General features: G+C 44.0%; 1 protein-coding gene and 2 long non-coding RNA genes across 3 annotated transcripts; 1 reads left to right on the forward strand and 2 right to left on the reverse strand.

Annotated features, from left to right (window-relative positions):
• Window positions 1-21,699: 21,699 nt before the first annotated feature.
• Window positions 21,700-80,921, forward strand: LOC148112191 (uncharacterized). The gene is made up of 2 exons (XR_015729674.1): window positions 21,700-21,892; window positions 79,586-80,921. It is a non-coding gene; the product is annotated as an uncharacterized LOC148112191 (long non-coding RNA).
• On the reverse strand, window positions 34,789-206,685 carry AR (androgen receptor). The gene is made up of 8 exons (XM_034435156.2): window positions 204,524-206,685; window positions 137,309-137,460; window positions 102,066-102,182; window positions 71,264-71,551; window positions 52,169-52,313; window positions 50,358-50,488; window positions 42,517-42,674; window positions 34,789-40,792 (listed from the first exon to the last, which is right to left on the reverse strand). The coding sequence occupies exons 1-8, from the start codon at window positions 205,711-205,713 to the stop codon at window positions 40,637-40,639; spliced, it is 2,337 nt and encodes a 778-aa protein (XP_034291047.2). The 5' UTR covers window positions 205,714-206,685; the 3' UTR covers window positions 34,789-40,636.
• Window positions 206,686-263,064: 56,379 nt separating this feature from the next.
• On the reverse strand, window positions 263,065-264,272 carry LOC117675907 (uncharacterized). Its single transcript, XR_004594299.2, has 2 exons — window positions 263,940-264,272; window positions 263,065-263,384 (listed from the first exon to the last, which is right to left on the reverse strand). It is a non-coding gene; the product is annotated as an uncharacterized LOC117675907 (long non-coding RNA).
• Window positions 264,273-288,358: the final 24,086 nt, after the last annotated feature.

A 288,358-nucleotide genomic window follows, 5' to 3' on the forward strand; every position in this document is an offset into this window, starting at 1 on the left:
CCTCCTGGGTCTTCTTTTGTTGCCCTGCACACAGAGCTGGAAAGCAGGTTGGTGGGGTGGGGTGGAAATGGGGATTTTACAGTATCCTTCCCCCTGGAGTGGGGTGGGAATGGGGATTTTGCAGTATCCTTCCCCTGCCACGCCCACCAAGCCATGTCCACCAAGTTCCTGCCATGTCCACCAAGCCACGCCCACCAAGCCACGCCCACAGAACTGGTAATAAAATTGTTTTGAATCTCACGCCTGTACTTTGCTCTCCTTCTGCCTGCAGAGTTTGCCTCCCAGTTGAAGTCGGAGTAGTTAAAGTGCCCCGTTACTACCTTGGTGTGTTTTCTGCACACCTCAGCTAACTGATTAGCAAAGAGTTCATCTATGTCCTCTGGTTGGTTGGGTGGCCTGTAGTACATACCTATAACAAGGTCATTTCTTTTTCTTCTAACATTTACCCAGATACTTTCAAGAAGGTCAATTGAGAGAGCTGGTTACAGTGGAAATGTCAGGAAGCACAAACTTATCTTCCAGACTGGAAAAGGTTCTGATCATGTCGGCATAAATTTCTGAGCTTCAAGTATGTTTGGAAAGACAAGCTGGCTATGAGCTTCTCAACAGTGGCTCTGGGTGCGAACATACAGCGTGGAGCAACTCTTTCGCCATTTTTGCATCAGTGACTCTTTAGTGATAAGAAAAAAAATGAAAGCAGCACTTGCCCAAAAAAGGTTTCCAACTACCCCCTGAAGCCCAGATTTCCCAAGTACAACGTGGCCTAATCCAGCTGGTTGTGTGAACTGTGCACAAAGGACAGGAGGCAGCAAAGAGGCTGTTGTGGTACCAGTGTGGCAGCTGCAGAGATGTGCCCTTTACTCCTGTTTGTTCCTCAAGGAGAAAACACATGCTAGGATGAATATTAATCTCAGTGAAAAAAAGGAGGAAATAATTCGTCATCCTCCTATGTCCTCAAAGCTGCCAATGTATTGAATAAATAAATGTATTGCAAAATACTGTTTGCAAACTGCTGCTTTCCTGCTTGAACTGAGAACCTGTATTTAAAGCACAACCAACTTTTCCTCTAGGATTGATTGAGATAAGAAAGGTGGTGACCTTACAAAATCCCAGGCCAGAATAGGATGCAAGCAAGGTCCTGCCTGACTTCATTGTCCTTGTTTTCCATAAATTATGCCATCCTGTTTCCTCCAAGCAAGACTAATTGCGTGTCATTATTTTATTTTTCACTTTTGGAAGAGTTTGCCCACGTTTGCCCAATGACTGAATGCAATTATTTGCCATCACGCGTGCAGAGAAAAAAGGAAGACATCTGAAGCGTTTGCCAAGGAAGATCGTTGTGGAATCCAAGTCCAAGGTTCCTTCCCAGCAGCCACCTCAAGTCTTGCCTTGGGAAAGGGGCACATTGGCAGCAAGCTTTGGTCACGGCAGGGCGGCATCTGTCTCCCTCTTGACCCCCAGGGCACCCTGGCTGTTCTCCTTCTGCTTCCTTTCCTGCTTAAGGTTATTTTCCCCTCCTACCTACCTCCTACTTGAGGGGTCTTCAGATTGATCATAGCCGCCATGTAATCACAGATAAAATGTGTTTCAGACCTTTTGGATTTTAACTTCCTGCTAGAAGGGCGTCTATGGTTTAGATTGACCAAGATTCACAACACCAGAAACTGCCATGGAAAGGACATTCCCCCCCCCCCGCCCCTGTCCCTCCCACTCCCAAAGAAAAGCACGGCTGAGGCCAGGACAGCCACTTAGCTCTTTAGTTAGGAAAAGGTTCTACCGAAGAGGATTGCTGATTCGCTTTAAAGAAGCCCATCAAATGCAAGGAGCAAACGGATAACATTTTGGACAGGCACACAGTATTTTAGTTGTGTTATTGGTTAACAGATCAATGCTGAGCACACAAGGAATGTTATTGTGGATAACACGTCTAAAACATTGTGCTTCTGGCACCCCCTTTTTTGCTTTGAGGTGTACAGGTTAGGTTAGGTTTATTAAATTTGTATACCGCCCTTCTCCCGAAGGACTCAGGGCGGTGAACAGCCAAGATTAAAATACATACAATATAAAAATTAAGATGAATTAAAACAGAACTAAATCAAATTGGCTTCCCAAAATTTAAAACCCTTTGCCCATAAAATAACCCATTAAAATTTTAAGCCAGCCCGGCTTGCTGAAATAGGAAGGTCTTCAAAGCTCGACAGAAAGTACGGAGGTCCGGGATCAGTCATATTCCTGGGGGTAGCTCGTTCCAGAGGGCGGGTGCCCCCACAGAGAAGGCTCTCCCCCTGGGGGTCGTCAGTCAACATTGCTTGGCCGACGGCACCCTGAGGAGACCCTCTCTGTGGGAACAGATTGGCCGGTGGGAGGTTATCAGTGGCAGAAGGTGGTCTTGTAAATACCCGGGCCCTAAGCCATGGAGTGCTTTAAAGATGAGAACCAATTTCTTGAAGCGCACCTGGAAGACTACCGGGAGCCAGTGCAGCTCACGCAGGAGAGGTGTTACATGGGAGTGCCATGTCGCCCCCATAATTTTTTTTTTTTAAATTTGATTTATATGCTGCCCTTCTCCGGAGACTCAGGGCGGCTTACAATGTGCTAAGCAATAGCCTTCATCCTTTTGTATATTTATACAAAGTCAGCTTATTGCCCCCACAACTGGGTCCTCAATTTACCTACCTTAGAAAGGATGGAAGGTTGAGTCAACCTTGAGCCTGGCGAGATTCGAACCTACAGTAATTGCAGGCAGCTGGTCTTAATAACAGGGTGCTTTAGACCACTGTACTACCAAGGCACGCGGCTGCATTCTGGACCAGCTGGAGCCTCCGGGTGCTCCTCAAGGGGAGCCCCATGTAGAGAGCATTGCAGTAGTCCAGGCAAGAGGAGAGGAGACCCCAAGAGAGTTTTGGAGGAGGTCCCTGGTGAAAGGAGCTCAACTTAGACCCTGCCTTTCTCTACCCCTCCCCCTCCCCCAAAACAAGCCTTTTCCAAGATCTTCTCATTTCATAATTTCATAACATGAAATTATGAAAGTTATGAAATTAACATGATTTCATAACATCATCTGTTTGGGGATCTATTTCTTCCTGACTTAGCTTCAGTTTCCATGAAACCAGAGCAAAAATTCTATTTTCTTTAAATTTGCTCTTAAAAGCTTGGAGACAATCCATTTTTCCAATGGAAGAATTATCGCCTCTCTCACTTGTCCAAATCCCCAGGCCTTGCGAACGCAGAAACAAACATGCTCTGGAACCATTTGATACAAGTTTATTCAAGCCTGAGGCCTGGCACAAATGAGTACGTATCAGTCCGTTGCAAAATCAGCGCTGGGAGCTACCGCCTCCCAGCCCTCTATATAGGTGAGGCCATGCCCCTCAGGCCCACCCACACAACCAGCATCCGGCATCAGCATTCAGTTCCATGTTATCAGTCCACCAGCTGGTGCTTAGGACGCTGGCCTCCGTCCGGCCTCCGATCGCTGCATCCAGCACGCTTTTGCATCAGGTGCCAGCCAGCTGGGTCCCGGAAGGCCGCCAGTCAGCTGTGTGGGCGAGAATGCTGCCATTGCTTCCTTCGCTGTTGCATCCACAGCAGCCGGAGCTGACGCCATGCCAGTTGGGCACCTCATCACCGGCTGGGTCACCGCTGCACCGTGCAGCTGTTCTTGCTACCGTGGCTGTTTCTGCCTCCCCCCCACCCCCAGGTATGGCAAGCTGGTCGAGGCTTGACAGCCTCGGCTGCTGCAGTCCAAGCAACCCATCTTCTCTCTGCTCCCTGCCCCACGAAAAGAGGTCTTGTTTCTTGCTCTTTGTCTCTGCATTTTCCTGCCTGGAGTCCTCCCTTGTCTTCCTCCAGTGGTGCTCTAGGCATCTTTTCACCCTTTTCAGGACCTGCAGTTCCTCCATGAGCCACAGGGAGGGTTGGGGGCAATGGGTCAAGAGAGGCCCACAAGCACGGTCATAGTCAAAGCCTTTGACTCTAGGACATTACAAGGACCATGCAGCAAAGCCCCCCCAGACATTCTCCAGTGCTCTCGGGTCATCATAAGTATTTCTCAACAATTAAGCTTTCACAACGACTGCTATCTATGGCTCAGGGCCAGGTTATCTTCGAGACCGCCTTCTACTGCATAGCTCCCAGCGACCGGTAAGATCCCACAGAGTTGGTCTCCTCCGGGTCCCATCAGCTAAACAATGCCGGCTGGCAGGCCTGCGGGAGAAGGCCTTCTCTGTGGCTGCCCCGGCTCTCTGGAACCAGTTACCTCCTGAGATCCGGACCATCCCCACCCTATTGGCCTTCCGAAAAGCGGTGAAGACCTGGCTTTTCTGGCAGGCCTGGGGCCGTTGATCTCGCTGTTGCGATCTGACGAGATCCGGCCATGAATGGTGTGAATGAGTTTTAATGTTTTTAATGTTTTTAATTTTTAAGTGTTTTTATAGTGATTTTTTGAGTGTATTGTGAGCTGCCCTGGGTCTTTGGAGAGGGGCGGCAGATAAATTGAATAAATAAATAAATAAACAATAAGAGAAACAAAAATAAGAATGAATTATGTAAAGCAAAAAACCCAACCCTTTGAGTTTGCAAACTAACCACCGAAATGGTTAGCATATAAATTACAAAAAGAAAAGAAAAAGAAAATCATATTAATATGTCATATGTATGACAAAATCGCTCAGATCCAGCGGGATTTAGACTCTGACTGGGTAGATCCGGGCAGGATGATGAGGAATAGTTTTGAGAATGTTATCTGGGAAGAGTTTGACTCTGTGACTCCGGATGACGTGGACAGGATTTTGGGGAGACTTAATGCGACCACATGTTTACTGGACCCATGTCCCTCCTGGTTAGTACTGGCTTCCTGGGAGGTCTCACGAGACTGGCTCCAGGGAATTATCAACGCTTCGTTGAGTGAGGGTCACTTCCCCGCTACCTTGAAAGAGGCGGTGGTGAGGCCTCTCCTCAAGAAGCCCTCCCTGGATCTGGCAGTATTGGCTAACTATCGTCCTGTCTCCAACCTTCGCTTTGTGGCGAAGGTTGTTGAGAGTGTGGTCGCACAACAGTTCCCAAAATTCCTGGAGGAAACATCCTATCTAGACCCGTTCCAGTCGGGTTTCAGGTCTGGGCACAGCACGGAAACGGCATTGGTCGCGTTGGTTGATGATCTCTGGAGGGCTCCGGACAGGGGTTGCTCCTCTGTTCTGGTCCTATTAGATCTCTCAGCGGCTTTTGATACCATCGACCATGGTATCATGCTGCACCAGTTGGAAGAGTTGGGGATGGGGGGCACCGGGTTACGATGGTTCTCCTCCTTTCTCTCAGACCGGTCGCAGTTCGTGTTGGCAGGGGGGCAGAGGTCGACCTCGAGGCCTCTCATTTGTGGAGTGCCGCAAGAGTCGGTCCTCTCGCCCCTTCTGTTCAACATTTATGTGAAGCCGCTGGGCGAGATCATCCGTGGCTTTGGGGTGAGATACCACCAGTACCCTGATGACACCCAGCTGTACATCTCCACCCCAGGCCACCCCAGCGATGCCCTTGAAGTGATGTCCCAGTGTCTGGAGGCTGTGCGGATCTGGATGGGGAGGAACAAGCTCAAGCTCAACCCTTCCAAGACTGAGTGGCTGTGGTTCCCGGCATCCCGATATAGTCAGCTGACCCCATCGCTGACTATCGGGGGCGAGTCTTTGGCCCCCGTTGAGAGGGCGCGCAATCTGGGAGTCCTCCTGGGTACGCAGCTGTCTTTGGAGGAACATCTGACGGCTGTTGCCAGGGGGACCTTTTGCCAGGTTCGCCTGATTCGCCAGTTGCGCCCCTTTCTTGATCGGGATTCCGTGTGCACAGTCACTCATGCCCTTGTCACCTCTCGCCTGGACTACTGCAATGCTCTCTACATGGAGCTGCCCTTGAGGAGCACCTGGAGGCTCCAACTGGTCCAGAATGCGGCCGCCCGGGTAATTACGGGAGCTGCATTGCGCTCCCGCATAACACCGCTCCTGCGCGAGCTGCACTGGCTCCTGGTGGTCTTCCGGGTGCGCTTCAAGGTGTTGGTTACCACCTTTGAAGCGCTCCATGGCATAGGACCTAGTTATCTCCGAGACCGCCTGCTGCTACCGACGACCTCCCATCGACCTGTGCGCTCCCACAGAGAGGGCCTTCTCGGGGTGCCATCAGCCAAGCAATGCAGGCTGGTGGCCCCCAGGGGGAGGGCCTTCTCTGTGGGGGCACCTACCCTCTGGAATCAGCTGCCCCCAGAGATAAGGAGAATCCAAGACCTCAGTGCCTTCCGCCATTCCCTTAAAAGTTTCCTTTTCCAACAAGCCGGGCTGGCCTAACAATGCCTTTTAAATGATTTTAAATTTGTATGTTTCTTAAATTTTTGGCCAAATTGAGATATTTCCTTTTAATTTGTTCTTAATGTTTATATTATGTGTTTTTATCTGGCTGTACACCGCCCTGAGTTCCCAGGAAGAAGGGCGGTATATAAATTCGAAGTAAGTAAATAAATAAATAAATAATATTGCAAGTGGGGGATACCGTATTAATGGATAGCGTGGCTATTCCAAAAGCATTTCTTCAGTATTATTCGAATTCATATAAAGCACAAGACATTTCTCTGGAGAAATAGATGTATACCTAAAGAAACAAAATTTAATGAGGATTACAGAGGAAAAGAAAAATAATGATGAGTGGCCCTATAACGATAAAGGAGGTTTCGGAAGATATAAATCGATTGAAACAGGAAAGAATAGATTTCCAGCTCCTTATTATAACTGTTTTGAGATGAATATTTACAACCTCTACAGAATACGATGATTTCTATTTTACAGGCAGGAAATATGCCAGACAGCTGGAAAGAGGCCAATAGAGCCTCAACTTCTAAAGAGGGACCAAGGTTTGACTTCAACAAGAAACTGCACAATTGATGGAAGAAAAATAGGCCAATATCTTTACTGAATAATAATTAGAAGTGGGTCATAATTACTTTGGTTGGCAGGCTGAAAATAATTTTGCAAGATCAATGGATGATCAATGTAGGTTTTTATCAGTGATGAAATTCAAAAATTTTCCCTACCAGTTCTGTGGGCGTGGCTTGCTGGAATGGCCTGCTGGTCATGTGACTGGGTGGTCATACACAAAAATACCGGTTCAGGCAATAGGTTGTAAAAAAATGCTTTAAAAAGTAAAAAAAAAAGTTCCCACAATTGTGTGGCACAGCTGATTGTCACAGCTGATCGTTGGAACCTTTTTTTACTACTTTTAAAAGCATTTTTATACTACCGGTTTGGGCGAACCAGCCCAAACCGATAGCATTTCCCCCTTAGTTTTTACCTGGAAAGGCAATTGTAAGACGATATTAGAAATGTGGAGCAGATTTTGGAATATTTGGAGCAATATAATGAAAAACAAGTCCCATTGATCTTGTTTGATGCAGAGAAGGCCTTTGACCATTTGAACTGGGATTTTGTGTTCAAAATTTTGGAAAATATGAAATTGGGAGAGAATTTTGTGAAATGGCTAAGATCAGTTTATACTTCACAAAAAGTACAAATACAGGGAGTATTTGACTTACGACCACAACTGAGCCCAAAATTTCTGTTGCTAAGTGAGAAATTTATTAAGTGAGTTTTGCCCCATTTACAACTTTTCTTGCCACCGTTATTAACCGAATCACTTCCAATTGTTAAGTTAGTGAGACGGCTGTTCAGGGAATCTGGCTTCCCCATTGACTCTGCCTGTCAGAAGGTCGCAAGTAGGGATCCCATGGCCCAGGGACACTGCGACCGTCATAAATATGAATCCAAATGCAAATCATGTGACCCTGGGGATGCTGCAATGGTCATAAGCGTGAGCAATGGTCATGTCCCTTTTTTCAGTGCTGTTGTATCTTTGAGTGGTCACTAAATGAACTGTTGTAAGTTGAGGACTACTTGTAATTATTAATGGGGATCTAATAAAGACTTGTGAGGTACAAAAAGGAGCCAGACAGGGATGCCCATTATCGTGTCTCTTGCTTAGTTTTAGTCCTCTGAATACTGAGTAAAAGAGAAGATGAGAAGATGGTGGGAGTAAAAATTTAAAAAATAAATTTATGAATTTTAACAAATATTTTAATGTAAATAAGTTTTTGTAGTTGACTTGGTGGTGATTTGGAAAGAATGTAAGGAAAATTGAAACTTTAATTGCAAAACTGAAAGGATTTGGGACATTAGCAGGTTCTAAGATTAATAAACAGAAGACAAAGATATTAACAAAAACCATGAGAAACAGAGGACCGAGCGAATTGGTGTATAAAACAGGTTTCAAGATTAAAAGTATCACAATGAAGAATGTGAATTGTATGTTATTTCAAAACAATTACGTTAAGGCAATTCATTACCCCAACTAGGTAACTTCATCAGTGGGGTTTGCTCTCACTTTGTGTTCCCGTGGCTTGCCCTGGTCTTCCGTCCCTCAGTTGCATTGATGATGTCTATGGAGATCCTCAGTCCTCCAAGACGTGGTTGTCCCAAAGGTGCTTTTTCAAGAGGGCTTTCTTGTTTTTCTTTGAAGGCGTTTCGCTTCTCATCCAAGAAGCTTCTTCAGCTCTGGCTGGATGGAGGGGAAGGGAAGGATTTATACTCCTTGCAGACAGCTGGTCCTTTGCTTTCTTTTTAGAGAGTCGCCTGAAGCCATTTGGAGGTTTCTCTGTGTCCTCAGGGTCTCTGAAAGAATGCAGCTGCGGCCCCAGCATCCAGTCAGAGCTGAAGAAGCTTCTTGGGTGAGAAGTGAAACGTCTTCAGAGAAAAACAAGAAAGTCCAGTTGCCTCTTGAAAAAGCTCCTTTATGATAGCATTCATGATGTTACCTAGTTCAGGTACTGAAAACTCTGCATAAAGACAACCGAGCTCAGAGCACCTTTCAACCCTGAGCTACAAATATTCTCATTTGTAGGTGAAAAAACCCACATGTTAAATATAAAGTGCTAACAAGTTGCAAAGGGAATGTGGGAGGGGGGGAGATTGGGTTTGTTGGCTTGAAATTGTATTTTGCAGCTTTCTGTTTGGGTGGCTTGAAAGTGCAGATGCTCCGCAGAAAGGGAAGGCTTTTGGAGTTAGAAGGACAACCCCTGAAATGGGGGGGGGGGGAGGGCATGGATATTGGTGGTATGACAGTTGACATTAGTGTGGATTTTAAAAATCATTTATGTCAGATATGCCATATTGAGAACATGGAATAGATATAAATCCAGGCTGTGCCCAAAATAAGGTGACCAGATTTTAACATTGGTAAAGAGGGACATTGTGGGCGTGGCTTATTTTGTGGGCGTGGCTAGCTGGTCATGTGACTGGGTGGGCGTGGCTAGCTGGTCATGTGACCGGGTGGCCATGGCTATGTGTATAGGGTAAGGTGAACAGATTTTAACATTGGTAAGAAGGACACCATTGTGGGCGTGGCTTATTGTGTGGGCGTGGCTTGGAGGCCATGTGACTGGGTGGGCGTGGCTAGCTGGTCATGTGACCGGGTGGCCATGGCTATGTGTATAGGGACTACTCAGAGGGCTGAAAAGTCATTTCTGACAGGTCCTCACACTTTTGACTGGTCCTCACACTTATGACCATCCTCACATTTATGCCCGTGCAGCATTCTTAACAACCATGTCACTCATTTCACAACTGCTTCTCTTCACCATGATGACAAGATAGGGCAAAAACGTAAAATTTGAGGACAGTCGTAAGTTCGAGGACTGGTCAAAAGTGCGAGGACCAGTCAAAAATAACTTTTTCAGCCCTCCGAGTAGTCCATATGCATTAAAGGATACAGCAATAGAGAGGGATGAAGGAAGAGAAATTAGAGTAGGAGGGAGGGTAAGAGAGGGAGGAAGAGAGGAGGAGGAGGAGAAAGGAAGAGGAAGTAGGGAGGAGAAAAAGAGGGTGGGGGGAAGAGAAAGTAAGAAGGAAAGAAAAGAGAGAGGTGGTAGGTTTGAGGAGAAAGATTGCTGTACAATAAAAAAGATGAACGGGAAGAAAGCCAACCCCAAGCAAATATAAAGATATTAAGATAAAGAATGAATTGTTAAACTTTAAAGAATAAAAGAGAACAAATATGAATAAATAGCAGTAAGTAGAAACACACATACAAACATACAATGTATTTTCTTTGAACAGAATATTTGGCTGGTTCACAAATTTAAACAGCGTTTAGTCATTTCAATTAAATTTACAATTTCTATATTTCCTTTTTGCCATATTTATTCCTCATCTATTTTTTAAAAAAACCAATATTACCCTTCATCCTCATCTCTAATCTTAATCAAATTCAATTTTTCCCTTCTATTCTATATTATACCCCTTCCCATTGTCATCTATTTTTATATCCATCCTCACATTGGTTAATTATGTAATTATGTAATACAGTTGTTTAATACAAATTCAGCATTTTAATATAAATCAATTAGTTATATAACTATCTTTTTTGTATATTAATCAATATGAACATGAATATTCCAATTATTTCCATGCAATCCAATTTCTTACAAATCAATTAATTATATCTATCAATAATAATAAACCAAATAATTTCCCCCATATATACCTCCAAACCACAACTTAATTGCTGGGTCGCCCGCCCCTCCTCCCATCCGCGCGGCGTCAGCCTACCCTAGCCCAGGGCTGGGCAATTGTGGCTCTTTTACAACGTTTGGACTTCAACTCCCGCCGAGCCCATTCTGGGGAATTGTGGAGAATTCTGGGAGTTGAAGTCCACAAGTCTTAAAGCTGCCAAGGTGGGAGACATCAAGCATGAGGCTGGCCAAGTATCCTCCTTGAGAGACAACAGTTGAACATCAGGAGGGCTGTAAGAGGGCAGGGCTACATTTGGAAATTTTCGAATTTTTGCAGGTGGTGCATTACGATCTGGTGTCTGCAATGGAGAGCAAAATCCGGCTTCTTCTCTCCGCTGTAAGGGCGGCATCAGGATTCCACCTTGGTATATTTGCAGCACAAGGCAGCCCTCCTCTCCTGTCGCTTGGGACTCGGAGCGGTAAACAGCGTCTGGTTCGGGGAGCAGCCGGATTTTGCTCTCCATTGCTCTCTCGGCCCCCTGCAAGCTCTCGTCTCTCGAGGAACGCTCCCTGAAATGGCGCGGGAAACTTTGGTTGGGCTTCTCGAGAGATGAGAGCTTGCAGGGGACCGAGAGAGCAATGGAGAGCAAAATCCGGCTGCTCCCCGAACCAGACGCTGTTTACCGCTCCGAGTCGGCAGGAAACGAGGGCTGCCTTGCGCCGCAAATATACCAAGGTTTTTTTTTTTAACACTGATCAGCTGTAGGTCGGCCCTTTGAAGCCCCGCGGCAAGAGTTCAGTTTTTTTTCCCTCTAGCCATCAGCGGGGACTCAGGAGGCAGAATGAAAAATCGGGACTTTTTTAAAACGCCGCGGGACGCGGGACAAATTGCTCAAAAGCGGGACTGTCCCGCCAAAAGCGGGACGTCTGGTCACCTTAGCCCAAAAACACCTTTGTGGGTCTCAGCATAAGAAGCATTTTATAGATGATAAATAATAGGGGAACAAAAGTGGCTAACTTATTATGAGATACCAGAATTTTGTCAAGGGGGATAGAAAATAAAACCAAGAGAAGAACCGGTGGCAGAGGGATATAGCTCTCAACCGTTTTCTTATTTACAGTTGCCAGAAAGATTTAAAATAGACAAAAAATGTTTGTGGTATTGAATATTGTAACACAGGTATTGAAACAGATCTGAGTACAAATGATGAGCATGTAACTGCTTAAATCTGTACATTTTTTTTGAAATTTGAAACAGAAGAAGTGAAATAATGTATGATAAACTGAGCTGAAGCTTTTGGTTATAATGCAGCAGCCCCCTCCCCAACATTTCTGGCTCTGCAGACTGGGGGTATCGGCAGTGGTGGTGGGCGGGGGAGGGGAGGGGAGGGGAGAGGAGATGGTTTTGCACATGTTTTTCAAAAGGCAAGTGGACTTTCTCGTTTTTTTCCAGATCACTCTTGTGAAGAGAGCAAAGTCCACATTCTGGACAAAGGGGACCGCTGGTTGGGCAGAGGGCTAAAAGAGGCCATCTGTATTAGAACTGATCAGTTCCCACTCTCTCAATAGGGGCGGGGGGGGGAAGCTACAACACCGCCTCTCCCCTCTCTACAACACAGTCTTTGCAGCCGTTCCAAGTATTCAGGTGATCCTGAGCGTACAGATAAACCCGCAGGTGGCCTCAACAGCTGTTAGACTATCTGCTAATGACCAGATGACTGCAAAATCCTCCCATTCAGTCAGAACTGAGAAAGCTTCTTGGCTAAGAAGCAAAATGTTTTCAAGAAAACAACCAAGGAAGTCCAGTGGCTTTCTGAAAAGCACTTTTGGGACAAGAGAACTACGTTTTAACTTTAGAGAAAGAGGTAAATTTATAATTGTACTTAAAATTGGTATAAAGAAGGTTGGAAACTACTTCTTTGTATCTTTTTGTCTTTAAAACTTCAACAATATTCGATATAAGAAGTAATTGAAAAGTTTGTGCACACCTCATGTGCACTCAGTCTTGCTTATGATGGTGGTAGGAGGCCAACATGTGTTCAGACTCTACTTCTTAGTCCACTTCCGAGCTTTTGAAAAACTCACCTTCCCTGGGAAAGTTCATGTTATATGAAAAGGACCTGCAAAACTCAACTCCCTGATCTGACATAACTTGATTTCCCATCATAGCCCCAAACAAGACGGAGCCAAAGTCTTCCTGCGTCTTGCCATTGCTGCCTTATTCACATTCCCCTCTTCCCAACTGGCAGGCCGTGTGCTTCCCAGTGATTCACTGGGCCATTAAGGTACATCTGCCCAGCCCCAGTGCAAGCAAACGGGCACTGGGGTGCATAAAACCCCGGTTATGGCTGAGGTTGTTGCAAATAATATAATCATAGGAAAGGGAGCAAAAGAGAATGTTTAGCATGCTATCAGTCAGTGGCCATGACAATTTATGATGCTTTGAATGCTGCTTTATTTACCTATTAATGGAGGGCCTGGAAATGAGATTACTAATGTACTGCTTATGAGTAATTGCCCCTATGGATTAGCCTAGTCCGCAATTTCAGTTTCCATGCAGTAGTTTCCTACAAAACTAATTCCAGCTTGTTTAAAAATATCTTTTAAAAACATGCTCCTCTTGGCTCTTTCCTGTGACAGCCCCCCCGACACCCCCCGCTGATTCTACTGCCACTTAGAAAAGGGGTTGATTGACATCAGTGATCTGTTTCAGCTTCACAAAAAATACAGGTAACTTTGCCCATTAGACATTGCCGGATGTTTTGCAAAACTCTCACAGAGAAAGAATGATGGCTAAAAGGGACATGGTCTATTCTATAACAATTTTTTTTTTAAATCATTGTATTTACAGCTTAGCCCATTTTCTCATGGCTGACAGGCCCAAATAACAAAATCCTTCAACTATCAATAGGAAAACATCTTACAGACAGTTGAAATGTTAATTACTATGCAAATAATAATAATAAAAAGATTGGCAAATCCAGTTCAAAAAGCTTATTGCTTTAAAAATTACATGAAAAATGGTCGTTTTTAACACTATAAACTGCAAGGAGGTGGCCAAGAACTTCTTCCGTCCCCAAAACCCAGAACGATTTTTTTCTCAGGTTCTCACCAAGTGAGTGCTTGAGAAAAGGATTGGGAGTCTGGGGAGAAGCTGGATTCCTCAGGAGATTGCTGTACCCAAGCAGATCCCTTGAGGTCCCAAAGAGCTCAGGGGCTGGGAGAGAGGACTCTCAGTTAGAGGTCCCACTCACCTATCTGGCTCAGATATTAGAGGTAGGGGGGAGGAAGAGCCAAGGTGGCGCAGTGGTTAGGGTGCAGTACTGCAGCTACTTCAGCTGACTGCTAGTTCAGCAGATCAGCGGATCAAATCTCACCGGCTCAAGGTTGACTCAGCCTTCCATCCTTCCGAGGTGGGTAAAATGAGGACCCAGATTGTTAGGGGGCAATATGCTATTTAGTATACTGTCTTTGGTGTAAGCCGCCCAGAGTCCTCGGAGAGTGGGCGGCATAGAAATATTAATAATAAAAATAATAATAAAAATAAGTGCAGCCAAGGGGCACAGGGGACGGGCAGGAGCTGCACATAAGCATCCTTGCCACAACCTGGGAATGAAAATGGCATCGACCTGATTTTTCAAGAAGAATGCACACCGGCTCTAGTTACTTGGTCTGTGTTACTCTTTCATCAAGTTTACATTCATTCACCATCATAATTTCCATTTTTCGATTCTAGATGTTCACTTGGGAAATCAGTCACTTTGTGGGATTATAAAAGAATAGGTAATACACATGCAACCCAGATGCTTCAGTCCAATGAAATATTAAATGTAAGACCCCTCCAAGCTGCTCTACCTAACAATGCATATTGCATGACCTCTGAAAAATCTAAAGAGCAAAGAGAAATAATTGCATTGCATGGCTTTCTGTCACTTTTGGACCTCCTCTAGTTCTTCCAGTAACTACTGGATGTGCAGGAAGTGATGCAAATGGCAACTTTTTGTTGAGATGGAGCATCAAAGCACAGTCAGCTCATAGTGGCCTAAGCTCTAGGCCTTCCTGAAAACGGGATTTCTGAAAAGCCTCCTTGACAGGAAACTCATCACATTCAGAATATCCATAGACATTCATCACACTCAACTGAATGTGCTTAGGAGGTTTTTTCAGCCATGGGGACCAAATAGTCAAGTGGTACAGAATAGGCACCACTTGGCTCAATTAGAGTAGCTGTCAGACCTGTCCCAGTCAGATCCCTTGGAAAGAAAGACTCTTGACTCCATTTGGGTGAAGTGATAGGTTCTTTTTTCTAAAGGCTGCTGGCTGCAGTAAGGTGAAACTAGAATGAAATTTCCTGCATGAAAAGTTACAAATTTCCCCCCACATCTGTGAGAGGGATGTCCTGGTGGACCATTGCTTAAGTATGAGCCAGCCACGTGCTGCAGCTGCCAAAAAAGCCAGTGCAGTCCTAGGCTGCATCAACAGAGGGATGGAATCAAGATCATGGGAAGTGATAGTACTGCTTCACTGGTGAAATCACACTTGGAACATAGCATCCACATCTGGTCACCAGGATGCAAAAAACAATGCTGAGGCTCTAGAAAGAATGCAGAGAAGAGCAACAGTTCCAGTCGGGCTTCAGGCCCAGGTACAGCACGGAAACGGCATTGGTCGCGTTGGTTGATGATCTCTGGAGGGCTTGGGACAGGGGGTGCTCCTCTGTCCTGGTCCTGTTAGATCTCTCAGCGGCTTTTGATACCATCGACCATGGTATCATGCTGCACTGGTTGGAAGAGTTAGGAGTGGGAGGCACTGTGTTGTGGTGGTTCTCCTCCTTTCTCTCTGACCGGTCGCAGTCTGTGTTGACAGGGGGACAGAGGTCAACCCCGAGGCCCCTCATATGTGGGGTGCCGCAAGGGTCGGTCCTCTCGCCTCTCCTGTTCAACATTTATGTGAAGCCACTGGGCGAGATCATCCGTGGTTTCGGGGTGGAGTACCATCAGTACGCTGACGACACCCAGCTGTACATCTCCACCCTGGATCACCCCAACGATGCCCTTGAAGTGATGTCCCGGTGCCTGGAGGCCGTACGGATCTGGATGGGGAGGAACAGGCTCAGGCTCAACCCATCCAAGACCGAGTGGCTGTGGTTTCCGACGTCCCGATATAGTCAGTTGGCACCATCACTGACTATTGGGGGTGAATCATTGGCCCCCACGGAGAGGGCTCGCAACTTGGGCGTCCTCCTGGATTCACGGCTGTCTTTAGAAGAGCACTTGATGGCCGTGACCGGGAGGATTTTTCATCAGGTTTGCCTGATTCGCCAGTTGCGTCCCTTTCTGGATCGGGACTCGTTATGCATGGTCACTCATGCCCTCGTCACCTCCCTCCTGGACTATTGCAATGCTCTCTACACAGGGCTCCCCTTGAGGAGCACCCGGAGGCTCCAACTGGTGCAGAGTGCGGCCGCGCGGGTGGTAATGGGAGCGACATGGCGCTCCCATGTGACACCTCTCCTGCGCGAGCTGCACTGGCTCCCGGTGGTCTTCCGGGTGCGCTTCAAGGTTTTGGTTACCACCTTTAAAGCGCTCCATGGCTTAGGACCTGGTTATCTACGGGACCGCCTACTACCACCAATAGCCTCCCACCGGCCAGTACGCTCTCATAGAGAGGGACTCCTCCGGGTGCCGTCAGCCAAACAGTGTCGGCTGGCGACCCCTAGGGGGAGAGCCTTCTCTGTGGGGGCACCTACCATCTGGAATGAGTCCCCCCCGGAGATACGGAGGATCCCGGATCTGCGCACCTTCCGCCGCGCTGTGAAGACCTTCCTATTCCACCAGGCGGGCTTGGCCTAATCTCTTCCCTCTTTTTAATATGTAAATTTTAATCTGTTTTTAAATTATTGGGGTGTTTTAATCTGTCTGGGCCAAAATGATTTAATTTGATTTTATCTGGTTTTTAAATTTTTTGTATCTATGTATTTTATTGTTTGACTGTTCACCGCCCTGAGTCCTTCGGGAGTAGGGCGGTATACAAATCAAATAAACTAAACTAAACTAAACATAAGGCTATACCTTATGATGACCAGTTAAGAGATCTAGATACAGTGGGGCAAAAAAGTATTTAGTCAGCCACCAATTGTGCAAGTTCTCCCACTTAAAAAGATGAGAGAGGCCTGTAATTATCATCATAGGTAGACCTCAACTATGAGAGACAAAATGAGAAAACAAATCCAGACAATCACATTGTCTGATTTGGAAAGAATTTATTTGCAAATTATGGTGGAAAATAAGTATTTGGTCAATATCAAAAGTTCATCTCAATACTTTGTTATATATCCTTTGTTGGCAATGACAGAGGTCAAACGTTTTCTGTAGGTCTTCACAAGGTTAGCACACACTGTTGCTGGTATGTTGGCCCATTCCTCCATGCAGATCTCCTCTAGAGCAGTGATGTTTTGGGGCTGTCGCTGGGCAACATGGACTTTCAATTCCCTCCAAAGGTTTTCTATGGGGTTGAGATCTGGAGACTGGCTAGGCCACTCCAGGACCTTGAAATGCTTCTTACGAAGCCACTCCTTTGTTGCCTGGGCGGTGTGTTTGGGATCATTGTCATGCTGAAAGACCCAGCCACGTTTCATCTTCAATGCCCTTGCTGATGGAAGGAGGTTTGCACTCAAAATCTCACGATACATGGACCCATTCAAGTTGAACAGTTAGTGAGGGAAAGCATGAATTTACTCAGCCACAGAAGGGCCAGGAATGGCAAACGCACGCACTCACATATAAACAAACGCACACCTTTGCCACCCTAGCACTCTCAATCCAGGAGGAAATAATCAGATTTGGTTGCATGTTTTTTTTTTTAAGTTTTGTTTGCTTTTTTTTTATTTCCAGAATTAATGATGGAAAGGAAGAAGAGCCTCAATGCCCCTGGGCAATTTTTCTCCCTCCCCATCTTTAAATCGTTATTAATATGCTAAAGAATTTTTTTTCATTTCATGAAGTGTAAAACATACAGAGAAGCTGGAAGGCTTTGCTGTGTGGATGGAGGTTGCAAAACCCAGCTGATAACTGGGAACTGATCACTCAAAGAAGCTCCATGGAAAGGTTATCCTGTACCAGAAAATGTGCACTTTTGATTAATTCGGCTGCTTTGCAAGTACATTCTGGCAACAGCTTTGTCATGGTGTAGATGAGATCAAGGCTGATCTCTAATCAAGGGGGATTAGAGGCAGGTAGTTGCAGAAGGCCCAGGAGAGAGAGCAAAACAGAGGCCTTGAACTCTCTTCCCCTGCCCGACATTTGGATTCCTCAGAGGGCTGCATTCATACAAATTAATAAAAAATCCTCTTATGGGGTAGTGTTGTCTTCAGATGTTCAGATTCTACCAATCTGCATTCAAATTGACAGAAAACATCCTTCAAAATTTATTTCATACCAAGGGACATTTTAGAATGATTCTCTCCACAATAGCATGAGTTCTTGCATTTGCTATGTGACAAGATAAACAAGGTCTGTATATGAATATTTTCACATTCATGGTTTAGTCTCCAGCAGCCAGCAACTCCAGGCTTCCGTTAAATCTCACACAAAGATAAAAATGTTCTATTGGACTTTCCCAATAGCTGCTAAATGGATTTCTGCTTTGGAGAAATAAACTACTAGACTTTGGAGAAGTCATCTACTTAACTGACTTTCCTGTTTACAAATTTGGTGAAAAATTTGAAAAGGACTTTGTGGTCCTGCTGGTAATAGAGCATGAGCCCCAAATCCCCTTTGGTTGTTTGGGACCATCAGGCCATCAGGGCCACCAGACTCCATAATGTGAGAACCACTATCTGGACTTCTCTATGCAAAACCAGGAATTTCTATCATATATTTGAAGTGCTTTGCATAAATGATTTTGAAAGCTGAGTGTCAATGTTTTGACTGATGAACCTAATCAAATCAAGCACAGCTGAGACGATCCAATCTCTGAATGCAAAACTTTATTGAGTACATCATTTCAGCACTGATGAGGGCAAAACCAGATCTAGCTAATTCCCATGCAAACCCACATAATTAAAGTATAGGATTCTCCCTCCCCTATTAGTGCAGGCCACATTGTCCAATTGAATGTCATTGTATTGTTATGAGAAAAAGTCTTTGGTTTTGGCAAACTTCTGCCACAGCATCCTTGGTTCTCATGCCTTGTCTTCTTGATGTCTGGAGCCTACATTCCATCTCCCCCTTCCCTCCCCTCTGGTTCACTGGCAAGCTGAGAAGTGATAATAGTTGCAACAGCAAAAGCACTGTTCGAACTTGACACTGAGTGCATGATTACAGAAGAAGCCTATTCTACCTTGTTCAGACAAAATCTCTCACAGAGAAATATCTGTGCAAACTCACAAGATTTCTTATTGGACAGAAGTGTCAGAAGAATTTAGCATTTGTTTCAAGAATGTGAGAGGAAAAACCTCTCAGCATATTGCTGCAGCTAATTGATTGATTGGTTTGAACAGTTTGAATGAACCAATCAGAGCACAGCTTCCTGGCTCTGAGATTCCCACACTTTCCAACGGTCAGTTGATCAGTATATAAGCAGCAGCAGAGCACGAGAGCAAAGTTCACTACGGAATTCACTGCAGAGCCCAGCAGAGAGCAGCAGATCATGGCCAGAGACCTCACCTGAGACCTTACTCCAGAGCTGAAGTTGCTACAAAGAGCTGAATCACTGCCTTGCTCCTGAGAAGACTGACAAAGAACGCAGAGAGCCTCCCATGGTTGGAAAGAAGATTAGAGCTAATGGACTTTGCTAAGAGGAGAATCTTTTAGGCTGTTGGTGTCTGTAGGTTTTGTTTTTATCTGTTTTTATTAAACCAAGTAGTTTCTCAAGACTCCTCTGTCAACTTCCATGCTTCAGTGCGTTTGTGTGCATATTGGGTCAGGTCCATTTGAACACAGAACTTTTATTCACAATTGGTAGCAGAGGATGGTTCAATGGACCTGATTCATAGCACAATGCACTAGCATGCTCACCATCAAACCAACGCGACAGGATAAAGTCGAGACCCGGGCCTTTACTAAGAGTAAGCAACTCCAAGGCCGATTGATGAAAGATCAAGCCAGGATGGCCTCAGCTGGAGGACTTCAAGCAATGGTTGTGCAGGAGAGCGAAGAAGCTGTGAGTTTCAAAGCAGATGCCCCAGCTCTCGAGATGCACGTTGCAAAAGGTGATTTTTCCCTGCTTGGAGGAACAGTAGGTGGACGGGCGTCTCCTATGGCATTGAGTGTAAGACTGGTGGGAGAAGATGAAGTGAGGTCAATAATACTTCGAATTCTCAGTCTCTCTACAACGTGTAGAGAGATAGTGCATATCGGGTCATGGTTCATTCGAACACAGAACCTTTCATTCACAAAGAAGCAAATAAATAAGGAAGAGTCAAGAATGACACTTGAGTCAATTCCTGGGTTTCCCCCCCTTCCCCAAGATCCATGAAGGACTCAAATGCCTATTTACTAACACTCAAAGTTTAGGGAACAACATGGTGAACTTGAAGCATTAGTACATGAAGTATATGATATAGTTGCCATTATTGAAACTTGGTGGGACGAAACTCATGACTGGAATGTACTGATGGAAGGATACAAATTATTCAAAAGAAACAGACCTAAGAGGAGGTGGATTTGCATTATATATAAAAGATCACTACATCTCTACAGAAATACACAAAACCAAGGATGAAAACCTCCTAGAATCCATATGGGTCAATATAAAAGGAAAAAAGAATGACATTGCTTATAGGCATATACTACAGGCCACCCAATCAAGCAGAAGAAATAGTCAATATTTTTGCTAAACAATTAACAAATGTATGTAGGAAACATACTACAGTAGTACTGGGAGACTTTAAGTACCCTGATATCAACTAGGAGACAAACTCTGCAGCAAGTGGGAGATCAAACAGGTTCTTAACCAACTTAGCAGACAACTTTGTCATCCAAAAGTTAGAGAAGGGAACTAGAGGAAAAACTATACAGGGCCCAGTTCTTGCTAATAGAGAAGAAGTGATAGAGGGAGTTGAAGTTGTCATAATCTTGGGCAAGAGTCACCACGTCATGCTGAAATTCAATATAATGCAAACAGAAGCAATAGAATCTTAAACTAGTATCTTAAATTTTAGAAGAGCTGATATTAACAAACTCAGAGAGACCCTAAGAAAAATTCCATGGATAAAAATCCTAAAGGGGAAAACAACTCAAGAAGCGTGGGAAACTCTGAAAAATATGATCATAAAAGCCCAGTCCAACACAAAACCACTGAAAAAGAAAAAACCAGAAATCCAAGAAGAAACCAGCATGGCTGTACAAAGATCTCTCTGATAAACTGAAAGACAAAAAGGAGAAGTACAAAAAAGGGAAAGAGGGACACATAACTAAGGCAGAATATCAGCAGATAGCCCGAATCTGCAAAGATGAAGTCAGGGAAGCAAAGGCTCAGAATAAACAAAGACTTGCAACAGAAGTCAAAGATAATAATAGAGGTAATCCCCAGGTTACGAGCGTTCCCTTAGCGAACATTCAAAGTTATGCAGTCAGTGCCCCCTAGTATTTCCGAACAAGGTCCAAAACTACAAATCTTGCAGCACCACGGAAGTTGTTACGCCCTTACAAACACCTGCAGATGCTCTGCAAGATACATCCTGCACGCTGTGGGCCGAAATGGAGTTTCTGAGGGACAGATTTGCCCCTCAGAAGCCCCGTTCGGCCATCCAGAGGCCTCCCCTGGCTCGTTGCTGGCTGAAATGGAGCCTCCAAGGACCAGATCCAGCCCTCTGAGGAGGCATTTGGCCCTCTGAGGGCCTCCCCATAATTACTGTACTTACTTTTCACAAAGCTCCAGAAGAGGCTGACCTACGTGGCAGAGGAGCCAAAGTCTTTTCTTCAGAAGCCCGTGAAGCTGTAAGGTAAGGAAAACAGCTTTCCCCATCTGAATACAAGACTGGCTTCTCTGCCCCGAGGGCCTGTAAGCTTAGTTGGGGCCCAGTGTGGCAGGCGAGGAGCAGCCTCCTGTTTGCTGCTGACTGGCTAGTTCGAATGAGCAGCTTCAGGGATTGGGGCATGGCAGCCAATCAACAAGGGGCTTGCAGTTCAGCTTGATGAGACAAAGGAAGCAAGCTCCTCGTTGATTGTCTGCTGAAGCTGTCCTGAAGCAGGAGGCCTTTTCTACTACCAGAGGCTGAAGTCTCTTATTCAGAAGCTGGCAAAAATTTTTTCCTTAGATTTCACATTCTTACAGCTTTGCCATCATCTGAAGAAAAGACTTTGACTTCTCTTCCAGTGGGTCAGCCTCTTCTGGAACTCTGGAGATCTTCAAAAAGTAAGTAACCCATGGGAAAGGGGGCATAGAGGAGTAAGTGGAAGACCCAGTCTGTGGGGACCCCAGGGGAGTATGAGGTATCTCAGTGGATTGGGGGAGGCCTTGGATGGCCTGCTCCAGCACTAGGCCCTGCAGGCTCTTCCCCACTCTGAGGTACCTCACGTGCATTTAATGACCTGCGCATTGGGTTAACAAATGCATTAGGGAAAGCACACATTCATTTAATGGGATTCAATCAAACAAAATTTCAGGTTATGAATGTAATTGGCAGACTCTATTACATTCATAATTTGAGGATTACCTATAATAAAAAAGTTTCTTTCAACATATAAACAATAAGAAAAAAAGTCAAGTTGGTTCACTAAAGACAGAAGATGGCAAGGAAGCCAGTAGAGAGAAAGCTTAACTTATTCCTCGCATCAATCTTCACACAAAAAGAAACTATAGCCCAACCTATCAAAAAGACAACTGTAAAAGACAGACTAGAAATAAAAATTAAAATAAGGAAGAAAAGAAAAGAACTACTGTCTGCTTTTGATGAATATAAATCACTGGGACTTGATGGATTACATTCCAGAGTTCTGAAGGAGCTGGCAGATGTTATCTCAACATCTAGAAACAAATAAAGTTATGCCTACAAGTCAGCACAGGTTTGTTAAAAACAGAACATGCTAAATCAGTCTTATTTCATTCTTTGACAAAGTGACTAAATTACTAGACTAGAGAAATACTGTGGACATAGTATAGTTAGACTTCATCAAGGCATTCAACAAAGTAGACTACAACCTACCACTTGGTAAACTAGAAAAATGTGGGATAGAGAGCATCATCACTAGATGCATTTGTAACTGGCTGACAAAGTATATCCAATGTGCAGCCTTTAATGGAACTACAACTACATGGAGGGAAGTAAGCAGTGGAGTACCTCAAGATTCTGTTTTAGGCTCAGTATTCTCCAATATCTTCATAAATAACTTAGATGAGGTGATAGATGGGGGACTCCTCAAATTTGCAGATGACGCCAAGCTGGCAGGAATAGCCAACAGCCCAGAAGACAAGCTCAGGATTCAAAAAGATCTTGACAGACTTGAACACTGGGCCTAATTCACAAAATGAAATTCAATGGAGAGAAAAGGTTTTACACTTAGGGAAGAAAAACCAAATGTGAACGGATCTTGGAATTCTAATGGATAGTTACTTAAACATGAGCCAGCAATGTGTTGCAGCTGCCAAAAAAGCCAATGCAATTCTAGGCTGCTTTAACAGAGGGATAGAATCAAGATCATGTGAAGGGTTAGTACCACTTTATGGCTGACAATCTGTACTCAACAAGTAGTCCTTAATGGTACTACTTGGTACTACTACTTCCTACATGGAGGAAGTACCCAGTGGGGCACCACAAAATTCCATCTTAGGCCCAGTACTCTTCAATATCTTCATAACAATATCTTCATAAAGGACTTAGATGAGGGAATAGAAGGGGAACTCATCAAATTTGCCGATGACACTAAGCTGGCAGGAATAGCCAACACCCCAGAAGACAAGCTCAGGATCCAAATAGATCTTGACAGACTTGAACAATGGGCCCTATCCAATAACATGAAATTTAATGTAAAGCAAGGTTTTACACCTAGGCAGGACAAACAAAAGTACAAGTACAGATTAGGTGAAACCTGCTTCAAAAACAGTAACTGTGAGAGGGACCTTGGAGTCCTAGTAGAGGGTCACTTACACCAGAGCCAGCAGTGCGGAGCAGCAACCAAAAATGCTAATACAAGCCTTGGTTGCATAAACAGAGGCATAGAATCAAAATCACATGAAGTAGGGCCTGGTGGCTCAGCAGACTAAAAGCATTGTGATTATCATCTGCTGCTTGCAATTACTGCAAGTTCGAATCTCCCCAGGCTCAAGGTTGACTCAGCCTTCCATCCTTTCTAAGGTAGGTAAATTGAGGACCCAGTTTGTGGGGGCAATAAGCTGACTTTGTATAAAAATATACAAAAGTATGAAGGCTATTGCTTAACGCATTGTAAGCCGCCCTGAGTCTCTGGAGAAAGGCGGCATATAAATCAATTTTTTAAAAAAAGTATTAGTACCGCTTTATAAAGCCTTGGTAAGACCACACTTGGAATACTGCATCCAGTTATGGTCACCAAATTGGAAAAAAAAGATATTGAGACGAGAAAAAGTGCAAAGAAGAGCAACTAAGATGATTAAAGGCCTAAAACATATGAAGAACAGTTGCATGAACTGGGCATGGCCAGACTAGAGAAAAGGACTAGGGGTGACACGATAGCAGTATTCCAGTATTTGAGGGGCTGCCACAAAGAAGGCGGAGTCAGCATTTTCCAAAGCACCAGAAGGCAAGACAAGAAACAATGGATGGAAACTAATCAAGGAAAGAAGCAACCTGGAATCGAGGATAAACTTCCTAATAGTGAGGACAATTAACCAGTGGAACAGAAGTTGCCTTCAGAAGTTGTGGGTGCTCCAAAACGGAAGATTTTTAAGATGAGACTGGACAGCCATTTGTCCAAAATGGTATACAGTCTCCTGCTAGAGCAAGTGGTTGGACCGGAAGATTTCCAAGATCCCTTCCAGCTATGTTCTGATTCCTCCTCATTCACCTTCCCAACTGGACATCCACCGGTAGAACCAGTTGTTAAGTAGTTAAGTAGTTAAGCAGTTTGGAGAAACGGTTGTTAAAAGAAATCTCCTTTTGTTTTTTCCCACTTTAAAAAGTTAATCCTGTAAGGAATTACAACATTCGGTGTTGTTTCCTAGCCTAATCTTTATTGCCCTGCTTACAGAAACTGCCTCTCGGGCAGTATGCCTAGACTTAGTGTCACTTCCGGTTCCGGAGGTTCTCTGAGGTTTTTTTTTTTTGCTTGACTTTCTTAAAGGGGAAGGGTTGTTTTAAGCTTTTTACACCGCTGTTGGGAGGAAATACTCCCCTGTTGGAGTTCTTCCAGCCCTGGTGCAATGATCAGCACTTTGAAGAAATAATTGAATATTTATTTATTTATTTATTTATTTATTTATTTATTTATTTATTTATTTATTTATTTTTATTTCTATACCGCCCTTCTCCCGCAGGACTCAGGGCGGTGCACAGCCAAAATAAAACATCGTATACAAAATTTAAAAAACAATTTAAAAATAATTAAATAATTTTGGCCCAAATAATTTAAAACAACCCAAATTTAAACCGAATCAATTAAAACTGAGAGGACGGGATCAAGCCAGCCCAGCTAGATGGAATAAGTGTGTTTTTAGGGCCTGACGAAAAGTCCAGAGGTCTGATATTGTGCGTATCTCAGGGGGTAGGCCATTCCAGAGGGCTGGTGCCGCCACAGAGAAGGCTCTCCCCCTGGGGGTCACCAGCCGGCACTGTCTGGCCGACGGCACCCTGAGGAGGCCCTCTCTGTGCGAGCGAACTGGCCGGTGGGAGGCTATTGGCGGCAGAAGGCGGTCTCGCAAATACCCCGGCCCTAAGCCATGGAGCGCTTTAAAGGTGATCACCAACACCTTGAAGCGCACCTGGAAGACCACAGGAAGCCAGTGCAGCTCGCGCAGGAGAGGTGTCACATGGGAGCGCCCCGTCGCTCCCATAATCCCCCGCGCAGCCGCATTCTGGACCAACTGCAGCCTCCGGGTGCACCCCAAGGGGAGCCCCATGTAGAGAGCGTTGCAGTAGTCCAGGCAGGAAGTGACGAGTGCTTGAGTGACCGTGCGTAGGGAGTCCCGATCCAGAAAGGGACGCAACTGGCGTATCAGACGAACCTGATAAAAAATCCTCCCGGTCATGGCCGTCAGGTGCTCTTCTAAAGACAGTCGTGAATCCAGGAGGACGGCTAAGTTGCGAGCCCTATCCGTGGGGGCCAATGATTCGCCCCCAATAGCCAGCGATGGCGCCAACTGACTATATCGGGACGCCGGAAGCCACAGCCACTCGGTCTTGGAAGGGTTGAGTCGGAGCCTATTTCTTCCCATCCAGGCCCGCACGGCCTCCAGGCACTGGGACATCACTTCAAGGGCATCGTTGGGGTGGCCTGGGGTGGAGATGTACAGCTGAGTGTCGTCAGCGTACTGATAGAACTCCACCCCAAAGCCACGGATGATCTCGCCCAGCGGCTTCACATAAATGTTGAACAGAAGGGGCGAGAGGACCGACCCTTGTGGCACCCCACAAGCAAGGTGCCTCGAGGTCGACCGCTGCCCGCCTTTCAACACAGATTGCAACCAGTCAGAAAGGTAGGAGGAGAACCACCGCAGAACGGTGCCCCCCAGCCCCTTCAACATGATACCATGGTCGATGGTATCAAAAGCCACTGAGAGATCTAACAGGACCAGGATAGAGGAGCAACCCCTATCCCGAGCCCTCCAGAGATCATCCACCAACGCAACTAATGCCGTTTCCGTGCTGTGCCCAGGCCGGAAGCCGGACTGGAGCGGGTCCAGATAGACAGCTTCATCCAGGTACTGGGGAAGCTGCCGCGCTACCACACTCTCAACAACCTTCGCAACGAAGCGAAGGTTGGAGACTGGACGATAGTTAGCCAAAACAGCCGGATCCAGAGAGGGCTTATTGAGGAGGGGCCTCACCACTGTTTCTTTCAAAGCGGCCAGCAAGACACCCTCACTCAGAGAGGCGTTAACAATCCCCTGGAGCCAGCCTCGTGTAACCTCCCGGGAAGCCAGCACCAACCAGGAGGGACACGGGTCCAATAAACATGTGGTCGCGTTCAGCCGTCCCAGGATCCTGTCCACGTCCTCGAGAGCCACAGGATCAAACTCCTCCCGGATAACATTCTCAAGACCTGCCTCAGTCATCCTGTCTGGACTTACCCAGTCAGAGGCCAGGCTTTCCCGAATCTGAGCGATCTTGTCATGCAGATACTGCACAAAGTCCTCAGCTCGACCCTGCAAGGGATCATCCCGCGCTTCCAGATGGAGGAGGGAGCGGGTCACCCTAAACAGGGTGGCTGGGCGATTATCTGATGACGCGATAAGAGCGGCAAAATAGCTAGATTTCGCTGCTTTTATCGCCACTAGGTAGGTCTTAATATGAGACCTCACCAGTGTTCGGTCGGATTCGGAGCCCCTGGTCCTCCAACTACTCTCCAGGCGTCTTTTCCGGTGCTTCATCTCCCTCAGCTCCTCAGAGAACCAAGGAGCTAGGTGAGTTCGGTGCCGGGTCAGATGCCGCAAAGGCACGACGCGGTCCAAAGCCCCGGTGGCTGCACTGTCCCAGGCGGCCACTAGGTCTTCAGCCGAGTCATGAGCCAGAGTCTCAGGAAATGGCCCAAGCTCCATCTGGAACCTATCAGGATCCATCAGGCACCTAGGGCGGAACCACCTAGTCGGTCCCGCCTCCCTGCAGCGGGGTGCAGCGGTTAGAAAGTCTAGTCGAAGGAGCAAGTGGTCCATTCAAACGTGAGTTGACGTACCCTTTCTGACTTTTGGTCTAAAACTGGTTTTTGGTGAAGTTTAAGTCTGTTCTTCGTGATGTTTAATCCTGTGTTTAGTGATGGGATAATTCTCCCTATTCAGTTTTGTTTGGAAGGAAAAATGTTAATCTCTGTTCCTGAAAAGAAGCAGCTTCGGAAATCTGACTAGTTCTGTGTCTATTTGTTCTGGTAATTGGTTTAACAAGCAACAGATACTCTGTTTGCTCCTTTGCTTCATTCTGGAGAGCTTAAATGACTTCTCTGTTAAAGGGTTTCACTTTATGAGCAAGAGTTGGCTGCTGATAGTTATCATTGCATTTTAACTATTTTAATTGCTCAAGGTGCTCTGGCACCCTCCCTGATTTGTAACTCCAGTTTGCAGGTATTTCTAATCTAATGATTGGTTTTTAGGGCAGTTTTTTGCAAGCAAAGAAGCTTTTTGTATTTTTGTACAGGTAATCCTTGACTTACAACAGTTACAGTGGCACTGGAAAAAGTGACTTATGACCATTTTTCACACTTATGACCATTGCAGCAAACTGTCATTAGGGCAAAGAAGCGATGCCACATGACCACCTGGCCACGCCCACCCAATCACATGAAGCACCGCAGTTGTGAAATGAGTGACACGGTTGTTAAGAATGCTGCAATGGGCATTTATTAATTCAATTTATTAATTCAATTTATTATTAATTCATAAATTAATATTATTAATGGCATAAATGATGACCAGTCAAAAGTGCAAGGAACTGTCAGAAATCACTTTTTTCAGCCCTCTGGGTAGTCCCTATATACATAGCCAGGGCCACCCGGCCACATGATCAGCTAGCCACGCCCACCCAGTCACATGACCTCCAAGCCACGCCCACCCAAATAAGCCACACCCACAGAACTGCAACGGGCATAAATGTGAGGAAGGTCATAAGTGTGAGGACCAGTCAAAAGTGCGAGGACCGGTCAGAAATGACTTTTTTCAGCCCTCTGAGTAGTCCCTATATAGATAGCCAGGGCCACCCGGCCACATGATCAGCTAGCCACGCCCACCCAGTCACATGACCTCCAAGCCACGCCCACCCAAATAAGCCACACCCACAGAACTGGTTGTTTAAAAAATTGAATCCCACCACTGGTCCAATATTATATAAGGAATTTAAAACATGCAGTGGTGGGATTCTGCGGGTTCTAGGGGGTTCGGCCGAACCCTTTGTTAAATTGCTGGCTTGCCCCGCCCCTTGCCCTGCCCCTCGGCACTACTATTTATTGCCAATAAATGGGGCGAGCGAACCAGCAATTTAACAAAAGGTTCGGTGTTTTTTTGTAATTTATTGGCCCCGCAGCACACCGAACCGTTTGTTAAATTGATGGCTCGCCCGCCCCTTGCCCCGCCCTGCCTCCCACCCGCGCAGCGCCAGCCTACCGTAGCCAGGGGTAGGCAATTGTGGCTCTTTTACAACCTGTGGACTTCAACTTCCAGAATTCCTGAGACAGCTTGGCTGTCTCAGGAATTCTGGGAGTTGAAGGCCACAGGTTGTAAAAGAGCCACAATTGCCCACCCCTTCCCTAGCCTGAGTTCTGCTGCCTGGGATCCACGTGGGCTGCCACGTGGTTCCCCACCAGCTCCGGATGCAAGAGAGCAGGATGGAGAAAGCAGCTTCCACGCCTTCACTCACCCTCACTCTCTGCTCTGTTGGATTGCTTACCCCGCCCACTCCCAATCTATTGCTGCCTCCGGAGTCCCAGCTGATGGCTAGAGGAAAAAAAACTGTTCAAATTCTTGCCGCGGGGCTTCAAAGGGCCGCCCTATAGCCAGTGGTGGGATTCTGCCGGTTCTAGGAACCGAACCGTTTGTTAAATTGCTGGCTTGCAATTTATTGCCAATAAATAGTGGTGGGCGAGGGACGGGCGAGCCAGCAATTTAACAAAGGGTTTGGTGTTTTTTTGTAATTTTATTGGCCCACGAAGCTTCAGCATAGGCTAATTAGCCCTTGCTTAGACCGGCTCCCAAGTCTCAGCTGATTTGTCTCAGCTGTTTTGCTCAGGGCTCTGCTCCTTGCTGGAGCAATTTTTTTTCCCCTAGCTATCCTGAAAAACGAAACTGAAACTGCTTTGCTGTTGTTGCAAGGTTGGATAATTAGGCAGGCAGATTTCTTTTCTTTTTCCTCACCAAAAAAGGTAGGTGCAAACAATGGGAAATTTAGGGAAAAAGAGGAGAGTTCAAGATTTTAAAACACAAAAGAAAAAAAGCTCTATTTAACTAGGGAATTGTAATAATTGAGATACTATTAATTGTATATTTCTGAAAGCAGAAATTGTTAAGTTGTGGTTTGGAGGAATGTATGGGGAAAATTATTTGGTTTATTATTATTGGTAAATATAATTAATTGATTTGTAAGAAATTGGATTGCATGGAAATAATTGGAATATTCATGTTCATATTTATTAATATACAAAAAAGGTAGTTATATAACTAATTGATTTATATTAAAATGTTGAATTTATATTAAACAACTAATATTACATAATTAACTAATGTGAGGATGGATATAAAAATATATGACAATGGGAAGGGGTATAATATAGAATAGAAGGGAAAAATTGAATTTCATTAAGATTAGAGATAAGGATGAAGGGTAATATTGGTTTTTTACAAAAATAGATGAGGAATAAATATGGCAAAAAGGAAATATAGAAATTGTAAATTTAATTGAAATGACTAAACACTGTTTAAATTTGTGAACCGGCCAAATACTCTGTTCAAAGAAAATACATTGTATGTTTGTATGTGTGTTTCTAATTATTGTTATTTATTCCTATTTGTTCTCTTTTATTCTTTAAAGTTTAACAATTCATTCTTTTATCTTAATATCTTTATATTTGTTTGGGGTTGGCTTTCTTCCTTCATCTTTTTTATTGTACAGCAATCTTTCTCCTCAAATCTACCACCTCTCTCTTTTCTTTCTTTCTTACTTTCTCTTCCTCCCCCTCTTCTTCTTCTCCCTACCTCCTCTTCCTTTCTCCTTCTCCTCCTCTCTTCCTCCCTCTCTTACCGTCACTCCTACTCTAATTTCCCTTCCCTTCCTTCATCCCTCTCTATTGCTGTATCCTTTTATGCATATGGACTACTCAGAGGGCTGAAAAAGTTATTTCTGACTGGTCCTCGCACTTTTGACCAGTCCTCAAACTTACAACTGTCCTCACATTTTACATTTTTGCCCTATCTTGTCACCATGGTGAAGAGTGAAATGAGCAGTTGTGAAATGAGTGACATGGTTGTTAAGAATGCTACAATGGGCATAAATGATGACCAGTCATAAGTGCGAAGACCGGTCAAAAGTGCGAGGACCTGTCAGAAATCACTTTTTTCAGCCCTCTGGGTAGTCCTTTTGTGCATATGGACTACTCAGAGGGCTGAAAAAGTTATTTTTGACCGTTATTCGCACTTTTGACCAGTCCTCGGACTTACGACTGTCCTCACATTTTACGTTTTTGCCCTATCTTGTCACCATGGTGAAGAGAAGCAGTTGTGAAATGAGTGACATGGTTGTTAAGAAAGCTGCATGGGCATAAATGTGAGGATGGTCATAAGTGTGAGGACCGGTCAAAAGTGCGAGGCCCAGTCAGAAATGACTTTTTTCAGCCCTCTGAGTAGTCCCTATGCACATAGCCACGCCCACCCGGTCACATGACCAGCTAGCCATGCCTACACAGTCATGTGACCAGCTAGCCACGCCCACCCAGTCACATGATTGCCAAGCCACACCCCCCCAACTAAGCCATGCCCACAGAACCTGTTGTTAGAAAAATTGCATCCCACCACTGAAAACATGTCTCTCATTAGTTTACTCCTTGGAAACTAGACCTGGCTGCAGCCCTGCAAATAGCAGCCCTTGCATAACTGCTTGTAATTGACATAGGGATTAATTGTTTCCTCAGAGCTAACTGTGAAGGGATCCTACCCTTATGTCCCAGAGAAACCAGGCAGGAAACGGGACTACTTCCTTGTAGGCTACAATAACAGAATCTTGCGAGTCTGAAGGTACAAACTTCCTGCTGTGACTTTAACTGCCCTAACCATTAGGCTGGGTCCTTCCTATGTTTCTTCCTCTAACCCTTAAGCCAGTGGGGGGCTCCTCTCTCCCGTGATTGTCTTCTAAACAGCATTTCTTCCCCTCGTCCCTCAAGGTCATTCTCATACAGCAGCACCCCTTAAGGGCAGCAAACTGCAGAGTAACTTTATTGCCGGCTCTCTCACGTTGGAATCGTGTTCCAGGGAGAGCAAATAATGGTCACGGGTGAAGGATTCCTGCTTGTTACATGTACAGAACAATGTTTGAAAGTCTCAGCTGAAGTTGAAGTGCTGTCTAACAATCCTTCAATTGGAATGAGATAATGTAGAGTGACATTTTGTCTTCCTGTCTCTATCATCATTCTTGAATCACCGCCAAAGCTGTTGGTGTCAGTGGTGGGTTTCAAATTTTTTTACTACCAGTTCTATGGGTGTGGCTTGGTGGGTATGGCATGGCTTGATAGGTGTGGTTTGGTGGGCATGGCAGGGGAAGGATACTGTAAAATCTCCATTCCCACCCCGATCCAGGGAAAGGTTACTGCAAAATCCCCATTTCCTCCCGATCAGCTGGGACTTGGGAGGCAGAGAATAGACGGGGGCGGGGCCAGTCAGAATTTTTACAACCGGTTCTCCAAACTACTCAAAATTTCCGCTACCGGAAAGGGAGGAAGGGAGGGAAGGGAAAGCAGAGTAGGAGAGAAGGTAAGACAAGGGGGAAGAGAGGATGAGAAGGAGAAGGGAAGGGGAAGTAGAGAAGAGAAGAAGAGGATGGAGAAAGAAAGTAGGAAGGGATAGGGAAGAGGGAGAGGGTAGGTTTTGGGAGAAAGATTGCTGTTCAATAAAATTTTCCGCTAACGGTTCTCCAGAACTGATCAGAACCTGCTGAAACCCACCTCTGGTTGGTGTCATCCTTTGTCTTGGCTGGACACCCTTATTAACAAAGTTGGGAAAAATATCTACTAATTTTTGAGATATTAGATTTTTTAATTGTTTAATGGGTTTTAGTCGTAAGGTTCTTAATTTTCGGCCAAAGGGTATAATTCCTTTAAATTTTTAAATTTTGTATTGGATGTTTTTTACTTGGCTGTGCACCACCCTGAGTCCACCAGGAGAAGGGTGGTATACAAATTTAAATAAAATAAATAAATAAATAAATAAATTGTAGTACTGCTACAGCCACAGGATGGGCCTGCCCTTTCTGCTAATCCAGTTGACCAAGTCAGTGGTGGCCCTTTCTCCAGCCTTAGAGGGAACACAAATCCTCCTTTGAGTGAAGCTCAAATCCTAGTGACTACATATTCGATTGGCAACTAGATATGGCGAATGCTTTTGTTGACATCAAATGTCTATGTCTTCAGTGATAAAAGAGCAGAGTGCGGCTTCCTCAGGGATCTATTCTGGAGGGCAGGGGCTATGACCACTTTGCTTCCTTAGACTCAGAAGATGTTTAATTCACGGGATACCACACTACCCAAATGTACTTCACGGGCAGGAAAAAAATGGATAGGTGGTCCCTGGATAACCAGGCCCTCTGCCATGAATGGCTTTATCAATAATCAACACCTTGAATTGCTGTCGGAAGGCAGCTGGCAATCAATGCAATTAGCACAGCAGCAGTGACACATGAGAAGAACGAGAAGGGCCCATAACTGCTGATGTTGCATTTTGAAGCGGCTCTAGCTGTAGATTCCAGATGGTCTTCAAGAGCAGCTCATGTGCAGTGCTTTGCAAAAGTCCAGGGCAATAGGGACTCTCTGAAGGGCTTGAAGACAAGATGCAACTGACTTACAAAATGAGCAAAAACCGTCCTAGCTAGTACTGCCACTTTCTTGTCGAGCAGGAGCTGAGAGTCCAGGAGGACCCCCAAGTTGCAGGCCAATATTGACTGAGAAGTGCAATTCCATCCAAGACGACCAAGATGAAAACATCTCTGAGCCAAGGGCAGAACTGCACTGAAGGTTGTTCCTCCCCATCCACACCCAAATAGCCTCCAGACACTGGGTTGGTACCCTGGCGTCATCTTGCAGCCCAGGATTTAACATTCTGATGATACCAAATCCCAAGCTGACAGATGACCTCACTGAGGAAGGGGACAAAACACTGCAGCACAGTGCCTACCACCCCGAGTCTCTGTAGCTGGTCAATGGCGTTGAAGACCACTGAGTGGGCAATGCATCAAAAACCACTGAGGGCAGACAGATGCACCGCTGCTTTCCTAGCTTCATCAAAGGTCATTGACAAGTGTGACCAATATTGCCTGGGTACTATCCCCTAGTCTGAAATCAGTCAAAATAACCTGCCTCCTCCAAGATCTTCGGAAGCTGCTGATTACTTTCTTCAGAAAGAGAAGATTGGACACCGGACAATATTGCCCAACATGTTGCTTGTCTCTTCAGCACACAGCAGGAACACTGGATAATGTGTATTATTATTAACATACTAAACTGGAGACCTGGCAGTGGGTAGGTTCAGTGGCTCTTTGGGCACTGCATGACCTCCATATGAGCAGGGCCCCAGGAATGCCCTCGTCTCATCCCTTGAGAAGCTTGGTGCCCTTCCCGCCCCAAGCAAAGGTGCCTTCAGGTGCCCTTCACATGGAACCCCCGAACGATCAGCTCAGCTTTGCTGTCACTTTGCGGAAATGCTCCTGAACGGCCCCTCAGGTGAGCCCCTGGGATCAGCAGATCAGGCAGGTTGTCTGAGTAGCAAATGTCCCTTCCAGGCGAGACCAGCCTTGGCTTTGCCAGTTTCCCTTCTTTACACTGATTGCAAATGAGTTGTTTTAGCACAGTTACCGCAGGATTTTGTCCTTAGGAAGATATAAGTTATTATTCAGAATGTAAATATATTCCCTGTCACCTTGAAAAAGAAACGAACCATGCAGAAAAACTAAACCTATTTAGGTCCAGCTGGAAGGGATAAGAAAAGATTCTATTTGTCACCCAGATCCTGTAAAACATATTCTTAAATAACCTACGTAAGCAAATTATTTATTTTCTCTTCAATAAGACTGATTTCCCATAACAGCATCGACTGTTGATAAAATACCTTGAAAATGCTTTTGAAATGCTTCCTCTGCATAAGTTTCTCTCATACTCGTTTTGTCTAGATCAGGAGTCTCCAATCCCCGGGTCCACGGACCAGTACCGGTCCACGGCCTGTTGGGAACTGGGCTGTGGAAGTGGTGGACGGGCGTGCAAAGCTTCATTTGTGCATGTGCGAGATTTAGGTTGCGTGCACCAAACCATCCCCCCCTCCCCCTGGTCCATGGAGCCCGAAAGGATGGCCTAGAATAACCAAGAACCTGTATCAAAAAGTAGAAGCCACACTCCATATGTAGCCAAGAAAGGAATTGTACACATGGATTCAGACAATCAAGGTTTGTTTTTTAAAACTGTATTTGGAGGAACAATAGAATGCAAGGTTACAAAGATCAGAACTGGTTTACAGCATTAAATTTGCCCTCTGTCCAACGACAACTGTTACCTTCTATTAAACACACCACGTACTAATGAAGTCAGAAACAAAAGGCTCATGTTTTGTCTTGTAACATCCTCTCTTTATCAGTTCCCAGTTCTCTCCTGTCTCTTGAGGCTGGGTGTACACCAACTCTCAGGTTTTAGCCTCTGAGCCTGGAGCGGATTGTTTGCCCCGGCCTCATGTCAGTCATCCCAGGACCTGTGGCTGCAGCTGCTTCTGTGGTTGTGCCCAGCATCTCCATAGAAGTGTCTGACACTGAATTACACTTTTGTGTCTAATTCTGACACTAATAAAGTCAATTACAAGTTCTTCTATCAGTGTCAGTAAATAAATGGCTGGTAAATAAATGGCTGCTTCCATCCGCTTTGGCACCCTTAATTAAAGACCACTTCCTGGATATAATGCCATTATTCTCTTTAAGTATGGCCACATTTTGTCATGTAATATACAAAATGCCCAGCAATTGGACTGATCTGCTCGCCCATCCATCCATCCACCCAATCAATCAATCAATCAATCAATCAATCAATCAATCATCATTAGTTTTATGTATGCAATGAATTTATGATCATCGACCATAACAAAGAATCCATCCATCCATTTCATATTCTTTCAATGAATTCTTAGCCTAATGAAATCATTCTTTATCTACTGCTGTCTGATGCATCTGACAGGCAGTTCTGCGCCCGGGAGAGCTGGGTGGCAGTGGTGTATTAACCATTAAGCAGACTAAGCATGTGCTTAGGGCACCAGGCCCAAAGGGGCACCACAAAGTTGAGAAACAACCCCCCCCCATGAAGATTGGTTCTTCATTGAAAGGAGGGGGCCACCAAGATTTGTCAGTGCTTAGGGCACCAGTGAGCCTTAATCCACCACTGCTGAGTGGGCAGCTGTTCTGAGGACAATATTCCAGCTGTTTGGCTGGTATTGATATGTTATAGCATCACAAGCTTATTTGACTGCATTAAGACCATAGAAACCTGTACAAGTCCACCTAGCTCCTGCCCCCTCACAACTCTAGTGCACAGCCATTTGGGTGGTCTCATCTAACAATAATCTATGTATGCAAAGATTTAATTAAAAAATACACAAGCAGATTAACAAATGTAACTTTTTAAAAAAGTGCCACAATTTTTACAGAATTATTTCTGGCTCCAGCTATGCTATCCGCTCCCCCCTCCCCCCCAGGCTCTCCAAGCAAGGAGAAGGGCCTGGTGCCTTGAGCCCCTCTGCTTTCTACACATTCAATGCGGAAACCGTCAACTTCTGCTAAGAATGAAAGGCGTCTCACACAGAAGGACGCGCACTTGACTCTGCCCTGACCTCTGAATGTCCTTCTCTGGCCAAGGGCTCCTTTCCAGCAAGAGAGACAAAGCCCAGGTCCTCCTCTGGCCGCAGCCTGACCCTCCTCCCTCCCTCCCCCGGTGGTTGCAGCATCCTCACAGCCGCAGGTAAGGGAAACAGAAGACCCCCATCGCCTTCAGCCTTCCCGTCCTCAGCCGCAGCTCAGGTTGAGGCTGTGCTGTAAAACCACTCTGAGGCAAAAGAGTTCTCCTCCACTCTCCGAGGAGCTGTGAGCATCGAAAACCTTTAGTGCGATCAAAGGGGAACAGAATCCGGGCCAGGCTCCCCCCAGTGCAAATAATGCAACCAACGGGCTATTCCCCACAACAGAGACCCTCCCTCTCCCCTCTGCTCAGCAGGCCAGGAAATCCATTCGTACCATCAGATTTCCAAGGCTTTTCTGCCTTGGCTAACCCCACAGGCCCTCCATCCCCGCAGCGGCAGGGCAGAAAATGCTGGCCAGGGTGCAGAGGAGGCTCCGTGTGCTCCAGAACAAGAAGGTGACATGTCCAACTGAGTCAGAAATCTGTTTTTCCCACTTTAAATAACATTCTTTGGTACTAACACTACAAAGACATTCTTTCGGTCAAAATTGCAACAAGTGAACACAGAAGCAGCTTAAGCTTTTACAAAGTGCTTCAGACAAAAGAGAACTCAGAGTTCCAGTAAAATTAAGGGACAAGATTGGAAAAAACGTTTTCCCAAAGAAAAGGGGAAAGCATAGATTTAGGCATCTTTAACTATAGAAAATCTAAGATTCTTAAACACATAATCCCACATCAAAAATAAAATACAAGAAACCCCAAATCTGTGATGCACAGCCATTGTCATCAGAATTGTGATGTTGTCAAATGCACAAGTCCCTTCTTTGTGCCATGGGAATGCCCCTTTCCTTCAATTCTCAGCCTTCTTCCTTCTTCCCAGCTGCCAAAGGAACAAGACCAAGTGTGTCCCGGGGGGGAGACCCCATCTGGGGCGAAGGAGCAGGAGGCGGCAGCAGCAGCAGAGAGACCGTCATTCATCCACCCCCCCACCCCCACATTTGTCAGTCCTTTTACAACCCTGTGCGTTTTCAGAGTGATTGGGGTCTGGCAAATAACTTCTCATATCACAAAAGGCAATTTTCATATGGCAGAATAGAATGTACTCACGCCTAAGTACACTTTTTAAAATGCCTAATAATTTTGATGCATAAAATGCACAGTACTAAAAATATGGACTGATGACTATGATTTTGTAAATGCTTTTCATAATTCATAAGCTTCCCCCACCGCCAATTCCCTTATACTGCTGCAGCAGTAGCCCACCGTAAATAAACTGAAGAAAGTAAATATTTAACTCCCGGCCACCACTAATCCATTCTCCAATATTTACATGACATTCATTAAAAAGGATTTGAAAGGATCTTCCAGAAATGGTCAGAAGATGAAGCTTCTCCTGGACCTGATGCACATCAGAAGATTATCTTGATGCTGAAGAGGCGGAGGAGAAATCAAGCTGCTGGATGACAGGTTACTGCAACCGTAAATGAGTCATCCTGGAGTACTTGAAGATCTAGCAGGTTCACTGTGGTATCAAAAACACGAAGCAGCCATGCTAGATTGCAGAGGCCTGCCAGCGGTGGCACTTTGGTTGCGCGCGGATCTTGAAGATGTCAGAGGAGGAACTCTGCCCTTTTGCAACAGCTTAGCATGAAGGATGCATGTTGCCCTTGAATTTCAAGATTTTCAGAAGATTTGAGTATGGGAGGAAAATACCCTGAAACCAAGTACAGCATGCATGCACACTGGAATGCCACGGACACAGTTCCCCACCGCCAGCTCTGTGGAAGGCACATCACAAGTACGATGCAGTGGAGGGAAGTTGAATCAACACACTGATCTGAGCCATTTGGGCTCGTCAACTACAGAAGGGCTTTCAGCGTTTCTGCCCAACTTTTGATGGCCTTATCTTCACTCATTTATAGGGGCGTCTGAGGCAATATTTCTAAAATGAATAATGAAATTATATTGAGTCTACAGGGAAGGATGGTTAAGAGTGCAATTCATCTAGTTTGATGTATGTGGGAGGAGGAGGTTTTCAAACCAAGCACCCAAAATGTAGATTCTTGTCTTAAAAAAGAACTTCATTGTTTTTTTTCAAAAAAATCTCTTGAGACAGCATGAAGAAGGTTCAGGAAAGCCCAAATATCCGCAGCATTGTCACTGTTGCTCTAAGAACGAGAGGAGAGGGAACCTCAGTACAGAAAACAGGAACATATTTCAATGGTTCCATCTAATTATTGTTGTTAACGATCCGAAAATTAAAAAGCAGCTAAAATAGATTTATTTTAGGAATGCAAGGCACAGCATCACTCAAAAGCAAAAGCTAATTCAATGGATTGCTATTTTATTGTTCTTGTTTCTGCAGAGATGAAACGGAATGCTGGTCGTTTTAACTGCGTTGCTAGAAATGTAACCTTGTTTTTCCTTTGGCTGAAGCTTGGACTGTGCAGGATCCATCAAAGACACAACAGCAGCCAGGTAATTAATGATCTTAAGCATCAGGTCAAAGTGACCCAAGGTGGGCAAGTTTTAAACTCCGAGCAAGACATCTTGAAATCACAGCAGATGAAAAATCAAGCCGGGCCTCAGGAGGTTCTCCAAATGTTTGAGCCGAATTTCATCTTTGTTATTCTCAGTAGATGTCACCTTGTGCTAAAAAGTGGTACCTAACAGGAAAACCAATCAAGATAACGTTCTCATTGCAACCATGGGCTTTTCATACACTCACTGATGATATCCAAGGGCATGTCTTGAATTTTCTTTTCCCAGGTGTATTTTTTTCCTGAAAAGCAAAATAAAACAAAAAAACCCTAATTCACCCATATGGCTTCTCTGAATCTTTGGCTACCAGCTCATGGGATTTCCTGGTAAGTGATACCACGGTGCAGCTAGGTTAGAAAAAAGGGACTTTGTTTCCCATAAAAAAGAGGTATAATTTTGGGAGGATGGTTTCCTTATCTCCTTTGATAAGGCAGTTTCTCCTATTGTTCAACAGAAATTTCAGAAAGGAAAAGGGGCTCCTTCGTCATTTTCTTGCAGTTTAACACATCATGAACCCAAGTGAAGTTTGGAAGAAATTCTCCTGGGCTGGGCTAGGACGATGCTGACGGATGTTCCCAGGAAGGATCACCGAGTTGTATGATTTCTGAGACTGTTCCCTGCCATACATCAAAAAGCAAGTGACCCAAGGAAGTGAAATGAATGGCATGCAACGAGAGGCAGAGCTCAGATGAGGCTAACAGAGAGCGGGAGAGCGCGGGAAGTTGCGGGAAGGGGGAAAGAATACAACTGAGAATTAAAGGGAGGGAGGGAGGGAGGGTGAGTGAGTGTTCATGAAAAGGTAAAAAAACTCACAACTGGAATGTGTTCACATTCACTGGGCAAATGTTTTTACTTCTGGCTCATGGTCCACAGAAGAAGAAAGATGAAGTAGTACTAGCTACAAAAAAGCCCCATCATCTCTGGGTGTTGGGAAAACTTCCAGCCCTTCTTATTCCTCGTAAGAACCACTGCATGTGTTAGGGAGCTGCGGCTGCGAGGGTCTCCAGAGTGGTCTTCTGCCACAGCCACTGCCACAGGCGACTCCCGGCTCCTCGGCTCTGTCCCAGAGAGAAAACCAAGCTGAAGGTCTGAGTGCTGGGAACCCAATGGCTGTCGGTGGTCTCCTGCTCAAGCAGGGGGTTGGACTAGAAGACCTCCACGCTCCCTTCCAACCCTGTTATTCTGTGTGCATAGTTGTCTTGAGCCTGACTGTATGTGGAAATAAAGCCCCGTCTGAAACCAAAGTCTAGCAGGCGCACAGATCGTGTGTATCAACTACGTTCCCTTTGTCTGCTCTGGAGTTTACATCGCTCGTTATTTCCAGGGACCCTTCAGACCTTTTCTCAGAGAGATGAAAAAGAGGCTTCACGAACTGCTAAAACAAACCCAAAATACCCCCCCCCCAAATCCAGCTTGAAAGCCTTCCCTTCTCCCCAGCATTTAATGACCTGCTTCCATCGGTTAGAAAACAGATGGCAGCAGGAAGCGGCTATGGACACTTCCCTTGGTGCAGAGGGCCACCAAAGCCACGGTGGGGAATGCACAAGCACAAGAATGTAAACGGTGCCGCCAGGCACCACGCCACAAAACCGAAAGAGGAAGTTCACGCACACAGTGAGCCACTGAAGCAGGCAAGTCTCCAGGCAGATCTCTCAAGGTGAAGGCAGTTCAAGGAAAAGCAGAAAACAGAAACCTGAAAGGGGGCCCAGCAAAGAGTTCTTTGTGGTTACTGTGCACCTTTGAGGACACACAGCGTGCCAAGGCACTGCAGTGCAGGAGTCCAGGGACCCGAGGAAAGGAGGCCGTCCGCTGCTCGCCATCACTGGGTGTGGAAGTAGATGGGTTTCACTTTCCCAGAAAGGATCTTGGGGACCTGCACCGAGATGATCTCAGCCATCATTTCAGGGTAGTCGACGCTCACCATGTGTGACTTCACCAAGAGGTCAAATGTAAACTGATGCAGTTCTCTGGCAATCTAGAGGAGGAAAAGGGAGGTTTGTCACAGGGAGGAACTCTTGTCTTGCTCAGCAAGTCCTTCCAGAGGACCTTCTGCCCTGAGGGTCACCATCTGCACTCTGGAGGACGGGGGAGCGGTTCCAAAAGAGAGAAGTTTGGGGTTGCTTCAAAGGGAAGGGGGAAGGATACTCGGGAGTCCCGCATATCCCATTGTCCTAGCTGGACTTGTGTTGTAAGGGCATTTTATTCTCCCGCAACCAGAAAATGCACAATGTTCTGCAAGGTGTGACTTTGTGTTTTGTTTTGCTGGAGCTTCTAGAGCTATCCCTGGCAAGTGGTGACCCCCCCTCCTTCTTCTCCTCAGCTGAGCCCAACATCAAGGCAAGAGCTCGTCTTCAGATAGAAGGGCTCCGTGGCCAAGGGCTGCCCCAGAATGCAGCCCAACATGATGATGTCCATGGAAGAGGAGGTGCTGCCGGACGTCCCATCTGGTCCCTCTCAAAGCTGAAGGGCCTCTTACTTGCTCCTGCTTAACTCTGCCTTCCTCCCACTCCCCGTCTCAAATTCAGATGGAATTTTCTCTTCTTCCCTAAACCCCGCATAAAACGCCTCCCTCCTTACTTCCCCACCATCCCATCCACACACCACTCTCTGAAATATTAACGTGGAAGAATTCCAGATGTTTTACGCTGGCTTTGAGGCTGAATGCTCCTGCAGCCTTTTGTAAGCTATGGAAAAGTGACCAGACCATCTGATTGGTGGAGAGCTCCTTTAAGGAGGTGTTGATGGGTGTGGCACACATGGACAGCCCAGATTGGAATCCAGATCCAGTAAGGCACAGATCCCTAACTGGAATCATTTTTGGCTTTTCAAACAACAGTTCTCTGCTTTAAGGCTCAGCCGCTTCCCTCACTCCTTGTTTTTTTTTAATCAGACAACTCTTGCCATACCATTCATTTGTCATTTCTTGTTCTCTTTCCATCTGCTGCATGGAGGCACCAACTGTCCTCTGTGGGGCCTGCAGCGGGAAATGCTCCAGGTACCCCCTCCCAAACATAACGGTAGCTAGGGATCCAACAGCGTCCCCTGTTCCAATCCTACAGAAACTTAGCGGATGGAGCTTCCCCAAGAAGCCTCCCTGGCAGGGACCATCTGAAGAGGACCGAGGGAACTTGGCTCTGAGCCAAAGAAACAACACTGAGCAAGAATTAAGGAGAGGGAGAAACTCCCCCCCCCAAGCTGCACATGGCTGTTGAGTGGTGGGCCAGAAGCCCCGGTCCAGAAAGACAGAACAGTAATTAAACTTCCTTTTAAATTTGATTTAGTTAATACTAATACAGCAACAACTTTGTCTACAATGTTTAAAGATGCATAGAAATTTATATGTACGCTTTTGGAGCTCTCGGGGTGGGGGGAAGGGGCTGAGCCCAAGGATTTTGAGGCTGCTTGCAGCTCTGGGGCTTGAGGTTGTGTACCACTGTGCAGGGTCCACAAATCTGGAGGGCCCCCTAACTGGGGAGCTCCTATAAAAGAAACAGATGAATTATATTTACAATATAATTGTTCACCTCTCTGTGGCAAACGCCTTTATGCAAGTCCCCTTGCTCTTTTTCAAAAGTGATCCTGCAAGATTCTGTGACTTCTTGGGCTTTGAGTTTCCTCTTTTTGAAGCCCTTTTTGGTCTGAGCAGACCTTGCCCTGCACCCCAAGGTCCTTGGCCAACTCTCCCACTTTCACACTTACCGGCTGCACAGAGTCCAGGAGCTTGGTGAGCTGATAGAAGCGACGCGAACAAGACGTGGGGTTCTTCCTTTTGCAAGCAATGATCCGGTCAAGCTCCTTGATGTAGTTCATCCGGAGCTCATCAAAGAATTTCTGATTCTTCAGGCCATCCACTGGAACTGATGCAGAATTTATTTATTTATTTATTTATTTATTTATTAATTAATTTAATTTGTATACCGCCCTTCTCCCAGAAGGGACTCAGGGTGGTGAACAGCCAAAATTAAAAAACATACAAATGCAAAAGTTAAGATAATTAAAAAGAATTAAATCATTAAATCAAAAGACGCCGGAAAAGACGCCTGGAGAGTAGTTGGAGGACCAGCCGCTCCGAATCTGACCGAACACTGGTGAGGTCTCATATTAAGACCTACCTAGTGGCGATAAAAGCGGCGAAAACTAGCTATTTTGCCGCTCTTATCGCGTCATCAGATAATAGCCCGGCCACCCTGTTTAGGGTGACCCGCTCCCTCCTCCATCTGGAAGCGCGGGATGATCCCTTGCAGGGTCGAGCTGAGGACTTTGTGCAGTATCTGCATGACAAGATCGCTCAGATTCGGGAAAGCCTGGCCTCTGACTGGGTAAGTCCAGACGGGATGACTGAGGCAGGTCTTGAGAATGTTATCCGGGAGGAGTTTGATCCTGTGGCTCCCGAGGACGTGGACAGGATCCTGGGACGGCTGAACGCGACCACATGTTTATTGGACCCGTGTCCCTCCTGGTTGGTGCTGGCTTCCCAGGAGGTTACACGAGGCTGGCTCCAGGGGATTGTTAACGCCTCTCTGAGTGAGGGTGTCTTGCCGGCCGCTTTGAAAGAAACAGTGGTGAGGCCCCTCCTCAAGAAGCCCTCTCTGGATCCGGCTGTTTTTGGCTAACTATCGTCCAGTCTCCAACCTTCGCTTCGTTGCGAAGGTTGTTGAGAGTGTGGTGGCGCAACAGCTTCCCCGGTACCTGGATGAAGCTGTCTATCTAGACCCGCTCCAGTCCGGCTTCCGGCCTGGGCACAGCACGGAAACGGCATTGGTCGCATTGGTGGATGATCTCTGGAGGGCCCGGGATAGGGGTTCTCCTCTATCCTGGTCCTGTTAGACCTCTCAGCAGCTTTTGATACCATCGACCATGGTATCATGTTGCACCGGTTGGCGGGGTTGGGGGTGGGAGGCACCGTTCTGCGGTGGTTCTCCTCCTACCTCTCTGACCGGTCGCAATCTGTGTTGACAGGGGGGCAGCGGTTGACCCCGAGGCACCTGGCTTGTGGGGTGCCACAAGGGTCGGTCCTCTCGCCCCTTCTGTTCAACATTTATGTAAAGCCGCTGGGTGAGATCATCCGTGGCTTCGGGGTGGAGTTCCACCAGTACGCTGATGACACCCAGCTGTACATCTCCACCCCAGGCCACCCCAATGATGCCCTTGAAGTGATGTCCCAGTGCCTGGAGGCCGTGCGGGTCTGGATGGGGAGAAACAGGCTCCGACTCAACCCCTCCAAGACCGAGTGGCTGTGGCTTCCGGCGTCCCGATATAGCCAGCTGATGCCAACGCTGGCTATTGGGGGTGAATCACTCGCCCCCACGGAGAGGGCTGGTAACTTGGGCGTCCTCCTGGACGCACGGCTGTCTTTAGAAGATCATCTGACGGCTGTGGCCAGGGGGACTTTTTATCAGGTTCGCCTGATACGCCAGTTGCGCCCCTTTCTAGATCGGGACTCCCTACGCACAGTCACCCAGGCACTCGTCACTTCCCGCCTGGACTACTGCAACGCTCTCTACATGGGGCTTCCCCTGGGGTGCACCCGGAGGCTCCAGCTGGTCCAGAACGCGGCCGCGCGGGGGATTATGGGAGCGACGAGGCGCTCCCATGTGACACCTCTCCTGCGCGAGCTGCACTGGCTCCCGGTGGTCTTCCGGGTGCGCTTCAAGGTGTTGGTGACCACCTTTAAAGCGCTCCATGGCTTAGGGCCGGGGTACTTACGAGACCGCCTTCTGCCACCAATAGCCTCCCACCGGCCAGTACGCTCACACAGAGCGGGCCTCCTCAGGGTGCCGTCCGCCAGACAATGTCGGCTGGCGACCCCCAGGGGAAGAGCCTTCTCTGTGGCGGCGCCCACCCTCTGGAACAACCTCCCCCCAGAGATACGTACAATAACAGACCTCCGGAGTTTTCGTCGGGCCCTGAAAACCCATTTATTTCAGCTAGCTGGGCTGGCTTGAGTTAAATTTTAAACTGATTTTAAATTGGAATTTTTTAATTACGGCCAGAATATTTAATTATTTTAAACAGTTTTTAGATTTTGTATTTTGTATGTCTTGTTTTTACTTTGGCTGTTCACCGCCCTGAGTCCTATATTGGAGAAGGGCGGTATAGAAATTTAAACAAATAAATAAATAAATAACTGGCTACCCAATTTAAAACCCCAAATCCATAAAATTTAAAATCCCAATTAAAAACCATTTAGGCTAGGCCGGCTTGATGAAATAAAAACGTCTTCAGGGCTTTACGGAAGGTCCGGAGGTCCGGGATTAATCGTATTCCAGGAGGCAGCTCATTCCACAGGGCGGGTGCCCCCACAGAAAAGGCTCGCCCCCTGGGGGCCGCCAGCCGACATTGCCTGACCGACGGCACCCCGAGGAGGCCCTCTCTGTGAGAGCGTATTGGCCGGTGGGAGGTTATCGGTAGCAGCAGGCGGTCTCGCAAATACCTTGGCCCTAAGCCATGGAGCGCTTTAAAGATGAGAACCAACACCTTAAAGCGCACCCGGAAGACCACCGGGAGCCAATGCAGCTCGCGCAGGAGAGGTGTTATGTGGGAGCGCCACGTCGCTCCCATAATAAGGAGAGGCAATAAATAAGGAGAGGCAATAAAAGCAGGCAAAGGGAAGAGCCTGAGGGGGGAGGCGAAGGAGTCTCCTCACTTACAAAGGCGCAACCAACAGCAGGGCAGCTGCCACAGAGAACAAAGACTGTTTCTTCTCCAAGCAGAGTTGGAAGGGATTTTGGGGGTTGCCTAGTCCAACCCCCCCTGTACTAGCAGGAGACCCCAGACCCTTTCGGACAAATGGCTGTCCAGGCTCTTCTTAAAAGCCTCCAGTGATGGAGCAGCCACAACCTCTGAAGCAGGGGTGAAGTGTAAAATTTGTTACTACTGGTTCTGTGGGCGTGGCTTGGTGGTGGTGGGGTAATGTGACTGGGTGGGCGTGGCCAACTTTTTTTTTTTTTAACTTTTCAAAGCATTTTTTCTGCAAATGCAAAAAAATGCTTTGAAAGCCTCTGCCAATCAGGCAACACAGCTGGGATCGTCAGAGCCTTTTCAAAGCATTTTTTAAACCACCTCTTCCGCGGAAGAGGTTGCAGAAAAAAAGCTTTAAAAGCCTCTCTGACGATCCCAGCTGAGCCACGCGATCATCAGAGGCTTTTTTTTTTTACTTTTAAAAGCATTTTTTCCACGGAAGAAGTTGTAGAAAAAATGCTTTTAAAAGAAAAAAAAAGCCTCTGATGATCGCGTGGCTCAGCTGGGCATGGTGGAGGGGGGGAGGGCGCAGGGATTTTTGCTACCGGTTCTCCGAACCACCTGCTGCCATCGTTACCGGATCAAGCGATCCGGTCCGAACCGGGAGCATTTCACTCCTGCTCTGAAGGCAACATGTTCCAGTAGTTAATTAAGGGACCTTGGAGATCTCCTGTTCAAGCAGGAGACCCTCTACCATTTCAGACGGGTGGCTGTCCAGTCGTTCACTTGTTAATTGTTCTCACTGTTAGGAAGTTTCTCCTTAATTCCAGGTTGCCTCTCTCCTTAATCACCTTCCATCCATTGCTTCTTGTCTTGCCTTCTGGTGCTTTGGAGAATAAGTTGTTCCCCTCTTCTTTGTGGCAATCCCTTCAGATATTGGTAGGCTGCTCTCATGCCTCTCCTAATCCTCCTTTTCACTAGACTAGGCAAACCCAATTCCTGAAACCCTTCTTCCTATCTTTTAGCCTGATAAAGCTTATTTGGAGGCTGTAGTTTCTTAAAGAAGGCATACCCATTAGCACCGTGGATCTCATCTACCATGGATCATTTACAGAAACAAACAAAAAAGAGGTGGAGAATCTGAAAAAGTGCAGAGAGCAACAAAGTTAATTAGGCTAAAACATATGAAGAACGGTTGCAGGAATTGGGAAATGGGAATGTCTAGTTTGATGAAAAGAAGGAAACAGGTGTGAACAACCTATTCTTCCAGATACCTGAGGGCAGGACCAGAAGTAATGGGTAGCAAATCATGAAAGAGAGATCCAACCTAGAACTAAGGAGAAATTTCCTGAGAACAATTAACCTGTGGAACGGTTAATTCCTACCCCCAGAAGTTGTGGGTGGGGGGTGAGATCCGGAAGCGGCGCGGCGGTACTGGATGGGAAAATGTCGGGCTATGATGAGCTCAGCAAAATCCAGACAGATGAACCATCACCGGGGGGTCTTCGGAGGGACAGCAAAGAAAGAGAGGCAGCTCAGTGTCTAAAGAGGGACAGGCAAGTCCCTTGGATAGCCTGAGAAACTCTCTTTGAGCTGGTGATGGGGGGCGGCGATCAGAGTGAATCGCCGTGAAGCTGGAGCCTCTGGAGCAAATGATGTACAGGTGGGAAGATTTGGACAGAGTGCTGATGCTGGGTGAGTGATCGGCTAACCCACAGACAATAAAAAGAAAATTCTAAATATTTTTAGCTACTAAACTATTACTAAAATTACCCCGGCGTGGAAATTGCGGCTAAATAGCAGCGGGGAGATGACGATGGAAAGAGAAAGTGAGAATGACAAGCGCGCCATAGAAGAACCCAAATAAAGAATTAAAAGTGATTGACAAATGTAAATGTAAATCTGGAACTTGGATTCAATTTGGATTGGATTATAAACTGATGGGTAATATATAAAGGTGAAAGAAGATGTGAAAACTGGATTTTTTCTCTTTTATGACTTGGTAAACAGGGATGTGAATTACAAATAATAGGAGCCTGAGTGGCATAGGAGGCTAATGCCTCCTAAGGCAGCATTTAACATCCAGCTGCCTGCAATTACTGCAGGTTCGAATCTCGCCAGGCTCAAGGTCGACTCAGCCTTCCATCCTTTCTAAGGTAGGTAAATTGAGGACCCAGTTTGTGGGAGCAATAAGCTGACTTTGTATAAATATACAAAAATATGAAGGCTATTGCTTAACGCATTGTAAGCCGCTCTGAGTCTCCGGAGAAGGGCGGCATATAAATCAAATTTAAAAAAAAAAATTAGATGAGTGGAACTGTGGATTATAGAGAGACATCTGCAGGAGAAGGAAGAGCATGACATGGAATTGTTTTAATTTTAAAACCTTGAACTTTTTAAAAAAGATAACTGGCGAGAACTAAGGAGGATACGTTTTGCCTACAAGAGGGCAGACTTTGATGATTATAAAAGAAGGACCTTAATGTGATTTAAAACTGGAATAATTCAACCTGGAAAGAATAAAATGGAACAGGAACTTAATGAACTGATAAAGACGATGTGTTTGGAAATAAAATACATGATTATAAATTTGCATGGAAAATTGAAATCTGAGGAGGCAAAGACAGAGCTAGAATGCACTGAAGATGAAAAGGAAATGACTAACGAGAAACAAGAAAGAGAGATGGATAATAAAGAAGACAAAGACAAAGAGACTGACTATGGAAAATTAAACAATTGTAATATTAAATATGGACAAAAAGAAAAGAAACAAAGAAGGAAAAGAGAGTGAAACAGGGAAAATACAAAAAACTTAAATGATTACACTGAGACTAACAGTGGAAAGATAAGAAAGAGGGAAAAGAGATGGAAAATAATAAGAAGTAAAGAACAAAATAAAAGATTTTATGGTTTTAAAATACAAAATAAGCATATTGGGATTAACAATGAAAAGACACAAAAAAGGAAAGCGAAAGGAGAAACAATGGGAAATATAGGGCAGAATAAGAGAGTGCAGAACATTAAAATACAAAAGAAAGGAAGAAAAAGGGAAAACAAAAGGAAAAGAAGGAAAAGAGGCTAGAGAAGAAAAAATATTAAAAATATAAATGATTACACTGGGATTTACAGTAGAAATATAAGAAAGAGGGAAAAGGGATGGAAAATAATGGGAAATAAAGGGCAAAGATTTCATGATTTTAAGATACAAAATATTAATAAGGAAAAGATATGAAAAAGGAAAAGAAAAGTAGAAACAAAGGAAAAATTGTAATAAATGTCACATGCTCAATAATATTGGAGGTTTACAGAATGATAAGTTTTAACAATATGAATAAACCAGTTGAGGGAAATGTAATATTTGGAATATTCCAAACTATATATTTGAAACATAATTAAAGAGAGAAGACAAATTAAGAATATTTTAAGAACTAATTGGATTGGGTAAAATGAGAAAGGATTAAGATGCACTTTATAAATATATATTTGAGTAAGTGGAAATATATTGTTAAAATGTTTTGAGAAATATATTTAATGATTGAAATTGAATGTAAAACTGAATGAAATTGAAATGATAAAAATGATTTAAATGTTATACTTGCAAGAAGTAAAGCAGAAAAAATATATTGGTAAAAGTAAAAAAGATAAGAGATTAGAAAAGTGTTTGAGTAAAGATTTGAAGGAAAAAAGAGAATAAGATGAAATATATTGTTAGTAATTAAAAAGATAAGGGATCGGGGCTGCCTGAACTCCACAATGGAAAACATTAAATTGAAAATGAATACAGCAATAGAGAGAGATGAAGGAATTGGAGGGGAGCAGGAAGGAGGGAGAGGGATGGAAGAGTAAGGAGGAAGGAAGGGATGGGAAAGCAGAGTAGGAGAGAAGGTAAGACAGGGGGGAAGAGAGGAGGAGAAGGAAAAGGGAAAGGGAAGTAGAGAAGAGAAGAAGAAGGTGGGGAAAGAAAGTTGGAAGGAGAAGAGGGAGAGGCTAGGTTTGAGGAGAAAGATTGCTATGCAATAAAAAAAGAAGATGAAGTGGAAGAAAGGCAGCTCTGAACAAACAAATATAAATATATTAGTAAAAAGAATGAATTGTTAAAGAATAAAAGAGGACAAATATGTACAAATAGTAAAGTTAGAATTTAGGGATAAATGAAGAAGGTGTTTATATATGCAAGTATAGAAATATTGAGGTATATTCCAAAAAAAAAAGGAAAGGGGGGAAGACGATATTGACAAAAATTGTACTTGAGTAAAATGTATTTGAATTTGACTAATTGTATAAGATAAGAAATGACCAACACTCTGTTCAAAAAAATAGAGAAAGATGTGGGTGAAGGTGGGAGAGGAGAAAAGAAAAAACCAATAAAACTTGTTTATCTATCTAGAAGTTGTGGGCGTGCCTTCACTGGAGATTTCCAAGCAGAGACTGGACAGCCATTTGTCCAGCATGGTACAGGATCTCCTGCTGGAGCAGGCGGTTGATCTAATACAATCGGGGCCACCGAGGGAAGTTCAGAGAAATGCTGCTTCCCAAGGCATCCAAAGGCCAGACAAGGAACAATGGATGGAAACTGAACAAGGAGAGATTCAGCCTTCCTGACCGTGAGAACAATCAACCCATGGAACAGAAGCTGCCTTCAGAAGCTTTCAAGAAGAGACTGGACGGCCATCTGTCAGAAACAGTGTAGGGTCTCCTGCTTGGGCAGGGGGTTGGACTAGATGACCTCCAAGGTCCCTTCCAGCTCTGTTAATCTGAATCTAATCTGAATAAAAGACCTCCAAGGTCCCTTGCAACCCTGCTATTTTACGTTTTGTTCTAAGTACAAAGACAGGTAGATGACAAATGCTACAGCTTACTAATACTGAAGAGGAGCAGAGCCTTCATGCAGAGAAATTCTTGAGGAGTAATCTGAAGCCATCCAAATTCTTGAGAGAGATGCCGCATCCTGACACATTGGCTGTACATTCTGGATTTGTGCATCCGGTACCTGGGAGAAGAAAAGAAGAAAGACATAGAGAGAATCAGCTGACAAAGCCTGCCTCTCTTCCAGAACCAAATTCCACACATTTCACTATTTGAGAAATTTCTCATTGTTACCATTTTAGTCTTGATGGCAGCTTAGTATTTCTTGCCATCCAATGCAAGTCCTCTGAAGGGTGCAAGTTGATCTTAGCCCCAAGCTCTGACCCAGTTCAGCCCCCTTCCGTCACTCTGCAAAATCCCAGCAGCCCCTCCCTGGGATTTCTGTCATTTCATATGAGAAAGCTTATAGCAAGGAAACACTGACATGCCCCACTGGGAAATCGGTACCAAAGCAGCCCCCCCGCCCCCCCACCCCCCCCAGGAGGAGTTTCCGTCTTCAAGCTGCAGTTAATTCCTGCTGGTCTTACTACACACTGAGCCATGTTACATCTCCACCATCAACTTTTGCTGAGTAAGGTTGAGCATCTGGGTTATAAATACGCGTCTGTCTCCAAGGAATGAAAAGATGGATGAGGAGATGTGGAATCTGCCAACTATAGAGACCCCTGGATGCCTGAAGAGCACTCAATCGATTTGCATGCCCACCTGGACATCTGAGATTCCACAGAAGTTTCCCTTCTGCTTCCTCTCAGATCAGAAATAGGTCTGAACTCATCTCAAAGAGACACCAAGTCACGATGGACAAAGGTCATGGAGAAAACTGTCATATGCTGCTTCTGCCTGTGATGAGTCAAGAAGGAACTTTCCTGATATGGAGATGGCATATCTTCTTCATGTATGTATGTAAGGTCAGGAGGTTATAGGAAGAAAACACTGACCAAGGAAGGAACAAACAGATCCAAGATTGCCTGATGCCAATTGTGCAAGCAGGGCACAATTTTTAGGGCTAGGGCTACCATCACTTTTAAAAAATATTTCATAAAGAACCAGAATTTTTGGCAAGAAAACTATGCCCATATTTATGCACAACACAGGAAACGAAAAACATCTCCAAAAATATAGAACCCAGAATGCTGAAATTTGTGTCTAATATCAAAAAACGGGGAAAGAAAGCTAGAATCCAACTGATGTTGCAGAAATAATGTGGTTTCTGCTAAGAAAAACCTGTTGGAAATCCATGGAATTATCCATGGATAATCCATGGAAAACGCTTGGGTCAGGACAGCTACATGTCAGGTGGTATATGGCTTTACAGAACTTTGATCCTCCCAGGTGGCATCTGAAGCATCAGCATTTTATGCCAGAGATCAACAAAAGATGGAATATTTCAAAGGATGCACAAACATGAGGAAAGGACCAGTATTTGCCCACTTGAGAAAATATAGCATACGCCTGGAAAATACATATTCAGTTTACACTTAAACATTTAAAGTTACCTAGAATTCATATTGTGCGGCCCCACATTTTGCCTTTTGACTCTTGTGCAAATGTAATCTCAGCCAATCTCAATGACATTGCACTCAAGGAATCAAAACCTTAAACATCTGCCTGAAAGAAGTCAAGCAGACACAGTTTGAGCTCAAAAAGTTTGACCTTGCACAAACTTCCTTTCTTCCTTTTCACTGAAAAGGCCTTGTGGCTCATTTGCCCTGCCGGGCCTGAAGAAAGGAGAGGGTTTCGACACTTTCCACTTTCTTCAGCTTTATACATTAATCAAGTCTAACATGAAACAGAGGAAACATACTCATTGAAGACCAAATCTGGAGCAAAATAAAGCATCCGGGAATTCACATTGGTGAAGGATCTCCATCCCATGGCAAAAATCATCAAGCCCATCCAGGAGTACTGAATGATGGCCATCTGGTCATCTACATGCAGGTTGCGGAACCCTGGGAAGAAAAGTCAGAAAGGTTGAGTCAGCTGGAGGCAAAGCTCTTCCTTCAGGTCAAGGAGCAGTTGGGTTGTTAGCCTGGGCTCCAGGCTGCTGGCCCCTCCAGGCCAACACTTTAGAGGCAACAGAAGTCCTTCTCCAACCACGATTACAGCCTGGAGCATTTTCAATCTGGCAGCTAGAAGTGAGGGAAGGAAAAGTCACACACAAAACATTTTCTTACTGAAGGTTTGCCTGTTGTTATAACAGAACAAGCTATTTTTCTCTTTATACTGCAGGGAGCACAAAAAAGAAAAAAAAGGACTTATAATTAGGGATGAAATGAGAAAGAAAATAAAGGCTCACACCATAAACCATTTGGATTCCGAGTTGCATGCAGTCTGGACCGTCCGTATGACTCCATGTGAGGAGAGAGGCATTAAGTCAAAGATCTGCCAGGATGCCTTGATAAAACCCAGAATTTTCTCAAGCAGAATTAATTATCAGAAGTTCATATAATTTGATGCCACATAGTGTGGGTCACACTTCAGCCCCCCCAAACAGATTGTATTTTAAAATTACATTTTAATCTCACTGCTATTGCCCTCTTCATTCTAAAAGCATCTCTTAAGCCTTTACAATTATTAAAAATATACTGTGTTGCCTAAGGTATTTAATCCATAATTATATTTGCTCCACTTAAAACTTCTCATCCGTTAGATTTGCAGACTGAGAGGAAATCAAGCACTTTTGCTGCTAATTGCTAACATGAGCCTTCTTGGCATTTGGAAGGTGGCAAAAGTGCTGAAATGAATGACCACAGAGAAAGAGAAAATTTGAGGATTACCAGAACTCTCAACAAAGCTACAATTGGAAACTACTTACATCTTATTCTTACTTTCTACATCTTTCCAAGGTGATTTACAATATACACTGTGTGCACAATTATTAGGCAAGTGAGTATTTTGACTAGATCATCATTTTTATGCATCTTTTCCACTTCAAGCATAAATTTATATTCACATATACTGGATATAAGCATATCAGGTGATGTGTATTTGTGTAATGAGGGAGGGTGTGGCTTAAGAAAATCAACACCCTATATCAAGGAGTGCGTAATTATTAGGCAGCTTCCTTTTCTCAGGCAAAATGGGCCAGAACCATCAAACGCTTTGTTGCAAATAGTCAACAGGGCTGCAAGAAAAGTGTTGAGAAAAAGAGATGCACATTAACTGCCAAAGATTTGAGAAGAATCAAATGTGAAGCTTCCAGGAAGCCATTATCCTCCTGTGCTGTCATATTCCGGGACTGCCACCTACCTGGGGTGCCCAGAAGTACAAGGAGTTCAGTGCTCAGCGACATGGCCAAGATCAGGGAGGCTGAAACCTGACTACCACTGAACAAGACACAGAGCAACAGCAAGACTGGCCAAGAAGTATCTGAAGGCAGATTTTTTTCAAAGGTTTTATGAACTGATGAGATAAGAGTGACTCTTGATGGATCGCTTTGAAGGCTTTGATTTCTCTGCCCTGAGTAGACCTTCGCAGTTCTTCCAATTCTGCTTCTATGAATATTTTATTTCATATTATAAACAGACATTGATCTTCCAGCTCCTGTTCTGTTCTTTCTGATTCTGGATGTTGTTCTTTCCAGAACTGGTGCATTCATTTCAAATATCCTCTTTTTGTTGGACTTCATCTGTAATAACAGATCATTATTTCTTCGTTTTCAGTCACTGTATATTTGCAATGTGTAACACCTTTTCCTCTGCAGCTCCTGGCCCTGATTGCTCAGCCAACAGTCCTGAGGCCTGTAGCCCATTTTTCACCAGATATCCAGGAACTCCAACATCTAGCGTGGACCTTGTTAACCCGGGTGACATCTGAGCCGGTATGGCTTTCTGAAATTTAGGTCTCATAATTTTTATGGGAGAGACACTCTGTCTGACTCCTCTGATGACACCTGCCAGTATGGTTGAACCTCTGGCACAGCTCTCATCTTCCTCAGAGCGCACAAGTCGCACAACCACGTCAAAGCAGTGCCTCATTGGGAGATTGTTGTTGTTATTACATGGGTAACCCAAAATTCTTTGGATCATTCTAGGGTCAAAATATAGATTTCCTTGGTGACAGATTCCCCCCCTAGCACCTCATAGCCTGTTGTCTTGTGCTTTGTTGGTCCATTATTTTCTAAAACAGGAAAGGTACTTCTCCCTATGAACCAACAGCCATAAATCCCAATGCAGAAAATTATGTGATTTGGACGTTCTGAATTTTTTTTTTTAATTTGATTTATATGCCGCCCTTCTCCAGAGACTCAGGGCAGCTTACAATGCGTTAAGCAATAGCCTCCATACTTTTGTATATTTATACAAAGTCAGCTTATTGCCCCCACAAACTGGGTCCTCAATTTACCTACCTTAGAAAGGATGGAAGGCTGAGTCAACCTTGAGCCTGGTGAGATTCGAACTTACAGTAATTGCAGACAGCTGGTGTTAATCACAATGCTATCAGTCTGCTGAGCCACCAGGCCCTTCCAATTTTGTGATAGAGTTTGTGATAGAGATCAAGAGTTTAAAGTCCTCGGCGATCAATTCAGAAAATACTTTTCTAGAATCTTTTCTTGGCACTATTTCTTCAGCATCAATTTTTATTCTTGGAAAACATGGCAATAGAATAGAATAAAATAAATAGAATAGAATAGAATAGAATAGAATAGAATAGAATAGAATAGAATAGAATAGAATTTTTTTATTGGCCAAGTGTGATTGGACACACAAAGAATTTGTCTTGGTGCATATGCTTCATTAAAACAATATTGTTTTAGTACAGGCTTTTGACAGCATAGAATAGCTAACATTAATTTATAGAATTAACATAGAATTTAGAGTGTTCAGACCATTCATATCTGTAATCTGTACACAGATGAGAGCTTGCAATGTTCCTTAACATCATCTAAGTAAGTTCCAAGCAGAGGCAAGAATTGCAGGATTTTAAGGTTTCTCTCTTAGAGATTGCATTACAACTTATTTGGAGACGGAATTCATGGTATCTGTGGTAAGTACAAGCCAACAAGTTTAACATCTTAAAAAACAAGTAGCATTACAGTTTCATCTCTGAACTTACCAATAAAAAATAACAAGTATGAAAGTTAAGCAGAGTTAAGAGTTTGTGGTCATTTTCATCTCCAACTAAAGCTGAAATTACAATTTTGGTTATCACTGAATTTGCAGGAAACCTGCCTATAGCTATCACCTAAATGGCATCTTGAGATAGCTATCACATTAATGCTGCATCGGTGGAAAGCACACTTAGTAAGTGCTTGGCATCAAGCACATTTTTACCTGCTTTTCCACTGGTATCTCATTTCATAATTAAATGTTTCACTTGAACTCTACTAATATTAATTAAAAAATTTTTGCTAGTGTTTTTAGCAATAGCAATAGCAGCACCTAGATTGCTTCATAGTGTTTTACAGCCCTCTCTAAATAGTTTACAAGGTCAGCATCTTCTTGCACCCAACAATCTGGGTCCTCATTTTACCGACCTCGCAAGGACGGAAGGCTGAGTCAACCTTGAGCCGGTGAAAATCAAACTGCTGGCAGTTGACAGAGTCAGACAGCAATACTGCATTCTAAACATTGTGCCACCATGGCTCTTTTTCTAAATAGCTGTTAAACAATGTTCATTAACCGGTCGCAGTCTGTGTTGACAGGGGGACAGAGGTCAACCCCGAGGCCCCTCATATGTGGGGTGCCGCAAGGGTAGGATCATCCGTGGTTTCGGGGTGGAGTACCATCAGTACGCTGACGACACCCAGCTGTACATCTCCACCCCGGATCACCCCAACGATGCCCTTGAAGTGATGTCCCGGTGCCTGGAGGCCGTATGGATCTGGATGGGGAGGAACAGGCTCAGGCTCAACCCATCCAAGACCGAGTGGCTGTGGTTTCCGACGTCCCGATATAGTCAGTTGATGCCATCACTGACTATTGGGGGCGAATCATTGGCCCCCACGGAGAGGGCTCGCAACTTGGGCGTCCTCCTGGATTCATGGCTGTCTTTAGAAGAGCACTTGACGGCCGTGACCGGGAGGATTTTTCATCAGGTTCGCCTGATTCGCCAGTTGCAGCCCTTTCTGGATCGGGACTCGTTACGCACGGTCACTCATGCCCTTGTCACCTCCCGCCTGGACTATTGTAATGCTCTCTACATGGGGCTCCCCTTGAGGAGCACCCGGAGGCTCCAACTGGCGCAGAGTGCGGCCGCGCGGGTGGTAATGGGAGCGACATGGCGCTCCCATGTGACACCTCTCCTGCGCGAGCTGCACTGGCTCCCGGTGGTCTTCCGGGTGCGCTTCAAGGTTTTGGTTACCACCTTCAAAGCGCTCCATGGCTTAGGACCTGGTTATCTACGGGACCGCCTACTACCACCAATAGCCTCCCACCGGCCAGTACGCTCTCATAGAGAGGGGCTCCTCCGGGTGCCGTCAGCCAAACAATGTCGGCTGGCGACCCCTAGGGGGAGAGCCTTCTCTGTGGGGGCACCTACCATCTGGAATGAGCTCCCCCCAGAGATACGGAGGATCCCGGATCTGCGCACCTTCCGCCGCGCTGTGAAGACCTTTTTATTCTATCAGGCGGGCTTGGCCTAATCTCTTCCCTTTTTAAATATGTAAATTTTAATCTGTTTTTAAATTATTGGGGTGTTTTAATTTGTCTGGGCCAAAATGATTTAATTTGATTTTATCTGGTTTTTTAAACTTTTTGTATCTATGTTATTTTATTGTTTGGCTGTTCACCGCCCTGAGTCCTTCGGGAGTAGGGCGGTGTACAAATCAAATAAAACATAAACAAACATAAAACAAACATTAACAATTATTTTGTTGGTGGTAAGCACTGAACTATCACATTTGTAATTAATATTTTCAGCTCATTATTAAAACATTAAAGTTCATACACGTTCTTTCTAGCAATATTCTGAACAGTTCTATATATTTTTTTAAAACGCCCTAAAAACTCTTCTGTAAATTAATCCAGCATCAGAAGGCGTATACTGACTCCCTGAATTGCTACTGTAATTAAAGGCAGATTCCATATTGGAAATTACTACAAAGAAAGGCAGAAATATAATTTCCAATTTTATTATGTGCTCTCACTAGCATATGTCCAGCCATTACTAATTTCATATTTTGGAGAAATATATGTACTACCATGTTTCCCTGAAAATAGGACATGTCCCGAAAATAAGGCCAAGACTGATTTTTGGGGTGGGCCTAAATATACGCCCTCCCCAGAAAATAAGCCCCCCTTTCTGTCACACACACACAGGTTCCTCACCCACCCAACCTTCCCAAGGCAGCCACATCCCTGTGAAGTATTGCGTCCCCCACCCCTTTTGCTGCCCGTGGCACCGACCATAGACCTCGAGTGCCTGCTCCTGCACCATGGTGGTGGCCCACCCGCTCTCGTCCCCGCAAGCAGGCACCGCATCTGTTTTGCTCGTGCTACTGAGCGCCTGCCACAGCAGCCCCAATGCAAGCATCGCTGCCCTGGGGCTTCCTTGGCAGGGCGGCCACCCACAGCAGAGAAGCCTCCATGCACGGCAGGCAGTCGTGGAGGACTACAACAGCAGGCCTGGCACATCCCGCATCTGGGCACGGGTCTCGGCGGGGATGGCTGAGGCGCTGCAGGTGTTGCTGCTGCCATCGCTGCCACCTGCAGAGGCCCGGAGGCCCCCTGCAGCCAAGCTCAGCTGCGGGTGAGTTTTAGAAATTTGCCCTCCAAGCCTTTCAGAGTTGTACCTTCCCGTTTTGAGATGTCAACCTGCACCTTCTTTTATCCCTGTTCCTCCACTCCCACTAACGAACTTACTCCCAGCATCGGATTAAGCCCAGATAAACCACCCTGTCAAATGTAATCAGGAAGGACTCAAGCAGGCCGAGATTGGCTGTTGGAAAAGTTAACGGCACGCGTTACATGAAAGATTTTAAAGACAATTCACAAGACAACTTTACTGAAAAGCAAAAAGCAAAAGGTCGATTTTTGTCAAAACGTGCAGTTTTTAGTGTCTGCTGCCAATGTGGTTGTGATGACATTATAAAAGGGAAGAGAAAAAAGGCAGGTCTCTGCTGAGTTTGCCTTCAGACAGGAAATAGGTGTGAAGAGAACAGTTCAACATCCCGGAGTCACGGAGATCCATGGTTACACAATCATTCCCTTCACATTCTAACTCTCCCTTTTCCTTTCAGTCAGAAACTCCTCTTAGGCAGGAGTAGATCTTACCCCAGGCTGGGAACTCCCTGAGCCTCAAACTCTCCTGCCAGGGCAGCCAGACCAAGGAAGTTTCTGTCCCCACGGGCAGCCCCACCCCGCCAGCCTAGCAGGAGGACTTTGAAGGAAGATGTGCTTCATTGCATGCCGTTGGCTACTTGCCAATTGATAAATCAGAACAAAATATTTATTTAACAATAACGACTGCAGTTGCAAAGAGGCTATAACTCTCTTGTGAGGAAGATGCCAATTTGTATCCATTATTTCAGCCTAAGGCAATTGGCAGAAAAGCAACATCACATTTAAAGACCAAAAAATCCAAGCTGAGTGTAGTATGAAATAGCACAGAATTAAAAGAGGAGAAAAATAGCAGTTAAAGGGGGACTCCAAATAACTTGCTTTCCCCACCCTTGAGGGTCCATCTGGCTTGAGGAAGAGCAGACAAGACACTAACAAGGTATGTGCCAGCTCTGCCATCTTCGCTACACATTGCTAAGCTTGCAGGCATCCTGCCATAAATGGGGTGGGTGGGGCAGAGGAAGGTAGGGAAGTTATGCAGGTGGTGTGAATGGTTTCTATGGATAGAATATGTCCTAAAGATATTAATGAAGGAATGACAGATGTGGAACAAATGTTTATTTGACAAAATAGAGTTCCAAAAACAGAACTACAAATGATAGGCTACAGATTGAGTTGGAAAAGGATCCTTTATTCCACATAGAAAAGAAACTGGATGATTTTTTTAAAAAAAATACAAATGATAAACCTAGAATAGAATAGAATAGAATAGAATAGAATAGAATAGAATAGAATAGAATAGAATAGAATAGAATAGAATTCTTTTATTGGCCAAGTGTAATTGGGCACACAAGGAATTTGTCTCCGGTGCATATGCTCTCAGGGTACATAAAAAGACAAGATACGCTCGTCAAGAATCACAGGGCATAACACAACACCCAGTGACAGTCATACGGTACAATAAGCAATCAAATCATACTAGGAAACAATATCAATATAAATCGCAAGGGTACCAGCAACAAAGTTACAGTCATGCAGTCACAAGTAGGAGGAGATGGGTGACAGGAACGACAAGAAGACCAATAGCAATAGTAATGCAGCCTAATGTGAATAGTTTGACAGTCTTGAGGGAATTATTTGTTTAGCAGAGTGATGGCGTTCGGGAAAAATCTGTCCTTGTGTCTAGTTGTTCTGGTGTGCAGTGCTCTATAGCGTCGTTTTGAGGGTAGGAGTTGAAACAGTTTACGTCCAGGATGTGAGGGGTCTGTAGATATTTTCACAGCCCTCTTTTTGACTCGTGCAGTATACAGGTCCTCAACGGAAGGCAGGTTGGTAGCCATTGTTTTTTCTGCAGTTTCTAATTATCCATTGAAGTCTGTGTCTGTCATGTTGGGTTGCAGAACCAAACCAGACAGTTATGGAGGTGCAGACAACAGACTCAATAATTCCTCTGTAGAACTGTATCCGCAGCTCCTTGGGCAGTTTGAGCTTTCTGAGTTGGCTCAGAAAGAACATTCTTCGTTGTGCTTTTCTGATGACATTTTTGATGTTAGGTGTCCATTTTAGGTCTTGAGATACAATAGAACCTAGAAATTTGAAGGTCTCTACTGTTGATACTGTGTTGTCTACTATTGTAAGAGGTGGAAGTATGGGAGGGTTTCTCCTAACATCCATCACCATTTCTACAGTTTTGAGTGTGTTCAGTTCCAGATTGTTCCTGTCGCACAAGGCTAGTTGTACAACCTCCCTGTCTGTATGTAGATTCATCACCGTCTCAAATGAAACCAATCAATGTTGTGTCATCTGCAAACTTCAGTGGTTTAACAGATGGAACGTTTGAGATGCAGTCATTGGTATAGAGAGAGAAGAGAAGTGGAGAGAGCACACATCCTTGGGGAGCCCCTGTGCTAATTGTACAGGTACCTGGTGTGATTTTGCTTACCTTCACCTGCTGCTTCCTGTCTGTTAGGAATGATCTATAAAATATTTTCTTATTGGAACTACAAAACAGGCTTATTAAAGACTTGAAGAAATTTGTGTGATGGGATAAAGAATTGAAGCCCAAACAAAGCCTATGACGATACTGAATTGATTTAAGATTTCAGACTTTTAGAAGTAAAAGGAAGGAATATAAGTTTGATAAGACCTCCTCCTCCTTCCTCTTCTCCCTCCCCTCCCCCTCCTTCTTTCCTGGAAACCCCTTCTGGATTTTTTGCTGGCACTAAGAATGAAAAGTTGATGTTTTATGGATTTGTTTATAAAGAAGAGATAATATATTGGAAGAAGAGGTGTATGCTTAACCTTATAAGAGCTGAAGAGTTATTCTTTTTCCAGTTTTTTCCTTTTTTTCTCTTCTCTATCTCTAGGTTTACTTTATATTAGTTTTTACTGTAATCAAAATTGTTAATAAAATTGTATATAAAAAATATGGAGCTTCCAATTGTGACCCAAAGGTGGGACATGTGAACCAAAATATATTGTGAATCCCATTTTCCCTTTGAAGCACAGCCATACCACTCGATCCCATTTCTTGTCTTGCCGCCCTTGCTGGTCAAGCCAAAAACAGCTATTTTTCCTTGTTCCCCATCAAGAACTCAATTACTCTTCCTGCAGAGAAAGGACAAGTGATTCCTTCTCTCCTAAGGAAGATCTCTGCTGAAAATTATCCAAGGACTTTTCTTTCCTGCTGGCCCCAACCTGAAGCGCTGCTGCTGTGTTCAGCTTCTTCTGAATGGAACCACTTATGCTGGGGTTGATCCAATGCCCAACTCAAAGCAGCTTGCAGGACTTTGTTGTGCTTCCACCAGACGTTACTGCTGTTTGGGTCCCAAAATAGGAGCCACACTGGAAGATCAAGATGGAAGGCAAAGTTCTGCCCCCCAAGATAGCCTGCTGAATGACTTTTTCTCCTGCCGACAACCAGCTGATTTTGCCACCAAAGGTGGTTATTGGGAATGCTCCCCAGGGGAGACTAGGGAGGTGGGTGCATTTTATTACCTGTCCCCCAAGAGGCTCACAAGTGAGTGATTGTAATAACACTTTCATGCTCATAGTTACCTGTGAGTCAGGTGGCTGTGTAAATGAATAAATATTTAAATGCTCCTTTTAGCTTTCTGCAAAAGCTACTTTCTCAGTTATCACTGATGAGGGCAATGTTTCAGAGGTGGGATCAGCAAGCAGAAGGCTACTCAAAGAAGCAAACTAGTCACCTTCAAGTAGGCCAATCAAAAGGTAAAAATCTGTTTCAGGAAGTGCTTTGAGATTTGATCAAGATGGGGAGCGAATCCATTGACTGACTGTCCAAAAACAGCCGTAGCTCTCTTCCAACAGGAAAGCCACCAAGTATCGTTGGTACACGAACAGAAGAAAACTAGAGATTATTATCTATCTTTCCTATCCTATCATTAGTTCTTTAATTTTTAAAAGTTGTTCTGGGCTTTGGGCTTTGCACATTTATAAGTAAGAGATTTAGAAGTTCTGAGAATGATAGGTTTAGGAGTGAATTAATTAATTCATTATCTCTAAAACACCACATACCTCATATTTCTGTGGTAAAGGTGCTGAAGAGTGATTAAGTGGATTAAAATAAGTTTCAAAACCTATGAATAATTAAAGTAGAAATAATAAAAGCAACACAACCAGAAAAATGGCAATGAGAGCTACGACAGCTAACAACTATCAGGTATAATTGCAGTTAACAGCAGGTGTACCTGCAGAGGAGGCATTAGAGAAGTCAGGACGGACCATATGATAGAAGCCCGAACTTTTGCCAAGCAGTCATGGCCACCTCCTTGGCCTTTTCTGCCTCCCCTCCCCTCCCCCTCCAAGGATGTACCCAGTTAAAAGCTTCCGTAAAGGCAATCAATTAAGTCTGACATTCAGCCTTTCCCATTAGGAACTTTCTAGATATGCTGGACAACAACCTTGCATGTGGCCAACTGGAATCATCTGATTCTGAATTGCTGGCCAAAGAAACAGCAAAATAGTTGCTGCAAGAGAGAGAAGAGTTGTGGAAAGTGTGTTTCATAGCTGAATTCTTGGAAACTGAGCCTCACAACTGAACAGGGCCAGCAAGACTTTGCAAAAGTGACTTGGGGGTGGCAAGCTGGCTGCGCCGCGTTGCCTCATTCTGATCCAGTTGCCTTGGAATTTCCTGAGGAGACATTCTTGAACTCTTGGTGCAGCACAGTCACACGGGGGCTCTAACCCGAGCAACGTTCTGTCTTAACCGAGCAGCTAAAAGCCTACACACAACGCCAACCATTACCTTGATATTACCTTGAGATGAGATGGGCAGCCTATAAGTTTCATAAATAAATAAAATAAATAAATATTGCATCCTTCATGGTCAAAAACTGCAGAGGCAGCAATTACATTTCTTATGAAGGGAAGGCAAAAGGGAGGAGGAGAGGACCCAGCAAAAGCCCCTTCCTTGGCCTTCTTTTCGGCTGCCCTTCCATCCTCATCTCCCTGCATGGCCTGGGAGCAGCAGCCGAAGAGAGGAAGGGGAGCAGGTCAGGGTGGGAGCACGCGGAGCAGATCCTTTGCTGAAACCAGCCAATCTGGCTCAGGAGTTCTCTGGCCTCTTTCTAGAGACAGGAAAGTCAAACCCTCAAACTCTAGGAGGCTTCGTTCTAAATCAGGCCACAGGTTTTAATGAACATTTACCACATGAGTCCTTCCAAATGAGAAGGAGTTAATAATCAGGCAGTACTTTTAAAAAGCTCTATTTTAACAGAGATAAGAACCACCAGCAAGTTACGGGGTTGCTAATAAGACATCGGTCTTGGAAGTCATGGTGACATGACACCTACAATCTCAAATAGGAGTGACTTTCTCATTATCCTTATTCACAATTTCAGGAATAGGGTCTAAAAAATATAATTTAACTGAAGTTAAAATGACCCTTTGAGAAAAGCAGCGGTTTGGGAATGTAAAACTGACTGAACAAAGATCTTCCATGCAAAGTTATCCTTTCAAAATGGGTGGCAATTACTTGGTCTTTCTAGAAGTTTAAACAATTTGGTTCTAGTCACTTTCTTTGGAGAGCTGAAGGCAGGAGGAGAAAGAGCTTGGCAGACACCCTGTTTGAGTGTGGATGGTGAAGCAGGTATGCTTAAAAGCTATCCCCCCCCCATTTTACTTCCCCTCTTTTGTATTGGTGATATGACATCTGGCTGAATAATTAAAACAGGATTAGAAGTTTTGACGTTCAGGAGCAACTCAGGAGCAAATTCAGGAGCCCGTTCCTGGACTTGCTGGTTCTACCTTGCTTAGAATTGAGTTGCTCTAGTACACGTTTCTTCATGAATTGGTGGGATAGGTTTTCATTCATAAACCACAGTTATGTACATCAAGTTCTGTAAAATAGGAATCAATAGAAATTAAGTGCTTCATTAGATGACCAAGTCCCGATTTTTCAATGCAGTTGCATCCAAATCAAAAACTAAAATTTTCTCAGTTTGCCTGGATGAACTGAGAACCTTTTTATTCACGTAAAGCAGAAAGGAAAGCCCAGAGTGTCATCTGATCTTTCCTGCTTCTTTTCAATAAAGAAGGATCGTATAATGTACGGGTCAAAAGGCATCTTAAATCCTGCTTGTATTACTGGAGCGCACTCCTCGCGGGGCTGCCCTCAAAGGGTCTTTGGAAGCTTCACCTGGTTCCAAATGCAGTGGATGCCCGTTGTTTGGCACATGTCACACCTCTGCTCCACAGGCCACACAGGCTGCTCCTGGATACAAGGCAAGGTGCTGGTGTTACCTTTCATGGCTTGGGGCCAGGCTACCTAGGGGGCCATCTCCCTCCAGCAGCGTCTCCCCATCCTGTTAGATCCAGCAGGATATGCTCTGGGTCCAATCTCCTATCGTTTTTTTATTGTAGCGCCTGACGTCTGGGGATTAGATCGGCCCCATCCCTGTTGGCCTTGAAAGCTTGGCTTTGTGCCAGAGTCTGGGTCCTGGCGGCATGATGGAGCCCGTCCCCTTGTCTCTTCTACTTTCTGACAAAATTCTCACCACCAAGAAAGACCAGAAGTCTCTTGGACTTCTCTTTCCTAGCAGTTTCCTAATTGGTGCCATTCTTACTGGGCTAGCCAAGACTCTTGATCTCGTAAGAAATTCCAAGGTTGATTTAGAAAGACGCCTTCTGATCCACTTCTGCTTCGGCAGGTGACCTGTACCAAATTCCCACAACAGAATCTTTTTCATTTCCTTCTCTTTAATGTCATCCAGATGCCTTCAACTTGAATTCCATAATCAGGGACCTGATTTTCTACACAAGCATATGACATTTTACACCGAAATCTATTCCCCTTTGTTTCAGTTGGGTCTATTTGCTTTGAACAAGTCATAGCCCTCCATTCTACTCTCAGCAGGCTTTTACCATCCCTGCTCATCATACTTGTCCCATTCGCTTTCCTACCTGAAGGTCTCTGGTTCCTCTGTTTTGTCTGCAAATGTGGACTTGGTGATTGATCTTGTACATGGGGAGGGTTACTGCCTCCCTGCTGTCATCTGCTGAAGATTTCTAAGTAAGTTTTCCATTTCATTCCTCTGCCATTATTATCTGCAGCTATGGTTCTAATGCCCAGCCTTCCTCTACTGACGTCTGGGCTGCTGCCTCCGTTCAATTTATTTTAAAATCTTCCATAAACCCTGCAAGGCTTTTGCTAAAGATATTTTCCCTTCTCTTACGGGTTGTTGCACATTCTTGTCAAGGAATCCCTTATGCTGGTGATGGAGGCCAGGGTTTAGGACTTCAGGTCTTTCTCAATGGGACATTCCTTGCCTGTTTTTTCTTTCCAGGGTCCTGATTTTCCTTCCCTGCCTGTTAAGGATGAGCAGAGAGGATTAGTACCTCTCCAGCTGGTCCACCTGCCTGCCCAGGCTTTTAAAGATGCTGGTAATATTCTGAAGGGTTTTTATCTTCTAGCAAAATTGTTTAACTGGATCAGAACAAACATGAATCGGCCAATATCAATTTGATGAGTTTGGATCATCTTTTCTCCATATCCATCAGGAAGAGAGTTGTTTCTTATGCTCTTCTGTTTCTCGCCCTTATCACTTTACCTCCTCAGTGGAAAGCCTGGTTTTGTTGGTGGCTGAAGCACTGACAGTCCTTTCCATTGTGTTTTGAGAAACTGGCATAAAAGACTGCCTCTCAGCTGCTTGGAGCTGTTTTTCCACATTCAGCTGGTTGGCTCCCATGACACAGTCTTTCTCCCAGTTTAGCCACTCGTTCTTGCCATACCTTTCAATGCTCACCAGAGTATTTTTCCCCCCTTTGGGGGGCCACCTCTTCTCCCCTCGTCCTGGGCAGCGGACTGTGCCCCGCCAGCCTTCATGTCTGAAACCTTATAGAACAAGGGCCTTCAGTTTGTTCACCTTTTCCTCCACCAAGGCAACAAACTTTCATCTGCAACGGATATAATTAGTGTATTCTTCTGACAGGACACTGTGCTGGGATCCATATGGCATGATGGCTTCCCATATGGCAAGGCAACTTCCCCAGAACAGCCCGCATACGTGTTCAACAAGAGCACCCCATTATTCCCAGTTAGCGTGTCCGTGGCCATAGAACGATGGGGTGGGGGTGACAGGGATGACGCAATGATCCCTATCCAAAATAGATGGAGACCCTCTTGAGGAAGAGGCATTTAATGAAAGGAGGTAGAATTCTACTACCAAAAACAAACATTGTTCTTTTAATTACATTAATTTTTATTTCAGGAGGTATTTGGAGACTTAACAATCAATGAAGGTGGTAGAATTTCTTTCTTTTATAAATACAACTTGCTTAAGCGTGCACACAGAGACAGGCATATGTACAAATTGAACATCGATGGAAAAGTGAGATTAATGAAACTGATAACTCCTATGCATCTTATAGAGCCTATAGAGATGTTGTGGCGTAGAAGTGGAGCTCTTGCCTCACAATCTGGAGGCTGTGAGTTTGATCCTAGGTAGAGGCAGATGTAGGGTCTCCTGCTTGGGCGGGAGGTTGGACTAGATGACCTGCAAGGTCCCTTCCAACTCTGTTAATCTGTTAAATCTTCCATGAAAATTAGCAGAAATTAGAATTGGCAATACTTTATAGGCAGGACTGAGGTGATGTTGAAAAAGGAAGTAGATGCCTCTTTCACCGTACAAATTAATCAGTCAGAACCAGAACACTCCTTCATTTATTCATTCAGAAAAATTATGCAAATCTACATATTTGTGTGTAGTGAAAGTATGTAAACCTCTAGGCTTCATTTGAAGGGGAAATTTAGAGTCAGGAGGCTGCTCTGGAGGAAGCAGTGGGCTAAAATTCCTCTTTAGCTACTGTCTAAGCGGGGAGGGGGGGGGGCGGTCAAACCAGTTACTGAAAGCAAAGAGAGACATACTTTTGCCACACATAAATACATCACTCCGGATCGTTTTCCTCGATCAACCAGTGAATGTTTTTGACTCATTTGTTTAATTTGGTTTTCTTTATCTAGTTTTGGTACTTGCGTGGAGATGAAATAACATTTAGATCACATTTATGCAGAAATACTGAACATTCAAAAGGTTCACAAACTTTAAGCACCATTGTATTTGGTGCTTAAATTTCCATCTTCAGCATCCTAGTTATGCCTTATTAGTGCATTTTTGTCCTGATTTTGTCCACGAATCCAGAGCAATAATATAAAGAGGCCTCTGGAGGCCCAGATTATCCAGGGCAGAGGAGCCCCACTCTGTGACAGTTCACACTTCTCTTCTTAGCCCTAAAGCTCAGGCTCTAAAGGGAAGAGCACTTCTTCTAATGCAAAACCTTTTGGGGGGGTGGAATTTTGGGGGCATTACAAAATTCTCATAAGGAGAGTTGCCTAATCACAAAAGGTGTCATCCCCAATTGTCCTTTTATCTGAAACTATCTCCGCCTCCTCCGCCCAGGTCTGCTCTGCAGGGTGCTTTTTCCTCTTGCCTTTCCCAAGCACTGGCATGCCCCCTTTTCCTGAGGAATACCTGGGAGAATAAAGATACTGTGTTTACCTTCACTGCAATCCAGGTTTCTGAATACTGAACCCAGGGGGTCAGGGAGTTTGAAGGGAGAAGGCCTGTGGGGTCCCCATTACCTGCCCGGGTGCCTTGTATTCAAGGCAATTCAGGGCCATGGGTGATGCAAGGGGTTTTGTGTGGTCTCTGGGTCCTTGAAGCTTCCCAGGACAGGGTCACCTTGTACACTTTATGCAACACAAACTGCTTCCGGTGCATCGTTTGAGTCTTTTGGACAAAGACTGGAACAGAACTATCAGCTGCCCCTATTAAATCTTGATTTGCTTGCATGTGGTGCATAAAGAAAAGGCCATTTGGAAAGAATCAGAAGGCTAAGCTCTCACGGAGCTGTCTGAAACATATTTTCTCAGGGAGCATCTTGTTCTGTAAGATCCTTCAATATTTTGAAAAACTGGATTCTTTCATTTGTTCTATAGAACGGTGGTATGGGATTTTTCTTCTGCTTTTCTTTTACACTGGTGGATTTCTTATATATGATTTTCCACTCCAACTGGCTTTTTACCCATTATTTTAACAGCAGATAATGGAAGAAAACAACAAAAAATAATTTCAAAGAATATGCAGAATAATGGAAGAAGGAACTCTGTGTAATATTTGAACGGAAACGTTTTTCTTATTTTGCATAAGAAACTGAAGCTGAGCACAAATCAGTTAATCAAATCAAAACAAGCCTCAAATAATACCTGAGCAAGAAATGCTGGGCAGCAAAGAAGCCTTTAGTAAAGCTGGCCAGAGAGAGGGAGGCAAGTACTCCAGGGAGTATGGAAACAAGAGGCAGACGAAGCCCAGCACGGCAGCAGGCATTTCTCAGCACAATCCTGGCAAAGGGAGGCTTGTATGGCAGCTCTCAGGGGGACAATCTCTATAGGCTCAAGGACACATTTTGACTTTTGAGAGCCTTTTTATTATTTTTTTTCAAAATGCCAACAGTTTAGTTTAGTTTAGTTTAGTTTAGTTGATTTGTATACCGCCCTACTCCCGAAGGACTCAGGGCAGTGAACAGCCAAGCAATAAAATACATAAATACACAAAATTTAAAACCAGATAAAATCAAATTAAATCATTTTGGCCCAGACAGATTAAAACACCCCAATAATTTAAAAACAGATTAAAATTTACATATTAAAAGAGGGAGGAGATTAGGCCAAGCCCGCTTGATGGAATAAAAAAGTCTTCACAGCGCGGCGGAAGGTGCGCAGATCCGGAATCCTCCGTATCTCTGGGGGGAGCTCATTCCAAACGGTAGGTGGCCCCACAGAGAAGGCTCTCCCCCTAGGGGTCGCCAGCCGACACTGTTTGGCTGACGGCACCCGAAGGAGTCCCTCTCTATGAGAGCGTACTGGCCGGTGGGAGGCTATTGGTGGTAGTAGGCGGTCCCGTAGATAACCAGGTCCTAAGCCATGGAGCGCTTTGAAGGTGGTAACCAAAACCTTGAAGCGCACCCGGAAGACCACCGGGAGCCAGTGCAGCTTGCGCAGGAGAGGTGTCACATGGGAGCGCCATGTCGCTCCCATTATCACCCGCGCGGCCGCACTCTGCGCCAGTTGGAGCCTCCGGGTGCTCCTCAAGGGGAGCCCCATGTAGAGAGCATTACAATAGTCCAGGCGGGAGGTGACAAGGGCATGAGTGACCGTGCGTAACGAGTCCCGATCCAGAAAGGGACGCAACTGGCGAATCAGGCGAACCTGATAAAAAATCCTCCCGGTCACGGCCGTCAGGTGCTCTTCTAAAGACAGCCGTGAATCCAGGAGGACGCCCAAGTTGCGAGCCCTCTCTGTGGGGGCCAGTGATTTGCCCCCAATAGTCAGTGATGGCGTCAACTGACTATATCGGGACGTCGGAAACCACAGCCACTCGGTCTTGGATGGGTTGAGCCTGAGCCTGTTCCTCCCCATCCAGATCCGTACGGCCTCCAGGCACCGGGACATCACTTCAAGGGCATCGTTGGGGTGATCCGGGGTAGAGATGTACAGCTGGGTGTCGTCAGCGTACTGATGGTACTCCACCCCGAAACCACGGATGATCTCGCCCAGCGGCTTCACATAAATGTTGAACAGGAGAGGCGAGAGGACCGACCCCTGTGGCACCCCACATATGAGGGGCCTCGGGGTCGACCTCTGTCCCCCTGTGAACACAGACTGCGACCGGTCAGAGAGAAAGGAGGAGAACCACCGCAACACAGTGCCTCCCACCCCTAACTCTTCTAACCGGTGCAGCATGATACCATGGTCGATGGTATCAAAAGCCGCTGAGAGATCTAACAGGACCAGAACAGAGGAGCACCCCCTGTCCCGAGCCCTCCAGAGATCATCAACCAACGCGACCAATGCCGTTTCGGTGCTGTACCCGGGCCTGAAGCCCGACTGGAACGGATCCAGATACGTCGTTTCATCCAGGTGCTGGGGGAGCTGTTGCGCGACCACATTCTCAACAACCTTCGCCACAAAACGAAGGTTGGAGACCGGACGATAATTTACCAACATTGCCGGGTCCAGGGAAGGCTTCTTGAGGAGAGGCCTCACCACCGCCTCTTTCAAGGCAGCAGGAAAGACACCCTCACCCAACGAAGCATTTATAATGCCCTGGAACCAGCCTCGTGTCACCTCCCGAGAAGCCAGCACTAACCAGGAGGGACACGGGTCCAATAAACAAGTGGTCGCGTTCAGTCTACCCAGACTCCTGTCCACGTCCTCAGGGGTCACAGGATCAAACTCATCCCAGATAACATTCTCAAGACCTGCCCCAGTCCCTTCCCCTGAGACTATCCAGTCGGAGTCCAGATCTTCCCGAATCTGAGCGATTTTGTCATACAGATATTGAACAAAATCCTCGGCTCTACCCTCCAAGGGGTCCTCCCGCGCTTCCTGGTGGAGCAGGGAGCGGGTCACTCTAAACAGGGTGGCCGGGCAATTATCTGATGACGCAATAAGAGCAGCAAAATAGCTACATTTCGTTGCTTTTATCGCCACTAGGTAATTCCTAATATGAGATCTTACCAGTGTCCGGTCAGATTCAGAGCGACTGGCCCTCCAACTACTCTCTAGGCGTCTTTTCCGGCGCTTCAACTCCCTCAGCTCCTCAGTAAACCAAGGAGCTAAATGAGATCGGCGCCGGGTCAGAGGCCGCAAAGGCACGACCCGGTCCAGAGCTCCAGCGGCCGCCCTATCCCAGGCGGCCACTAGGTCTCCAGTCGAGGCATGTGCCTATCTGAAGCCAAGAAATATAAATAGGCAACAAATCCCTTGGTCCTTTCTTTGCATTTAAAAATGTTAAGTCTAATGTCAGCAGGAACCTGACGGATACCAAGGAATGTATCCAGGCCACTTACCCTCGGTCAAGTTTCCTTGAGATAAATGCAATCCCTCATGGACCATTCCATGCAGTTTTTGTGGCAATAACAAAGCAGGGGGTTGGACTAGAAGACCTCCAAGGTCCCTTCAAACCTGATTATTCTATGTTCTTTGTTAGCTATCACCTTCCTCCATGAAGTTTTTTCAATCTCCAGTCTAGCCTTCAGCTCTAAGATTGCCAGGAAGTCTCCTCTCTGACTGCCTCCACCACCTGAGACCCCCCCCTCCCTTGGCTTGACATCTTCAGATCCTGATAGGGCTGAATGGGGGTACCCAAAGTGCCTCTTACCTGGCAAGGCTTTTGCCCATTTCACCACGTGTACCAGGTGCCTCTCTCCAAGTTCATTCAAACTGGTGAGAAGGGAGCCAAAGGAGTCGGGCTGGTTATTGTCATGCCCTGCGCAAACCACGCCGGGCTCGATCGCTTCCAGGACATTGAGGAAGATAGGCTGGCATTCCAGGCCATCAATGTGTGCCATGGGCATTTTCGTGGCTTGCTCCTCAGTGGGGCTCGATGGCCCTGCAGCCTCCCCTTCTTCTTGCAACTTCAGGTTACCCAATTTCTTTAACTTGCGGGCTGGAAGGAAAAAAAGGGTTTCTAAGAAAACTTTCCATGACAGGTTGACAGTTTATACGATGAGTGGGCGTATCATCAAAAGAGGAAAAGCTTATGGACGCTTCTGTCGTATAACGAAACCTTATGGACCTGCTGCTCTTGGGCACCACTGCTGCTACTCTGGGGGGAGCCACCAGAATGCCAATGGGGCCCTCTGGATTCCTCCGGCCAGCAGCCCAGGCAGAGAAGTAGCATGACAGAATCTTAAGGCAGCCAGGCAGCCGTGTAAACATAATGCGAAATAACTTGGTAAGATTTTCACTAACACTGAGAGTCCCAATCTTCTCACGCAAGGTTTCATAGTGCAGGCTTGCACCGATTTATAAGGAATATTTTTAGTGTTTTCAAAAATTAACGTGTTAGGATTTGAGCAAGCCATTTGGGAATGATAAAACGTCATGATAGTGGTGGCTGCCCCTAAAATGCTGCTGTTGTGTTTGTCGCAGTCGGTGTGACAAGATGGAATTATGTTCCTCTGAATGTTTCTTGGTATTCAATACTGACTGCTGATGTTCACCATTACAATTATATGGAATTTCCCCCAAAGCCCAGAGCAGCAGTATAGTGTGAATCTACGGCTGCAGGAATGTAACAGGGAATTTTCCATCATTATGCTTTTATATTTCTGAACAACTAGAGTTCTGGTCACTGTTCTTGCAAACAAAAGAGCATAATGTATAAATTTTTGATCTGATCCTAGAAGACTAGATATGTTCTCTACAAAGTAAAGGGTGGCCCTTATTTTATGTGGCCGGGGTCTCTATGCTCAAGGGCAAAATGGAGCAATAATCTTTGATGACCTACCCTGCCCCAAAATCTTGTCAGATGTCTTAGGAGAATTCTCATTAATTCTGGAAGCCTATGTCATTTTTAAAAATTAAATGATGTATTTTAAAAGGTTAATTTTAATTTTAAAAGCCACTTGGAGGCTGTGAATTCTATTGCTGCTCCCCGCCACAATGGAAACCACCAAGATTGGGCAAAAAGGGAGGCTCAGCTATTGCAGCAGCACAGAGGGGGCCTTGTTTCCCTTCTCCCCCCTTTCCCCTTTCCCCTTCCCCATCCCCACTCAGTACAGATCAGCTCTCCATTTCATACTATAGTTTATACTGAAGTCTAGTAATATTTCCTAATATTCAAATGGGATGAGAGGTAACTTAGATCCATTATTCCCATCTTTGGGTCTGACAATCTGCTCTTTTCAAAACTAAACACTCTTTCTCTTTGGAGGCTGACTTTTTGGTTGCGCCTCAGATAACCTTTGCTGCCCTTCTCTAATCTGTCTGAATTGGTCATGTTACCTTCGCTATCATGCAATTTATTAATTTTTTCCCCTAATATTCAAATAGGGTTGCCTTTAAAAAAAAAGAGAGAGGGGGGGAGCCATATCTCCCTAGACAACCAGGAAGCTCTTCTGGCTTTATGGCTTGTCTTCTGTTTTGCCTTTTCGCTGAATTGCTTGCCCTTCTGGGTTTCCTTTAGGCTGCTGACTGCCAGGCTGTGGGACCCAAATGGGTACTGTAGAACTGGCTGTGGGCCGGTTCAAGCTCCACTGATTTTGCAGAAGTGCTACATTTCAAGGGTTCTGAAAGGGCCCTCAAATTCTTGACTCCCTAAATCAGAGATGGGGAACAACGGCCCCTTTATGACTTGTGGCTGGTTCAGAAATTCTGGGAGTTGAAGCCCACAAGTCCTAAAAGGGCCATCATTCCCCACCCCTGCCCTAAATGACACATGAATTTGTCTGGCCCACGAACAATGCAAATGATTTTACTTGTGCTAGTGGCACAATATAAACACACCACCTTTCATCATTAAGCATGTCAAACAAACAAACAAACAAACCTAGTGACAGAACCTTGTAGCTTTTAAAAAAAATACAAACAGAATTCAACATTTAAACTATATTTTTAAGGGGAGGAATGAGCTTGCCTAGTTTTGCACAATTCCTGAAACTCAGGTTCCCTGGCCCAGTCCACATTCCCCCTTTGTTCTGGGTGGACTTTCCCTCTTCAACACAGAAAGAATGGCAGACCTCAGCTGGCTCAGGCCAAGGAGGGAGCTCTGACTGCCACCCAGCTTTGCAGGTGCATCTCGCAGGCCCAACCACAGCTTGTCCACCTGACCTGGGAGAAGGGGCCACAATTTTAAAAATCCTGCCCTACAGAGTTAAGAAAAAGAAAGACGTTTCTCTATGTCCTTGTAGTAATTTTGCTGCTTAAATCCAGCTAGAAATGGTGGCGCTGTATATCTATCTATCTGTCTATCTATCTATCACAGGAGGCCAGCGCTGCCAACCCTGCACCTTGCCTGAGCTCAGCGACTGAACAGGTTGCGGAGTCCTGAATGTTCTGCAGGGCCAAAGAGCTGCACTGCCAGGGAGATTTAAGCCAATCCAAGCAACCTTCAGACCTTGGCATCACATTACACAGATATGAATAAAACCCCAGGAAGTCTGTGATTATGACTTTTCTAATTCTCCGAAATGGACTGTTTGTAGCCTTTATTTATTTATTTTCCACTGTTTGCTTTAATAATTGGCTTGCTCACAACCATAAAGTCTACAGAGCCAGATTTTGTCATTCTAGACAATAAAATGCTTTTATATCTCCCTGAAGCTCTACCACCCCCTTCTCAAAAGCCAGCTTGAAAGAAAATAAAATAATTAATTAGAAATAATGGAGAAGAGATAGAGAAAAATCCTGATTGCTTCACTTCAGCAAGAGAAGCATAAAACCGTATCTGTTTTCCTGTAGGATCTGGCTCCCTACATTAAATGATACTTATCTGAAACTTCCTCAGGTCATAATTTAAAAAATAAGCCTCCAAACATAAAAATGTCAAATCAAAGAGCATCTCAATAAATCATTTCAAAAGCTGATCTTTAATTATACGTTTTGGATGATCTACAGTAAGAGCAATTAAGGGAGGTTGCTCTGCAAAAATGGGAACATGGCAATAAAAAATAAAAGTGAGCAACCTTTGAAAAACAAGAGCAAAAGGCAGCATGACATCCATGCCATTATTTATGCAGGTTGGGATGGTGACAAGGAGATGGCTGAACATGATCTGACCGTGTCTCGCAACGTTCTGATAAGCTTTCCCAAGAACATGGCTGCCCTCCTCTCTTAACCTTGAGGCAGTTTTGCTTCAAGCTCCACGGTTAGCACATCATGGCCTATCTGAGCTCCAAAGACACAACAGGCCCTCTGTTTTGACTACATGGAGTGGTCGCCCACAAGGGAGGCAAGGAAGATGCCGAGCATCTGGAAAGATAGAACCTTCCAGAGTTGCCTGCATGGCCGCTTCTGAGAGAAGCTGCAACTTCAGTCAATGTTTAGACCTTGGAGCGGCCTTGCCCTATTTCTCATGACCTCCATGGTTTCAACTGCAACTCCAGGGCTTTCCAACTAATGGGACCCCTGCAAATGTTGGGAGGTATTCAGTTAGTAATCATTGTGCCTTGGATAAACCTCAGTAGCCACAACGCTGCCACTGCGCAAAGCATTTATTTAATGTTTTTACTGGACATGGTTTTTCCTTGAAGACATTTTGCTTCTCATCCAAGAAGCTTTTTCAGTTCTGAGAATCTCCATAGTCGCCACCAGTAATGGAGCATCCACAATTTCTGGAGGCAGCCGTTCCACTGATAAATTGTTCTCAATGTCAGGAAATATCTCCTTTATTTATGTTGAATCTCTCTTTGATAAGTTTCCATCCATTACTTCTTGTCCTGCCTTCAGGGGCTTTGGAGAATAGGTTGACCTCCTCTTCTATGTGACAGCCTCTCAAGTATTACTGAAAGACTGTGATCATGTTATTCCTCCTCCTCTTTGTTAAATGAGACATAACTAGTTCCTTGACCCGTTCATCATACTATTTAGTCTCCAGACTGCTAATCATCTTTGTTGTTCTTCTCTGCACTCTTTCCAGAGTCTCAACATTTTTGTATCATGGTGACTAGAAATGGATGCAGTATTCCAAGTACGGTCTTAGCAGCACAGTATAAAGTGGTCCTAACATGTCACGTGACTGTGAGGGTATCCCTCTGTTGATGCAGCTCAGGACTGCATTCGCTTTTTTGGCAGTTGCAGCAGACTGCCGTAGCAGTGGGTCTCAACCTCAGCAAGCTTAAGATGTGCAGGCTGCCAGCATGCTGGCAAGGGAATTCTGGGAGCTGAATTCTCTTGCCAGCAATATCTTAAAGTTGCTGAGGTTTTGAAAAAGCACCGCTCTGGAAGTAGTGAATGCCCCATTAGGAAACTTGCAGGTCCAGCTTGTTTCCTCTAATACACAAGAGGTCAGTTAGTGGAAGCCTAGAGAAAACCTTCCAGAGTTTGGACAAACAGATTGCTATATCCATTCTAGCCCCTCCCCGTCCCATCAGCCCAGCTGTTCCAAAATGACAGATGCTGCTTTTTGGGGAACAAGTCCTGGTTTCCCGCTGATAATGATTGTAGCTTTGATTGTGGATGGGAAAAGACAAGATGCCTGGCTTCCTCAAGAGGAGAAGGTTGTTAAACTTAAACTGATGGATCAGCTCAACCACACAACCACAGAAAGGTGTGTGCGTGTGTGCAAGTGGGAGGGAGGGAGGGAGAGAATACGCCATATTGGGCACTGAATGTTTGGGTTATTAGTAGAAACATTGGTAGGGGGAAGTGACCACTGGCACCGGTCACATGCTCCCCCCCCATCTGCCCATGGAAGTACAAAACATGCTTCAGGCTGAAAAACCAGGGTAGCCTGGTATGTTCCCATTTGCCCTGCACATTGCCCAATGCAGCTGGGAACTGGGTCAGCCGTGCCTTGGGCAGAGGAGTAGGGCAGGTCAGGAATGAGGAAGGCTTGCGAAATCCTTACTTGACTCCTAAGCCCAGCTGAAAGAGAGCCTTTGGGGCTGAGGCCTGCGAAGTAAATAGGCAGGCACCATGGCTATACAAATGCAACGTGGTTCCTATTGAAAGGGAGGCGGCCATCGTTCATCCTGAGTGTCTTTAAAATCACGCCATCAAAGGTGCCCAGGGCAGGGATGGGCAGACCCCTAAAAGAGCACCCTTGGTCAGGATCTTTTGGCAACTGTTGGGCAACTGCAGGGCCAGGGACCCCCATTTCTAATGAAGGGCAGGCAGGCCTTCCGATGCCTTGGAGGTAGCTAAGGAAACACAGCTCTGTTCAAAACGGTTATGGCACCATGCCCAGACTGTTTAACTGGAAAAATGGAGATTATTAACCAATCGTGGCTGGCTAGTTTCACAGATACCTCTGGAAGTCTATGAGAGAAGTCACACAAACAAGAAACGTTCAAGGGAAGAAGGAGAGAATCACATTAACAGAGACATTTCTAGACACGCAAAAGTACACCGCCATTTACACCTGGTTGGGCTAGAAACCTATGCTCAGACTTAAACCAAGTCTTATAGTCCAACCTCCTGCCCAGGCAGGGGAGCCTATCCATTGCAGACCAATGGTTGTCCAGTCTTAAAAGATTTCTTAAAAATCTCCAGTGATGGAGCACCCATAACTTCTGGAAGCAAATCACCATTCCACCAATTAATTGTTCTCAAGATCAGAAAATACCTCCTTAGTTCTAGGTTGGATCTCTCCTTGATTAGTTCCCACCCATGGCTTCTTGTCCGGCCTTCAGGTGCTTTGGAGAATAGGCTGACCCCCTCTTCTTTATGGCAGCTCCTCAAATATTGCTGCCATCATGTCACCCCCGGCCCTCCTTTTCATTACATAAGACATACCCATATCTGCAAATTGTTTTTCATACCTTTTAGCCTCCAGATCCCTAAACATCTTTGCTGCTCTTCTCTGCTCTCTTTCCAAAGTCTCTACATCTTTTTTATATTGTGGTGACCAAAACTGGATGCAGCATTCCAAATGGGATCTTACAAGGCATTACAAAGTAATACTGACACTTCACGTGACCTTGATTCTACCCCTCTGTTAATGTAGCCTAGGACTACATCGGCTTTTTTTGGAAGCTGCAGCACACAGCTGGCTCTAAGATCCTTCACTGCTATTGAACCAGGTTTCACCTAACCTGTACCTGCACTTTTGGTTCCTCTTGCCTGACTTTTCTCTGCATTGAATTTCATTTTGTTAGACGGGGCCTCGGGTTCAAGTCTGTCAAGGTCTATCTTGATCTTCAGCCTGTCTTCTGGCCTGTTGGCTATTCCTGCCAGTTTAGTGCCGTCTACAAATTTGATGAGTTCTCCTTCTATCCCCTGATCTAAATCATTTATGGAGACATTGAAGAGTACAAACTGGCCACGGAGGGATCTCTACTGAACCAGCATTAAGCAGCTCTGCGGCCATTTAGAAGGTCTCAATTGGTTTGGGTTAAATAAATCCAATGATGGCAGAGAAATAATTTTATTTGCTGGATTCCTTCCCCGACTTAGTTATGAAAATAGCCTTCGTTGCACATTTTCCATCTTCTGCCTTCCAGTTGTAGAGTTTGTCATTTTACCACACTGATTTTTAGCTAGTTATTTTTCTATTTAATATGTTGCCAACTCTGACCACCTTGATTGTATGTTAGACTAAAAAATGATGGGATACAAAGCTTAAAACAAACGAAGTTGGTTACTTCTGAAACCCCTTTTTTTCCTGCAAGATCCTTTATCCTGAGTGTGAGAGTTTTGATGCCGGACTGGTAGGTTGCTGGTGGGCACAGGATTCTTGGATTTGTGTGTGTGTGCATGCGTGTCATATATCTTTGAGCCAGGTTTTGACTCCGGGTGAGGGCCTGGACTTGGCCCTGCCGTTTCCTTGCTCCAAATGAGGCCGTTCTTGGCCTGCAGGGCTCTGCTGGTGTGGAGGCTTTAGAGATAGGCAGAGCTATGACTGCAAAGCAGGACGCTGGAGTCGGCTGGGCAGCTTTTAGCGTGGAGCTTGCTAACATTCACCATTAGGGTTTGATTGAATGGCTGGCTCAAGTCTGAAGGATGCAAGTCTGAAGTCGAGGTTCTACAACCCTTGACATCTGGTGGACTAGATCAACAATGAATTGCATCAAGAACAAAAGAGATTCTCTTGCTCAGAACTTTTCCTTCTCTCCCACTCAGTAGACTCCCCTTTTCTCACCAAACACGGCACTTCAACTGCCTCCTGTTAGTAAAGAGTTAATAACAAATACCCAACCACTGAACGTTTTTGCATCTTTCGGTGGGGTCAAGACAGAAACAACTTGGGGAGGGATTCAAAAGGGGAGGATGGTGGGCACTAATTCACAACACACATTTTCACCATTACTTTTAAGCTAACATTAAAAGGCAAGATAAAACGAGCCAGGAGGCAGAAAAGGTTAAAGTGACCTGAAACGGACACACATACACAGGCAGCATTTATTTGCTCGTCCCAAGGAAGCACCCCACCTTGGGAAGGACTGAGTTTTATTGGTAACGTTTCTTTTAGAAAGAAACAGATTTCCTTTCTAAAAGGAAACTCTTAGCTTGGTCAAAACAAAGCCCAGCAGGAGACTGTTTGGCAGTTATATTCCCAGGAAACCATCTGACACCCATCGGCACATCTTGCTCTTGGGAGCTTGTGGCCTTGGAGCCAGGGGGCCTCTGTTCATAGGTGACAATGAGACGTCCCTGGGACAGCTGGGATCTCCAGAGCTCAGCCTTTCGAAAAAGATGCACAGGAAAAGGAATCGACTTACATGGATCCTTCAGGCTGGGTTATTATTTGGGCAGTTTTTCAGGACAGTGACCTAAGAACTGCATGAATTTCCTTCCCCCATATTGCATTTGGCACAGAAAAGTCTCATTCTGCATCTCACATCTTTTTTGTCAGCATTGTGAAAGCAACATTAAGTGGCTTTGGACTGCAGTCTTGCTCAAGGAGACTTGTGAACCATTGTAGATTCTTGTTTATCTTGCCAATTCTAGAGTTTGCCATGCAGATCCAGAGCAGGACAATCTTGCATCAGTTTTTAGCAACAAGACCGGCTGAGCTCAACTTTAACACTTTGTCTTTCAGGACAGGACCGGACCTGGGAAGCAGCCTAGAGGACCCACAGCTCCTCTAACTGGGGCGAGGGCTCACTATTTCAGTTGGAAAGACAGCTATTCATACTAGCCCCTGGCACATCTTGTGAAGATAAGGCACGCCTGCAGAAAGAGAGGCATCCTGGCATCCCAGCTGGGCTGGGATCAAAACTTTCATGGCAACAGGTGGGAAAGGCTGGTTTGCTTAGCCTGTCACAAAGGTATATACGGCTTGTACTTTGTTCCGAAATGGCATAAGCTAGGAACTACGACTTGATCAGTGCTTTATCAATGCCATCAAAGCGGAGCCTGACGCTCAGTAGTCCTGCTGCAAATGTGCTCTTTGGGAACATGTGGGTCCTGGCTGTGAAAATGAGTCCAAAGGAGCCCAACTGTGAGCCTGAGTCTGTGCCACGCTTGTACTCTCTGCGGCCTCTCTTCTGGATGAGGACAGGACAGAATAACAGAGTTGGAAGGGACCTTGGAGGTCTTCTAGTCCAACCCCCTGCTCAAGACCTGGGACAGGAAGTGCCTCTATGCCCATCATCTAGTGCTATTGAAAAAGCTAAATGCTTTCTGTGACCAAGAGCAGGCAGCCTTAAGCCTTGATAGTTCTTCTTCTTAAGCTGCATGCTAAGAAGTAAAAGAAAAGAACATCTCAGGGCATACTCTATACGCAACTCAGTAGTTTGTGACAGAAGCAGAATGGAAGTCTCCTTAAAATGCACGCAGATACTGAGATCTTTTTCAGTATTTTTGGGGAAGGGTTGGGCTATTTTTGTTACTGTTGTTATCATTATTCCTAGAATAATCAGAAAACCTTGCAGATCAGATAATTGAGACATGCAGGGAAGGCATGGCAAGCTAAGCATGTCTCCGAGCAAAGAGGACAACCATGGCAAAGATTGAAGAATCAGCAAGTAAAATAGTTTTTGGAAACTTCTCCAGACAAGGAAAGGATGGGAGATTACCCCCATGTGCTCAGGGCAGCAGTCTCCTGGAGGTTTGGGAAAACTGTGGAGGGACCTTTTAAAAGACATTAGATTCGCTCATTCATTTTCTAACCACCTTCAGAAATTGCCTATTTAATTACCTTGACACTATTAGAGACCTTCAGAGCAATAAGGTTTAAGAGCAATCTGGTGAATTTACTTCCATTCTTGAAAAATAACCATAAATTTAAGAATGTAAAGAATTGGAAATAAATAGTAAAAAGTAAATAAGACTTTGATTTAAGAAAGTTATGAACAAATTAAGGGTCCAGGCAAATTTTAAATATTTGTTACTATAAGCTTTTATTATATAAAATAAACAGCTTTTCATGGAAAGCAAATTGTTTTGTCTATCTTCAGTCATAACAGACAATTGAAACTTCGAGACTTCAGAAATTAGGCACTGGGAAGGATTAAGGAAGCAGATGCAGAGGGGGAAAGCACTGGGAAGCAGAAAAGGAAAAGGAAAAAAAACAAAGTGTAAACTTGCCCTTGCTTTTTTCTTCCTAAGGGTCTTACAAAATGACACAAAGCTTTAGAATGTTGAAATACTCCACGAGATTTTCAAAGAATGGGGCCAGAAATTTGTAAACAATGTCAGTAATGTCAGCAATGATATCTGCTTCTTCAGATTGCTTGTCAAAAAGATGTTCATGATGAGGTGATAAATACTGTATTTTCCGGCGTATAAGACGACTGGGCGTATAAGACGACCCCCGACTTTTCTTGTTAAAATATAGGGTTTGGGCTATACTCGCCCTATAAGATTACCCCTCTTCCAACGCACACCAAATAAAAATTAAAAAACATCAACTGGCTCACCCACAATGTAAAAGCAGCTGTGCTAGATCCAAAATGGCCCCTGCAACAAGCAGGAACCTCACACAGCCACAAAGAGCCCAAAAAACCAACTTTCACACTTTACACACACAAAATTTCACGTACAGCTTTGTGAGATTTTGTGTGTTTGTGTAGTTAGAGTGAAACACTACAGAAACACACTAAATCTCAGAAAGCTGCACAAATATTATTTTATTTTATTTTATTTTTATTTTTATATGAAAGCTTAATTTAAAATTTCCTAAACTTTAAATGGCTAGGTCTAAAAAAGAACAACTAAAAAAAACCCCAATTAACTATTTTTTTTAAAGCTCCCAAAGGGGAAAAAAACTTACCCAATAGAACAGGGGTCTCCAACCTTGGCAACTTTAAGACTTGTAGACTTCAACTCCCAGAATTCCTCAGCCAGCTTTGCTTTGCTGGCTGAGGAATTCTGGGAGTTGAAGTCCACAACTCCCTGCCTGTTTGATTGCAGGCAGGGAGTTGCTTGCTGATGGAATGGATTCAGGCAAGCGAAGCAAGGCAAGCGTTGCGACTAGCAGCTAAGGTAAGCAAGCTGGAGGGGGAAAACTTTTTTCCTTTTACATGGCTCTGGCGATCCCAGCTGAGTTGCCTGATTAGCAGATCGTCAGAGCTTGGATCCTTTTACATGGCTCTGGCGATCCCAGCTGAGTTGCCTGATTAGCAGGCAACTCAACTGGGATCATCAGAGCTTGGATCGCCAGAGTCATTTAAGGCTCGTCAGAGCCTTTCGGGCTGGTCTGCCTGGTTACAGGAGAACGACACCCGGCGTATAAGACGACCCCCGACTTTTGAGAAGATTTTCATGTGTTAAAAAGTCATTTTATATGCCAGAAAATACGGTAGATAAAAATTTGTCTGATGTAGAAATATTAAAATCAGAAATACCGGATAATAAAATTGACATAGAAGGCAGCTAAAGTGTCATGCTCAGAGAAAGGCCCGAATAAGGACAAGAACCTGGTTAAAGCTTTGAAAATGAAACTGGAAATACAAATGATAAACCAAAAGAAGGGGATGATGACTTTTTGCTGGATTTACCATGGCGTTTGTCAAAGCCTCTAAGAAGCCTTTAAGTTGGGAAAAAGAAAAATTGAACAAAAACCAAGTCCCATGACAACAGCTGAAAGGATTAAATATCAAACTTGTCAGGTAAAAGAAAGGAATATAAAGTTGGTTTCTTTGACCAAGATTAAAATGACACAAGTTTTCATAAAGCTGTAGTGACCATTTTATAGACATTTGCTGACACCAGGACTGGAAAGTTTATGATGGTTTTACTTATAAATAAGGGATGGGTTATGGAAAAGAAGTCATATTTGTACCCTTTTAGGAGATGAAGAGTTATCATTCTCATTTCTACTTTTTGTGATTAAGATTGAAGGTCACTTCTTTAAATATTTCTTTTCTTTTTCTCCTTTTTATTTTTGCACTTTTGTAAGAGAAAACCTTGCTGATCACAGAGGAAAAAAAAAACCACTTTCTACTCTTATTCTTGTTCCATACATGGGGATGTTTGGGATTGTAACATCCCTTTCTCCCTGTTTTCTCAACAAATATCTATTTTCCCTTTTATTTTGTTTCTGTGTGCAGCATAATGTGCATATCTGAGTAAGGTTGTGAAATGTTCTGAATACTCTACGTGCTAGTTTTAGGGAGTCCAACCAATACAAACCCACCCACCCACCCCATTTCTGAAAGCCCAAGGTTGCATCTCAAGACCTGTGCCTGTAGGCACGTCCATTCCCCCCCCCCCCGTTACAGATCATCAGTCTGCCGGCTTTTGCCTGCACACCAGAGATGCTCTCCTTTAGCTCTGCCTTCACCAACCGTAAACTGGAGGGGGATATTTCTGCTTTGTAAATGCATCTAGTTTCATTAAGTAGCTAACAGGGACAAGAACAGCACCAGCACTGTTTTATGTTCATTTTGTAGAGCTATTTAGTTGTGAATTCAAAACACTGATTGTTCTTAACAGCCCATTAATTTGAACACCTGATGATGTATGTTTTCCATCCTAACACGCTTGACATGCAACGAACCATCTGTTGGGGGCTGGATGTCACTCTTGCCGGCAGGCTCCACCTGGCAGGTGGGGTAATCAAATGGCACGGCTGACCTTGCAAGTCTATCCAGGAGTGGGCTGAGAATAGCGGGTACTTCTACCTCTCCGCTACCTGGCTTCAGCGCCACACCTTTGTAAAAGCATCACTGCTTTGTTAGAGAAACCATGCAGCTGAGCTGTGGAGTAGCTGCTCTACCAGGCTTGGAAAGGAGGAGGAACCAAGTCATCCTTCTCAACTCAAAGCCATCCCAGTAAATTTTGTTTAACATTTTCTGACGCCATGAACTGTCGGAAGGGACCCCCGCCAACTTCCAGCGCTTCATCTAGTCGAACAATGAAGAGCCTGTAGAAGTGTTCCAACTGGCTCCTCCAGCCTCTTCCGCTGCCTCCGGGTGGCCAAGGGTCAAAGTGGCAACCCACCTTTACCAGCATCTTTTTGCCAATGGCGAAAGTCCCCCTGAGAACTATTCCCATGGAACATCAAAGGAAAAAGACAGAGCTGTTTAGATGATTAATCTGGAGTCACTCTGAATGTAACGGGATTACAATACAATACCTCTTCAAGCAGAAAAGAGGGGTTTTTTAGGCCTATCAAGACTAAACAAAAATTATCCACTGAAGATAACCAAGAGCCCCAAAGAGATTTCAGCAAGAAAAAATTTAAAAATAGGTAATAAATGTAAAAAAAAAAAAATTAAATTCTTGCACAAATATATTTTCAAGAGAGAACATCCTTGCTCCACTCTAATTTGGCAAATGGAGAAAATAATACTTTATTGTTGTTGTTAGTTGTGAAGTCGTGTCCAACCCATCGCGACTCCATGGACAACATTCCTTCAGGCCTTCCTGTCCTCTACCATCCTCTGGAGTCCATTTAAGCTCACGCCGACTGCTTTGGTGACTCCATCTAGCCACCTCGTTCTCTGTCGTCCCCTTCTTCTTTTGCCTCAATCTTTCCCAGCATTAGGCACTTCTCCAGTGAGTCCTTCCTTCTTATTAGGTGGTCAAATACTTTAATACTTTAATTAATACTGTATTAATGTTACTGTATTAACAAGGTTTAATTAAAAACAGTTATACTTGCACATAGACCCATAAATCCTTGGGGGCTAAGTGGCTTATGAATTTGCACAATCTTAAAGAGTTCCACCAGCCATGCCTATCCTGAAAGGGCCTGGATATTGCTTTATACTGATCTTGCGCCTAGTGATAAAGGGCTGGAGAATAAAAGCACCCGAGAAATGCCTGCTAATGCTAAACTAAATCAAAGTTGGTCCATTTAAATAGCACTTCTGGCCAGTGCAAGGTAGAGGGAACCAAAAAATTCAAGATGATACAGTATATCAGGATTCATTCTTCTCAAAGAGGCAGCTCTTAGTGCAGACACAAAAAAACCCCCCTGCTTTCATGCCTCTAAGTCAGGGCTGTCAGACTCGTAGCCTGCAGGCTGGATGTGCCATGCGCTGGCCACGCCCACATCTGGTTTAGCGAAGGGGAAAGAAGTCGTGATACAATGCCTTGACAATGTGAATTTGATACCCCTGCTCTAAGTAGTTCCAGTGATGCAAGATAGCAAGTGTGAATCCAGCCTGTGCAGCCTACCCATTATGACAGTCGTAAATCAGGTCGGGCACATGACCAAACTGATTTTACAACCTTAACCACCGACCTGTGGTCACTAAGCCAAAGCAACAGTCATAAAATGAATGCTGTGGTTGTTTAGTGTACCCATTGTTTGCTATGCTGTAGTATTTCCAAAAATCAGAAGTAACTTCTGCTTTTATGACATTTTTTGATGATGTCATAAAAACATCATCACGCAAACAAGTGACGACAAGATGCTGCAAATGGCCATAATTGCAACTGTGTTGCCAAGCATCCAACTTATGGTCACCTTGCATGGAGGGAGGGGAGGGGGGTGTCACAACTTTGAAACTGGATCGTAACTCCATTGTGCATTCCATGTACCCTGAAGTCATGGCATTTGGGCAGATTATTATGGCCCTGTTGGATATGACTTTATAGCACATCCTACAAGTCTGAAAGCATTTTATTGCCTGGCTGGAGGTCCTGAAGGCTGGTTGGGGCGGGCTAGGCGGATTTTCCTCAGGGAGCAGGATGAAGGCAAAATGGGGATGGTTGGTTATGTGCCATCACATCATTGTGAACTCTGACAATTGCATAATTAATTCAATTCAATTCAGAATAGAGTTGGAAAGAACATTAGAGGTTTTCTAGTCCAACCCGCTGCTCAAGCAGGAGTCCCTCTACCATTTCAGACAAGTGGCTGTCCAGTCTTCTCATAAAAACCTTCCGTGATGAGGCACCCACAACCTCTGAAGGCAACTTCTGCTCCACTGGTTAATTGTCCTCACTGTTAGGAAGTTTCTCCTCCATTCCAGGTTGCTTCTCTCCTTGATTGGTTTCCATCCATTGTTTCTTGTCTTGCCTTCTGGCGCTTTGGAAAATAAGTTGACCCCCTCCTCTTTGTGGCAGCCCCTCAAATACTGCAATACTGCTATCATGTCACCCCTAATTCTTCTTTTCTCTAGATGGGCCATACCCAGTTCCTGCAACTGTTCTTCATATGTTTTAGTCTTCAGGCCTTTAATCATCTTAGTTGCTTGTCTCTGCACTTTTTGCAAGTCTCAACTTCTTTTTTGTAATGTGGTGACAAGAACTGGATGCAGTATTCCAGTGTGGTCTTACTAAGGATTTATAAAGCGGTACTAATACTTCATGTGATTTTGATTCTATGCCTCTGTTTATACAACCAAGGATTGTATTGACTTTTTTGGCTACTGCCCCACACTGTTGGCCCCCGTTTAAGTAATCATCCACTTGGATTCCAAGGTCCCTCTCACAGTTACTGTTTTTGAGGCAGGTTTCACCTAATCTGTATTTGTACCTTTGGTTTTCCTGCCTAAGTGTAAAACCTTATTTTTCTCTATGCTGAATTGCATTTTGTTAGATAGGGCCCTGTGTTCAGGTTTGTTGAGATCCTTCTGAATCTTGAGCCTATCTTCTGGGGTGTTGGCTATTCCTGCCAGTTTACTGTCATCTACAAATTTGAGGAGTTCCCCTTCTATTCCCTCATCTAAGGCATTAGATTTTCTGCACGACAAACTGATCCTAACTGGATCTTTTGGGTATTGGGTTTATTGGGCTCTTATTAGACAATCAGTGATCCGCCTTCTGATATGAAGATAATCTGATTTCCCCTCAAGTTCAATACACGCTCTCTGGTGAAATTGAGGAGATGAGGCTGCACAAGCCCTTCACACAGAAAGAGAGGAAAGTAATGGAGGAAAACAGAGAGGGCTCCCTCCCAGAATTGGGAGGGAGAACCAATCTCAGCTGGGGCGGAAGACTTTACAGAACAGGTCCGGAGTAGGCCTGGCTCCACTCTGCCAACTGTCTGGAGTTTTGGGAAAGGCAAGTGAGTTAATCAAGAGGTTGAACTTGGAAAGGGATTTCAGAGTTTGCTTCAGCAAGATAGATTTCTTCTGGACTCCCTTAAATCTTCCTGGCTTAACAATCAAGAGCGCCACCAGACAATCAGCCTCAGAAGACCAAATGTTGGATGTTTTGCTCTTGTGGGTTTGCAAACATATGACAGCTGCCCTACCTGACTACAATTTGCACAAAGGAGAGCTGCTTGTAAATTACAGGAGGGGCACGGTGACCTGGAAACCACATAAACCAAGCTCAGCAGCTGCAGCCCCAGTCTTTGTGGACCAGAAGACGCACGGCCAATGCTTCAGCTTCTGCAAGTAAAAGGCAGAGCCTTCCCCTCCCCACCAGTTCAAACCACTCGCCTGCCATGTTTCAAATGGTGTGTGTGCTGGCCATGCGGGAGCACACATCCCAGCAATTTGGGTGCATTTGTCAGTTAATTCCAGGCAATTATAGGAATGCTCAGCTTCTCTCTCAAATATCTGATGAAAGAGGAGACATCCTGCCCCACAGACTGTCCGGCTCTAAAGCGCTTGTAGGCTAATGGCAGAGCGACACTCGGAAAGAGCGCTGGGCAGGGCAGCCAGGCCAAAGGGGGCAAGAAGAGCTGGGAAAAGGAAAGACAACCTGCCTGCCCTCCAAACGCCGGTAGTCTGAGGTACCCTTTCAACAGAATGTGTGGAAGTGCTGCGTTCACAAGCACAGCGGGACAGACCACGGGGGAGGATACAGAACTGTGCTATGATCCCTCCTGGGTATAACATGCTGAAAATGGCAGCTTGCTGAGGGATACGATAGCAGCATCCCAATACCTAAGGGGCTGCCAGAGAGAAGAGGGGACCAACCTATTTCCAAATCACAGGACAAGGGCAGGACAAGAAGCAGTGGATGAAAACCAATCAAGAAGCGATCCAACCTAGTACGAAGAGGCAATTTCCTGATAGTGAGAACAATTGATTAGTGAAAGGGCCTTCAGAAGTTGTAGGTTTCTTTTCCCCCTGGAGGTTTCTAAGAAGAGACTGGACAGCCATTGGTCTGAAAGGGTCTTCTGCTTGAGCAGGGAGTTGGACTAGACGACCTCCAAGGTCCCTTCCAAGCACGTTACTCTGTCGTTTTCCAAGTCAATGCAGCAGCAGAGCAGAGGCAGCAGGAAACCTTTCTGATGCCGTATTCCTGATTACTAACAAATCTTTACCCCTCAGATTTTATAGTCCATGGGCTTGTATTTCCAGCACAGCAAAATTCCAGTATGAAACTTTCCCAGATTGTTTTGAACTTTCAGGGGCTGTCCATCCTCTACATTCCTTCTCTCACTATTAAACGAGAAGCAGTCAATGGGAAGGATTGGAAAGAAGGAATCAAATAAGGCAAATTTTCATTTAATTAACTTTCATTGGTTTGAATTTAATTTTTTAAGGGTGTTGGATTAACATGTGGAAAAAGTATCATTTTATACCCAGATGTCTTTGATAAGACGACCAATTTTAGTTCCTGGGGAAGAGAGCGCTTTGTCTTGAGATCTGCTGGAGGATATCCAGACACCTAATTCTTGCACAGAACATTACTGTGATCTGATGAAAATCTAGCAGCTGATAAATCATGCCAGGTGCCCTGTTTTGCTTTTTATTGGATAAAGATCAGTACATTTGTTGGGCTGCATGTCTTCGAGAATCTCCATCTATGCAAGGGAAGAATGCCTTTAGATAGGATTATCAATAGACCACGAGAAAATATGTGCAGTGTTTAAGTGTGTGTGTGTGTGGGGGGGGGAGACTTCTGGTCAGGAATGGTGAGCTAGCATGTCTGTGCAGTGATGATGTCATGATGGTGACCGAAGAACCAGAGAGTAGGCTGGTCTCACGGAACCTCTACGGATAAGGAGAGGACGGGAGATTGACTGCTTGAGCTTTGGATGGTAGTTTCTCATGAGTTTGAGTACTGGGAGATGAAGGGAAGCCACGATGCTCTCAACTGTGGCAGAGCCTTTTAAAGGACACCAAATCCCTCACTTTCTAACCACTTTGGGAAATTACCTACTTTACTATCCTGGCTATTAGAGTTCTTCAAAATGACATGTTTGCAAAGCTACTTGGTGAGTTGACCTTCGTTAACTATAAGTTTAAGAATTTAAAGAATTTGAAATAAATGGCAAAATCTTAACAAGACTTTAATCCAACAAATTAAGGGACCAGATGAATTTGAATTATCAGGGCTTTTAGTGTAAGATTTTTGGAAATAATTATACAAGCAACACTTTTGTAGGAACAAAATTGTTTAGTTTACCTTAGTCATAATAGAAATTCAAGATTTTATGATTTCAGAAATTGGACACTAGTAGGGGCTCAAGATTCAAGGCCTAAAAGATGAAAGATAAAGAAGGAGATCGGCTTATCTTTTGTCTTTGGTCAGCACTGAGTCAAAATGACAGAAAACGGCATGACATTAGAAATACTCCCGGAGATGTTTGAAGAATGGGGACAGAAAATAATAGCTACAATGTCAGCAGTGACATTTTAAAGCCTTTAAGTGGGCTTTAAAATGAATAAACAGAAAATAGCAATGCTTGTTAAGAATATGACCTCTCAGTTCTATGAAATTTGAGGAAAAAAGACAGGTGGAGACAAAGGGGAAATACCTGGGGGCTACACAGATAAATACAAATTCTAAACTGTTTCAAAGTAACCTTCTGCCTCTTTGGAATGGTATAAAAAAGACCTATTAAGATGGGATGAATTACAGTCATTTTTATTGGATAAAATCTCTGTAATTAAGGTAAATGTTTTACCAAAGATGCTGTCCCAAAGGTGCTTTTTCGAAGAGGAAACTGGACTTCCTTGTTTTTCGTTAAAGACGTTTGGCTTCTCATCCAAAAAGCTTCCTCAGCTCTGACTGAATGGTGGGGAAGGGAAGGATTGATACTCCTTGCAGACAGCTGGTCATTTGCATCCTTTTAGAGTGTTGCTGAGGCCACTTGGAGGTTTGCCTGGGTCCTCAGCGTCACCTGAATGGTGCAAATGGGTGTGGAGCCTTCTTGGAACTGCTGAAAGGACTGTGTTGTAGACTGGAGATAGATGATGTCGTATCCCCTCCCCCCCCGGTCTATTGAGAGAGGGCTGCTCAATTTTGGCATAGATGGCCTCTTGGACCCCTCTTTTAAACCAGCCATCCTCTCTGTCCAAAATGTGGATTTTGCTGTCCTCAAAAGAGTGGCCCGTGTCTTTTAAATGCAGATGGACTGCTGAACCTTGTCCTCATGGCTTTGTTCTCCTATATTGTGCCATGTGTTTATGAAGTGATTGTTTTGTTTCACCAATGTACAGATCTGCACATGTTTTACGGTATTGTATTGCATGTACAACGTGGCTCAGTTTGTGTCTTATCCTTGGGGAGAACAAGCTTCTGCCTTAGTGTATTCTGGGGCTTGAAGTGTGGACACGTGTTGTGTTGGCTGAAGATCTTCCTAAGCTTTTCAGATATTCCTGCCGCGTATGGAATGACAACATTGCTTCCTTTACTGTTCTCTTCTTTGTCTCTTAGGGAGGAGCTCCTGCTGGGTCTCTTTTGGCATCTGACGAAGGCCCACTTGGGACAGCCACATGTTCCGAGGGCTTCCTTGATGTGCTTTAATTCTTTTTCTTTCCCCTCTTTGCTGGTAGGGGGCGTAGGGTTCTGATGACTCCCATTTTGTGCTCCAGTGGGTGGTGGGAATCAACATGTAAATATCGATCTCTGTGTGTGGGTTTTCAGGGTTAGGACTTCTGTCTTCCTTAATGTGTACTGCACAGTCCAGGAAGGCTGCCCTATTTTCCTTAACTACTACTGAAGTACAATGCCATTGACAAGCCACAATACTACCGGCTTTACCCCGGGGAAGCCACCCCACGCATACATGGACTCCCCCAAATCCACACAGACCGATTGCCAGCAGCATCAGCTCTTGTCACCTACAACATTGCAAAACAACTAACCACCTTATTAGCTCCTCTAGTTGTCAACACCACCCATCACATCAACAATTCATAGGACTTTGCCAGCAAGGTTTAGAAACTAAAATTGAACCCAGATAAGACCATGGTTTCTTATGATGTTCCCCCTCCCCTCTTCACTGTTACTCACATCCCAAACAACTGAAGCTGTCACGGTAGTGAAGAAACATCCGTTACAAAACAGCACATTAGGTGACAGAAGTAAATGCAGCCCAAACCACATAAGTGCCATGCTGGATCTCTGCCAGACCACGTTTCTAAATACAGTGAAGGTTTCTACAGACAAAAACAGGGCTGCACCATGGAATAACCTGTGCCCCCCCCCCCCACTGTGGCCAATCTCTACATGGAAGAGGTAGAAACCAAAGCTCTAAACCTCTTCACAGGAATTCCACCCGCTCATTGATATAGGTATGTAGATGACATTTGGATCAAGATCAAAACATAGGAATTGGAAGCGTTTGCCAAACATGTCAACTCTGTGGACAGACATATCAAATTCACGTGTTAAGGAAAATAGAGTAGCCTTCCTGGACTGTGCAGTACACATTAAGAAAGACAGAAGTCCTAACACTGAAGTTTACAGAAAACCCACACACAGAGATCGATATTTACATGTTAATTCCCACCACCCACTGGAGCACAAAATGGCAGTCATCAGAAACCTACATGCCCGAGCTGAAGGCCTGCCTACCAGCAAAGATGGGAAAGAAAAAGAATGAAGGAAGGAAGCCCTCAGAACATGGGCCTTATCCAACATATCCAACTTGTAATTCTGTATGAATGGTGAAGGGGAAGCCCAGGAAGCCACCCTGCAAATCTCCTGGATTGAGGCCTGTGTAGCCCAAGCTGCTGTAGTGGCTGCGCTTCTAGTTGAATGTGCCGTAATATGGCTTGGAATAGGCCTGGCCTGGTGTTCATAAGTCAATGCGATACCTGCTTTCAGCCAGTGTCCAATGGTAGATGGTGATACTTTCTTGCCCATAGACCTGGGCTGAAAGGAAACAGACAGCAATTCCGACCATCTGAATGAGGCCGTACACTGTATGTACTTGAGAAGCGCTCTGCGGACGTATGGCAGCAATGTTCACGTGGAAGTCTGGGCTTAGGGCAAAAATCTGGTAGCATCACTTTTCGTGAAACCAAGTGTTGAGTTTTGGTACAAATGTACCAGATCTAATCTGAGTACGACCCTATTTGGATGAAAAATGACAGATCTTGTCTTACTGACAGGGCCGCGTGCAGAAGTGATCACCACCAGAAAGGCAACCTTGAAAGTCAATAGTCTAAGGCTGGCGGATTCCAAGGGCTCAAACGGAGGGGCTGTGAGTGCCTATAAGATGAATGACAGGTCCTAAGTTGGGTATCAGTGGACCATTGGTGGTAAAAAGGTTAGATACCCCTTTTAAAAAACTATGCACCCTGGGGTGCTGTGAAAGAGGAATCGTTCCTTCTCCTGGGAGAATTGTGGCCAAGGCCACCACCTGCCTCCAAAGTGTATTCGTGGATAAGCGATAACCCTAACAGTTAGCTCCCCAGACACCCCCCAATTGGCCGTTGATTTGGCCTTAATCAACAAGGTCTTAAACAGAGTGGGGCGGAAAAACCCAGTATATGTGGGCTGCTCTAGAGAGATACCTTCATCCTCTGTTAAATCATACTCTCCCATTTCTTCATCTCCCACCAGCCAAACCTTGCTGTGTATAGAAGGGAGTGGGGAGGTTTCCACCCTAAGATATCCAGCCTCGGGTCGAAAATGAGACTACAAAGTCCCTGGCTGGGAAGATCCCAGTAATCCCCTTTGGTGGAGAGGTGCATCAATCCCTTGTATAATGGTTTGTGCTATGATGTTATGCAATTCTGCTGACAAACCAGAGGTGGGTTTCAGCAGGTTCTGACCAGATCTGGAGAACCAGTAGTGGAAATTCTGAGAAGTTCGGAGAACCAGTAAATATCACTTCTGACTGGCCCTGCCCCCATCTATTATCTGCCTTCTGAGTCCCAGTTAATTGGGAGGAAATGGAGATTTTACACTATCCTTCCCCTGCCATGGCCAAGCCACACCCACCAAGCCACACCCACCAAGCCACACGTATAGAACCGGTAGTAAAAAATTTTGAAACCCACCACTGCGACAAACCATGCTCTATATTCTCCTTGGGGCGGAGCCCTGCTGCAGTCAGAGTAACCTTGGCAGATGGAGCAGAAGCTCTATGGCCAGACACAGGTCGCAATCCTATAGTGGCCAGGCTTGAAGCAGGATTAGCCCCTTCCTCAGAGGGAAGTGTGTGAAATTCTTGGAGGCTCATAATCATGTTACAGCTGATCCTCCTGTAAGGGTTGAGGGGCCAATTCTCCTCCCAAGGAAATGCCAACTTCCCTGAAACTCCCAGGAATTCCTGGATTTTTTGGAGCCTCTGCCATTTTTTGGGCCTTTGCAAATTGCTTTTCCAAGGCCCTCTGTCTCCTCTTTGCATCCTTCTCAGAAGCTGAATAGGTTGATCTTGGGTGCTTGGGCCTTGGATCTGGCAGAAGGCCCTTTAGACGCCAATCTAGCCCTACTGGGCTCTGAAGCCTCAGCTTCCTGATGAGTGGGAGAAGAGTCAGCAGAATTGACTCCCTGCGGTCCGCCATTTTAAAGCTGCAACCGCTGATGTTGTCTGCACTCAGACAATACTAGTCCCAGAAGAATTGAATTACAATTGCTGAAGTAACCCTTTAGCAATAAGTCTAAGCTGACAAACAAAAACAATCCGGGAACTCACTGCAAATCCAAGCCACAATGGGGCACCAAACTGGCAACACGGTTTGTAAGCGCAAAACTGCACACAGCAGAAGCAGCAGAGGCAAAAGAGCGCAAGACTGGCAACAGGGTCATAAACGTCTGCAACGTGATATTAGCACTAAAACTGGCCACACAGTTTACTTGCGTGCTTTCTGGACATCTCCCTCACTGCTGACCAAAGCCTCAGTCTTCAGAGGGTCTCAAAGTGCCTGGGTTCCTTCAGGCTTAGCCACCAACACATTGCCTCTTATTGTTGCGATCTTGCCGACCATGCGGTAATGGCAGCTGTTGTGGTGCCAATCTTGGCGCAAAAGGGCAAACCGTGGTCTCCGCTGAGCTCCAGTAACTCCACCACAGAAGAATTATGTTTCTTTGAATCCACTTCATTCTTTCCAATTCAATCGATTTAGTAAGGAGCAACTCATTTTATGTCTCTCTAGGCTGACTGAGGTGAAAAAGCTGAGGCTCGGCCAGGAGGAAGAGGCGTGGCCAAAGAAATTACAACTCAATCTCTGGCCAATCAGACGGAATTGAACCCATGCTCGGACTCTCCAAGCCGCGCACAGGAGAATAACTGGCTCAATTTATCAGAAGAGATTTAAACTAAAATTGAGGTGGGAGGACAGCCGATCTTTAGGATCTTCAGGACCTAATCCCAAGCATAAACCCCAAAACAACCCATCAAACAATGAAGTAGGGAGTGATGGAAGGAAGAAAACTCAGAAATAAAGTAAGAGATATAGGAAGCAGATGCCTATACATAAACACTCAAAGGGACTTTAACTACCCTGATATCAACTGGGAGACAAACTCTGCATCAAGTGGGAGATCGAACAGGTCCCTGACCAGCCTAGCTGACAATGTTGTCATCCAAAAGGTAGAGGCGAGAACTAGAGGAAAAGCTATAGCGGACCTAATTCTTACTAACAGAGAAGAAGGGACAGAGGGGGTTGAAGCTGCTGGAACTTTGTGGGGGGGGGGTGTCCAAGTCACATTGGAATTCAATGTCATGCAAACACAAATGATAGAATATAATCAAACCAGTGTCTTAGATTTTTAAAAAGCATGTGAAGGATTGCAAGGATGCAAATCTTAAAGGGGAAAACAAGAAGCTTGGGAAACTCTAAAAAATATGATTATAAAGGCCAGTCCAGTTCAATACCACTGAAAAAGAAAAAACCAGCATGGCTGCACAAAGATCTCCTGATAAACTGAAAGAAAGAAAAAAGGATAAATACAAAAAATGGAAAGAGGGACATATAAATAAGTCAGAGTACCAAACAAATAGCCCAGACATGCAAAGATGAAATCATGAAAGTTGACACTCAGAATAAAGTAAGACTTGCAATAAATGTCAAAAATAATAGGAAAAAGTTTTTTAAACATATAAAAAACAAGAAAAAATGTCAAGGAAATAATTGGTCCTCCAGAAGCCAACACAGGTTTGTCAGAAAGATCATGCTAAACAAATTTTATTTCATTCTTTAAGTGACTAAATTAGTGGACCAGTGAAGTGCATACTTGGGTTTAGTAAAGCATTTGACAAAGTAGACCACAGCCTATTTCTTGGTAAGCTAAAAAATGTGGGATCCACCAGATGGATTTGTAACTGAAAAATGTCAGGTTTTAAAATGATCATGTTGCAATCTACTTTCTATGCAAAAAGAGACTTTTAATTGAACCATAATCTAAGATAAAACTAAAGAAGCAATTAAAACATTTACAATGAATAACACCCCAGAACCCAATGGTATTTTTGCAGGATATTACATGACTCATTAAGAAATCCTGACTGAATCTTGAAAGGGGATTCCTTAATTTGACATGTTGAGTAGGTTGCATTTACTAAGTGAAGATTGTTCACATTTTGCTCTGGGTAAATTTGTATCATAGCCAACAGCTACACAGTTAATAAACCTAAACACACACACACACACACACTCTCCTGAAGTACTACTGTCTGGCTCAGCATTAATGGAATAATGCTGGAATAATCCATCCTTGATTATGGGCTATTTTTGGAAGATCCATGGACTTCTGTTTTGAACAGGTTTACCAGTTTTCCAGAAGATGGCCAGAAAAGTGTTCTAGAACAGTCCAGCCCAGTTTGGGGGTGGGGGGGGGGAGAAAGTGTGAGCTGAGAAGATGTTCACATAGCAAACTGAGAAATTTCCTTGCTGCTTCATCCTAGCCCGTCAGCTACCCCAATAACCTATGGCAGGGGTGGGTTCTACTTACTTTTATACCAGTTCGCAACGGGGCCGCGCATGAGCTCGCATCGCTCGCACTTCTGCACAAGTGCAGAAGCATTTTGATGACGTCGGGGTCGGTGGGCGGAGCCTCCTGCCGGTTTTACTACCGGTTCTATAGACGTATGGACTATTTTTTGAGGGATGCTTGACAAAAACCTGGTGGACAGGCCCATCAGTCATCCTTCTCCTCAGGGACCTAAGTGGGGCCCTGCTAGATCAGGCTCTTAACTGAGGTAGTCCAGCAGTTTGTTCTTACAGTGCTAAAACAAGTGTGTAAGGAAGCCCACTAATCTCCATTCACAGATGGTCGCATTTCATCAAGGCTAATAATAATTGATCCCAATGATTTCCATAAATTGGTCAAACCCGTTTCTCAAGCCAGCTAAGCTGGGAGCCAGTACATTTCATAATAGTGAATTTCAAAGTTTAATTATGCATTGTGTTAAAAAAAAAAAGGTCCTTGGCTGCCCTGATCCTCCCAGGATTCAATTTCACTGAATGGGCCTCTAGGTCTAGTATTGTGGGAAGGAGAAAAATAGCTTCTATGTGCCCATTTAATCCACATCATGTCCAATTCTGTAAATTTCAATCATGTCTCCTTTCATTCGCCTCCTTCCTAGGGAAGCTACTCCAACCCCATCGTCATCTTAGTTGTCCTCCTCTGAACTTTCTATTATCTATTTTTTGAGGAGCAGCTACCAGAACTGCACACAATATTCCAGATCTGGTCATACCATTGATTCATATAAGAACATTATGATATTGCCATCTCTGTTTTCAGTGCCATTTCTTATTACTCCTAATATGCTGTTGGCCTTTTTTTTTTTTTTTACAGTAGATGCTGACTCTGTCAGCCCATCCATTGATCTGCTGATCCTCGCTCCAAGGTCCCTTCCTCCACCAGTCATTGTCAGTTGATCCTGTTAATTTGTATGAGCACTTAGGATTTTGGGCACCAATGTGCCTCACTTTACCCTTGCTCACATTGAATGGCATCTGCCATTTCGATACCCGTCATGCTTTACTTACGTTATTACTACTCTGAACAACGTAGTGTCATTAGCAAACCCGGCTATTCCATTAGCCATGCCCGATTCCAAATCATTTATAAATGTGTTAAAAAGCGCCTGTCCTAGGAAAGAATCCCAGGATTCCTATTCTTTAGCCAGTTCTTTATCTGCAAAAAGATCTGCTTTTATTCCATGGCTGTTCTGCTTACTACTGAGAAGTCTTTGATGAGGAACTTTATCAATGGCTTTTTGAAATCTAAGAAGATGCTATCTACTGGCTTGCCCTCATGCATATGTTTATTATTACCCTTAAACAACTAATAGATGAATGAGATGGACCTCTCCTACATGAAAGAAAGGTCTCCCTGTTGGATCCCGATTATCTGTGGGATCTCATTCTCCCAACAGTCTCTACCCATCCCTTGAGACCTGGAAGAGAAGGCTCCCTCTGCATCCCATCGTTTTGGGACAATCTCTTGCAGGGTTTCTGGGGTTGAAGCGTCTCGTTCACTGCCCTCTACTCTGGAAAAGCACCGCTCTTCAAATCAGGTTGGCCCCAGCCCTGTTTGCAATTCCATTACAGCCAGGCTATTTCAGCCAGACTTTGGGCTGAAGGAACCATTTTAATCTCTCCTGAAGTGGATGGGATTACAGTGGTTCCTTGGAGCACAGAATACTACCAATTAAATACATTAGATAGAGTGCTATTTTATTATACTGTTATGTTTCTACTATTTGGTTTTAATCTTAATACTGTTTTAGGAGGTCAGTAAGCTGCTGCTTTATCAGGCCTGACTCAAGCGGCATATAAGACTACTGAAGTAAAATAAATAGATAAAATAAATACTTAGGCTACAAAGTGAAATTGGCTCAACTCATGTCAATTTTACTTCAGCACCTGCTGGTATAAATTATTAAATGCTTAAGAAAACGTGCAGGACACAACCTGCAGTACATTTTAAATTAAATCAACACATGGCATCCTGTAATAGAGCCTATGCATTTCCAGGCAGATCTTAAGAGTTACTGAGGAGTAGAGTAAATGCTGAAGAAACAGAGGGGAACTGGGAAGAGAATGCAAGTTAAGATCAACTGTCTCAAAACCCCACAAGAGGAGGGGTTACAAGATGGTATTAATTAAATTAAAAGAAATAAGCAACGTTGCATCACTCCATGTTTTATACTAACCTCCAGGCATCAGTGAGGCAAGATGGAAGCCTCGAATTGCATGCAGAGGAGTTTGGGAGGGGTAGCATTTCTGCAGCTGGGAAATGAGGTGGAGGCCGAGATCAGCATCTCTACCAGAGCAGGCCCGAGTTGTGGCCCTGAATCTGGGAAAGGCCTGCTGCCAGAAGCAGGGAAACCATTGGGCTGGACCCTGGGGGTGCCCAGCACTCAACTAGATAATAATTTGCTCATTAAAAAGTAATGTTCCCTGGGGTAGGGGTTGCTTACTAGGGTAGTATTGCTTGTTCAGGTGAAACTTAAAATACTTATGAGATTACACTGATAGTCCACAATAAATTCTGCTGTGTGTGTGTTTGGTAAAAGGAACATTGGGTCCCACAACAATTTTTTCCTCTATAGCTTGCTGTCTAATTAGTCTTTCTTATCCACTTACTTTTTTTGTGTGTAGCATAGCCTTTTCTAAATTGGTTTAGAGACAGACAACTATTTTTAGACAATCATTTGTCCGGGATGGAGGAGATCTTCTGCCTTGGGCAGGTAGTTGGACTAGAAGACCTCCAAGGTCAGAATACTGTAGGTATAAAAGATTTTAGAAAGAGCCACATAGTCATACTCCACTCAGTATCAAAGATGCAGCTGTAGAGGTGGTCAACAGTATTAAGTGTCTGGGGTTGCAGATAACTAGCAATCTGACTTGGTCTCTCCACACGTCATCTTTAGTGAAGCATGCAAACCAGCGTCTGCATTTCCTGCGTCAGATGAGGAGAGCACATCTTTCTCCTTCTGTCCTGGCCACTTTTTACAGAGGCGCAATGGAGAGCATTTAACAAATTGCATCACTGTTTGGTTTGGTGGTAGCAGTGCCTCAGATAGAAGGTCCATACAGAGAGTGGTAAGGACAGCGGAGATTATAGGAAGCTCACTTCCCATTATTCAGGACATTGCTTATAAGTGCTCTGTGCTTAGAGCTCGAAGCATTGTTAGAGAGCCCACACACCCACCCCACTGTCTGTTTCTGTTGCTCCCCTCTGGGAGGAGATTTAGAAGTATTTCTAGCAGGACTACCAGATTCTGGAACAGTTTTGTTCCTTGTGCCATCCGTCTGGTAAACTTGCAATATTTGTCTCTCTCGTCATCCAAACTAGACTGTTGTTTCTCTGTGTCATATATGTGGGTGTATGCATAATTATTTATCTATCTATTTATTTTCTCATGTTTATATAGTGTATATTGGAGGTGGTGACCTTTTGAGAGCTGTATGCAATGAAATTTCATTTTAATATATGCTGATTAGTATACATCAAAGTGACAATAATGATGATATGATCTATTATATGGATGGCATGCATCTCTGTTGTATGATAAAAGCTTTTTTATGATAAACAAGCTAAGGATAAAAGGATAATGTTTTTAAGACTCACATATTGAGGAGTGCTCTGTTGCGTGTCTGGAGAAAATATCAATATAAATTAAATCACAAGATACCTATATGGGCAATACCCAGACTTGCGATGGAAAATGTAAGTGTGGAACAGAAACAAGATAGGACTACATATAAGGAACTTCTCATAATGGAAGGGAATATATTGCAACTAAAGACTTTAAATGTATTAAGAGAAGAAAAGATAGCCCAGACTTGGTTTCAGTTCGGACAGTTACACGCGAGATGGAAAGAGGATCAGAAAATTGGTATCATAAAAACTGATGAAAATTTGGTAAAACAAATTAGAGATCAAGGTCAATCGCATATAAAAAGGTTATATAATGCATTGATAGAAATAGATTCAGAAACTGAATTAGTTAAAGATTGTATGATAAAATGGGCACAGAATATCCAGGAACCAATAATGATGGAAACCTGGGAAAAAATTTGGGTTAGAAATGTGAAATTTACACAAGCACAAAACTTGAGAGAAAATTTTTATAAAATGCTTTATAGATGGCATTTAGATCCTAAAAAATTAGCATGTATGTATCCGAACCAACAACCTAAGTGTTGGAGATGTGATTGTGATGATGCAACTTATTATCATATATGGTGGATGTGTAAAAAAGTTAAAACTTTCTGAATAAAAATATGGTGGATTATTCAGAAGGTTTTTAAGAAAAAGGTAAGTTTCACCCCACAGTTATTTTTGCTGGGCAATATCTCAGACTGTACTGTTATTGAAACTAACTTGATGTTAAATTTAATAATGGCAGCAAGACTGCTAGTGGCGCAATATTGGAAGAAAGAAGATTTACCTACTATAGAAGAATGGACATTAAAAGTATCGAATTTAGCAGAGATGGCGAAAATCTCAGCATATTTGAAAGACCAATCACAAGAAAGATATATTGTGGATTGGAGAAGATGGATTGATTATATTCAAAACAAATATGGGACTAAAAAGTTTCAAATAGTATATGAATGAATATTTGGATTTAAGAAGATATGTTATTACTTAGCTACGTAAATAGGGAGTTAAAGTGAAAAAGGGATGAAAAGAGTTTATAGATAGATAGTATATGAGCTTAAGATTGCTAAATGGAATACCCTGTATTTCGCTCTGAGAAGTCGGGGGGTGGGGGGGAGAAGGGGGAGGGGAGGGAGGGGGAATGGGGAGGGAGATGGGGCTTAAAACTTGGTTAAAATGTTTGTAAAAAACTTTTCAATAAAAAAAAGTGACAATAAAGATTCTAATCTAAATCTAATCCAATCTATAGCAATTGAGAGTGCTTATCTTAGAAAACAAGTTTACTAGGAGATACTATTAAAATACAAAGATAGACAGGTATGCATGCTGTATTCTTAATTCTTATTTTGCCCAGTCTTCACCATTCCTAACTGCAAGTTTTTTCTTAAAAGCAGCTTTTTTTCTCCTGATTTTTTTTCCAAAAAAGTTTTTTATTTTTATTTCTCATAAACATATTTACATGTACAGTCATTTCCATCATTTTTCATTCATCTTTTCTTTAACTTTCATTTTTCATTTTTACTTTTTTGGGGCTGCTCTTTTACTCTTTACCTTTACTCCAACCTTTCTTCTTCTCCTCCCCTTCTCTTCCTTCCTTTCTCCTCCTACTTCCTTCGTTCTTCCACTCCTTCTCTTTCCTACTTCCCATTCTCTTCCCCCACTCCTCTCTTCTTCCCCCTTCTAACCTTCTCCTCTGCTCCTCTTTCCCCTCCTTTTCTTCCTCTCCCTTTCTTCTTTTTCCTCTTCTCTCCTCTCCTCTCTTCTCCCTTCCTCTCTCTCTACTCCTTCCCCTCTCTCTTGTTGTTTCCCCTTTCAGTTCAATCTAAAATGGTATTCGAGCAGCCCCGATTTTCTAATTATCTTTATTCTCATTTCAATTTCTTATTCAATTATTATTTTTATTTCATCATTTGCGTACATTTTTATAATATCTCACTTTTTTCCCTTTTACCCCCCTCTCCCCTTTCTCCTTTTACTTGACATCATCTGGGTATCTATTTTTCTAATTGTTTTCTCCCATCTATTCTCTATCTATTTTATCTCTATATCCTTATTCATATTTCCTTTCTAACCAATCGCTGGTTTTTCTCCTGATTTCTCAAGGTAATGTCTCTTCCAGCTACTTTTTGTCCCTTGGCTGGGGAATATGGACACCTGCCTTTGTAATACGCTCAGGTTCATTAGAGTTTGATCTGATGGGATTGCTTCCTGCATAAAGACACAGAAGATCCATCTCATAAAAGCTGTGAATTTCTGAAGAGCTCATCAGTGAATGGCCCTAATCTCAAACACACTTGGCATAAACTTTGATCTTTTCTCCTGTGATTTCATAGAGGAGTTTCGGCTTCATTAGTTCTGGGACACCCAAAGACCATATAATTTTGGGGAACCCACCAGTGGCAAAAGGTGGCGGGACTTACCTCCAAGGGTCATCCCTGCTTCATAGCATTTTCTCAGGCGACAGGAGGGACAGTTTTTCCTTCGGAATTTATCAATGGTGCAGTCATTTCGGCTGGCACAGAGATACTTTTGTTTACCTTAAAAAAGAAACAGTGAAATTTGTCATTAATAGATCAGAACAGTGGGAGATGGGGTGACTTTGTTGCAATTAAGAACACACATATAGAACAATGCATCAATAAATATATAAATCATATCAGACTTGGGGGGGGGGTTAACCAAGGGAAGCAAAAATCATGGGAGTGTTGAATGATGTGCCTACTACCCACAGTTTCTGTATGTGCACCTGAACTCTGGAGAATGTGCACCTATGTAATGTGTCTACCCCCAAAGATCCCTCCGGCAGAGGCCCGTCAGAAGCAGGCCGAAGTTTCAACTGCTGAGCAAAGGCCGGAAACCAAATGTTTGGGGCTACCACACCTCAGCTTCTGTTGGGAGAGCGTGACTCATTGCTAGGCCTCAAGGAAGAGGCTCAGCAGGCCTCACCAACGCTGTACCCAGCAGACGGCAAATCCAACAAGCTGTGCTATAGAAGGGCTCGAGATAGCCTCACACTGAAATCTCGGATAGGAAAAATCAAAATCTAGAATTGCTCTTATTTGGGAGAAGACTAAATAGAATATTAACTTCCACCTTCCCGAGAAAGGCATTGTCAATTTTGGTGATATTATCCATCTGGCTGGGTTAGTGACACAGAATATTCATAAACATCCAGGTGGCACTGGAAGCCAGTGCTCAGCATGAGCACATATATTACCAGCTTTGATGAGGTTACCTTGGCATACAGGTCAGAGTGGCAGCCCAAAAAATGGTGGTCTTGAAGTTTGGACACTTCCTGTGACGCCCACCCCTCTATCGGAAGGGTTCAGGTGTTTCTTTCTTCTTTAGCCCTCAGCTTAAAATGCCAGCAGGAAAGAGGGCTAGGCTGGCCTGGCCAGGACAGTTCTCTGAATTAATGAGTTCTTCTCCCTCTCCTACTCTGACATGAGGGATACAATCACAAGGATGCATTCAGTCCTTTTATTAGTGCACCCTCACAACTTCAGAAAAGCTCTGAAGCTGCCTTACGAATGCACCCATCAGCCTAGTCAGACTCCTAATTGGCCTCTTGGAAAATTCAAGGCAGCCTTGGGGTGTAAAAAGAATATATAGTATGAAACCGGCAGATTTTTTTTTACATTTTAAGTTATGGAGGACTAGAGAAGAAAGTAGGTACAGAGAAACTTGGACAAAAATGGAATGGCTAAGTAGAAGCAAGGCAATAACAGCATTCCTATATGGGTGGACGTTCAAACAGGATATGAGGAGGACAAAGGAGCCAACTGAGGGAGAAAGAAAGAAAAGAAGTACATATTGGCTTGAAAGTATTTGGAGATCATCTAGTCTAACAATCTATTTGATGTAAGGGATAATGGGTTAGAAAGCATTCTCAACCAGGTGCAGCTGTTCAGGCCATCTCTGCAACAAGCGACGGCTCTGTTTTACCACTGACGGTTTGCACCGCCAAAGGCATTTGCAGCCAAAATCTGCATTTCTCTTATTTCTGCTCAGAAATGATGTTCCTGCTCCTCGTCCTGGGCACCAGCCCTTGAAATATTTGTGGCAAGTCCTCTCAGTCTTCCCTTCTCCAGGTTAAACAACTTTCCCTTTTCTTGACTGCTGCCCTGCTTACCCTCTGGTGAGGCACAGTGCTTGAGAGCTCTGCCTTCAGCAAATGTTTTAGGCTTCTTTGCAAAATGGCAATGGATCATTTGCACCACGTGTTATCAGCTCACTGATGAGTGCATCACAGCAAACCTTTTGTATTTCACTGAATCAAAGATATACTAGGTTGTGGCATTCTACAACGATCTATTAAATGGTAACTCTCTCAATCAGTCAAAATGAACAAAACGCTATTGTTAGAATTCCAGTTGGGTCCAGTCCTCTTCTGTCCCAGTTCCAAATGATTCCCGAGAGAAAGTCATGGTGGCAATTGTCCCTTTACGGCCTCCAAGACTTTAGGCAGCTGCAGCCTGCTTGGTTTGCAGGTTTATTCAGAGCTCTTCTGGACTTTGGAATCACTGATAACTGGTCTGGCTGATGGGAGAGTAATCAAAGGAAGAGGAGGCATGCACCTGGAAAGGCTGGAAAGGCTGACTGCTGATCTTGGGTCTTTTGTGTTCTTATTATTACTTCTACATTATGGCAAAAACTGATTTTGCAGCACATGGGTGGTGCTCTTTATATTTTGTAATCATTTCCACCTTGCTCTGCTATTCTGCTGCAAACAAACTGCAGACAAACTTTATGGTGCAAAAAGGATGAGTGAGGAACAATTGATAATCAGTCACTTCAAAATCTCTCCAGAGGTTTTTTTTCCCTCTGCCCCCACGTTTCTATACTTCCTATCATTTATTTATCTTGGATGGTAAATAAAACAAAATCCAAATTATAGAACAATTCAAAATAATTTCACCTGATTACAGTGTCAGTTAAAATATTTATTTAGCCTTCCAAAATAGACCTTCTAAAAGTCCACCAAAGACTCTGGTCCTCCCCAAACATCTGAGATAAGGGCTTTCCAAAGTTCAGAAAGAAGTAAAAAGAAGATCCGACCAAACAACCAGCAACATTTATTTGGCTATGGTGGTAATAGAGAACAGTGCAAAATGAAGTGCCAAGCCTACAACTTTGTTCCTGCTGTCAAGTTAGGGCAAAAGGTTTTTAAGAGAAATAATAAATATGTTTGTTACTCAGTTACCTCTCTCTCAAGGAGATCTGTATAATACCAAGTTACTTTTGGAGAATAGCCAATGGACTCTGTCGCCAAAGCTTTATACTGAAATTAATGTGTGGCTTTTTAAGATGCCAAAAGATGCTTCATTAGACAAATGGGTAGAGAAAAAGAAAGGGAAAGATCTCATTTGTTCCTGGACACGTGGCCTCTGAAAAGCCCTCTGCTCAGTGCTCCATCCCTGGAGCCTTTGAAGAAGAGATTGGACAGCCATTTGTCTGGAATGGGGCAGGGTCTGCTGCTCAAGCAGAGGGTTGGCCTAGAAGGCCTCCAACCTTCCTTCCAACTCTGTCATTATGTATTCTATTCTGGCTGCTTCTTTCCCTCCCTTTCCTTGGAAGCAGCGAGTCTTAGCTGCTTTGAGAGCTTGCACCATTCAAGCAATGCGACTTGTACCTCTTGGTACCCCTACTCTTCCTCTTGGAGAGGAACATGGTTGCCTGGGAAAAAATTGAAAGAGGTGAGACTGGCCCAAGATTCTCTGCCAAGGAAAGTGCCTGGGGGAAGGAGGAGGAGGTGGAGGAGGAGGAGGAGGAGGAGGGAAGGGCTGCTTGAGGCAAAAGGAGCAACCAGGAATGCCTAACTAAGCAGGCAGGAAATTTGGTCGCTTTGACAGAAAGAAAAGAACAAGAGTGTACATATTCTTATCTCCATCTGTAACCAACAAAGATACGTTAAGATGATTTAATGATTGGGAAAGAAGAATTTTAAAAAACTGCCCCAGGCCACAAATTCAAAGACTGAAGTCATGCAGAAGTGTTGCATTAAAGAAAAGAGAGGAGGAGGGCTATGTTTCATCAGGAGCTACTCGGAGGAAACATCAAGGTGCCCAGGAGGAAACAGCATGAAAAGCCCTGCAACCTCAGGAGACAGGAGAAGGAAGAAGAAAATCATCAGGGAGGAAAAAGAACAAGGAGAGAGCTGGTGGGAAGGAGACAAAAAAAGGGGGATAACTAAGATGGAATTAGGGGGCTTGGAAAAAGGGGGAGGGGAGTTGTCAGTATGACTCATTGTTTCTGAGCTTAAAACTCTCCCAAAGAAAGGCTCCATACCAATTTGCACCACTCAGGTGACGCTGAGGACACAGACAAACCACCAAATGGCCTCAGACGACTCTCTAAAAGGATGCAAATGACCAGCTGTCTGCAAGGAACATAAATCCTTCCATTCCCCACCATTCAGTCAGAGCTGAAGAAGCTTCTTGGATGAGAAGCGAAACGTCTTCAAAAGAAAAAAACAAGTAAGTCCAGTTGCCTCCTCAAAAAGCACCTTTGGGACAATCAGGACCTGGAGGACTGAGGATCTCCATAGACGCTCCCTGAGAAAGGAAGAAGACTGCAAAGAAGAAGATGGGAAAGAAGAAAAGTAGGAAGGAAATAAATGAGAGGAAAGGAAGTAAAATTGGGGAAAGTCTGGGAAGGAAGTTAGGGATTCAGGAGCTGCCCTTGAAGATTAGCTGAAACTATTTGGGGCAAAATGCAGCAGCATGAGCATTTATATCAGCTTCTGGTAGATACGGTGGCTGCCTAATATAACCTCTTTTAGTTTTCAATGTTTTTAATATTTGTTAATGATAATAAATGTAAAATTTATTTAGTTTTCTTGTACGCTGCCCAGAGACTCTTGCTCATGAGATGGGAGGCTCTATAAATTAGATAAATAAATCAAGTGGGTCAGGAGAGCAAATAATTAAGTGAAGGAAAAAGTGAGAGGCCAATAGAAGAAATGAGCGGACACACATAATAACAGCGCAAGCTAGAAGAAGCAGAGTGGAAGTTTTCATTTTCAATAATCATTTTGAGAGGCAAGATCGGAGAGATATGATTTAGCTGATTATCTTTCTTAAATCAAAATTGCACCACAGCCTTTTAACTATGGTAAGCTAGCAATTATTATTTTTAAGGAGCCCATAAATATTAGCACACTGACTCTGGTGGCATGAGAAACAACATTATCACCAAAACTCCCATCAACCAGATTGCCCCAGAGCAACTTCTGTTTGGCAAGTTGCTCCTTTCAAGCTGGCTAGATCAGCTCCATCGCGTGTATTGTAACCACTAAAGATTAATCTACGATCTCTTTGCTGAAATCTACTTTGTTATCCACGTCCCCAACATTCTCACATAAAGTTTCATCAAATAAAAAGAATTTAGCAAACGGACCTGGAGTTTAGCTGAATGCCTAGGGACAATATGTACACAACCTGGCATCTTTCTTTTGTGATTTCCCAGTCTGGCCTACAGGCCTGAATTTCCCCGTGGTCTTTCATCCAAGGACTATGAGGCTCAAGATATTTTACTGTGGCATCCTTGAATCCAAATGTACTTTGCCTCTTTAGCTCTTCCCTCCACTTTCTGTTTGATAATGGACAAGTTTTGCTGAATTAACCTCGTAGCAAATCAGTGTTTTGAAGCTTTCTCCAAGAATTTCTGGGAAAAGCTCCAGGTTTTTTTCAACAAACCCCCCCCCCCAAAAGAATCTTCCTTGCCAGTTAATCCTGTTAAACTCCTTTTGTGTACAGAAGGAATCGGCTTCAGAATGAGATGGTTGCAGAAAGCAACAATTCCAAAAGATTCTTTATTGAATAATTAAAACGATCTGACCAAAATATTGCCCAAATGTGCATTTTTGTTTTATGGTGTTTTTTTTTTATGCTCACCACCTTTAAAGTCCTTGGCAGGAAGAATTCCCATGACAAGAGGATCCGTATCTTCTGGCTCCTCCTGTATCAATAAATTGTGCTGAGAGGCAGAAACCGTGGGGACTGGATCCAAAAATGCCTGGGTATATTTACGCCTTAAAACAATTGACATACAGACACACCCACACCCACACCCAGTTTAATAATTTAATCTCTTCATTCAATTGGTTCAGCTCTTTCATCCTCTCCAATAAGGCACACATTAAAAAGCACCTCTCTGACGAACCAACTCAAGAGAAAGGCCGAGGCGTTCATGGGCTGTGCATGACTTGCTTCTCATTTGCTGTCGTGAACAAATATCCATTTCCTCCAAAAGCTGGGATGGCTGGTGGCCCCCAAGCCACACGGCGGTCTCCTTAACAGCCTGCCACTTCCGGCGAGAGCCTCATGTGTCAAGCTACAATGGGAACAAGACCCCTGCTTTCCAAGTTCACGGCCCGGCTTTCCCGGAGAAGCCATTGCAAAGAGTTGTAAGAAGCTGTCTCCTAGGCAACGATTGAGTCCAGAGTAAGAAAGCCCCCCCATGACCCTCCAGGCATTACACATCTGTGCTCTTTGTTTGACACGATGGACCCTCCTTAGCAAAATCACATCAACAACCTGTAATCAAGGCCTTGAATAAAAGTCATTAGACTCTTTTTTCTCATAATAACGTTCTCCCTCTCACAGGATGCCTGGCATGACATTGGGGCACAGGGCTGAAAAACAACCACATTAAAAAAAAAATACAAACAACCACACAGTCTTGTAATTTACTTTATTAGTACTTGTGGTAACACCCAAGTCCCTTTGCTTCCGAGAAAAAAAACAAAGAGGCACAAGTGCCCTAAGGTGAAATTTCGCCAAGATCTTTTAACACAAGCAGCTCTCAGCAGTGCTTCCTCTTACCCTTCATCCCGAGTCCTGCCATTCCCATTGCCAGCTGAAAAGCTGCTTTTCTCGATTGTAGAGGAGAAAGGGGAGAAAAGCAGAAGTCCCACTCATGTGAAAACTCTGAACTTCCTCACTGGAGTAGGAATGCACAAACAGGCTTAGAAGCACATACTAAATGGTTTGGAATTATGTTACAGGTGCCCCAATGGTCCTCTGCAGAGATGTTGGACTAGAAACCCATCACCCTCTTCCTAACGAAAATCAAAATTATATTCCACCATATTAAAGGAGATCATCTTAAAGGATGATCTGAAAGGAGATTACCATTATCTTGACCCTATGCCATTCCAGACAAAGGGCTGTCCAGTCTCTTCTTAAAAGCCTCCAGTGATGGGGCACCCACAACTTCTGAAGGCAAGCCCTTCCGCTGGTTAATTGCTCTCCCTGTCAGGAAATTTCTTCTTGGTTCTAGATTGGCTTTCTCTTTAATGATCTCCCACCCATGACTTCTTGTCTTGCCCTCAGGGACTTTGGAAAATAGGTTGAGCCCCTCATCCCCATGACATCCCCTCGAAGATGCTCCTGGACTCTCTGGGCCAGATGAACGTAAGCTATCTATGCAAGTTGGTCAAGAACTTGAGTGCACAACGCTTTCAGCTAATGCAATATTCTGTATAGAGCAAATTGAACACCTTAATGACTTAGCTTTCCAGTTTGACTATGTGACTTAAAATAAAGCTTTAAATATACCCCTGTATATTCCTTAAAGCCTCTTCAACAATTGCTGCAGTAGAAGCTGCAGTAGATAAACAGATTAGGTGGGATCGACCCACAAGTTATTATGTGGCAAAACACAGAAATCCTATATTTGTCAACTGATCCTCTTTTCAGTCAAAACATTTCAGCTGATCCTGAGAACATGTCCCCTCTTGTTCCCCTTTCCCTCCTTCCTACAATCAACAATCTCAGCTCTTTGTTTGAAAATTCTGTTACCACATCAAGGCTTTCTTTAAGGCTGTCAAACTTTCAGATACCAGTTATTTTCCCCCTCATCTATACACTCACCATCAGTAAATATCCACTAGCTTCCTGACTACAAGAATCCCTTTCCACTTGGATTATTGGTTATAGACTAGATGGCTCCCACTCTTATGTTCTCATGGTGGCACCAACTTCCTTCCAGTCCCTACCATCCAATGCCAGGTAAAATAGTTCCATTCCAAAGTCTCATCAGCCCTGGGTCTTCCCTTCCATACTCCACTTCCAGCACCAAGGAGACTGGCCACCACCGCTGATTCCCTTCTAAATGTTTTGGCCACTAGATAAAGCCAATCTGGTATTCCTCGAAATTTGACACAAGGTTCCTGGCCAATGCACAATAAATTGTTCACTAGTGGCAATATGGCATTTAAAAGAAAGAAAAAACGGTTAGCTGCCCGGAGTCACCTACCGATATGTGTGAGTTGGGCAGCTATATAAATTTATTGAATGAAATAAGTGAAGTTGGGTTTCAACTCCTTGCCTGGGATCAAAGCTGCCAGCAAAACTGCAGCCTCCACTCTGGTCCTGCCCTACGATGACCTGAAAGCCATTTCCATTCTGATTAATTTCTGCCATGAACCTCCATATTCTTTCAATTTCCCCCTTTCCTCTATGTTTCTTTTCTCTCTCTCAGTTTGTCTTCTCAGTCCCTCAGAAAAGTCCACATCTGTTCACTCAAGTCCCATTAACATATCTCCTCCTTTGCTTGAGGGAGGCCCAGTGCGGAAAGAGCATTGGTCACACTTGTTGACGATCTCGGCTGAGGAGGGGAGGGGGACAGTGCCTACATCCTGCTTCTCCTTGACCTCTCAGAGGCTTTCAGCACCATCGACCATATTCTCCTTTTGGCCCGTCTATGGGGGCTGGGGTTGGTTCAGCTCCTTTCTGCAAGACTGGTTCCAATCGGAGTTAATAGGAGTGAGTGGTCCAGCCCTCAGCCACTTATCTTGTGGGGCGCCGCAGTGCTCAGTATTCTCTCTCCATTCCTGTTCAACAACTACATGAATTGCTGGGTGAGATCATCAGTCATCATGGGTTGGGATATCTCCAGTATGCGAATGATAGTCAACTCTGTATTTCCAACCCTGGTGGCCCAAGCTGGTGCGGTCCTCTGGCAGTGCCTGGAGGCTGTGGGGCCTGGGGTGGGTGGGTGGGTGGGGACAACAGATTTCAACTGAACCCTGGCAAGACTGAATGGCTTTGGGTGCATGGAGCCCCAAGATCTGGGACGTTGACATCTCTGTTCTGGTTGGGGTGGCATTGCCCCAGATGGATCCGGTCTAGAACTTGAGGCTTCTCCTGGACTCGCAACTCCTGCTTGAAGAGCAGGTGGCAATCATAGCCTCTGCACAACTTTGGGTTGTGTATTGGTTGTGGCCTCTCCTAGATCAGGATCCCTGCCCTCAATCATTCAAGCCCTAGTCATCTCACAGCTGGACTACTGCAATGCACTCTACATGGGGTTACCTTTGAAAAGCATTTGGAAGCCACAGCTGGTACAGTGTGTAGCAGTGGAGGCAGTTTTGGGGTTTCAAGGGTGCCCCATGTAACACCACTTGTCTGCGGGCTGCTGGTTTGCTTCTGGGTACAATTCAAGGTATTGGTAATCACCTTTAAAGCCCTTCATGGCATGGGTCCAGGCCACTTGAGGGAGCTTCTCATTCCACTGGGGCCACGCAGTGGGACCTGTCAGCCAGGGTATCCCAGCTGGTGGGGTCTAGGAGAAGAATCTTCTCTGCTGTTTGGCTTGCCCTCTGGAATTCCTGCCGCTGGGAATGAGCTTGGCTCCAACCCTCTGACCTCCCGCAAGAGCTTAAAGACTTGGCTTGGGGTCCCAATGGAGGGTTTTACATTGGGGTGGTTGACAGAATCACAGATTCCCCCTTCTCATCCTACTCCCTTCCTCCCCATTTTTTAATTAGGGCTGAGTATTTATTATTTAGTTCCTACTGTGTATAGGTTTTGTAAAATTTAATCTTTTTAATATTGCAAACTGTCCAAAGTTACCTTGGGGTAAGATGAGTGGATGAGTGGGTAGGTGGGGTTTCCATAGGATCCCACCATGGCAAGGCACAGAGAGCACTTTACTGCTCATTTAACAGAACCAAATGAAAACATTAGGGACATAATATTGTATGACTGGTACTATTGCCTCTAAGGATTTTGAGATAAAGCAAAAAGTGAGCAAGTAAAGCAAAGTAAGAGATAATCGTCTGCAGCAAACTTAATGGGAACCCTCGAGATGAGGCTACAGCTTATCCACAGAGAGCAGAGCCCCAGGATCAGGAATCACGATTTTCAAACGTGCGCTGCACAATGTCCGTGCCTGGGCTAAGCAAGGAAATCTCAAGACAGCTGAGGAGAATCAAGTGAAAGTTTACATTTATGGGGAGAAATACTTCTCCATCTTCTTCAGCAATCGCTTTCTATTTTCAGGGATGACTCATTCTAACTAAGCACTCTGAATTAAACTGATGAAGACTCTGATGATCTCTTAAAATATACAAACTGTGAAAAGCTTTTATTTCCTCTGGAGTGTCCTCCCTACCTTGGTCTGTGTCTTTGGAAACCCTCTCAGCAGGCTGATGATACCGATTTATTTTTGAATGATTTAGTGCCTTTCCACTTGGCAAACAACTCATTATTGCAGTCTTCTCTACCTCAAGAGCCATAACAAATACACAGCTTTATTGATGCTCCTTATCGGTGCGATTTGTTAATCCAAGTTTTTTTTTTTGAAAGGATAAATAACTATTATCAGAACATCTAGAGATGGGGGTCAGTTGGCCCACTATTTATTGTTACTGATTTACAAGGAAGCAAAGAATGTGGAGTTCCCCAGGAAGAGCCCGGAGCAGGCAGACGTTGCCAGCTGTTTCCCCTCCAGTACAATCAATTTCTCTTGTGCTGAAGCAGAGAGGTTGTGAATGGCACAGGAGCTTCTGCAGGAGGACCGCGCACGGTATGAAGAATAAGGAATAATAACCTGGTAGAAAAGCTTCAGAGCATAATTCTGTTTCCAAAGCAAAGCCGGGCAATAATTTTGGGACTAAATAGTTCTGGTCCCATGGCAAGCCCAGAAAAGCCTCACTTTTCATTTGCGGAGTTACGACTTGGTGCTGCTTCCAGAGAAGAAGCAGACTCAACTACTGGAAGGGCAGAGAGAAGGCTTTGCAGAGACCTGGTACTTTCAGAGGGGAAGCTCATAATTAGAATAGAATATCAGCAAATAGTGTGAATCTGCAAAGATAAAATCTGGAAAGCTAAGGCTCAGAATGAAGCTGTCACAAAGTGGAACTGCTTAATTCCTTGTTTGCATCTATTTTCATGCAAAAGGAAAAAAATAGTCCAACCTATCAAAAACAACACCATGGGAGACAGGACAGGAAAGCAAGTCAAAATAGGCAAAAAATTAGTAAGAAAGTACCTTTCTGGGAGTTTACATGCTAGTTCTGGAAAGCTGGCAGTTGTGATTTTGGAACCACTGAACAAAATCTTTTGGAGCTCCTGGAGCATAGGGGAAGTGCCAGAGGACTGGGAAAGAACTGATGTCATTCCCATCTTCCAAAAAAAAAAAAGGGGGGGGGGAAGGGGAAACAGATCCAGGAAACTGCACCATGACATCAATACCTGGGAAGATTGTGGAAAAGACAATTAAGCGACAGATTTGCAAACTCCTAGAGGCAAGCAAAGTTATAACCAACAGATCTTGCCAAATAAATCTTATTTCATTCTTTGACAAAGTGACTAAAGTGACCCAAGCATGGTGGTTAGTTATGTCCATATGGAGAGAGATAACTCGGGGGAGCATCTGCAAGTGCCGAGTCCTGGGCTCAGTACTCTTAAATTAAATTTTGCAGATGACCCAAAGCTGCTAACACCTCAGAAAATAGGCTTAAGGTTCAGAAGTGTCTTGATAGGTTTAGATATTGGGCCTGATCCAAGAAAGCATTGTTCAATAGTGAAAAATGTATGGTTCTGTATTTAGGTAGGAAGAACCAAATGCACAAGTATACAACAAAGTATACAACAGGTGGTACCAGGCTCAACGGTATTATTTGTAAAAAGAATCTGGACTTTCTGGGAGACCATAAATTAAGCATGAGCCAGCAATGTGTTGCAGCTGCCAAAAGAGTTAATGCAATGCTGGGCTGCATCTACCATGGTGTAACACCGAGATCAGAGGCGGTGATAATGCCATTCTCTGTGGCCCTGGTTAGCCCACACCTACAATGCCGTGTTCAGTTTGGCTTTCCTGTGAGAAGAAGGGTGCTTGGAACTGGAAAGAGTTCAGAGAAGAGCTATCAAAGTAAGATTGGCCTTGGCACGTCAACACAAAAGAAAGGCGGTTAATGATGAGGTTTGGGAAGTCACCTTTCTAGTTTTTATTTCACTTTTTCTCCTTCTTGCATCTTTTATTCTTTCTACTTTTATTTTTTATTTTCACTTTGTATTATCTTTAATTATTGTAGCTAAAGCTTTTAATAAGAGTATTTTAAAAAATAAAGGAAGTGATATGGCAGCCATACGTCTTTCTTCTCTGTAGCACTTAAGGGGAAGACGTGAACTAATGGCTGGAAACAGAGATCCACATTTGAAATAAGCAGTAATTTCTTGACTGTGAAAGCTGTCAAACAGTGGGACACCCTAGCTCAGAGGTCTTCAAACTTGGCAGCTTTAAGACTTGTGGACTTCAACTCCCAGAATTCTCCAGCCGGCATAGAAAATTCTGGGAGTTGAAGTCCACAAGTCTTAAAGCTGCCAAGTTTGAAGACCTCTGCCCTAGATCCTTGAGCCTTGGGTGTTCCATCATGGAAAGTTTTATGACAAAGTTGAATAGTCATTTGTTTGGGAAGGTATGTGGATTCCTACCCTGATCAGATCCCCTCTGTTCACATGATTCTATACTCCAGCAGGTAATGCAATTTGACAAAAAGCTGTGGCTGTGATGTTTGATCTGATGAAGGCAGTGAGCAAACTAACCCTGTGACCCACCAGTTGGAAAACTAAAACTGCTTGCCATGCTTGTGGATCATCCAAAAGGTAAAGGAGGGAACTAGAGAAAAAACTATACTGGACCTAATTCTTACTTAACACAGAAGAAGTGATAGAGGGAATTGAAGTTGCCGGAATTTTGGGCGAGAATGACCGTGTCATATTGGAATTCAATATAATGCAAACACAACCAATAGAATTTAATCCAACCAGGATCTTAAACTTTTTTAAAAAACCTGATTTTAACAAACTCAGAGAAAGCCTGGGAAAGATTCCATGGATGAAAATCCTAAAGGGGAAAGCAAATCAAGAAGCCTGAAAAATATGATCATAAAAGCCCAATCTACCACAATACCACTGAAAAAGAAAAACAAGAAATCAAAGAAGAAACCAGCACGATTGCACAAAGATCTCTCTGATAAACTGAAAGCCAAAAGGGACAAGTACAAAACATGGAAAGAGGGACAAATAACTAAGGCAGAATATCAGCAGATAGCCAGAATCTGCAAAGATGAAGTCAGAAAAGTTGAGGGTCAGAATGAACAAAGACTTGCAACAAAAGACAAGGATAATAAAAAAATAAGTTTCAACTCATAAATAACAAGAAAAATGTCAAGGAAACAGTCGGTCCACTAAGGAGAGAAGATAGCAAGGAAGTAACAGGCAGTAGAGAGAAAGCAGAGCTGCTTAACACATTCTTTGCATCAGTCTTCATGCAAAAAGAAACTATAGCCCAACCTACCAAAAACATAACCGTAAAAGACAGACTAGAAGTAAAAATTAAAATAAGCAAGAAAATAGTAAGATAATACCTGTCTGATATTGACGAATATAAATACACCGGGACCTGATGGATTACATCTCAGTGTTCTGAAGGAGCTGGCAAATATTATCTCAGAACCACTGTACCACATCTTTCAAAAAATCCTGGAGCACCAGGAAACTACCTGAGGATTAGAAAAAAGCTGATGTGGTTCCCATCTTCAAAAAAGGGGAAAAAAACAGACCCAGGAAACTACAAACCAATCAGCATGACATCAATACCTGGGAAGATACTGGAAAAGATAATCAAAAAAACAGATCTGCAAACATCTAGAAACAAAGTTATAACTAGAAGCCACATGGGTTTGTTAAAAACAGATCATGCCAAACCAATCTTATTTCATTCTTTGATGAAGTGACTAAATTAGTAGACCAGTGAAATGCTGTGGACATAGTATACTTAGACTTCAGTAAGGCATTTGACAAAGTAGACCACAATCTACTTCTTGGTAAAGAAGTAGAAAAATGTGGGATAGACAGCATCACCAGCAGATGGATTTGTAACTGGCTGACAAACTGTACTCAATGAATAATCCTTAATAGTACTACATCTACACGGAGAAAAGTAAGCAGTGGGGGTACGGTTCTGTCTTAGGCCCAGTACTCTTCAATATCTTCATAACAATATCTTCATAAAGGACTTAGATGAGGGAATAGAAGGGGAACTCATCAAATCTGCAGATGACACCAAGCTGGCAGGAATAGCCAACAGCCCAGAAGACAAGCTCAGGATTCAAAAAGATCTTGACAGACTTGAACAATGGGCTTTATCCAACAAAATGAAATTTAATGTGGAGAAAACCAAAGTTTTATACCTGGGCAGGAAAAACCAAAGGTACAAGTACAGATTAGGAGTGACATGATAGCAGTAGTTCAGGGGGCTGCCACAAAGAAATGGGGGTCAACTTATTTTCCAAAGCACCAGACAGCAAGACAAGAAACAACAGTGGGAAGTAGACCACAACCAGAAGCAAGCTGGAATTAAGGAGAAACTTCGTAACAGTGAGGACAATTAACCTGTGGAACAGAAGTTGCCTTCAGAAGTTGTGGGTGCACAACTTCATTGGAGGCTTTTAAGAAGAGACTGGACAGTCAGTTGTCTGAAACTGTATAGGGTCTCCTGCTTGAGCACGGGGTTGGACTAGAAGACCTCCACCATCCCTTCTAGCTCTGTTCTCATTGATTGATCTTGCTGTAGATGGGAGTCCCCATATTTTTAAGTAGGGATTTAGCAAAGAGCCCTAATAATACAATTGGATACTTTTTCCAGAATGCCTTTAATTCAACTACAGTACCCCAAGTGGATCCAGTCCTATGTTTAAATCTCCAGCATTCAGACTCCTAACAGCTCCGTACTGTACTGTTAGGAAGACAAGCCCTTCGGTTAGGTCATGCATTAACTGGACATCACTCAAGCCTTCCTACCGATGCTATTAAGCTCCGGTTGAGTCCTGGAGGGAAGCTGACAGTTTCCAGCATCTACATTATGACTGCAAACCACTCTTGCCTGTCCAGCAGAGACGATTTCAGCCCCAAAGAATCTCACGTTGGTAACCGTAGTACAACTGGTTGGAAGCAATTTAAAACTCAGTTGTAAGTGGTTTATTTTTGTAAGCTGCCCAAGATCACTAAGAGTGAGTGGGCGGCCATATAAATTTTCTTAAATGAATAAATAAACAAAAATTCCCTATCCTGCCCTGTCTAATTAGTTTGGAAAACACCTGATGCTGTATGTTTATGGGAGCTTCTAACCTGCCATTCTTTAAAGTATCATTTGTCATCTCAGCTTTCATAACCCTCTTGGCTCGGGCCTGACTCCCAGACACGCAAAGCAGGTGTACACCTTGACATTTCAGAAATGCAACTGGCAACATTTAGGCTGCTGGAGTTACATCAGAGGACCGTGGGGGCTCTTTCATTGATGCTCCTTTTGTCACAACAAATGCAGATCTAAGGAAAGCAAAGAGGAGTGACAGGCGGGGCAAGAGGAAGCAATGAGGCTGCTCCCCTCCCCCCTCCCGCTGTTTGTAAAGTATACACAAGTGTATCACAACATAGCATTTATTTTCATGCATACCCACAAAACACTAAATCTATAGACAAACATGGCATCTTCCAGACAAAGAGGTAGAGAAGAAAAAGGAATATCAGGCTACATATAAGAAATGGATCAGATCCAATTATTATCATTTCAGTTTTATCAGCTATAAAAATGTTTGATAAAAAAAGGGAAAGGACAGTAAATGGTCTCAGAGTGTCCTTAATTGAAGTCTATTGAAGGTGATAATTATAGTAAAAATTAGTAATTTTATAGATTAATTTATAGGTTAAATAATTGAAAATAAACCCTAAAAGAAATGTAAAATTATGAGTATAAGGTAAAAAAGGAAAGGTTCCCCTGTACATGCGTGCTAGCCGTTCCTGACTCTAGGGGGCGGTGCTCATCTCCGTTTTTAAGCCGAAGAGCCAGCGCTGTCCGAAGATGTCTCCGTGGTCATGTGGCCGGCATGACCAAACGCTGAAGGTGCGCGGAACGCTGTTCCCTTCCCACCAAAGATGGTCCCTATTTTTCTACTTGCATTTTTTAGGTGCTTTTGAACTGCTACGTTGCCAGAAGCTGGGACGAGTAACGGGAGCTCACCCCATTACGCGGCACTAGGGATTCGAACTGCTGAACTGCCGACCTTCTGATCGACAAGCTCAGCATCTTAGCCGCTGAGCCACCGCGTCCCTTTTATGAGTATATATACGGTAATTCAAATTTATTTATTTGATTTATTCATCAATCAAATTTATATATCACCCATCTGACCGTGTAAGTGAGTCTGAGCAGTAAGTATTGCACAAAGATAAACAGGATCCTAAATCAAGCAGACATTATAAAAAAAAAAATTATACAAACATTCCAAATGAAAAAAAATGACTTGTATCTTTCACCATCAGACTGAAAAGGGCCTCCAGAGATACAAGCATGTTGATTTCTCATGTCAACACAATGAAGTAAATTGAAACCTTCTGGTTACTACAATTCTGCTGAATGATATCATCTGCAGGGAACATGACTGTAGGTGTCCATTACAGAACGAATGATGTCACAACCACTGCAATGCTATTGTGCAAATAATACAAATTATGCAAGTGTTCCACATCACTACAAATGTGGTGTCGTTTGCTCCCCTTGAACGTGACCAGTCTGGGGAAAAAAAAAACAGTTTGAGAAAGCTGCTTCGAGTAAAGCAATGCTGGCTCTTCTGTGGGCGCTTTGCCCATCAGCCCAGCCTTCATGGCCATAAAGGGCACCTGCAGAAACCCTGGCCCCGACCCTGCGTACAGAATTACAAGGTAACAGAGTTGGAAGGGACCATGGAGGTCTTCTAGTCCAACCCCCTGCTCAAGCAGGAAATCCCACACCATTCCAGACAAACGGCTGTCCAATCTCTTCTTGAAAGCCTCCAATGATGGAGCACCCACAACTTCTGGAGGCAAGTCGTTCCACCGATTATTACTGTCGGTGTGATGTCTCTGAACTCTGCTATTCTCCCAAGCAGCAGACATTTATTTCATAACCACAAAAGCCACCCCTGCAGTTCAGATTGTCACACTGAAGCCGATTTCAAGACGGAAGGGACTTCAACATCTACATGGAACCGCTGGGTGAGGTTTCCAACGGTTTGGGGTGAGCGATCCCCAATATGTCGATGATACCCAGCTCTCTATCTCACCCTGTGGGAGTCTGGATGGGGTGCGCCAGGCATCGGCTCAAGCCAAGCAAGACCAGTTTTTTTCTGGGATTTGGGGTCTCCTGACTCCAGAGACCAGATACCTTTCATTCTGGATGTGATAGCATTAACCCAATAATCAATTGAGGGGGTCCTTCTGGACTCACGGGGAACAGAGTAGCTAGGAAGATCTATTTCTGGGCTCACAGGCACTCATGTCCTTATGACTACCAGAGTGGATTACTGCCATGCACTTTATGTGGGGCTACCCTTGAAGAATATTTGGAAGCATCAACTGGGAGAAAATTGAAGGTTGGGTCACTCCAGGGCATCACACAGTGTTATAAATTGAGGCCAATGGCACGATCCACATTATTTGTAGAATGCCGTTATGGCACAAATCACATCATATCAGAGGCGTCGTTAGAACGCAGTACTGCAGGCTACTTCTGCTGCCTGCTAGCTGCCTGCAATTTGGCAGTTCAAGTCTCACGAGGCTCAAGGTTGATTCAGCCTTCCATCCTTCCGAGGTGGGTAAAATGAGGGGCCAGATTGTTGGGGGCAAAAGGCTGACTCTGTAAACCGCTTAGAGGACTGTAAAGCACTGGGAAGCAGTATATAAGTCTAAGTATATAAGTCCTATCTAGATCCGTTCCAGTCGGGTTTCAGGTCTGGGCACAGCACGGAAACGGCATTGGTTGCGTTGGTGGATGATCTCTGGAGGGCTCGGGACAGGGGTTATTCCTCTGTTCTGGTCCTATTAGATCTCTCAGCGGCTTTTGATACCATCGACCATGGTATCATGCTGCACCGGCTGGAAGAGTTGGGGGTGGGAGGCACCGTGTTGCGGTGGTTCTCCTCCTTTCTCTCCGACCGGTCGCAGTTTGTGTTGGCAGGGGGGCAGAGGTTGGCCTCGAGGCCTCTCATCTGTGGAGTGCTGCAGGGATTGGTCCTCTCGCCCCTTCTGTTCAACATTTATGTGAAGCTGCTGGGTGAGATCATCCGTGGCTTTGGGGTGAGATACCATCAGTACGCTGATGACACCCAGCTGTACATCTCCACCCCAGGCCACCCCAATGATGCCCTTGAAGTGATGTCCCAGTGCCTGGAGGCTGTGCGGATCTGGATGGGGAGAAACAGGCTCAAGCTCAACCCTTCCAAGACTGAGTGGCTGTGGCTCCCGGCATCCCGATATAGTCAGTTGACTCCATCACTGACTATTGGGGGCGAGTCTTTGGCCCCCACTGAAAGGGCTCGCAATCTGGGAGTCCTCCTGGATAGGCAGCTGTCTTTGGAGGAACATCTGACGGCTGTAACCAGGGGGACCTTTTGCCAGGTTCTCCTGATTCGCCAGTTGCGGCCCTTTCTTGATCGGGATTCCTTGTGCACAGTCACTCACGCCCTCGTCACCTCTCGCTTTGACTACTGCAATGCTCTCTACATGGGGCACCCCTGAAGAGCACCCGGAGGCTCCAGCTGGTCCAGAATGCAGCAGCGCGGGTAGTGATGGGAGCAACATGGCGCTCCCATGTAACACCGCTCCTGCGCGAGCTGCACTAGCTCCCGGTGGTCTTCCGGGTGCTCTTCAAGGTGTTGGTTATCACCTTTAAAGCGCTCCATGGCATAGGGCCTAGCTATCTTTGAGACCGCCTGCTGCTACCGACGACCTCCCAGCGACCCGTGTGCTCCCACAGAGAGGGCCTCCTCAGGGTGCCATCAGCCAAACAATGTAGGCTGGTGGCCCCAGGGGGAGGGCCTTCTCTGTGGGGGCTCCCACCCTCTGGAATCAGTTGCCCCCGGAGATAAGGAGAATCCATGACCTCAATGCCTTCCGTCGTTCCCTGAAAACCCATCTTTTCCAGCAAGCTGGGTTGGCTTAAGAAGAAATTTTTAAATTCTTTTAATTAGTTTGTGATTTTTTAACTTTCGGGCCAAAATTTATATATATTTTTAAATGTTTTAATATTTGTATTATATGTTTTTTATCTTGGTTGTACACCGCCCTGAGTCCTCAGGGAGAAGGGCGGTATATAAATTGGAAATTAAATTAAATTAAATTAAGTGCTATTGCTGTCATTTGCATAAAAACAAAAAATACAAATTGCAATGCAGTGTGTTGCACTGAGGTCTGATAAATCAAACTTTTATTTTGTGTGTATACACATGTATTAGATTTATCCTTGCTGCAAGAGGAGGCTCAACAATTTACAACATCCATCAAAACTAAATAATAAAATGATTAAAATACTACGACATAAAAGTTGGCTGCTAACATGCATAGAAGAGTAACGGATGATATCGATGCTTACATTAACAGCTTTCTGAAAAAGCTCCATTTTAGGGGCAGATTGGATTCTGGTGAGGAGATATTATTTCAAATTTCAGGTGCCCCCACTGATGTTTCCAAGCCTTCCTTTACACAAAAGTTTGTGACAGGAAATTGGACTCCCAAAGTTCAGCGATTTGATTACTACACCATGGATTGCAAGGGAATTCTAGAGATTTGTATGAATTGTTACGATGTCAGGACCCCCTAAAACCAAGCCATAGGCTTGAACGTCAAAAAAAAGCCATACCTTCACAGAAGGAACTCTCTAATTGCCCTCAACTGCCTGTGAGGTTGGTCTCTGGAGTCCCATATGTGCCCCCCACCCCCACTTTTTTTACTCAGAACTATGTATCTCAATTAAACCAGTATCTTTTGCCTAAATTTTAGAGTTCAGATTTCCCTCTTCTGGATTCCAGAACGTTCCAATTTAAACGATGTGATTTCAAGTTCTTGTTTATAATGTTTAAGGCCCTGCTTTTACATTCTGTTGAATGCAATTAGTTTATTTCATTTGGAAATACTTGGGAAGTCAAATTTGGAGATGCTGAAATGAAACACCTGCAATTTTTTTGTAATTGCAATTGCAAAATATAATTGCGATTGCCGAAACTGCAATTTTGCAATTTTTTTTAAAAAATCCTCTGGTCTCATATTCACACAGGTTGAGTTCAGTTGCATCTTGCGCTGGTCTGAAGGGTGTTCTGAGAATCCTATCAGACGCTGGTTCCCTACCACATGCCTCAGTACAATGTATCAAAATGAAAGCAAGCAAATGTAATTATTGCAATTATCTCAATCATGGTTCATTAGCTGACACCCCAATTAAACTCTGGAATAAGTAAAAAAGGAACAGGAACAAGCTTCAGTCTTTCCTGAGAAGAAAGATGAACATTCAGTGCACTAGACTACAAACAATATATATTATCCAACTGAAGTTGCTAGTAGAGTTTATCAATGAATTTGGCACAATAATGTCCTCCACCCAGCAAATTGCTCTGACATGAAATCTGTAAGCACTAATAACAGGGCATGGCTTAGGGCGGGAGAGTTTCAAATCAAAACATGCCTACTACATCCAAGGGTGGCTCAGGCACTGCCAAGTACTGGGTAATAGCGAGATGATTGAGGAGGAGGAGGAGGAGGAGGAGAATTTTGTTTGATTCATACCTTACTCTTCCTCTAGCAGCTCAAAGTGGCTTTCCTTATTTTAACCACCATATGAGGTCAGAGACAGTGGTTGGGCCAAAGTCACCAAATGGGTGATGGGAGACCTGAACTGTCATTCTAATCAAATGCAATGACTACCAACTCCCTCACTGTGAGAGGGACCGAAGTGTCCTCATGGACCGCTGCTTAGGTAGGAGCCAGCCGTGTGCTGCAGCTGCCAAAAAAGCCAATGCAGTCTTAGGGAAGTGATAGCACTGCTTTCTACTGCACTGGTGAAACCACCCTTGGAATATCGTATCCACATCTGGTCACCACAATACAAAAAAGATGCTGAGGCCCGAGAAAGATTGCAGAGAAGAGCAACCAAGAGGGTTAGAGGGCTGGAGGCTAACTCCACTGAAAAATGGCTACAGGAACTAGGTTTTTGGAAACTGACAATTAGGCTGGAGGGTGTGTGTGTGTCAAGTATGACCTTAGCTTAGAATCCTTGCACAGTCATAAGAGGCATAAACTTGACCTCTCCGGAGATTCATAAAACGGCATCTGGAAAAGCAAGAAGTTTGGAGAGATTCTGGCAATACAGTCAGAGAACAATTTAGGTACAGTTGCTTACGTTGGCTATTTATGTCTGGCTCTAGTTGCTTATGCTGGACACTAGATAGGCCTAGCGTAATGATGAGAAAACTGAGGGGAGACATGATAGCAGTCTTCCAATACTTGACGGCTGTCACAAGGAAGAGGACAGACAGAATTTTATTTTTATTGACCAATAAAAATACAATCAATAAAATGAACAACACAAAATCATCCCCCAATAGCAAGGACTACAGTATTAACAACCATTTGTGGGTAAAGCTTGCACATAGTGTAGCAAACTTTTGTTGCTTTTAGAGAAATATTTTTTTCTTGATTATTTAACGGTGTAGATAAAAGCTATCAGGGGCCCCCAGAAATTTAAATAGAAGAGGGATAATCAACTGGGGGAGAGTGACCCTGTAGTCCTAGCCGTAGAGAAGAACATGTGCTGTGGTTTCTATGGCACCCCTATCACAGTGGCGGCATCAGGTTTCATAGGGCAATTTCCTATTTCCCTTCCAGGACAACCGTGGGGAGAACATTAGACCCAGGTTGGTTCAGTGGCTAGAAAGCAGGAGAACTGCCTTAGCCATGAAAGCTGGCTGGATGACTTTGGGTTAGTCACTCTCTCTTAGCTCAGGGTGGTTGCGGTGGGGGAAAACAGGAGTAGGAAAGTGTGTGGGATGTTTGTCTCCTTGAGTTCTTTGTACAAATAATAAAGATGGGATCTAAATGAGTAAAATAAAAATTAAATCAAGCCATGGTCTAAGGTCTCCCATTTGAGCAGGTGGTTGAATTAGAAGGTCCCTATGATTCTACTATTTGTACCATCTGATCCATCTACCAAGATTAGATGGGTTCGTATACGAGGGTTGTGGTGCAGTTTCCACCAGTAGGTAAAGATATTTATCCAAGAGATTAGATTGAAGTTTACTGATTCCTACTTCAGGGAAGAGGGTGTTGATTTATTCTCCACAGCACCCAAGGGCAGGAGAAGAAGCAATGGCTGGAAGCTCATCCGAGGGAGATCCAGCCTGGAATTTCCTGACCGTGAGAACCATCAATCAATGAGATTTCCAAGAAAAGACTGGGCAACCATTTGTCAAGGATAGAATAAGGACCCTTGCTTCCTATGGCAGGGGAAGACCTTCCAGCCCTATGAGGCTCTGTTTCTAAACAATGGATGGTTCTTTAGCTCCGCTCTCTGCACAGCTGCAAATTATCCCAGAATCAGAAAAGAAGCTCTTCTCTTCTCTGGTCAACCAGAAGGCTGTGAGAAGACTCCGAAATCCCCTCTGGAATGTACAGAGTTACATTGGTCCTAAACTGAAACCAGTTCCCTTCTGTCATTGACCACTTCCATCCTAATCTATATTGCTGAAGAGAACCTTTAAGATTCTTACTTTCATTTCAGACAGCCACTAAAGGCCTGGCATACGCCGGGTTAGGGAACAAATGGCACACTTCAGAGAATGTAATTGAAGAGAGTGGCAAAGAAACGACTCCTGTCTGGCCTCCACATGCAGCAGCTACGTATTGTGGTCTATTGATTTGTTCAGGAAGAGTCAGCTGGACGAGACCAGCAGTTGGCAAAGAACATCCGGGGGGGAGGGGGAGGGAATGGACTTGTTCCATGTGAAAGGGACCTAAAGGCCAATCCATAACCTTGGTGACCTGCATCAGGATCAAAGCGGACCTGAGAATGAAACCAAACATTTCCATACTTGTTCAGACTCTGAACAATATCTATCCATGGCAAACTGATTATTGGTTTGTGAGCCCACACGCCACACAAACGTCCTGCCACCATTTCTGGTCCAGATCCATCTCTTCCAAAGGAGAATTGATACTTTTCTAACACAGATGCCAAACTGTATTCCCCATGTTCACATAAGAGTGGATTTGCATTAATATTGCATCTTATGAAGGAAGGGAATTAGCCTGGTATTCCTCAATGTCCACTCATAAGCTTTCATTTAATTTCAAGATTATGAAAGGCAGATCTGAAGCACATGGTCAGCAGGACATCTGAAATGAGTTTGCAGCCTTGTGCATGGGGAGCTTCTAAAGACTTGATGGGCATGCCATTTGGGGATATTAAATCATTTTCCGTCATGGACTTTTAGATTACGGTGAGACCCCCTAGGGTTACTTTAGGTATATGGAAGGCATCTCCCTTTCAGAAAGCACCATGGCATCTCTTCTAGGCAAGTCTTGTGTGGCTGGAGAGAATCCGGGTCTAAAATCGTGTCTATGAAAGTCTAAGCAAGAAAAAGCCCGACAGCCCATTGTCAAGTTGGTTATACAAATGCTCTTATGCAACCATATTATGCAAATACATAGATTTCTACATATCAACTTGAAGAGCTAGTTTTGCTCAGCTTATTGTTATTTGAATCCAAGTCATGATACAGTAACTATGACTTGGAAGGTTTTTGGAGAAGGATTTAAAGACAAAATGAGACAGTTGCTTGAGACAGCAGTAAAAGGTAGGAGATATCCATCTCCAAACAGAGCATGGAAAGTCTGATCTAATTCCACAGGTATTAGGTATTTTTGATGGCTTAATGAACTGCACAAACCAAGTTTGTTTTGGTAACTTAGTGTCAGTTCAATAAGCACTTTAAGGTATGTTGTGAGAACGCACCCATTATTACCTTAGTTCCTGGCTTTTCTTCTTCTAATTCATTCCATGTCTTTGGAGGCAAACAGGACAACTTTCATTCAACCAAACAATTCCATCCATCTCTACATATCCACCTGAATATGAATGTTCTGGGCTACCTGTATACAACGGGAGAATTTTTAGAGCGCTACAACTTCTGGTGTGATCTCTTTAATGAGAAGATGGGAGTAAGTTCAAACTCTTGTGTTAAAGGGTTGCTCATTAGAAGCTTGAACTGGTGGAATATTTGTGCATTCAGACTTCAGACCATCAGCTTCAACAGGACTGCTGTTCAAGACAGAAGCTGCCCCTAACCAAAGGCAGCCACTGCTACGGCCGTTACTATCAAACCAGATTTTCTCCCATTTATGTGCCCAATAAAACTGGGCATTTTAATCAGAATGTTGATATTTATAACTCTCATTTTTTTCTACATGCTTTCCAGTCTATGTAGTCAGGTCTCATGCGTACCTGAACAAATCTACCTTCTCTGCAAATTGTGCTCTAGGAAAGCATGGCAGATGGCAGGACTGTGGAATGCCTTCCCACAAAGGCCTACTGGTATCCCTATTCTTCTCCCAGGGGCCCAGGAAGGTGGTTAGATATGTCTCTTTAGTCACCCGGTATGCTTCAGATTGTAGTGTGTAGTTTTATTTACTTCTCCTGTATACTAATTGATCAGTTTTTTTAAAAAAAAAATGTTTTAAAAAACCACCTAATTGAATCTGAACTGTTATTGGATAACAGGATATGCAATCAAGAAAATAAATACTCTACAACTCTAGCCTTCAGAAGAAAGTCTGGAAACAATAGGCTTCCAATGGACATAAGAGCACAGAATAGGGTTGGAGGGGACCTTGGAGGTCTTCTAGTCCAACCCCCAACCCCCCCACTGAAGCAGGAAACTCTATGGTTGTCCAGTCTCTTCTTAAAAACTTCCAGTAATGAGTCACCCGCTATTTCTGGAGGTCAGCCTTTCTACTGGTTAATTGTTCTCACTATCAGGAGTGAATTAAAACTTAAAAGTGAGTTAATACTTGAAAGTGGTTATTGAACTGAGACCTCATTGGATATGAGGTGTGATTGGACATACTAGGAATTTGTCTCTGGTACATAAGCTCTCACTATCCATACAAGCAATAAAGTGATAAATCGTAAGTCATAAGATACAACCAACAACTGATAATCCTAGATACCAATAGGAATAGGTAGCACCACTCCTGCAGGAGCTGCACTAGCTGACAGTGTTTATTTATTTTATTTTATTTTTTATTTTTATTAAATTTCTATACCGCCCTTCTCCCGAAGGACTCAGGCAGTGAGCAGATGTAAGTGGGTGTTAATAACAGTGCTTTAGTCTGCTGAGCCACCAGAGCTCCTTGTGTTTTGGAGTGTAATTCAAAGGGCTGGTGGTTATCTATAAAGCTCTAGTTTGGGACTGGGATACCTGAGGGATCACCTTTTTTCCCAAAGGTCTCTACCCATCCCACCAGATCAAATAGAAGGGACACGCTGCAGATCCCGTCAGCCAAAGAATGCCCACCTCCTCAGGTCCAACAGGATCAAACTGCTCCTAGATAACAAGGTAAGTCCATTCCCCGGAATTGCCCCATGCTTGGATGCCAACCGAGAAAGAACCGAAGTGATTTTATCCAGAGTGTTGCACAAACTCTTCCAGGTGGCCCCGAAGGGGCTCTTCTGAGCCCTCCTGCCCAAGGGTGACCCTGAGCAGGGCGCCTGTGCGACATTCTGCAGTTGCAAGAAGTGCCGAGAAGCACAAACAGTATTTGGCTACAAAGCAATCAAGGACCAAGAGGAACTTCCTGGACGTCCCTTTAATAGGCTGATCATTCAGATTTATGATGCAACCATCAGTGCAGAAGAAGTTTAAAGCTCAAGATTGGTTTGAATCGACAGCCTAGGCAAGCAAGATGTGCTGTTTGTGATTGGAGACTGAAAGATTAAAGTTAGAAACATGAAAGAGGAAAATAGAGTTGGAGTTTGGGGCATGTGAAAGCAAACTAAAGCACTGTTATTAACATCAGCTGCCTGCAATTACTGTAAGTTCAAATCTCACCAGGCTCAAGAAAGCCTTCCATCCTTTCTAAGGTAGGTAAAAGGAGGACCCAGATTGTGGGGGCAAGAAGCTGACTTTGTATAAAATATACAAAAGTATGAGGGCTATTGCTTAACGCATTGTAAGCCGCCCTGAGTCCCCGGAGAAGGACGGCATATAAATCAAATTAAAAAAAAAAAAAAGGAAGCAGGAGGCTGACTTATCAGTTTCTGTCACTCCAGTGATTTCTTCACGGCTATCACTGTCTTCAGACAACCAAAAAACACTTCTATACGTGGGCATCACCTGACATAACATACGGTAACCAAACGGAAAATATTATCACCCAAAGGAGGCAGAGGAAGTAAATTATAGTATCGAAGACATAGGCGAGGGCTAACTGCGAACTGCTCAAGTTTCAAACTAAGAAGAAAGCTACTCAATTTCCACAATATGATCTTGAACATATATCTTCCATTTTCAAGAATCACTTTGAAGTTCTACATTTAATTAATGATCAGAACAATTACAGAATGAACTTAAAATACATTATTAAAGATTAAAGTGAAAAAAAAAGAATACCAAAAATGAAGGAACTGGAAAAAACCCAACAACTTTTATGTCAGAACAAACTGTGCAAATTGCCAAGAAGAGAAGCCAAAGCTAAGAAAAAGAAAAATCTCAGAAATGAATTTAACAAAGCATCGCAGAGAGAGAGAGAGAGCTGTTGGAAGAGACAAGAAGCAAGAGTTACAACACTTTAAAGATATAGGAAGTGGAAATAAAGGCAAGTGAATCTTCTTTTTTTAAATAATAACTTTATTAATATTTTAGAAATGCAAAGACCAATGAAAAACAATTAAAGCTAAAGAAAGGAAAGTGCAGAAAGAAAGAAATATGTAAACTCCAGTCCCTACATGTATTCCTAAAGCGCTGTGTACTTTTGGACAGCTCACCCAGATATGCAATGCTGAGCCGCCTTACCTCCTAGACAGGCAAGAGTGAGGTTAGCAGCTGTAGGTCCTTAAACCCATCTATTTCCTTATTTGTAAGCCCAAATTGCAATGCTATAGAAAAACTGCTTTGCACCGCTGAGAGAAATAGGAACTCTTAGTTGCTATGACTTCTGCCCTGCTCAGCTGTTTACAAAGGAGATCCTTTTGGAGGGATTTAATTTATTCCAGATCTAAACATCATTACATTCTCTAGCTAGAAAATATTGATCAAATATTAAGTTCCGAAATGTTTCTAAGCCTTCCTGCATGAATATATCATCTTCGAGGATAAATATCTACAGAATCAATGTAGATAAGGAAGCAACACCATAGAGTATCCTAAAAATATCTACGCATCTAGGTGAATTCCAAATTATAAGAAGGGCTACTATCCTTCTTTATTCTTTATTCACAAAATAAAAAGAAGAAGAAGAAGAATTAATAGAAAATAAGAATTCCCTCTTTCCCTAAGGAGTCAAGGACAGTCTTTGGATATTTGGCATTATTTGCATAGTACAGGCCAATAAAAATAGATTTCAAGATTTCTCTCAAGTATGCGAACTAGCAGCTTCCTAGGGAGGCCTTAGCCCAGACAAGAAGACCTACCCGTGCTCTTCTGATGCTTTGTAAAGGCATTCATTTGTAATACCTGGCAGATATTGCTACTTCCTTTGAGAAATAGACTATAGGTCTTGAGGTCGCATTCTTCAATCCCACTTCAGAACATGCTTTCCATTGGATCATATGGGAAACAAGCCATGCCCAGCCTGTCAGCCTTCTGGAGAAATGGAATTATTTGGTCAGAGCCTATGGAGATTCTCAGTCAAGCAGGTCACGCTTCTCCCAAAGGTGCTTTTCTTTTTTCCCCCAAGAGGCAGGTGGACTTTCTGGGTTTTCTTTGAAGATGTTTCGCTTCTCATCCAAGAAGCTTCAGAGCTGAAGAAGCTTCTTGGATGAGAAGCGAAACGTTTTCAAAGAAAACCCAGAAAGTCCACCTGCCTCTTGGGGGAAAAAAAAGAAAAGCATCTTTGGGATTTGGTCAGAGTATTACTTTCTCGTCATGAAAGGTGTGTGGCTCTCAGTTGGATGTCAGGATCACCAATCCCAATAGCTTTGTAAGATAGAACTGAGACAAGAAACAGGGGCTTAACAGCCAGTTCCTTTCAGAGAACTTTCGATGGGGATGGTTTGCTCAGGGCGTCATCCCTGACAGCAGATGATGAGTGGTTGTAGTGGTTTTGTGGGGGAGGGGGATTAGACAAGTCACGGGTACTTGTCAGATTTGATCATGTACTTGCTTCTACAACACATTTACCCATGTGCTGTAGAGTGATGTAGCACTCTTGGGCTCAACTTTAATTTGCCCTCATCTTTTGCTCCCTAGGTAACCAACAGATTTGATAATCATCGCAGCAGAGAAAACACTAATTTTTGATCCACTGAATGATCAAATCTGCAGCCTGCCCTAAGAACTTGGCACTTGCATGCAGGTATACCTACATAAATCCTTCATATACTGCACTGCTACTATATCGAAGGTAGCAATAAACCCACTATCCAATGCCAATTTCCCCTCCACAATTGCAGGGCTTTCACTCCAAGCCACTGACACAGCAAGACAAAGTATTTGCCGTCAATGAAAACTTGGGGCCACTGCTCTAGCACAAGGCTGCACACATTGTGACTAAGCTGAACATGTTCCACAGGAATAGAATGAATAAAGCCATGATTTTTATTACTCCCTTTACAGGAGCAGGAGCAGGAGCAGCAGTCATCGTCATCATTGTCTTGGTAGTGATGTTGCACCTGATCATCTGGTAGCTGCTATTCAGCCCGTCTGAACCGGTTTTTCAGCTTCCCTGGAGACTTCCCAAAGGACTCTGGGAGCAGGAATCTGGGAAGAGGCTGGTGCCTTTTCAGCATAACGGTTAGGATCCCAATTGTGCCTTTGCAAGAAACCTCTACTCCCAAATGTTTTGTTAAATATGACCAGCCAGATTTAGTGCTGGATCCCCTGAAAGGGGGAATGCCATTAAATGGGAATGCCAGAAAATGAACCTGGGTGCTTCTCTGCCCTTCAAATGAGGGCGCAGGTAGAACTCTGGCTCAGTACTTTTGTCTAGGAAGACGAGGTCGCAGCCCAGGCTCTGCAAACAGAGGTCCAATTGGAATCAATGCCACACAGCCGACATGGGCACCATTGAAGGGAAACCAGCACAGTTCTCCCTTTGCATGCCTGCCTCAGCCTAAGCACTGTGACAAGAGTGTTAGAGGAGGCTGTTTGAAGGCTGCTAGTTACCTTGGCTTGTTTTACAATGCTTGCAGTCTGAGCCAAAGAAGATAAGGACAATGACCCACAGTCAAGAAATGATCAGAAAACAAAGACAGACAGAAAAACACATGGACATTTGTAAATGACTGAATGTGCACACATCACAAGAAGTGACTCCAGATGGCATATACCGGTATATATAATAAATATAAACCATGTCAAATATGGTCATTTTCATGAAGAAATCACACCAAGAGATTTGCCAGCAATGGAGTCACCTCAAGATCTCACCAGTCCCCTGAGACATAGCCAGGTCTTGAGGGACTCCCAGAAAATAAGGAGGGAGGGAGCAAGGTGACCTCATTTTTTGGGGGGGGAGGATGTTCCAGAAGGCAGGCGCCATGGCAGAGGAGGCCCGCCAAGAAAGCGTTGCCTGAGAGGTGGGCCCTGCAGCACATCTCTCTTGCCCGATCTGGTGGAACAAGCAGATGGAATCCAGGACAGGAAGTCCCTCAAATAACCTGGTTCCATGTCATGAAGGGCTTCCAAGGTCAAAATTAGCCCCTTGAAGTGGGCCCAGAGGCAGAACGATGGCAAACGATGCAGCTCATGGAGGAGAGGCATAACATGCATTGTAACTGCCCACATTCTGTACCAGCCGAAGCTTCTGGCTGTTCTTCAAGGGTTCTCCCAGGTAGAGCATATGTACCTCCTGGTATGAAAAAAGCCTTCCGTTCTCTCAGCTGCACTTTTTGGCAAAATCTGTTTCCTGACTTGACCACTTGACATGATCCATCAGGAAAAGGTTTATAGGAAACATCTTCCTACCAACTCAGACTTTGGTCCGTCCAAATCCAGTTCTCTCTATTGGCTGGGAGGATGTGGGACTGGGCTCTTTCCAAGCCCACCTGGAGACGGCAAATATCTCACTTGGGAGTGGTTTTTTTTTTTGTTGAATACTTTATTGATTTTTTAAAAAGAAATTTTTTTAAAAAGAAAACATCAAATCTCAGGTAACATCTGAGATATCGTGCGATTACATATATACATTATGTACACATCAAGTATCTTCAAATCTATCATTATTGGAAATAGACATATCCTTATAGTCTTGTTCTGTTATTCCACCATTTGTACCACCTTTCCCATACTGCCTTAAATTTTAAATTCTCATCATCTTTAAGAATACTAGTTAATTTTGCCATTTCTGCGCATTCTAGAATTTTATTTATTATTGTCATCTCTGGAGGGGGGAGTGTTTGTATACAAAGCAGATCCTGAGCTCCGTCTCTTCCTTGGATACATGGGGAGTTGGCTTCCTTAAGAGTCGGAGCTGCAGAATGCAATCAATGTGCTTGCTAGCAGCATGCCTTCCCTCTTATGGAAGCAGGCGGACCCTGCCCTGATTCTGCCAGGTACAAGATTTTCTTCTCTTTCTCTTTGAATACCCCTGTTTTTTCCTGCACTCTTTCAGGGACCCATACACTGGCACACATGGGGGAGGGGGAGGAGGTCCACTCCACGGCTGTATAAGGCACACCAGAAGCGTGGAAAGAAGATTTACAACTCACAGCTCTTATGAGTCCCAAGATAAGCTCCTCTGAACCTCCTCAGTTGTCATTTATGTTCTCTTTTGTCCAATACAACTGTTTCTGCTTTGCTCCTCAATGAAAATCCACACAGCTTTTTCTGCCAGTTACAGGATGGATAAGAGTTTTCCTCATGACTAAAGAATTACTTCTGAAGTCTTAAAAAACAGAATGGACAACAACCCAAGGAGACATTGAGAAAGATTAAAGTTATGTCTCCAGCAACTAAATATAGACAGGTCTGTATTCAGCTGCGTGCTGAAAATAGCAGGTCTGAAAGGTCTTCCAACTTCCAGTCACTAGTCCACTGCCTGGGGATTCCTGGCTGGAGATGACAATTCTTTCAAGGGAAGGAGGGAGGGAGAAACTGCAAGCACACCGTCTCTCTCTCGTGACTGGCAGTGCAGAACTTACAAACACAAGAAAAAAGAAGGCCTTGGATACCCAACTCATGAAAGGCCCAGGCGTCCCTAACTCCCTGCCCAGGGAAAAGAGCCAGGGGTTCAGTCGAAAGGATGACAGCACTGAGGCCACTCAAACCTTCCAGGCAGCAGGCAGCAGCACAGAGAAGGCCTGCTGCCACTCATCCAATGAAGTTCAGGAAGTGAGCACATTGAGGCTTGTCTATAAATACTAGGTATTCTTGATCCTTGTAGCAGAAGAAGAGTGCCTTGACAGAATCCCTTCTGTGGGCTCCTACTGGTATCAGTCAAGGTCTCTCATCATCTTTCTCCACCAGCACCGTAGGTGGCCCTTTCCTTGTTTCATTTCCTGGACCTCCTCACAAAATCGGGGAGCCCCAAGGACTGGCAAGCGGGGAGACCCCAATCCAAGACTCTTGAGACCCACCTATTCCAGGAGGTAACTAAGGCCTCAGTCAAACTACCCACCGGATCCCCTGGAAAACTGCCAAGTTTCTTCTTGAATCCTATAAAAGGCCCAAATTAGGCTTAGCAAATGCTTTGTCAACCACAATGTGCAACTCCACGACTTTGAGGCAAGGAGGGGTGGAGGTCGGGTCACAGCTAGAAGCCAGCATTCAGTTCAGGCATGTGTCTTTCCTGACAAATATCTGTTACTGCCATTTGAAAAATGGAATACAGCTGGTTGTACCACCACCCTGAAAATGCTGTCACTGTCATCCAACTCAATTTCAGTAAAGCCAACAGTTGGAGAGAAAGTATTTTGTCCGAGGCCTTTATATTTAACATTAAATGGCACTTAATGTGCCTATTCACACCTAATCAATAAGTGACAGACCCATATAAAGTTCTGGTCAGGCATGTGAAGAAGTAGATGTCTAGACATGCGCAAAGCTTGAAAATATTTGGAAGAGACACTTCAGGTCTCGTATGAGTCTTGTATGAGTACAGCCTATATAAGCAGCCCATTGTTTTTCCAGATCTTTCAGGGAGCTGCTGCTGTGGTCATTTGAGGATGAAGCACTTCTTTAAAGTCTTCTTCAATGTCTGTAGTCCTGATACAAACACACATGTAAAACAGTGGGGAACCCCAAAGTTCTGTTTTAGGCCCAGTACTTTTCAATATCTTCATAAACGATTGAGAATGAGAGGATAGAGGGGGAACTCATCAAATTTGCAGATGACGCTAAACTGGCAGGAACACCCCAGAAGACAGGCTGAAGATCCATCTGGATCTTGACAGACTTGAACATTGAGCCCTATCTAACAAAATGAAATTCAATGTAGATAAAAGTAAAGTTTTATTCTTAGGCCAGAGGAACCAAATGTACAGGTACAGATTAGGTGAAACCTGGCTCAATAGCAGTGACTGTGAGAGGGATCTTGGAGTCCTGGTGGACAATCACACCCAACAAGCCAATGTAATCCTAGGTTGCATTATCAGAAGGATAGAATCAAGATCACATGAATTATTAGTACCACTTTGCAATGTCTTACTAAGACCACACTTCAAATGCTGCATCCAGTTTGATCTCCACAATATGAAAAAGATGTTGGGACTCTAGAAAGTGAAGAGAAGAGCAACAAAGATGATTAGGTGGGTGGCTAAAAAGAATGTTTGCAGGAATTGGGTATGTCTAATCTAGTAAAAAGAGGGACTTTGAGAGGCTGCCACAAAGAAGAGGGAGGTCCTTATTTTCCAAAGCAGCAGAACGCAAGACAAGAGACAATGAATGAAAACTCACCAAGGAGAGAAGCAACCCAGAACTAAGGAGAAATTTCCTGACACTGAGAGCAGTCCACCAGTGGAACGGAAGTTGCCTTCAGAAGTTGTGGGTGCTCCATCACTGGAACCTTTTAAGAAGAGACTGGACAGCCACTTGTCTGAAATGGTATCTGGTCTCCTGCTTGAGCAGGGGGTTGGACTAGAAGACCTCCATGGTCCCTTCCAACTCTGATGAAGTTCTAAGCTCTTCCTTCCATCTGCCAATCAACCAGTCTTCCCTCACTGCTCACTCTTAATTCTCTTCTGAAATCCATGTGACATTTCCAAACCAATTCTGTATACCTGTTCTTGTGCCCTTTTTGGCAGAGGGGGAGAATGGCATCCAAAGTGCTGAAAGAACTTAACAGGAGTTTTGCAAAGCAAGGGCACAGAGACTGAACAGTGCAAGTATTTGTTAATTACGTAGGAGATGAAGAGAAAGGAATTTAGAAATGGTTTACAGATCCAGTTTGGCTTCCCTTTCAAAGACATCATAAGAAGGAAGCGTTTTCAAAATCAAACTATTTACTCCCCCATTCCCACGGGTGGGCTGCTACAGGGGTTCAGGAGAACTTCTAGCTAAGATTCTGTGTAGTTCGGAGAACCCCCAAATCTCACTCCTGGCTGGCCCCGTCCTACCCATCCCTCCCCTCCCCAGAGTCCCCAAGCGGCCCATTTTGGATGCAGGTAAGTACAGGGTGCATGTGGGGGCTCGGGGAGGGTAAAAAACGGGCGTATCGGAAGTTCGGGAAGGGCTCCAGAGAGCAAAAACACACACCCCCGCCGTGGTGCAGGAGGCCGACTAGCCTCACCCACTGTTGTCACAACCACCCAGCAACCGGGGCAGAGAACCCCTTGCTAAAATTTTTGAAGCCCACCCCTGCTCATTCCCCCTATTTCCAAAATATGGAAGATGTTTATTCTGCTTTATTCTGCTAATACAGAATAAAAGGCTTTTAGGAGAACTGGTAAAAGACCTCTGGTTAAACAAAAGGAGGCAGAGGAGCAGAAAAGGAAAGGAAGGAAGGCCCACTGGGAGAGGTCTTGTTTGCAGCAGGTGATCTAGAGAAGAGGTAACTCTCATGTTCCGTTCAGGACTGGACTTGGACCGTCTCTGGGGTTTTCTTGATAAGGCTGGGATAATTGTGTCATTACTTTTAATCTCCAACCTAGATGAACAAAAAAACACTGCCAGCCGGACTCTCCTCTGTCTTTAGCCACTTGAGGTGGTGCACGTTTTATTCGGGGACTGTGCTAGTCTCTGCAAAGGCCATTCCCCCAATCTCCCAGAAGGGTCCTTCTCTGGCCTCAGCCACCCCCCCACTCCGCTTAAGTGGGGAGAAGCCAGCTAAGTAAATAAATCAATACATTTCCCTGATAGAGCCAAGGAGGTTAAACATCCTCCCAGATGTTTAACATGAGAGACCACGGACACGTTATGCTCCCAGTCCGTGATGTGTCCAAAAATACAGCACCTCAAAGAGCTTTTAGCAAATCCATCTGAATGGATCCAGCAGTTCTCGGGTGAGTGTCTGAGGCACAATTACAAATGTTGTGCCAGAATTGGCACACAGAAACCTCCCTAATGATTGAAAGGGAAATATATCAAAGGGAACACAGCTGACTTCCAATCACAAGCGCATTGGCTGGTTGGCTAAGAAGTGCTTCTTTGCTAAATGATATCATAAAAACCAGTAGATGACTGATTATTGCCAGAAGCTGGAGCTTTAGTGGATGTTCAGGTTAAGAGAAAAATTATGACTGGTGCCGGTTAGATACCCTCTGAAAATTGCAGCTGTTACTTTGATTTACGGCAGTACTTTTATCACCAAATATATCCGCATAGAACTGCTGGGCCCTTTCTCTTCCTTGAAACTTTAAAGCTCAAGATGCTTTCTCTCCACTCAGCTTAATGAGGAATAAAAACTACGGCAATCACAGAATTAAGAAGAGCTACCAACAGGGTAAAATCACCTTTGGGGCAAGCACAGTGAATTTATGATTTACTAGCTAAACTGTCATCCTGTTTTCCGGGGGTGGGGGGATATAATGAAAGCACAGTTCCAGTCCTTTCCCCAACCCAATTCATCTAATTCTCCTCTTTTACCAGCAGCACGATAACAAAAGGCTGGGAAAAGCAAGAGAGAAGTGGAAGTCCGACTGAGGAAAGGCTGCTCCTTTCCCAAGAGCCTTCTGCCCTGGCAGAAAAAAAAAAGTCCTGAGAACGCTCTGTTGGGGCCGACTGTAATCCAAGATACGCTGGTCTCAATCAGGCAGAGGACTGTTATCCATGGTGGCCCATCTCCGATGGTGGGCCCTTCACACAAGCAAGCCACATTCTGCAACGTTTTAGTAAACCATGGTGTCTGAAGTGACCTTTACAGTAATACAGACACCCACATCCGTTCTCCAACAGATGAATACACGAAGAATTCATTACCTTCAGCTGCCCTTTTGAAAAAGACTTTGCAGCTTCCACAGGTCAGTGCTCCGTAGTGGCATCCTGAAGCTTCGTCCCCACATATCAGGCATGTCTTCTGTGGTGGGAAATAATAGTCGATAGGCAGAACATGGTCCCTTCCAGATTCCAGCCTTTGGAGGCAAAAGAGAAAATCAGAAAAAGAAACATTAGCAAGTGGTTTAGAAGAAGCCAGCCTTTACCAGGAGTCCCTATGCTTGAAAGTGACAAGGAATCCCGGCTGCCTATCAACCTTCTCTAAGGGCCTCCCAAGAATACAGGGCAGCTTCTCCACCTCAGTGATTCTGGAGGCCTCGTAATGGCCCAGGGCTTCTTGTAATTATCCTGCACACTTTCTTGTGATTATTTAGAAAAAGGATTTAGAGAATTTCTCCCATTTCCTGCAAACATCTTTTGAGTGGCAGCAGCTCTAAGCTCCCTATGACAGAAGAGCAAAACTTGTTCCTTCTTCCTTCGGGACATAAAGCTCCAACTTGCCTCCTTCACTGTTCCCTCCCTCTTTAGATGTGGAGCTTCTGCCTATCGGGAGAAGGGCCAGTATTGCCACAGGTCACAAGTACAATTTTACCATTTTTTTTTAGTACAGCCAAATGTTAGTTCTTTGATGTAATAAATACAAATTTTCAACAGAATAGTGGCTATCAAGAAAGAAGGGTGTCCACCTTTCTGTTCTTTTTCTTCTTTCATAATTATTCACTATTCTTCCTATGTTCTTTTCTAGTATTTATATAGTTTTTAATGTTATTAAAATGTCTTCAATAAAAATTATATTAAAGAAATGATAACCCAGGAGAGAGGGTGAAATACAAATGCCTTTGTAACCACTGTCAAAAAGATTGAAGTGTCTCTTCAGTTCTGCTCTAGGCAGATGTACTGTGGATTTAATGGGGAGGTTGTGTAGAAATGGGCAAAGGATTGGCTCCTTTCCCTTGTTTGGGCATCTTCCCTATTCATGTGATTGAGGTAGGAGGGAGGTTAGCTTTGAAGCTGCTTAGTGCTGCAATCACAAGCAGGTCCAACCTCTGTGATTTGCTCTGCATGGGGTTGCACCTGAAGCAGCTGCCTATTCAGGGATAGTCAGAGCCATTATGGTCAGGTGACATTGTCCTTACAGGAGAGGCACTGATTACCAGCTTGTTTCCAAATGGCATTCAAGACACCCAGAAGGGCTTGGGACAGGGGTCTTCGAGACCCCTCATTCGAGATAGAATCTGTTCATTCTACCGTTCTATCAAAAAGGGCCCTCCATCAGTTTCACAGCTGAATGGGGATGTGAACCTTAGATCAACACAGCAACTGTTGTTTCACAGTGGTCCAAATGTATACACATATGAACACACCAGCCTGGTAAAAAAAGTGTCACCAAGTCTCCAAAGATTTTTCTTAGTCTTTAAAGTGCCCACAAGACATTTACTCAAGCAGAAATGTAAGTGCAAGTAGAGAACAACATTAATGATCACATTCAGAATATTTACATTAACACTTATTCCTACAATATTACCTAAAAAGGGATAACTGTCCCTTTTCAAGGATAACTTTGACATTCATATAATATCTGTTCTTCTACATTGTCAGAAAACAGTTGCCAAACATACATTGAGTCAAAAGGTTCAATAACTGGCAATCTTGAGCTGAGACGGCAGCAGCAAGCTGCTCATTATAACCAACAACTCCTTCATTTTGCAAAGTAAAAAAAAAAAAAGAAGAAGTAGTTAGATAAAACTGAAGATGTCAAGATGAAGGGTGTTTGCTGGACTGATTACAATTAATGAAGTCTAAAGAGTGGCAAATTGAAGCACTTCCATGCCTTAGTTGCACCTGGCAAATAATTCCAGCACATTATGCTTCCTAAAGCATAATGGAGAGAGAATGCAGCAGTAGACAACCAGGTCAGACCGTGGGAACTCCAGAGAGACTGGGCACCCAAACTAGGATGGACTTCTAAGCATAGGTACCTCCCTGGAAGCTGTTTCTAATCTTCTCTGTGGCAGGCCAGAAAAGCATTCTATCCTCATTCAGAACTAACAAGGACTCCAAAGCAATGAGTTCCAATCACGTTGTCCAAAATGTGTTGACCGCTTGGGGAAAGCAGGCAAGTGCTCCAGCTGCCAGCCAGACCCCGGTAAACAAAGCTGACACAGAGTTCTTGCTCTTCCCAAAGATTCCTTGTGTCTCTCATCACACTTGGCCAAATAAAGTATTCAATTCATTGTTTTCAGCTTTTTTTTTTTAATCATCTGCTGTGAAAGGTGGGCTTGCAAGTCAGCTGCTTCAGAATCCTTGTCCTGTTTTATGCTTTGTGGTGAGCCCAACGCCTTTCTCCCGAGGGGCAACTGGTTGGGAGGCTTGGCCATCGAGCAAACATTCCACGTCTACATTCGGCTGACCTGCTTCACTCTTGCATTTCATGAAGCTCCTGCCTCCCCGCAGGAAGGCTCCCTCGGCAGAGAATTGGCTTCTGGCTCCTCTCTGCTCCCCTTAGTCTGCACTGACTTCTCCTCTGCCTGAAACTCAGGCGTGGTGGAATTCTGCAACTCTTTAAAATCTCCATCAGATGCTGGAACCACGCAGGAGGTCTCTGGCAGACCAGAGACTTGAACCCAGGTCATCCAGCCTTAAGAAAGCCTTCAGAATTGCTAAATTCCTATTTAATACAGCCACTTAAGACTGTATGACTGTAACCTTGGTGGAGGTTGGTGGCGCAGCGGACTAAAGTGCTGTTAAGTAGCACTTAGCTGCCAGCTGCCTGCAATTATTGCGAGTTCAAATCTCACCAGGCTCAAGGTTGACTCAGCCTTCCATCCTTCCGAGGTAGGTAAAATGAGGACCTGGATTGTGGGGGCAATAAGATGACTTTGTATAAAATAGAACACCGCTTGGGGTGGGGCAAAAGCCATACTAAGCAGGTATATACAAAAAAGGTATGAAGGCTCTTGCTTAACGCATTGTAAGCCGCCCTGCGTCTTCAGAGAAGGGCAGCATATAAATCGAACCAATAAATAAATAAATAAATCTTGTTGCTGGTATCCTTACGATTTATATTGATATTGTTTCCTGATTGCTTATTGGTAACCTGTGACTATCATTAAATGTTGTACCTTATGATTTTTGACGAATGTATCTTGTCTTTTTATGTACGCTGAGAGCATATGCACCAAAGACAAATTCCTTGTGTGTCCAATCACACTTGGCCAATAAAGAATTCTATTCTATTCTATTCTAAAAGCAACCCAAGTTTTCTTCTATTTTAACTTCACATAGAAAACCTGACTAAGCTAAGAAGCACAGTCGCAGAAGTTATTTCTCAGGCACATCCCCAAACCAAAGCAAAGAGAGAGCCCTGCAAAATGGAAAAAGAGGCTCCCATCTGCAGCTGGAAAACAGGCCTGGCAGCTTACTCTTTGCAGTGCAAGACCACGAAAGTACCCTTTTAAAATGCAAGCCAAGTGTCAGAGCAAAGATTGGCAACCTAGAAAAGCAAGATAAGGCAGAGTGAAGCAGACACAACTTGTGCAGGAGTGATGTGATCCAGCAATTCTGCTGAGTTCAACTGGAAGGTTAAGGCCAAAAGTGTTCACATGGTTTGGAACATAGAGAAAGAAACAAACTTTCGCCCTCTTCTTTCTCCTTGGTTTGAGATGGGAGAGAATGATTGCAGGACTCTCTGGCGCTCTTTCCGATGAGCAAAATGCTGGCACTTTCTTACAACAAAGGACAGCTCTGCTGGGGGCGGGGTGTATGTGTGACAGAGAGAGAGGGAGGGAGGGAGGGAGAGGGAGAGGGAGAGGGAGAGAGAATAGGTTATCGCAGCGATCAGCCTAGTTTTCACGGCATGCTCTGTGGACCAAGGGCAACCTTGAACAAGATGACATTTCCACCTCTCCCTTCCCCTCCTCCAGCCTGCCATCACTTGTGCTAAAAATGTCCATCTGAGCCATAACACACACACACACACACACAGAGAGAGAGAGAGAGAGAAGTCCATCCTTTTCAAGTAGAGCCAAGTCACAGAAATCTGTAATTCATTTATTTGTGGATGAAGTTTCAAAGTTCCAAAAAACTAGCTTTCTTCCCTGAGAAGGAAGGATTATTTGTTTGTTTGTTTGTTTATTATTTATTTAAAAATACTTCTGACTTGCCAATCAGGAACAAACCCTCCTAAAGGGCTTTAAGGAATACAATTAACGTTGATTTAACTTTCCGTGGTTAGATTTTTGCCTAGCTAGAGTTTATGCATTTCAAAAATACTTTGCTGTTGAAAAGTATGGGTTGATATAGGGTGGCTAATCAGGTACTGCAGTACAACAAATGGATAAATTTTCTTTGCTGTTTTATTTCATTTAAAGTGCAAGGAACAAGGCCATTTCCCTCTTGTGGTGATGAGGCATTCAAAGCAGGCAGCGTTTGCTTTGAAGAAACGGCCCCCCGGAGAACAGGAGGCGTTCAGAGGGGCATCCTACTAACTCAGGGACAACTCTGAAGTCATGCTAATCCTACGGCCACCACATAATCAAACACCAATCTAGAATATATAATAGAAATTGAGGAAGGTATCTTATTATTAATTTAAAAATATGGGGGAAATCGTCTTAATGTGATACTGACCTATCGCAAACCTAAACCTAATTGCACTGAGGATGCTCGTAATTATCTCTATGGTTTTAACCCTTGGCTACCTGGATCCTTGAATGAAGACACTTCAACCTAACCCAGCTTTTTTCTAGATCCTTCTGTCATTTGTCCTGCAAAGGCCATGCTGGACAGGCAGCGTGGGAGCTGCAGGGGGAACTGCAAAATAAACTCAAACTCTGTAACCATTTTTGGGACAATAAAACAATTCCTCCAAATGATCCAACAGTTGGCCACAATTTTGAAGATGCAAAAAAATAGTTACCAAATTCTGCAAAGAGTTTTTAATGCTTCCTGTTGATAATTATTTGAAGATTGAACAAACATCATGAATACTATAGTTGAGACCTGAAGACAACTGAGCCAAGAAAGCATTCATCTTTCTTTCTCTTCATATCTTATTTCTATGCGGAACTAAATACCACTTCCTTAGTGACTGAATGGCCTGAGTTGTCCCCTTTCTATATCAAAAATAGACATTAGTTCCATTGGACTTAATAAACAAAATAAGAATGTCTTCAATAAAAGTGAGATGTGGTATATTTTAATTTTATATACTTGAATTTACTTATGTTTTTGTTTTTCTATCCTAAGAGTGGCATGTGTTATCTTCGATATTGATCTGGACTGCAAGTTTATTTGGCAAAATGCACTGGGTATTGTAGGAGGAGGACAGGCAGCGCCTGGGGGTCAAGAGAGGACTCAGCCTAGAATCATTATGTCTGCACAAGTGCCTCAAGTCCATCCCCCCCACCCCCGCCCCCCGAATTTCTTTGGCTCTTATCTAGCACCAATTTAGTGCCGACTATTAGTTGTGTAGATTCTTGAATATAGACATGAGCAAGAAATCTTTTTACCTGGAATATCCTGATTCTTTGTGCATGTCAGATATGAATTTAATGGCTTTATGGGCCACGACCAGACAAATAAGCTGCTGCAATGAATTAAACAAAACTCCCTTCCTCTTCCATTCCAGAGCAATCACAAGAGTCCATGATCTATGGTTGAATATTCTGTGTGCCCTTCAAATGTATTAAATCCTTTCCCATGAACTGTAGCAGCCTCGTTGCAGAACCACAAGGAAATGGCCTTCCCACCTACCCAGCTCAGCATGAAAGCAGAGCAGTAGCAATTAGAACAGAAGAGCATTATGGGAAGATAGCATTTAGGCTTATGTACCTCTCCATAGTGCTTTACAGCCCTCTCTGGACAGTTTACAATGTAAGAATTATTTGCATATTGCCCTCAAAACAATCTGGCTCCCCATTTTACGAACCTCGGAAGGACGGAAGGCTGAGTCCACCTTGAGCCAATCAGGATTGAACTGCTGGCAGCCAGCAGAATTAGCCTGCAATCCTGCATTCTAAGCACTGTGCCACCGGGGTTTCTACAAGATGTTTGAATTCTGATGACTACATAGGTCTATGAACTCATGCCAATGAAGAATTTATTACACACATTACTGCACATTTCATGAAACATCTGCACCTGACATGGGAAAAATAATCTGCAATGATTGGATGGATGATTCAAGCTACCCAGAAGAATTTACCGAAAGGCAAGTCATTGATTTTTATAAGTTCAGTGGCTGGCCTCATTTCTAATACACACATATTTTTTCACTACTCTCTAAAACAGACTGCATAACTACTTTATTTTTATTTTTTTTTTGAATTCCTGGCTCATCTAGAATGAAAACAAGGCCAGCTCAGAACACTCATCTGTATTCCTTCATACTACACAGTCTGGAGCGGTTGCAGGTCTGAGGTGTTGGGGAACAGATGGCAGGTTCAATCAAATGTACTTGCTTTAGGAAGTCATTTTCTATTCTTCTATCTAGGCGGTTTCTGGAATTTTGTTCCTCTCTCCTGAACAACATGTTTCCAAGTTGGCTACCTCCTGCTTGCAGCGATGAACTGCAGAGGCAGAAGACACCTCCCAAGCTGAGAGAAACTGGGGAAGATTGATCAACTCATTGACAGAAATGCTCTCATTTCGAATCTGTCACCAATTGGAAAGGGTGTGGGGCTTGGCACAAGAAAGTCATTTCAACAGGTTTTGAGTAATTGCAATTCTATGTTACCACAGGAATGGAGGCAGTCCAGAGAGTATTCTGTGGTTTTTAAACCTTTGTACACCTTTGCTTATTTGAATTTCTCTCTTTTTGAATCTTTGTGGTTCGTGTAAAGTTTTGGGAAAGATTTGGTGCTTTGACTCCAACATTTGCCTGTTAAAATGAGAGAAATCATTTTCATTGTCCATGAGGAAACGGAGATAGAGCTGGCAGGGGTGGGTAGAACTCTCTGCGGAGTCCCAAAAGTTTTTTTTTTACTTTTGGGACGGAGCGGATGAGATGCCCCGTATCCCCAGCCGCTGCTCCGGGCTTTGGGAGACCTCTGCTGATGCAGAGCTAGGCGTCAAAAGCAAGCCTGCAAATTTAACAGACTACTCAAAGAAAATGTGAGCTGGACCTGTAATATTGAACTGCAAGTATTTTACTGATTTTTACTGAAAAAAATTACTTAAGAGAGAGGAGGAAAAGAAAGAGGGGAAAAAAAAAAAGAAGCCTTTTAAAATGGCGTTGGCTGGAGGAGAGGCTGAAAGGGAAGTCTTTCCATTTTCTATTACTACAATGTAGCGGAATAAATACCACTGGCTACATTTGTAGACAAAACTTTGCTCCTGTGTCTTTTTCTCTTTTTTTTTCCCTTGGAGACCTGATATTGTTGTTGATTGGAAAGAAGTCCTTTTTTTTTCTTTCTTTCTTGCTTTTTTTTTAACAAAGCCTGCCTGGGCGGAAACATGGCACTGAGACTCATAAAGTCAGATAAACAAGAAGGGGGGGGGATCCCCCCACCAACAACTTAAAGGAACAAGTCTTAATTCTTCAGTCTCAGAAACCTGACTTTAATATAATAGAATTTTTTATAGAGGAGATTGAAAGAAGGGAGGAGATTGTGAATCAGCAATTTGAAAAATTTAAGCAGGAAATTAAAGAATTGGTGAAATCTAAGTTTGATTTTTTGGAGAAAAAACTCTCAAAAGTGGTTAATGGTTTTACAGGATTTATGAAACAGTTGGACGCAAATACTAATGTACTAGAGTCTAAAATGGAAGAAATTCAAGATAAATTGGACAATAGAATTCAAAAAATTGAAAATGATTTGACAAACACTCAGGATAATAGCTTAGAAGAAAAACCTAAAATGGATGCTGATCAAAAGTATGGTAATGTAGAAAATCTGCAACAGAAGATTGAAAAAGAGATTTTAATGGTACAATATAATTTTACAGAATATGCGATAAGATTAAGAGGTTTGCAGGAAAATAATAGAGATGATTTAAGGAAAATATATTCTGAATTTCTAGCTGGGATTCTAAAGGTTCAACCTGACGAAGTGTTTTGTAGGATCGACAGAGTTTATCGAATCAACTCCTGGATTGCTAAGCAAAGGCAATGGCCTAGAGATGTGGTGATTTATTTTACAGATAAAGAGATTAGGAATAATATCGTTCAAAACTCCTTCAATTCTAATTTGCAATTGTATGGAAGAAAGATTTGGATTTACAAGGAACTTCCACCTAAGATATTGATGGAAAGGAAGAAATTTGGTTTTCTGGTGAATGAGTTAAAAAAGAGAAATATCTCCTACAGGTGGGACGCCCCAGTGGGTATTATATTTAGATACCAAGGAGAAAGATATCAGCTAAATACTGTTGAAAGAGCGGAAGAATTTTATCAAAATAGGTTGAAAATGAACTTAACATCTCCAGGTATAATACAGGATAAGCAGAAGGAGCCGGAAATAAAGGTAAAATATCGAATTACAGAGACTGTATCAGATGAATTGCCATTGGATTTATTGGATACCCCAGCTGGACTATCTACAAATTTGAGAGAAGAGGCATCTAATCCTAATGTGATGACTTATCAAGGCAAGGATAAACATGGAAACCAATTAGGGGATATACAAGGGATAAAAAAGAAATATGAGATACAAAAGCAAAACCAACAAGACCAATCTACAAAGCAGAATAAAAACCGACCAGATGATACACACTTTATAGAAAGGGAACCAGGATGGAAACCAAACCCACAAAAAGAAAAGAAAAAAAGAAATAGGTGGCATAAAAACAGAAATTTCTAATCAGGCAACAGTGAAGCCAGTGATTTTAAAATATGAACGATTATGGGTAAACACAGAAGAGGCGACGTATTGGTTAATATCATCCTGAGGTTTGTGGCAGATCTCTGCATGGCCGTAATCTGGGGACGTGAAACGAGCCTTAAACTGATGGATTTGAATTATCCATTTTGGAATTTCTTTTTGTGTTGATAAACATATTATATTATCTTGAATCACAAGGCAAGAGAATTATGCTGGGGCATGCAGAAGATCGGGTTGTTACCCACTACGATGATGGGAATTAATAATCCTGATGAAACCCACAATTATTACTATATGGAATATAATTATAATGTCACTCGGGTGGTTGTTTTTACTTTTATACATATAAGAAGATATTTACTACTGATGGGGGCAGATATGATTGAAGATCCTGAATAAACTGTTGCACCAGTAAGCTATGTTACCCGATTATGGATGTTGGTTCTACCAATCCAGTGGAAAGACCTCAAAGAAGATACTATATGGATTATAAATTTAAAGTCATTGTCTTTTTTTTTTTTATTTAGATATAATGGAAAATATAGACATATATTTTTAAGAAGTGTGGGCAGTGAATCAAAGATGTTAAGAAATGTTGTGTATGGCAATTTTGCATGATAGTGGGTGAATAAGCTATTTAGTAGATTGATTAGTCTAAGAAAAGGGATTTTTAAGTGTTATATTTAGGGGAGTGGAGGAAATGGATAGAGTGGAATAAATGTTAAACTAGATTTTATGGGGAAGGCCGCTTTGGAATGTTATAGTAATATATATAGAAGATTAAATGTTAAAGTAGGACTTATCGTATAGTTTTAAAGTGGAGAAGTTATTTTATAATGTCATAGTATAATGTCTTTTTTTTTTCCCTTTCTTTTCTCTTTTTTGACATGTATGGATAAAGGGGGATGTTATAATATTAATAATATTTTTAGTAAGTAAAGGTCAATATCTAGAGGAGGGAATAAGTAATCTGTTATGAATTAGGTTTTTTTTTTGTTATGAAGAAGTCACGGGGGGGATGGGTGGGGAGGGGGGGTTAGGGAGGGGGAGGGAGAGGGGAAAAAAAGGGGGGGGGAATTTGTATTTGAAAACTTTTTCAATAAAAAAAAAATGAGAGAAATCAGCCTGACAGTTTAGCAGTTTTCAGGCTTTTAACAGGGATGTTTCCAGTTTCTGCTTTTTTTTTTTTTTAGTGTCTTTGGGTCAATGTTGAGCCCTGGTCTGGATTAGTTCCTGCAGTTTTCGGAAGTGGTTTGTCATTGCCTCTTCCCTAGGGCTGAGAAGGTATGACTGGCCCAAGGTCACCTGGCTTCCTGGTTTCTAGCCTGATGCCTTAACCATTACATCAAACCAGCTCTGTCCTCCTTCATGACTAAACCCTCAGTTTAGCTGTTAAAATATTTCCCAATCTTGGTTATACCCGTTCTGCGTAGGTTCTGAGGCTGCACTCAGGGTACTGCAGAGTTCAGTTTCCATCTCTAATTTACACCATCAAGAGGACTTAAATAAAGGAAACACTCATTAATTTATGGATAGAGCAATATTTATTTATTTATTTATTTGTTTAAATTTCTATACCGCCCTTCTCCAATATAGGACTCAGGGCGGTGAACAGCCAAAGTAAAAACAAGACATACAAAATCTAAAAACTGTTTAAAATAATTAAATATTTTGGCCGTAATTAAAACAATTCCAATTTAAAATCAGTTTAAAATTTAACTCAAGCCAGCCCAGCTAGTTGAAATAAATAGTATAGGACTGGACAAAAAGCATCCTCCATAGCAAAATAGAGTTTTCTGAGAATGACACCAAACAAAACACTCCAAAATGGCAGCGCCTCACAGTCCTGATCCCCTGGCTGAATAAAGAGGCATGTGGGACCCCAATCTTCTCCTTATCCAGGGAGAGCTTTGAGGAGTGAACCAGGCATAATCTTCAGTTGTTGTGCATGGCGCCTGTTTAGAAACACTACAAGGTTCTTTGCATAAACCTACAACCTGAATTTTCTTATAAAAGGTGCGCTGGTTCTTACTTGACACGCACCTTCTCGTTGAGTGGAGACAGCAGCCAGGAATGGGTTGTGCTCCATTCAGATGAAGGACTGAGCCTGTGCAAAGTTGTTAAGTCCCACCCTTGTTGCCAGGGTCTCCAAGCTTACAGTGAAGATGAAGGTAACAGACTCAATGTGTTGGAACAAGGTAAGTATAGAAAAGAAAAGGAAAAAAACCAGACAACCAAGGGAGGGGCTGGCTACTGTCTCCACTCAACGAGAAGGTCTCAGGTAAGAACCAACGTTCCTTCTCCATATTGGTGGAGACAGCAGCCAGGAATGGGACAAACCAAAGCTTACAGTCCCAATTACGGACGGGCCCTAGTCTGGTCTTGGGACTCCCCACTAGTATGAACACTTTGCAACACCCTGCGGCCAAATGCATCCTCAGCAGGGGCGAACTGATCTATCTTGTAATGTTTGATAAAGGGTGAAGGAGAAGTCCAGGTGGACGCTCTGCATATTTCCAGCAAGGACGCCTGAGTAGCTCATGCTGCCAATGTAGCTGGACTGCGGGTCGAATGCGCTGTCACATGAGTAGGCCGCTGCAGAGAATGCAGATTGTAAGCCTTGGCAATTGTCTGGCGACGCCACCGGCCAATGCTGGATGGGGTTACTCGAGAACCCAATGAAATTGGTGTAAAGGAAACAAATAAGGATTCTGTACGGCGGAGGTCTTTAGTTCTCTTTAGGTAAATATAAAGGGCCCGGCGGACATTCAGGGAATGCCAGCGCCTCTCCAACGGGTGGGCTGGCCGAGGACAAAAGTTGGGAAGAATCAATTCCTGCATTCGATGAAAGGTAGTGTTGATTTTGGGAATGAATGATGGGTCGAGTTGAAGAACCACATGGTCGGCATGGAACACACAAAGATCTCTACGTACGGAGAGGGCGGCAATCTCCAAAATTCTCCTGGCAGAAGTGATTGCCACTAAGAATGCGACCTTGCAGGACAACAAACGAAGACTGGTAATCTGTAATGGTTCATACGACGGTCCAGTAAGAGAATTCAGGACGATAGAGAGATCCCAGGTGGGATACCTATGCCTGACCAGAGGGCATAAGTTAGTAGCCTCTTTGAGAAACCGTTTAATTGTGGGATGCTGAGATAGAGAAGAAAATGGTCCACAAGTTAGAACAGACAATAATGCCGCCACCTGCCGCTGAATGGTGTTGGGAAAGAGGCCTTGGTTGAGACCATCCTGTAGAAAGGTCAAGATTTGGGCAATTGATGCCTGTAGAGGAGAAATTGATGCCCGATCACACCACGAGCAAAAAGACTGGCAAGTGGCCAAATAGATCCGTTCCGTGGCCAGCCTTGGGGCAGCCTGAATAGTTTGAATAACTCTGGAAGGAAAGTGGGCTCTTCTGAGAGAGCCTCGCTCAAGTGCCAGACGGTCAGTTGGAGCCACTGAGGATCCAGATGAACCACTGACCCCTGGCTGAGGAGAGCGATTGTCTGGGGAAGTCTCCAGTGTGGTGCTATGGACAGGGACTTGAAGTCTGCAAACCAAGCCCGTCGGGGCCAATGCGGTGCGATAAGAATGACGTCTGCCTTCTTGTGCAAGATCTTCTACACCACCTTCAGTATGAGAGGCAATGAGGGAAAGGCATAAAAGAGATCCCGAGGCCATGGACTCCGGAGCACGTCTACGCCCTCCGCCCGCAAGGTTGGGAACCGGGCATAAAAGCGTGGCAGCTGAGCATTCTGCTATGTGGCAAATAAATCCACTTCCGGAAGACCGAACCGTTCCGAAATCCATTGGAAGATGGACAGGTGCAGGTGCCACTCTGCATGATCGATCATTTCATGGCTCAACCAATCGGCTTGTACATTGGTTACCCCTGATATGTCTTCCGCCTTCAGCGAGCACAGGTGGTGTTCCGCTCAGAGACCCAGCCTTTGGCTTCCAACATTAAACTGGACGATCTGGTGCCTCCCTGGCGATTTATGTGTGCCTTCATGGTCACATTGTCGGTGAGAACCAACACCTGATTTGCAGGGATAGGCTGGACCACTCTGATATCCAAAAGATGTTGAATTGCCAAGTCCATAAGTATCCGGCGGTCATTGTCCTTTAAAACAGGACAACGGATAAAAAATTCCGGAGGGGAGGAAACAAATTCAAGGGATAGACCAGATCTTACCATATCCCAGAACCAAATGTCAGAAGTAAGATGATCCCAGCAGTCAGCAAAGAGAGCTAATCTGCCCCCAATGGGAATAGCCAACTTATATTTAATGCTGGTGCCGGAACGAACGACTGCCTCCCTCTCGAAAGGGCCTGAGAAAGATTTACCTCGGACCGACCTGTCAGACTGACCTCACTGTCTAGCTCCAAAGGTGGACATCCCCCGTGACTGAACTGCACCCCAATCGGGTGTTCTAAACTGCGGCCTGCAATAGAGAGTAGAATAGCGGAATTCCGACTTGCGTTGAACGCTTGGCAAAATCTTCCTTTTATCTTTAGTCTCCACAAGCAGTGGATCTAGGGATGGTCCAAACAAACTACCTTCTGCAAAGGGAGCTGAGGCGAGGCGCCACTTGTGTCGTGTATCCGCTGGCCAATGTCGGAGCCAAAGCATCCTGCACATTGCTACTGCCGCCGCCATGTACTTAAGAGGCGAAATGCGTCGAATTCAATGTCGCATCTGCAGAAAATTGTACAGCTGCTATTATTTTGTTTAGATCTTGCTGCAATCGAGAGTCCTCAGATGGCAGCTTGTCACGGAGTTGTTGAAGCCAAACCAGGGTAGCCAGGTTGAAGAAGGAAGCCGTGGAAGCTGATCAAATAGCCCACACAGCTGCTTGATGAACCCGCTGTAAAGATTGGTCAGAACGCCTCTCCTCTGGCTGGACACCTTCTTCCGGCTTGCCTGGAATGGAAGAATTGGGCAATAACGCTGCAACCGGGGAATCAACCTTAGGAACCTGGAGAATTGATGCCAATTCCGGAGCCACATTGAAATAATGACGGTTCAATGAGGAAGGAAGAGGAGCTGATCCTGGAAACGAAGAGTATAGCAATGGATGGCCACCTGTAGAAGGGCCTGAAGATCCAGGATCCCGAGTAGATAGAAACTCTGCCACACTTGGATCGTAATGTGACTCAGAATGCTCTGACACAGCTGGAGAGACACGTCCGGACTGATTTCGAAATGTAGCTGCCAGACTCTGTTGGATAAGTCTGGTCAAGATATCCTGAAGGTTGTCAGGCAAGGACACGCACTGATCCATCCTGGTCCCCTGATCTATCACAGCCGACCTATCAGGAATCTAGACTTAGAATATTATTAGAACCCGCCCCCCCCCCGAGTACAAGAAATCTGAAATGTTAAGTTGCACTGATATAAAATGGCTGCCATGCTAGACTTGCCAGATTAATGAAAAAACACCAGAGCGCAAAGCTCTTGAATCAGGCCATGAGCGTGTGTTACAATAAAAAACCCCAATAATGCAGTGCAAGACTCCTGCACCCCTGTGTCTGAACTGAAAGTCTCAGACACTGATACACGCCATCCACAGCAGTGGGTTCAGAATAACAGGGCTGATATGCCTATCAGACCACTGAGGCACAATTCCAGGGCAACAATTCCAATGATATGTTGGGCAGGCAGAGAAAAAAAAACCCAATCCAAGTTTCCAAATTGCCTTCAGGAAGCGCGAAGCTCTTGCGCCAGAACGAGGCCTGCAGGCACTCGCAATCCATGTGGCTCAATCTCAGCCCCAACAATAGGAGCTACATAATGGCCGCCCTCCGTGCAAACCACAGTTCCAGAAATGCCTTTTAAAATGGAACACAAAGCTCCTGTATGCTCCTGAGTCCAAGTATGAGCGCCAAAACTCCAGGTATGGTGCGTGGAAGCCAGTATTGGAGTGTGAAGCTCCTGCAACTTGCCAACAAGTTTTGAAGCGTGAAGCTCCTGCAGCGGTCAAATGAGGCTTGAACTGGAGCGTGAAGCTCCTGCAATAATCCTTATTCAATTTTGGAGTGTGAAGCTCCTGCAAGCATTTTTAATCAATGTGGAGCGGAAGCTCCTGTAGCTTCCTCACGAAGCTTCTTCTTCTCTCGAAACAGTCTTAAACCTCGAGGAGAAATTTAAATGGAGAAAAAACTCGCTCTAAATGGCAGGACAGAGCCCACCGCTGAGAAATTAACTCCCACCCCCCAAACTCTATCCAAATGAGGGAGGAGAAAAATTACTTACAAATCCCAAGAGAACTAAGGATTCTTGCAGAGAAAGAAGGTGAGGCAACAGCCAGAAATAAGGAGAAAGTTCCAACACAACCATCCAGTCTGAGGACTGAGCCGAAAGCTGAGAGACCCTGGCAACAAGGGCGGGAGTTAACAACTTTGCACAGGCTCAATCCTTTATCTGAACGGAGCACAACCCATTCCTGTCTGCTGTCTCCACCAATACGGAGAACTTTCAGCTTTCTGGATGGAAAGCTCTGAAATAAAAGTCTTTGTTTCTTGAAATGTTAAGCACTACTCGTTTTAAAATAATCAAGGCATATTTAATGCATAATGTCTGAACAAGCTCTATGGACAGTTTTCAGCCCCACAGAATCTGAATCAATAAAAGATACTTTTTTATCAGTTTCAGATTGGAGCTTGATAGAGCTTGTTTTATTAAAAAAAACAAACATTGCAATTCTAGGCAGACCAACTTGGCAATAAATCTCACCGAACTCAATGGACTTTTCTTGTGGGTAGTTAGGGTTATTCTGGAAATGCTTCCCTTTGTGCACAATACACCTAGGACATTTCTAGCACATCCAAAAGCATATGGCTTCCCAAACCTTTTAACAGCATAAAAGAGGCTGAATAATCTGCATAAATTAAAGTTTAAAAGTACAAAGTTAAAAACTACAATTTAATATTTCGCTTATAAAATTGTCCATAAATCTATCTATCTATCTATCTATCTATCTATCTATCTATCTATCTATCTATCTATCTATCATCTATCTATCTCCCCTCAATATATATATTAATTGTATTTAACTCTGTTTGCAGTCTCCTCTGCTGGCAGTCAAAAGGATGTGTGGCTGAATGTGAGCTGAGTAAAAGGATCCTATGCCCTGCAGAGGTCAGAATGAGTAGTTGCAAGAGATCAGACAAAAGCATTAGGTTCTTTTACCACATCCTGCAAAAAAGGGTTACAACGTTATTGGTTAATAGCAAGATACTCTTCCTGGAGGGAACAGAGTTGCTCTGCTATTAAAATCACGCCTGCCAATATTTCATGAATGATCTTGGGAAAGGACAAGAGGCAGCCTAGGAGTAGCAACACAAATAGATTTACTCTGTGGGAATCACACCAGGAGTAAATCAGCAGGTGGGGCCAAACCTCCAAAGAATCTTGTGGTCCTAGAGATTCGGAACATTTCATTCCTGATGCAGACTATTCGTGGAAAAGATGCTCCAGGAAGATTCATGAAGTTGTATGATTGGAAGGGACATTTGCAGTCTCTGGTCAAGCAGGAGTGCTCTTACTATTTTGGACCAACGACTGTCTAATCTTTTTTGAAAACCTCCAGCGATGGAGCAGTCAGAATTCCAGGAGGCTGGCTGATCTATTGATTAATCGTTCTCACCATCAGGAAATTCCTCCTTAGTTCCAGCTTGGATTTCCCTCTGACAAGCTTCAGGTGGAATCCTGTCCACTTGACTTTGCTATGACTTCATGGGCAAATTAATTGTGCTTGTATGGCAACAATGCCAAAATTGCCGTCTTCTCCTCCTCCTCCTCCTCCTCTTCCATTATACTTCCCAATCCAGGCCTGAGATTTCCTCTCTCACTTGTGTACTGAGGAGACCAGCTGAGGTCAGCTGGGTGTTGCCACCTGCTGTGGGCACTCTTTACTTAGTCCTCACAACACCCTGACAGAGGCTTTCCCCAACTATTAGCAGAAGCCCCCGAGACTTTCTTTCTCGGGAATCCTTTCCAGGGCTAACCTCTCTTCTGGGAAAGTTACTGGTGGGTCTGGGACAATTGAGCGCAGCCGCTTGGCTTTTGGAGAGACTCCTCCCTAATCTTGGCCTTCTGGGGGTTTTGATGGCTGCCTGGGAGACAGCTCAAACCCAGCCCAGATAATGAGTTACGAGATCTTCCCAGAGGAGCTGTCAAGTCCTAGCACCAGCAGGTCCTTCCACACCTCAGGGGCTCTCAGGACACACTTTTGCAGTGCTTCTCCCCTCTCCTTGTGGGCCCCGGGTGCCCCCTGGGTGAGCTCTCCCCAGGGAGAACCTGTGTCACCTTCCCATGCTCCTTGACTGCCCTCACACTGCAGACCTTCCTTCTCTGGCCCCTGGCCCCTTCTGGCAGCCCAGCCACTTTCAGAATGCCACCTGCCCTGGGCGCAACATGCCTCCCCCCCGGGGCAGCTTGGCTGAGAGGGCCAGGGGTTGCTTCTGTGATCCCCAACATGGGGGTGGGGAGGGGGCACCATGCAACCCTGTTGCCGGACCTGCTCCTTTTCCCAAAAAAGGAAGCCAAGGTGCCGTTAGGGCACCTATACCCTCTTCCAGTGTGCCATCCATACAGGATTGAAGGGGACGGCTGACCCCCTCAAGAGGGAGAAGTGAGTCAAGAAGCAGGGCCTGTAGGTGTCTCCTCCAGCCCCAAGCCTCTTCCTCAGCTCCTCTGCACACCCAGCCCTTCCAGGCTGTCTGGGGTTTCCCCGTAGCCCTCAAGGGCCAACTGAGCACAGCTTTACCCAACTGCTGCCAAGGCCCACCGAAGGATTAAGGTGTGGCTATCTTGGCCAGCTCATCAGAGCGGCAGGAGCCTGATTCGACCGGAAGCGAGACAGTCGGGGAATTAGCAGGCTCTGATGAGCTCAGCAAAAACCCGGACTGACGAACCACTGCCGAAGGGTCTTCAGACCAGAACCGTCCTATAGGGACGGGGAAGAAGGAGAGGCACCTTGGAAGACCAAGAGGAACAGGCAAGTTCCTCGAAGGTCAGAGGAATTTCTCTCCGATTCGGCAGCAGGGACGGCATCCATTGCGGCTGTCAAGAAGTTGGGGCAACCGGACTAAATATTGAGCAGGAGCAGTGAATGCAACGGAGTTTTTGAAGCCGGGTGAGTAACAGCCAACCTACAGGCGAAGTAACAACAAAAATAATTATTTTTAAACTTGAAACCCCCAGCGTAAAAATAGCAGCTAACAGGCTTGGGGGGAGAATAAGAGGATGCAAGCTGAATTTAAAGGGACAAAAACCCGAAAAGAAAATTGACTTTTAAATAAAATTATTTGGAAAATTTTAAGAATTAGAAGAAATAACCCCAAAATTGACCTAAGGATTGGAAAAGAAAATAAATACATTCTTTCTTTTTGAAGGCTAAGAAAAATAAAAGACAATTGGATATTAAGCCCTGCAACAGAAGTGATGTATACCAAAATATAAAATAAAGGAGGAAAAAAAAGAGGGGGAAAAGTACTGTTTAATTTGGACTGGACTATAAAAATTGATTTGGCAAAGTTAAAAAAAATTGATTTTTAAAGTTAAAAAGTAGAAAAAAGAACATAGATTGTGAATGAGGATTGATACAAAATGGACACTTTGTTAAACAATTAAGAGAATTGTGGATTGTAGAGAGACATCTTCAAGAGAAAAAAGAGCATTGCAATTTGGAATCTTTGTTTTGGAAAATTTTGAACTACATTAGTGATAATAGTCTTGAGAACTTTTGGGGAGGATTGCTTTGCCTGCAAGCGGCTTGACTTTAGAAAAAAAAAAGGAAAACAACGGAACTTTTAAAACTGGAACAATATCAACACAGAAAGAATAAAATGGCACAGGAAATTAGAGAAATGATGGAAATGATGTACTTGTCGTGGAAAGCGGAAATAAGAGGAATAATTACAATGTTACATGGAGAATTGAAACTTGAGGACCCAAAAATTGAGACAGAGCATGCTCAAGCTAACAAGGAAACAAAGACAGAGAAGCAAGACACAGAGACTGAATATAAAGAAGAAGATAAAGACAATGAGAGTAATTTTGGAAAAATAATTGACTATGTAAATAGTAATAATAAAAACGAGATTTTTAGAGATTACATTGGGATTAACAATGAAAAAAACAGAAAGGGCAGAAAGAGACAAAGGAGAGAAGGGTGGCATAGAAAGAATACAAAGAACCTAAATGATTACACTGGGATTAACAGTGAAAAGAAAAAAAAGAGAGGAAAAGGATGGAAAACAACAGGAAATGCCGGGCAAAATAGAAGAGTCCAGATTTGTGAAATGCAGAATGATTACACTGGAATAAACAGTGGGATGATAAGAAAAAGAGAAAAGAGATGGAAAACAAGGAGAAATTTAGGGCAAAAGAGGAGAGTTCAAGATTTTAAAACACAAAAGAAAAAAAGGAGAAAGAAAAAGGCAAAAATAAAAATGGGAAGGGAGAAAAAGAAACGAAAGAGAAAGATGTTATATATAATTAGAATTGAAATATGAATAGTAGTAAGAAACAAATGGGAAACCATACGATTGTAAAAATGAAATGAATAACAATTGGAATATTTGTTTTTGTATCTTTGAAATCTAGATAATGACAAGTTTTTTTTAAAATTTCTTTTAGAAATATGAATAAGGATAAACTGTAGCAATTGAAATATCTGTAATGGTATATGGTGGTCAAAGTAGAAAGGATTAAGTTGTAGCTTGGATAATAGCTAGGACATTGTTAAATTTAATTAGGGAAATTGTAACAATTGAAATATTTTATATAATTAATTGATTTATACTAAAATGTACTAAAATGTTGGATTTATATTAAACAACTGTAATGTTACATAACTAACTAATGTAAGAATAGATATAAAAATAGATGACAATGGGAAGGGGTATAATATAGATAGAAGGGAAAAAATTGAATTCGATTATGATTAAGATTAGAGATGAGAATGAAGGATAATATTGGTTCTTTAAAAAAATAGACGAGGAATATATATGGCAAAAAGGAAATATAGAAATTGTAAACTTAATTGAAATGACTAAACACTGTTTAAATTTGTGAACCGGCCAAATACTCTGTTCAAAGAAAATACATTGTATGTTTGTATGTGTGTTTGTCTAAAAAAATAAAAAAAAACTTTTACAAAAAAAGAAAAGAGTGTCAGGAGCCTGAAGCTGTCGGGCAGCCAAGGCTCAGGGTGTAGCAATGGGGCATTGGCTGACCTGCGTGCTTGTCCACGCAGCCCAATGATCAGTAAACAAGCAAGATGCAGTGGGCAGAAATGCCTGCAGTGGGTCGGCCGGGAGCAGGGTGGGGGGCTGGGGTAAAACAGGTGGGGCCAGGCAGCTGTGCTCAATTGTACCATTCTAGCTATAGGATGCCTAAAAAGGACCGGAGATAAGCTGTTGAGCAAAATCCCCCTGAACAAAGGAAGCATCCGGGAGTTTTGCTTAAGGGGAAGAAATGTGCTAGAAATGAAAAAAATAAGATATCACACACAGGAGTAGATTACAAACGTGAGGCGTTTACCATTTACATAAGAAACAGCCTTTCCATAGAAATGCTTCACAAGCATTTTCTGCCTGCTTGTTTTGGGAAGTGAAGGATGGGATGATTTGCTCTGGTCATCAATGGCCTGGACGAGGCACTCGGCCGCTGCTTGTCAATATTGTCTGTGTGTTGTGCGGAAGGTCAAGGCTTCATCCGTAAATTAATCCCAATGCTACCATCATATTTTCTCTATCGTGGTCAGCCGTAACAATACAAATGTGATAAAGGAACTCAACACAGGAGATTTACCTCCGACGTGCAGAATTTGTAACCCCAATGGGATAATTATAGGTTTGGCTAGCCTGCTGCATGAAAAGTTCTTTTTCAGTTGGATTGCATCATGGAATAGCTGCAAGATTTCAGCATTAGGCTAATCAAGTAAACTATCAGTGGCCACCTCCTGCCCTTAAAGCCACAATGTGATTTATCTGATTACAGATGAATGCAATATGTGATAATTTAGCCACAGGATTTCTATGAACCTGGCCCATGAAGTTTTAATCAACACACTGGGGCTTGTTCAGTGGGGGAAAAGTCATGGACTGTAATGAATTCAGCTGGGAAATAAAGGTATAAATATATATTGATTCATTTGTATTACTATTATTGGAGAACACCTGCTTACGTGTCTGCAGACTAATGTTTGCCAGATGTGAAATATTTTAATTCCCACCATGCCCACTTAGCAGGGCCCCAACATAATTTGTGGCCCACAGGCTGAGGAAGACTTAATTTAGAATTTATAAAGGTTCAAACCAAGTGCAACTTTGATCAGACGACTTTGAAAGCTACTGGGGCGCTTTGAATGAGAAATTAGCTCCCAGCACCAGCTTGGTCAAAGGGAGGCTGGGCAAGAGATCACGTGTGGGGGGAATCACGCCAGAATTTCAAAGGGGTTATGCATTCAGGTTACGATGGTCACTTCTCCACTGTGGGGAGCTTTAACCTTAAAGTGCAAGTCAACCCTGCAACCCTCCACCATTTATGCTGCCCCCCCCCCCTTTTTCCCCCCTACAATATCCTTTTTAGCATTGCTAGCCAGGAGGGACTCTTGCATTTCTGCTTACTTGGATTTCACAGGCAACACAAACATCATCAATGAGTTTGCATTCCTTCTACTTCCTGGATCTTTCATTTTGAGGATAACATCCTGGATGAGATGAGATGTGCCACTAAAGTGAATAATGTGAATAATATAATAATGTGAATAATATGAATGGTATAGGGTCAGCTATAGGAACACTGGAGAACCCTCTTTATTCACATTATTATAAGAAAGAAAAGTGCTTGTTTAGAAATTACACTAAGTCAGCTAACTTCCATTCTTGGTAATATATATATCTTCTGAGGGGCCTATTTGTAAGGATGCAGGACATCCATATGAAACAAAAAGTTACTTATTAATCCAAGGCCAGCCATGAATCTATGCATCAGTGATTACAGAAGAGGAGGATGTTTAGCTAAGATTATCTCATGTACTATAAATTAATGTAGGAATTTAGTAATTAAAAAAGTGTCAATTATCATGTAACAAATGTATGTTAACCATATATGGAAAACTGCTGTGCCAGCAGAATCCTTTGTCTTGGATATGTATAAAAGCAGTTGTATCAGAACTCTTCCTTTGTTCAGAATTGCAGATACAAATCTGGTTCTGAAACTGCGCAATAAAACTGTCTCTGGCTGACCAAGGAATGTTGTTCAGTCTTCTCTTTCTACAACACCACATGCATGTGTGCGAGACAACAGGTGGGAACTGAAAATATTGTCATGAGGGCTTTTTTCATAGCCATGTTTTATATGTATTCTATCAAACTTTCATCAACAGAAAAACATGCTTGAACAATTTGGGTTATTCTGTAAGTAATCTGGTCCTAGGCCCCCCATAACCTTGCTAGTCCATTCAATTAGTTGATGAAATTAATGGGATGCTAATAGATCCGTTGCAGAGACTTGATTATGGATTCATCTTTATTTTCCTCAAACTGCAGCATGAAGGAGCCCAAAAATCATTTTTAGAAGAATGTCCCCATTGCACGTTTAGTCTCATTGCCTAAATTTGCACTTACTTTAGACAGGCAGAGGCGTGAAGTTTTTTTCAGCAATTTAACCCAAAATGGTCATGAAGGGCAGAATCTTGTGCCTAATGGGAAGTGCCAACTGGAGTTGGGAAGTACCACATCATCATCAAGATCATGAATGAAGATTCACGGAGCTTTCATATACCATTAAGACTTGTGTTAGAGAAAACAGAAAGTACTACTTTAAAACTGGAGCTTAGTGCAAATTTAGGCAATGAGACCAAGTATGTGCAATGGGGACATTCCTCTAAAAATGGTTTTTGGGCTCCTTCATGCTGCAGTTTGAGGAAAACAAAGTAAATTCCACAACTGAAAGGTAGCCTCAGAAAATGAATTTTCTCATATGTTAATCAACTGAATTTTTAAAGCCTTGTTTTTTCCACCAATGTGAGAGGATATGACAAAACCTCACACCATAGGATTGCACAATCCCTTGCCTCTGGAGCACATTCTTGGCACCTTCGCTGATTTTTCATACAAATAGTTTTTCTTACTCTCCATAGTCTTCTGGGATGTCCCGAGAGTGAACTTTGGTGAAGTTTACCTGTAGTGTTTGCCCCAGTTCAAGCTTCTTTCAGCAGACTTCTCAAGCCTGGATGTCCTCCAGTTGGCTGAAAATGATGGGAGCTTGGAATGGCTCCTTCATTAATTAATATAGGTTTGTCAATAATTCCTAGTCCTGAATAAAACTGCCTAAAACATTAGATTGCCCGATTGTCTCAGATTTTGCAGAACTCGGCTACTGACTTTGGCAAGAACCAACACGCATAACACAACTTGAATCAGGTAACTCCCAAACTTGTTCAAAGGCTCCCCTGCTATGGCTCAGATGTTCCTGTCTCTCTTATTTCTTAGGTGCTTGAAAATCCCCATGGATACATCAGAATAACCTACGTCTCCCTGAATTTTTAAGCTGCTGCTTGAATGCTTTAGGAATCAGACGAATTGAGGCTTTCGGGAATGTTTAGAGCGAAGGCAACTGAACAGGAGAGCAGAAGTGTTCATCGGTTTCTGGAAATGGAACGAGGAGAGGAGAAAAGCCATTCTCTAATCCACCACCCCCCCCAACAGAAAGCAGACATCTGCCTGATTTAAAATAGGAAAATCTAAAACATCAGCAGTTTATACTTTTGGACCTTTCTCTCCAAAAGAACCTTCTCCATTTTGTCTCCACAGACTGTTTCTGTTCTCCCAAATTCCAAAACAGGGGGAAAATCCCCTGACAAATTATAAGTGTTGCTTTGTTAAAGAAAATACTATTCAATCTAGCTCTCAAATAGGAAAATTGCAAAGAAAATATAAATTGGCTGCAGATATGAAAAAAATCTGCATTTTTAAAACGAGAAAATGTAAACAATGCACCTAATAGGGGGGGGGGGGGAATCCCTGCTAGACATTCACAATATTCTTAGCCTATCCTGAATAAGTAAAGCTTAATTAAGTACATCATGATTAATGTGTTGCTGATTAACTTCCTCAACTGGCTACATACTCGCATAGTATTCAGGTGGTAATTATTGTGTGTTCACAAAAAACATTTTTCAACTGCATTTATATCAGCCTCAGCTCGGCCAGGCTAACTTGGTCCCAGACCAGGCCACGGCGAAACCCACAAATGGCTGCGTTGGTGGCTGGCGCACCCTTTAAAACCTACCATCTTCTTGGCTGCACTTTTTGGCAGCCATTTCCATCACCCATCTGAGATGGGAGTCTCTCATTTTTAGGACTGGCCACTAACTCTTACCAAAATCTGTTTATACTGCATATTTATTAAAAATAAAATACTCTACACTATCTGGAAAAGCAAAAGGTTTATTTTATTGCCTTCTCTTTGTCCCTATTCATGCTCTGTTACAAGCATTGCTGAAGAATTTCAAGTGTTTAGCAGAAACTCTGCAAATTGACAGGATTATGTTTGGTATACGAGAAAGGAGTGAATGATCTTCAACAATCTTTCAACACTGCAAATTCCTGATGCTCCTTTCCCACAAAAGTACAACTTTCCTTGGCATTCCCAAGGATAACCCAGACTTTTGGAAATAAAGGAGCACAGTCAAAGTATCCATTGGATAAAGAAAAGTTTCAGTTTAATCTAAAGATGTGTTGATTTGGACTCTTGCCTGGGCAGGACATCACTTCTGCAGCCCTTCCAACCCTAGTGCTCCACAGTTTCAAACTTGATTTTGAAAAAATCTTTTACTCTCAGTTCTATGAAAATTTGTCACATTCTATAGGGAAAAAATAAGCACCGAAGGCGAGGAGCCATCGGAAGAAAGAGCTGCAAAGCATCCTGCTTCTGCCACTTAATTCCTACCTCATGGTCAGAAAAAAATCAGGAGTCTGGTAGCCCCTTCTCCAACTAATGAATTTTACTAAAAAGCATACAATAAGCTGCAGTTCATAAATGCTGATGCTTTTTAGTAAGATGCTACTAGGCTCCTTCTAAACAACATCTCTGCTACAAGACCCTCATAGTGCTAATTTACGCTGCTTTGATTCACCTGTTTAGGGTTTTATGGGTGTTTTTGTTTTTGTTTTTTTGCCACACTTGCCATGTAACTTTGTGTCCACTAGGAGAAGGGCGGTATACAAATTGAATTAAATAAATAAATAAATAAATAAATAAATAAATAAATAAATAAAAACAGAGCTACATATCCAAAGGGTCCCTCACTCCTGGTACAGCACTGTTGTAATAAATTCAAAATCTCAAACAAAGAAACTCAAAAACAGAGTTAACCACTAAATTTCCCTTCCAGAAACAATGCATTCTTTGCATCTATCATCACACAAAAAGATAATACAGCCCGGCTACCAAAAACAAAACCATAAAAGACAAGACTAGGAATACAAATAAAAATAAGAAAATGATAAGAGAACACCTGTCCATTCTAGAAGAGTCCAAATCACCAGGACCTGACAGATTACATCCCAGATTTCTGAAGGAGGTGGCAGAGGTGATCTTGGAACCAATGAACCATATCGTTCAAAGATCCTGAAGAATCAGGGAATTACCAAAGGACTGGAAAGTGCTGATGTGGTTCCCATCTTCAAAAAAGGGGGAAAAACAGATCCCGGAAACTAAAAACCAATCACCCTGAAATTAATACTTGGGATGATCCTGGAAAAGTTAATTAAGCAACAGATATGCAAACACCTAGAAGCAAGCAAAGTTATAACCAGAAGCCAACATGGATTTGTCCAAAACAGATCATGCCAAACAAATTTTATTTCATTCTTTTATTTTATTCACAAAGTGACTAAATTAATGGATCAGTGAAATACAGTGAATTTGGATTTCAGTAAGGCATTTGACAAAGTAGACCACAAATTACTTTTTGGTAAGCTAAAAAAAAATGTGGGATATACAGCATCAACACCAGATGGATTTGCAACTGGCTGAGAAATTTTACCTGGACTGCAATCTAGACAAGCCTTTGGGAGATCAGCAACAATAGAGCCCCGCCCAACTTAATGAGGCATTCTGCACTGCTGGAGTCTTTCTGGGAAAGCGACACAGAGCTGACAACCTCGGCTCTTTCTAATTCCTCTCTGGACAAGAGGGGGATTTTGAGATCATCCCCATGTATTCCAGGCAGTTGCTCCCTGTGAGGAGGCTGCCAAGAGAGTGGACTCTGGCAGGTTTAGTGCTCTGGAAGACACGGGAAGAGCCATTCTGCTGGAAGCAGTTAGGTACGCTGAGTTTGTGTGCTTCCTTTTCTAATCAGTCCGAGGAATCCATTTATTAACTGCTTTTCAGCTATGCAACACAGTGCTAGGTAAATTTCCTTCAATCACAAATAGACTAAGGAACCACATGGATTTGAAAAAAGATATTGGGATTAATTTTAAAAATCCTTCCCAGGGAAAATGCTTTTGCATTGAATTCTCTTTTTTAAAAAATCATATAGGCCGAGACTTTCTAATATTATCCTTTTATTAGTTTATAATATAAAATACAAAAATACAAAAGCAAATAATAGGAAAAATAGGGGAGTGAAAAGGGGAAAATGTAGAAAAGAAGGGAAAACGAAAGAAAAGGCACTGACTTCCAACCCCAACTTCCAACTCAGTTTTGTCCTATTTTACGACTTTTCTTGTCACATTTGTTAAGTGAATCACTGCAATTGTTAAATTAATAACACAGTTGTTAAGTGAATCTGATGTTCCCGTTGACTTTGGCTGTTGGAAGGTCACAAAGGATGATCGCATAACCCCGGGAAACTGCAACCATCATAACTATGAATCAGATGTCAAGCGTCCAAATGTAAATCACATGACCCTGGGGATGCTGCAACGGTCACGTGTGTCCTAAGTCCCTTTTTTCAGTGCCATTGTAATTCTGAATGGCCACTGAGTGAACTGTTGTAAATTGAGGACTACCTGTATGCCAGAGAGCCAGTGGATCCTGTGTTGCAATGCAGCCACGATACAGCGAGGCACTCTGGGCTTGTGAAAACTCCCCACCTAGTAAAAGAACAGTTTTGCTGGCTGCGCATTTCTTTAAATTTTTCTCTTTTTTACTATATTGGTTTTACAAAATTTATTATATTGGGTTTTCTTTTCTTTCTATTTTTCTTTTCTTTTCTGTACTTGCTAGTTTTCTTTTTATTCTTTTTTTTCTTTAATTTGTATCCTTTAGTGACTGTATGACTGTAACCTTGTTGCTGGTATCCTTAAGATTTATATTGACTGTTTCCCTATAACTATCATTAAGTGTTGTACCTTATGATTCTTGATGAACGTATCTTCCTTTATGTACACTGAGAGCATATGCACGGAAGGCAAATTCCTTGTGTGTCCAATCGCACTTGGCCAATAAAGAATTCTATTCCATTCCATTCCATTCTACTCTACTCTATTTTGTATTAGTTTTCTATCTTTTTAACTGTAATTTCTAATAAAATTACTATATTAAAAAAAAGCAACCTAGACCGCTGGGGTGTAACTTCTAAATAAATATCTTGCCCACACAATGTCTTTGGAAAGCCTACAAAGGAGAGAGGAGATGTGATGGAATCTCATCAAAGAATAAGAGCCCGAGTTGATTTCCAAGCTCAAGATTCTTATCTGGCTTGTAGCAATGTTTCTTTTTCCACTTGAAATCAAGTAGTACAGCTTTTCCTGAACTGTATCATTTTAGCCTGCAGCTAAATCTTACCTGCTAGAACGGGTCCTTCAATAAAGATCTACATTGTGGCTGGACTATCTATCAATTATTCTCCCTCACGTTTTACTCAGGGCACCCGTTGAAGTCTCTTCTTCATTTCCATGGGAATCCTTCAGACATACATGTTCCTCTCTATTGTACTATTCTAAGTACTCTAAGAGTACTATTCTTTATTACTACAGTGTAACCCCCACCCCGTCAAAGAAAAACAGCACTCAAGGCAGTTGGTCAAACAGAGCAAGGGCTACAAGGTAGAGAGGGGTGTCCAAACGCAGAGCAAGGCAGACAAAGGGAGGCCTGGACTTTAAGGACAAGTCGAAGAGTCCCAACTTAACCGAAAGAGTCAAGTTTCAAGAAAGGTCAAGGAAGAACCAGACACTCTTTAGGCAGAAGAAGGGAAAGGTGTCAAAAGGTTGTCTAGGCCCATAGATTGTTTGGGCTTGCAGCAGGCAATTTACAGGTGTGAAGCCAACTGTTCTCATAGAGCCAGGGGGGGGGGGCGGGAGGGCTGCTGCTCTTTCTGTAATTTACTCAGGTAAGCAGAACCACTCAAACAAAAGCCCAACTGTTGTACTAGACACGGCTGCTTTCTGTGTGAGCAGAAACATTCAAAACGCTCCACAAAGCACACTCACTGGGAAGAGAAGGCACTCGTGTACTGAAGGCTCAGGAGGGAAGAAAAGCAAGAATCCCGGGGATTTCATGGGCTTTACCCAAGCTGCAGGCAATGTCAGATATGGATGTTTTGAAACATCCAAACAAATGTCGCTGTGAAGGAAGGGAATATCATTGCACTATGCTGATACGGTGGTCGAAATGCAGTATTGTAGGCAAACTCTGCCCACAGCCAGGAGTTTGATCCTGATGGGGTTCAAGGTAGACTCGGCCTTCCATCTTTCCAAGATTGGTAAAAATGAAGACCCAGATTGTTGTGGGGGAGGCAAGATGCTTACATGGTAAAACCCCCCGAGAGTGCTGTCAAATGCTATGGGGCAGGAGACAAGTCTAAATGCTAGTGCTAGTGCTGTCCAGCAGACAATTTCAAATCTTACAGAAGTGATCTGGGGATGCTTCCCGTCTTACAGATTTAGCTGTGCTTTGTATACATGTAAGAACAAAATCAAATAGGGCAGTTGCTCTTCACCCTCCATTCAGAAGGTTGGGCGAAGCGGAAACTTCCTGCTTGGGTCACTTTTAGTTACCAAAGGGAAAAGTGAGGACAGGTAGTGCTTTTTCTGCTGCCACGTGCTGAGGGAAGAAAATGGCTCTTGTGAGGGAAGACACTGTTTACGGCCGGCAGAAGGAAAGCCACTTCAAATCCTCTATAAATCCCACCAACGGCCTTCTGCCTGCAGAGCAGCGGGCCTCAGGAGGAAGTGGACACACCTGACCAAATTCCACGAGTGGCAGAGAGAACAAAGATGGAAAGAGAGATTTAAAACGCAAAGGATTATTTGAATTAGTATCTCATTCTCCCAACAACTGCCTCATCAAAATCTGCTTTGTAGTATTTTGGATTTAGCATAGCCTCAAAGGCACGTTGCTGTTGCTGCTGCTGCTACTGTTGCCGTTACCAATATTTTTAAAGTATTTGCTTTATTTGATAATACTAAATTAACAGTTTTTGCACATTTTACACCAATTTGCAACATTTTATATCAACTCACAGTCAGGAACATTCAAAATGTGGGAGTCCCAAAGATGCTTTTTCAAGAGGCAACTGGACTTTCTGGTTTTCCTTTGAAGATATTTCGCTTCTCATCCAAGAAGCTTCTGGATGAAAAACCTGGATGACTGAGAATCTCCACAGACAAAATGTGGGAGAGAAACCTGATCTCATTTATTACAAATCAAGTAAAACAAAATACGTTCACTTAGTCTATTCAAATTACTTATTCCAATGCCTTCTAGCTTGAAATTAAAAAAAAAAAACACCGCAAATCTAAATCCAACAGCAAATCGTATCAAGCTAAGACCTAAGTAGATTTTGCACAAACATCTTATCTCCATTTCCTCCTAAACGCATCTAATCCCAGCTGCTGACATCTCATTTTGGATCTCACTACCCATGTGGCTGATCCACAAGGAAAGCCACCTTCCCTATACAAAAACAATCGTCTTTCAGAAGGTACAGAAGGAGTGAGATCAAAGATGCCGCAATCTGTACTTGTGCTAAACTTTTCTTCTGCGGATTGTTTTCATAATAGCACTGGAGCACTTCTACAGCTCTTGAAACTTTGAACAAGAGGGAAATATTGTAAAGGACTGAGCAGGAGTGACCATCAAGCACATGTTGAAACTCAGGTGCTATTTGCAGTGGGTAAAAGTAGCGGAAGGTCCTTTCCTCTATTACAGGAGAGATGTTAGTCTTGTAAAATTGTTTTCCCTTCAGGTTGCTTTCATTTCAGTGTGAACCAGAACCTCCAAATTCACCTCACTTAAGCAGAATTCAGTCGCAGCCTAGAAATGCATTATCTCAACCCTTCAACACAAAGCCCAGGTGCTCCTTCTAGAGAGCCAGGCAGATCCCTCCACCTTTCACTTACAAGAGCCTCCAAAGCAGCTGACAACTTAGATTGAAAATCAGTATAAACAAGAACCATAAGCCATACCAACTAAAGCAACCCTGGAAGCCAGCAGCAGGATGAAAAACGGAAGGGCTCCTGGTTCCGGCTACTTTGGGGGCCAAAGTGAGTCTTCCTGGAGAGGCCACTTCCCAGAGCTGCTGAAAGAGAGCGGCCCCCTGGGCTCCGGGGGGGGGGGGCTGTTCACTTATCCAAGGAGGAGGAAACTTTTTGAGTCTGGAGGATGTGCCATGGCCCCCCGTTCTGCAGGAAATCAGCCCAAGTGGGGAATTCATTTCATGCTCTAAAATCTCCCCACCATCCAAACATTTTAAAGAAGGGTCTGAAGATTCCTCCTACCCACCCATTGAGAAGGGCTGTGGGATGTCCTGTGTGGATCAGGGCTGGTCCACCCTGGGGCTTTCCTGCAAGGCAGCAGCTGGAGGCAGGTGAACAAGTCATGGCTTCCTGCCTGCCTCCGACAGCCCACCTTCCCTGGGAGCACAGCAGCTCCAGCCCCCTGAGCTCCTTTGCCTGACAACCTGTTGTGGATGATATGGCAACGGCTGCCTGCAAGCAGCCTTGGCTTGCAGAATAGCTGCCCTTGGCTGGCTGGCCGGTGAGATCAGGCGTGCCGCTGCCTTTTTTCATATGAGTATTGATGCAAAGGGGAAAGCGGGGAGGGGGGAGGGGAGAGGCAGTGGGCTATCTTGCATATTTGCCCTTTCTCAGTTAATGCCAACATATTTAAAAGGGGGTGTAATTAAAAGAAAGCAGGGGCTACAGAAGCAATGGCAACGTTTGTAAAGAATCTAAAGGTTGAGCTAAGCAAGCAGGAAATGAGGGTGCCAAAGAATTCACGTGCCTTTCCCCCTTCTTTTCAAAACTGGAAGCAGAAACACACAGAAAAACATTTGTGGAAACTCTCCAGATGGTGGGGGCGATGGTCCTTCTGCCCCAGGGGAATTTAGAGACGCCTCCTGGTTGGCCCAAGTGCCTGCGATGGCGAGAGAAACAGAAGCACAGGTAACGTCTACCGGACTTCTCGGTACAAGCACACAGCACCTACTCTATCAGAGGCAAAGAGGAGAGGGAAGGGCGCTTTGGGTGGAGAAAGTCTTTAGTTACAATTAAATGCTCTTAACTGTGTAATTCCCTCTGAGTGGGAATTGGACAAAGGCTGTTCTCCAAAGAACCAAGAGGAGATTGTACAAAAAGGTTAGAAAACCATTCAAGCCTTACTCATAAAAAACAGTCACAAAATCAGGGTTGGGACTGACAGCATAAGATTATGTGCCCTTGATCCTTCCTGTGGCATCCGTGACCATGTGTGGCCAAGGGTCCACGGATGCCGGAAGAGACGGGCTTGGGGTGAACCGTTCACTGGTGCCGCTGATCGTGAAAAGGTGTGAGTCAGAGGGATGGTGGTGTGCAAGGGGGCCCAAAGAGAGAGGGCTAGTCAAATGAAGGAAGTCACAGAAATACGGTAGGCGGCCTTTGCTAATAAAAGAATCAGGGGCCACCCGGTTATTCCTTTACCTGCCTAAGAAAATTATTCCCACCCACAACGTCCATCCATAGACATCCACACCTGCAGCTCTGCCGGTCATTGGGCCACACCCAGCGCTTTTTGGCTGGCATAACAGCATCCCAGTTGGATAGCTGAGCCAACTATTCCTGGGCTTTTCCAGGAATGTCCCAACATCCTTGGTACAACCAAGCAACCAAGCAAAAAGAGGCCATCATTCAGAAGAACTTAAAACAATAGAAAAGGTTGCTATATATTCTGAATGTTGCGATTTCCTAAATGTTAAAAATCATTTTTGGTGTGTGTTGCTATCATTGAGGTAACATTTCACTAGATTTGCCCAGGATCACTGGCTACAGGCCAGAGGTGGCCCCCATAGTGGAGATACGAACCTCTGCATTCATGTATTTGCAGGACTTAATAGATGCCTCCAATCAAGTGACACCCTTCAACTCCCCAGAGTTTTTCTCTGAAGTCTGCTGTTTCCCCCGGCCCACCCCCTCCAAATTTTAGTAATTACTAAAGTATTTTCCACAAGCTGGTTGTCACAGCTACAATTTCCCCATGGAAAAAAAAATACTTTTTATCTTAAGTGTTTTCAAGAAATCAAAGAAAAATAGCACTTAACACACTACTCCAGAGCACCAATAACATGATACTAACAGTGTGCTCTATTTTGAGGTTTGTTTGTTTTTTTAATAGAAGTGCAATTCTTGTCCTCTCGCATCCGCAGGACCACTCAGGAAAATATTACTAAAAATCCTAAAGATAAAGCCTTACTGAGACCACACCCAGAATGCTGCATCCAGTTTTGGTCACTATATTATAAAAAAGATGTAGAGACTCTGGAAAGAGTGCAGAGAAGAGCAACAAAGATTATTACGACGCTGGAGGCTAAAACATATAAAGAACAGTTAGAAGAAATTGTGTTTGTAGAGTCTAAAGAAAAGAAGGACTAGAGGTGACATGATAGCAGTTTTCCAGTATCTCAGGGTCTGCCACAAAGAAGAGGGGGTCAACCTATTCTCCAAAGCACCAGAAGGCAAGACAAGAAACTAATCAAGGAGAAAAGCAAACGAGAACTAAGGAGAAATGTCCTGACAGTGAACAACTTGCCTCCAGAAGTTGTAGCTGCTTCATCACTGGAGGCTTTCAGGAAGAGATTGGACAACCATTTGTCTGAAATGGTGTAGAGACTCTTGCTTGAGCAGGGGGTTGGACTAGAAGACCTCCAAGGTCCCTTCCAACTCTGTTCTGTTCTATTATCCGTTACTTTTTGGCTTCTTAATATGATAGCAAAATTCTGGAACTGGAGCAGGGAAGTAATAAATTTGAGATACATTTTAACAAGCAACTCTAAGTCTGTCTCTCACATCTCTTAAACAATGGCTTTAAGGTTTTACCTTTTTATTTCCTAGAAATCTGACTAAATGTTATAGATCTTCTTAAAATGTGCAAGAGGAAGACGCGATATCCCACCTCCTGTTCTTTAGTCTCTTTTTCAGAAAATCATTTCTGCTTTGATAAACAAATTACAAAAGAAGGAAATATAGATGCATAAATCTATATTTCAAAGTTATATGCGGTTTCAAAGTTAATGATGATGATAATAAAAACAGGGAGAAAGAACCTGGAAAGAATTGGCTAGAACAACTCTCAAAACAATCCTTATTACATTGCTCACACATTTTGCTCACTGTGCCTTTGTAAAGCAAAACAAATTTTCAAACCACAAATATCACAATCCATTGCTTAAAATTTGCCAAAGATTTCTCCTTCCACTTAGCTTCTCCTTCTAGGTACTTCCTGGTTGCTGCAGAATCCATAATCCATCTCCAACATATATAATACATTTTATATCAACCTTATTTTTAGATCATTGGAAACACCTAGTTTAAAGTGACTCCCTATTAGTTTCTCAAAAAAGACATGTATGCTTGTTATTTCAAGGGCCATGTAAATGACTAGCACCAATTTCAACAATTTTATTCAACTTTACATAAATAAAGGCCTACAAATCACAGTTAATTTCTCCAAAACTTTCAATTACTGTGAAATTGAAGAGGAGCCATAGCATCTGGACCAAATAAACTTCACTACCAATGTTTAACCTGAATATATAGCAGCATAAAGTATCAGCATTTTATATGTCAGTATTTCCAATCTTTTTAGGACAAGAGATTTAAATGAATTCTGGTAACTGCACACCCCGAAGGGAGAGGCCAAGGCAAATAAACAGACAAGACTAGGACAAATGCTAAGTTTAATTTGATTTGATCACTTTATAAAATTATACACAGTGACAATTTTGGAAGAATTGGAAAAGGCTGCTTTGTGGGGCAAAAGATTGTCCATCCCAGCTGGAAGCAATTATTTGTTGTCGCTGCACCCAAAATGTTTGAATCTGAATGAAGAAGCAGATCTGGGCTGCAAGAGCCAATCTCCAGATGTATGAATCACCTGGAATTGCCCGGGCTAGCCAGTAACAATTTCATTAACAATATAAATTTGTGGTTCAGAAAAGTTTTGCTCAGTATTGTTGCCATAGTTTCTCAAAAGGAAGTCAATCCTGGTGACCCATGCTCCAAAAGGAAGGAAAAAATATTGAACAAAAATCCCATTTTTTCAATCAGAGGTTATCAGCCCCAGCTCCAGCCAACTCTGGAATTTTCTCTCTCCTCAACTACTATGAACATATATATATATATGCAAATGAATGTGTGTATGTGTACATATCTGTTCGAAGGCAACGTTGCCAAAAAGAATAGAACTACAATAAATTTACATGAATTTTCTGTAAATGAAATGCCATGTTTATAAAAGGATTAGGCTTCCCCATTTCCACATGCCCTCCATCCTCTCTCACACACATTCAGAAATTCACAAGAACGCACAAAGCTTACACACACATAGGCTCTTCCTTCTCAGCAAAAAAAAGAAAAAAGGGAAAAAGAGGAAAAAAAGGCATAAAAACCACCACTGGGGATGGAAACAAGGCAAAGGGAACAGAGCAAGGAAGAGAATGCAAATTGTTCAACTCCATCGGCCAACAGCTCCTCTGAAATGCTCCTCTTTCTAGCAGCCAGATCCACAACAATTTGCACCTCTTTCTCTTTCTCTTGCCTTTGCCTTAACCGCTTCCTCTGTCAGATCAGCATAGAAGCGTTCCAGAACCTGGATGGAGAGAAAGCCTCTTCTGATGGATAAAGATGGGGTCACATGGTCCCCGGGCAGTCATGCCCAGGGCAAAAAAGAGCCTGAGTGGCGTAGAAGGCTAATGCCTCCTACTAAGGCAGCATTTAACATCCAGCTGCCTGCAATTACTACGAGTTCAATTCTCACCAGGCTCAAGGTCGACTCAGCCTTCCATCCTTTCTAAGGTGGGTAAAATGAGGACCCGGTTTGTGGGGGCAATAAGCTGACTTTGTATAAAATATACAAAAGTATGAAGGCTATTGCTTAATGCATTGTATGCCGCCCTGAGTCTCCGGAGAAGGGCGGCATATAAAAATATTTTTTTAAAAAAAAAGCATTATGGGGGTGCAGGCTGGGGCAACAGGGGCTGGGCTGCAAAAAAAGGCAAAGACATTTTTAGCCCACTTCAAAAGAAGCTGCTTTCAAAATCACGGAATTAATTTTCCATTCGTTTTGTTTGGAACGGGCTCCATGGGCCATGTCCAGTGGCAGGCACCATTCCAGCCATCCATTTATTACACTTATGCAACTGCATCAGAGATTCAGAAGCACTAGAGGAGTATGAACACACACACACACACACACACACACACACACACACACACACACAGTATTCAAGGAAACTGGAACGGATTCAGAAAAGGGCAAAAGAGATAACCAGGGAACGGGAAGCAAAGCCCTCTGAGATGGGTTTGCCTGTCCCTGAAATGAGGAGAGAGAAGAGGGCATGATGGCATTCATCAGGTACCCAGGAGGATGCCCTACAGAAGGTCAAGACCTGTTCCATTCCAAGGCAGGACATGGAAAACGATTTATGTGCCAGGAAGGCTGATGCCAACTGAACATTAGTAAAAACACTCCCTCTCTCCCCAGAGCAGTTCAATGTTCAAGGGAGGCTCACCTTCGTTGGGTCCTTCAGGCAGAGGCTGGCACAGCCATCCATCAGGGACGCTTTGAGTTCCTGCAGTGAGCAGGGATGAGACTGGATGGCCTCAAGGGCCCCTTCCAATGGGAAGATTCTCTGCTAGGGTCAGTGTCAGGCCTGCCCCACTCGGCCCCCTCAGAGATGCAAGACTCTTGTATCCACTGAATTGAATCAAAAGAACTTTTACCGAGAGAAACTGGTTGCAGGAAAGTCAGGCGGAATCTGACGTTCCTGCACAAAAGCAATTCTTTCGGTTTCCCAATCCCAACCACACAATGCGGTGCTGAGAAGATGTTTTGAGAACGCCGAGAACATTCCACAATCATGCAACTGCCATTCAGGTGCTTCCTAACCAGCTTGTGACAAGCAGAGTTAATACAGAACACAGAAGTAAAATTGTAACTCATCATAATTTCACTCATTCCGTGTACATCATAACTCACAAAGAGGAAGAGAGGTCATAAGCCCATCACAATGTGATGTTCCACTTAGTGACAGAGCTGCTGGTCCTAATTGTGATTACCAAGTGAGGACTACCCAATAGGAAAATTGGGAGAAAGTGCATTTTTCCTCAGCAAGGTTATCTTTCCACATCTGCAACAATAGCAATAGCCCTCAGACTTATATACCGCTACACTGTGCTTTCCAGCCCTCTCTAAGCGGTTTGCAGAGTCAGCCTCTTGCCCTCAACTATCTGGGTCCTCATTTTACTGACCTTGGAAGGATGGAAGGCTGAGTCAACCTTGAGCCGGTCGGGATTGAACTGCTGGCAGTGGGCAGAGTCAGCCTGCAGAACTGCACTCTAACCACTGCGCCACCAGGGCTCTTCAACGATGACTTTCACTCCTTTCACAATACTGGAGGATCAAATCCACACTCCTTTAAATCACGTCAATCCAATACAGTTGTGCTGCAGTGAAGGAAAAGGCAGCCTGCAGATGCAAATTTGGGGTGGATCAGCTTGGAAAGAGCTACTCATCCCGACTGTATTTGAGCCACCATAATCTGAGAGGCTGGACACGAATGCCCCTCTTTCGGGTCTGAGGACTGCAGAGACCCCGACACCTCCACCCTGGGATGGCCAAGGCCATTTCTGCTTCTCCTTCTCTTAAACAAAGCAGCCCTGGGGAAGCCAAAGTGGGTACAAGTAGTCCTCGTCTTACAGCCATTCATTTAGTGACCATTCAAAGTTACAGCAGCACTAAGAAATGTGACTCATAACCAGTCCTCATATTCTCCTGATCATGTGATTAAAACTTGGCTGCTTGGCATCTGGCCTGTATTTACCATGGTTACCGTGTTGGGGTCATGCGATCGTCATCCCCAGCTGGCTTCCGGCAAGCAAAGTCAACGGAGAAATCCAGACTCACTTAACGACCACATAATCAGGTGCAACTCATTTAACAACTGCCTTGCTTAACAATGGAAAATCTGGTCCCAATTGCGGTTGTAAATCAAGGACTGCCTGTAATTTTAGTCCTGGGGGGCTAAGGGAGGGGACCACCCCCCCTGCTGCTCTGGCCTTGATTGTTTTGGCTTTGTGAAGTCTGATCTTTGGATATTTTTAGTCTTGCCTCCAGCTAGTGAAGCAGTCACACTCTGAAGATCAAATTGTTGTGCCTGCCTGATGGGGGCATTCCACAGTAACATCAAACACAAGTGGGCAGGCCAGCTGCTTAATCAGGTTAATCTCTTGCACTTTTCTCTGGGTAAGAAATTAGCTAAGCTTGCTCCAGCCAATTTTACGGCAGGTGAGTGAACGGCAGCCTTGTCTTTTCTTGGTATCCAAGTTTTGGCTTTTGTGTAACAGAGAAAGAAGCTGTCAAAAGCAAAACAAATCTTCTGGAGAGGGCATTTGGAGATGAAAGGGAAGAGACTATTTGGAGAAAAGGGACTCTGAACTTACTGACAGGTTTCCTTTTCAAATCCCATAAGCCCCTTTCTTATTTTAACAGAGAGGAGATGAAATTGAGTGCCCATCTTGCACGGCTAAGAGGCTGCTTTCTCTTCGATCGCTCGATCGCTTTGGCAATGCAGGGCAGGACTGGCACAGAGCCCCAGCGCTGAGACTGGCGCTTCCGGTCTCCTCTCGCTCACATCAGGCCACCAAGTAGGTGCAAAGAAGCCAAGAGGGAGAGAGGGGGATCTAGCAAGGCGGTTGCGATCAAGTAGCGGGACCCCTAAAGTTGCCTTCCAGATCCCAGCTCCTGCCCTCTGGAACATCGGCTCCCCCAGAGACGACAACCAGGAAACTCCTAAAGACGGGCTGCCTTCCCAGGCTCTGGGGCAGAGGAAGGGCTGAGCGGTTTTCTTTGCTTGTCTCTTGCTTTGGAGGGTGTCCATGATTCTTTTGTCTTCTTTAACTTTCAACCATAAACTGGCCAAAATTGTTGGGAGTCGAGTGGCCTATGCATGGTATGGATGTATGAAATACTAATGTGCTCGGGGTCAAGGGTCGGTTGGTTTGTTCAGTTTCTACACCCTCCAATTACCAAGGACTCTAGGCAAATTCACAAGGAAACAAGAGAACTATAAAGTGATCAAAGGCAGCAATAAAACAAGATACCCCAGAGAGCAAAGGTGGCACGAGGACAACAAAATCACACGCCCACCACCCCTGCCTGGCCTTAGGCGCGCCTGGAGTAAAAGCCGGGTGAGAAGTTCCTTTTGACACCAATTTGCAGGAACCTGGGAGAGAGTGAGGCCAGGGCAGCCTCCAGCTGTGCCTCTGCTGGGTGAGAGGAAACAGCTGGCACTGACCTTTGGATGCCTACTTTCTGCTCCTGCCCTTTTCTCACCAAATATAAAGCCAATTAGGAGAAGAACCAAAACCAGAATTTAATTTTTCCTGCAAAATAGCAAGCCTGGCTAATATCTTCCAGTAACTGCTTTTGTGGAAAGGCGGGGGGGGGGGGAGAGGGACAGACAAACAGAAGAGAGTAAGACAGACGTTACAAACGGGTAGGGGCGGGGGGGTAGCGGTTATTATTAACGAAGGTCTGAGACCGAGGGAGGCCACTGTTCCTCAGACGGCCGGCTGTGAATCCCTCCTTGTGAAATGGGGCCACGGGGTTCAGATGGGTTTGCTGATCACATACCTGGCTCCCTGCCATGTGGCAGCAGCCCTGCCCGAGCTACTCAGTGTCATCGCCACGGTGGTGGTTGAGACCCCTAGGCTTATGGTCATGGGGGATTTCAACTTGCCGTCCGTTGGTGAGGCATCTGAGGTGGCTCGGGAGTTCATGGCTTCCATGACAGCCATGGACCTGACCCAGTTAATTCATGGCCCTACCCACACGGGGGGAAACACGCTGGATCTGGTTTTTGTCTCTGGACAGTGGTTGAGTGATCTCGAGATAGGGGATATAGTCACCGAGCCCTTGTCATGGTCTGATCACTCTCTCCTTCGTCTCGACCTTCGAACCGCTACACCCCGCCGCAGGGAGGCGGAGCCGGTAAGATGGTTCCGCCCCAGGCGCCTGATGGAACCGGATAGGTTCCAGATGGAGCTTGGGCCATTCCCTGAGGCTCTGGCACACGCCTCGACTGGAGACCTAGTGGCCGCCTGGGATAGGGCGGCCGCTGGAGCTCTGGATCGGGTCGTGCCTTTGCGGCCTCTGACCCGGCACCGATCTCATTTAGCTCCTTGGTTCACTGAGGAGCTGAGGGAGTTGAAGCGCCGGAAAAGACGCCTAGAGAGTAGTTGGGGGGCCAGTCTTTCTGAATCTGACCGGACACTGGTAAGAGCTCATATTAGGAATTACCTAGTGGCGATAAAAGCAGCGAAATGTAGCTATTTTGCTGCTCTTATTGCATCATCAGATAATCGCCCGGCCGCCCTGTTTAGGGTGACCCGCTCCCTGCTCCACCAGGAAGTGCGGGAGGACCCCTTGGAGGGTAGAGCCGAGGATTTTGTCCAATATCTGTATGACAAAATCGCTCAGATTCGGGAAGATCTGGACTCCGACTGGATAGTCTCAGGGGGAGGGACTGGGGCAGATCTTGAGAATGTTATCTGGGATGAGTTTGATCCTGTGACCCCTGAGGACATGGACAGGATTCTGGGTAGACTGAACGCGACCACTTGTTTATTGGACCCGTGTCCCTCCTGGTTAGTGCTGGCTTCTCGGGAGGTGACACGAGGCTGGTTCCAGGGGATTATAAATGCTTCGCTGGGTGAGGGTGTCTTTCCTGCCGCCTTGAAAGAGGCGGTGGTGAGGCCTCTCCTCAAGAAGCCTTCCCTGGACCCGGCAATGTTGGTAAATTATCGTCCGGTCTCCAACCTTCGTTTTGTGGCAAAGGTTGTTGAGAGTGTGGTTGCGCAACAGCTTCCCCAGCACCTGGATGAAACGACGTATCTGGATCCGTTCCAGTCGGGCTTCAGGCCCGGGTACAGCACGGAAACGGCATTGGTCGCGTTGGTTGATGATCTCTGGAGGGCTCGGGACAGGGGGTGCTCCTCTGTCCTGGTCCTGTTAGATCTCTCAGCGGCTTTTGATACCATCGACCATGGTATCATGCTGCACCGGTTGGAAGAGTTAGGGGTGGGAGGCACCGTGTTGCGGTGGTTCTCCTCCTTTCTCTCTGACCGGTCGCAGTCCGTGTTGACAGGGGGACAGAGGTCGACCCCGAGGCCCCTCATATGTGGGGTGCCGCAAGGGTCGGTCCTCTCACCTCTCCTGTTCAACATTTATGTGAAGCCGCTGGGCGAGATCATCCGTGGTTTCGGGGTGGAGTACCATCAGTACGCTGATGACACCCAACTGTACATCTCCACCCCGGATCACCCCAACGATGCCCTTGAAGTGATGTCCCGGTGCCTGGAGGCCGTACGGATCTGGATGGGGAGGAACAGGCTCAGGCTCAACCCATCCAAGACCGAGTGGCTGTGGTTTCCGACGTCCCGATATAGCCAGTTGACGCCATCACTGACTATTGGGGGCGAATCATTGGCCCCCACGGAGAGGGCTCGCAACTTGGGCGTCCTCCTGGATTCACGGCTGTCTTTAGAAGAGCACTTGACGGCCGTGACCGGGAGGATTTTTTATCAGGTCCGCCTGATTCGCCAGTTGCGTCCCTTTCTGGATCGGGACTCGTTACGCACGGTCACTCATGCCCTCGTCACCTCCCGCCTGGACTATTGTAATGCTCTCTACACAGGGCTCCCCTTGAGGAGCACCCGGAGGCTCCAACTGGCGCAGAGTGCAGCCGCGCGGGTGGTAATGGGAGCGACATGGCGCTCCCATGTAACACCTCTCCTGCGCGAGCTGCACTGGCTCCCGGTGGTCTTCCGGGTGCGCTTCAAGGTTTTGGTTACCACCTTTAGAGCGCTCCATGGCTTAGGGCCTGGTTATTTACGGGACCGCCTACTACCACCAATAGCCTCCCACCGGCCAGTACGCTCTCATAGAGAGGGACTCCTCCGGGTGCCGTCAGCCAAACAGTGTCGACTGGCGGCCCCTAGGGGGAGAGCCTTCTCTGTGGGGGCACCTACCATCTGGAATGAGCTCCCCCCGGAGATACGGAGGATCCCGGATCTGCGTTCCTTCCACCGTGCTGTGAAGACCTTTTTATTCCATCAAGCGGGCTTGGCCTGATCTCTTCCCTTTTTAAAATATGTAAATTTTAATCTGTTTTTAAATTATTGGGGTATTTTAATTTGTCTGGGCCGAAAAGTTTAATTTGATTTTATCGGGTTTTTAAATTTTGTGTATTTATGTATTTTATTGTTGGCTGTTCACCGCCCTGAGTCCTTCGGGAGTAGGGCGGTATACAAATCAAATAAAACCTAAACCTAAACCTAAACAAACTCATCTTTTGCTAGCTGGACTACTCCCATCAAGACTGTCCCCCCCCCCAAACTCAGTGACAGAGTTCATAGGAGAAAAAATCTTCTCAAGAAAGGGAACATTCGCACATGTGGACCAGCAGAAGAAATGGGAAGGTCTCCTGACTGAAGAGCCCAAGACTCATTTTTGGATTCTGAAAAACTCCGTCTGGTCAATTCTGCTTCTGGCTTGTAAGTGCTGCTGCCGCCCCACCCCAGGTGGCTATTTCAGTGGCCGGTGGGCTAAATTGCAGCAACTGCACCAAGTGAACTCGGCTCCTATAAAGCTACATCACTAACACCAGGTATTCAGAACTGCCCATTCGAAAGCAGGGGGTGAGTTGATGCTGCTTGGCCTCCTGTGTGTGACACAATACAGCTGGTGGTGACGGGGGAGTTCGCTCAACAACTTTCTCCCAACATTCATCTCTCTCTATGAGAAAACAGCTCTCTGGAATAGCTTCAGAGAGAACAAGTTCAACCACAGCCCTAATCAGAACAACTGAATGGAACCTCCTTATCCAATGGCAGGCTACCTTGAGTGTCATAGTGAGCTGGGTATAATGAGCAAGAGAGCCCTGCTGCTTTTGCTCCCTTACTTTTGGGCCTTCCTGAAACACCATGTTTGAATTTGCTTTGACCCAGAAAGGCAGGCCTTAGGGTCTCCTCGTGGGGATTCCGCTCTTTGCTTTTGATGGCAGACGAGATAGAGATAACAGAACGGTGTTCTGTGTCAATATTTCTCCATTTCTAGTGGGATATTTATGATACTTGGGTGTTTAGTGGCAATAAACTCCATCGGTTAACATTGCAAAAGGCATTTCATCTCGAATTGTGACTGCACCAATCTGGAACTAAAATTAGACAGGGGATCCCCAGACAACAAGACATTAAAGCGGGATTTGCAACCCGCTTTACTTCTAATCCAACCCCCCACTGCCCAAGCAGAAGACCCTGGATCATTCCCGACAAATGGCAGTGCAAGCTCTTCTTGAAAGCCTCCAGTGATGGATCCCCCACAGCTTCTGGAGACAAGCCGTTCCAGCGCTTAACTGTCAGGAAGTTTCTCCTTGATTCCAGGTTGCTTTTCTCCTCGATTAGTTTCCATCTGTTGATTCTTGTCCTGCCTTCTGGGCTTTGGAAAATAATTTGACCCCCTCTTCTTCTTTGTGGCAGCCCCTCCAATATCGAAACACTATCATGTCACCCATAGTCCCTCTTTTCATTAAACTAGATATACTATACAGACTAGATACATATAAACAGATATAGATAGATACATACATATAGATAATACATATACGCATACCAAAGACATACTAGGCACAGGAAGGTTCCATCGTACGCTGAGGAAACGCTCACCAGTGGCCCAGCAGGAGGCCAGAGATTATTGTGGCAACTGCACCAGAGTTTGGAAGCAGCTCAGGGGTTTGTTGTTGCCGTACTGCAATGTTTGACACTTAACAGATCAGGAGAGCACATGGGGTTTTTTGGCTGTTATTTCATATGTGGGCAGCGGAGTGGGGGACATACTCTGCAATAACTCCTCGTAGAACCATTTCTTTGTAAACGCATTTTCAGCATCTCAAAGGCACTGGCAGCTGAGGAAATTTTGAAGAAAGCCATTGATCCACATATATTATAGCGGTCACGCCAGCTGGCATGTCAGACCTGGCTTAGACCTCAAGGTCTAGAGTAGCAGTTCACTGGAGCTGCAGGTACATCCAGTGAGGATCCCCATCAATGGGGGTCAGCATGCTCAGTGGCAGGAATGAGCTGCAGGACAACACACTCGAACAGCCCTGCTCTGCCAGTCCTTTGGGGAGAATCCATAAAACCTGATGCTCCAGCCCCCCCCCCGACTGCCCCTCCCCCCCGCTCACTACCCTCTCTCTTTCTCGCGCACACATCTCAGATGCCTTGTCCAACTTGTGCAACTATCTTACTGACACTAGGAGCCACCCAGCTACAGTTGCGAACTGCAACACAATTGGAATCATTTCCAACCTTGTTTAGTACCAGAGCTATTCTAAAAATCTCAGGAATTTGTGATTAGCTTAAAGTTGAGAAATAATACAATAAAAAATACTAGATAAACACCGGTAGGAATCTGTCAGGAGTGACTAATAAGAAGCTTCTGATATTGTTCAAGGTTTGGTGCCGAGGGTTAACTCTATAGCAAGAAGTTACAAGCTCACCGTTGTTCCTTCAAGTCTCAGAAATAAAACGAAAGCTAAAGACGTTTTACAGTCTCATTGGATGCCTGTCTTTTCTCAGAAATTCAGTCCTAGCTAGTCATCATTTTACTAATAGCCTGAAGGAGAGGATTAACGCTTAGGATAGACAAGGAGAGGATCAGAGAGAATTTAGCTAACTTAAGCAAATCCAAATCTCCAAGATCAGGTGGATTACTTTTCCCAGGGAACCAAAGGAACAAGTGGAGCTGACTATGGAGCCACGCTGGGCATCTTTGAGAACTCCTGGTGGGCTGGCAATTCCCAGAAGACCAGAGGAGAGCACATGCTGTCCCCAGCTTCAAAAAGGGGAAGCTAGGAGAGGATCTAGAAGACCTCACACCTACCAGTGTGATACCTAAAGGCCATGCCTTCAGACAGGTGATCAAGCAGCACTTGGCTAAACATCTTACAATTAACAGGAGCCATAGGTCTGTTGCAAACAATTTGTGCCAGATTAAATTCACAGTTTAATCAACTGGGATAACATTATAGACACAATATACCTGTGTATATAAATTATACACAGTAAATTATATTATAAAGTAATATAAATTACTTTATACCTAAAATAATATGGTGTGGGCTGGATGATGCCACTGTTGCATGGATTTAGAGCTGGTTGACTGACAATGCCCAAAGTCTGCTTGTTAATGGTCCCAGTTCATCTTGGAAGGAAGCATCTAGGAACTGTCATGAGGTTCTGCTCTGGGGCTTGCGCTAGTCAACATTTGATCGATGATTTGGATGAGGAAGCCGAGGATACATTTCAGAGGATGCAAACTGGGAGAGATGGCCAGACTATGTAGCCCCCTCCAGAGGGAGGGAAGAAAAGATCTAGATAGGCTTGAGAGGTGGGCTGAAATGGAGAGGATGAACAGAAAAAAAGGGTAAAGCTCTCCTTCTAGGTTGGGAGAGCAAAAATGAGAACAAAAATGGTTTGGCAGGAATACATATGAAAACTATCTGGCTGCCCCTATTGACTACAAGTTAAACGAAATTCACTTAACACCCAAAGACCAGGTCTAACACACATAACAATCCCCAAGCATCCCACCCACCCACCACAAATTCCCCGCCCCTAAACCACCCAAACATCCACACAAGAGACCAAGCAATAAAGAAGACAGAATCTAGAAAGAATAACTCCACTGTACTCTGTGCTGGACAGACTGCCATTCCAAGTCACATCTCCAGAGTCAGGTACCACAGTTGAAAAGAATGACAAATTGGAACAAGTTCAGTTGAGAGTTACCAAGATGGTGAAGGGCCTGGCAAGCTGTAGGAGAAATAGATGAAGGATCCGAGTATGTTTAACTTACAGAAAAAAATGACGCAGAGAAACAAGATAGTAGTCTTCAAATTTCTATGGATTACCACTCCACAAGAGGTCCACTTGTTTTAGACTGCCCAGGAGACAGGGTTAGAATCAATGGGTTAAGTTTCTAAAGGATGTTCAGTTGAGCCACCAAAAGGGACTTCCTGATGTTATGAGCTGCCAAATGAAGTGGTAAATTCTCATTCTCTGGGAAGTCTTCAAACAGAGGCTCAAAGGTCAGAGATGCTCCAGTGAATCCTGTCCTGCACAGAAGGATAAACCAGATGAATCGAAGGTCCCTTCCATGGTCTCTACTACGAAATTCATGGAAAATCTCTACCTTATTTCTCAAATATTTCGGGACCGTGGATTTGGTGAATTATCCCCTGCACACTACAATGGCTTTTATTAATGTATCAAATCATTTACAGTAGAACCTCTGGTCACCACCATAATTTGTTCCATAACTTTGGTCACAACCCGATTTGGTCTTGACCCAAACCTAATTTTGGAAATTTGGCGCTTACAAAAAAAATGACGAAGAAGGGGAAATCGGCCAAGGGGGAAAAATTGTGAATTTTTTGGTTGGAACCCGATTTGGTTGTGGTCAGAAGCATACGTGACCAGAGGTTCTACTGTATTTGGAAAGCACATTCAAGGTGGATTTCTCCAAAGAAGTAATGGCCTATTAAACAGTGGGCTCTGAGTGGCCAGTGAGTTATATCTGAGGTGAGATTATGGCTTATTGGTGGTGAATTGGTGTGGGAGGGGATCCTAATTTCTAGAAGGAGCTCTGATTTTGCCATGACAACTTCAATGCGTTCCTTCTACTCCAATGGCCTTGCTCATGTCACAGCAAGAACTAATAAGAAGCTATCACATCGCTTACTGAGCTAGTAACTAATCGTGCCAAAATAAACTACGCACTTGACTTTTAAGTTTGATATGACACGTCTTTGAATAAATGTGGCAAGAAAAAAAGAGAACACAATAAAACCCTCTCTATTTTCTACTGTTAATTCTGAGTAACCAGGTGGACCAGACTGAATGGGACTGGTGGGGGCCGGTGGTGAACCTGGGTTTTGTAAGGGAATCACAAAATCTAGCCCAAGGATTCATCGGCTGCAAAGGAGAATCCCAATGGGTGCTCTGTGCTCCCGTGCAGCATTTGACCAAGCAGGTGAGGTTTAAGCAAAATAGAGGAGTGAAGCAGCAAAGACTGGATGCACGGAAGTGCTGTATATCTGGTCCTTCCTGGGGCTCCCTGTGTACCAGGCTACACCAGTGAGAAGTCCATGAAACTGAAGCAAGGCCGGCCATGGGCTTTCCTGGGCATCAGCAATTGGCTGATATTTTGTGCCTGGAATCAGAAACAGGATGGATGACAGCTGCAACTCAGGTATGGAGTCTCAGAAGGAAAGCTCTGTGCAAAGGTTCTTTCCCCCTTCAGAGATGGTCAGGAGATGCCCTCCTCATTAAGGAATAACTCTGTAGTTTGATGTATACTTCTACCCCCAGGTTGATCACAGGCGGCCAGAGCCACTACTCAGGCTTCTACTATGCACTGGTGGCAGGCCTTGGCAGAGAGTCTGGTCTTGCAACTTCCAGCCACATCTAGATACACCAGAGATGGACTGCAACGCAACACTGCAATGGGATATATTTGAGGCTGCCACTGAAGGTTATTTGGAAGTTTCCTAAAAGCTCCCCAGGTCTCTGCTCAAGAGGAGCTGATCTTGTGGTCGATTAGCCTTATTAGCCTTTACGGCGTGGGGCAGAACAGCAGAGAAGAGAAAGTGATGGTGGCCACCTGCTATGGATGGGCTTCCCTGCACCTCTTGCCCATCCTTCCTCTAGGACAGTGTTTCTCAACCTTGGAAGCTTGAAGATGGGTGGACTTCAACTCCCATCTTCAAGCTACCAAGGTTGAGAAACACTGCTCTAGGAGAAGCAAGAAAGAGGGCACCTGCTCAGCAGGGGGAAGCTATTCTTTGCCCACAATCATTGATCCAGCTAATCTTTGGTGTCAAAGGACTGCTTTAATTTTACTACAGCTTTTAAGAAATGTCTTTGTTTATTATAAGCCAGTTAGTTGGGCCACCTGCATTTACACATTCCCTAAAATTACTTCCTACTTTTCCTAATCCTTTCAAAAATTAAACTAACCTAACCAAAAGATATTTAGTTAGGTGAACACTTGTATGATCAGACTTAGACATAGAATAACTTTATTGTCACTTAGAACGTACACTAATCGGCATACATTAAAATGAAATTACACAGCATACAGCTCTAAAAGGGTCTCCACCACTAATATAAACATAAACATGACAAGATAGATAGACAAATACAAAATTATGCACGTACCCACATATATTATATGACCCAGAGAAACAACACAGTCTAGTTCAGATGTATACAGATGTATACATCAGATGTATACATGTACATGGCGAGAGAGACAAATCTTGCGAGTTTACCAGATGGATGGCATATAGGAACAAAGCTGTTCCAGAATCTGGTAGTCCTGTTAGAAATACTTTGAAACCTCCTCCCAGACAGGAGCAACAGAAATAGACAGTGGGGTGGGTATGTGGGGTCTCTAACAATGTTTCAAGCTCAGCACAGAGCGCTTTTAAGTAGTATCCTGAATAACAGGAAGCAAGCTTCCTATAATCTTCTCCACTGTCCTCACCACTCTCTGTATGGACTTTCTATCTGAGGCACTGCTACCACCAAACCAAACAGTGATGCAATTTGTTAAACACTCTCAATTGTGCCTCTGTAAAAAATGGCCAAGACAGAAGCAGAAAGATGTGCTCTCCTCATCCGATGCAGGAAATGACCAACTGAGATTGATAATTACCTGCACCCCCAGACACTTTATAGTGCAGAAATGGGTGGGGGTGTTAAAATCTGAATTTGGGATTTCCTGAAAAATAGCCAGGCAGTTCAAGCACTGCCCAGATCTCCACATGCATTTCGAAAATATTTTTCTCATTAATATTAAGCTCATTCTACCAAAGTTTCCCCCCCAAAACAACAATTTTGACAAAGTTTAAAAGCTTTTATAAAGTCTTATAAAAATTCTAGTCCCTGCATCACACATTAGATGGGCAAAGTCTCACATATTTACACAACAAAGCAAACAAATTGATGTAAAAAGAAAAAGACATTTTTCACCTTTTATATCTAACAGTTCCATTACTTATTTTACTACCTCAGGCTGTAAACGCTGCCAAACCATATATACTGGGAGAAAGAGCATGGAGTGCAGAACGTTTATAGAGGGCATAAATAAGGGTGACAGCTGATCCTTAATGAATAAGCCATAAATTCCTGGATGAACTGAAATTCAAAGGTGTTAAATTTCTGTCAGATATTCCATTAGACACCTGCTTCCTACACCATTCACCGTTTTTAACATCTCTCCCTCTCTCTCTTTAGAGCTAGTTGGTCTCAAAGAAACAGCAGCACTCCTATGCCACTAAGAAGCAGCAAGAAAGTTAGGACCTGCTGCCTTCTGACAAGGAAGAACTTATGGAAAAAGGTGGACATTTCTCGGATCCTGTGCCTCAACACTCTAACAAAGGCCTGCCACAAATACATAATGAAAGCCTACCACGATCTCTACCTGACTTCCAGGCTGTCCGAATACAGCTGTTTCCTCACATGAAAGATCTCCATCACAGACAGATACGGTAGTTCATTTGCTACTGCCTACTTCTTGGGAGGTAAAGGCCCTTACCCTGCTTTTCCTTGAAATCTTATGGGGAGAGATCCTTGGGAAACAGAAACTGGTTGCTGCTGCCCACTTTATCCATACCCAAGCCAGTCTATGAGGATGCTGGAATGACAAACTCCTTGCTGGACTAATAACGAATAACAGATTGCTAATTTACCAAAACTTTTTTAAATAAATAGAACATAGTAAGAACACAGCAAGTCCCGCACTTAAGAATTTAAACTGAATTTGTATCCAAACTGGAACAGGTTATTTAATCAATCAAATGTTTGTCTTACTATGAACAACTGAAAACAGAACAGAGCATGTGCAAACCCCAGGCCATGTGGGGGTTGACTGCAGGTGAGCAAGGGAGGAGGTGAGCAAAGCGCGAGCCAAGGAAGGGGGCTGGGAAATGCAGAGGTGGAGCTGTCGGTGGTGCTGCACCCTTTGACACAACCCTGGGGGGGGGGGGCTTTCCTTGCATATGAGTGTGTGTGTGTCTGCGAGAGAGACACCATGCGTGAGAGATGCCGCTGGGCCTCCCCGCCTGCAGGTTCTCCTTGCCAGCATGCACCAGCCTTTCTTTTGGCTCTCCCTGCAGGTTGGCTGTCTGCCATTCTGAATAGTGCAGCTTGTATCTGGGGGGTGTTTATAAGCTGAAGGTTCGTAACCTGGAAACTTCCTGTAATATCAATTTCTAAGAGGCCTAGGCCTATGTATAAGAAACATTGATCAGTGAAAGAGACAAAGAAACGGAGGTCTGAAAATGTACGTAAACAGAACAAATAAATAACTGAAAATAAATGAATATTTCTGTTCATTCATTCTACAGGCCTCCATTTTCTTAGGCTTTTTGCTATTTCCAGGATGTGCAGCCAAGACAGACTGACTGCCCGCCTTCATTGGAAGAGCCCAGCGGCCTGATTGATCTAGAGAACAGCTGGAGGCGCCTGTTAACCTGGTTAACAGGTTAACCGCCTGGAATGACAAGCAAGCTGGTACAAAGTGAGGCCAGAGCCAGACACAGCATTCACCAGGGACCAGTCCAGGAGCTACTTCAGTTCCCCATCACTGAAGGCACCCCTCCGAGAAGGGGGGCTGCTTTCCTTCACTTTCTCTCCTTTTAGGAACAGCCCCCACCTCTTGCCTTAACCCAGAGGCATCAATACAATACTAAAATATCACATCCCAAAACTCTCCTAGATGTCTGGAAATACCTTTGCATTAGTATTTTAGCTAAATGAATGAAGTCTTTGCTGCCATGGCTATTATTATACAAACGTACATGTGTGTAGCTAAGGACTTTAACTAGCTTCCCCACTTAAACGCTTTGCAATCCCTGGCGATATTACCAGCATTACAGGAGCAGGTAGAAGATTCCAATGCTGGCGGAGGCTAGAGAGGAAAGAGAAGAGGACTGTATGGCACCTGAGTGAACAACTGAAGGGGAAGAAGGGAACTAGTGCTGCGGCTTGCTCAAGGCCAAACTCAGGTCGTCCGTGCTGAGACGGCCAACAGGCAGCCAGTGGTTTCCCACTCCATCAGGGAAGCTTTCTGACTTGAAAGGGTAATGTAGACGTTTGAAATGAAATCCTAGGCTAAGAATCTTTTAATTCTAGTTATACAATGTTACACTCAGGTCTGGTTGGAAGATCCCAAGGCCCGAATAAGGAAATTGCCTCTTCTTGTTATAAGATTTATATTGTGCATTTCCACCTGGAGTTTGAAGGGAGGCAAAAAGCACTTTCCCCTTCAGTTTTATGCTCCATCTAGTGAGAGACAGTAATAGTGAGCCTCAATTTCCACAGTGAGCCAAGTGGCAGAACACTTAGTAACACCAATTCAGCACCTGCCCGCCAGCCATTCCAAGCCTGCAAAGCGGGGGGGGGGGTGTTATAAGACGGATTGCAGAATTACTGCTCTGATCACAACTAGCATTTTGAACTTTCAGAGGTGCTTTGTCCAATTTAGGTGTTGCATCCTTATTCACACAAAAATATGTGTTGAAATGCAAGGAAAACTACCACCTACAAAAAAAAAAATCAGGTATTCAGGTAAGGATTTTGCAAACCAAATCCTTAACCAAACTAAATTGAATCTTCTTCCTTGTACTTCTAATGTACAATAAATATTCCCTGAAGCACTTTTAATCTGAGATCTTGCATAGGCAAACCTGCAATTTTACAAAAGGCAACCGAGTGTGCGGTTTTGTCTCCCACACAATGACTCCTTTCATTAAATTATTAAGAGCCAAATCCTGCTTTTTGTTATATCCCAAGATGGCAAACAATGAATGTTTCCTTCTATGTTGCTTTTGTGTTCTAAACAAAACAACTTTGTATCCTATTAGTAACTTACAAAGTCTGGTCCAGAGTTACACTTTGTACAAAATTAAATATTTGCTTATAGCTATAACGCAAACTTTCAGCCTTTCCAGCAGCAACGAAACATTGCACTGAATTTGTTCATTGTGTCAATATTTTAAAATGGATTTCATCAACTTTTATATCAACACAATTATGATCCAGATTTTCTCAAAATTTTGCAGCAAGGGAAATAAGTTATTTACCAGTATATATTTTATTATTAAATGTCTAATGCCGTATGGCAGATAGGAAATTGAAAGACATGATTCTGGAAGTTTCACATATAACTTCAATCTCCTGTTTTTTTAAAAAAAGTCCCAATCAAGTTGCTTTACTAGAACATAATCTTATCTAATTTAGTCTGGAAGTAGCTTAAATTGCCCGATTAAGGCTGGACTGAAAAAGTAAACTAAACTACACTGAGTATTTAATTCTGAAAAAGAAATTAGTTTCAGCAGAACGACAGGAGTTTGTGCTAAATTTCTCTGGATGTTTATTAAAAATATATTTGTGACCCCAGACTGGAAGAGAGAGCAGAGCAAAATGGGAATATCTGGAAAGGTTCGTAGAGCTGATCCTCCTCCTTCCTTTATCCTCCTTTAAAACTCACCTAGAAATCCAAGCAGTGGCTTATAAAACTGTAAAAGGAGCTACCAGCTTGGAAGAAAAAAGATGGGTCACAGCCTCTATTCTGATGCAGGCCTTACTGTGCTCCAAGCTTCTTTCTGATGAAAGGGGATGCAGGCTTGTCCCGCAACATTCACACCTTCCGTGCTTCAAGGCTGCCTTGCTGCGTTCACCTCTCCTGAGGGCAAAGGCCGTCCCATGGAACGCAAGCAGGCCGATTCGATTTACTGATTCATGGCCACCTCCAGCAGCAGGTTGAATAACGTCCAGTGTAATTGACAATTCCAGTAGGCCTGTCAAGCACTGGGGAAATCAGGAAATCCAGGCAGTTCAAATGAGTATAAAGATTTATTGCATGCTTAAGCTCTCTACAAGAATCTGAACTACTAACGGTCATAGCAAATTGGCAATTGGTGATAGGTAAAAGGAATTCAAGGGGAGGCTGGACTTAGTTCTCTTGTGGGTGCCAAGGGACTCAAGATTGATAGTGCGTTTGACCCCTCCATTGGACTCAGCCTAGTCATCTCCTACAATCCCATTATTATTGGCCTACACTTAGTCCAATTACAGCCTTTTTTCCGTTCCTGGCCTAGCATTAATCTTACAACAATCTTGCTAGTAGATCAGTATTCAACAAAGCGTAAAGCTGAAAAGGACTGGCTTAGGACCTGGTTATCTACGGGACCGCCTACTACCACCAATAGCCTCCCACCGGCCAGTACGCTCTCATAGAGAGGGACTCCTCCGGGTGCCGTCAGCCAAACAATGTCGGCTGGCGACCCCTAGGGGGAGAGCCTTCTCTGTGGGGGCACCTACCGTCTGGAATGAGCTCCCCCTGGAGATACGGAGGATCCCGGATCTGCGCACCTTCCGCCGCGCTGTGAAGACTTTTTTATTCCATCAAGCGGGCTTGGCCTAATCTCTTCCCTTTTAAATATGTAAATTTTAATCTGTTTTTAAATTATTGGGGTGTTTTAATCTGTCTGGGCCAAAATAATTTAATTTGATTTTATCTGGTTTTTAAATTTTTTATGTCTATGTTATTTTATTGTTTGGCTGTTCACCGCCCTGAGTCCTTCGGGAGTAGGGCAGTATACAAATCGAATAAATAAATAAATAATAAATAAAAAAGAGGGGCTTCTTCCAAGAATCATCAGAAGTCTCTGGCTGAGGCAACAGCTGATCCCCTGCCCCATTTCCTTCCACTCCCAGGAGTCTGATTATATCAATGACTCCACAGAAAAACAGGATGCATAGTTTCTTCAGATTTTCTCTCCTGCAAACCCCTGGGAAGAAGAGACCATAACACAAAAGCTGAAACATTCAGCAGCCTTGAGACTGTTTGCCTTCCACTGGGGCTGCCTCTTCAGACACGGAGCTGAGCTTTTCTCGGCAGGAAAAAGAGGTAAAAGCACTAAGCAAGGATTCAGCAAAGCAATACAAAAAAATATCCCAACATAAATAGATACATGTATCTTGGTTTCACCCAAACTAGATTTTTAAATTTCTATTTTGAGGAAATGCAAAGATTTTCAGCTACTATTTTTTGAATTTTTCTACTAAATTTTGAAAATGTTTAGAACTTTCCTAAGGTGAAATTCTGCATGATTACTATTTATTGTACAGGTATTTTAATTGTAACAGTTAAGAAACCCAGGTTCAAACTGACTTTCAGCTACAAAAAGTCTGGGTGGCTTTGAGCCAATCAAAGTTTGTTTTTGTTCCAGGAATTTTATTTTATTATTATTGACAATATTTATAAACTGCCCAGTCATACCAATAAGTGCTGGTGCAATACAATACAATGCAATGCAACTAACATCAAATAATAACAAACATACTAAAAGAATCCAACATCAAAGGCATGTTAAATAGTTCAGTCATCAAGGCTTTGTAAAATGCAAGAACCACTGGAGCCAAATTTAATTTATTTAATTTAGGCTGTGCCCAACGTCAACTGACTCAATGTACAATAAAAAGTGACAGCCTAAAATTAGAAAACAGTAATCATTCAAAAAACAATAAGAACTGACAGCATCACCACCAGATGGATTCATAACTGGTTGACCAACCACACTGAATGTGTAGTCCTCAATGGAATTGCATCTACATGGAGGGAAGAATGCAGTGGAGTATCCCAAGGCTCTGTTTTAGGCCCAGTGCTCTTCAACATCTTCATCAATGACTTGGATGAGGGGATAGATGAGGAACTCGTCACATTTGCAGACAACACCAAGCTGGCAGAAATAGCCAACACTCCAGAAGATAGGCTCAAGATACGGAAGGATCTTGACAGACTTGAACATTGGGCGCTATCTAACAAAAGGAAATTCAATGGTGAAAAAAGTAAGGTTGTACATTTAGGGAAGAAAAACAAAATGCACAGGTACCATATATGTGGTACCTTGCTCAATAGTAGTAACTGTGAGAGGGATCTTGGAGTCCTAGTGGACAACCATTTAAATATCAGCCAGCAGTGTGCAACAGCTGCCAAAAAAGCCAACACGGTTCTAGGCTGCATAAACAGAGGGATAGAATCAAGATCACGTGAAGTGTTAATACCACTTTATAATGCCTTGGTAAGGCCACACTTGGAATACGGCATCCAGTTTTGGTTGCCCCGATGTAAAAAAGATGTTGAGACTCTAGAAAGAGTGCAGAGAAGAGCAACAAAGAGGATTAGGAGACTGGAGGCTAAAAACACATGAAGAACGGTTACAGGAATTTGGTATGTCTAGTTTAATGAAAAGAAGGACTAGGGGAGACATGATAGCAGTGTTCCAATATCTCAGGGGCTGCCACAAAGAAGAGGGAGTCAAGCTATTCTCCAAACCACCTGAGGGCTGGACAAGAAGCAATGGGGTGGGTTCTAAAATTTTTTACTACCGGTTCTGTGGGCGTGGCTTATTTTGTGGGCGTGGTTTGATGGTCATGTGACAATTCTTTAGGATTTAGCAGAGTGTCCTGGTCTACCCATTTGCTTTAAGAGCGTCCTGGTCTACCCATTTGTTTTTGAAGGCACCGGTCTACTCATTTGTTTTTGAAGGCACCGGTCTACCACCACACTGCCTTTTAACACTGATCAGCTGTAGGGCGGCCCTTTGAAGCCCCACAGCAAGAGTTTAACAGTATTTTTTCCTTCTAGCCATTAGCTGGAACTCGGGGGGCAGCGAATAGATTGGGGGCGGGGCCAAATAAAAAGTAAGAATAACGCAGGCAGGGCAGGAGGGCCCAGCTCCCAAACAAAGAGAACTGGTTCGGTGATGTCATATCGTCACCACTACCGGCTCGGCGGAACCGGGTGGAACCCACCACTGGTGGAAACTAATCAAGGAGAGAAGCAACTTAGAACTAAGGAGACATTTCCTGACAGTTAGAACAATTGATCAGTGGAACAACTTGCCTCCAGAAGTTGTGAATGCTCCAACACTGGAAGATGTTGGATAACCATTTGTCTGAAGTGGTGTAGGGTTTCCTGCCTAAGCAGGGGTTGGACTAGAAGACCTCCAAGGTCCCCTTCCAATTATGTTATTCTATTCTATAACTGATGATAGATTTGGTCAGTCACATCCACATACAATCCACCCACCCTAACAAATCACAAGGCCTGGGAGAGCAGCCAGAGAGGAGGGCTTTCCAGTCACCAACCACCCGGCCCAGGAAAGCAACTACTGACATTATTAAATCACCTTGACAGACCCTATCATCAGTTCCCTTTTTGGAAGATTTCATCTAAGCTTGTTGTTTCCCATCCACTTCCCAATAGATCCCAAATCCACTTTAGGACTTTTACAGCAACTTCAGCGTCGTCTAGGGTGGTGACAAGTTCTTGGCGCTCCCAACTCCGAAAGATGTGGCGTGTATAATATGGCCCATAATCATTTCAGTCAGAGCCCTTACTTGTGTTTCATTGACTGAGCTGCTTTTGTGGCAGAGAACAATAAAAGGAACAAGTCTTCTCAGAGAGGTCTTGTCCCCATTACTGATCATTTCCTACAGAACCTGTTGAAAAATTACCAAGGAACCCATTTCCAAGTAATAGAGAAGAAATTAAAGAAGGTATTGAAGTTGCAGGAACTTTGGGGGAGAGTAAACCCAACATATTAGACTTCAATGTAATGCAGACACAAGCAATAGAACAAAATCAGACTTATGTCTTAGACTTTAAAAAAGCTGATTGTGACAAACATAGAAGACTTGGGAAAACACCATGGATGAAAATCTTAAAGGGAAAACAACTCAAGAAGTTTGGGAAACTCTGAAAAATGTGATTATTAAAGCCCAGTCCACCACAGTACCACTGAAAAAAAAAAAAGAAATCCAAGAAGACATGGTTACACAAAGCACTCTCTGATAAACTGAAAGACAAAAAGGATAAGTACAAAAAAAAATAAAAATGGAAAGAGAGACAGAATACTAGCAAATAGCCTGAATCTGCAAAGACAGTGTCAGAAAAACTAAATCTCAGAACGAACAAAGACTTGCAACAAATGTCAAAAATAATTTGTAAAGAAGGTTCTTTCAACATGTAAAAAACAAAAACAAAGTCAAGAAAACAATCAGTCCACTAATGGGAGAAGATGGCATGGAGGTGACAAGCAACTATGAGAAAGAGGAACTGCTTAACTCAGTTCTCTTTGCATCTGTCTTTACACAAAAGGAAAGGAAAAAGTAGCACCATAAAAGAGAATAGAAATGCAAGTCAAAATAGACAAGAGAATGGTAAGAGAATGCCTATCCACTCTAAATCAGTTCAAATTCTTGGAATTACACCCCAAAGTTCTGAAGAAGCTGGAACACAGAATCTCAGAACCACTGAAGCACATCTTTCAAAGATCCTGGAGCAATGGGGAAGTACCAGAGGATTGGAAAAGAGCTGATGTGGTTCCAATCTTCAAAAATGGATCCAGGAAACTACAAGACCAATCAGCTCAACATCAATACTTGGGAAAATCCTGGAAAAGATAAGTAACAGAACTGAGAATACCCAGGGTCTCCTGTTTGAGCAGGGGGGGTGGGCTAGAAGATCTCCAAGGTCCATTGTAACTCTGTTATTCTGGGTTCTGCCTATTTCTAGCAATTCCCCAAACTTCACCCACAATCACTTACTATAATAGCAAACCTAGTGGCTCCATGGTGCTTTGGACTTCAGTACTTCAGACTTATCATCCCTTGCTATCATGGTCCATAATAAGGAACTATGAGAAGCATAGTTCAAAACATACAAAGGCATCAGCTGCCAGGTGGAAGAAGGAGAGTGGGGTTGCTGCTCAAGTATCACCCCAAAACAAGACAAAGTGGTAGAGAAAGGGAAGCGTTTTTTTTCACAAACAGTACCCATAAACAATGTTTCCTCTCAAGTGGCCCATCACCCTTCCAGAACAAAATTTCCATGCTGAAGCCTAAGGTTCAAGTGCAAACCCAAGAAGTTACTTATATGTATTTTTTAAGACGGACAAGCTTCGCGGGGCTTAAAGAACTCTGCAGGGAACGCGTCTGGCCCGTTTTCTAGCCAGAGCCCTGCAGCCCAGGCCCTTCACGTAAAAGGTGTTGGGATTTCTAAGCCAGTCCCATCGTTTTCACTTTGGAGCTTCCAGATGTCCATGGAAAGCTGGTCAGGAATTCTGAGCAGATCAACATGTCTACAAGTTCAGCCTTTACGGCTGCAATATTAGAAGGATGAACTAAGTGTTCAACTGGCAACAGATGGAGAAAGTTTGGCAGCCCCGGAAAGAATGGAAAGGGAGACTATCTTCTGCCTCAGCCATGAACTCACTGAGGGAGGAATTGTGTGTTCCATAAAGTCTTTTAACTCCTTCTTAGGGACAGCTTTCTTTTTATATACCATTAGCAGGAGGCTGGATTTGGCTGGGGAACCAGTGACAAGAAGGCATGTTTCTTAACCCATTCCCCTGGGCTACTTTTCTGTTGGAAACCAACCTCTCCCCTTAAAAAGAGATAAGGGGAATAAAATAGCAGAGGAGGTTTTTTAAAAAAGGAAATGAAGTTGGAAGCTCAGACCTACATCTGGAACACAGAGATGTGCAAGACTGGCTGATCTGACAGGCAATGGTGAGCAACACACTGTAGCACATCGAAATATCAAGGATGAACGCGATCCTTTTTATTTAAGCCAATGTTGCATTTTTCCCCTCTGATGAAGCTCATCTGCTTTTTACATTTCACATCTGTGCAGGCTTTCAAGAACATGCAATAAAAATCTTGGACTTCAACTAATTATCGATAAAACAACCTTTCCTGTGGAAAACATTGGAAAGCATGGTAGAAAAAGTCCTTGACATTCAGTTCTCTGTCTGCAAGGATACACACATTTCTTTTGCCTTGCAGTCTTTTGGAACAGCAGCAGGGAGAAAAAAGGAAATACAGGGGAGAGACAGACCCCAAACGAGGAGCATTTTCATCCCCTTTAGAAATCTCAAGCAGCAATTCTGAAATGGAAAAAAGAAGCTCCTATGGACCCAAGAGCACCAAAAAAAAAAAGGTCAAACCCAGAGGCTCTTTGTTGGGGAGGACACTATTTTGGGAACCGCAGGAGAGTCACCTCAGGAAGGAGCCTGGAGTCTGAAAGGGCCCCTCGGGATGCCTTCTGAAAGGCCTGTTCAACCCCAAGCCAAGCCTTTCCCGATACTGGATATCTGGACCGCTTAAGTTCAAAAAGGGGCAGTGCATTTGGCCCACCGGTGGTTAAACTGCATTTTATTTTCTATCCTGGAAGACTAATTTTATTCACACTGGTTAGCTGAAATGACTATACTTTATTAATGTTTTTTGTCTTGTATTTCAACTACAGTGCTTTTAAAAAAAGATAATTAATTATATTCTTTGCTTCTGTGAGCAAGAATGCACAAGTGAATAAATATCCTTCTGCATTTATTCTTGACAATGATGAATTTATCTTTCCTGCTATAGGGCAGTCCTTAATCTGCGGTGTTAATGTGCCCGTGAAAATTGCGGCAAAACGAGGAGTGTTTGTTTTATGGCTGGTTTCCCAAGCTTTTTTTTTTCTTTCATCCCCTCCCTACAGAACAGCCAGACCAGTCTGAACAGGAATGTCCTCTGGCTGTTTGGGGAGAAGCATGCCAAGGACTGATGGTTCCCCAAGGCAAAAGAAACTTCGACCGGAGGGCAGGCCCAAAATGCTTCTCCTGCAGACCTGATCTGGCACCCAGATAATAAATCTGCTGGGACAGGCGAGACCCTTCTTGGGCTCAAGTGGGCCTACTTTCGGATCCCTTCCACTGAATCCTGCTCACGTCCCACCCCAAGCGAGTGGGGGACTGCAGCCAGTGGTGGGATTCAGCCGGTTCGCACCACTTCGGAAGAACCGGCTGTTAACTTTCTGAGCAGTTTGGTGAACTGAAGAAATCATTAGGGCAGAGAACCGGTTGTCAAATTATTTGATTCCCACCACTGACTGCAGCACATTGTCAATGGCGACACTGCCCCTCAGCACCTCACAGGAGGTAATGTTGTGAGGAGGGCGCAGAGATTCTCCTTCTCAGCTTCTTTGCAGCTGTTCTTTGCCTCAGACAACAAAATTCATGATTCCAACCATGGCTGAGAGCAACCAGAGGGATGAGCTAACTGGCGCTGGAGACGTGGTCCAGAGTCACTTGGTCGAAACAAGTTTCCAAAATTGAAGGGGAAAAAACAGAAGGACACCGAGTAAAAAATAGCCTCGTGAATATTTTCAATATCGAGCACCAGTGATAAATTACTCTACGTTCACAGTACATAAAACCAGTTCTAGAGGCTCTGGGTTTTTGAGAATGTACCAGAAAGGCACCTGGATGGGCAGGTTTCAGAAACAGCATTCTTCCATGCGCAACTGCCTCCAAACGAAGTCTCTACACACCACCAACATTACATGGAAGTAGAAAGGTCAGAGACACGCCTATCAGCCAAGAGGGAACTAACCGACGGTTGCAGAAGCCAGAAAGCCCCGCTTTGAAAAGCTCGTTTCAACTCCCATTTATTTTACACATAAATTTTGCCTGCACAGAAGCCTACATTAAATTGTGAAAAACGAGGAATCCCAACTGATATCAGTTTACCTTATTCACAGCGGTTATAGAAGAATAAAACATTCCAAAGTCACCGGAAAATGAGGTTTTAATATATAAATTATATATAATATATATAATATAATATATAATATATAATATATAAGAGCCGAGGTGGTGCAGTGGTTAGGGTGCAGTACTGCAGCTACTTCAGCTGACTGCTAGTTCAGCAGATCAGCGGATCAAATCTCACCAACTCAAGGTTGACTCAGCCTTCCATCCTTCCGAGGTGGGTAAAATGAGGACCCGGATTGTTGGGGGCAATATGCTATTTAGTATACTGTCTTTGGTGTAAGCCGCCCAGAGTCCTCAGAGAGTGGACGGCATAGAAATATGAATAATAAAATAAATAAATAAATAAATAAATAAATAAATAAATAAATAAATAAATAAATAATAAAATAATAAAATAAAATAAAATAAAATAAAATAAAATAAAATAAAATAAAATAAAATAAATAAATAAATAAATTAGCTGTAGAGAGAATGTTGTTCCAGCTAGCAGATGTGGAAAACTGAAGCAGCAATCCCAAATAGGTCATCCTCAAATTTAATTCCTGAACTTTGTGTTCAGATCGCTCTTTTAATCTGATAATTTTTGAATTTACAGGGTAAAAAAAAAAGAACAATATTATTATGGATTATCCAATGGCCCCATCCCAGCAAGGAAAGCAGATCTCCTGAACACCATTAGAATCAGTAGAACTATTGCATGGCTTAAATTCCATTGGATGGAGGTGCGCCCAGATGGCTCAAGGTTTTACACAGCCAGGTTAAACAAGCAGTTGGCTCAAAGCAGATCAGAGGTTGCTCACTCCAATCCAATGGCCTCCAAGACCATGACTCTCCTCCGCCCTTTTCTTACTGCTCTTTTTTGAATTGTTTTCATTGTTTTAACCTGTAAAAATGAAGTGTTTTAATATTGTGTGTGACCAGCCATACACTAAATAAAATAAATAAAATCCTCAGCCCTTGAACAAGACAGGCCGGTCAGATATCATGGTCACACATCTGTGAAGGCATCCAAATTGGAACCCACTTTCTCAGGCTAAGTCCTTCACCAAGGGGATAATTTGACTTCGGGAGATGGAGGGGGGGGTAGATTTAGTTCAGCTCTGTGCCTTGGGCAATTACCTTACTGTCATTGATCTTTATTAATTTGTCTTAAGGATTCAGAGGTCTTAAGTATTACAATTGCACTATCCAATTCCCCAATTCCTATGTGTTGATCAAAGCACCCTGAGACAGACCCGCTCTGAAAAAATTATGAACAATTTTGCTAAATAATAAAGTATAAATTAGCTGCTGAATGAAAAAGAGAAGTGGGATAAAGTAAAAGAATTAGCAAATGTGTAATTATGGAGATCAGCTGTGTTGCCTGCAAAGGCGTTTACTGAGAGATCTTCTGAAGTGCACTTAATTGAGTAGGAGGCTTATTTTATTAAGAGAACATGTATTTGAAACCAGTATGAATTAATGCCCTGGATCTATTTATTTATTGACATTGCATACAGTTTCTTGGGAATAATTTCATCCCGGGACTTAAACCCTAATAATGGATATATCAAAAGTCAGTTGATCGTAATTCTGTAAAAATACAGTGGTATAAATGTGACTGATAATACCCCTACCAAAAAAAACACCAACCCCTACATACTGTATAAGCGCATGCATTATTCTTTTAGAAATACCTCAGAAACTCTGAAAGCAATCCAGATAGATTTCACTTTTTCTGGATTAAGCTTCCTTCACTAAACTGAGTGAAAAGAGCAGGACTTTAGTTATGCAAACCAAATTCCTCTAAAAGTCAGGATGCAAAATTGCAAGCCAACAATTATGCGGATCCCACTCACAGGACTGGCTTCTTTCTTGTCTTTTGATCGCTAACTCTTTTTGGCTTTAAAGGAAATAAGAAAACAAAATCAAAGTTCTGGAGTCACACTGGCCCATGAGGCTCTTTTCCACATAAGGGGAGGCGGCTTTCATTCCTGCTGCAGCCGAGGCGGCAAGGATCCCTTTAAACGCTGCAGGCTGAGACTGCGCACCCCCCCCCCGTTCTGCCCAGCACCTTCAGGTGGAAACAGAGGGAAAAGTTGGAAGCCGGCCAGCCCAACAGTCCCACTCTCCACAGCTGCCCTTAAACTGCCTTAAACCCCAACCCCCTGCCTTCTTCCCTTTGGATCAATTCAGTAAAGAGACCTCGTCTGCCATGAAATTCCGCAGAAGCCTGAGCTGGTTTCAGGACTAAGCAAGACAGAGAAAGCAACATTTGCAAAAGTAGATTTGGGAATCCAGTTTTCATTTGGCCAATTAAAAAAAGGAACGGAACAGCGGAAACCTAAAGGGGTTAAAGGGACAGGCAAAAAAGCCACCACAATGCAGTTCTGTTTTCAGAAGGTACAGGGGAACTGAGAAGTAGCTCCATTGGGAAGAGAAGGAAGAGAATGGAAGCTGCTGTTATCTTGGCCAGTAGCACTCTCCAAATTGTGCAAGGCTGGACTGAAATATTTCCAATTCCTCAGCATTAGGATTACCCATTTTCCTACATTAATATAATATAGAAAAAAGGGGGGGGCAAGATATCCTGGCATATTTTTCAACCCCAGCCGTACGTCACAGAATGCCTGGGATGGAGGTGAGAAGTGCACCTGCCACTGAGTCCCATCTCTGGTCAGCAACACAGAGGAAAGGATGGCATCAGTGCCTGATCTCAGCTTATTGGCTCAACTGAATGAAGCAAAGTTGAAGATGTTCAAAAGAAAAATAAAAGGGATTCCAAGGACAGGAGGCAAAGCAACTTCTCTGACAAAGAAACCCACACCTGGATTATGAATATCCAGGGAATACCAGCAATTTCTTGGGCTGTTGAATGTACAAAACAGGCAATATATTTACCTAATTATTTTTTATGGAACTGTGTTTCAGTCACAGAAAATACTGCTGTTGAACCTTGTCATTTGACTGAGAATCTGGGGAGGAAGGAGAGAAGAACGAGCGCAAAACATCCACAATCTCGTTACTTTGTTAGATGAGAGGCCGCTGCATGTACAGTACGAATAAATCTCAGGACCCATAATTTATTGTGCACTATTTCTTCCTATAAGGAGTAAATTGAAAGCTGCTCACAGCCAAATGAATTTGAGTAGCAGCAACAAACAAAGAGCCTCACATAACCTGCAGGAATTAAATGTAGGGAGAATACATCGAGGAGAGGGGAATAATCTAAAAATGAAACTACCTTATAAGCATTTGCTCTCAAATTTATACATCACATGATCAAAGCTCCTTAAACACTCCCCTTCGTGTCTGTAACCCATAGTGTCTACAGCATATGTTCTCATTACCTTTGGAGTGAAGTCGGAAGGAAGGGAAATACAGGGGGAAATACCAGTAAGAGCTATAAGCTTGACTCATAGGATGCTGTGAAATGGTCACCTCAATGTTACTCTGTGTTCCTCTGTGACAACCTTACGGGCTCCATTCGCTTGCCAGTCACAGCGCTTAAGGCTGCAGCCTAAATGAATTTAGCCAACAGATGTTGTGTGCAGAGGGGCAGCCAGAGAGACCTCCAGTTTTAAATATGGACAAATTACCCCATCACTTAAGAGGGAGATGAACCTCACCAATCTCAGATGGGAGTTATGAAAAGAAGTAAAATAAATAAATAAGCAAAGTTCTGCAATTATCATGAACAAATTAAGCATTTAAAATGCCTTCTCTTGAACTCTTCAGCTTTTAGTTGTACAATACAGTGTTAACTATAACATCAGCACTGCCAGAATTGATCACTTTTAAGATGCAGGATTTAACGCAAAATGTTTAATCATTCCCGATGAAACAAAAGGGTGCAGAAGCATACATTTTGGTTGGAACATGACTACTTAAGCTCCTAGTTTGTCCAACAAGCCCCTCAGAAGGAAAACCTTGCATGGAGATTCCATTTTATTGCCAAGCAAGAAATAACCATGTTCTCAATTTTCTGTATTGTGGCAAAATACACGTGGCATACATGAGGCACGATCCGGATGCAAAGTGTTCACTTTTTTCAGATTGATTTCCTTAAACCTAAAGTCTATCTGCATTTTATACAGATATTTCACACCACAACCATGGCTGCCAACCTGTTGTTAGAGAACTCCTACTGGACACATCATGACTAGAATTTCTATGCTAGTTATGATGCCATCTGCTAACAAACAGCTGTAGTCCAATTCCAGTGAAAGCAAAGAAGTTTTGCTATAAATCACAGTTATGGATAAGCTGCACCAAAGGCAATTGAACACACCAGCAGGATCTGCTGTTCCATTCCAACAAAAGGCAAAGGGGCCTCTTGCAAGAACCACATCATAAATAACTTTGGATCACTATACTGTAACATTTCAACAGGACCTACAGTCATAAACGTAAAGAGTCCATCCAGGTCCATTGACGTCAATGGGGAACTTTCCATTAGATTCCATAGAGAATTGGATTAGGCCCAAGATAAATGCTAAGAAGGGAAAGGCTACTCAATGCACTTACAACATACCTTTTTATTATTATCACAAATGGGCAGTATGAAATATTGTCTCAGTACTAGCCTATCAAATTTCTAAGTGTCTGGTTCCCAGTGCTATAAGAATATTTTATATATGGACATTGTGAATTTGAATGGGAAATATTTGAACATTATATCATACGGGCAATTTTAGTGCTTTAGGCATTCAAAACCTTCTTCTTCCACAAAAAGAATCACCGATAGATGTTTTATTTTAGCTCAGATTCCACAATTTTCATGTTACAGAAATGAAGCTTTCCTACAAAGTATTGGCAGGACTGACTTCTGCAATAGACATACATGTTAACTGACCAACAGTTGCCTTAATATACATTAACTAGAAATGTAGGTTGTGATGCAATTCTTATGGTTTAGCAAATTCTAGTGGCCAATTTCCAGGCACAACACACTGCTGAAGATACTTTCAGTGGAGTTTGGCTTGCATTGAACAAATATGCTTTGCAATTCTTAGCAACACTTTAACGTAAGAGCAAAGAGTAGTCCCAACTAGGAAAGGAAGAGTTAGATCAAGAGGACTTCGAAGTAAAGCATGAACCACAAGATGCGGCTGAGGCTGCTTTTTCTTCCTCGGTCCGAGAAGCAGTTAAGGGGGGGCCAGAAGAAAATGATGGAGACTCTAAATGTTGAAATTGAGAAGAATCTGAACTCACCCATGTATACATAAATGCACACCAACGGGCTGCTAATTTTGCCTGTATAGTAGTACATTTAACTGGCTTGCTACCATGGAAATTGTTATCTTCAAAGGCATTTTGCCTAAATGGAGCGCAAAGTTGATCACAGGGAGTTGGGATGTCCACTCTCTGCAGCAGCAGCACTAGCTTAGCTAGAATTATCCCACAGGATTTTGGTGAAATCACTGAATAAATATTATACATTACCACAACTATATCATTATGCAATTGGAAGACCCCTCTACATTGCAGTTTTTTCTTCAGGACTGGGATCCATTTGGATTTTAATTTATTTTTCTTCTTTTTCCCTTTTGTCTTTTCTTCAGGTAGAGTGTGTGTGTGTGTGTGTGTGTGTGTGTGTGTGTGCGGTTTGCTTACTCTCAGCTTCTGAATCTGAGAGATGATCAAATTAAAGAATGATACTTGTATGCTGTAGTAACACCACACCACTTTAAGTAGCTTTAAATCACAATCCCAAGGATTCATATTTACCAGGAATAAATGAAACGGATGGGATTTCTTCTGATATAATCCCTTTGGGATGATTTTGCCCATTGAATAGTGCTAACTCTGCTCCTAGAACCTCAAGTCAACTGGCCTAATGGACCAGGATAGGAGCCCAACCAAGTTTATTCAAAACAAAGTAAACCAAATAAATATATTATATACTGCTGGATCACTGAAACAAAAATTGAGATATGTAAACACGTTGTGCAAATGAAGAACTCAAATTTAGGTAAGAATGTTTCGTTCCTTTTATTGTTAGTAAGAATTAATAGTATAAAATTAAGCCCTTGTGAAAAGCTGCGGTGCCTGAACCTCGGAGAGTTGGGCTGCTGGAGAGCGATCCACACCTCCTGATGCCGGATTCTAGGAAGGGATCTATCCTGGATCGTCCATGTGTTAAAATACTTACTGCAGGTGCCGGAAAGGATGGCTGGCTAAACCTTTTGCCCACAATAGTCACGTTGTAGGCTTAGTATTTTAAAAGGTACCTATGGAAAATACAACCCATTGCAAGTCCCTATTGCCATCAGAAAGAGTAATTTGTGATAAAAATAAATGACAAAAAATATTGAGAGAAGACTAAAGTTAATGTCTATAGATTTCTTAAGATTAAGATACTCTAGCAAGTATACTGTAGGTAAGTCCATGGGTCTGAGCTATCACATTGGAGTAACTGATGTTTCCTTGGGTCCCTCACACATACGTGGCTCATCTTTTAATAACATAAACCTATGTAATTTATCTATGTGAAGCAAATTCTATTTAATCCAGTAGAATACTCTTCTTTTAAAGGAGAAAATATATCAATAATTAATTTTGTCAGGAAAAAGTGGTTTGCATTTGTTTTACCCAGCATGCTTTTTAAAAATGTGTACATATGTACAATTTATGCTTCCTTATTTCAAGCTATAAAATGCACACAGTTTTATATCATTTAACATCTGTTGTGGACTATTGCAGAGACTTTCATAAAGTCAAAATAAAAGGGGGGGAGTTCCAAAACTCTCTAGTCTCGAGGGTCACCAGGGGCCTGGAGTCTGCTCTTCCATGTCTATAAAAAGGGACCGATCCACCGGCCTGAGTGGCTGCAGCTTCATTTCACGAAAGGGGCCGCCGGACTTCCTTTCTCTGGCAAGGCAGGTCCCAACTTTCTTCAATCGGATAGGCGAAGCCCCCTCCCCTCAGGCAGCCAGCCGGCCCCTCCAAGGAAAGCCCTTCTTGTCCAGGCAAGCAGAGGGGCAGGTGGGCCTGAAGCAGGATTACTGCCCACCCCCCGCCCCCAGGCCCGAGAGCCCGCGGAGGAAAAAGCCAAGGCCGGACGGGGCGGCCTTTTTCTCCCGCAGGGAAAGCGGAACGCCAACCGCTGGAGGCTCTGGGCCGCGCTGAGAGGCTTCCCCGTCCCCCGCGGGTCTCCTTACCTCACGTCTCCGTAGGCGCCCGCGTAGCCCTCCATCCAAGGCCCGAGCTCCGTCTTGATGCAGCCGGTGGCCGGAGCGAAGGGCATCCTGCCCATCACGCCTCCGGGGTACCACACCTCGGAGGGCAGGTCGGCTCCTTCCTGGCCGGGCGGCCCTTGGCCCCGGCCGTAGCCGAAGGGGGTGGCGGCGGCGGGCTCGGCCGAGGCGCAGGGGCCGTAGACTTGCGCGTCCTCCGCGAAGAAAGGGTGCCAGGCCGGGCCCGGAGGGGCGGCGTAGTGGGGCGGCAAGGCGGGCATTTCTCCGGCGCGCCGGTACTGCGCGCCCCAGAGGCCGCCGGCCGCGTACTCCAGCGGGCTCTCCAGCTTGATGCGGCCGTGCGAGGCGAGCGCCAGTTGGAAGTTGTAATAGTCGCGGCTCTGGAAGGCGCCCGCCGGCGGCTCGTCCAGCTCCGGCGAGCTCTTGAAGAGGCTGAGGTGGCCCGGCACGTCCATGGCCAGCGCGCCCTCGCCGCCGCCGCCGCCGCCTTCCTGCTCGGCTTCGACGATCTTGCAGCCCCCCACGGCCACGGGCCGAGCTTGCGCGCCCGGCAGCGCGAACATGCAGTCGCCGCGGCTGGCGCCCGCTTCGCCGCCGCCGCCGCTGGGCCCTTCGAGCACTTCCACCGCCAGGCCCATGGAGGCCGAGACGGCTTTGCACAGCTCCTTGGCGCTCTCGCCCAAGTAGTCTTCCTTGGCCGCGCTGGCTTCGCCGCCGCTCGCCGCCCCGCTGCCGCGCGGCTCCCCTTCCGCCGCCGGCAGGAGGCTGCTCTCGGCCAAGAGGTCTTTCAGGTCCCCGGAGCAGCTCTGGAACGAGGGGGCCAGCAAGGCCAGCGCCGAGGAGGCGGCCGAGGAGGAGGCGGAGGCGGCGGCGGCCGGCTGGAGCCCTTTGCTGCCTGGCGCAGCCTCATCCAGCGGCAGGTAAGAAGGGGAGCCGGGGTGCTGCTGCTGCTGCTGCCGCGGGCTAGCCGGACACGGGCCAGCCGACGGAGAGGCCGCGCTTGGGCCGCTGGGCCCGATCTCCTCTCGCGCTCCGCCGGGCCCGGGACTCTGGAAAGCCTCGCGGACGCTCTGGAAAAGGCTCTGGAAAGCTCCGCGGAAAGTTTTCGCCGGCGGCCGGCCGTAGACCCTGCCCAGCCCGACGTGGACTTCCATGGCCCGTTGGCGGCGAGGGCGGCTGCCTCACTGGCGAGGGCGGCTTCTTCGCCCCACGGGGAGAGTCCTCGGCGGAGCGCGGATGGCCGCGGGCACCTTTCACCTTTCTCAAAGCAGGCGGCGGCGGCGGCGGCCGATCATCCCTCGCAGAGCCGTCGGAGAGGCCGGGTCCCAGCAGGTGCCGCGCCAGGAGAGGCGGCCCGCCGCTTTCGGGACCCCGATGCGGAAGTCGGGGCTGCTCTGCTGAAGCGCCCGAGCGCGCGGCCTAGGAGAGCGGCGGCTGCCAAGCGGGAGAAGCCTGTCACGCTGGCTCCGCCGGGCCTGTCGCGACGACGAACTTTCTGGGCGGAAAAGGCGCGCAGGCGGCCCGGCTTCACGGACGCTCCGGCTGCTGAGCGGCGCCTGTCTTGCGGGCGGACGGGCGGAGCGGCCGCCGACGAGCGAGCCGAAAGTTGAGGGCGAGCGGCGTGCTGACAGGCGCACCAAGAGGCGAGCGGCCCGCCGTCCTCTCCGCTTCCCTCCCCCGGACCAAAGCCAAGCGGAGCGGCTCCGGCGCGCGGACCGGCAGCTTTGGGGCCGGCCGGGCCGCCCCGCCCCTTTTGCCCCCGCCTAGCGCAGGCAGCGAGAGGTCGCGCTCCGGCCGGCCGGGGAGGAGCGGAGCCGAGCGGGGCGCCCGGCAGCCCAATCAGCGGTGGCCGAGCAACAAGTGGGCGAAGCGCAACAGGCGGGCGGGCGGGCCCTGGGAGGGGCCGCCTGCGCCTCCTTCGCCGTCCCGAAAGCCGGAGAGCCCCGCGCGAAGCCCCGCCGTTCTGCTTGGCGCCGCTGCCCTCCTCGGACTCCGGGCGCGAGGGAGACAAGCGGGGCCGGGCGCGAAGGCTGCCGGCCTTGCCTGGGAGGCTGGCGGCACCAGGCAGGCTCGGGCTTTATGTAGCGGCTCTCGGGCGGCCCAGCGCCGCTCCTCTGCATACGCCCGCCCAGCTCCACGTGCCGAAGGCAGAGCCCGCTGAAGCGAGCCCACGAGGCAGCGCCGCCGTAAAGAGCGGGCCGGGCGCGACGCTGCCCGCTGCGCCGGAGGCCCAGCCCGACGTGAGGGGGAAGCGGAGCCCGCGGACCGCCGAGATCGCGCAGAAGGGAGGCTCGGCTATCCCGCTGCGGCCGCCCGGCGGTCCCGGCCGTCGCTCTGCCTCAGCCGGCCGCGGGCCCCGGACCTTCCTACCGCTGCTTCTCCGGCAGCCTTGCCGGCTCTTTGGAGACTGCGGCAGCCCTGGAGCCCTCGGGGAGCCTTTTGTCCACGGCCTGCGGGGAGCTTCTGCCCAAGAGAAGCCGTCGAGGCCCCTGGCAGGTGGGCGCCGGAAAGGGCAGCGGGCCCAGCGGCGCCTCAATGGGGCCGAGGTGCTTTGGCTTTCAGGGCTGCCCCTTCAGAAATGGGGCCGGTGGTCCAACCCAGAGCAACTGGCAACTTCCAAGTCAGAAAACTCGCCCGACCTGAAACGGCCTACAGTTCAGTCAGGATGGGAAGCATCTGCGGGGCTTCTGAGTTCCTACTGCCATGTCCGCCCCCCCCCCCAGTTCCTGTAGGCCGTGAAACATGAACTGTATTGCCATTGGCCAAGGCTGGTTGAGCAAGGAAGGCTGAGAAGTTGTTTGAAACAAAGTTTCAGAAATACCCAGAAGAATATTTGGAATGGGACTGTTTTATTCTGAGCTTATTTCATGTACGTCTGTACTGTGCAAACAATGTTTATTAACCTGTGCATTCTTCCTTAACTCTAATACAGGATTTAAATTGATGTTCTGGATATTTTTTGCTATTTTTTTTCTCTAGAGGTTTATGTTGAAAACATGTGTTAACAAGCAATGCAAGCTTAGTTATAAAACCACTCTTCATGATCAAAGTGAAGAGAAACATTTTTTCCTCCTTGTATAAATGTAGTCAGCTAATATTTGTATTCAAGCAACTTGCCCTAGCTATAACATTCTATAAATTGTAATCCCAATTTATGGAGGGCAGAAGGTCCATGAAGACAAGATTAGAAGCTGATCTTACTGTACCCACAAGTCAGATAAAAAGTCCTGAGTCCTCCTTTCCCCAAATGGATGTGAAGAGAGCAAGAAATTTTACAGATGGTGAACGATGGTGTAGAAAAAAGCTGATGTAAGAAAGAGAAGCTATTCAGGCCTGGCCCAAATTGCTGTTCTTTAATGCTGCGCTTGAGGGTCTGAAGAGAGTTCACCATTTCTGGCTCCTAAAGAACCTCTGCAAGTAAGCTGTAAATTTCCCCCCAAAAATTTGCACTCTTCTTGCATAAAGATATACTCACAGCCTGTCGTACAAAAGGGGGAGGAGTGTTGATAAATTTGTAAGTAAAGAATGAATAAGAGAAAATAAAAACTGCTGGTGACTAAGAGACGCTAACTAGTACTGCAGTCTGTTCCAATAGACGGTAAAATGAAAACTGATCTAAGCCAAATGCAGTTTTTAAAAGGCTGGGAAAACTCTCCTTACTCCTTAAGGGTCTCAGGCGCACAGACTGAAAAGACCGTGAGTAGATCCACACAGCTGTTTGCTCTACTCCTCGTGCTGTCTTAAATGTTGCTGCCCCCCCCCCCAGTGTGGCTGGAATGTGAAGGAGGTAAAATGATGGAATTACCCTAACTCGGCCCTGCTCTACGTAGATCACACACTCACGATGTTCTAAGGGACAAATCGGCTGAAATGCAAGCTCCATCCACCATACTCCACTGTGTGAGATCTCCTCCAGTTGGTCTGCGTAATGTTCTGGTTGTTCCATGCACAGCAATTGGCCCGATTGTTGTTTTGCTGTCACGCTAAACTTTTTTAAAAAAATTCCTCAGCTGTACTCATTTATTTCACTGTTTGACTTAACAACCAGTAGAGCAAAGAGTTTTTGTATCTGTTGGCTGCCATCTACTGATTATCCCCATTTATGCAGCTGCTGCTTGGAAGAGCTGAAGTTTCAAAAAAGGGATTAGTTGGGGGGGGGCATCTTTGTGGGAACTGTATGCTAAGAACATCCTATGAAGGAAAGAAATGAGAAATCGGGGCTTCTGAGATCTGTGGCCACCGGGAAAGGAATTTGCTTCCAGACACCTTACAGAAGTAGAGAAGGCATTCCTACAATTACACTTCAGTTACTGACTTTGAGCCAGGAATACTGTATACTAGTCAGTCTTAAGGCTTCTGCTAATCAGTCATCCCATTAAAAAAAAAAAAAAGGCAGGGGGAGGGAGCAGGCAAAGTGGCTATGAAAGCAGGTTCTGATCTCCCTCAGAGCCAAAAATGATTGAGAAGAAATCTGGGTAGGAGGGGGCATCCACAGGAAACGGGCAGAAACAGACTTCTGGAGATGTCTATGGAGATCCTCAGTCATCCAGGTCATGGTTGTCCCAAAGGTGCTTTTTCAAGAGACAACTCGACTTTCTGGTTTTTCTTTGAAGACGTTTTGCTTCAAAGCTGAAGAAGCTTCTTGGATCAGAAGCGAAATGCCTTCAAAGAAAAACCAGGAAGTCCAGTTGCCTCTTGAAAAAGCACCTTTGGGACAGATTTCTGGAGCAGAAATGGCGGATTGAAGATGTCTCGGTGAGTAGCAGGGCTGGCAACTGCAGCAGAATGTAGAGCTGACGAGTAGAGCAGCTCTTTCCAACTCCTCTTGGGATAAGCAGAGGGCTCGAGGTCACTCACAAGACACAGGCGAAATTGTGGATTGGTAGAGTTTATGTACCTCCTTTTCTAAATCACTTTCAGAAACTGCTTTTTCACTGCTTTTTGGCTATTAAGCCACCTTTGGATTGACAGATTTTAACACTGAATTTCCTTTAAGGGCCACATATACAGATAACATGGTGGGGGTGTGGGGTGGGGGAAGAGGGATAAACAACATTCCCATTCCTTTCCATGGGAAAATACTTTTGGTTTGAAACATGATAAGATTTTAAAAACTTGACATTAGACGGAACTAAGAAATACAATTAAAGGAAAAGGACACTCAGTTTACCTATTACAAGATGAAGCAAAATATTTTAACATTTGGATATAGTAGATCTTTTTGAACAATGAAATCAGAAGTCACATTTTAAAAATGCCTGCTTCTATACATAGTTTGTGTCTAAACTCTTGTTTATGGAAGCAAAGCAAATTCTACCTAGAAGAGTAAGACTGAGTTAAACATGGATTTTTACAAGAATGACTCCGAAAAAGATGCTACACTGGATACACAAAAGAAACCGACTGATGTTTTAATAATTAAATGAGATATACAAAAAATTATCCAAAACTATAACCTGGATAATTTTCCTATATTAGATTTACAAAAGAGTCTTCCTAAAATTTTGAAGAATTTTGAAGGAACAGAGAACAAATGAAAAGAAATCAAGTTCTATGGCATTATTTGAAGGTATGAAAGATCACAATTCTAAGAGGTAAAAGGAAGAAATATAAAGTTGGTTTCTCAAATCAAGGTTAAGATAGATACTATTTTAACCTTATCTCTGGTAATCTTTAAGTTTGCTGACATCAGGACTGAAATGATGGTGCCTAATGGATTTGTTTTAAATAAGAGATGGCATAGGCGAAGTTGAGGTCATTTGTACTTTAAGAGAAGGTGATAAGTTATTAAAATTGTTTAGATTTGTTGCAAGGGTTATAGGAAGTCATTTTATTTCTTTCTCTTTACAATATTTTTATTTTTTCTTTACTATTTCTTTCTATTTTTCCTTTCTTTTTTCCTGCATATTCTATTTGGTTTTTTTTCCCTATTTTTTCAGTTGATATTACTTTTTATTGGTGCAATTTTAATCTTTAATAAAATTACTACCATATGTATTTTTAATAAAATTACTACCTAAATTATTACACATACTCACAATATATATAACAGGGTTGTTACTCAGGGGGAATTCACCTGAAATGGGATATTTCTTATCTGCAAACCTCTGGCTCAACTTGGTTATATATATATATATAGAGAGAGAGAGAGAGAGAGAGAGCGTGTGAGAGAGTGTGAGTGAGTTCTGGATGCCTTGGAATCCATGCAGCCTCTCGAGTTGTCACAAATGAAGAATCTAGAATAACACAGATAACTCTGGCCATTTGTTTCCGTCTAGAAGGGAATGGTCACTGATTTATGCAAAAGAGTGTTAAATAATGATAACAGGATCTAATGAAATTCCAAAACTGCATGTGTGGTGAAGATCTCAGTACCACAGAGAGATCCAGTAAAATTAGATCAATCAGAATAGAGCTGGAAGGGACCTTGGAGATCTTCTAGTCCAGCCCCTTCCTCAAGCAGAAGACCCTATACCATTTCAGACAAGTGACTTTTCCAGTCTCTTAGTAAAAACTTCCAGTGATGGAGCTCCCACAACTCCCGGTGGTAAGCTGTTCCACTGGTTCTCACCATTAGGAAGTTTCTCCTTAATTTCAGGTTGCTTCTCTCCTCGATTAGTCACTAAACGAATGGTTGTAATTCGAAGACTACCTGTATTGCAGCATACAGTAGAACAGGATCCAACTGCTCTCTGCTGCTTGCAGGGCCATCCCCACCAATGGCTCTCAAGAGCATTTGAAACTGTTGGATCACCTGCAAAGGTGAGAGAAAGATTCCCACAGTCCCCGGACCCCCAACACTCAAGGAAGATCTTTTTTGCTAGAAATATTCCTCCTTCTACAAAGGCTTTTCAGTTATAAACCAGGCCAGAATTCAACTTGAAACAGAAGTAAGAAATGTTTCAGCCAGGCTGCTTGGAGTTGGCCAGAAAACATCCACTACAGTCCAGGCAGAGAGTATTTATATCAGCCCAAATAATATAATGCAAGGAAACTTTCTACAAGAGCATCTTCCTTCTAGATGAATGTAGTTTCCCACCCTATTTATAGTTCAAAGGAAATATTTGGGAAATTCGTCTAGCTTATGCAACCCTCACGGAGTGTGTACAGTTGCTCCCCCAGGCAGTTTACAGTTGTTCTTCTGGAAATGGCCTCCTCCCACAGGCATTTCAGTAAGCATGAGATTGCAAAAGCTACATATTAATCTTGATGGGCACATTTACGCTACTGGTAGTATATATTAAATTTTAGTTTATATTTTAGTAAAGTCCCATATCGTTATATTCTCCTTCATTTCCCAGTAAACTAAGAAACCTACCTATGGTATAAGAGAAGACACTTGGAAGCCATCAGAGCTCCTGCTCTGGCCACCTCTACGTGCTACTTGTCCCGACCACTTTCCCACATCAAAGGCCAAAGTATCAGCAGAAACTCTAGCAATGGAAGCAGCAGCTCCCTGACAACACAGTCGGGAATCCGGATGCCTAACTCTCATAAACCCAACGCCAGGCCAAAGGCAACGCTGGCCTCAGCGATATACTTTCTGTCCCAATGAACTGAACATGTCCAGTCATCATCTCGTTTCCAGCACCGTAGATCAATGTATATATGTTCAAACTAATTTTGATGCCATTCCCCAGTCCTATATGTCAATATGCTTTTAAAACATTCCTAAGGGTACTCCTTGACTTACGACCGCAATTGAGCCCAAAATTTGTGTTGCTAAGCAAGACAGTTTTTAAGTGAGTTTTGCCCCATTTTGCAACCTTTCTTGCCACAGTTATTAAGTGAATCACTGCAGGTATTAAATTAGTCACGTGGCTCTTAAATGAATTTGGCTTCCCCATTGACTTCGCTTGTCAGAAAGTCGCAAAAGGGAATCCCATAATCCTGGGACGCTGCAACCCATCAAAACAAGCATCCAAATTTTAATCATCTGACCACAGGGACGCTGCAACAGTCATGTTAGAAAACTTTAGAAAACCGTGGTTTATTATTTATGAAATAAGCAGCCTTTAATTCTCAAGATATTGGAGTAGAAACCGATTAATGTCAGAAAAGATTTCATCCGGTCCCTGGAGACACGTTTTAAAGAAACCTGTTATGTATTGATACTTTTGAGCGGGAGTTTCAAACCTGCCTACGTTTCTGATTGGCTGACAGTCTCTCCAGGATTGTATATAAGGAGGGCTGCAGCCTCTGAGTTTTTGCTGAAGTCTCACTGTAAATAAAAGAGCTGTTGTCACTTGCTTGGTTGTGCCTCTCGTTATTCCCGAACCACTTCATTGGCGACGAAGGTGGGATTGAGGTCACAACAAGCGAACCAGTGAGACCACGAGCTTCAGCTAGGCGACGAGGCGAACTACAGGAGGCATACCGAACATGTCTGCCTACGTTCCGCCCAAGCCTTTTGATCCGACCCGCGAAAAATGGGTCTCGTACCTGACGAGGTTCGAATGCTCGCTCGAAGCCAGCGACATGCAAGGGCTCTCCGCTAATCGGAAGAGGGCCCTCTTCCTAAGCCACTGCGGACCGGACGTGTTCGAGATGGCAGAGTCACTATGCGAGCCAACGCCGGTCCAGACCGTTTCCTGGGACACCCTGATGGCCACGCTCCGGGCTCACTACGCTCCCGTGCCCTCCAAGTTCGTGCAACAATACCAACTCAGACAGCGCGTACAGCGAGAGGGAGAACCGGTCAGCGCATACATGGCCAGCCTGAGAAAAGCCGCAACCCATTGCGACTATAGAGACTTGGACGATGCGTTGCTTGAGCAACTCATCTGTGGTGTCCGGGACATTAGGCTGCAACGGCGCCTGCTCGCCAAGCCTGATTTAATGCTTGCTGGAGCTCTAGACGAGGCCAGGGCTCATGAAGCCTCCACAAAAGCCGCAGAGACGCTGCAGCGTCCGCTGACCAGCAAAGACAACCCCAAGTCTGCCCCGGTGCACAGAGAAGACGCCGGATCCAGCTCGGAGTCCGAGTCGGATGAAGACGTCTTCCGAACAGAGCACCAGAGAAAAGACACTGGCAGCCCCCGGCGAAGCTGTCCCAGCTGTGGAGGGCACCATGACAGACTGTCCTGCAAATATAGGGAGGCTATTTGCAGGCATTGCGAGAAAAAAGGGCACTTGGCGCGAGTCTGCAGAGCCATTCTGCCCAGAAAACACCAACCACGTGAGCGCCGCAGCCAACCAGAATCAACGCGCCAGAAACAACCAACGAGAGAAGGCGGCGCGAAAAAACGGCGCGAATTTGAACCTCGAGATGGCCGCAGCATTCACATAGACCAGGCCAGCGCGGAAGTCGAGGACAAAGTCAGCACGGTGGTCAAAATCAACGGCAAGCCATGCTCAATGGAGATCGACACCGGATCGGCTCTCTCCATAATGTCTTGGGCGACCCTAAAGACCCTCCTGCCGTCGTTCCGGAAGGACCAGCTCTCCAAACAGAGACTGCGCATCCTAGACTACCAGGGGAACCGAGTCCCCCTCGAAGGCGTGGGCACGTTCCGAGTCACCTACGGAGACTACGAAAGAGACCTGCCACTGACCATCGTCACGAAGCAGCTTCCCAGCCTTCTCGGCATGGGGTGGTTCCGAGCCCTCGGCATGGGTTTCACCGGCGTCCACCAGATGCTCAAGTCATCGTTAAAAGACAGTCTCCTGACCGAGTTCCAGGACGTTTTCAGGGACACATTGGGCAAGTATGTGGGGACCCCTATCTCCCTTAACTTAGACCCCAACGTAGCCCAAATAAGACTCAAGGCCAGACGGGTGCCTTTCGCATTGAAACCAAAGATCGATGCGGAACTGGACAAACTGATTAAACAAGGGGTGTTGGTTCCCGTCGACCATGCAAAGTGGGAAACCCCTATAGTGACCCCAGTTAAGTCTGACGGCTCAATTAGAATCTGCGCCGACTACAAGTGCACGATCAACAAGGCTTTGCAGCCGAGCGCCTATCCGGTGCCGATCGTGCATCATCTACTACACTCCCTGGGGCCCGGAAAATTTTTTGCCAAATTAGACCTAGCTCAGGCCTATCAACAATTACCAGTTGATGATGCCACGGCAGAGGCACAAACGATTGTTACTCATAGGGGTGCATTCAAATGCACCAGGCTCCAGTTTGGGGCGAGCGTCGCACCCGGCCTGTTTCAAAGCACCATGGAGCGCCTGCTGCAAGGGCTTCCCGGAGTGGTGCCCTATTTTGATGACGTTCTAGTCAGCGCTCAGAACGAACGTCAGTTAGGGGATAGAGTAAGGGACGTCCTTTCTAGATTTAGGGAAGCGGGACTAAGGCTAAAAAAAAATAAATGTATGATCGCTGTCCCCTCCGTTGAATTTTTGGGGTACAGGGTGGACGGCACAGGCATCCACCCTACCGAAAGCAAGGTGAGAGCAATTAAGAGCGCACCTGCCCCCAAGACCAAAGCTGAGCTCCAAGCCTTCCTTGGACTGCTCAATTTTTACTCAATGTTCCTAAAAGACAAAGCTACCGTCGCAGATCCCCTACACAAACTATTGGGGAAGAATGTACCATGGGTCTGGGGGAAACCACAAGCAGCCGCTTTTGAGGCAGTTAAGAGACTTCTATCAGAAGACAGTTTCCTAATCCAATACAACGCAGCGCTACCGCTTGTACTGGTTTGTGACGCCTCCCCCGTAGGAGTTGGTGCCGTCCTGGGCCATAGACTGCCGAACGGCCTAGAGGCGCCCATTGCATTTTACTCTCGCACCCTGTCAAGCGCAGAGCGAAACTATAGCCAATTGGACAGAGAGGCTCTGGCTGCAATTGCGGGGGTTAAAAAGTTCCACGAATATCTCTTTGGCCGGAAATTCGAACTTGTGACTGATCACCGGCCCTTGCTAGGACTTTTGGCAGGCGACAGGCCCACCCCCGTTGCCCTGTCCCCACGTTTGACTAGATGGGCTATTTTTCTTTCGGCCTATTCGTACCAACTTGTACATCGACCTGGACGGACCCTGGGTCACGCGGATGCCCTCAGCCGCTGTCCCCTACCTGACTTACTGACCAATCCAACACCTGAGGCCTCCGTCCTTCTACTGGACACATTAACTTTGGGACCTATTTCCTCTGCCGAAGTGGCTAAAGCCTCAGCCAGGGACCCAATCATTCGCACTGTGATGGGGTGGGTGCTGAAAGGGTGGACGGTCAAGGTGGACGGGGGGGACTATCAAGGTTTTGTAAACAAACGAAACGAACTGTTTACGCAAGGGGGTTGTTTATTGTGGGGTGATCGGGTGGTAGTGTCAACAAAACTGCGAACGAGGGTCTTGGAATTGTTGCACGAAGGGCATCCGGGCATTGTCAGAATGAAAAGTTTAGCCCGCAGTTACGTTTGGTGCCCCAACATGGACCAAGTTATCTCTGAGTGGGTGGGGAAGTGCAGACCCTGCCAGGAGTCTCGCCCCGATCCCCCGGTAGCGCCCATCCGAGAGTGGGAGAAACCAAAAGGGCCATGGGGGAGGATCCATATTGATTTTGCTGGCCCCTTCCACGGGCAAACGTTTTTAATTGTAGTAGATGCCTTTTCGAAATGGCTCGAAATCATTTTAATGCCCTCTACCACAGCCGAGGCTGTTATTAAGGCCCTTCGCAAGCTGTTCGCCACACATGGCCTACCGGATACCCTAGTATCTGACAACGGCCCTCAGTTCACAGCAACCCTGTTCGAGGGATACCTGGCCGGACTGGGCATCCGCCATGCCCTATCGGCCCCGTTCCACCCGGCTTCTAACGGATTGGCCGAACGTTTCGTAAGAACGGCCAAAGAGGCCCTATCCAGACTAGATAACGGGGACTGGCAGGCCAGGATAGATCAATTCTTAGCTGTCCAGCATGCCACACCATGCACAGCCACAGGGAGAAGCCCAGCAGAGCTCCTCATGGGCAGGAAGCTCCGATGCGTGTTAGATAGGCTTCATCCCAACTATTCGCACGAAAACTTCAAGGGGGAGACCTCCGGACTAAGACAGTTTCAGGTTGGGTCCCCGGTGTTCGCTCGCAACTATGCCAGCGGACCTCTATGGGTTGCAGGAACCATAGTGGGCATAACGGGCCCGAAATCCTATACGGTAGACGTGGGGGTAGACAGACTCTGGAAGCGCCACATAGACCAGCTGAGAAAAAGGGTAGTCGGCGAAGCAAACATAAATTTAGACATATCCGAGCCTAACTATAACAACTTTCCCAAAACAGCTAACTCAAGCCCGGGTTCGCGAGAATACTTAGCTGACAAGCCCTGGTTCCAGCGCCGCCCCAGCGAGTCGCCACTCCCAACTGGGGATAACCACGCCCCGGACAAAATCCAGGAGGTTCCATTGGCGGAGCCGGGAGAGACAGAAAGTCCCTCCGACCAGCTCGACGCCCCACCAAACACTGAACTGCGCAGGTCAACTAGGACGAGAACTCGCCCTGGGCACCTGCGAGATTTTGTGTGTACTTATGTAAATTTTTGAATGTCAGTGCCTTCTGGGAAGGGAGGGGTGTTATGTATTGATACTTTTGAGCGGGAGTTTCAAACCTGCCTACGTTTCTGATTGGCTGACAGTCTCTCCAGGATTGTATATAAGGAGGGCTGCAGCCTCTGAGTTTTTGCTGAAGTCTCACTGTAAATAAAAGAGCGGTTGTCACTTGCTTGGTTGTGCCTCTCGTTATTCCCGAACCACTTCAAAACCGCTGCTCCAGAAGACCCTAACCCTGAGGAACTTGCAGTAGAGGGTAGCTATTCCTCTCTTTGAATAGCACATGGGCCTTACACACTCCAGTTGGCTAAAGAGAGGAAAACCGGTTGGAGTTCGTATCTTCATTTGCTCCTCCAGGTTGTTGTTCAGGGCTGAGCAGACAGACAGACAGAAACTTGATTTGACCAATAAAAGTACATTCAAGAAAACGGACGACTCAAGGCCATCCCCATAGTTTTCAACTGTTTCAATTGTTGCTGAAATATAGTATGTAGGCAGAACAAATGAAAAGCTACATAATAAAATTGGTGCAAAACTTAAAAGGAGTAATTATAGTGGAACAATGGGAAGAGTTACAGGGGGAAAAAAAATCAATGGAATTTACTCCAAAATATAATCTGAGAGACAAACTGGTATAAAATATTTTATAGATGGTATATACCGTAGTAATAGTCCTTAGATTTATATACTGCCTCACATGCTTGTTAGCTTTCCCTAAGCAATTTACAGAGTTAGCCTATGGCCCCCAAAATCTGGGTCCTCATTTTACCAATCTCGGAAGGATGGAAGGCTGAGTCAACCTTGAGCCGCTCAGAATCGAACTCCTGGAGTGAGCAGCGGGTTAGACCTCCATTGCTGCCTTCTAACCACTGCAGCACCACAGCTCTATATAACCTCTGAATGATTAAGAAGCTGGGCAAATCATTAAATAACAAATGCTGGAAGAACCAGAGTAAAGAAGGAATATTCTACAATGCATGAACAATTCTAAAACGATTGGAAGGGCGGAAACGCAAACATTCTGAACATTTCAAAAATAAATTCTAGAGAGCATAAATGAAAAATATTACGAAAGTATCTACTAAGATATAGTGACAAGAAACAATTTGATACGACATTGGAAAAGTGAATCTCTTCTAACAATGCAAGAATGGGAGACCAAAAGGTTTACGATGAAGACCTAACAAACATGGCTATATACATAGATAGATATAGGCATAGATTCAGAAACACACAGATGATACAGCTAAGGATATAGATATTCATCTAGCACGTGTAAATCCTGCCCCCAAATGGATATTCAGTCTACCAAGCACTCTCTGTTAAAGAAACTTCCACATAGCAATCTGATTGCTCATGTTTAATTCCTACTAATTCAGCATTCTAGCATCTGAACATTCAAATGAGCTAAGTGTGAAGCAGAATGCATTTCAAAGGCTTCTGGACAGTCGGGTTAGGGTATTGTTCTGTAGAAAAGTTACAGTTATAAATGGATTGTATTCCACATGGGGTCAATTATTTCCATACCAGCTGTTTCGTTGTATAATGGGAGTTACTCCTCTTGAACTTCAGATCTTTAAACCTGGGCCTATGATTCTCTAGGCTCTGCTGTCAAATGCTAATTATCAACTCAATGTACATTAACATGAGACACAGTAGCAATACCACCTAGACTTATATATCGCTTCATAGTGCTTTACAGCTCTCTCTAAGTGGTTTACAGAGTCAGCCTATGGCTGACAAGTATCTGGGTCCTCAGTTTACCTGACCTTGGAAGGATGGAAGGCTGAGTCAACCTCGAGCAGGTCAGTTGGCAGTCAGGAGAAGTAGCCTGCAATACTGCAGTCTTTTTTTTAAAAAAAGTTTTTTATTACAAACACATTAAAACAAGACACAAACATACAACATTTATATACATACACTTTTTTTTTTAAACAGCTCTTTCGAAGTGGTCCTTTCTTACTATTTACACATATTTTAACTTTATCTTACTCCACATTGATATCTATCTTCCCTTAATTCACCTACATTTTACCTTTATCTTTAACATTTTTTTCTCTCTCCTTTATTCCTCTTTCTCATTTTTCCTATTCTCCAACCATTCATACCATCTACACCACCCTTTATAATATTCTGTATCCTCCTTTCTCCTTGAGTTCTCCATCTCTGCGCACTCTAAAATTTTTTTAATCAAATCTTCTTCTGTTGGTGAGTTTTCCTTCTTCAATTTTGCGCATAGACTATGTGGGCTGCTGTTAGTATGTGTAATGTTAAATATTGTATTTCCTTTGTGTAATTTTTTACGGTAATCCCTAGTAAGAATGTCTCTGGTCCTACCTTTATTGATTTCTATGTTATCTCCTCTAGCCACTTTTTGACTTTGGACCAGAATTTCTTTGCCAGTGGGCAAGTCCACCAGAGATGGTAGTATGTTCCATAGTTACTCTTACATTTCCAGTATTTCGGTGAATTACTAGAGAACATCTTTGCTATCCTAGCTGGCGGTAGATGCCATCTATGAAACATTTTCATCTGGTTTTCCTTGTATGCGGTTGATATTGTCAATTTCATATTTATTCTCCACATCTTTTCCCACTTCTCTAATTCTACTGTGTGGTTGAAATTCCTTGCCCATTTAATCATAGTATCTTTCACTATTTCCTCTTTCATTTGATACTGTAATAAGAATTTATATATTTTACTAATTAATTTTTGTTCCCTCCCATATACAATTTTATCCAATTCGTTTTGCTCCAATTGTACCTCATTTGTCTTTATATCTTCTGTATATTTTGATCTTATTTGTAAATACGTCCACCATTCAACTTCCGTATTCAAATCCTGTTCCAATTCTTGTTTTGTTTTTGATTTTCCCAAATCGTTTAATATATCCCTGTATCTAATTATTTTGCTCCAGACTATTAAATTTGGATGCAATTCTTCATTCTAACCATTGTGCCACCATGGTTCTTAGTAGTACATTAGGAGGTTAGTTGCATTATGAGAAAACATCATTCCTCTCCAGGTAGATACATGGAGTCAGAATTATACAAAAATAACCAAATTTTGTTGGTTGCACATTGTATTTGTGTTTTGTATTCTGACAATTATGTAGACTATATTCAAAACCACCCCATAATGCTTTACAGCCCCCTTTGAGCAGTTTATAGAGTCAACGTATTGCCCTCAACAATCTGGGTCCTCATTTTACTGACCTCGGAAGAATGGAAAGTTGAGTCAACCTTCAGCCGGACAGGATCGAACTCCAGGCTGTGTGCAGAGTCAGCCTGCAATATGGCATTCTAACCACTGCACTACCAGAGCTCCTCTAGTCATGTAGTCATGGAAAATGATGACGCTTCTTCTGTATGTCCTCCCAAAGTCAAACACATAGAATACACATAGAAGGTATACCCATGTGTGTGTACACATACTGTATATGCACAGAATAAAAATTACAAAAAGAATGTTAATAAACACTAAGAATCCATTACCATATAGAAATTCCTCATAAGAAATTGCAGATGCATCTGTAATTGCTTCCAAAACTCATTAGTGTGACATAAATAGAAGTATTTATATTGCCCAATAATTGTGATTTAAATCCACCAGGAAAAAAGATAGAAAACATTTCTGCATCAGCTCCTGCATTTGAGGCTCATTTAAGAGCCTTGATGGTACAGTGGTTTAATGCACCCTGTTATTAACACAGCTGCCTGCAATTTCTGCTGGTTCGAATCTCTCCAAGGCTCAAGGTTGACTCAGCCTTCCATCCTTTCTAAGGTAGGTGAAATGAGGACCCAGTTTGTGGGGGCAATAAGCTGACTTCGTATAAAATATACAAAAGAATGAAGGCTATTGCTTAATGCATTGTAAGCCGCCCTGAGTCTCCGGAGAAGGGCGGCATATAAATCAAATAAATAATAATAAAAAAAAGATGGCTCAAAATCCTTGGGTGAATACTAGCAATCATGGAAGTTATTCAGGATACAAATTTATATCAGATGAAATCCTTAAAGGATTGCTTTGAGTCAGAAAAAGCAGAGAATATTTTTTACAAAAGGTTTTCATAGAAAAGGGGAAAAAAACATCAAATCATTAAAGACTTTGAGATTGTATAATGCCAAAATACTCTGCATCTACTCCTATCCCATTTTTTAGAAAACCTCACAGCATCTTCTTCCAAAGCACAAAAGAGCAAATCCTATATAGTATGCTGAAATATCTCATTATGGAAGCACAGTCCAGAAATTGAAATATTTCCTCTAAATTTCTTTGATTTTTTTGTTTTTGTTTTGTTTTCTTGCTTGTTGAATTTATTTGCCACCCATCTCATAACTAAATTACTCTGGGCAGCTTGCAACAATAAAACATTAAAATCCTAACAAATAAATATATTTAAAACAATAAAAAAGAAATCCCAATCAAGATAAAATTATGGTTAGATGATGGGGAGGGAGGGAGGGAAGGAATTGAATGCATGGGGGTGGAATGGGGGTGGGTGGGATTGCCTCTTAATTCAACAACCACCTCTAATGTAATGATCCCCACATTAGGGCCCCAACCCAAGCCATGTGGCAGAACCAGGCCTTCAGGCTCCTACGGAATGACAGAAGGGTGAGAATCCATCTCACCTCAGGAGGCGAGATGTTCCAAAAGGCAGGAGCCACAGCAGGGAAGGCTGCTCTCCTGGACTCTGCCAGCTGGAATTCCTTGAGTGATGGGGCCCACAGGGTGGCCCCTCTGCTGGCACAGGTGGAGCAAGCCTCTCCCAGTGGGGGGAGATGGTTCCTCAGGTAACATGGGTCTGTGCCACGAAGGGCTTTAAAGGTGATTAGCAACACCTTGAATTGCACCTGGAAGCAGACTGGCAGCCAGTGCAGCTCACAGAGCAGTGGTGTAACATGGGCCAACCTAGGGCCTCAAAGAACTGCCCATCCACTGCACTCTGCATCAGTGGAAGTTTCTGAATACTCTTCAAGGGTAGCCCCATACAGAGCATGTTGAAGTAGTCCAGACAAGAGATGACATGGGCTTGAGTGACTGAGTGCAGGGACTCTGATCCAGGAAATATTCCAACCCAATAAAATGACAATGCAAACAAAGTAAAATCATTGTCACAAGATGGAGGAGGAGAAGCAGGACTAACAGATTAACAAAGTTGGAAGGGATCTAGTCCAACCCCCCGCTGAAACAGGAGACCCTACACCATTTCTGACAAATGGCAGTCCAATCTTTTCTTGAAAGCCTCCAGTGATGAAGCTCCCACAACTTCCAAAAGCAAATTCTGTTCCATTGGTTGATTGTTCTCACTGTCAGAAAGTTCCTCCTCATTTCTAGGTTGAATCTCTCCTTGGTCAGTTTCCATCTATTATTCCTTGTCTGGACTATCTCTTCATCAAACAACCATCTCTAGGGTGAAGCTCCCCCATTGGGCCAAGGGGCTGAACCAGGCCTTCAGGCTCTTATGGAAGGTCAGGAGGTGGGAGTCCATCTCACGTCAGGGGATGAGATGTTTCAAAGGGCAGGAACCATGGTGGAGAAGGCTCTCTGGAACACATCAGCTGAACTTCCTTGGCTGACGGGATCCGCACTATGCCCCTTCTGCCAGCATGGGTTGGCTGGGACAGTCCCATCGGGGACTTGGACCTATGCCATGCAGGGCTTTAAAGGTAATAACCAACACCTTGAATTGGACCTGGAAGCAAACTGGCAACATGGAGAAGTGGGGTAACATGGGCCACTTTAGGGGCCCTAATAACTGCCCGGCCACACACTCTGCACCAGCTGCAGCTCCTGAATGCTCTTCAAAGGTAGTCCCATGTAGAGCGCATTGAAGTAGTCCAAATGTGAAATGAGCAGAACTTGAGTGACTGAGCGCAGGGATTCCTGATCCAGGATGGGCCAAAATTGGTGCACCAGACACAATGAAAGGACCTGCTGTAAAGTCAGGTAGAATCTGAAGGCCCCACACAAAGCAACAAGCCATTCTTTTGTTTCCCTACCACCACCACCACCACCACCCCGATTCATTTCTTCCCAGGAAGAAACCAGTGTGGCTGCGCAAACAACTTTCTGATCAACGGAAAGACAAAAAGGATAAGTACAAAAAATGGAAAAGGGACACATAACTAAGCAGAACACCAACAAATAGCCTGAACTTGCAAAGGGGAGGTCAGGGAAGCTGAGGCTCAGAAGGAAGTAAAACTTGTCAACAAATGTTAAAAATAATTTTTAAAAAATTTCTTTTAACATATAAAAAACAAGAAAAAAGTCCAAGAAACCATTGGTCCGTTAATGGGAGAGGATGGCAAGGAAGTCACAGGCAGCAGAGAGAGGAAGCAGAGCTGAGGGTGGAGGTTCGTTCTCTGAGCTTCTGAACGTTTCGTTACCAGTCTAAGTAACATTTTCAGGGGAATTTAGGGGACGTCCGTGTTCTTCTGCTGATAAGGGCTTCGGGTAGGTCTTGTGATGGGGAGGTCACGTCAGGTGAAGGTTTTGTGATGGGTCAGGTGTGGGTCATGTCAGGTGAGGGTCATTGGGAGGGGGGGTGTTGCATGGATCAGCTTCATGCACTTTCATGACCTGCACCCAATGCATAGGCCTACCTTCCTTCCCTGGGCCTCCCTGTGCACACCTCCACCAGCATTCTCCACTCAGGCCTCCCTGGGTTTGCACAGACCCAGGCCCCCACCAGCAGCCCCCTCCCTGGGTCTCCCCATTCTTGAGCTCCCACTACTCACATCGCACTACAACCTCCCACTTAACTTGCACACGGCCTGAACGGCGTCTCTCAGGACCTCCCCCTCCCCAATCAGCCCCACCTGAGATTCCCCCCACTTCTCGCTTAATAACCGGTCCATTCGGGGATTACAGTGACAACCAGGACTGCCTGGGCTGCTGTTGCTAAGCAATGAGGTCATGTGATGTTATGCTTTACGACTGCATTTTACTTAGCAATGGCAGTCCTGGTCCCAATCGCTGTTGTGATTCAAGGACTACCTGTAAATACATAAAATCAGTATTACTAGTGAAGCAAAGTGCAAACATATTACCACAGAATGCCTCATTTGCGTTGAAATACGTTTAGCACTGTGTTATTTCCCATTCACGCAATCAGGAAAACCATCGGTTGAAAGCATCCACTTCTGATTTTTTTAAAAAAATTGTGGCCCAATTTGGAATAATCAGAGCACATTTCCTGAAATGATAGACACTTTACTTAAAATGATTTGCCTTTTTGTTACAGATTCCTTCTAATGGGGATGGTAGAACATTGTGTAAAAGGAAAAGGCATAGAACACTATAAGGAAAAATGACTGTATCACAGCAGCATCTTTCTTTTCCCACTGCTGGACTTTCGAGTCACAAACTCTGAACAGCTACTAGGGATTAACGGTCTTTTAACCCTTGAATTCTCCAGCGTCTATAGGGTGAGGAATCCTTGAGTCAGCTTCTCAGATGAACACCTTGGAAATAGAATATGGCTAAAACAGATGAACTCTCAGCTAACAAAACCTGGGAACTCAAGGAGTTACAATCCTGAATGACAGATGGGGGGGCGGGGGTCTATTTTGAGCCGTATCTGCATAAAGTCATAATTTTCCTGTTTAAAGAATTATGCTTAAAATTCTACAAAATGAAAATGCTACATGACATCCACTTATTAGATCCACCCCCCACAAACACCCCAAGTGGATATTGACAATTTTTTTTTTTTTAAATTTGATTTATATGCCGCCCTTCTCCGGAGACTCAGGGCGGCTTACAATGTGCTAAGCAATAGCCTTCATCCTTTTGTATATTTATACAAAGTCATCTTATTGCCCCCACAACTGGGTCCTCAAGTTACCTACCTTAGAAAGGATGGAAGGCTGAGTCAACCTTGAGCCTTGGCGAGATTCGATCTTTTCATCCAGATCTTTCAGGAATGTCTGGAGAAAGGCCAAAGGGGAGAGCTCTTCATCTTGCAAACCAGCCTCGGCCATTAGTCTCCCAAGTTATCTATCACAGGATTGGCCATTAATCCTGCATACACATATGTGTGTATGTGTGTGTGTGTGCATGCACCCGCGTGCATCAGTGGTGGGTTCTACTTACCTTTACTACTGGTTCACATCGTGCCCGCACTATGTGAACTGGTATATAAGTCTAAGTGCTATTTCTATTGCTACTATGAGTGCCCTGGCAAAGGCCATGCTGACAGCATTTCAGAAATAATGACAATGTGGCACCTCTCACACTAAACATCACCTACTCCAAAGAACACAGCCCTAAAGAGAGCACAAGTCTTGGATTTACACACATCGCGCCTTCTGTCCTGCAGGTGCAAGTGTAAGGACAAGACTGAATACCTTTATCGTCACGTTTAACGAAGCAATGTTAAGTATGTATATGCTGTAGCTTACCAGGTTTTGGTATTCTCTCTTGAAATTCCATAGTTTACAGAATGTCCCACGAAACCTCTGATGATGTATTGTTCTACCCAAAGGAAAAGCACAGGATGCTTCCTGTAGTTCCAGGGGCTAGAGGGTTGGGAGGCTAGATGGCTCACCGAGAGGTCCTTGTTGATTTTTTTGCATTTGGATTTACCCTTGGTGACCATTGCAGGTTGTTAATTTTGCTTTTTTATTATTGTTCTGACATGTTGTCAGCACCCGCAGTCCCATTTGGGAGATAGGCAGCCACATAAATTGATTAAATAAATGAATACATCTTATTTTTAATGTTACGTAACAATCAGACATTGCCTGATTGACATTGGGCACTAAACTGTTTTTAGATAAGCCACAATTGGCTTAATATGCTAAACCCGAAGTTAACAAACTTGCGCTGTGTCTTAGCAGGGTGGATCTCTCTCTCTCTCATTCAAGTTCAATTCAGTTCCTCGCAATTTCAGGTTATTTTCCTGGCAAGTACCTGCATCTCTGTCTGTGTGTTTCCCATCCGATTTCTTAACTGATTAATTCTACAAAGACAATAAAAAAATAAAACAAGGAAGGAATAAAGAACAAGAGATTGACAAGCATTATACAGTTAGCCTTAACACTTTAAAACTGACATTAATACAAATCCTCAGGTGTTTTATAATTTGATTTCTTTCAGTATTAAAATGAAACAATATTAAAATCAGGCTATTATGCAATTATTAACCGAAAGTACCCATTATAATTTGAGGTGAGAAATTCTGGGAACTCTAAAAAATTTGGCAAATTTAACAATTTAAAAACAGAGTATTATAATCTTAAAATGGGGAAAACCCAAACTTTGTATGTGGCGCATACCCTTCCTTAAAATTATCATCCAAAATGGTTTCTATGTTGATTTGTATTCAAATATGAAAACATATTTGGGGTTGAATATCCCCCCCCAGAACATACTTGTACAGAAGAGGGTTTTGGCCACAATAAGCAGTGGTTTGTGGTTGCGATCTTTGCCTTCTTCTACACATCTTTTAAATTATTCTCCAGCCATTTGCAGTTGAGGCAGCAGACCACGAGAGTCTAAGGCTACAGGTTTACTTACCTGGAAGCAAACCTTAGGAAACAAGCAGGACTTTCCAAGTAAGCCTTACCTGGGGGATCATGGATCTTGTCGGATTGTAGCACAGAAGAGGTGAAGGAAACTAATGAATTAACCCTTTGGACAGGCAGGACCAACAAGACGAAGGCAGGACAGGGCCCGAGTGTGCGTGCAGGCACAGGAAGTAGGGGTGACCGGATCAGACCAGAACTGGGAGGACCTTGGCTCAAGTCCACCCTCATTGGCAGCAGCTCACTGGGTGAGATGGGGCCGGCTACTTATAACTGATTTCACAAGGTTAATCTTGTGAGAGAGTGGAAATGGAGGGAGTATTTGAGTAGTTTCTTGGAACTCCTGGAAGAAAGTCAGGATAGGAAGAAGAGCATTGAGCCATCTCCCATGTGCCCAGAGATGTACCTTCTCAGTACAAAGACGTTGACCGACCAACCAGGGCAATGAGAGGGTATTCCAGAAAGCAAGTAGAGACGGAGCTTCAGCAGAAGAAGCAGAAGGCTGGGACTGGCGGTGTGGCAGAAAGGGAGAAGGGGAAGAGACGAGCTAAAGGAAGTTGCCCTGACAAGCTTTCCAGCTTTAGTGTGCTAATGTTTCACTTTTTCTTCTGGCACATGAGAGAAACATTCCCTCTCTCTTTACCCCACACAGGGATCCCCAGGGTGCTCTCCCTGGCTTCTTCTCCACGACTGGCTGCCTGCATTTTTCACGTCCACCTGCTGCTTCTCGCTTGGAAAGGAACAGCATGGAACCATGCAGGGGGTTACGCTGTTTTTAATTAAAAGTTGTTGCTTGACTGTTCCGTTTGACCCGTAAAAATAGATTTAAAATACAAGTAAGATATTAAAAGTTAAAACTGTGAGTTGGACCCTAACTTGGTGGTATTTAGTTCCCACTGAAGCCGATGGGCCTTAAGGTATGACTAACTTTCCTCTCTGATGTCATTGAGACCTAAGCTGAGATCCCACCCAGTAGAAGAATCGAATCATAAAGGAGGTGATGAGTAAACTTAGCAGCATATGGCTGAATTCAAGCAGCATGGAAATCAGCCACAGTTTGCTTAGTTAACCCAGTTGTCTGATTCTCACATGGCTCTATGGGGTTACCCTAACATCAGACTAAAAAGGTCAGCCTGTTGTTACCAAACCTCCCTGTCTTATAATTTCTGACATCCTTTTCCAAATCTGACCTTGAATTACCCTTCGTTTACCAATTAGCTGGACTTGGATCTAACTCTCTGCTTTCTCCATTACAGCAACCAAAAACCAAAACAGGAAGTTAAAAGCAGTAGAGATTCAAACAAAATTGTAAGACAATCTAAAATACTAAACTAATTGCACAGGACAGAAGAATAAACAGAGAAGGATACAAAAACATGTTTCCCTTTTATACGCTGAGAGATCATCCTAGCAAGGGAATGGAAGGGCAAGGAAGATCAAGTAATTGCAGTTGTTTGGCAGTAAGAGAAAAGACACCCGGAGTAAAGTTTTCCCTCAGTTTTCATAACTCAGATCTAGTATCGAAAGCAAACTATTTGGAGCCTGAGCATTGGGGGAGGATGGGCAGGAAAGGGAGATCATTCTGAGAAACAACTACTGAAGAGTGTAAGGTCCTAGGAATGGATCAGTCTATGAAGGAGCTTTATCTACCAAAAAAGGAGAACATTTGCAGCTCAGGATTGAAATGAGGGCTCCCTGCTGCTCTCTGAGTTTGGCTGTTTTCTTGCAGAAATTACCCAGACTAATGCTCCTTACCTACTTTGGATAATGAAAAGTCCACAAGAAAACAGCCAAGCTCAGAGAGCAGCAGGGACCCAGTCAGTGGCTTTACCTTTTGCACTGACTGATGGACGTAACTGGGGTCAAGGATTACATTATCAAAGGAGCTCTACTAAGGCTTTGGTCTTTGGGAGAAATCACAATAAGCTCTGTTTGTTAATTGTTTGTGCTAACAGTGCCTTGATTCAGTGGTCAAGGGAGACCTCTAGTTTCTTACTGCTCCTGCTCATTGATGGCTGTATCTGCTATTCTCAGCTGTTATATGAGCTGTAAACCTGTAGTACAATACGAAAATAGCTATGCAGAAATCCTTTTCCAGGAAATGGTAATTTAAAAGTATTTGTTCAATTAGAATAGCAAAAGGATTTGGGGGGGGAGTATTCTTTGTGGGCTGTCAAACAGTTTCTCTAGCCAATGCAACACAAAATTGCTCTTTAGGCCATGTATAAAGATCATGCATTTGGCAAATTAAGCTAGCTGATGGTAATTGCAGAATCTCCAGAGAGCTGCTTTCTTCCTTTCTTGGACTGTGCTTGAAAGTATGAAAAGAGCAAGAAAACCACTTCTAGCCATGATTATCTGAACAACCATTGGAGACCCAAGAGTTGGGGGAATACTAGAGAGGCTGGTACAAAATGCAGTGGCACAGGCAGTTATGTGTGCCCCCAGAATGGCACATGTTACAGCTCTGCTCCATGAGGTCCATGGGTTGCAAGTTTGCTTCAGGTTCAATTTGAGGTGCTGGTTTTGATCTAGAATGCGTTTATGGCAGGGGCCAGGTTACCTGAGGGACTGCCTCTCCTGATTACAGGTGCCCATCCCATCAGGTGGAAGAGGTGCGCTATGTATCCCATCTGCAAAAGTTTCACCTGGCAGAACTCAGGAGGCAGGCCTGGACCCCTCTTCTCTGGGACAGCCCCTCAAATATTGGAAGACTTTCTCTTCCTTAGATTAGACGCACCCAGTTCCTGCAAGCGTTCATCGTATGTTTTAGCCTCCAGGCCCCTAATCATCTTTGTTGCTCTCCTCTGCGCTCTTTCTAGAGCCTCCACATCTCTTTTGTATTGTGATGACCAAAACTGGGGGCAGGATTCCAGATGTGATCGTACCAAGGCAGTATAAAACGATACCAACATTTCACATGATCTTGGTACTATCCCTCTGTGGATGCAGCGAGGACTGCATTGCTTTTTTTGGCAGCTGCAGCATTGGCTATTGGCTATTCCCCCCAGCTTGGTTTTCTCTGCAAATTTGATGCGTTCCCCTTGTATCTCCTCATCGAAATCGTTGATGAAGACATTGAAGAGTATTGGGCCTTAGACAGAGCCTTGGGGTAGTCCATTGTTGCTTCCCTCCATGTAGACGCAGTTCCATTAAGCAGTACATGCTGAGTGCGGTTGGTCAGCCAGTTACGAATCCATCTGGTGGTGATGCTGTCTATCCCACTTTTTTCTAGCTCCTTTCTACCTTCTATCCTGTTTGTAGCCTACTTTGCCAGTTTTTTCATCATTTACTTATTTATTATTAAATTTGTATGCCACCTGTCTCTCTATGACTCTGGAAGACTCACAAGTAAAGTTTTTTTTTAAAAAAATGCAATTGAAGAAAAAATGAGAAGTAAAAGTCAGCCAGATGACAGAAATCAGACTGCATAGAAAAAGAGGTTGGGGGGGGGAGCAGGAGGCTCTGCTTCCCTTTTCAAAGAGCCACATCTTCAGGGCCCTTCAAAACCCCAGCAGAATTAAGGTTAAGGCTTATTTGTTTCCTTCTCCCATCCTTCCAAAATGGATTTAATTTCTCTTCCCACTTCCCCCAACATATTTAATTAATATTTGTTGAGTTTCAGGCTGCAATATCTATCATTGTTAACTTTGTGTACATTTTTATTTTTAAATTAATAGCAATTAAAGTTTCTTTTTTTAAAATTTTTTTTATTTTTAAACACAAACAAACGTACAACGTAAATACATGTAAAAACACGTACATATACATCAATACAATACACACACGAAGAAAAAAGAAAAAACTATCCTAAGAAGCTATCATATCGGTGGTTGTTTTCTAATTTACCTGTTATTTCTTTATTTAAAAGTTTGCATTTCTGCTTATTTGTGCCTTAACATAATTGTGCATTTCTAAGCGTAGTTTTCTGCAATTTGTACTAACTATTCATAACTACCATCCTACTGTTTTCCTCATGTGCCACTTTCTGTACTCTTATTTAAGTTTTCCTAACATTTTATTTTACTGGCCCTATCTTTCCCTCCAGCCATGAGTACCATCTTTGCCAAACTATATAATAATCGGTATCTTCCTTCTCTTGAAGCTCTTTAGTGAGTCTATCCATTTCTGCACATTCGGTTATTTTTGCAATTATTTTTGCTTCTGTTGGTAGTAGTTCGGATTTCCAATTTTGGGCGTACAGTATGCGTGCTGCTGTCAAAATGTGAATGATAAGGTATTTTATCTCCTTAGTATATTGTGGTGTAGTCATTCCAAATAGAAAAAATTCCGGTTTCATTTCAACTTTTTGTTTGGTTATTTCTTCAATCATTCTCTTAATTTCTTGCCAGTAATGTTGTGCCTTTCTACAAGACCACCAGAGATGGTAGTATGACCCCTTTTGCGATTTGCATTTCCAGCACTTTGGTGATGTATTTAGAAACATTTTAGCCAAACGTGCCGGTGGAAGGTGCCATCTGTAGAATATCTTATATAGGTTTTCTTTGTATGGGATCGACATTGTCATCTTATGATTTTCTGTCCATAGCTTGTCCCATTTGTCCAGTTCTATATTATGACCTATATTTCTTGCCCAGCTTATCATGTTTTCTTTCACCGTTTCCTCCTCTAATTTATACCTCAGTAGATAACTGTAGATTTTAGATATCATTTTCTCGTCCGTGCCTTTTAGTATTTTGTCTAATTCATTCGGTTCGGTTTGGAATCCAGATTGTATCCGGTCTGCTGTGAATCTTGACTCTATTTGAAGGTATGGCCACCAATCAATAACTATACCTCGCCTTTCCAATTCTTGTCTTGTGTATAGGTTCCCTTCACTGCTCAACAGTTCTTGATATTTCCTCATCTTTCCTATTTCTATAATATTTGGGTAGATTAATGCTTCCATAGGGGACAGCCATCTCGGGATTTTACTATAATGTTGCTTTCTGATGTCTTTCCACATTTTGTATAATGAACCTCTGATTAAGTGCCTCTGGAAATACCCGTGTTTCTTGTCTGTGCCTTCCCACAGAAAGGCGTGCCAACCTCGACTCAAATCGAATCCCTCTAAGTATAGTGTTCTCCTGTTTGTTAAGTCTATCCATTCTCTGATCCAGTTTAGCGAGGCTGCCTTGTAGTATAACTCCCAGTCCGGTAGACCAAGGCCTCCCTTCTCCTTGGTATCCTGTAGGCATTTTATTTTGATTCTAGCCTTCTTTGCTTGCCAGATATATTTCATTATTATCTTATTAAGGTCCTTGAAAAAATATTTTCCTGGGCCAATTGGTATCACTTGAAAGAGATAGGGGAGTCTTGGTAATATGTTCATTTTTATTGAGGCTATTCTACCCAGAAAGTTGTACCTTGTTCCAAATTTCCAGGTCCTTTTTAATTTGTTTCATCAATTTAATATAGTTGTCCTCTCTAATCGTTGTTACTTTTGTGGTAAGCCAAATTCCCAGGTATTTTATTTTCTTAACAATTTGTATTCCTAATTCTTCCTCCAATTTTGTCTCTTGTGTCTTGGTCATGTTTTTGGTTAGGACTTTGGTTTTTTGCCTATTAATTTTGAGACCCACCACTTTGCCATACTCTTCTATCTTCTCTAATAATTTGATTCCTGCTGCTTCTGGTTGCTCCACTATGAACACCACATCATCGGCAAAGGCCTGTAATTTATATTCATCTTTCCGTATCCTTAGTCCCTTTATTTCTTCTTCCTTTCTTACTTCATTTAATAGGACTTCCAATGATATAATGAACAGTAGGGGCGATAGTGGGCATCCTTGTCTTACTCCTTTTTGTATATTTATTTTTTCTGTCATATCCCCATTGATTGTAATTCTCTCTGTCTGGGAGGAATATACTTTCTTGACCATTTTTAGAAATTTGTCGCCCAAATCCATAAACTCTAGTTGTGCTATAAGGAATTTCCAATTCAAGTTGTCGAATGCCTTTTGGGCATCGAGGAAAATTAAGGCCACCTGTTTGTTAATTTTTTGCTCATAATATTCTAAGACATTTAAAATTGTCCTCATATTACTTCTTATCTGTCTCCTTGGGACAAAGCCATTCTGATCCGGAGGTATATAGTTATGTATAGCTATGATTGTCATGAATAATTTATAATCGACGTTTAACAGAGAGATCGGTCTATAATTTTTAACTTTGGTCGGGTCAGTATCTTCTTTGGGGATAAGTGAAATAATAGTTTCTGCCCAAGATTTGGGTGTTTCTGCTTCCAGCAATGCATCATTAAGAACCTGTAGAAGTAGTTCATGTATTGCAGTTTGACAATTTTTGTAAAATTCAGTTGGAATTCCGTCTGGGCCTGGGACCTTATTATTCTTTTGTTTCTTTCGGGCTTCCGTCAACTCTATCATCGTGATCGGTTTGTTTAGTATGTCTCTGTGGTCTTCTTCCAATTTTGGGATGTTTACTAAGATATTCCTTAATATCTTGGTCTTGGATCTCATCTTGTGTGTAGAGGTTTTGGTAGAATTCCTTAACTATGCGCTTTTTATCTAGGTTCATATTGTACATTTGACTTGCTTCGTCCTGTAGTTGGTATATTATTCTCCTCTCCCTCTCTTTCTTCAGTCTATACGCCAGCCAACATCCCGTTTTGTTTGCATGTTCAAAATATTTCTGCCTTGCAATCTTCATTTTATGCGCGATTTCTGTTTGCGTCATTAAATTCAACTTATGTTTAGTAAGGTTCAATTTTGCCTTTATTGTTTTATCGTCAGGCTGCTTCTGTAGTTGTAACTCATATATATTAAGTTCTTCTAATAGGTTTTTCCTTTTTTGTTGTTTATCTTTATTTTATTTTTTTTGCTGTATATGCTATAATGAGGCCTCTTATGTAGGCTTTTATAGTTCCCATAGATTCTGTAATGATGTCTGTTCCTTTGTGTTTATTTGATAGAATATTTTGAGTTCGTTCTCTATCATCCGTACATACTCTTTATCTTTTATTATTCCAGTGTCCATCATCCATCTCTTTTGCTTACGATGTCCTTTCCATATTATTTTTATGGGATTGTGGTCGGCCCATGTATTTGGCATGATTTCAATATCTTGTAGTTCCTTTCTAAGATCTGACGTCATCCAAGCCATGTCGATCCTAGACCATGACTGTATATGTATATTGTTTAGATTGTTTGTTGGCCTCTCTCCATCCATCGTGTAGTTGCAATTCTTCAGTCATATCCTTGAATGTATCCGGTAAAGTTCTCTTTCTAGCTTTGCTTTGTTTATTACTTCGATAATCGTCTTGTAAATTCGTGATTGCGTTAAAATCCCCAACAATGCAGATGTTCTCATACTCCAAATCTTTGATTGTGTCATGTAATTTCTTGTAGAATTCCCTCTGGTTTCCATTAGGAGCGTATATAGATACTAGTAGTATTGTCTTTGTTTCTGTTTGTATTTCCATTATTAGAATGCGTCCTTCCATATCTGTGTATAATTGTTTGACTTTCAAGTGATTTTTGACGTATGTTGCCACTCCTCTCTTTTTGCTATCTCCTAAAAATGTATATAGTCTTCCTAATTTTTGGTTCTCCAAAAGTTTTTGTTGCTGTCTTTTAATATGTACTTCTTGTAATGTTACAATGTCATAGTCCAGTTTTTGCAATTTTGTAAATATATGTTTCCTTTTCCTTGGTGAGTTGAGTCCGTTTATATTAATCGATATGATTTTCAGTTCTCTTTTCATCTCTATTGGATTTTTCTGTTCATTATTTTCAACTTTGTTGTGTTTCTGGTGACTCTTTGGGTCTTTTACCTCGTTCCCTCTCTCTCCATTCTTTCTCTCTCCACATTTCTTTTGTCTTCCTGGTCTTTTTCCTCTCTCTCCGTCCGCTGTATCTCTTGTCTCCTGGGTTCCATTTCTCCTCTCGTCTCCTGTTCTTCCTCGCAGGCAAAGTGTTGTCCAAAGAAGTCTTGAGCCTTTTCTATATTATCAATTTTGTATTTTCTTTCCTCCCAAGAGATGAGTAGACTTTCCGGTAATAGCCAGCGGAATTTTATTTTGAATTTATTCATCTGGGTAGTTAGGAAGTTATAATTTCTTCTTTGGTCTCTTGTTCTCCTCAGTATTTGTTTGAGAGTTTATTTATTTATTTATTTATTTTATTAGATTTCTATACCGCCCTACTCCCGAAGGACTCAGGGCGGTGCACAGCCAACAATAAAAACACATACAATACAAAATTTAAAAATAGAATAAAATCAAATTAAATAATTTTGGCCCCGACAAATTTAAAACCCCAAACTTTTAAAACCAATTTAAAATTGAATATATAAAATACTAAAAGATATTTAAAATTTTAAAAATCTTTTATAAAAGAGGGGGAAAATTAGGCCAGGCCGGCCTGGTGAAATAGTAAGGTCTTTAAGGCGCGGCGGAAGGTGCGCAGATCCGGGATCCTCCGTATCTCTGGGGGGAGCTCGTTCCAGATAGTAGGTGCCCCCACAGAGAAGGCTCTCCCCCTGGGGGCCGCCAGTCGGCATTGTTTGGCTGACGGCACCCGGAGGAGCCCCTCTCTATGGGAGCGTACCGGCCGGTGGGAGGCTATTGGTGGTAGTAGGCGGTCCCGCAAGTACCCGGGTCCTAAGCCATGGAGCACTTTAAAGGTGGTAACCAGAACCTTGAAGCGCACCCGGAAGACCACCGGGAGCCAGTGCAGCTCGCGCAGGAGGGGTGTTACATGGGAACGCCATGTCGCTCCCATTACCACCCGCGCGGCCGCACTCTGCGCCAGTTGGAGCCTCCGGGTGCTCCTCAAGGGGAGCCCCATGTAGAGAGCATTGCAATAGTCCAGGCAGGAGGTGACAAGGGCATGAGTGACCGTGCGTAACGAGTCCCGATCCAGAAAGGGACGCAACTGGCGAATCAGGCGAACCTGATGAAAAATCCTCCCGGTCACGGCCGTCAAGGAGCCAATTGAGATCGGCACCGGGTCAGAGGCCGCAAAGGCACGACCCGATCCAGAGCACCAGCAGCCGCCCTATCCCAGGCGGCCACCAGGTCTCCAGTCGAGGCGTGTGCCAGAACCTCAGGAAATGGCCCAAGCTCTATCTGGAATCTGTCAGGTTCCATCAGGCGCCTGGGGCGGAACCATCTTACCGGCTCCGCCTCCCTGCGGCGGGGTGCAGCGGTTCGAAAGTTGAGACGAAGGAGAGAGTGATCTGACCATGACAAGGGTTCAGTAACTATATCCCCTATATCAAGATCCCTTAACCACTGTCCAGAGACAAAAACCAGATCCAGCGTGTTTCCCCCTGTGTGGGTAGGGCCATGAATTAACTGGGTCAGGTCCATAGCTGTCATGGAAGCCATGAACTCCCAAGCCATCTCTGACGTCTCACCCACAGACGGCAGGTTGAAATCCCCCATGACCATAAGCTTAGGGGAATCAACCGCCACCGCGGCGATGACGTTGAGTAGCTCGGGCAGGGCTGTTGCCACGTGGCAGGCAAGAGTTAGGATTTATCTTCCTTTATACATGGTTGTCTCTTCTCTCATTTTCCTGTAGATCTCTTCCTTTATCGATTTCTTCATAAATCGTATGTGAATTTCTTTCGGTAATTTATTCCTTCTTGCATAATTCGTATACACCCTATATATTTCGTCAATTCCATTTCGCAGTTCATCCTTGTCCATCTGGGTTGCCTTCGCCAATATCTCAATCATTGTTTCGCCTAGGTTTTCCTCCTTTTGTTCTTCTACATTCTGAAAACGTAAATAGAATGATGCCTTGTCCATCTCGAGATATGTTAATGCATCTTCGGTTTCCTTGTTAAATGCCCCTTGATCATGTTCCATTCTTTCCATTCTGTTGGTTGTGTGTTCTATTTTTTCTTCCACCTTATTAATCCTCTGCTCATTTTCCGCTATATTTTGATGGATTTGTTCTATCTTCTCATCCATATTTTTGATGTTATCCTTTATTTCGCTTACATCTGACCTCAGTTCTTTGTGGTTTTTTCTTGTTTCCTCATGGTTATGTGCCATCGTTTCCTGCATTCTATTCATACCTTCCTGGATCATTGCTAGTGCGGATTGAATGTTCTGTATGTTGAGGGCGGGGCCCGTCTTTTCCTTTTCTGTAGTTTCAGTTACTTTTTGTTGAGCTGGTGAGGCCATGAGTATCATTTGGCTCGATGGTATTTTCTTACTTGTTTTGGTTGTTGTTGCTGTGCCTGTAGTTGCCATTAGTATTTCTTTTTTTATAATTTCCCAGAGTTTCATATACTAATCAATATTTATAATTCTAATTCTTGGCTGTGCACCCAGATTTATTTATCACTATTCAATATTCTTGTAATATTTCACAATATTTGTGAGACAACAATGATGGGAACTAGAAGAGAGGGATTGAGGGAAAAGTGCACTAATCTAGCAATCCATCAACCAGTTGTTCTTAAAATTAAATATTTAAATACCTGCTATAGCTCTTATACAATTAATTAAAAATCAATTTCTGTTGAATTCTAATTTATCTAATACAGTAAGGATATATAATTTATATAAATATAATTAATATTATAGACTACGTCTTTGACTCTAACAATGTAAAAACTGGCTAATAGATTAATAGTTCACTTAGTATTAACAAACTTATTCTATGCAATCATATATAAAGGTAAATCTCAAGAACACATGTATATATATATATATCTTAGTTCCAATAACTATCAATTGCTATTAATTTCTAATTTATCTGACATACACATATAAATATATTTAATTGTAAATCTTTGCTCCTAAATGTATGAAGGTAGACTGATGCAACAATAATTCAATAATCAATAGATAATTCAGTAAATAATTCAATAATCCAATAAATATCCATTGCTGTTGGTTTCTAGTTTCTCTAGCATACATATATAGGTATACTTGATGTAAATATAGTAAATATGCTATAATCTAAACCTTTGTTTCTAAGTATATAAAGTAAATATAAGTATATAAAGATAGGCTGGCGAGACAATAATCGACTTAATCAATACCAAATTATACTATGCAATCGTATATAAAAATGAATTTCCAAAACGATGTATGTATATATATAAACATTACTTCTTGATCACTATTGATAATTAATGAGTAGTTTTAATGACAAGTCTTTGGTTCTTCTTTGAAAGTACTTCCCACACTCGTTATTTTCTCCTTCTTCTTACTCCTTATATTAAGGGTCCAACTATAATTCAACTCGATTTGTTTTCAATTGTCCGTGATTTCAATATCTTAATATATCTAAGTATTATCCAGTTATTTCCTAGTTCCCAGTTCAAGTCCCCCCAAACTGGAAACGGTAGAAAAAACAATGTTATAGATCCAGTATATTCCACGTTCGTTCGTACTTTTCCTTCCCTTTTATATATATCCCATAAACACCAAATGTGCACCAAGAATGTCAAACGTCTGCTTCTCTAGATAATTTAAGCCAATTATCCAGTTATCTTATTCTCCAATAATCCAATTGTCTCAGTCTTATTAACAAAGCCTTTGTCCGAGCTATCCGATAAATGTAAGAGTATTATAAATCCCAAGCTCGCTGCGTTCTCTCTGCTGTAAATCAATATGGCTTCTCCGTCTTTTCTTCTTTGGATATCCAGGGGTCTGGTAATCCTCCCGTCAAGTCTTTTTCACTTTCTGAAACTTTAACTTCTTTCGGATTCTTATTTATAAAGTTCTAAATATCGCCCTCACGCTCGATCGATTTGCTTCCCTCTGGATTTCCTCGGGTTTCACTGGCTACCAAATTACGTGCTGTCACTTTCAATATGAATTCCTCCCTCCACTCACTCGTCAGTCGCCGCTTCTCTTCTTTCTTTGACTCAGGGGTTCCTTCCTCCCGCTTTCTTTCAACAATTAGAAGGTGTAAAAGTACCTTTTCTCGCTTTCTATTTCCACCGATGTTTCTTTTTCGATCTTCGCTTCCCTCTAAACAGCTGTCACCATTTCTGGCCAGCCCGGGTGCATCTGCCAGGACTTTGTCCAGAAATGGAATTCTGGAAGCTGCCCAGAAACTGCCCAAGGCAGAAGTGAAGCTCAGGGGGATGTTTTGAAATTAGAATCTCATGGCTGCCCCTTTCAATGAGGATGGCCAGGTCGTTTTTATCCCCCAGCCCCACCAGAACTTTCCCTCACAGTGGTCTTAACATGCTTTCCTCTGGTCCAGAGTTCGTAGAAAGCCATGCCAGCAGAATCTATGCTGTTCAACGGCCACACTTTAATCTGCCTGTCTAGGGAGGGTTGTGAGTATGCCTATCACCCAATTGGTCGATTCCTAAGTCCTTCTCACCAATATCAACTGTTGCTAGGAAAACCACCATCCATTGCTTTCTATGAGGGCCAGGACTGGTTGAATGTGGACAGGTGCCAAGGACGACAGAGGCTTTAGCCCCTTGTCAAGTTGCACACGTGGCAGGCATTGAAGGTGGGGGTGTTCTTCTCCCACACTATTTCTGAGCTCAGCTCTGCCAGTCTCCCTGCGAGGGAGACCATGCAGCACATGGCAAGAGTGTCTTGCTGCTTTCTCTTGGACCTTTCCTCTGCCCCGTTGACCTGTCCGCTTGGCTATCTTACAAGGTTTTCCATTGCTTGGGGTTAAAAAAAAGAAACTGCCATAATTCTGGAACATCTCAAATTAGGAAGTGCTGCCAAGCCAGAGCACCCGCAAGTATCCCTTGGAGTATGCAGGATGGTATTGCTATCTTCCAAAGGACTAAAACAACAGAAACCAACCTCCCGTAAAGCCAGCAATACATCTCTTTCCCAGTTCAACTCAACAGGCAGCTCTTATTTGTCAGACAGGGGATTCAATTTATGGAAAACCATTGAGCAGCAGGAGCCCCAAAGATGTCCTCCTTCCATTCTAGGTCTGAACTGACACCCCCCCCCGATTTTCTTCACTCACTGTCTGAAATGTTACAGGTTGCAATTCCAAGAGACTTCTAGCAGTGGGACTTTTCAAAGTATATTGCTAACCATGAAAGATGGCTTGCTCGGCCTGCCTGAAGTTTCTAACTCTTCAGCCAATGTATGGGGGTAAAAGGTTACGTTGGAATCTCAGTCTTCTTATCTTTGGAATATTACAGATTGCGGTATGTGAAATCTCTTCTCTTGAGTAATAGGCAGTAGCAGCATTACTTAAATTTAGCCTCAAGACCTTGACACTAATTAATGATTACATAGTTGTGCCTATGCTTAGGTAAATAACAAACATCAAAAGTTAGCAGATTATATATATTTCAGCCTCCAAATACTCATGATAATATTAACACAAGAATTGGGGCATACAGTTATATGCACTGCACAAAATTTAATTTTACCCATTTGATAAGGAAGAAATCTCTTTTCTCCCTTTTTAATCTATCTGTAAGAAAATCCAACTTGTAATTTCTAGATATTGCTTCTGATGCAAACTTTTTTTTTTTTTTTTTGCTTTTAAATGACTGATGATTACCAGGAGGCACAGAGTGGGCTGTGGAGAAACCCCCATTGATTAATTATATTGCTGTTTGTGGAAACTGAATTCCATATTTGGTTATATTTTTAACATTTGGATAGTGATTGCAGTTAAAGTCATTTGATAATATTTATTTATTTACAATATTTATAAAGCGATTTCTCTTATAACCAACTCCTGGCAGCCCCCAAGAATAAACTGGTCTTAGATCCCAGTTTGGGATCTTCTCAGTTGACCTGTTGCATTCCAGGCAAGTGGAGGCTGCTCTTATAGGCTTTTTCTGAGCAAGACGTTGTGTCCCCTGATCGATTCTGTGCCTGAAGTGGTTCAATTCTGGATGGCATCCAATGTCTTATGTCTAGATGGCTTCCTTACTGAGAAATGTAAAGCTGGTCAGGCTCTGGAGAAGACCTTTCTTGACTGTGGAAACCTGGAATAATTTGGACTAGTGGACTGCCAAATGAAAGGGGCCCAGGTGAGCTTCCTCATTAGAACAACAGGTTGGACATGTTGCCATTTTGGCCTTAGTTTGTACTGCTTTTACATCATATTGTGGTGATTTTATATATTTTATCTTGTTTTACTTTTAATCCTATGTTCCACAACCCAAGTCATGTTTTGTGAGCAAAGTGGCCATACAAATAGTATACATCAGTGATGGCTAACCTTTTCCGGACCAAGTGCCCAAAGCGCGCATGTGTGAATGTTTATTCAATGCAATGTGAGCATGGCCCCCCTGCATGCAACTTGCCCCCCTCTGCATGTGCGTTCCCCCCTGCATGTGCCCCACTCCCCCGCACATGCACGTGCCCCCTGCACCTGCCCCACCCTCCGCACATGTATGGCAGAGACCCGATGACCAGCTGGCCAGTGGGAGGCATGCATGCATGCGTGGCAGAGCTGAACTGGGGCGATGGCTCACATGCCCACAGAGAGGGCGCTGCGTGCCACCTGTGGCACGTGTGCTATAGGTTCACCATCATGGGTATATATGTATGAATCTACCTAAATCTATACTTTAGCTATAGCTATATCATCTTTATCTAATTTCTCTATCTCTCTATTTCCCTTCTTTGGGTGTTTATTGGTAGCAACCTGGAAAACCGCATGGGATTGGAGTCTGAGCATAATAACACCCACTTATAAAAAAAGGTAAAAGGAAGATCATTGTTTGCCATTGGTTTATAAGCCTGCTGAGTAGAATTCCTGCACACAGAACAACTGTGGAATAAATTCATGGACTGACCTGAGCTTGAACACTGGAAGAAGAGCCAACTGGCTGTAGGGCTGGTCTTCTACAGGCCAAACCTTGATCTAACAACATTGAATTGAAAAATATGCAACCAATATTAGAGGAACTTTCATGCAGCCTTTGTGGCTTGGATTCAAGAAATCATCCATAGACAAACTTAAGAAGAATTCATATGTAAAAGCCCAGAGCTTAGAGTCAAGGTGTCAAACCTGGCCCCATTTACACTCTCAACTCCATTGGTACTCCAGGTTACTTTTAGTAAAAGCACAGCCAGAACTAAGAGTTTCAGTGCAAAAATCCCCTAATTCGCTTTCCCTTCTCTGATCCACCCCACATCCCTGTTATCTCCCCATTGTCCAGCCCAATTCGAAGGAGATGTTTTGGTAACTGTCCCTGCAACGGCTGGTTAGATGGAGAGGTGTTACATTCCATTCCCAGGTCCACAGCCTTGGGAGTCTCCTGATGACACAAAGATTGCTTTTGGTTTCCCCCATCTTTCCACAGTTCCTCCCCCCTCCATGACTTATGACAGACTGGCATCTAGCAAAGCATAGTTGCGAGCAAAGGAGAGCAGCTCTGACAGGTGGCATTAAGGAATGCCAACTCAGAGAGCTATTAGAATTTAGACTGGCATCTTTATTATTTAACTTTTGTATAAACACCTTCGTTACTGCTCCCCCGCCCCCAAATTGGTACATAAACATAACTTCTACTCCCCAATGAAGTTCTATTGTCTGTGGTGCTGGTTGGTCTTAAGTGAGATTCATCTACTTTTACAGCAACCCACAAACACAGAAGCCTAGGTTACAGTATGATTAAAACATTTATCTAGAACAAACAAGAATAATAGGGTTGGAAGGGACCTTGGGGGTCCTGTAGTCCAACCCTCGGCCTATGGTAGGAGATCTTATTTCATTCCAGACAAATGGCTGTCCCGTCTCTTCTTGAAAACCTCCAGTCATAGTTTAGCCTCTGAGACTCTTATCTTCTTTGTGGTTCTTTTCTGCAGTTTTTCTAAGGTCTCTCTCAGCATCTTTTCCATATCTTTGTGACCAGAACTGGATGCAGTATTCCAAATGTAGATTTACCAGTGCAGTATAAAGTGTTACTATCACTTCTCATGATCTTGATACTGTCCTTGTATTAATGCTGCCTAGGAATGTATTAATTCAGTTTTTTTGAAGCTGCAGTACATTGCAGGCTCCTTTTTAAGTGCTGGTTTACTAGGACCCCATGATTTCTCTCATAGTTGTTGTTATTAAGTCAGGTACTACCTAGTCTATGTGAATTTGGGTTTTCTTTGCCTAGGGCCTGACTTTTCTTGCCACTGAATTGCATTTTGCTGGACAAATCTTCTGAATCTCGAGTCTATCATCTAAAGTGTTAGCTATTCCCCCAGCCTGGTGTCATCTGCAAATTTTATGAGTTTCTCTTCTATCCCCTCATCTAGATCATTTAGGAAGAGACTGAAGAGTCCTCCTGGGCCTAAGGCAGAACCTTGGGGCTCCTCACTGCATGCTTCCCTCCATTTAGATGCAGTTTCCATTGAGGACAACCTGTTGAGTGTGGTTGGTCAGCCAGTTCCAAACCCATCTGGTGGTGGTGACTATCTTTCCCACATTATTCCGTCTTACCAAGAAGTCGGCTGTTGTCCACTTTGTCAAAATCTCCGCAAAGCACACCAGGAGCAATTAAATGAGTATGAACCAGAAAAAACGGAAACCTTTCAAGACAGTCTTTTGCCTCACTTAGAAGCAAAATGCATGAAACTGAGGGAGTGCTGCTTGCTTAGGAGAACATTTGCAGGCCATTACTTTGCTATCTCTGGGGCACCCAAAGAAACCCCAAAATATAGAAGAGCCTCAACACCATCATGTTTTAATGTGTTACCAACAGGGGTATTAGAAAGGAGCTGTTAAAAGTCCATTATGAGGACTTTGAGAAATTGAGATCATCTCTCCTTTGCTTCTCTGCTATGCCCTGCCTGATATTTAGGAGGAGTGCAAGGTCTCTCTTCTCTAACTACGAGGGCACCGAGTTATTTCCCAGGCCGTTTCATCTTCAATACCAATGCTCAGAGCAGAGTAATCTATTTTCTTTAAACGTTTTTAAATTTTATTATGCTGCATGCAGAACCTGAAACAGCAGATTGATAAGCATTATGTTCATCTGTTAGCTGACAGGGTTTTTTTTCTTCTTCTTATTTTCTTATCCCCAGTGGATTAATTTTATGATTTTCTAAATTCATTTTCATATTTCTCATTCAATCTTGTTTTATTAGTTATCAAAATGATGTTGATCATATAAAGTAATCAAGCCTTGCAACACAGTCTAGACAGGAATCACAGCCAGATTAGCATCAACATGGAGTGAAGGAAGCAGTGGGGTTCTCTCAGGCCCAGGAGGACTCTTCAAAATCTTCATCAACGATCTAGATGAAGGAATAGACGAGGAACTCATCAGATTTGCAGACAATACCAAGCTGGCAGGAATAGCCAACACTTTATAAGATAGCCTCAAAATCCAGATGGATCTCGAAAGACTTGAACTTTGGGCCCTCTCCAACAACATGAAATTTAATGTGGAGAAAAGCAAGGTTTTACAACTAGGCAAGACAAACCAAATGTACAAGTACAGATTAGGCAAAACCTGGCTCAAAAACAGTAACCATGAGAGGGACCTTGGAGTCTTAGTGAACAATCACTTAAGTATGAGCCAGCAGTGTGTGTTAGCAACCAAAAAAACCAACACAGTCCTAGACTGCATTAACAGAGGGATAGAATCAAGATCATGTGAAGTGTTGATTCCACTTTATAATGCCTTAGTAAGATCACACTTGGAATGCTGCATCCAGTTTTGACCACCATAATGTAAAAAAGATGTAGAGACTCTGGAAAGAGTGCCTAGAAAAGCAACAAAGATGATCGAGGGACTGGAGGCTAAAACATATGAAGAACAGTTGCAGGAACTGGGTTTGTCTAGTTTAATGAAAAGAAGGACTAGGGGAGACATGATAGCAGTCTTCCAATATCCCAGGGGCTGCCACAAAGAAGAGGGGGTCAACCTGTTCTCCAAAGCACCTGAGGGTAGAACAAGAAGCAACAGATGGAAACTAATCAAAGAGCGAAGCAGCCTGGAATTAAGGAGAAATTTCCTGACAGTTAGAGCAATTAATCAGTGGAATGACTTCCCTCCAGATGTTGTGGTTGCTCCAACACTGGAGGCTTTTAAGAAGAGACTGGACAGCCGCTTGCCTGAAATTGTATAAGGTTTCCTGCCTGAGCAGAGGGTTGGATTAGAACGTCTCCAAGGTCCCATCCAACTCTGTTATTCTGTTATTAGTTCTACTTATTGTCAGGTTACATTAACAGGACCTTGCAAATCTGAAAGTACACCTCTCCCCTTTGCAAGAAATGAAGAGGGGTCCCATCTGAGCTGCTTGCCTGCCCCACATTCCTGCTGCAGGCTGGCCTGCCTTTCATCTGCCTGTTCCTTGGCTGCATCTGTTCCCCCATCTCTCAAAGTCATTCCCAGACACCGTTACAAATGTTATATTTTGTTTACCCTTTTTAACAGCTAAGGTTGTCCTTATTGGGTTGGTTGTTAATTTTGTTTTATATTGTTTTTCTCTTCTCTATGACCATAATAAAACTCTTTTTCCTTCTTTCATTAAATCCATGGTTCATAACAGGCGTGCTTGTCTTCCAGAAAACCAACATTCCAATGTATATAAGGAGCCCATGTAATACCTGGTGCACACTCTATGTGCGTATGTTTGTGTGTGTGTGTGTGTGTGTGCGTGTGTGTGTATGTGCTTGCACAAGTGCTTTCAAGTCATTGTTGATGCCTGAGGACTGCAAGATTTTACAAGTGGTTTGTCACTGCTTCCTTCTAAAGTCTGGGGAGAGGTGACCAGGTCACATCACTAGATCAATCTAGCTGTGATCAATACTTGACTAGTGCATTGCAAAGTGTGCACCAGGAATTAGACAGGCAGATGCTCTCTAGAAATCAGATGTCCAACCTCCCCTCAGCTCAAACCCAATTGGTCAGTGTCCAGTCGAGTGGAGAGGAGAAGCTTAGTCTCAATCCATCAGAGCTTGCCTGTCTCTTTCTCCATTATCACCAAAAATGTGATCATAGATCTTTCTTATACCAGGACTTGTGTTGGGAACAGACAGAAAGCACAATTTTAAAACTGAAACGGTTAAGGTGAAATTAGGCCCACTCCACAAATGGTGTGACAGAGGCTGTGTCATTCCCCTAAAACAGGTCAGGGCTGTCATGGAGCTGTAATTATTGGATGTACTTTCAAGACCTCAGCCAGCACGGAGAAGGAAGAGAAAGTGTTAAACACTATCCAGGAATAAAAGTTAAAATGACAATAGAGAGAGCAGAATCCAAGTTACATCCAAGAAACTGCACCAGCTAGTTCTGGGCAATGAACTTATCCTCCATTTTTCTAGAGGTATTTCTTCTCTTTGCTCAAAGGGATTTTGCCTTTGAAACATCTTTCAAAGGAAAAACAAATTTGGGTAGAATTCTCACTGCTGAGGTGGGATGTTTCTGCACTTATTTAGTGACAAGGTGTTTTGAGAATTTCACCCAAATTATGATTTCTGAAAGAAATTTGAAGGATAATTTATCTTTTATTACTGAATGAAAACTACTCAAAGAAAAATGGGGGTGGGGGGAAAGTATGCTTAAGATCAGTGTTTCTCAACCTTTCTAACTTCAAGATTTTATTGATTTATTTTTATTTATTTGTTCAACTTGTATACCACCTTTCTCCGAAGACTCAAGGCGGCTCACAATGCATTTAAAAACCATATATAAAAACATTAAAAATTAAAAACATTAAAAACAATTAAAACCCATTCACACCATTCATGGCCGGATCTCGCAAGATCGCAAGAGCGAGATCAACAGCCCCAGGCCTGCTGGAAGAGCCAGGTATTCACCGCTTTGCGGAAGGCCAATAGGGTGGGGATGGTCCGGACTTCAGGAGGTAACTGGTTCCAGAGAGCCGGGGCAGCCACAGAGAAGGCCCTCCCCCGCGGACCCGCCAGCCGGCATTGTTTAGCTGACAGGACCCGGAGGAGACCAACTCTGTGGGATCTTACCGGTCGCTGGGAGCTATGCGGCAGAAGGCGGTCTCAAAGATAACCTGGCCCTGAGCCATGTAGGGCTTTAAAGGTAATAACCAACACCTTGAATTGTGACCGGAGACCAATAGGGAGCCAGTGCAGCTCGCGGAGAATTGGTGTGATGTGGGTGTACCTAGGTGCACCCATGACAGTTCGTGTGGCTGCGTTCTGGACCAACTGTAGTCTCCGAACACTTTTCAAGGGTAGCCCCATGTAGAGCGTGTTGCAATAATCTAACAGTGAGGTGACAAGGTTTTATAACCTTGTCACCTTATACATCTTATAACTAAGATGTGTGAGTTTCAACTCCCAAAATTTGCAGGCGTCAGTTCTGGGAGTTGAAATCCACACACCGAACAAGTGGAGAAATGCTGCTGTAGCTAAAGAGCCAACCGATCCCCTGAGTGGAATGAGCAGGGCCAGGAAACACACTGGCCCCTAGAACGTTGTAAGAGGCTCGTTGGGTGATTTGGGGTCAGTTGCTTTCTCTTTCTTGGTTGCATGTAGGCTGCTTGAGCTCTCAGAAAAGAAGACAGACGAATGCAAAAATAAATGGCATTCATTTCAGAATCAAGATCAGGATCTATGGAGCAGAGGCTGCCATATTCCTTAGGAACCTTCCCTAGATTGCTCCTGGGCAACTTGTCCTTGGGGGGATCAAGTTTAATAGCTCTTCTAATATTGGAGCTAGTTATGTTCCCGATGTATTTCTGAAAACCCATTTAAAAACTGTGACGCATTCTCTGAAAGCTCATCCTGGCTTGGAAACTGGTGACCTGAAAATCTATTGACTCCTATGCTAGCCTCGAGATCCACTGGAAGTTTTTATCTTGACAGCCTTTCATCTGAAGGGTTCTCCAGCTCTCCTCCAGGAAGGCTTTCTCCCCATTGTAGTTTTTCCTCCATTAAGAACCGATAGATTGCAGCCACATTTTTCTTTCTCTTGTGGTCAGTTTCTATATTAATATTGTCAACTGTCCAACTAGTGAATCCAAAACAAGGAAACACTCTCAGGAGACCTGAATTCTCAAAAGTAAAACTTAACTGGATACACCATATTGGTACTGAAGAAACAAAACCAGCTCTGAGTTTTTTCTGCGCAAATGCTTGCCTAGTTAAACAATATCGTCCCCTTCTCCCCACCCCTGGGTGATCACATTGTCCAATTATGAGACATCCTTTTGTTATGGGAACAGTCCATCCTATTCTCAAGCACCTACAGTGGTGACCTTGATGGTTTCCATGTTCTCCTGATCTCCACATTCCATTTCCCCCTTCTCTCCCCCCAGTTCATTGGTAAGTTGAAAAGCATTTGGGTTTTGAAAGAAACAAAGTGGTTCAATCTTGACAAATGCCCAGTTTAATGCCCAGTTAAGGGTTTTTTATGACCCCTCTTTACTTTTATCTATTGCTGTTTTAATACATACATACATACATACATACATACATACATACATACATAGTGTTTTTCTATCGAAGCACCTGGTCTACCCCAATATGGGAGGGAGCATACTGCTTCCCTTCTGCCTTTCAGCTCCAATACAGGAGCCCTCAAGCAGTCGCATTCACAACAAACTATTTTATACCAAATTTATATTTGCTGATAAAGAAATAAAGGGAGACTAGTATAGATCTATTTCAAGCTATTTAGCTCTCATCAGCTAGCCATACCCTTACTCCAAGTTCGAATCCGAGTAAGGGTATGGCTAACTGATGAGAGCTAAATAGCTTGAAATAGATCTATACTAGTCTCCCTTTATTTCTTTATCAGCAAATATAAATTTGAGATATATACATACATACATACATACACACATTTATTTCATATAAAGGAAACAAGAAATAAAGTTATATAACACAGAGTGAAGATGACCCTCAGACTTTTCTTCTGAATGTGGGTTATATAAATTGAGAACAAAACAAATCACTTTCTGTGTCTGTCAGGAGCTGAATGAAATGGTAGAAATCCAACATACATTTGAATGAAATGAGTCAAGAATCCTTGGACTAATGGATTAAACATTCATTGGACTAATGATTAATAGAGAAAGGAATTAAGAATGAAAAGTCTATGGAGATTCTCAGTCATCCAGATCACAATTATCCCAAAGGTCCTTTTTTCAAGAGACAACTGGACTTTCTTGTTTTTCTTTGAAGATGTTTGGCTTCTTATCCAAGAAGCTTCTTCAGCTCTGACTGGATGGTGGGGAATGGAAGGATTTATATTCCTTGCAGACAGCTGGTCATTTGTATTTTGTTAGAGAGCTGTTGAGGCCACTTGGAAATTTATCTGTGTCCTCACGGTTATTGTTCTTTATTAATTGTTTATTGAGAACAATAAACAAAGCAACGTTGTCATTCCATACACTGCAGGAATATCTGAAATGCTTAGGAGGATCTTCAACCAACACAATGTACATGCACACTTTAAATCCAAGAATACTCTAAGGCAGAAGCTTGTCCATCCCAAGGATAAAATAGCCAGACCCAAACTGAGCAACATGGTATATGCAGTACAGTGCAATGAGACATGTGCAGATCTGTACATTGGGGAAACAAAACAACCACTTCACAAATGCATGGCACAAAATAGGAAAACAGGACAAGTTTCAACAGTCCATCTGCATTTAAAAGACAAAGCCCACTCTTTTGAAGACAGAAAACTCCACATTTTGGACAGAGAGGACTGCTGGTTTGAAAGGGGGTCAAAAAGGTCATCTATGTCATCTCTTCTCTCTCAATAGAGGGGGAGGGATACAACATTATCAATCTCCTCTCTACAACACAGTCCTTTCAACAGTTCCAAGGAGGCTCCACACCCATTTGCACCACTCAAGTAACCTCGAGGACACAGGCAAACCTCCAAATGGCCTCAATGACTCTCTAAAAGAATGCAGACAACCAGCTGTCTGCAAGGAATATAAATCCTTCCATTTCCCCACCATCCAGACAGAGCTGAAGAAGCTTCTTGGATGAGAAGTAAAACATCTTCAAAGGAAAACAAGAGAGTCCAGTTGCCTCTTGAAAAAAGGACCTTTGGGATAAGAATGAAAAGGAATGCTCAACAGTATGCTTTCTCCTTTCTTCCCATGATTTGAACTTTGCCCATCGTTGGTACTTTAGAGAGCAGATTCAGGAGGTTTCCATCTTAGACTCTGGGGGCTTTTGGAAAAGAAGAGTCAGAAGCATCAGCTGGGACAGCTTGGATATTGCAGGCATGTCTGCCATTCTCAGGTGAGGAAGGTGTGGGGGAGGCAATTGTTTCTGCCTTGCTTTAGCTTGTTGCATGAGAAATGTGCCCTCCCCTGTGACCTGGGTGAGAAGGTGTGTCTTTCTTTGCGGGGTGTGGAGAGAGGGCTAGGGTAAATGTTTGGTTTGAGAAGGGACCTTCCAAGTCATAGATCCTGAATGCTTGGGAGAAATTATGGATGCTAATTCTATTAGCAAGACGGAATGCAGAATAAAAAGGCCCAGTTAATCTGCTTCAGCTTGGACCTCTTACTGATTCCCAGAAGGTGAAGATATTTGGAAGATGTCTTTGGGAATGATGTAGGAATGGAAAATTTGATACAAAAGAAGCCAAGATTTGAGTTTCAACATTCCAGCAGTCTACTTAAGAACTTACACAGAACACTTAACAGTAGCCCTACCGGTTGCTCCAAGGCCTGTACATCATGGACAGACACTGTCTATTGCTCTAAATGGTGCAACCTTCTTGGTTGGGGCAGGATAATATATCCACAGGAATAAGTAAACACACGATGGCCTGTTTGTCTAAGGTTATGCTACTACCTCTTTCCTAGTGTTAGAAATAAAATTATACCAGTGCACTGTGTTTGTGATTGCAATATGCATATGAGTAGCATTCCCCCATTCTTGCTTGCTTGCACTTTACTCTCTAAATGGCAGCCACTTTGGGGTGAACAGAGTGAGCTGCTTTTTCCAATTCTTCCATTTTTTCATTTTATTTTATTACTTCTACACAAACTATAATTCGTTGATATAAAACTCTCAGCCATTTGATGCAGCAACAAATTCTTGAACCAGAGCTAGGAGATCTATGTGGTCATCTGAGGCACATAAAAAATTGAAATGCAACAAAAGCACACACACACACACACACACACACACACACACACACACACACACGGGGATATTCAGTGTCTGAAAATAAAGGAATTTCTTTCCCCTCAAGAACAGGTGTGGAAAATACTCTGTGTAAAACCTTGTGTGGGGGAATGACACAATCAGACCTGTATCTGGATCTTTCTGCTCGGAGAGATGCACCAGAGAGCTGCCAGCCCCTGCCTCCTTCTAAGGGCCCCACCTTAGGGATTCAATAGAGAGAAAGAAAGGAACATTTCTGTGGGGAGGAGGCTGTCTCCTCTGTGAAAATTATTTATTTATACCTTGATTGCATGAATAAGCCACCTTTCATAAAAACATTTCAAACTTGCATATAATTTAAAACAAAGGGGAAACATGACAAGCCCAAATACCCAATCTGTTCAGTGGGGAAAGAAACTGTCTTTATTTCCTTCCACTCCAATGTCTTGTGGGAAAACAGCCAGTTTTCCAAAGCCAGTCAGGATGGCTTTGCTCTCTTTGACTTTGACTTTTATTTAATTTGTATACCGCCCTTCTCCCGAAGGACAGCCAACAATAAAATACATACATACAAAATTTAAAAAACAGAACTAAAATCGAATTAAATAATTTGGCCCAGACAGATTAAAACCCCAATCAATTTAAAACAGATTTAAACTTTGAAAATTAAAAGATATTAAAAATAGTAAAACAGTAAAATTGTTTAAAAAGAGGGAGAAAGTTAGGCCAGGCCCGCCTGGTGAAATAAAAAGGTCTTTAGAGCGCAGCGGAAGGTGCGCAGATCCGGGATCCTCCGTATCTCGGGGGGGAGCTCGTTCCAGATAGTAGGTGCCCCCACAGAGAAGGCTCTCCCCCTGGAGGCCGCCAGTCGACATTGTTTGGCTGACGGCACCCGGAGGAGCCCCTCTCTATGAGAGCGTACCGGCCGGTGGGAGGCTATTGGTGATAGTAGGCGGTCCCGCAAGTACCCAGGTCCTGAGCCATGGAGCACTTTAAAGGTGGTAAACAAAACCTTGAAGCGCACCCAGAAGATCACCGGGAGCCAGTGCAGCTCGCGCAGGAGAGGTGTTACATGGGAGCGCCATGTCGCTCCCATTACCACCCGCGTGGCCGCGCTCTGCGCCAGTTGGAGCCTCCGGATGCTCCTCAAGGGGAGCCCCATGTAGAGAGCGTTACAATAGTCCAGGCGGGAGGTGACGAGAGCATGAGTGACCGTGCGTAAGGAGTCCCAATCCAGAAAAGGACGCAACTGGCGAATCAGGCGAACCTGATGAAAAATCCTCCCGGTCACGGCCGTCAAGTGCTCTTCTAAAGACAGCCGTGAATCCAGGAGGACACCCAAGTTGTGCACCCTCTCCGTGGGGGCCAATGATTCGCCCCCAATAGTCAGTGATGGCACCAACTGACTATATTGGGATGTCAGAAACCACAGCCACTCGGTCTTGGATGGGTTGAGCCTGAGCCTATTCCTCCTCATCCAGATCCGCACAGCCTCCAGGCACCGGGACATCACTTCAAGGGCATCGTTAGGGTCATCTGGGGTGGAGATGTACAGATGGGTGTCATTAGCGTACTGGTGGTACTTCACCTCGAAACCATGGATGATCTCGCCCAGCGGCTTCACATAAATGTTGAACAGGAGGGGCGAGAGGACTGACCCTTGTGGCACCCCACATATGAGGGGCCTCGGAGTCGACCTCTGCCCCCTGTCAACACAGACTGCGACCGGTCAGAGAGAAAGGAGGAGAACCACTGCAACACAGTGCCTCCTACCCCTAACTCTTCCAACCGGTGCAGCATGATACCATGGTCGATGGTATCAAAAGCCGCTGAGAGATCTAATAGGACCAGGACAGAGGAGCATCCCCTGTCCCGAGCCCTCCAGAGATCATCTACCAATGCGACCAATGCCGTTTCCGTGCTGTACCTGGGCCTGAAGCTCGACTGGAATGGATCCAGATACGTCGTTTCATCCAGGTGCTGGGGGAACTCTTGCGCAACCACACTCTCAACAACCTTCACCACAAAGCGAAGGTTGGAGACCGGACGATAGTTTACCAACATTGCCGGGTCCAGGGAAGGCTTCTTGAGGAGAGGCCTCACCACCGCCTCTTTCAAGGCGGCGGGAAAGTCACCCTCACCCAACGAAGCATTTATAATCCCCTGGAGTCAGCTTCGCGTCACCTCCCGGGAAGCCATCACTAACCAGGAGGGGCACGGGTCCAATAAACAAGTGGTCGCGTTCAGTCTGCCCAGAATCCTGTCCACGTCCTCAGGGGTCACAGGATCAAACTCATCCCAGATAACATTCTCAAGATCTGCCCCAGTCTCTCCCCCTGAGACTACCCAGTCAGAGTCCAGATCGTCCCGAATCTGAGTGATTTTGTCATACTGATACTGAGCAAAATCCTCGGCTCTACCCTCCAAGGGGTCCTCCCGCGCTTCCTGGTGGAGCAGGGAGTGGGTCACCCTAAAGAGGGCGGCCGGGCGGTTATCTGATGACGCAATAAGAGCAGCAAAATAACTACATTTTACTGCTTTTATCGCCACTAGGTAATTCCTAATATGGGATCTTACTAGTGTCCGGTCAGATTCAGAAAGACTGGCCCTCCAATTACTCTCTAGGCGTCTTTTCTGGTGCTTCAACTCCCTCAGCTCCTCAGAGAACCAAGGAGCCAACTGAGATCGGCGCCGGGTCAGAGACCGCAAAGGCACAACCCGATCCAGAGCTCCAGTGGCCACCCTATCCCAGGCGGCCACTAGGTCTCCAGTCGAGGCGTGTGCCAGAGCCTCAGGAAATTGCCCAAGCTCCATCTGGAACCTATCAGGTTCCATCAGGCGCCTGGGGCGGAACCATCTTACCGGCTCCGCCTCCCTGCAGCGGGGTGCAGCGGTTCAAAGGTTGAGACGAAGGAGAGAATGATCTGACCATGACAAGGGCTCAGTGACTATATCCCCTATCTCAAGATCACTCAACCACTGTCCAGAGACAAAAACCAGATCCAGTGTGTTTGCCCCCGTGTGGGTAGGGCCATGAATTAACTGGGTCAGGTCCATAGCTGTCATGGAAGCCATGAACTCCCGAGCCACCTCAGACGTCTCACCCATGGACGGCAAGTTGAAATCCCCCATGACCATAAGCCTGGGGGTGTCAACCGCCACTGCAGCGATAACGTTGAGTAGCTCGGGCAGGGCTGTTGCCACATGGCAGGGAGCCAGGTACGTGATCAGCAAACCCATCTGAGCCCCATGACCCCATTTCACAAGGAGGGATTCACAGCCGGCCGTCTGAGGAACAGTGGCCTCCCTCGGTCTCAGACCTTGTTTAATAATAATCGCTGCCCCCCTGCCCCTCCCCTGTGACCTTGGCTGATGGAATGCTTGGAAACCTGGTGGGCACATTTCAACGAGGGGAACCCCCCCTCCTGGCCCAACCAGGTCTCCGTAATACCTGCCAGGTCCGCACCCCCCTCCTGAACAAGATCACAAATGAGGGGGGCTTTATTTACTACGGACCTGGCATTGCACAGCATCAGCCAAAGGCCTGGGTCCTGAGGGTCTAAGCAACCTGGGGGGTGAGTGGAGCCTTGGGGGCCGGAGCATGCCACTGCTTGAAGACAGCAAGTGCGCACTCCCCTAACACGATGTGGCCCCCTGCTCCTGCCATATCTACCCCTCCCACCTATAGTATTGATGTTCAGAACACTATCCGGACGAGCTCTAACCCCCCCCCTCGACCCCAGGTCCCCCATCCCCCACGCCGCACTTCACGGCCAGACCCGACCCTCCCCCTTGTGGGATATCCCCCATACCCACAACTCGAGTTCCAATCTGACCCTCCCCCTCCCTGGGACCCCTTAAAAATTTGACTAAAAATTCCCATAGAAAACCCCTCAATCCCCTAGTTTTCACATGCCACCACTCTGGGTCCCAAAACCCGTCCTTGAGGTGGGCCCTCGATAGTGAGGAGGGCCACATCTGCGAGAGGGGGGAATCTCGCAGTGCAAGAAGATCCACTGTCGTGTACATCTCCAAGTGCAGTGATGGAGACACCGAGCTCAAACAGGAGACTTTACAAAAGATGTAACACAGCCATTTGATCATTGATGTACTATTGGTATCTCTACTGTCCTCTCATCATCCCCATTTGAACAGAATCGCATGCAAAGCACAGAAGGAACCTTTCCGTTTTTCTAAACGACCTGAACAGATGCATACCCACCCGTGCATTTTAAAGTGGATCTTCTACTGAGCAATTCTTGTTTTTCATGAAGCTGGACATAGAGGCAGGCTTAAGGGGGAAGAATGGAGGCTTGTGCTTAGAATGGGAAAGCAGGGATTAGCTGGATAAGAATGATAGCCTAGCAAGCAAGGATCAAATGTAAAACTCAAGGTGCCTCCTGGGAAAAAAGAAAGGAGTGGGGGGTTGTCTCTATGTGTCTCCTTTTCTGGAACAATTTTCCACCAAAACTGCTCATCTTCATTTTCAAGAGAAAGCATATCTCCTTGGCATTGATCTTTTTTTTTTTCTCATTTGTTGCCAAGCAGAGTGCCGAAGAATGCCTCTGAATTGCACAGGAAGATATTTTTAAGAAATGAAAAGAGCATTTGTCCCGGGAAAAAAAGTTAACCCAGGACTAGAGTAAAAGGTGTACCTTGGAGATGTTGATATCTTCTGATCAGTAGATTTTTTTTTTTGACTGGTGGGAGCCCACCATGCCCACAATTTTGTAAGAAGAATAGAAATACATTTTTAAAATGATAGCAATAAGGGCCCCTAAAAGAATATTTAGTTAGGAGATCAAGACCAGTGATTAATATGCTACAGAAACAGCAAACATTCCAAGTCAATTTAAGTAAAGTCAAGCAACCACAAATAAGTGAAAGATTAAGACAATAAGAAGGTAGCCATTACTAATAAGCCAAATTTGCTGTTTCTTTAGCAGTGCCGGTTGAATAGTTTATTTCTTCTCATGTTCCAAATCTTGATATTTCTCATTGGCCCCAGAACATGAATACACGTAGTCCTTGCTTATCAAAGCTAAGAGATCAGGAACTTCATTGCTAAATGAGACTGTCATAAGCTGCAGAGAAGACTAAGATGTCTCCTCTGGGACAATTATTTATTGATACCTCTTAGGACAGCGGTTGTGGCAGTCTCAAATGCATCCTTAGGCGAATCCTATGAGGTTGCAACATCCCACAGTCGTGTATTCATCCTGGTAATCACCTACCAAGTGTTGACTCTACTTGTCAGAAGCCATGGGTGAAGATCACAAACGGCAATCAGGTGACCATGGGATACTGCAATGCCATAATTGCAATTGAGAAAACTCGAGCCTCGGAGTTTTATTTCGTTCGGGGTGTTACTTGGAACCCTGACACCAGGTGCTAAGCAGCCAAATCATGGTCCTGTGACTGTGAGGTTTCTACAAAGCCCACAACTATGAAGAGCCACCATAACTCTTCCTTGTCCAGCTCTGCCATAACTCTGATCAGAAACTCAGTGCACATCAGGACAATTGCTCCCTTCATGATCAAGATCTATGACTTCATTAGAAACAATTCTGTTGTTTTCAGACTTCCCAGACGGTGATGCACTATTAACAATAGCTAGGAAATCTTGGTATCTTCCATGTCTTCATGATTCATTTTTTTGTAGCTTGCCCAACATAAAGAGCTCTGAACGATGGGGAAGTTGTAAGAGCATAGAACCAAAAAGCTGGAAGGCAGCTGGGAGGTCTTCTAGGCCAGGGATTGGATCTCCAACCCCAGCCCATGATCCACTGTCGGGCCACATTTGGAACCAGACCTTGGAAGTGGTGGGCAAGTGCGTAAAGCTGCATTTGTGAAAAATGTGTGTATGTGTGTGTGTGCACAACCATCTCCCTGCAACTGCTGCCACTGGCTCCACTGGTCCACCGAGCTGGAAAGGCTGGAAACCTCTGTTCTAGGTCAACCCTCTGCTCAAGGCAGGAGCCTTATACTTTCCCAGTCAAATGGTTGTCCAGTCTATTTTGGAAAACCTCCAATTACGGAGCACCCACAGCTCTGGGAGGTAAGCTATTCCATGAATTAACTGTTCTCACTGTCAGAAAATTTCTCCTTACTTCTAGGTTGAATGTCTCTTTAAGAAGCTTCCACTTCTTCTCCTGCCCTCTGGTGCCTCAGAGAATAAGTCAGTCCTCTCTTATATACTGCTTCACAGAGCTTTCCAGCCCTCTCTAAATGGTTTATAGAGTCAGCCTCTTGCCCCCAACAATCTGGGTCCTCATTTTACCCACCTCAGAAGGATGGAAGGCTGGGTCAACCTTGAGCCTGGTGAGACTTGAGCTGCCAAACTGCAGGCAGCTGGCAGTCAGCAAAAGTAGCCTGCAGTACTGCACTCTAACCACTGCGCCACCACCAGAAGCCCAGTCTAGCACAATATTGTTGAGAGAGAAAATAAGGTATTCCAGAAGAAATCATCATGGTTACATGAAGAACCCCCTGATAATCTGAGAGATAAAAAGGGTAAGTATAAAAAATGGAAAGAGAGAGAGACACATAACTAAAACAGAATACCAATAAATAGCCTAGATCTGCAAACACTGAGCAATGAACTAAGACTTGCAAGAAATGTCCAAAATAATTAAAAAGTTTCTTTCAATATGTAAAGAAGAAGAAGAAAGTCAAGTAGATAATCAGTATACTAGTGGGAGAAGATGGCAAGAAGGTGACGGGCGATAGGGACAAAGAGGAGCTGCTTAATTCATTCTCTGCATGTGTCTATGCAATGTCTCAATAACACTACCGTAAAAGATAGGAATACACATCAAAACGCAATGGTAAGGCAACACCTATCCACTCTAGATGAGTTCAAATCACCTGGACCAGATAGATTATATCCCAGAGTTCTGAAGGAGCTGGCAGAAGTGCTCTTGGAACCATTAACCCATATCTTTCAAAGATCCCGGAGAACTGGGGAAGTACCAGATGACTGGAAAAGAACTGATGTAGTTCCCAGCTTCAAAAAAAAGGAGGAAAATGGATCCAGAAAACTACAGATCAATCAGCCTGTCATCAATTCCTGGGAAGATGGTGGAAAAGATACTCAAGCAACATTACTTTTGTTTCAGTGGAAACCAGCTTACTACAAAAAATAAACCAAAATCCTTACTTTCCAATCAAAAGTGTTTTGGAAGTCTTCAGTGAATATCAGCTGACTTTTAGCTCATGGCTAAGGAATAAAAAAAATAGCTTGCTACAAAATCTGGTGGCTCTGCAGTTCTTGGGCCTGGACTTTGAGTGAATTATTAATCAATTGTGAGGGATCTGACAACGTGTCCAATGCTCCAGTTACCCTGGGGTGAAATTGCCCTGGTAGAATTTGGCCCAAGGGCTGATTGTGCCGACAGCCTAAAATTGGCCTCGTGCAGCCAGATGGTTCTCCTCACCTCATTCACTTTTAACAGATAAGAGAATATAAGGCTGCCAATTAAGCAAGGAGGCCTGTGGAGCAGGGACAATTTCCTTTCCTTTTTGTGAATGTCAAAATTTATCTCCCAAAGCATTGACTGAACTAAGGATACAGGGCCACATTTTATGTAAAATGAGATTTTGACCTTCTTCCCATTTCATGCAGGTTCCAGGAAACATTTTCATGATCATCTGATAAAGTTTGTACACCAGAACTGATGACATTTGGAGGAAGTCCAGAAACAACAGACCTTTACATCTTTTCTCATGTCAGCAAAGAGGAGAGGAACCCAGGGATAATCATTTCTGTTTTTTCAAAAAAATAAAAATAAATAAAATGGTAGGTTTTTTTTAAAGGAAGAATATGATTAATTTACCCTTTTCCATAATACTAGAAGCAGACTATTTGAGGTATAATTAATTAAGGTGTAATCAAGCTAAACATCTAACGTCATAAAATTGAGAAAAGTCATAAGAAGGAAGCTATTAATTAATGTTTCTAGGGTATTTGCTGAATAGTGCAATAACATGACTCTTAGACAGGGCAATTAACGAAACAGAATGAAATAGTCCTGTAGAATAAATACATGGGTTTGTAACGATTTTTAAAAAATTAATAGCAAAGAACACGTAAAACAAAGAACAAACATGACAGAACACAAGCTAGAGACACTATCAAGGCCCGCCTGGTGGGGATCAGAGCAGGACACCCCAACACTTCTGCACTCTTCTTACATCCACAGAAGGCCAACCGGTGGCCCTTCTTAGGGTCACTCAGACTCCCCAGAGGCTCATTTGCAAGGCCGGGCAGAGGAATTTTCCATGCATCTGGAGGATAAAATTGACCAGATTGGTTTCCACTTGGATGCCAAGCATGGCAAAAATCCTGTCGAGATGCCCAGTCAGCGGACTTAAACAGTTATATGGGAACAGTTTGATTCTGTTGAACCCGAGGGAATGGACATGTCCGTCCAGCATGAAAACACCCGCCATCTGTGCATTAGTTTCACGCCCATCCTAGCTGGTTAAAGCCGTGCAGGAAGTATCATGTGGATGGATCCAAGCAATGGTGAATTCATCGTTGTTGGAGAGGTTGTTCCCGGCTCCTTTTAAAGAAGCCTCCTGAAGAAGACATTGCTGGACTCTACTATTCTGTACATATTTTGCCCAGTCTCCTACCTTCCCTTTTTGAGAAGGTGGCAGTGTTGCAATTTCAGAGGATCCTGGAGGAAACGGATTATCTGGACCCTTTTCGGTCAGGGTTCAGAGCCAGATAGGCATTGGTGCACTCAGGGATGAGCTTTGGCAGGCATCAGGGGGCCTGTAAAGCCCTACATGGTCTGGGGCCAGGTTCCCTATAGAACCATCTCTGCCCCATTACATCAGCCTGGCCTACCTGACCAGGCAGGGAAGGCGTGTTCCACAACCTGTCAGCTAAAGAATTCTGACTGGCGGGGTCCAGAAAGAAAGCCTTCTCTGCCGCTCCCCTTGCCCATGGACCCTCTTCCCGCAGAGGAGAGGCTGGCCCCCGTCTCCTGGCCCGGCAGAAGGGTGTGGAAATATGGCTCTGCGGCCTTGTGTGGGGAGCGCAGAGGAGAGCGCAGTTGTGGGGATGGCTAATGCCTGGAAAAACCTCCCTTGCCTTTTAATTAACTTTAATAGTTATTTTTCATTTCTTGCTTTTTTTTAATTTTAAATTTTATATACTGTTTTCATGGTTTAATATTTTATTTTATTTATACCGCCCAGAGTTCCTCTGTGATGGAGATAGGTGCTTTAAAACCGTGTAATAAATAAAACAATAGTGTCTGGAAACCTCGAAGACAGCACTGGCTGTAAAAAATTAGGCGAGGTTGAAGGTAGTGAGAGAAGTTTTATATATTGATACTGTATAACCTCTCTAAATATATCAGGTAAATTTTTTTTTAAAGGAACTCCGCTGTTGGTGAATGGGAGCGCAAAGAAGAAACTTTATTATTTTAAAAGAAACGAAATGCTTCATTATAATAGCACTTTATCTCATTTGAAGCAAGGCCAAGCAGACAAAACCAAGAACTCCCAGAAACGGCCTGCTCATAAATCAAGTCCTTCAAAAGGCTCTCGAGTGGGAGGCCTGGAACATCTCGGCATCTTTAGATCGGCTGCGGCTGCGGTGGCCGCTCAGGGCTGATGCTCAGGCCCTCCGGGGCTTTTCCTGAGGAGCCTGAAGGTGGGTGGGCTGATAGAAAGAAATGCCCAGAGAACGGTGGGTGGTATCTTCTTCTCTGTCCTCGTTACCTCAGAACGGCAAAGTCATGGGGGAGGGGGGCTTGGAGTTTTCAGAGCTTTTGTTAAATGACATTCGTGGGATTGTGCAATGGGATGCCACGGGGTCTGCAAAGTATCTTTTGACTTCCCTTTAGGAATGGAAGAATCTACTGTTTGCAGATTGTACATCTATAGTGCAGTTTGCAAATCAAATGGTATGGCTCTTTTTTTAAAAAAATCAATTAGGACATAAATAATGCGAAAAATGCAGGCTTCTTGAAATTCATATTGAAATTTCAGTAGATCTGTAACTATGTGAAAAATGATAAATAATTTCTGAACAACTAATAGCTAAAGATGTATTTTTGAAGATATGGGAACACAAACAAAACACTTGTTTCCATTAGTGGACAGATTGTGCCCATCTGAATTTGAGTCATCTGATCCACATCTCAAGTCCTTCTTCACTGTCAACTCTCTAAATATAGTATTTAGAGATACTATATAGCTTCTTGATAGCTTCTCAGAAGTCAATGAAGAAGCCAGTAGGGAAGATTGCAAATTGGTTGGGTAAATCTCCCTCCCCCAGGCAACCCCCCCAGCCCCTCTGTGCTCACACCATTTGGGCCATTCACCACCCCACATATCTTTCTGAACATGTCCTGACCCAAACAGCACTTCTTGTGCACCCCGAGGTACTCTTCCTGACCTGTGCCGTACCCTATGACCTGTGAGACTTACCTGCCTGCTGGCCTTGGACTTGCAACTTCCTGCCAGCTTCCCCACTGCTCGTGGGAAACTTGCAGGGAGAAAGTCAAAGTTGAAACTCGTCAGGGAACATCACAAGTTGTTTAGTTTGTCCCTCCCACATTTCCTGTCCTAGGCCTTCTGTGCTTATGTTACTCTAATCAGTTGCACACCCCTCCTTGACTTGCATTGCATTGCACCCCTGTACATCCTCCCTGAGCTGCACCCTCATGCACCCAACCTGTCCTGTGCTGCACCGCTAAATACCTCTGAAAGAATTGAGGAGTCTTTCCCTCAAAAGAATGTTTCTTGCAGACATTTTTCATTACCTAAACTAGGTAACATCAACAGACTAGCACTGATGTTACCTAAGAGCACCAAACGAGAACACCAAGGACCTCTCATTTCAACCCCGGGCTACAAATATCCTCCTTTATCTAAAAGTATTACCTAATAGGTTGTGTATTGTATAGTAGTTTGTGCTTATATTTTTCCCAAGGTACAGTAAGAAAGAGCAACAAAGATAATGCGGGGTATGATGAGGATTGAGAGAAATAGATATGTGTCACCTATCAAAGAGAAGGATTAGGGGAGACATGATAACTTTCTTCCAGTACTTGTGGGGCTCTCACAGAGAAGAGGGAATTGACTTATTCTTCAAAGCACTTGAGGGCAGGATAAGAAGTAATGAGAGGAAGTTTATTAAAGAGAGATCCGATTTAGAAGTAAGGAGAAATTAGCAGTGAGAACAATTAAGCAATGGAATATCTTACCTCCTGGAGTTGTGGGTGCTCCTTCACTAGAAGTTTATTAAGGTAAATTGTCAACTAAGCTTTTGCATCCCTGAAGGGATGTAACAGAATAACAGAAAACAGAGAAACAGAATTGAAAAGGACCTTGGAGTTCTTCCAGTTCAACCCCTGCACAGGAGACCCTGTACCATTCTGAACAAACAGCTGTCCAATCTTTTCTTAAAAATATCCAGTGATGGAGCATCCACAACTTCTGAAGGCAACTTCTGTTCCACTTGTTATTTGTTCTCACTGTTAGAAATTTCTCCTCAATTCTAGGTTGCTTCTCTCCTTGATTAGTTTCCATCCATTACTTCTTGTCGTGCCTTATGGTGCTTTGGAAAATAGGTTGATCCCCTCTTCGTTGTGGTAGCCCCTCAAATATTGGACAGTGCATTCATGTCACCTCTAGTTCTTCTCTTTACTAGATTAGACATAACCAGTTCCTGCAACTGTTCTTCATATATTTTAGCCTCCAGCCCCCTAACCATCTTTGTTGTTCTTTTTTGCATCTTTTTTATATTGTGGTGACCAAAACTGGATGCAGTATTCTAAGTGTGGTCTTGCTAAAGCTTTATAAAGTGGTACTAACACTTCATGTGATCTTGATTCTATCCCTCTGTTAGGGATAGCCTAGGATAGCTAGCCTAGGATAGCATTGGCCTTTTTGGCAGCTGCTGCACACGGCTGAGTCCTACTTAAGGGGTTGTCCACTGGGACTCCAAGATCCCTCTTACAGCTACTGTTATTAAGCCAAGCTTCACCTAATCTGTACCTGTACATTTGGTTTTTCTTGCCTAAGTGTAAAATCTTGCTTTCCTCTACATTGAATTTCATGGTGTTAGAATTTCATTTTGTTGTTGGTAAATTAAACTGCAGGCTAATAGAAACTTCTTATAGGGGACAGGAGGTTAATCCATCTGAATTTAGTAGGATTTTGTTCTCAGTTGACCTGAACAGGGCTATGGAGTAAATTTGAAAAAAAGTTCCTATCCTATGATAGGCATTTTTTAGACTAACTTGTGGAATAAACAAGTGTGGCATTAATATATCAATGTTACCTCTAACCCATGTTAATTGAGATATTTTAAAAAATTGCTCTATATTTAAATTTATTTAAATTATTTAAATATTTAAATTCATAAAATAAAATATTTATTAATTGGTTCAAAAGTCATGTTAAAACATTTTAAACCTTCTTCAGCCAACCAAGCAGCAGAAGTTAATTAAACAAAGAGTGGTAACTCCTGAATTGATATAAATTTAATGAAACCGGAATAGAATGTGGAATACTTGCCATGGCAGCAAGAATCACATAAGTAAGGACAAAACAAAACAAAACAAAACAAAACAAAACGCCCATCTGTTTGGCACCCAAAGCCTTGTTCTCTGTCCTGGAAGAGAGCTGCAGGTCAGTTCTTGCATCAAGCATGAGCTGCCTGGGGACAGATGCTTTTCTGAGCTGCCACCAATTCTCAAATGCTCTAAGGGGGAAGAAGTCCTGCAGACCATCTCCTTTCCACAGAATGCAGAGCTTCTTGTCTGGTTGCTTCACATCTCTCTGCTGGAATATAAAAGATCAATTAAATAAGGAATAAGCATCTAATCAAATAATTTTCATAAGTAATCATAACTTGCATAAATTAATTTCATAATTAACCATAATTTTCTTCATGGCTTCCATGCAGGACACTGCTTTAAGGTGAAAGAAGAATATCTGGCCTAGAACTGAACCAGAATGAAATTAGTCACATTTAATTGACATTTTTTGCAGTAACCCCCCCCCTATTATCAACATATCAATTATGAAAATTGTTGCTTATAAATTGTACTCAATTGCCTTCCTTTACCTTTGTCCCTATGACATTATAAGGAGATAATTCATAATCCAGAAATTATGTTTATTACCTTATTTCTACATCATTACTCCTGTGGAATCATACCTATGAGCAATCCTGTAGGAAGTGGTGTCTCCAATTGAGACAAGGAAAGTCTTGCTATTTGTACCTAGGTTACCCGTTGTCTGCATATATTTATAGCTCAGGAGAGATGGAAATGCAGGTGTGAATTTATCCCACAAAGCCAGAGATTTGTGCTTTTTTAAAAAAATACATCAGACCTGCTGCCGTGGTTCATCCTGGAAAGTCAACGGTGCTGGAGGACTGCAAGGTGGAGGTCTTCATTGGAGACCCGGGGTCTGCGTGTTCCATCTGCCCTCCTAAACCAGATCTATTCAGCAAAGGACTTGATTCCTTATCCAATACTGAAATGAAGCCGAACTCTCCTTCCAGCAGTTTTCTCAGTCTTAGGTAGCCAAGTGTCATTGGTTAGCCCGGCCTATGGCAGATCATGGGAAATTATCTGCTTTAAGGAATCGCTGTTCTTTGACCTGTTCTGCCCAATGAATCTCCCCGGGCCATTGCTTTCCTAGGAAGGGTTATTTGCTGGAAGAGGCACCCTAAGTAGGAAAATACAGGACACAGTTCATTGAGAAAAGTTCCCGTGACATTTCCTCTTACAGGCTACTTACTCCTGACAACCCCTTTTGCCGTCTTTTGCCCCACCCCAACCCCAAACTTAGTCAGCAACTTTTTCTTTCACATATTATTAGAAAACATTCTCCATTGTTTTATTTATTGCTCCTTCTTACATTAAAAAGACCCTCATAAGAAAATGCTGCTGAGATGACTTGCTGCAAGTATTGGAAGCGGAACCCTAACATAATTATTTGATTTTTGCTAACATTATGACTGAAGTCAGTTTTATGCAAAGCATATGCTAGAAACCCTATGCCGTGCCAGAAATGATCGGCATATATGCATTATTTCTGAACTCCATACATAAATGTTGCAATAACCTTTTCCCCATCTGCCTTTCTTCCTGTGATCTTTCTGTATATAAGATCACGGACTTAAAACATCTAGGAACTGGAGAGTTCCTTAGGCAATCAGGTCCTTAGCTGCTTAATACAGCAATGCAAATAATCTAGGACAGTAGCTTTGTTTTCCAGCTGCTTAGCACAGCCAATGAAGAGGAAGCCTCTCGGGGTCACTGATGCTACCTTCAAGCTGCCCTTTCTTGTCTGGTCCTTTTTGCCCCCTAATACTCCATTTTCCTCTCATTGCCACCCATTACTCTGAGTCCTGCGCTCTGGAATGAGAGATGTCTTAACCTTCTCCTCTATAAAACATCTTTTCCTTTATGACAAATCTTGTCAAGAATTTGAAGAGGCCCGCTCCCAGCCTTCTTTCCCCAAAGTTAACCATGCCTAATTCCTGATAAACAGCTTTATTCTTCCCTGAACCTGCTCCAGTTTCTCTGCATCCTTCTTAGTGTGTACCCAGAACTGCGAACAGCATTGAGTTGTGTTGTCATCCAACACAGCCCTTCAGAATAAAGAGGAGTGGAATTATTACTTGCCACGAAAGACGTTTGCCTGGGTGGCAGATGGGACAATAATTGCATCACGCTGCTTTCTCACATTCAGCTTACAAGCAACTAATATTCCAAGGGGATTTTTTTCCACAAAAAGAAAGTATCCACCACTAAGTCCTGCATATTTATCTATCTGCCTCCTAAGTGGAATATTTTTCATTTATCTCTACTAAATTTCATTTTCCCCCATTTTCCTCCTCTCTCCAATTTGATGAACACTCTGGAAAGAGCGCTTGTCATCAGACCTCTTGGGTAGATGAGAAATGATTTAACTCATAGCACACAGGGTTTCCTTCTGATATTTCCCCCTTTATTGGCTAAATAAGATAAAAAGTGTTTCTTCCAGAAATTCATGGTTTTTTAAAATCAAATGGCTTTTAAAGCTAAAACATATCACAGTCGTCTCTGCTGGGTTCTCTCCCACTTTCCCTTCTCTTTCTGACATAACCAGTAAAACAGTAAAATGAAGTTGGAAGTGTGATTTATTCACCATTATCATCTTCATTTGGATTTATTAGAGTTGCCCCACTCCAAAAGACTCTAGGGTCTTTCAACATAAAAAAATATTTTTTTTTATTAAAAAGTTTTATCAAATATTACAACAATTTTTCCCCGTCCCTCCTCCCCACCTTCCCTCCTCCACCCACCACCCATGCCCCATCCCCCCTCTCCCTCCAACCCCCCTCCCCCCACCCCGGACTTCCCAGAGCAAAAGCAGGGTGTAACATTTAACAAACTTAAACTAAAATATGCTAACTTTCTGTAGGCTCTTAATTCCCTCTTGCTCTTTAACTCCCCTTTCAACTAACAAAACATAATTCAAAAAGACAAAGTTGATTTCATTCATAAGTTATTTGAAGTTTTTTAGTCCGATATTTGTTTTGAATATAGTCAATCTATCTTCTCTATTCCGATGTATATCTTTCATTTGAATGGTCCTTCAAATACGCTGAAATTTTGGCCATCTCTGCTAAATTCACTACTTTTAGTGTCCATTCTTCAATAGTAGGCAAGTCTTCCTTCTTCCAATACTGCGCCACCAAAAGTCTGGCTGCTGTTATTAAATTTAAAATCAACTTAGTCTCTATAACAGTACAATCTGTAATTATACCTAACAAGAAGAACTGCGGAGTAAATTTTATCTTCTTTTTGAGAATATTTTGAATAATCCACCATATTTTTATCCAAAATGCCTTAATTTTTTTACACATCCACCATATATGATAATACGTGGCATCATCACATTCACATCTCCAACACTTGGGTTGCACACTTGGATACATACAGGCTAGCTTTTTAGGATCTAGATGCCATCTATAAAACATTTTATTAAAATTCTCTCTTAAATTTTGGGCTGGCGTAAACTTCACATTTCTAACCCATATTAGTCACATTTCTATGCCTCAGACACAGTCTAACTGCAAGAAAATTTGAACAACTTTATCCATCAGGCAGCATAAATACTCCCCATCACATCCCTGTAGAGCAGTGTTTCTCAACCTTGGAAGCTTGAAGATGGGTGGACCCATCTTCCCATCCCCCTCCCCCGGCTGCCCCACGAACTAGCCTTGCCCACCCCTGCTGCCCATCCCCTTTGCCAGTTGCTCTCGGGGCTCCCTCCAAAGAACACCTGGCAACGAGGCTGCCTGGAACCATTGAGCGGGAACCCTCCGTCCCTTGCCTGGCCTGAATCGCGCCTGGCCCAGTGCTACCACGGGTCCCAAGGTCAGAAAGACCAGCCGCTAACCAGCGCTATGCGAATCCGGTCGGTGAGCGGGAGATGGAGGCAACTGGAGCCTCGGGGTCGCCTTTGACCAGCTCTGCCTTTGATTCCCAGGTGGGCGCTCTGGCAGTTCACGGAGCCTACATGAAAATTTCAGCCTCTGGCAGAAAAGGGGCTCCGGGGAGGCTTCGGGGGGCGGAAACGGCCAGAAGGGAGGATGGCCGGCCCTCCTTTGTTTCGCCTGGAAGAGCAGGGGATTTAATCATTCCCCTGCCCTTGGCAGGCGGGGGAGGAGAACTGCGCAGCAGGGATCCAGTGAGATGTGCATGGCTCCTGGCTTTGCCGCTTTCTTCCTTCGGGCGGGAAGCCCCAAACCAGCCTCAAACCTCCGCTGCACCCCCTCCCTCCCTCCCCTTCCTTTTGTGCTATGCGTCTCCCAGTCAAGCCCCCAGAGAACATCTGTATAGGGAGGACAGAGGGGCCCCCCAAGTTTCTGCTGTGGTGTGGAAAGCTGCGAAGGCCTGGCCTGAAAAGGTAAGGGCGATGGCGGGGGATGCAGAAGAGGCTGGGCCAGAGACAGAGATAAACAGAGAGAGGGAGAGAGAGACAGAGAAATACAGAGAGACGGGGGGAGAGAGACACATACAGAGATACAGAGAGAGAGGGTGGGGGAGAGAGAGACAGAGGGGGGGAGAGAGATATATAGAGATACAGAGAGAGGGGGAGAGAGACACATACAGAGATACAGAGAGAGAGGGTGGGGGAGAGAGAGACAGAGGGGGGGAGAGAGATATATAGAGATACAGAGAGAGGGGGAGAGAGACACATAGAGAGATACAGGGGGGAGAGAGAGACAGAGATACAGAGAGGGGGAGAGAGAGAGACACATAGAGAGATACAAATGGGGGAGAGAGAGAGAGACAAAGAGAGATACAAAGAGAGAGGGGGAGACAGAGAGGGAGGATTTTGTGGTTCCCATTGTTTTTTAGCAGCTGGTTCTCTGCCCTAATCACCAGATGGGTAGGCGTGGCTCGGGGGCTGTCATGTGACTGATGAAAGTGAGTGACGTCGAGTTGGCCACGCCCACCAAATGTTCGTGGAGAGTTTGGAACTTCAGCCTCGCTCTTTTAGCCCAGCGGAAGCACCAGACTGGGCCACAGCAACGCGTGGCCGGGTACAGCTAGTACTCAATAAAAATTATTTAAAAAAAAAAAGAAGTTGCCACAGTTTGTTGTGATCTATACAATCAAAGGCTTTAGCCTAGTCAATGAAGTAGATGTTTTTCTGAAACTTCCTTGCTTTCTCCATAAACTAGCGAAGGTTGGCAATTTGATCTCTAGTTCCTCTCCCTCTTTGAAACCCAGCTTTTTCTTCTGGTAGTTCTTGGTTCACATATAGCTGAAGCCTAGCTGGTAGGATTTTGAGTGTGACCTTGCTAGCATGTGAAATGAGAACAATTGTTCGGTAGTTGGAACATTCTTTGGCATTGCCCTTCTTTGGGATTGGATCATAAACTGATCTTTTCCAATCCTGTGGCCATTGTTAAGTTTTCCAAACTTGCTGGCATGCTGAATCCAGCAATTTAACAGCACCATATTTTAGGATTTTAAATAACTCAACTGGAATACTGTCACCTCTGCTAGCTTTGTTGGTGGTGATGCTTCTTAAGGCCCACTTGGCTTTGCACTCCAGGATGTTTGGCTCAAGGTCAGCGATTACACCATCGTGATTATCAGGAACATTCAGATCTTTCTTGTATAGTTCTTCTATGTATTCATGTCACCTCTTCTTAAATCTCTTCTGCTTCTGTTAGATTAGAACTCCCAGAACTCCTGACAGTGTAAACAACTAACCAGTGGAACGGCTTGACTTCAAAGGTGTAGGTGTCCCATCAGTGGAGGCTTTTGAGAGGAGATTGGAGAGCCATTTGTCCAAAATAATATAGGTCCCTTCAACTCTGCTACTCTATTATCCTAGAAGACTAACATTTAAGGAAATTGATCTTCTAGAATAGACTAAAACATATGAAGAATGGGTGCAGGGTTTGGGTTTGGCTAGTCTAGAGAAAAGAAGGACTAGTGGGGAAATAATAGCAGCATTCCAGTATTTGAGAGGCTGCCACAAAGAGGAGGGGATCAATTTATTTTTCAAAGCACCTGAAGGCCAGACAAGAAGCAACGGATCGAAACTCATCAAGGAGAGAATCAACCTGGAATTAAGGAGAAACCTCCTAACAGTGAGGACAATTAAATAGTGGAACAACTTGCCTCCAGATGTTGTGGGTGCTTCATCATTGGGACTTTTTAAGAAGAGACTGAAAGTCACTTGTCTGAAATGGTAGAGGGTCTTCTGCTTGAGCAGGGGGCTGGACTAGACGACCTCCAAGGTCCCTTCCAGCTCTATTCTGATTCTGAATAGAAATTTCAGTTTAATTTTAAAAAATCTTCTAAATTTTGGGAATTATGAAAATAAACTTCTAGAATTTTTAAAATTTTGGAAAGAAATCCTTTAACAAGGTGGCCCAGTGTTCCAACTGAGAGGCAGAGAGGTGACCCAGCGACCCAACCTGGCAGCTGAGTGGAGGCGGTGAGGTGCAAAGAGTGGATCCTGAGCAGCAGCTGTGCAGAGGTAAATGTTCTGACTAGGCCTCCTGAGTCAGTAAAACACACGAGTAGTCCCAAAAACCTGTTTTATTTTAACAGCTGTGAATTCTGTTCATTCACAGGTGAGTCCCAAATAGTTGTAAAGAGTCCTTCAGGATAAGGCTGATAATCACCCACCTTTATCTCCCTTGACACGCTGCCAAAGACTTAGTTGGCAAAGCCACACGGAGTCCAGAATCAAACAGAGCTTCAGGCTTTAAACTGAACTTCTGTTCAGTTAACAACATTGCTTCCTGCAAAAGCCCACATGCCTTTGCTCCTCTTTTAAGTCATATGGGAGAGGACAATCATCTCCAAGACCTACTCCCGAGTCGTCCCTTTTGTTTTAACTGTTCTTGCCTTCTGGCAGCTCTGCGCATGCGCGCACTGGGAATAGGCTCCCCCTGTCCCTCTGCCTTGCTGAGGTCCAATTCTGGAGGCTCCAGAGGCAGTACATACCTCCCAGATGGCCCTTTCTCTGCCTCCGACGCAGAGCCCTCGTCCGAGCCTTCCCCAGACTCCAGGACTGGCCCATGTTCCTCCCCAGCCTCCTCCCTGTCCGACTCTGCTGCCAGCTCCGCAGGCTGCTGGAAGACCACAACAGGAAGGAGCAGAGGAGTGGAGTGCACAGAGCAGCGGCTGAGATCAGCACAGCAGAGTAGCTGAGCAGCAGCTAAGCACCCAGATCAGCACATCATACCTGAAAACCCCAGCAGTGGCCGAACAACTGAAGGACAAAAAGGCAGGGAGGAAAAGGATCCGCATGTAACACTTGTGAACAGAGAGGAAAGGGGTAAATGTTCAAGGCAGGGTGCAGAGGGTTAAGAGATAAGCATCTCCTAGAAAAAAGCCTGAGATTTCCAACATAAAGAAGTGCATAACATTATGTAAATTCTTAATATTTTTTTTAAAAAAAATTCAATTTTTTATTTCTTTTTTCAACTTTTAAATTTCTTTTTAAATTCAAATTCCATTTTCAATTTTAAATTCTTTTTTCATTTTTTCAATTTTTCAACTAAACATTTAAGAAGACAGTTTACTTATTTTAACTGTTTAGAAATTTTAAAACTCGTAATGATCTAAGAGGAAAAAAATCACAGAAAAAGAGACACATAAAACAGGAAAAATAGTGATGAATTTTTGAAGACTCTTTGAAGAACAAAGAGTCAAGAACTGTTGTAAACTATTGTATACTAACATTTTGTAATAGGGAAAATAATTTTTTTGAATTTTTTTCATTTTTTAACAAACAAAAAATCATGGACATAGTGACTGACATTATAATGACTTGCAAAATATGTCATGTTTGAGCTTATGCCCACAAAAGTCCCAAACTGTTTATGCATCAAATATAAATCATATAAATTACTAGAAGAAAAAGTAAAGGGTATAGAAGCAATTCTAGCCACTCTGAAATTCAATGAACAGAGCAAGAATCTCCAATCTAAACAAGAAGACTACACCAAAATTAAACACAATAGGGAGCAAACAGCTTCTTAAAAATGACCTTATATATGAACCTAAAGAGCAAGACCAATGGAAACATGTCACTTTTAGAAGAAAATAGCAACCGAGAGCAAAGCCCCTACTATCTACCCTAGCCGACTCCAGTGAAGCCCTTCTGGAACTGAACAATTGCTTTCATAGCCTCCCCTGGAAAAAAATGTGCAGACACTTATAAAAGAGCATTCATCAATAGTTTCTAAAAAGGAGATACAGCCCAGCGTTCTTTTGACAGGAAGGATAGTATCCCAGACTTCCCTAGGAAAAATATAGGTGATAGGAGATTCAATTCTTAGGGGATCAGAAACTATAGTCTGCAGGCTGAACAGTCCGTCTTGGGAGATATATTGTCTCCCTGGAGCAAAAATCAAAGATGTAACTGATAACCTTACTAAAGGATTACTACCCCTTTCTTCTCCTACACGTGGGGACCAATGACACAAACAATAACAAGAGGTTACAAACAGCTAGGGAAGAAAGTTAAAGAGTTAGGAACTCCAGTGGTGTTTTCAGCTACACTTCCAACAAAAGGCCAACTTCCAATGAGGGAGCAAAGGATTTTAGGAATGAACCGCTGGCTTAAAAACAGCTGCGGTAAGAGAACTTCAGCTTCCTAGACCACACATTCCCTACCTGAAGGGCTACTGGCAAGGGATGGAGTGAACCTCACCAGAACTGGAATGGCTCATCTTGTCAAAAGGGCTTTCAACTAAAATTGAGGGGGGAGGGGCCAATCTTCACAACCTTTAGAACCTAATTCCAAGCAAAAACCAGTAGCTGACCAATCACATAAGGACGTAAGGAATACAGAGAAGAAAGAAAGAAAGAAAGAAAAACACAGTGAAGCAGAGAGGGATGGGAAACGATGGAAATCCCAGTTACAAACTAGGAGATAAAAGAAACACACCCAAGACCCCTAAAGGACTCAAATGCCTCTACACAAACGCTCAAAGCTTAGGGAACAAACAGGGTAAAGATGAAATATTAGTATATGAAGGCAGGCAGCACATAGTTGCCACTATTGAAACTTGGTGGGATGAAAGTCAGGAGTGGAATGTACTGATGGAAGGATACAAAGTATTTAAAAAAAAAAACAGACTTAGAAAAGAGGAAATGGAGATGCATTATATATAAAAGATCACTACATTTCTACAGAAATCCACAAAACCAAGGATGAAAACCTCCTAGAATCCATATGGATCAATATAAAAGGAAAAAAGAATTATATTGCTATAGGTGTATATACCAACTAAGCAGAAGAAATAGACAAACCTTTTGCTAAACAATTAACGGATGTATGTAGGAAATATACAACAGTAGTAATGGGAGACTTTAACTACCCTGATATCAACTGGGAGACAAATTTTGCAGCAAGTGGAAGATCAAACAGATTCTTAACCAACTTAAACTGACAACTTTGCCATCCAAAAGATAGAGGAGGGAACAAGAGCAAAAGCTATACTAGAACTAATTCTTAATAATAGAGAAGAAGTGGTAGAGGGAATTAAAGTTGTCAGAACTTTGGGCGAGAATGATGTCATATTGGAATTCAAAATAACGCAAACACAAGCAATAAAACATATTGGAACTCTGCTATCATAGTCCTTCTTTTCACTAGATTAGACATACCCATATCCTGCAACCCTTCTTCATATGTTTTAGCCTCCAGGCCCCTAATCATCTTTATTCCTCTTCTCTGCACTCTTTTCACAGTCTCTACATCTTTTTTATATTGTGGCAACCAAAACTGGATGCAGTATTCTAAGTGTGGTCTTACTAAAGCTTTATAAAGTGGAACTAATACTTCATGTGATCTTGATTCTATCCCTCTGTTAATGCAGTTTAGGATTGCATTGGCTATTTTGGCAGCTGCCGCACACTGCTGGCTCATATTTAAGTGATTTTCCATTAAGACTCCAAGATCCCTCTCGCAGATACTACTATTGAGCCAAGTTTCACCTAATCTGCATTTGGGTTTTTTTGCCTAAGTGCAAAACCTTGCTTTTCTCTACATTGAATTTCATTTTTTAAATAGGGCCCAGTGTTCAAGTCTATCAAGATCCATCTGGATCTTGAGCCTATCTTCTGGGGTGTTGGCTATTCCTGCCAGTTTAGTCTCATCTGCAAATTTGATGATTTCCCCTTCTATTCCCTCATCTAAATCATTTATGAAGATATTGAAGAATACTGGGCCTAAGAGAACCTTGATGTACCCCATTACTTACTTCCCTCCATGTAGATGTAGTCCCATTAAGGACTACACATTGAGTGCAGTTTGTCAGTTAGTTAGGAATCCATCTGGTGGATGCTGATAGATGCTGTCTATCCCACATTTTTCTAGTTTACCAAAAAGTACATTGTGGTCTACTTTGTCAAATGCCTTACTGAAATCCAATTCTATGTCCACAGCACTTTGATGGTCCACTAATTTAGTCACTTTATCAAAGAATGAAATAAGATTTGTTTGGCATGATCTGTTTTTGACAAATCCATGTTGACTTCTGGTTATAGCTTTGCTTACTTCTAGGCAGATCTGTTGTTTGATTATCTTTTGCTTACTTCTAGGCAGATCTGTTGTTTGATTATCTTTTCCAGGATCTTTCCAGGTATTGTTGTGAGGCTGATAGGGCTGTAGTTTCCTGGATCCATATTTTTCCCTTTTTGAAGATTGGAACCACATCAGCTCTTTCCCATTCCCCTGGCACTTCCCAGGTGCTACAGGATCTTTGAAAGATATGGTTCAATGGTTTCCACATCACATCAGCCAGCTCCTTCAGAACTCTGGGATGTAAGCCATCTGGTCCTGGTGATTTGAATTCATCCAGAGCAGATAAGTTTGTCTTAATAATTTCTTGGCTATTTTGACTTCTATTCCTAATCCAATCTTTTAAAGTACTGCTTTTGATAGGTTGCACTGTTTTTTCCTTTTGTGTAAAGACAGATGCAAAGAATGAATTAAGCAATTCCAGTTTCTCCCTGTTGCCGGTCACCTCCTTGTTAGCTTCACCCATTAGTGGACCAATCGTTTCCTTGACTTCTTCCCCTGTTTTTTACATGTAGATGCTAAACAAGTGTGGTGAGACTATTAGATTCCGTGAACCCTACAAAGCAGTATCCAAGCACAAGACCTCTTGCTCCCAATCAACATTGACTGGAATCAACTCCATTGGAAGGAGGAGAACCAGCATAAGACAGGGCCACCAACCATATAATTCCTGCAGCTGGTCCAAAACGATAGCATTGGTTCCTTGTACTGATGATTGTCCTACAATCCCTACTCTCAATCCCTATTCTTTCTTAAGAATCAACCACCATTGGAACCCAGTCACATGTCACCTCCTGGGAGGCTTTCATCAACCAACAATGAACGTAGATTCAATAGACGGATGGCTGCTCTGACAGTCACGAGGAGCCTGACTACTTTCTCAGGCTGATTAAAAAATAGTGTGCCCAAAATATACCATTGGTTTAACTCTTTTGCTTGTTGGCATTAAAATTAAGCTGAGCTGTAGTGCATCTCGGTCTCAATCTACTATTCCTATAAAGTACATCTAATAGGATATGTACTGTATATGCTTTGATATTTCTTGCAAGAGATGGGGTCAAAGACCTCCTTGAGATTTACAAACAAGGCCAAACATGTTGATTTAGATGAATGAGGATATTTTTCTACCAGATGGGAGATTAACAGTCCTTGATGTAACACAGAGAAGACTGGTAAGTTTTCTTCTTCCAGCTTCAGCCAAAAGTATTTGGCATAGATCTTACTAATCAGACTAAGGAGACTCACTGGATGGCCCATCCCCAGTCTCTAGGGATTGGAGCTGTATTATGGATGACAGTGAAGAGGGAAGCCAACACTGCAGTCCACCATTCAGGAGCAGTTCAGGAGGAATTAAATCCAGAGCTGGGACTTTTCTGCATTTAAATTCCCCAATTTGTTGACGGTCTGCTCTCCAGCAACTGAAACTGGAGGCCACCTCAGCAGAGGCTCAATCTCAGCATCTTGCAAATTCTCTCTTCCATGTAAACCTTGTAAATAAACACCCCAGATTGTTGCTGGGATGTTTCACTCCAGGGGAGAGGAATAGGTTTTCACTCTTCCTGTAATTAAATGCCAGAACTTAGTGGAATCTTTCACACAGCTTGCTATCAGCTGTGTCCTGATTTCATACACTGCCCCCCCCACCCCTTTTGTAACAGCTAATCTTTTATCATGCTTTTTCTGAGCCACTAGTTCTTTTTTATTGCTGTTTTGCTTTCTGGTTAGTGCTTTCACTCTACTGATCAGTTTGCATTTTTTTTTAGTTTGATCTGTTGACCTGTTTGCAGGACTGGATCAAGAACTTGTAATATTTAAGTGTAGTTTCATTTGGTGGATTAGACACTATTTTAAGATGTGTCTGGTTTAAATAGGGGAATGCAAAAGTATTCTAAAGCCGTGTTCACATAAGTTGACGATCCTATGCAGTCCAAAGTAGCTGAGGGCATGAAGCAAGGGAAGCCTGCCAACTCTACTTTGCCATCTAAATCAAGGCAGAGAAGGCCAGCATCTGGGGCACCAACCCCCTATAGAATCTCAGGCAATAGTCCTCCAGAGAGGGGCCTCTGTTGTTGTGTTGTATTGTTGTCCCTGTGTCTCCCTGGGGACCACTCCATTCAAACTGTAACAATCCAATTTGTTGGAGCTTGTCTTTTCTTTAGGTTGATGCTGGTTTAACATGGTGGTGAGTCACTCTTTGGGGGTGGAATGATACTTTAAATAAAGGTTAAGGTCATAAAGACCTAATCTCAAGTTAAAATCTCATCCTAAAATTACCAATGCGTCTGCATAGTTTGCTCCCAAATCAGACATATAATCATGTAAACATTCCCATGCTTCTTTACATTGAGACTGTCTCTTTGTAGGAGATCATGTTTGTTAAGAAAAAGGAACCGTCCTTCAGCCTAACTATGGCTGGCCCTATTATGTTCCTAATTGTGTCCAGCTTAATCCATTTTGTGGAAACTACTGTAGCTAAACCTCCACTTGGGTGTCCTCCAAAGGGAGAAGCAGCTATGCCCAAGGAGTTGTATAATTTCGGAATTAGAATTAGAATATTCTTTATTAGCCAAGTGTGATTGGACACACAAGGAATTTATCTCCAGTGTATAAGCTCTCAGTGTACATGCGAACAACAAAGTAATAATCATAACATACCAATAATAGAAGGAAAGATAAGAAGGATGTGAGAAGGAAAGAGAGGCAGCTATGGATGAGAAAGCAAAGATGTTTACAGAAGTTGAGGGTTACAAGGTGAGAAATCCTAGGGATCTGATTGGCTAGTCAATTTGAAGACTCTAGGCAGGTCCTTGTCAGTATACTTGGAATCAATTCTATTGTTAGCCAAAATGGGCAGCAGAACTGGGGAAGTCCATTGATAAAGGAGACAAAAGATTGGGTTCCTTTAGGTTGTGATGTCCTTGTAAGGACTGGTCTTGAGCCAGGCTTCAAGTCATTGGTCTACAGGGGGTGTCTGGGGGCAGGGGGGTTGATTTGGGTGTGACAGAATTAGATAAAGGGATGAAATGTACATGCAAAGCAACAGAATCATCATCATCATCATAATGATACCAATAAGAGGGGGTAGTAGAGAAGATGAGAAGGATAATAATAACGCTACAGCCGTACTACTTGGGAAAATATTCTTAGAGGTAAGCCAGTACTGTGATGGTTAGATGTTCAGCAGAGTGATGGCATGAGGTAAAAAACTGTATTTGTGTCTAGTTGTTTTGGCCTTCAATTCCCTATAGCAGCATCCTGAAGGTTGAAACAGATTATGTCAGGGATGTGAGGGGTCTGCAGATGTTTTCTCAGCCCTCCTTCTGACCTGCAGGTCTTCTACGGAAGGCAGGCTGGTTGCAATTGTTTTTTCTGCAGTTCTAATTATCCGCTGGAGTCTTAATTAAGGCTATTAATTCATTGATCCACTGAGAGGGGTATTGGGCCTCTGAAGCAGTGGACAAAAGGTGCTCCCTGGGCCCATTGCACAATACGTCAAATGAACTCCAAGCTGTTTTCATTTGCTTCTTCACACAGATATACCCATCCATGACTGCCCACCAAAAAAATGACAATAAAGCTTATCTTTTCTTTTCTTTTCTTTTCTTTTCTTTTCTTTTCTTTTCTTTTCTTTTCTTTTCTTTTCTTTTCTTTTCTTATCCACATTCATTGTGCTTTTGTGCTCTGAATATGTTTTTGAGAGAACAGAGGTCTGTGTTGAGAAACTGACAGAACTTTGCTAAATTCAAAGGAAGAAATTAATTGCAGTGAGCAAACCATCAGTGCCCTTCCCAGAAAATTAAATTGGAGAGAGCTGTGAGTGGTATGCATTTTATTTATTCACTTATTAAATTTTATATGCCCATCTTGCTATCAAATTACTCTGGGCAGCTTATAACACGATGAAAATGGCAATATGAAACATTCAAATGATAAAATGATAAAATAAACATTAAAATTAACAAAGCTGCTAAAATAGGAGCCACTATACAAAAGGTGGAGGTAGGGCCTTCATTTTAATTAACTAGCCACTTCCAGAGAGGAACATCTCATCTGGACCCCAGGCCAATTGGCCGTAGAAGGGTTTTTTTTATTCGTTAACATTTTATTGAGTTATAAGATAAAATAAGATACAAAATACAAAAGAAAATAGGAAAACAATGGGGAGGAAGGAGGGAAGAGAAGTGAGGAAGGATTAGGAAAAGGAAAAGAAGCATTGACGTCTGACTTTCTCTGTTGCAGCAAAACAAGGCATTAACATCAAATCACAACTTTTTGTGTTTTCATAATAATATAAAGTAGCCATTTCTATAAGGATCTATCAGTCTAATCCAGGGGTCCCCAAACTTGGCATCTTTAAGTCTTGTGGACTTCAACTCTCAGAATTCTCCAGCCAGATGGCTGGAGAATTCTGGGAGTTGAAGTCCACAAGTCTTAAAACTGCCAAGTTTGAAGACCTCTGGTCTAATCGATAAACCCCCAAATCAAAGGGAATCAAAGGGTCCTTCTAGTTTTGTGCACACGATACTTTTTCTGCTGCCCACATACATAGTAATAAGGTTCCAAATTTTTTCTCCAGGTCTTTTTCCATTAGGTGCAAAAGGAAAAATTCTGGTTTCATCTTTATCTTCATTTTCAAAGTTTTCTGTATTAAAATATGAATCATACACCAATTTTTTTTTGCTTTATCACATGTCCACCATAGATGATAAAAAGCCCCTTCTTTACTCTTACACTTCCAACATTCATTTGACATCCCTTTATACGTCTTAGATAACTTATCTGGATATTAAATAGCAGAAATACATCATTTTATAAAACTTTCTTTTAGATTATAATTTAATGTAAATTTTAAACCCTTTGTCCACATATTTTCCCATTGTTCAAGCATCACATTATATCCAAAATTCCTTGCTGACTGAATCATACAATGTTTTACATGTTCATTTTCCAAATTCAATTTTTGGAATTCAATTCAATTTCAATAACATTTTATAGATCTTAGTTATAATATATTCATTATTTCCACATAGTAAAGTTTCCAATTCATTTTTAACAAAGTCAAATCCCTAGCACTTTTTATCCAGTTTAAATCTTTCTTTCAGTTGTTGATAAGTAAACCAAGGGCAAATATAACTTTCTGATTCAAATTCTTCCCTTGGCTTTAATATTGGGTCACCAGAGTTGAAAGATAAAATTTTACCATACGTCAACCTGTCTGGCTTCGCCACCATTTCTTCTCTAAAAAAAGCTTCTGGGTTGACACTCAAAAGAGGCAGCTTTGTAGAGAGCCCTGTTTTATATTTATTCCAAGCTCTTAGTATGGCATGCCTAACAAAATTATTATTGGCGCAGCTATTTAAGGCAGCAGCCTATTTTAAGGCATTTTTGGAAGGTCAGAAAGATGAGTATGGATCTCAACTCCAGGGTCACAGTATTTCAGAAGGTGGGAACCCCAGCAGAAAAGGCCCTTCTCCTGGACACTTGACATTGGTCAAGGAATTCCAACCAGAATTCCTTGACCAATGGGGTCTGCAGCATGCCTCTTCTGCTGGCGTGAGTGGAGCAGGCCAATTCCTTTGGTGTGAGACAGTTTCTCATGTAACCTGGACCATGCTATAAAGCACTTTAAAGTTGACCAACCTTTGTGTTGGACCTGGAAGCAAACCACCAATCAGTGCAGCTTGCGCAAAAGAAGTGTTTCATGGCCTATCCTGGGGGTCTCTAGGACTGTCCATGCAGCTGCATTCAAGGATAGCCCCATCTAGAGCTGTTGCAGTAGTCCAAACTTTTACTTACTATCTGATGGTTTCCTTACTAGGTTCCCATCATGCTAGGAACTCACTGACTATAGTTACACAACAGGGAGTTGCACCGGAAATAAGGAACTATTTCTTTCCCATTTCCAAAATGTCAACAACTCTGATATTTTGTAATATAGTACCAGGTTTCCTACTGAGTTCTGTTTCCTGGTGTGATTTACCCCAAAGGGCTCACACAGCTGAACAGCAACTTCCAAAATCCCTCACTACTGAACAGACTAAGCGGGCGCTGCTGGGTAGAGGCCTCTGGAGAGTATGTGTATGTCAAAATAAGTCATCATGGCAGCTGTAATTGTATGATTGAAATCCCATCCTTTTAAAAATGCATTCAGTCATAGAGCTTCAGAGGATCCGGGATGAAACAGATTATCTTGACTCCATCCAGTTAGGATTCAGGCCCAGTTATGGGACAGGAACAGCATTGGTCACACATGTTGATGATCTCTGGCGAGAGTAGGATGGAGGTGGTACACCCATCCTTGTCATCTCTGCAGCCTTCGATACCATCGACCTTGGTATCCTTTTGGGCTGGTTGTGAGGTTGGGGCTGCACAGCACAGCCTTGAACTGGTTCAGCTCCTTTCTCCAAGGCTGATCCCAAGCAGTGTTGATAGGGAATGAGAGGTCCTGCCCATAGCCACTCCTTTGTGGTGTGCCACAGTCAGAAGTGGTATTCAGACGGTTCGGACTGGTTCAGGTGAACCGGTAGCGGAAATTTTGAGTAGTTTGGGGAATTGGCAAATCACACCACCGGCTGGCCCCGCCCGCCCCATCCCACCCTATATATCTTGCCTTTGCCACAAGGCCCACTAATCTCCATGCGTTGCCTTCGCTTCCAGAGGAAAGCGGCGGTTCACAGCTGCTAAATTGCACAAGATGCTCTCCCAGCAGTGCAGAGAGAAGCAGCCGCTGCCCTGGAGAGCAAAGATGGAGGGGAGCAAGCCCCGAAAGGCTGCTTGGTCGAGCCTTGCTGTGCACACGCGCATGTGCACACGCGCAGAAGCTGTGTGCGCACAGATGCTCACATTTTCGGCGAACAGGTGGTGAAATTATTTGAAACCCACCACTGGCCACAGTGCTCAGTACTCTCTCCACTCCTTTTTAACATCTACATAAAGCCGCTGGGTGAGATCAATCATCACCGTGGAATGAAGTAGCATCAATATGTGGATGATACTCAATTCTGTACTTCCACCCCTGGTGACCAAAGTGATGCTGTTGCTGCCTCTCACAGTGCCTGGAGGTTGTGGGAGTCTGGATGCACAACAACATGTTTTGACTGAGCCCTGGAAAGACCAAATGGTGTGTGGAGCTTTCAGATACAGGAGTTTAACATCTTTAATCCTGGATGGGGTTGCACAACCCCAGAGAGACCAGATGTGCAACTCGGGGGTTCTCCTGGACTCGCAACTTCTATTCAAAGAGCAGATGGTGGTCACAGCTAGGAAAGCCTTGGCACACCTCTGTGTTGTGCATCAGTTGTGTTCTTTCCTCAATAGAGAGTCCCTGCACTCAGTCGCTCGAGCCCTGGTCCTCTCAAGACTGGATTACTGCAATGCACTCTACCTGGGCTAGCCTTGAAGTATATTTGGAAGCTGCCGCTAATGCAGAACGCAGCATGGTGGGCAGTTCTTTGGGCTCCTATAGTGGCCCATGTTACATTGTTGTTCTGCAACCTCTTCCTGGCTGCCTGTTTGCTTCCAGTTGCAAATCAAGGTGTTGGGGAACCTACTCACCCCAGTGGGATTGGCCCACCCCACCTGTGTTAGCAGAGGGGGAGTGCTGCAGACCTCATCAGTCAACGAATTTCACCTGATGGAGTCTGGAAGAAAATTATTTTCTGCGTTGGTTCCTGAACTTTGAGACATCGTACCCCCAATGTAAGATCTACTCTTGCCCCGTTGACCTTCCAGGAGGGCCTGAAGGCCTGGCTCTACCAGCTGACTTGGGCCCCCAAGAGAGGTGCATCATTCTGGAGGTGGCTATTGGGTAGGTCTTATCTCTCCCCATGTACTTCCTGTTCCCCTCCTCCCTATCTTTTAACAGTATTGATTACTGTTTGCTTTATTATGTGTAGTAGTTTTAATGTTTGTAAGCCACTCAGAGTGGTCTTGTCCACATAAAGTTAATAAATAAAGAAGGCACTTATGTAAATACAGTATACAATGATTGCTTGGCTTCAAGCTCAGCAAGTGCCCAGAGGAGTCTGGTAGCCCCTTTAAAGTCTAACAGTTTTTATTTTAAAGCCTCAGAATCTGCTAACACATGGAAAGAGCAAGAGGCAGAAGAAGTGCTTCAAACCATAGCAGGTAGAAGACTCCTTTGCACCACCTCAGTCTCAACGGGCAATCAGTTGTTCCATCGCTTCATTCTGGTCCGTAATGTGGATTATTTTCCAGCCGAGCTCTACTGAGATATCTGCAGGATTACCCGAGAAGCCAAGCTAAGTCAGGAAGCCTGGGAAGATTTACTACCTAGTCCTGGCTGGATAGCCTGACACCTGTGTTGAAACAGCTGCCTTGGTTGTTTTCTGGAACCAATTCAAGGTACGTTCCCTGACATATAAACCCTCTCTTGGATGAGGATCAAATCAGGACTACTTATTTGCAGACAATGCTCTCAGATTCCCCATAAAGCACTTTTATCCAGTTGGGGGCAGCTCCTTGGATGCTCAGGCTGAGTTTCCTCCTTTGGGCTATGCAGTTAGTCCTCGACTTACGATGGTTGGTTTAGTTAGCATTTGAAGTTAAGCAGCAGTGAAAAAGTAACTCATTTTTCATAGGATCGTTGCAGCATCCCAGGGTCACATGATCAAAATTCAGACTCTTGGCAAACTGATTCATATTTATGACAGTTGCAGTGTCCCGGGGTCAGGAGATCACCTTTTGCAAGCAAAGTTGATGGGGAAGCCAGACTCACTTAGCAGCCGCGTCACTAACTTAACAACTGTGGCAAGAAAGATCACAAAATGCGGCAAAACTCACTTAACAAATGTCTCACTTAGCAACAGAAATGTTGGGCTCAATTGCGGTCGTAAGTCGAGGACTACCTGTAGTGGAGAGGAGGACTTAAAAGACCACTTTTAGTCACCCTTTTAGGTTTGATATTGCTGGTTTTAATATGTTAGATTTTAAATCAATTTCATTGTGTAGGAGGCCTATCAATTTTGAAAGCAAGTAGGCAAATGTAGGCAAATGAACGTCTGAGGATTGAGCCCTGATTTAGCTGGTCAGGCTACCCTTTTGTTCCTGCAGATGATTTACAGAGGAGCTTCTGGTCAGGCCGGTACCCCAATGATTTCCACAAATGAAGCCCAGAAGATGGGCTCCAACATGAGTCCGAAAGCTCGGAAGAATTCAACCTCTGGTCCCGGTAACTGACCCAATTTAGATCTAGCAGAAATGACTTTCTTCCTGTCCTCCCAGGAGAAGCCAGGCACGGGTGCCTTTAATTCCCTTGGCACCTGGAGGCTCTCCCCCAGTGAAGGGCACAATGCTTCTGCCCCTCCAGGCACCATGGCAGCTCACTGCCTGCCCCCCTCCCCCAACCGTGCAAGTAGGGATGGGGAGGCAACGTCCCTCGGTGTCAAGAGATTGGCAGGAATGAAATGTCCCTGCTTAATTTTGTGTGCTGTGGAAACAGAGTGGGCCTCTCTATTTGAACTAAAAAGACATTGTAATTTAATTACTGGGCTGGTAAACAAAGAGTTTTAATGCACTAGAGGAAATTTACTTAGGCTCAGCCATTGGCAGATTTATGGGTTTTAATGGAATGTTGTAAGGTTATTGGCACTTGGGGAATCCTAGTTTGTTATTTCATAATCACTTATTTACGGTTCCCACCGTAGATTGTCCTTGTTTTGTAGTCCATTCTTTCAGGTCTATTAAGCTGTCACTACTTTTCTTCGAGGCATTATAAGCAAAAGTTCTTGAACTGCTTGGCTTGTTCTGTCATTTCCAAAACGGGCCTGCTTTGAAAGAGAAAGAGATCATAGGACACTGATGTCCTATTAAGAGGAGGAACAGCTGATTTATGGCCCAATAAATTACTTAGAGCATGTAAAAATGGCTGGCTGATTTTCATCATACACTAAGAAAAATGCAAAATTAAAAGCCTAGTAAATTAAAATGTGCCTAATAAAATCTATGAAAGGCAAAGCCAAATGGTGCTGCTTTACAGAAGTTCTGTGAAGAGAGATGGTGAGCCCACCCCACCTGCTCCCATTGCTTGGATCATGGAGACAGTTTCAGGTAGGTGCCCTCGGTACACCTTTTCTCCCTCCCCCCCTCCCCTTGGGGTGTGTACATATTAAAATGGCTACATTCTATTTCAGCACTGAGAGTAGTTATCCAGGACTATCCTTGTCATTAAAAGGTCACAAAACACACTAGTTTGTCAAGTTTTTTCAAGATTTATGTTAGCAGGTAGTTTGCATGTAATGCTTTACTGATGAATCTGTTTTATGTAAAGTTTTGCATTGCCAGAGCAGGCTTGCCATAATATTGGAATCTTTACTTCATTTAATGCATTAATTTGAGTACATATTTCTCCAAAGATATGCATTTGGCCTTACAGTTGGCTTTTGCAAGTGGATGTTTGTGCATTATTCTGTAGTGCATTTGTACTGTATATGTGGTTTTGTTGCTATCTCAACTGCCAACAGTCTGTTTTGTAGCCCCCTGTTGTGGGGGTTGCTGTTTTTCATCCTTGTTAGCCGTTTGTTTGAGATGGGTGGCCAAAGCGGATGAACGAGTGCCTGCTTTCCATGTATGCTGCTTAAGCATTTCTCTTTAGCCTTCTGTGAATATGGTTTTAAATAGGCAAACTGCTGTTTTCAAAGAGTAACTTAGGGCTATCGGTATTGTCAGGTTGCCCTCCTGCTGGTGGAGCCTGGCAACCCTTTTGGAGGGCAGGAATGGATGAGCGCCCTCAGACTCTGCCCACCACAAGCCTGCCATTCCAAAGCAGCTCCCTCTCAACGCTCAGGTCTTCTTCTCTGGTTTGCTTGCCGTGCTTTACTGTTAACCAGAGCCAGCAGCCCTTCTACATGGACTGACTACTTCACACAGGCAAGATCACCCCCGCATGGCATTCTCTCTGCTTTCCTTGAATGACGTCTGCTGCAATATAGACTAGAATAGAGCTTGGAAGTCTTCTAGTCCAGCCCCTTGATCAAGCAGGAGAACCTATGCCATCTCAGACAAGTGTCTGTCCAGTCTCTTCTTGAAAACCTCCAGTGTTGGAGGACCCACGATTTCTGGAGGCAACTTCAGTTCCACTGGTTAATTGTCCTCTCTGCTAGGAAGTTTCTCCTTAATTCCAGGTTGCTTCTGTTAGATCAGGCGCAGGAACAGAAGACGTGACCAGCTCGATACATTAAATAACTTTATTAGTTACAAAGTAGCAAGACAAGACTGGCTGGCATGCTGCCGGAGCTCTCCTTATATTCGCTCCCGGCAGACGCACCGCCCCTTGACAGGGATTCAAATCTCCCGCCCTATGGCTAGCAGCCAATCAGGGCGGATGTCCTTATAAGGACATAACACTCCTTCCCCCTTAGTCCGACTGTCAAATCTCGTCCACAAAAGTCACGTAATCGCGCAGGTACGTAGGACGCCTCGGCACCCTAGCTGACCTGCGCAGTCTCACTTCTTCTCCGTCTCCGGCCTGGATGGACGGGGCTCCTTCGTCTCCTGGTTCCCTCTCCGGAACCGGGCTCGGTTCGGCTGTCGAGTGAGCGGGGTCACCCCCAGCGCCTCCGGCCGGACCGCAGACCTTGGATGGCTGGTTCTGTTGGTCTTCCTCCTGGCCTGTGGATCTATCGCCTCGTCTCGGTTGCTCGGTTCCGACCCGGGAAGAGCGTCTGAGTCTCGGTAAGTCTGTCGCTTGCTCCTCCCTGGTCTCCCGGGCGCTGCGGTTCGGTCGCGGTCCGGCCTGCTGCCGGTTGGGTGGTGGTTCCGCTCGGTGCCCTCGGGTCCGGTCCGCCGGCTGTGGGTGGTGCTGGTTGTCGTTGTGCTGTCCGACCTCGCAGGGGTGGCGTTGGTCCCCTCGGTTGGGCTGGTATTGGTCTACCCCGTCAGGTTGGTGGTGGTCGACCTGGTCGGGACGTTGTTGCGGGACTACCTCTGCGGAGCGGCGGAGGTCTCCCCTGCCAGGGTGGTGTAGGTCTCCCCAGCCGGGTTGTTGTTGGCTTTCCCTTCCCCCTAGTCCCTGGTCTACCGTCGGGTGGTGCCTGGGGTCATCCGGGTCGGGTTGTTGTTTCCTGGCTGTCTTCTGCGATGGGCGGGGGTCCCTCTCGCCAGGGAGTCGTGTGCCACCCTCGCCCATGGGTAGTGGGGTGCCCGTCTTGGCTGGGTCCCGGTCTACTCGCCTGGAACTGCCGTCTCTCTGGCTGGGCTGGCGTCGGCTGCCGTCACTGGTGGGGTGCGCTGCTCCTTCTCTGGGCAGGTCCCGGTCTACTTGCGGGCTGGGTTGGTAGTCCCTGGCCCTGTTGTGCCGGGTGCCCACCTGGCTGGGTTGGTGTTGCCATCCCCCGTGCGGTTGGCCCCGGTCTACCTCGCTGGACTGCCGACATGACAGTACCTGGTAGTGTGCCGGGCCGACCTTGTCGGGATGGCGTTGCTCTGCCTCGTCTGGGTGTGGTAGGCTTACCTCGCCGGGGTGTTGTAGGCCTACCTCGTCTGGGTGTTGTAGGCCTCCCTCATCAGGCTGGTTTTTGTGTGCTCCCCCCCACCTTTTCCGGAGTTGGTCAATGTGACGTCTACAGACCTGTCCATCTTCCAACTCGACGGTGTAGGATTTGGGGCCGGTTGTGCTGGCAATCTTCCCCTTCAGCCACTTGGGAGAGCCGTTGAAATTCAGCGCAAAAACTGAATCTTCGTTGCTGAAGGTGCGAAGCGGGTGGCTGGCGGTTGCGGTCACTTCCGGGCTGTATTGGGGGTGCAGCCGGTCCAAGGGTGACCTCAACCTTCTGCCCATCAGCATTTCGGCCGGGCTCTTGTGGGTGGTGGCATGTGGCGTGATGTGCTGGGTGAGGAGGAAGTTGTCTATGCGTTCTTGCCAGTCTCCCGGGCCCATCTTGGTGAGGGCTTCTTTGGTCAGTCTGACCATGCGTTCAGCTTGTCCGTTTCCGGCCGGCCTGTAAGGGGCGGACAGGGCGTGGCGGATGCCCAGTCCTGCCAGGAAGGACTCCATGGCCAGGGATGTGAGCTGGGGGCCGTTGTCCGAGACCAGCACATCCAGTAGTCCATGTGTGGCGAACAGACGGCGCAAGGCTCGGATCGTCGCTTCTGTTGTGGTAGATGCCATGGGTACCACCTCGAGCCACTTGGAGAAGGCATCTACCACGATGAGGAGGTGTCGCCCCTGCATCGGACCCGCGAAGTCGATGTGGATCCTCGACCAGGGGTTGCTGGGGGTCTCCCACTTTGCGACTTCGGATTGCGGCGGTGCTGGGCGAACTTCTTGGCACGGGTCACATCTGGAGACCCATTGCTCAATGTCTCTGTCCATGGAGGGCCACCAGACATAGCTCCGCGCCAGGGCCTTCATGCGGACGATGCCCGGATGCCCTTTGTGCATAGTCTCTAACGTTCGCCGTTGCAGAGTGCTTGGAATCAGCACCCTGTCTCCCCATAGCAGACAGCCCTTTATGGTGGACAGCTCCTTCTGTTTCCTGGCAAACGGGCTGAACTTCTCCTCTGGCTTTTCCGATGGCCACCCTCTGAGGATCCAGGACTTCACTTGGCGGAGTGTGGGGTCCTTTTGGGTGAGAACGGCCACATCTGCGGATGACACCGGACAGCTGGCGTCGTCATCAATATGGAATAGGTGGAGCGTGGGGGCTGGGTCTTCGACTGGATTTTTCGACGGGCATCTGCTGAGCGCGTCGGCGTTTCCTATGGCTGTGCCTGGCTGGTGCACGAGCCGGTAGGAGTAGCCGGCTAGGAAGATGGCCCATCTCGTCATCCGTGGAGACATGAAGGTCGGGGTGGGTTGGTCGCCTGCAAGGAGTCCCAGGAGTGGCTTGTGGTCGGTGACTATGGTGAAGCGTCTTCCGTAGAGGTATTCGTGGAAGCGCTTCACTCCAGCCACGATGGCCAGGGCTTCTTTGTCCAGCTGACTGTAGTTCCGTTCTGCGCCGGACATGGTCTTCGAGAAGTAGGCGATTGGGGCTTCCGTGCCATTGGGCAGTTCGTGGCTGAGGACTGCCCCCACCCCGTATGGCGACGCATCACACGTCAGCTTGATGGGCAGTGTCTCGCTGTATTGGATGAGGACGCTTTTGGACGTCAATAGTCTTTTGATGGCCCGGAATGCTGCTTCCTCTTCCTGGCCCCACTTCCAGGAAGCCGATTTCCCCAGCAGGCGGTGGAGTGGCTCAGAAACTGTGGCTTTCTGTTTTAAGAAAATGGCGTAGAAGTTGAGCAACCCAAGGAAAGCCTGAAGCTCCGTTTTGTTTTTTGGGCTTGGAGCTTCATGGATTGCTTCCACTTTTGATTTGGTGGGGTGGATGCCAGTGCTATCAATGAGATAGCCCAGGAACTCGACTTCCTGTACTCCTATGATGCACTTGTCCCGCCTGACCCTCAAGCCCTTGGCCTTGAACCGCTGCAGGACAAGCCTGAGCCTTTCAAGGAGTTGAGCTCTTGAGTCCCCAGAGATGAGCACATCGTCAAAGTAAGGCACCACCCCTGGAACGCCTTGGAGGAGGCGTTCCATCATAGATTGGAAAATGCCGGGGGCAGCGCTGACTCCAAATTGGAGGCGGTTACATTTGAATGCCTCCCTGTGCGTGACAATTGTTTGTGCCTCCGCCGTTTTTTCATCCACTGGCAGTTGCTGGTAAGCCTGGGTGTCAGGTATGCTTCCT

This window comes from Pantherophis guttatus, chromosome 12 (assembly GCF_059756535.1).
Source record: "Pantherophis guttatus breed Tessera chromosome 12, ASM5975653v1, whole genome shotgun sequence".
Classification (NCBI taxonomy): Eukaryota; Metazoa; Chordata; class Lepidosauria; order Squamata; family Colubridae; genus Pantherophis; species Pantherophis guttatus.

Excerpts from the sequence above, each read along its gene's own strand:
- AR (XM_034435156.2), bottom strand. The coding sequence starts at position 205,713 with ATGGAAGTCCACGTCGGGCTGGGCAGGGTCTACGGCCGGCCGCCGGCG. Across the intron at positions 52,314-71,263 it reads ATGGGCAAAAGCCTTGCCAG|GGTTCCGCAACCTGCATGTA; the intron begins GTAAGAGGCACT and ends TTTTCTTCCCAG. Across the intron at positions 42,675-50,357 it reads TCTGCTCCTCTTCAGTATTA|TTCCAGTGGATGGCCTGAAG; the intron begins GTAAGCTGTAGC and ends ATTCTGCATCAG.